General features: G+C 46.1%; 1 protein-coding gene across 4 annotated transcripts; it reads right to left on the bottom strand.

The window, feature by feature from the left end:
- Positions 1-63,966: 63,966 nt before the first annotated feature.
- On the bottom strand, positions 63,967-276,352 carry LOC138651858 (germ cell-specific gene 1-like protein). 4 transcript variants are annotated; one of them, XM_069742416.1, is made up of 6 exons: positions 276,185-276,352; positions 182,194-182,873; positions 166,469-166,516; positions 95,969-96,121; positions 78,951-79,062; positions 63,967-64,593 (listed from the first exon to the last, which is right to left on the bottom strand). In XM_069742416.1, the coding sequence occupies exons 2-6, from the start codon at positions 182,516-182,518 to the stop codon at positions 64,263-64,265; spliced, it is 969 nt and encodes a 322-aa protein (XP_069598517.1). In that variant the 5' UTR covers positions 182,519-182,873; positions 276,185-276,352; the 3' UTR covers positions 63,967-64,262. The 4 variants fall into 4 exon arrangements, with proteins under 4 accessions (XP_069598517.1, XP_069598516.1, XP_069598519.1 ...); XM_069742415.1 differs by lacking the exon at positions 276,185-276,352 and adding an exon at positions 241,730-241,878; XM_069742418.1 differs by lacking the exon at positions 95,969-96,121 and having other exon boundaries at positions 276,185-276,347.
- Between the last annotated feature and the right edge of the window lie 12,006 nt (positions 276,353-288,358).

Below are 288,358 nucleotides of genomic sequence, written 5' to 3'. Positions count from 1 at the left end.
TGGATACCCTCAAATGAAAGCTGAAAGTCTGAACTTCAACTGCATCTGAATTGTTTTGTTTAAAATTAATTGTGGTAATGTCTATAACCAAAATTAGAAAAATGTTGTCTCTGTCCAAATATATATGGACCTAACTGTATGTGTCCCTATTACTGCTCCTGATACCCCAATACTGAGTCGCTGCTGCCGTATGTGTCCCTATTACTGCACCTGATACCCCAATACTGAGCCGCTGCTGCCGTATGTGTCCCTATTACTGCCCCTGACACCCCAAATACTGAGCCGCTGCTGCTGCATGTGTCCCTATTACTGCCCCTGATACCCCAATACTGAGTCGCTGCTGCCGTATGTGTCCCTATTACTGCACCTGATACCCCAATACTGAGCCGCTGCTGCCGTATGTGTCCCTATTACTGCCCCTGACACCCCAAATACTGAGCCGCTGCTGCTGCATGTGTCCCTATTACTGCCCCTGATACCCCAATACTGAGCCGCTGCTGCCGTATGTGTCCCTATTACTGCACCTGCTGTGTGGTTCTCTGTGCCCTCTAAATTCTAAAGCAACCCTTTAGAATATACAGCCCCTGGCAAAAATTATGAAATCACCGGCCTTGGAGGATGTTCATTCAGTTGTTTAATTTTGTAGAAAAAAAAAGCAGATCACAGACATGGCACAAAAACAAAGTCATTTCAAATGGCAACTTTCTGCCTTTAATAAACACTAAAAGAAATCAAGAACAAAAAATGTTGTAGTCAGTAATGGTTACAATTTTAGAACAAGCAGAGGGAAAAAATTATGGTCTCAATTATGTGGGGGAAAAATTATGGAATCGCCCTCTAAATTTCAATTCCCCAAACTAACAGCTGCATCAAATGAGATCTGCTTGTTATTCTGCATCTAAGGCCGGCCTCACACTAGCGTGTTTTACGGACGTAAGAGAGGTGCTGAAAATACGGATTGCATACGGTACAATGTTTCTCTATGCCCCAGCTCCTATCAGCCGTATTTTACTGATCCGTGTTATACGGTCTTCTACGGCCGTAGAAAAACGCAGCATGCTGCGTTTGTCACCGTATTGTGCAAAAAATATGCCAATGAAATTCTATGGGGGCCAGAAAATATGGATTACACACGGACCAACAGTGTGACTTGCGAGAAATACGCAGTGGTGTTCTATAGAAAAGCCGGCAATTCAGTGCGGTGTACAGTAAAATCACACTGACAGGTTAGAATAAAATAGCTAAGATAAATGTCTACACATAGTATAGGGGTATATATATATATATATATATATATATATATATATATATATATATATATATATATATATATACAGTTAGGGCCAGAAATATTTGGACAGTGACACAATTTTCGCGAGTTGGGCTCTGCATGCCACCACATTGGATTTGAAATGAAACCTCTACAACAGAATTCAAGTGCAGATTGTAACGTTTAATTTGAAGGGTTGAACAAAAATATCTAATAGAAAATGTAGGAATTGTACACATTTGTTTACAAACACTCCACATTTTAGGAGGTCAAAAGTAATTGGACAAATAAACATAACCCAAACAAAATATTTTTATTTTCAATATTTTGTTGCAAATCCTTTGGAGGCAATCACTGCCTTAAGTCTGGAACCCATGGACATCACCAAACGCTGGGTTTCCTCCTTCTTAATGCTTTGCCAGGCCTTTACAGCCGCAGCCTTCAGGTCTTGCTTGTTTGTGGGTCTTTCCGTCTTAAGTCTGGATTTGAGCAAGTGAAATGCATGCTCAATTGGGTTTAGATCTGGAGATTGACTTGGCCATTGCAGAATGTTCCACTTTTTGGCACTCATGAACTCCTGGGTAGCTTTGGCTGCATGCTTGGGGTCATTGTCCATCTGTACTATGAAGCGCCGTCCAATCAACTTTGCAGCATTTGGCTGAATCTGGGCTGAAAGTATATCCCGGTACACTTCAGAATTCATCCGGCTACTCTTGTCTGCTCTTATGTCATCAATAAACACAAGTGACCCAGTACCATTGAAAGCCATGCATGCCCATGCCATCACGTTGCCTCCACCATGTTTTACAGAGGATGTGGTGTGCCTTGGATCATGTGCCGTTCCCTTTCTTCTCCAGACTTTTTTCTTCCCATCATTCTGGTACAGGTTGATCTTTGTCTCATCTGTCCATAGAATACTTTTCCAGAACTGAGCTGGCTTCTTGAGGTGTTTTTCTGCAAATTTAACTCTGGCCTGTCTATTTTTGGTATTGATGAATGGTTTGCATCTAGATGTGAACCCTTTGTATTTACTGTCATGGAGTCTTCTCTTTACTGTTGACTTAGAGACAGATACACCTACTTCACTGAGAGTGTTCTGGACTTCAGTTGATGTTGTGAACGGGTTCTTCTTCACCAAATTAAGTATGCGGCGATCATCCACCACTGTTGTCATCCGTGGACGCCCAGGCCTTTTTGAGTTCCCAAGCTCACCAGTCAATTCCTTTTTTCTCAGAATGTACCCAACTGTTGATTTTGCTACTCCAAGCATGTCTGCTATCTCTCTGATGGATTTTTTCTTTTTTTTCAGCCTCAGGATGTTCTGCTTCACCTCAATTGAGAGTTCCTTTGACCGCATGTTGTCTGCTCACAGCAACAGCTTCCAAATGCAAAACCACACACCTGGAATCCACCCCTGACCTTTTAACTACTTCATTGATTACAGGTTAACGAGGGAGACGCCTTCAGAGTTAATTGCAGCCCTTAGAGTCCATTGTCCAATTACTTTTGGTCCCTTGAAAAAGAGGACGCTATGCATTACAGAGCTATGATTCCTAAACCCTTTCTCCAATTTGGATGTGGAAACTATCATATTGCAGCTGGGAGTGTGCACTTTCAGCCCATATTATATATATAATTGTATTTCTGAACATGTTTTTGTAAACAGCTAAAATAACAAAACTTGTGTCACTGTCCAAATATTTCTGGCCCTAACTGTATATATATGTCAGTGAGACACATATATGTACAGTGGGGCAAAAAAGTATTTAGTCAGTCAGCAATAGTGCAAGTTCCACCACTTAAAAAGATGAGAGGCGTCTGTAATTTACATCATAGGTAGACCTCAACTATGGGAGACAAACTGAGAAAAAAAAATCCAGAAAATCACATTGTCTGTTTTTTTAACATTTTATTTGCATATTATGGTGGAAAATAAGTATTTGGTCAGAAACAAAATTTCATCTCAATACTTTGTAATATATCCTTTGTTGGCAATGACAGAGGTCAAACGTTTTCTGTAAGTCTTCACAAGGTTGCCACACACTGTTGTTGGTATGTTGGCCCATTCCTCCATGCAGATCTCCTCTAGAGCAGTGATGTTTTTGGCTTTTCGCTTGGCAACACGGACTTTCAACTCCCTCCAAAGGTTTTCTATAGGGTTGAGATCTGGAGACTGGCTAGGCCACTTCAGGACCTCGAAATGCTTCTTACGAAGCCACTCCTTCGTTGCCCTGGCGGTGTGCTTTGGATCATTGTCATGTTGAAAGACCCAGCCACGTTTCATCTTCAATGCCCTTGCTGATGGAAGGAGGTTTGCACTCAAAATCTCACGATACATGGCCCCATTCATTCTTTCATGTACCCGGATCAGTCGTCCTGGCCCCTTTGCAGAGAAACAGCCCCAAAGCATGATGTTTCCACCACCATGCTTTACAGTAGGTATGGTGTTTGATGGATGCAACTCAGTATTCTTTTTCCTCCAAACACGACAAGTTGTGTTTCTACCAAACAGTTCCAGTTTGGTTTCATCAGACCATAGGACATTCTCCCAAAACTCCTCTGGATCATCCAAATGCTCTCTAGCAAACTTCAGACGGGCCCGGACATGTACTGGCTTAAGCAGTGGGACACGTCTTGCACTGCAGGATCTGAGTCCATGGTGGCGTAGTGTGTTACTTATGGTAGGCCTTGTTACATTGGTCCCAGCTCTCTGCAGTTCATTCACTAGGTCCCCCCGCGTGGTTCTGGGATTTTTGCTTACCGTTCTTGTGATCATTCTGACCCTACGGGGTGGGATTTTGCGTGGAGCCCCAGATCGAGGGAGATTATCAGTGGTGTTGTATGTCTTCCATTTTCTAATTATTGCTCCCACTGTTGATTTCTTCACTCCAAGCTGGTTGGCTATTGCAGATTCAGTCTTCCCAGCCTGGTGCAGGGCTACAATTTTGTTTCTAGTGTCCTTTGACAGCTCTTTGGTCTTCACCATAGTGGAGTTTGGAGTCAGACTGTTTGAGGGTGTGCACAGGTGTCTTTTTATACTGATAACAAGTTTAAACAGGTGCCATTACTACAGGTAATGAGTGGAGGAAAGAGGAGACTCTTAAAGAAGAAGTTACAGGTCTGTGAGAGCCAGAAATCTTGATTGTTTGTTTCTGACCAAATACTTATTTTCCACCATAAAATGCAAAAAAAATGATAAAAAAACAGACAATGTGATTTTCTGGATTTTTTTTTCTCAGTTTGTCTCCCATAGTTGAGGTCTACCTATGATGTAAATTACAGACGCCTCTCATCTTTTTAAGTGGTGGAACTTGCACTATTGCTGACTGACTAAATACTTTTTTGCCCCACTGTATATATTAATATTTCATACAGCGCTAGATAGCTTAAAAGCCGGTAATTCAATTGCCGGTGTTACAGAACCCCCAGCACCAAGAATATGTTATGCAGTATATATTATGTATAATAGGTTCCATGTGAAATGCATCAGTCCACAGGCTGCATCCCTGGGCAGAGGGGACAAGATATTCTCCTTCTGACCTCCCCCACCTTTGTAATTCCCACAGTAAATACCAGCAGGCTCCGGCCCCCTGCGGCTATTGAAATGTATGTCTGGCCTGTTTTTTCTATTGGCCTGCCCTGTGTATCTGTGTTATATATTCTGTGTGTTGTGAATAAAGTGTGTTCTTTTAGACTGGAAATACGTGGAAACAACCACAAGATGGCAGTCAAATTACTGTCATCTTAAAGAAGCCAACCATTGATATAAAACTTAAATAAATTTTATTAAAGAAACAACATAAAGACAATACATGTACATATTAAAAAGCTACTTTTATCTTCAGGGTAATACCCCATGAGAAAGCCATGAGAGGCACACTATACTATCCAGAATAATAAAGTGCATATATCCGAAGACTGATTAGGCCTCTCCACCAGAGAACACATATAACATATAAGGTGCTATCTGCATTCCTTTCCACTAACAGTGTCTCATAGTTTTGAGGCTGCCATTGGTACCAATATTTCCTTCATACCACCCTAACTTAGCCATATCACTGGTCCTAAAATGAGGTAAGTAAATAAATAAATAGTACAAATGCAATTACCTAAAGCAGGTCTATGGTAGCGTGTGTCCTCTCCTGGCTGTTCCCTGCGCCCCAAAGCGCGTTTCGCCGTAGCTTCTTCCGGGGGCGTGTCCCTACCCAGGCGAGGAGACGTATATATAGTACCCATGGGCCATTTCCTGAGTCGCTGTTACCTAAGATCTTACCGCCAGTTCCGTATGTGACCTTTTGGCGCATGCGCAGATCCACTCCCCTCCGGATGTAATAGCACTTCGGAACATCCGCCGGGTAGACCGCAAGCCGGAATGCAGGCTGATACCACCAATGGCGCTGTCCAAAGTGTGCGGCCAGAGGGATCTACGCATGCGCACTATCACCCGGAAACCAGGCTAAAAGAAGAAATCACCGTGAACGCTATGTTCCTTATATAAATATCCTAGCGCTGAATCAAGAATAAGGAAGATGCTTAGTGACACCCATACATAAATATGAATCAATGTGCCAAAAGAATGATTTCACTAAATGAATTAATAAATAAATCCAATGCGCCGTGAAGTTAAATTCTAATTATGCATAACAAAGTGCATTATGTGCATAGGGAAATTAAGTACACCATGAGTTGATTGATATCCCGATTGTATATATAAAGTGCATTATGTGCACCCACCTTGTATATTAAAATTAAAACCCCAAACGTAAGACAGCGTGAGTAAAGAGATAATAATTTTAATAATAATATTGATAAATGCGCAGAATACAGTGATGGGAATACTCCCTAATAATAATACTGTACATCAAGTGCATACTAATATACCAATACTCCGTGAGAATAATAATAATAGATATAAACATCATTAATAATCACCGTTAAAATTAATTTTAATGAATAACATGGTGATAAGTGATAAAAAATAGATAAAATATCTCAAATTCATTAATTACAATAGATAGAAGAAGATAATAATTCTCTACAGTGAAAAAGTGCACATTAAAAATAATAATAATCTTCTCCATTTCCCTAAAATCCCATATAAATACCCTTGCGTATTATATCCTCCTCAAATAAACACATACCGACCACCTAATCTATATTCACTCCGAAGTCCCCTATCACCGACCTATGCCTACTTAGACTACATATATATATAAATACTTTACGCATATAAACAAAATATAAAAATAAAATAAATATGAACAAAAAATAAAAAATAAGAAGTAAAAAATAAATAAAGTCCATCACAAATAGGATAGCAGCATAGATTCTTCACTCTTGACTCTTGATAGACATCCCTTCAGCATACAGCGTAGACACCACTTCATCATTTCCATAATACAGCGACCGGGATAGGACCATAAATACATACTAAAAGTAGATAAAAATACATTAATAACATATAATATCAGACAAAACCTATAATTACACATTAAAATCACCCATGCCCTTAAAAAATACCTCTCAAAATAATGCAGAATATCCCACTATCTTACAAAAAGGCTGAGAACCCCAGATTTTCGTTGAGACCATTAGGACTTAAAGTTCCCAGGCGACATATCCATTTACTCTCCACCTGGGCCAGGATTCTTGCCAAATCCCCCCCTCTAATACCTAGCGTAACCTGATCTATGGCCTTCACCACAAGACCCCTGGCATTGCACCCATGATGGAATTTGAAGTGTCTCGCAATGGGTTTTAGGGACACATCATTATCCACATCTTTTGCCTTTTGAATATCCCTGACATGTTCCCTTGTTCTTACCTTCAGTTCTCTTGTTGTGAGACCAATGTACACTTTGCCACATGGACATTGCGCATAGTACACCACTCCTTGTGAACTGCAGTTTAAATGTTTCCGAATCTCATATTGTCTGGATCCATCAAAATGATCAAAATTTGTTGCCTTTGTATGATTGTAGCAGCCTTTACATAACCCACATGGGAAGAAACCCGGCTTTGCCATATTCCTCTCATTTTTCTTCTTTTCATAATGGCTATGAACCAAAGTATCTTTTAGATTTGCCGATCTTTTGGCAACAAAAGAAGGACGATCCGGCAAAATCCGCCATAAGGTGGTGTCCTGTTATGAACTGGTGATTCAGAAACACAATGGACCTGGTGGTTAAGAGCACACAAAGTGACCTGATAGTTACTAATAACATAGGACGAGCTCTGAGACGTGGGAACTCTGCTGACCGCAATCCCTAATCCTATCACACCACACTAGAGGTAGCCGTGGAGCGCTCCTGACCAGACCTAGGCGCCTCGGGCACAGCCTGAGAAACTAGCTAGCCCTGAAGATAGAAAAATAAGCCTACCTTGCCTCAGAGAAATTCCCCAAAGGAAAAGGCAGCCCCCCACATATAATGACTGTGAGTAAAGATGAAAATACAAACACAGAGATGAAATAGGTTTTAGCAAAGTGAGGCCCGACTTACTGAATAGACTGAGGATAGTAAAGATAGCTTTGCGGTCAGCACAAAAACCTACAAACAACCACGCAGAGGGCGCAAAAAGACCCTCCGTACCAACTAACGGCACGGAGGTGCTCCCTCTGCATCCCAGAGCTTCCAGCAAGCAAGAAAAACCAATATATCAAGCTGGACAGAAAAAATAGCAAACAAAAGTAACACAAGCAGAACTTAGCTTATGCAGGGCAGACAGGCCACAAGAACGATCCAGGAGAGAGCAAGACCAATACTGGAACATTGACTGGAGGCCAGGAACAAAGAACTAGGTGGAGTTAAATAGAGCAGCACCTAACGACTTAACCTCCTCACCTGAGGAAGGAAACTCAGAAGCCGCAGCCCCACTCACATCCACTAGAGGAAGCTCATAGACAGAACCAGCCGAAGTACCACTCATGACCACAGGAGGGAGCTTGGCCACAGAATTCATAACAGTACCCCCCCCTTGAGGAGGGGTCACCGAACCCTCACCAGAGCCCCCAGGCCGACCGGGATGAGCCAAATGAAAGGCATGAACCAGATCGGCAGCATGAACATCAGAAGCAAAGACCCAGGAATTATCTTCCTGACCATAACCCTTCCACTTAACCAGGTACTGGAGTTTCCGTCTCGAAATACGAGAATCCAAAATCTTCTCGACTATATACTCCAACTCCCCCTCAACCAAAACCGGGGCAGGAGGATCAACGGATGGAACCACAGGTGCCACGTATCTCCGCAAAACAATGACCTATGGAATACATTATGGATGGAAAAAGAAGCTGGAAGGGTCAAACGAAAAGACACAGGATTAAGAACCTCATAAATCCTATACGGACCAATGAAACGAGGCTTAAACTTCGGAGAGGAAACTTTCATAGGAATATAACGAGACGACAACCAAACCAAATCCCCAACACGAAGTCGGGGACCCACACAGCGCCTGCGGTTAGCGAAACGTTGAGCCTTCTCCTGGGACAATGTCAAATTGTCCACTACATGAGTCCAAATCTGCTGCAACCAATCCACCACAGTATCCACACCAGGACAGTCTGAAGACTCAACCTGCCCTGAAGAGAAACGAGGATGGAAACCAGAATTGCAGAAAAACGGCGAAACCAAAGTAGCCGAGCTGGCCCGATTATTAAGGGCGAACTCAGCCAAAGGCAAAAAGGACACCCAATCATCCTGATCAGCAGAAACAAAACATCTCAGATATGTTTCCAAGGTCTGATTGGTTCGTTCAGTTTGGCCATTTGTCTGAGGATGGAAAGCCGAGTAAAAAGACAAATCAATGTCCATCCTAGCACAAAAGGCTCGCCAAAACCTCGAAACAAACTGGGAACCTCTGTCAGAAACGATGTTCTACGGAATGCCATGTAAACGAACCACATGCTGGAAAAACAATGGCACCAAATCAGAGGAGGAAGGCAATTTAGACAAGGGTACCAAATGGACCATCTTAGAGAAGCGATCACAAACTACCCAAATGACCGACATCTTTTGAGAGACGGGAAGATCCGAAATAAAATCCATAGAGATATGTGTCCAGGGCCTCTTCGGGACCGGCAAGGGCAAAAGCATCCCACTGGCACGAGAACAGCAGGGCTTAGCCCGAGCACAAATCCCACAGGACTGCACAAACGAACGCACATCCCGCGACAGAGACGGCCACCAAAAGTATCTAGCCAGCAAATCTCTGGTACCAAAGATTCCAGGATGACCAGCCAACACCGAACAATGAACCTCAGAGATAACTCTACTCGTCCATCTATCAGGGACAGTTTCTCCGCTGGGCAACGGTCAGGTCTATTAGCCTGAAACTTTTGCAGCACCCGCCGCAAATCAGGGGAGATGGCAGACAAAATTACCCCCTCTTTGAGAATACCCGCCGGCTCAGGCAAACCCGGAGAGTCGGGCACAAAACTCCTAGACAGGGCATCCGCCTTCACATTTTTAGAGCCCGGAAGGTACGAAACCACAAAGTCAAAACGGGTGAAAAACAGCGACCAACGAGCCTGTCTAGGATTCAACCGTTTGGCAGACTCGAGATAAGTCAAGTTCTTGTGATCAGTTAAGACCACCACGCGATGCTTAGCTCCTTCAAGCCAATGACGCCACTCCTCGAATGCCCACTTCATGGCCAACAACTCTCGATTGCCAACATCATAATTACGCTCAGCAGGCGAAAACTTCCTGGAAAAGAAGGCACATGGTTTCATCACCGAGCCATCAGAACTTCTTTGCGACAAAACAGCCCCTGCTCCAATCTCAGAAGCATCAACCTCGACCTGGAACGGGAGCTGTTATGAGCTGGTGGTTCAGAAACACAATGGACCTGGTGGTTAAGAGCACACAAAGTGACCTGATAGTTACTAGTAACATAGGACGAGCTCTGAGACGTGGGAACTCTGCTGACCGCAATCCATAATCCTATCACACCACACTAGAGGTAGCCGTGGAGCGCTCCTGACCAGACCTAGGCGCCTCGGGCACAGCCTGAGAAACTAGCTAGCCCTGAAGATGGAAAAATAAGCCTACCTTGCCTCAGAGAAATTCCCCAAAGGAAAAGGCATCCCCCCACACATAATGACTGTGAGCAAAGATGAAAATACAAACACAGAGATGAAATAGATTTTAGCAAAGTGAGGCCCGACTTACTGAATAGACCGAGGATAGGAAAGATAGCTTTGCAGTCAGCACAAAAACCTACAAACAACCACGCAGAGGGCGCAAAAAGACCCTCCGCACGACTAACGGTACGGAGGTGCTTCCTCTGCGTCCCAGAGCTTCCAGCAAGCAAGACAAACCAAAATAGCAAGCTGGACAGAAAAAATAGCAAACCAAGAAACACAAGCAGAACTTAGCTTATGCAGGCCACAAGGACGATCCAGGAGAGAGCAAGACCAATAATGGAACATTGACTGGAGGCAAGGAACAAAGAACTAGGTGGAGTTAAATAGAGCAGCACCTAACGACTTAACCTCGTCACCTGAGGAAGGAAACTCAGAAGCCGCAGCCCCACTCACATCCACCAGAGGAAGCTCATAGACAGAACCAGCCAAAGTACCACTCATGACCACAGGAGGGAGCTCGACCACAGAATTCACAACAGTACCCCCCCCTTGAGGAGGGGTCACCGAACCCTCACCAGAGCCCCCAGGCCGACCAGGATGAGCCAAATGAAAGGCACGAACCAGATCGGCAGCATGAACATCAGAGGCAAAGACCCAGGAATTATCTTCCTGACCATAACCCTTCCACTTAACCAGGTACTGGAGTTTCCGTCTCGAAATACGAGAATCCAAAATCTTCTACACTATATACTCCAACTCCCCCTCAACCAAAACCGGGGCAGGAGGATCAACGGATGGAACCACAGGTGCCATGTATCTCCGCAACAATGACCTATGGAATACATTATGGATGGAAAAAGAAGCTGGAAGGGTCAAACGAAAAGACACAGGATTAAGAACCTCAGAAATCCTATACGGACCAATGAAACGAGGCTTAAACTTAGGAGAGGAAACTTTCATAGGAATATAACGAGACGAAAACCAAACCAAATCCCCAACACGAAGTCGGAGACCCACACAGCGCATGCGGTTAGCGAAACGTTGAGCCTTCTCCTGGGACACTGTCAAATTGTCCACTACATGAGTCCAAATCTGCTGCAACCTATCCACCACAGTATCCACACCAGGACAGTCCGACGACTCAACCTGCCCTGAAGAGAAACGAGGATGGAAACCAGAATTGCAGAAAAACGGCGAAACCAAAGTAGCCGAGCTGGCCCGATTATTAAGGGCGAACTCAGCCAAAGGCAAAAAGGACACCCAATCATCCTGATCAGCAGAAACAAAACATCTCAGATATGTTTCCAAGGTCTGATTGGTTCGTTCAGTTTGGCCATTTGTCTGAGGATGGAAAGCTGAGGAAAAAGACAAATCAATGCCCATCCTAGCACAAAAGGCTGGCCAAAACCTCGAAACAAACTGGGAACCTCGGTCAGAAACGATGTTCTCCGGAATGCCATGTAAACGAACCACATGCTGGAAAAACAATGGCACCAAATCAGAGGAGGAAGGCAATTTAGACAAGGGTACCAAATGGACCATCTTAGAGAAACGATCACAAACCACCCAAATTACCGACATCTTTTGAGAGACGGGGAGATCCGAAATAAAATCCATAGAGATATGTGTCCAGGGTCTCTTTGGGACTGGCAAGGGCAAAAGCAACCCACTGGCACGAGAACAGCAGGGCTTAGCCCGAGCACAAATCCCACAGGACTGCACAAACGAACGCACATCCCGCGACAGAGACGGCCACCAAAAGGATCTAGCCAGCAAATCTCTGGTACCAAAGATTCCAGGATGACCAGCCAACACCGAACAATGAACCTCAGAGATAACTCTACTCGTCCATTTATCAGGGACAAACAGTTTCTCCGCTGGGCAACGGTCAGGTCTATTAGCCTGAAATTTTTGCAGCACCCGCCGCAAATCAGGGGAGATGGCAGACAAAATTACCCCCTCTTTGAGAATACCCGCCGGCTCAGGCAAACCCGGAGAGTCTGGCACAAAACTCCTAGACAGGGCATCAGCCTTCACATTCTTAGAGCCCGGAAGGTACGAAACCACAAAGTCAAAACGGGAGAAAAACAGCGACCAACGAGCCTGTCTAGGATTCAACCGTTTGGCAGACTCGAGATAAGTCAAGTTCTTGTGATCAGTCAAGACCACCACGCGATGCTTAGCTCCTTCAAGCCAATGACGCCACTCCTCGAATGCCCACTTCATGGCCAACAACTCTCGATTGCCAACATCATAATTACGCTCAGCAGGCAAAAACTTCCTGGAAAAGAAGGCACATGGTTTCATCACCGAGCCATCAGAACTTCTTTGCGACAAAACAGCCCCTGCTCCAATCTCAGAAGCATCAACCTCGACCTGGAACGGGAGCGAAACATCTGGCTGGCACAACACAGGGGCAGAAGAAAAACGACGCTTCAACTCCTGAAAAGCTTCTACAGCAGCAGAAGACCAATTGACCACATCAGCACCCTTCTTGGTTAAATCAGTCAACGGTTTAGCAATACTAGAAAAATTATTGATGAAGCGACGATAAAAATTAGCAAAGCCCAGGAACTTTTGCAGACTCTTCAGAGATGTCGGCTGAGTCCAATCATAAATGGCCTGAACTTTAACAGGGTCCATCTCGATAGTAGAAGGGGAAAAAACGAAACCCAAAAATGAAACCTTCTGAACACCAAAGAGACACTTTGACCCCTTCACAAACAAAGAATTTGCACGCAGGACCTGGAACACCATTCTAACCTGCTTCACGTGAGACTCCCAATCATCCGAGAAGACCAAAATATCATCCAAGTATACAATCAGGAATTTATCCAGGTACTCTCGGAAGATGTCATGCATAAAGGACTGAAATACTGATGGAGCATTGGAAAGCCCGAATGGCATAACCAGGTACTCAAAATGGCCCTCGGGCGTATTAAATGCTGTTTTCCATTCATCGCCCTGTTTAATACGCACAAGATTATACGCACCACGAAGATCTATCTTGGTGAACGAACTAGCCCCCTTAATCCGAGCAAACAAATCAGACAGCAGCGGCAAGGGGTACTGAAATTTGATTGTGATTTTATTTAGAAGGCGGTAATCAATACAAGGTCTCAACGAACCATCCTTCTTGGCCACAAAAAAGAACCCTGCTCCCAATGGCGACGACGACGGGCGAATATGACCCTTCTCCAAGGATTCCTTTACGTAACTCCGCATAGCGGCGTGCTCAGGCACAGACAAATTAAACAGTCGACCTTTGGGAAACTTACTACCAGGAATCAAATCGATAGCACAATCGCAATCCCTATGCGGAGGTAGGGCACTGGACTTGGGCTCATCAAATACATCCCGGTAATCTGACAAGAACTCTGGGACCTCAGAAGGGGTGGATGATGAAATAGACAGAAATGGAACATCACCATGTACCCCCTGACAACCCCAGCTGGACACAGACATAGACTTCCAATCCAATACTGGGTTATGGACTTGTAGCCATGGCAACCCCAACACGACCACATCATGCAGATTCTGCAACACCAGAAAGCGAATATCCTCCTGATGCGCAGGAGCCATGCACATGGTCAGTAGGGTCCAGTACTGAGGCTTATTCTTGGCCAAAGGCGTAGCATCAATTCATCTCAATGGAATAGGATACTGCAAGGGCTCCAGGAAAAACCCACAGCGCCTAGCAAACTCCAAGTCCATCAAATTCAGGGCAGCGCCTGAATCCACAAATGCCATGACAGAATAGGATGACAAAGAGCAGATCAAAGTAACGGACAAAAGAAATTTTGACTGTACCGTACCAATGGTGGCAGACCTAGCGAACCGCTTAGTGCGCTTAGGACAATCGGAAATAGCATGAGTGGAATCACCACAGTAAAAACACAGCCCATTCCGACGTCTGTGTTCTTGCCGTTCAGCTCTGGTCAAAGTCCTATCACATTGCATAGGTTCAGGTTTATACTCAGATAATACCGCCAAATGGTGCACAGTTTTACGCTCACGTAAGCGTCGATTGATCTGAATGGCCAAAGACATAGACTCATTCAGACCAGCAGGCATAGGAAATCCCACCATGACATCCTTAAGGGCTTCAGAGAGACCCTTTCTGAAAATTGCTGCCAGCGCACATTCATTCCATTGAGTGAGCACAGACCACTTCCTAAACTTCTGACAATATATCTCTACCTCATCCTGACCCTGACACTGAGCCAGCAAATTTTTCTCTGCCTGATCCACTGAATTAGGTTCATCATAAAGCAATCCGAGCGCCAGAAAAAACGCATCAATATTACATAATGCAGGATCTCCTGGCGCAAGGGAAAATGCCCAGTCTTGAGGGTCGCCACGTAATAAAGAAATAATGATCTTAACTTGTTGAACTGGGTCACCAGAGGAGCGGGGTTTCAAAGCCAGAAACAGTTTGCAATTATTTTTGAAATTCAGAAACTTAGCTCTATCTCCAGAAAATAAATCAGGAATAGGAATTCTAGGTTCTAACATAGATTTCTGAACCATAATGTCTTGAATTTTTTGTACTCTTGCAGTGAGATTATCCACACAAGAAGACAGACCTTTAATGTCCATCACTACACCTGTGTCCTGAACCACCCAAATGTCTAGGGGAAAAGAAAGACAAAACACAGTGCAGAGAAAAAAAAATGGTCTCAGAACTTCTCTTTTCCCTCTATTGAGAAGCATTAGTACTTTGGGCCTCCAGTACTGTTATGAACTGGTGATTCAGAAACACAATGGACCTGGTGGTTAAGAGCACACAAAGTGACCTGATAGTTACTAATAACATAGGACGAGCTCTGAGACGTGGGAACTCTGCTGACCGCAATCCCTAATCCTATCACACCACACTAGAGGTAACCGTGGAGCGCTCCTGACCAGACCTAGGCGCCTCGGGCACAGCCTGAGAAACTAGCTAGCCCTGAAGATAGAAAAATAAGCCTACCTTGCCTCAGAGAAATTCCCCAAAGGAAAAGGCAGCCCCCCACATATAATGACTGTGAGTAAAGATGAAAATACAAACACAGAGATGAAATAGGTTTTAGCAAAGTGAGGCCCGACTTACTGAATAGACCGAGGATAGTAAAGATAGCTTTGCGGTCAGCACAAAAACCTACAAACAACCACGCAGAGGGCGCAAAAAGACCCTCCGTACCGACTAACGGCACGGAGGTGCTCCCTCTGCGTCTCAGAGCTTCCAGCAAGCAAGAAAAACCAATATAGCAAGCTGGACAGAATAAATAGCAAACAAAAGTAACACAAGCAGAACTTAGCTTATGCAGGGCAGACAGGCCACAAGAACGATCCAGGAGAGAGCAAGACCAATACTGGAACGTTGACTGGAGGCCAGGAACAAAGAACTAGGTGGAGTTAAATAGAGCAGCACCTAACGACTTAACCTCCTCACCTGAGGAAGGAAACTGAGAAGCCGCAGCCCCACTCACATCCACTAGAGGAAGCTCATAGACAGAACCAGCCGAAGTACCACTCATGACCACAGGAGGGAGCTTGACCACAGAATTCACAACAGTGTCCACTTGTAGAACTTTCCAATGCTTTGATATGATTTGTTTAAGTTCATTCCATTTTTATTATAAGTTGAAATAAAGCGTACTTGTTCAGGGCGATCCTCTTCTCTAGTCCTGAGGGAATCCTTGCACAACAGTTGATTACGCGGCGTCCTGGAGGCCCTGAGGTATCCTCTTCTAATCATCCTTTTACTGTACCCCCTTTCAGTAAATCTTCTCGTTAAGTCCATAGCTTTTTTTTCGAACTTACTTTCATCCGAGCAGATTCTCTGAGCCCAGAGAAACTGTCCAACCGGAATTCCTCGAATCGTGGAGATGGGATGGGAGGAATCTGCATATAGAAAATAATTAGTTGATGTGGACTTTTTGAAGATGTCCGTATTAACCACACCATCAGGACCAACTACAATGTTGATATCCAGAAAATCAATTTCTCTTCCATATTTAAATGTTAATTTGATGTTCTTGTTGTTATTATTGAGATGTTGCATGATGCGTTCCAAACCTTCCAAATGGCCCTACCATATGAACAGAACGTCATTGATCTATCTCATCCAGTTGTGAATTTGACACATACCCTGGATGAGATCACCCTGAAAAACCTCCATCTCCCAGGCCCCCAAAAATAAATTGGCATACGAGGGGGCGCAAGAGGCCCCCATCGCAGTGCCCTGCAATTGTAAATAAATCCAATTGTTGAAGGTAAAAATATTATGCGTCAATAAAAATTCAAGTAGGACCATAATTAATTCTACCATTTCCACTTCCAATGAACCTGAATTTAGAAAAAATCGGACTGCTTCCAACCCATCTTGGTGCCGTATAGAAGTGTAAAGTGACTCCACGTCGGCTGTTACAAAAATCATATTGTCATCCAGATATAATTGATCTAGACGCTGCAAAGCCGGCGTAGTGTTCTTAATATACGATGGCAAATTGGTTACCAGAGGTTTTAAAAAGTAACCAACTATGTCCCCAATTAGCTCACACAGTCCCCCATTACCTGACACAATGGGCCGGCCGGGAGGATCCAACTCGTTTTTGTGAATTTTCGGTATGAGGTATAGAGGGGGAGGGGAGTGGATCTGCGCATGCGCCAAAAGGTCACATACGGAACTGGCGGTAAGATCTTAGGTAACAGCGACTAAGGGATTGGCCCATGGGTACTATATATACGTCACCTCGCCTGGGTAGGGACACGCCCCCGAAAGAAGCTACGGCGAAACGCGCGTTAGGGCGCAGGGAACAGCCAGGAGAGGACACACGCTACCATAGACCTGCTTTAGGTAATTGCATTTGTACTATTTATTTACTTACCTCATGTTAGGACCGGTGATATGGCTAAGTTAGGGTGGTATGAAGGAAATAATGGTACCAATGGCGGCCTCAAAACTATGAGACACTGTTAGTGGAAAAGGATGCAGATAGCACCTTATATGTTATATGTGTTCTCTGGTCTAGAGGCCTAATCAGTCTTCGGATATACAGTGCCTACAAGTAGTATTCAACCCCCTGCAGATTTAGCAGGTTTACACATTTGGAATTAACTTGGCATTGTGACATTTGGACTGTAGATCAGCCTGGAAGTGTGAAATGCACTACAGCAAAAATAATGTTATTTCTTTTTTTTTTTTTTAAATTGTGAAAAGTCTTTTCAGAGGGTCATTTATTATTCAACCCCTCAACCCACCAGAATTCTGTTTGGTTCCCCTAAAGTATTAAGAAGTAGTTCAGGCACAAAGAACAATGAGCTTCACATGTTTGGATTAATTATCTCTTTTTCCAGCCTTTTCTGACTATTTAAGACCCTCCCCAAACTTGTGAACAGCACTCATACATGGTCAACATGGGAAAGACAAAGGAGCATTCCAAGGCCATCAGAGACAAGATCGTGGAGGGTCACAAGGCTGGCAAGGGGTACAAAACCCTTTCCAAGGAGTTGGGCCTACCTGTCTCCACTGTTGGGAGCATCATCCGGAAGTGGAAGGCTTATGGAACTACTGTTAGCCTTCCACGGCCTGGACAGCCTTTGAAAGTTTCCTCCCGTGCCGAGGCCAGGCTTGTCCGAAGAGTCAAGGCTAACCCAAGGACAACAAGGAAGGAGCTCTGGGAAGATCTCATGGCAGTGGGGACATTGGTTTCAGTCAATACCATAAGTAACGTACTCCACCACAATGGTCTCCGTTCCAGATGAGCCCGTAAGGTACCTTTACTTTCAAAGCGTCATGTCAAGGCTCGTCTACAGTTTGCTCATGATCACTAGGAGGACTCTGAGACTGACTGGTTCAAGGTTCTCTGGTCTGATGAGACCAAGATCGAGATCTTTGGTGCCAACCACACATGTGACGTTTGGAGACTGGATGGCACTGCATACGTCCCCAAGAATACCATCCCTACAGTCAAGCATGGTGGTGGCAGCATCATGCTGTGGGGCTGTTTCTCAGCCAAGGGGCCCGGCCATCTGGTCTGCATCCATGGGAAGATGGATAGCACTGCCTACCTGGAGATTTTGGCCAAGAACCTCCGCTCCTCCATCAAGGATCTTAAGATGGGTCGTCATTTCATCTTCCAACAAGACAACGACCCAAAGCACACAGCCAAGAAAACCAAGGCCTGGTTCAAGAGGCAAAAAATCAAGGTGTTGCAGTGGCCTAGTCAGTCTCCTGACCTTAACCCAATTGAAAACTTGTGGAAGGAGCTCAAGATTAAAGTCCACATGAGACACCCAAAGAACCTAGATAACTTGGAGAAGATCTGCATGGAGGAGTGGGCCAAGATAACTCCAGAGACCTGTGCCGGCCTGATCAGGTCTTATAAAAGACGATTATTAGCTGTAATTGCAAAAAAAGGTTATTCCACAAAATATTAAACCTAGGGGTTGAATAATAATTGACCCACACTTTATGTTTAAAATTTATAAAAATTTAACTGAGCAACAAAACTTTTTGGTTTGTAAGATTTATGCATCTGTTAATAAATCCTGCTCTTGTTTGAAGTTTAAAGGCTCTAACTTATTTGCATCTTATTAAACCTGCTAAATCTGCAGGGGGTTGAATACTACTTGTAGGCACTGTATGCACTTTATTAATCTGGATGGTATAGTGTGCCTCTCGTGGCTTTCCTATGGGGTATTACCCAGAAGATAAAAGTAGCTTTTTAATATGTACATGTATTGTCTTTATGTTGTTTATTTAATAAAATTTATTTAAGTTTTATATCAATGGTTGGCTTCTTTAAGATGACAGTAATTTGACTGCCATCTTGTGGTTGTTTGTATGTAATAAGGAAGTACCATTAAAAGGTATATAGTTGGACTTTATTGTATAACTGTAAATACGTGGAGTAGAAGTCAGCTTTTATATGCAGCCAGCGTCCTTCATTCAGAATCCAGCAAAAGCAGAGAGGACCTCCTGAAACACGGGGGGGAGGGGGTGTGCTGAAAGAGGTACTACAGCACAGTAGACCCCGTTACACTGGTGGCAGACAGCGGGATGTGATACCCCTTCTACAGGAAGAAAGGAATGAATGGAAGACAACTACCAGAAGTTAAAGAGGACTACACTAAAAGATCTGGTGGAAGCCCGAGGGTTGATCGCCAGCAACAAAACAAAAGCGGATTTGATAGCAGCCATCATGGAACACGACAGTGCAGCGCCCTCCAATGTGAACGTGGAGGAGACTGAATTCCAGAGGGAGGTAAAGAACAGACTGGCGTTCTATGGCCCAAACCCTGCAGTAGAGATCATACGAGAGGTGATGGCTGATGTGCGTACTGATCTGAAGGAAGAGATGGCCGAGCGGACCAGGATAGAGCTAGCCAAGATGGAGATGGCAGAGCGGACCAAAGTGGAGCTGGCCAAGATGGAGATGGCAGAGCGGAGAGAGGAGGGCCAGCAAGCTTACAGGCCGGGCAGCGGACGCCTATCGCACGGTACTTGATGAGGACTGTATGGACTATGAGCGGATCAAAGAAGTGATCTTGGCCCGGTATGCGCTGACACCAGAGGCATACCGCCAAAAGTTCAGCGGACTTATAAAACGAGTAACCGATACCCACGCTGAATGGGCCTGTAAATTACGGCGGCCACTGCTACAGTGGGTACAAGGGAGCCAAGCAACCACTAAGGAGGACGTCCTCCAGCTCTTCTTGTTAGAACGATTCTTTAAAAACTATGAACAGAACACTGCAATAGTACTTGCCCATTGGATTACAATTGGGTCAGAGATAGTTTGGCCTAGTGCGGCTTCACTCATCCGAAGATGGGTTTCCTTTGGATTATCTCAGGAACTGATTTAAAGACATTAATTTGTCTTGTTTGAAGTTGTTATTGCATTACATGCATGTTTGGTTTCTTTTTATAGGTTGTTGGACTTTATTTCAAGGACATTAATATAGTGAAATCCCTTACAGAATTTCAGACGGGAGTGTGCTGTTCCATCTAAGTTATGTTCTTCAGTTTCTATGTATTGTATTTTCATGCTAGGTATGTTCTTACATTTCTGCTGTGCTGCCACCCAATGGCCTTTTTCAATATGGCAGTCTGTAAAACTAAACTCGAGTAACGAGTATATTCGCTCATCACTAGAAGACACCAATCTTCAGAGAGAAGTTTTATGGTTCTTGCCACTCATCAGTGCAGGGTACTGGTTGGCTGGATGAAAGGCCTCTGAGATAGCATTTGGAGAACACGTTCTCTCCTCATAGAGACCACCGGCTGACATATAAATTCAAGCAATGCTTACTGTGAGAAAATATAGCTAATTAGCTCTCCTTCAGTATTTGGAAAATTCACTTAGGCTAAGTTCACATTAACATATCTGTGTGCAGCGTATCATCTGCATGTGCAAACGCATGCCAAAATGTATGTGTGATGCCCTATGGTCCTGGTCATCACAGTGGCATTGCTTTCCTCACGGGGAGAGTGATGTCACACTTGGAAGCGATGAAGGAAGATCTCTTTCACCAGGTAATCACCATACACACATGTTCACACTCTGTTAGGGGTCGAGTTCCTGCCTCTGCACAGAGGAATCTCTAGCCATCTCCACTGCAGTCTCCCATTCTTCTCTAGCTGCAGTGGAGCCTGCTCAGCGGAAACGTCGGTCCCAGCGTCTGGCTCAGCCTGATATGGTGCGGATGGTTACTGCTGCCTTTCCAGGCTCAGCCATTGTAGCCAGTACTGATCAGCGGCGAGTAAAAGTCTCTGGGACTAAGTCCTGCTTTCCCCCTTCTGAGCATGCCCAGGGTAAGACCTCTCATTGGAAGTCGGGGGTCATCAATTCTTTGAGCCACCCACCACGTCATGGCATTCTCATAATGGGGCAGTCCTACTCTACATTTTATATATTCGCTGTGCCATGAAGGCCTCTTAAATGTATTAAAAGCAAGACCACATTAAATGCAAGCTGTACCTGAATCATTTCTGAATCACTCCCATGGTGCCAGAAGGGCAAGCGCAGATGAAGGTTGACCAGGTCCAGACATAGACATTTCAGGTCCAACCTCCACACTGCCCAGCCAGCACCACAGATAAAGATAATTTATATGAAATGGGATGGTCACAGAAGTTTCTGCAAGAAGTCTGCCTAATGAGAATATATCCTAATTGTGAGAGTTCATGCTTGGCATAAAATTCTGCGCGTTAAACAGGTGCAGATGTTTGTCCACAACACTTCAGGATCTGTCACAAAAGTCTGCCAATCACCGTGTAGTAAGTGGGGGATTGCTCCTGGAGTGCCCCCCAGAGCCGTGGCATACTCAGGACAGTTCTTATAGGGGATGTGTCACGGCAGCAGTGACCCGGTCCGTGGCCCTAGGTGTCCAATGAAAGTTAAATGAAATTAAAGGGGAAATAAAGTTTATGGGAAAAGGGGAATTGTTCGTGGTATTCGGCAATGAGATGGTGGCCGATGCTGCAATTCATATCCTCTGGGGCAGATGATGATGCAGCAGAGTTGGTACAGTTCTCCACTGGTAGAGCTAGGCCCCAGGGCAGTTATAGTGTAAAATGGGATGGCGGGTGTCATAGTGCAGGACAGGTGGCACAGCAAATAATTCAGAGGACACAACTGGGTGCAGTTTCCAATGCTTTACTCACAGTTCTGCAGACACTGTCTCCAGCCGTGTGCTGTGTCCTTCGGGTCTGTGGCCCAGCTAACCCTCAGATGATTTGGGGTACACTTTGCCAGAACCCCCTTCTTATGTTCTTTACCTAGCCGTCTCGCTGCACTGGCTCCCACCTCTCCTGCTCTGCACCTTCACACACAGTGTCCCAGCCACCAGCCTCAGATCTTGTCAGGCGAAGTCTTTCTGGTCCCCTTGGTCCTATGTGGCTGACTTTTTAGCGAATGTGTGTGGATGTGGCTGTGGCACATACAGATACCACAGCCTCCGGCTTGCTAGCTGAGCCTTGTAGTTCTCCACAGGCTTGGGGGGCTGGTTCCCCCACTGTGACCTGATCCCTCCACCCAACTACAGTCGGGGTGGATACAGGCTCCACGGATGGATTGCTCACTGCCTGTGCCTCTAGGACCCCTTTTTTTCTCTTGCTCTCTGGAACTTCCCTCATTTTCTTGTCTGGTGCTGGGACGAGCTCCTCACTGCTCAAGTCCCCAGCTCCAACTGACCAACTCTCACATCTCCTCACCAACTGACTAACTTTCTAGACCTTTCCTGACTCCTCCTACTGTTTCCATGACATGTCTACTCTCTCCACCCACACCCTCTACCTAGTAACCCTCGCCAGACTGGGATGAGGCCATCTTCCCATAGGGTATGCCCAGGTTCCCTGACTGGAGGGGTGAGGTGTTGGATGCTAGTGTTAGGCTATGTTCACACTTTGCGGATTTTGCTGCGGATGCGCAGCGGATTTGACAGCTGCGGATCTATAGCAGTTTTCCATGCGGTGTACAGTACCATGTAAACCTATGGGAAACAAAAAACGCTGTGCACATGCTGCGGAAAAAAACGCGCGGAAACGCAGCGGATTACATTCCGCAGCATGTCACTTCTTTTCTGCGGATTTTCACCTGCTCCAATAGGAAACTGCAGATGAAAATCCGCAGAAGAAACTGCAGTAAAAACCGCGATAAATCCGCAGTAAAAACCACGACGGGTTTTCACTGCGGATTTTGGAATTCTGCTGCGGAAAAATCCGCAGTGGAATCCGCAAAGTGTGAACTTAGCCTTAGAGTCCTGTAGTGCCCCTCTTTACCTGAGAGTGGGATACCACACCTCTGGCTGAGATGCAGTACCACTGTGGCGACCGGACCTCAGGGGCACGACAACTGTGTTCTGCTTAATGATGCACTGATTTATGCACATTCTCACAGCCGGGTAACTACAGTACACTACTTTGAAGGTCTTGACAAAAAAGCTTATTTAAAAGCCTAACACTAGATACGAGGACATCTTATCTACAGTTTGAGGTTTTAGGTTGATTAATTTATGAAAGTAATCCTTTAGCAGTAATCTTCTTCAGATAAGTAATTAAAACTAGATAGGGAAGAAAATGCGATGAAGAATTAGAAGATGTGAAAAGAAATCCTCTTGTGAAGTATTTTACTGGAGAGGATAGGCAAGGATTTCACTGAGCTTCAAAACTAATTACTTGGTAAGTGTGACTGAATTGTAAGAATGATCATTCCTAGTGTTAACTGCAATGCGCTTATATTCACAGTCATTTCATCTCATCATCAGTTGCTTTCAGCCAGCCGAGGATTGACAACCTTCAACATTCACATCCTCCAACACACAGGTTCTATATATTCTTAGTACGTTGTAAGGCCGGCAACCAGTATATTGTGAGTACAGGGACCAGTCAAGGACCAGATTTTACACAAACTTACTACAGCAATACAATGAATAACTGTTGAAAATATTATGCTTAGTATAATCTGTCAAATTACTTCCATAATTTTGGTATATTTCGTATATATTTATCAAAATGATAACTCAGTATACAAACTACAGTTACAGCTTTATGCAGGTTACTCTTTGCTGCTATCATACAGCCCCGCCATCTTTACTCCTATTACCCCACGCCCTCAGTTGATCATTTTATAGTCCTTTGTCATGCTATAACCATAGTGGGAGTTCTTTCACGAAGGAGATGCCAAACATTTACATTACCCAAAATACCTATTTGCCTTTAGTAGTATTGCACCAGACCACCAACATTACCTTTCTTTGAAGCCTGAAGGCCATGCATAATGTTAAATTCCAAAGGCTCTGTGAACAGCCAGCTTCCTTAGCAATGACCTTTTGTGGCTTACCCTCCTTGGGGAGTGTGTCAATGACTGCCTTCTGGACATCAGTCAAGTCAGCAGTCTTCCCCATGATTGTGGAGCCTACTGAAACAGACTAAGGGACCTTTATAAACGCTTAGGAAACCTTTGCAGGTGCTTTTTGTTAATTATTCTTATTTACTGAGATAATGGCTTTTGGGTTTTCATTGGCTGTAAACCATAATCTGTTGTGAATTCCGCTCTTGGGCTCCCTCCGGTGGTTGTAAGTGGCACTTTTGTGAGTTCTGCTCTTGGGCTCCCTCTTGTGGTTTCTAGTGGTATGGCTGCTCCTTGGAGTTAGCTGTCATCAGCTGCCTCCACTTATCGTCCGCTATTTAAGTCTGGCTCTTTCTTCAGCCTGTGCCACTTGTCAATGTTTCCTAGCTGGATTCACTTCTCTGCTTGGATTCTCCTGGTTTCCTGACCAGTTCTGCAAAGATAAGTTCTGGCTTTGCTCATTTCAGTCCACATGTTGTGGACTTATTGTTCTGTGCATTCTATATTTGTCCAGCTTGTCAGTATGGATTTTTTCTGTTAGCTGGAAGCTCTGGGAAGCAGATTTACCCTCCACACCTTTAGTCAGGTGTGGAGATTTTGTAAACTCTGTGTGGATTGTTTTGTAGTTTTTATACTGACCGCACAGTATCCTTTCCTGTCCTATCTATCAAGCTAGACTGGCCTCCTATGCTAAAATCTGATTTCATTTCTGCGTATGTTATTTTCCCCTCCTCTCACCATCAATATTTGTGGGGGGCTATCTTTCCTTTGGGGATTTTCTCTGAGGCAAGATAGGTTTCCTGTTTCCATCTTTAGGGGAAGTTAGATCTTAGGCTGTGCCGAGGGGTCTAGGGAGCGTCAGGTACCCCCCACGGCTATTTTTAGTTGCGCTGCTAGGTTCAGGGTTTGCGGTCAGTACAGATACCACCTCCTTCAGAGCTTGTCTCATGTTGTTCCTAAACCACCAGATCATAACAATAATCAGCAATATTAACAGAAATAAACACTTGAAACTGATCACTGTTTGTAATGACTCTATATAATACATGAGTTTCACTTTTTGCATTTAGGATTCAGAGATCCCATTGTGTGCTTTCCCATTGTGTGAATGGTGCCACATACAAGTCTTTTATATGCAGTCATATGCCAAGCAGCCACCCCATCCATTAGTTTGGTAGGCCGTGAGTGGCTGCCTCATTGGTATTTCTGCACCTGTGTTGCCGCCATCTTAATTACATGGGTTCACTGCATCCTGATAGTGCATTTGTTTGGAGGCCTAGGCAGGTACCGTATTTTTCGGACTATAACACGCACTTTTCCCACCCAAATATGTGAGGAAAATGGGAGGTGTGTCTTATAGTCGTAATGCAGGCTTACCAGTAGTGGTGTGGTGGCGGCGGCAGAGGTGCGGCGGCGGCAGAGGTGCGGGGATGATGAGCGGTATGGCGTGAGCAGGGTCCCTTCCACAGGTGAGGTGACACAGCGGCCCGGGATCCAATGTGAGCAGCAAAGCCGGGTTAATCATCGGTTTCTCAGTGGCGGTGGCTATCTTCCTGAGGCTGCGTGTGCACAGATGGAGTGCTCTGCTTCCTGGGGCTTTGGGAAAATGGCCGCGGGAGGCCGCGCGTGCGCAGATGGAGATCGCGGTGGCCATTTTCCTGAAGCCGATTTCGCAGATTTAGATCTCGGCTTCAGGAAAATGCATTCCCATTGTGTGAACGGCGCCACATGCAAGTCTTTTATGTGCAGTCATATGTCAAGCCGCCATCTTAGCCACATGGGTCCACTGGACTGCATTTGCTTGGAGGCCTAGGCAGGTAAGCATCTCTGCCTTTTTGCTGTTTTTTGATTTTTTTTATTGAAGAACTGAAATAAATAATCTTTTTGATGATATTCTAATTTAGTGAGAAGCACTTGTAACTCTGCAAAAAAAGGCTCATGTGACAATGTCAACTGAAATGTTAAACAGCTGTGGCTCTAAGTAGACGGTAAAAACAATTGTTTAAATAAAATCAGTGTCTCCCTAAAGAGGACTTATCAGAAGGTCAGAAGGGGCCAATTTTTGCTCTTGTTTTATTCCTCTTGCTCGCCTGGGTATTTTATTTTTTAAAATACACCATACAGTTCCAGAGAGATGGGCCATTTTATTTAGTGCTATTTTTCATAGACTTTACTAAGGGGGCAGTGTTCGCAGGGTAATAATGCATAGCAGCCTGAAGACCATGAAAATTAGCACTAAATAAAAAAGCCCATAACTATGGAACCATATGGTGGATAAAAAAAACAAACGGTGTAATCAGAGGAGCATCAGGAATAAAATAAGCACAAAAGCTGACCACTGGTAACCAAGTGACGGGCCTTCTTAATGGGCACAAAATGCCTGCGGACTAAAGGGGTTCATTTAAATTTTTACTGTCACTTTTAAACAGTCTAGTTTAATTAATTAATTTATTTTGCTAGTTTGGTAATGAAAAAACGAATGCTAATAAACTTTTGCTACAATTTTTCTCATTTCCTTCCTGACACCACACCAATTTTCAAATCTGACGTGTCATTCTATATACAGTAGCAGTAACTTTGGCATGCTCCTACCTGGTCCCAATGAGATTATGGTTTTTTTTTGGAACACACTGTATTTTGTTAGTGAAAAATTAGCTACAGTCAAACTTATTTTGCATGCCCCTAACCCCTTTATGACTTTGGATGTATCTATTAACAACCTTGGACGTATACATAGGGATCCGGAAGCTAGGTGAGTATTTTAATCACAGCGGACCTGGATCTGCATTTTAAACACTAATATTCATATGTTCCCTGCAGCAAACGCTGCTGCAAGGAACATATGAATCGTGGCTTCAGCACCAGTGGGGGGTGTTGTGAATTCTGTTGTCGAACTCCCTCCTGTGGTCGTGAATGGTACTTCGGCGAGTTCTGTCTATGGGCTCCCTCTGGTGGCTATGAGTGAAGCTGCTGCTTCTGAGGTTCCTTACACAGGTGACGTGGTTTATCCTTTGGTTGACTGCTCTATTTAACTCCTCTCAGATCGTTACCCCATGCCAGCTGTCAATGTTTTTGCATTGGTTCAGGTCGCTCCTGGATCTCTCTGGTGACCTGCCTTCTCCTGCAGAAGCTAAGTTCCTGATAGTCATTATTTGTTCACTGTTTTCTTGTCCAGCTGGTTATAATGATTTTGTCTTGCTAGCTGGAAGCTCTGGGATGCAGAGTGGCCCCTCCGCACCATGAGTCGGTGCAGAGGTCTTTTTTGCACACTCTGCGTGGTCTTTGTAGGTTTTTGTGCTGATCGCATAGTTACCTTTCCTATCCTCTGTCTATCTAGTAAGTCTGGCCTCCCTTTGCTGAAACCTGTTTCATTTCTGCGTTTGTGACTTTCATCTTTACTCACAGTCAATATATGTGGGGGGCTTCCTTTACCTTTGGGGAATTTCTCTGAGGCAAGGTAGGCTTTATTTTCTATCTCTAGGGCTAGATAGTTCTTAGGCTGTGACGAGGCGCCTAGGTCTGGTCAGGAGCGCTCCACGGCTATTTTTAGTGTGTGTGATAGGATTAGGGCTTGCGGTCAGCAGAGCTCCCACATCCCAGAGCTCGTCCTGTATGAGGTTTAACTATCAGGTCATTCCGGGTGCTCCTAACCACCAGGTCATAACAGTACAGCTGGCCAAAAGTATTAATGCATCTCAATAGAGGGATAAGAGAACTTCTGAGACCATTTTTTTTTTCTTTGCACTGTGTTTTGTCTTTCTTTTCCCCTAGACCTTTGGGTGGTTCAGGACACAGGTGTAGATATGGACATTCAAGCTCTGTCCTCTTGTGTGGATCATCTCACTGAAAGGGTACAAAACATTCAAGATTTTGTGGTTCAGAATCCTATGTTAGAGCCTAGAATTCCTATTCCTGACTTATTTTCTGGGGATAGATATAGGTTCTTGAATTTCAAAAATAATTGTAAACTGTTTCTAGCTTTGAAACCCCGCTCCTCTGGTGACCCCGTTCAACAGGTAAAAATCATTATTTCTTTGTTGCGTGGTGACCCTCAAGACTGGGCATTTTTCCTTGCACCAGGAGATCCTGCATTGCGTGATGTTGATGCGTTTTTTCTGGTGCTTGGATTGCTTTATGATGAACCAAATTCAGTGGATCAGGCAGAGAAAATCTTGCTGGCTTTGTGTCAGAGTCAGGATGAAGCGGAGGTGTACTGTCAGAAGTTTAGAAAGATGTCTGTGCTTACTCAGTGGAATGAATGTGCCCTGGCGGCAATTTTCAGAAAGGGTCTTTCTGAAGCCCTTAAGGATGCCATGGTAGGATTTCCCACGCCTGCTGGTCTGAATGAGTCTATGTCTTTGGCCATTCAGATCGATCGGCGCATACGTGAGCGCAAAGCTGTGCACCATCTGGCGGTATTCTCTGAACATAGGCCTGAGCCTATGCAGTGTGATAGGACTTTGACCAGAGCTGAACGGCAAGAACACAGACGTTGGAATAGGCTGTGTTTTTACTGTGGTGAATCCACTCATGCTATCTCCGATTGTCCTAAGCGCACTAAGCTGTTCGCTAGGTCTGCCACCATTGGTACGGTACAGTCTAAATTTCTTTTGTCCGTTACTCTGATTTGCTCTCTGTCGTCCTATTCTGTAATGGCATTTGTGGATTCAGGCGCTGCCCTGAATTTGATGGACTTGGAGTTTGCCAGGCGCTGTGGTTTTTTCTTGGAGCCCTTGCAGTATCATATTCCATTGAGAGGAATTGATGCTACGCCTTTGGCCAAGAATAAGCCTCAGTACTGGGCTCAATTGACCATGTGCATGGCTCCTGCACATAAGGAGGATATTCGCTTTTTGGTGTTGCATAATCTGCATGATTTGGTCGTTTTGGGGTTGCCATGGCTACAGGTCTATAATCCAGTGTTGGATTGGATATCTATGTCTGTGTCCAGCTGGGGTTGTCAGGGGGTACATGGTGATGTTCCATTGCTGTCAATTTCGCCTTCCACTCCTTCTGAAGTCCCTGAGTTTTTATCAGATTACCGGGATGTATTTGAAGAGCCCAAATCTGGTGCCCTATCTCCTCATAGGGATTGCGACTGTGCTATTAATTTGATTCCTGGTAGTAAGTTTCCTAAGGGCCGTCTGTTTATCTGTGCCAGAGCACGCCGCTATGCAGAGTTATATAAAGGAATCCTTGGAGAAGGGTCATATTCGTCCGTCGTCGTCACCATTGGGAGCAGGGTTCTTTTTTGTGGCCAAGAAGGATGGTTCTTTAAGACCTTGTATTGATTACCGCCTTCTTAATAAGATCACAGTCAAATTTCAGTATCCTTTGCCGCTGCTGTCTGATTTATTTGCTCGGATTAAGGGGGCTAGTTGGTTCACCAAGATAGATCTTCGTGGTGCGTATAATCTTGTGCGAATTAAACAGGGTGATGAATGGAAAACGGCATTTAATACGCCCGAGGGCCATTTTGAGTACCTGGTTATGCCATTCGGGCTTTCTAATGCTCCATCTGTGTTTCAGTCCTTTATGCATGACATCTTCCGAGAGTACCTGGATAGATTCATGATTGTATATTTGGATGACATTTTGGTCTTTTCGGATGATTGGGAGTCTCATGTGAAGCTGGTCAGAATGGTGTTCCAGGTCCTTCGTGCGAATTCCTTGTTTGTGAAGGGGTCAACGTGTCTCTATGGAGTTCAGAAGGTTTCATTTTTGGGTTTCATTTTTTCCCCTTCTACTATCGAGATGGACCCTGTTAAAGTTCAGGCCATTTACGATTGGACTCAGCCGACATCTGTGAAGAGCTTGCAGAAGTTCCTGGGCTTTGCTAATTTTTATCGTCGCTTCATCGCTAATTTTTCCAGTATTGCTAAACCGTTGACTGATTTGACCAAGAAAGATGCTGATGTGGTCAATTGGTCCTCTGCGGCGGTAGAGGCTTTTCAGGAGTTGAAGCGTCGTTTTGCTTCTGCCCCTGTGTTGTGCCAGCCAGATGTTTCGCTCCCTTTTCAGGTTGAGGTTGATGCTTCTGAAATTGGAGCAGGGGCTGTTTTGTCACAAAGAAGTTCTGATGGCTCGGTGATGAAACCCTGTGCCTTCTTTTCTAGAAAATTCTCGCCTGCTGAGCGCAATTATGATGTGGGCAATCGGGAGTTGTTGGCCATGAAGTGGGCATTCGAGGAGTCGCGACATTGGCTTGAAGGAGCTAAACATCGCGTGGTGGTCTTGACGGATCACAAGAATTTGACTTATCTCGAGTCTGCCAAACGGTTGAATCCTAGACAGGCTCGATGGTCGCTCTTTTTCTCCTGTTTTGATTTTGTGGTTTCATACCTTCCGGGATCTAAGAATGTGAAGGCTGACGCCCTGTCAAGGAGTTTTGTGCCTGACTCTCCGGGTGTTCCGGAGCCGGCGGGTATTCTTAAAGAACGGGTAATTTTGTCTGCCATTTCCCCTGATTTGCGGCGTGTGCTGCAAAAGTTTCAGGCTGATAGACCTGACCGTTGTCCTACGGAGAAACTGTTTGTCCCTGATAGATGGACTAGTAGAGTTATCTCTGAGATTCATTGTTCAGTGTTGGCTGGTCATCCTGGAATCTTTGGTACCAGAGATTTGGTGGCTAGATCCTTTTGGTGGCCTTTTTTGTCACGGGATGTGCGTTCTTTTGTGCAGTCCTGTGGGACTTGTGCTCGGGCTAAGCCCTGCTGTTCTCGTGCCAGTGGGTTGCTTTTGCCCTTGCCGATCCCGAAGAGGCCCTGGACGCATATTTCCATGGATTTTATTTCTGATCTCCCTGTTTCTCAAAAGATGTCGGTCATTTGGGTGGTTTGTGATCGCTTCTCTAAGATGGTCCATTTGGTACCCTTATCTAAATTGCCTTCCTCCTCTGATGTGGTGCCATTGTTTTTCCAGCATGTGGTTCGTTTGCATGGCATTCCAGAGAACATCGTCTCGGACAGAGGTTCCCAGTTTGTTTCTAGGTTTTGGCGGTCCTTTTGCGCTAAGATGGGCATTGATTTGTCTTTTTCTTCGGCTTTCCATCCTCAGACTAATAGCCAAACCGAACGAACTAATCAGACTTTGGAGACATATCTGAGATGCTTTGTTTCTGCTGATCAGGATGATTGGGTGTCCTTCTTGCCTTTGGCTGAGTTCGCCCTTAATAATCGGGCCAGCTCGGCTACTTTAGTTTCTCCTTTTTTCTGTAATTCTGGTTTCCATCCTCGTTTCTCTTCAGGGCAGGTTGAGCCTTCGGACTGTCCTGGTGTGGATGTGGTGGTGGACAGGTTGCAGCAGATTTGGACTCATGTGGTGGACAATTTGACATTGTCCCAGGAGAAGGCTCAACGCTTTGCTAACCCCCAGCGTTGTGTTGGTCCCCGACTTCGTGTTGGGGATTTGGTTTGGTTGTCATCTCGTCACGTTTCTATGAAGGTTTCCTCTCCTAAGTTTAAGCCTCGTTTCATTGGGCCATATAAGATTTCTGAAGTTCTTAATCCTGTGTCATTTCGTTTGGACCTTCCAGCTTCTTTTGCCATCCATAATGTGTTCCATAGGTCGTTGTTGCGGAGATACGTGGCGCCTATGGTTCCCTCCGTTGATCCTCCTGCCCGGTGTTGGTCGAGGGGGAGTTGGAGTATGTGGTGGAGAAGATTTTGGATTCTCGTGTTTCGAGACGGAAACTCCAGTACCTGGTCAAGTGGAAGGGTTATGGTCAGGAAGATAATTCCTGGGTTTTTGCATCTGATGTTCATGCTGCCGATCTTGTTCGTGCCTTTCATTTGGCTCATCCTGATTGGCCTGGGGGCTCTGGTGAGTGTTCGGTGAACCCTCCTCAAAGGGGGGGTACTGTTGTGAGTTCTGTTGTCGAACTCCCTCCTGTGGTCGTGAATGGTACTTCGGCGAGTTCTGTCTATGGGCTCCCTCTGGTGGCTATGAGTGAAGCTGCTGCTTCTGAGGTTCCTTACACGTGACGTGGTTTATCCTTTGGTTGGCTGCTCTATTTAACTCCTCTCAGATCGTTACCCCATGCCAGCTATCTAGTAAGTCTGGCCTCCCTTTGCTGAAACCTGTTTCATTTCTGCGTTTGTGACTTTCATCTTTACTCACAGTCAATATATGTGGGGGGCTTCCTTCACCTTTGGGGAATTTCTCTGAGGCAAGGTAGGCTTTATTTTCTATCTCTAGGGCTAGATAGTTCTTAGGCTGTGACGAGGCGCCTAGGTCTGGTCAGGAGCGCTCCACGGCTATTTTTAGTGTGTGTGATAGGATTTAGGCTTGCGGTCAGCAGAGCTCCCACATCCCAGAGCTCGTCCTGTATGAGGTTTAACTATCAGGTCATTCCGGGTGCTCCTAACCACCAGGTCATAACAGGGGGGACAGCGCTTAATGTAGCGCTGTCTCCTGCACGGCACACGGACTGCACATGGACAATGTCCGTGTGCGGTACGTGTTTTACACGGACCCATTGACTTTAATGGGTCCGTGTAATCCGTGCGCTCCCACGAACACTGATATGTCTCCGTGTTTAAACAAAAAAGAAGTGTTTGCCACATTCATATTCATTTGAAATAGACAAAAACCCGACGTTTCGACCCTCCCGGGTCTTACTCATGGGGTTACTCAAGTCCTTTAACATAGATGCATAATAGTGGCAGTGGTAGGGGGTGTACGACCGATCCCTTGTTAAGGCACAACCTTATAATAAAGCCAGTCCGGGCAGAAGTGACCCGGGAGCACAGAATCTGGGTGGTGAGGGCCGTTAGACACCTAGTGGGTCTGAAAAGGGTCCCTGGGAGACATCCTTGCTGCGATGTCCTGGGGGGAGACATCTAGTGCCCGGACTGGCTTTATTATAAGGTTGTGCCTTAACAAGGGATCGGTCGTACACCCCCTACCACTGCCACTATTATGCATCTATGTTAAAGGACTTGAGTAACCCCATGAGTAAGACCCGGGAAGGTCGAAACGTCGGGTTTTTGTCTATTTCAAATGAATATGAATGTGGCAACCACTTCTTTTTTGTTTTGTTTTCTTCAATAAAATTGGCATACACCTTTTGCATCTTACCAGTCTTGAGTGTGCGGTAATCTTTTTTGAATGATTGACTTGACCTCACGGTCAGTTTACCAGCACCTCCTTGTCCCTGACCTGAGTGCACACCATTTTCCTTGTCTATGTCTCCGTGTTTGGCACACGGAGACACGGTCCGCAAAAAATCAATGACATCTGAAAAGATGCATTGTTTTTTATGTGTCTACGTGGGTCAGTGTCTCCGGTACGTGAGGAAACTGACACCTCACGTACCGGAGCCACTGACGTGTGAAACCGGCCTTATAGTGAGTTGCTCCCTCGGGGGTTTTATCTGAATCACATCACTTAGAGATTAATCTTGAAACTTCAATTTAAGTGGTCAGCGTAGAGATAAATGTGATCTCAATTGTTATGTAAAATGTTCCTAACAAAAGCTTCAACTCAATCCAGAAAAAAAGTAAGCCCCCACTAAGGTCCATCATCTGTCAATGGAAATGTAGAGGCTTCTATGTTACTGGTAGCACAAAAGTGTCTGGAAAAGCACTATGTCTCCTCGCACCCCAATAGAAATTCAGCAAATTCTGCACATACAAATGGCCCCCTCTCTTCTGAACACCACAGTATGCCTAAACCGTCATTAGTGTCCACATGTTTGTCATTTCTGTAAAGATTAGAGCTCACCTATTTTACTACTGCATGTTTCCAGAAGCACGATCTGGGCACAACGTACTGGGCACTGCAACGTACTGGACACTACAACGTACTGGGCACTACAATGTACTGGGCACTACAATGTGCTGTGCACTACAATGTGCTGGACACTACAACGTACTGTGCACTATAATGGCAGTTTGAAATTTTTCACTCAACAACACTCCACGGCTTTATTTAATACTACAATCATGAAGCACCAGTATGTTTTGTAATCGTGAGCGGATAATACCAGCTCTCTCCAAGTACCCCACGGGTGCCCAACCTCCAGGACCACTCCAAAATACTACTACCACAAAAACACGGAGCAAAAACGTCCACTTCAACATAGTTGTATAAAAATCTTCAAAATGTTTATTAATTTATAACAATCACATTAATGTATCAATACACAAAGTACGGAATATGCGTGCTGTCTGCACAACCATATAGCAGGAGACGATAAAAGGAAGATGTGACGGTATATATATATATATATATATATATATTTATATATATATATATATATATATTTATATATATATATATATATATTTATATATACGGTATATATATATTCATACGGCCACGTATAGAACTTTGTACCATGGACTCATGCTGTTACCATAAGGATGTATCATAGCACTCCCCCTCCAACTTGGCTACCGTCACATCTTCCTTTTATCGTCTCCTGCTATATGGTTGTGCAGACAGCACACATATTCTGTACTTTGTGTATTGATACATTAATGTGATTGTTATAAATTAATAAACATTTTGAAGATTTTTATACAACTATGTTGAAGTGGACGTTTTCGCTCCGTGTTTTTGTGGTAGTGGCACTCCACGGCTACTTATTTCTGGAAAACAAAGGTATTTCGGCAGCATAGGTGGGGAATAAAGGCTCCAAAATACACTAATGTAAAGCCCAGCTCTGCCCCTATTTAACGCTATTTTTAGCTCTTCTTGAAAAAACGGGGTGACAGGTTCCCTTTAAGGGCATAAAAATGAAAAGCTTGAAAATTGCAAAATTTTCGCCAAATTTCTTTTTTTTTTTCAGAAGAATACGCAAGTGATATCAAAGAAATTTTACCACTATCAAGAATTACAATATGTAATGAAAAAACATTCTTAAAATCAGTGAGATCTGTTGAAGCATTCCAGAGTTATTACTTCATAAACTGACACTGGTCAGAATTGTAAAATTTGGCCTGTCATAAAGGTGAAAACAGGCTTGGGGGTAAAGGGGTTAGACCATACTATATAGTCATACCACACAAAATAGTTAATAAATAATATTTATCAACCAAGATCAATCACACTTTACTATTTCAAATTTGTTTTTTTACTGCACAGCTGGAGTTGTCGTTTAAATATAATTTCTCTGTCCCCTGTCACATACTCACCTGCCGCTGTCTTCATTCTTTTCCAACCATGCTCCCATCGGTGTCTGGCAAAAACCTTCCCGGCACCTCCAGTGTTTCTTGGAGTGTGCCGGTGGTCACTTTTCAATGCATCTCTATGAGAGCCTTGTTCCATCTCTCATAGACCTGCATTGTGGTCTTGTGACGTAACTTCTGACTTTCAGCCATTCAGATGTTATGGGCACAAGATGGTGCCGTGGGCCTGGAGCAGTGTCGGTAAAAGGTGAAGCATTTGGAAGGTGAGTATAAGAACAGGGGCATGGGGCTTACTTTTAAAGCACCATCCCAGCGCTGAAACAGCTCCCCACCTGCTGGAGTGGGGCTTTAAAACAAACGATAATCACAGCTTCAAGTCTCATAAGACTATTGAAAACAGTAAAAAGTAAAAAAAAAAACAACAGTTTAAAAAAAATTAAAAGAATAAAATAACAAGTTTAAATCACTCCCCTTTTGCCCCACTCAAAATAAAATAATAAAAAATACACATATTTGGTACAATGCGTTCAGAAATGCCCATTCTATCAAAATTTAAGCATCTGACTGTGCCACGCCTCCTCATCAAGACTGATGTGAACAACGCTAGTCTTGATGAATCAGGGCCATAGTTTATAATTGTGTTTCTCATGGCATTTGGTTAGGGTGTACATACATGTGCTTTCCAGAATTGTAGAAATAGACATGGACCACACAGCCAAAAATCATACATCTATCTAATGCCACTAGATAAAAATGAACAAAACTAAACATGAATTTCTTAGTTTTGAAATTCTGATCAGACTGTACGAAGCCCATTGCAACATCATGGCAAACCTCTCAGTGGGTTCCTAACTTTTTAAAGTCTAAAAGGTGCATATAACCGTCACAGCGACTTTGCATCAGGAAGGCAGATGACCTTGTGCCTAACACCCACCCATGCATCAAGTCAGAGCCCCCATGACTCCAGGTCACACTGCCCCTCAAGCACAGTACCAAAGCAACAATGGCCACCACAGCCACTTACACCAAGTGAAAGTAGCTAAAAAAACGTACCTCCGCAAAAAGAGGCCAAACCCAGTATATATATATATATATATATATATATATATATACAGTCATGGCCAAAAGTATTGACACCCCTGCAATTCTGTCAGATAATACTCATTTTCTTCCTGAAAATGATTGGAAACACAAATTATTTGGTATTATTATCTTCATTTAATTTGCCTTAAATGAAAAAACACAAAAAGAGTTGTCCTAAAGCCAAATTGGATATAATTCCACACCAAACATAAAAAAGGGGGTGGACAAAAGTATTGGCACTGTTTGAAAAATCATGTGATGCTTCCCTAATTTGTGTAATGAGCAGCACCTGTAACTTACCTGTGGCACCTAACAGGTGTTGGCAATAACTAAATCACACTTGCAGCCAGTTGACATGGATTAAAGTTAACTCAACCTCTGTCCTGTGTCCTTGTGTGTACCACATTGAGCATGGAGAAAAGAAAGAAGACCAAAGAACTGTCTGAGGACTTGAGAAACCAAATTGTGAGAAGCATGAGCAATCTCAAGGCTACAAGTCCATCTCCAAAGACCTGAATGTTCCTGTATCTACCGTGCGCAGTGTCATCAAGAAGTTTAAAGCCCATGGCACTGTGGCTAACCTCCCTAGATGTGGACAGAAAAGAAAAATTGACAAGAGATTTCAACGCAAGATTGTGCGGATGTTGGATAAAGAAATTTGACTAACATCCAAACAAGATCAAGCTGCCCTGCGGTCCGAGGGTACAACAGTGTCAACCCGTACTATCCGTCGGCATCTGAATGAAAAGGGACTGTACGGTAGGAGACCCAGGAGACCCCACTTCTTACCCAGAGACATAAAAAAGTCAGGCTGGAGTTTGCCAAAACTTACCTGAAAAAGACTAAAACGTTTTGGAAGAATATTCTCTGGTCAGATGAGACAAAAGTAGAGCTTTTTGGGCAAAGGCATCAACATAGAGTTTACAGGAGAAAAAAGAGGCATTCAAAGAAAAGAACACGGTCCCTACAGTCAAACATGGCGGAGGTTCCCTGATGTTTTGGGGTTGCTTTGCTGCCTCTGGCACTGGACTGCTTGACCGTGTGCATGGCTTTATGAAGTCTGAAGACTACCAACAAATTTTGCAGCATAATGTAGGGCCCAGTGTGAGAAAGCTGGGTCTCCCTCAGGGGTCATGGGTCTTCCAGCAGGACAATGACCCAAAACACACTTCAACAAACACTAGAAAATGGTTTGAGAGAAATCACTGGAGACTTCTAAGGTGGCCAGCAATGAGTCCAGACCTGAATCCCATAGAACACCTGTGGAGATATCTAAAAATGGCAGTTTGGAGAAGGCACCCTTCAAATATCAGGGACCTGGAGCAGTTTGCCAAAGAAGAATGGTCTAAAATTCCAGCAGAGCATTGTAAGAAACTCATTAATGATTACCGGAAGCGGTTGGTCGCAGTTATTTTGGCTAAAGGTTGTGCAACCAAGTATTAGGCTGAGGGTGCCAATACTTTTGTCTGGCCCATTTTTGGAGTTTTGTGTGAAATGATCAATGTTTTGCATTTTGCTTCATTCTCTTTTGTGTTTTTTCATTTAAGACAAATCAAATGAAGATAATAATACCATAGAATTTGTGATTGCAATCATTTTCAGGAAGAAACTGAGTATTATCTGGCAGAATTGCAGGGGTGTCAATACTTTTGGCCATGACTGTATATATATATGCAGCGCCCCAGAGATCTGGTCGTTGCAGTAACGTTGCTCTGCCACTAAGGGGAGTGATGGTACGCAGCGTCGGACTGGAGCACCTTGGGCCCACCAGAGAAAATCATTCTTGGGGCCCACTATGTAGCTACATAGAAATAGATACAAGACCATCAATTGTGCGGTAAAAAGCGCTAATATCAGGGTATAATATAAGGTAGTTCACGTCTTAATAATGTAGCAAGGGTTGGGGTAGCCCCCTCACAGAATATAATGTAGCCCCCTCATAAAATATAATGCAGTCCCCTCTCATAGAATATAATGCAGCACCCCACAAAATATAATGCAACCCTCTCAGGTATGACGCAGTCCCCACCATAGAATATAATATAGCACCCCATAGGGTATAATGCAGCCCCCCCATATAGTATAATGCCACCCACCACAGAATATAATGTAGTCCCCTGAGAGAATGCAGTTCCACCACAGAATATAATGCAGCCCCCCCATAGAGTATACTGTAGCCCCCTCATATAGTATGATGTAGCCCCCATAATATTATGTAGTCCCCTGAGGGAATAATGCAGCCCCACCACAGAATATAATGCAGCCCCCCATAGAGTATACTGTAACCCCTCATATAGTATGATGTAGCCCCCCATAATATAATGTAGTACCTTGAGTATAATGCAGTCCCCCCACAGAATATAATGTAGCCCCCCAGGGCCGTATTTAGAGTTTCTGCTGCCCTAGGCACTTTTAGTGCTGCCTCCCCTTTTGGTGAGTATGACACTTATCGGCAGTGACTTTGGCAAGAATCGCTGATGTGAAAGTCGCCTTTTGCAGCAGATCGGGCAGTTTTTCTGCATCTGCCGCGTAACGGATCACTTACGGCAACACTGCGTTCGGCCTCATTCATTCCCTATGGGATTTGCGGCACTTGCCATGATCTGGCAAATGTGGTACCATACCTCTCAACTTTTGAAGAAGGGAAGGAGGTATAAAGTTTGCGGCGCGCGTAGTGCGCCACGGCAAATTTTAGGCCACGCCTCTGACCAGACCCATTTCACAACTAGTCACACCCATATCCACGTCCCAACCGCAGCCATTTAGCACTGCTGATCACACTGTTTTATATACAATAATTATAAGCAAACAAAAATATGGCCACACAGTGCTCCATACTGTATAATGGCCACACATGATGCTCAATACTGTATAACGGCCACCACACATGATGCTCCATACTGTATAATGGCCACACATGATGCTGCATACTGTACAATGGCCACACACAGTTCTTCATACTGTATAATGGCCACACATGATGCTCCATAGTGTATAATGGCCACACATGATGCTCCATAGTGTATAATGGCCACACATTGCTCCATACTGTATAATGGCCAGACAGTGCTCCATACTGTATAATGACCACCCACACATAGTGCTCCATAGTGTATAACGGCCACACAGTTCTCCATACTGTATAATGATCCCACATAATGCTCAATACTGTATAATGACCACAAATGATGCTCCATACTGTATAATGGCCACACATGATGCTCCATACTGGATAATGTCCATTGGCCACACATGATGCTCCATACTGTATAACGGCCACACATGATGCTCCATACTGTATAATGTCCATTGGCCACACATGATGCTCCATACTGTATAACGGCCACACATGATGCTCAGTACTGTATAATACCCCCCTCCTGTATGCATGGCTCATCTCCCTCCTATCCCATATACATAGCTCATATTACCCCCTCCTGCATGCATGACTCATATCTCCCCATGTATGCATGGGTCATATTCCCCCCCCCCTATGCATGGCTCATATCCCCCCCCCCCCTGTATGAATGGCTCATATTCCGCCCCTGTATGCATGGCTTATATTCCCCCCTGTATGCATGGCTTATATTCCCCCCTGTATGCAAGGCTCATATTCCGCCCCTGTATGCATGGCTCATAGTCCGCCCCTGTATGCATGGCTCATAGTCCGCCCCTGTATGCATGGCTCATATTCCCCCCTGTATGCATGGCTTATAGTCCGCCCCTGTATGCATGGCTCATATTCCCCCCGGTATGCATGGCTCATATTCCCCCCTGTATGCATGGCTCATATTCCCCCCTGTATGCATGGCTCATATTCCACCCCTGTATGCATGGCTCATATTCCCCCCGGTATGCATGGCTTATATTCCCCCCTGTATGCATGGCTTATATTCCCCCCCGGTTTGCATGGCTCATATTCCCCCCGGTATGCATGGCTTATATTCCCCCCTGTATGCATGACTTATATTCCCCCCTGTATGCATGGCTCATATTCCCCCCTGCATGGCTTATATTCCCCCCCTGTATGCATGGCTTATATTCCCCCCTGCATGGCTTATATTCTCCCCTGTATGCATGGCTTATATTCACCCCTGCATGGCTTATATTCCCCCCTGTATGCATGGCTTATATTCCCCCCTGTATGCATGGCTTATATTCCCCCTGTATGCATGGCTCATAGTCCGCCCCTGTATGCATGGCTCATATTCCCCCCTGTATGCATGGCTCATATTCCCCCCTGTATGCATGGCTCATATTCCCCCCTGTATGCATGGCTCATATTCCACCCCTGTATGCATGGCTCATATTCCCCCGGTATGCATGGCTCATATTCCCCCCGGTATGCATGGCTCATGTTCCCCCCGGTATGCATGGCTCATATTCCCCCCGGTATGCATGGCTCATATTCCCCCCGGTATGCATGGCTCATATTCCCCCCGGTATGCATGGCTCATGTTCCCCCCGGTATGCATGGCTCATATTCCCCCCGGTATGCATGGCTTATATTCCCCCCTGTATGCATGGCTTATATTCCCCCCTGTATGCATGGCTCATATTCCCCCTGTATGCATGGCTTATATTCCCCCCTGCATGGCTTATATTCCCCCTGTATGCATGGCTCATAGTCCGCCCCTGTATGCATGGCTCATATTCCCCCCTGTATGCATGGCTCATATTCCACCCCTGTATGCATGGCTCATATTCCCCCCGGTATGCATGGCTCATATTCCCCCCGGTATGCATGGCTCATATTCCCCCCGGTATGCATGGCTTATATTCACCCCTGTATGCATGGCTTATATTCCCCCCTGTATGCATGGCTCATATTCCCCCTGTATGCATGGCTTATATTCCCCCCTGTATGCATGGCTTATATTCCCCCCTGCATGGCTTATATTCCCCCCTGTATGCATGGCTTATATTCACCCCTGCATGGCTTATATTCCCCCCTGTATGCATGGCTTATATTCCCCCCTGTATGCATGGCTCATAGTCCGCCCCTGTATGCATGGCTCATATTCCCCCCTGTATGCATGGCTTATATTCCCCCCTGCATGGCTTATATTCCCCACTGTATGCAGGCTTATCTCTCCGCACCCGCTCCTGCTCCTGCTCGGCGCGCCGGCTTATGTCCTCCTTCATCCCCCCCGTCCCTCATACTCACCTGTCCCACTGCACGGCCGTGCTGACATCCCTCGCGCTCTGTCCCGACTCCAGGCGGCGGCGCCGGCGCAGCACCTTCTTCCTGCTTGAGCGGTCATGTGACACCATTCATTAAGATCATGAATATGCGCATATTCATGATCTTAATGAGCGGTGTCACGTGACCGCTCGTTCAGGACGAGCTGCAGTGCAGACGCCGAGACCATCGCTGGAGCAGGGTCGTGAGTATTCAAAGCGGGCGGCTGCGGGTGGTGGGCGGCGGCGGGGGGGGGGCCCTGGAGCGGGGGGAGGCCCTGCCAGCAGGTGTCAGTGCCAGGGCCCACCGGAGGATCCTCCGGTTCCCCGGTGGGCCAGTCCGAGCCTGATGGTACGTCTGATGGCACTAAAGGAGTTCTTCTGACCAGGTATCACCAAGCACACATTACACTTCACACTCCGGCCACTAGGGGGAGCAAAAGGCTTATTTATTGGGCCACTTCTCACATTGGTAAAACTAGGGGTCGGACAGGAAGTTAGGGAGAAGGAAGCCTGGGAGAGCTCCAGGGAGGACCTGTCAGAACTGGGAAATCTGGCAGGTACCTAACGAAAGGACAGATTGTTACGGAACCGCGCCTGCACTACCTTGCGGCGGTATCCTAAGAAAGAGACAAGAAAGGAAGGATATTGTGGAACAGTGAGAAACGAGATCAGCACAAAGGAGATCCAGTAGGAGTCGTGCCCCAAGAACGGCAACATCTTACTGAGGCGCATAGTGGGTGGCCGGGGCACCGAAGAAGTAACAGTCTCCACGCATTACTTCAAACAGCAGCAGGACAGTTAATTACAGGTTGGCTGTCTACCATACAACACCTAAGAAGGACATAGGAGGCAATCGTGGGAGAGGGGCGACACTAGTGTTCCAGAATACCTCCAGGCCTACCTGTCATAAAGATGCGTCCTAGCCATAACATACCTGGGGGACGGAGAAGAGAAAGATCTAGAACGAACGAGAACAGAAGTTGTGAGGACTATCCTGAATGCTCAGCAGGGAAGCACTACAACACACAGGCGCTAGTTGGTAGACACTGATTTCCATCTGCAAAGGGAACTCTGGATGTGCCTTCGGACCGGCCGGTCTCAGACAGCCCTGTTGAAAGTGCCCCGGATTGAGGATCCTGAAACCTTCAGTAAAAGGTAAAAAAACTGAACCCTGTGTCCTCATTATTCCTCGCACTATGCACCATCACCCTTTATTGGACGCCCCTTAGCAGGGTCACGGACCGGGTCCAGCCACCGTGACAACCCCAGAACTGAGACAGAAAGGACCGGTACCGAGTAACCTGTGGCCCTGTGTCTGGGGGCGATCCATATATATATACATTATATATATATATATATATATATATATATATATATATATAGTAATATTGCACTTACTGAGTGTATTGGGGGACACTTGCTTAGGACGGGATTCAAGCACACGGGCACGTTTTTTTCAAACAAAACAGTCCATTTGGTTTATTACGGTGTCATAAACCATATCGTGAGCAGTCCATTTACACACTGGACCAGGACATCACATCAAGTCACAGATCCTTAGTCTGCGGCAACTAATCACGCTGGTCCACCTTTGACAAGTTGCCGTGGGTTACCACACAGTTCCTATCACAAGCACCAACAGTCTGTATAGGTACCTGACGGGAGCTCCTGCTCCACCTGCTGACTCCTTGTCAGTCCTTTCTTCCGGGAAAGCTGCCTCACGGGAATCACCAACTTGCCTGTGCAGCATATCTTAGTCAGTCCAGACCCACCGAAGGACGGTAGCTTCCCCAACACAGACCATCCAGGTCCACAGTTTCACTGTGCGCTGCTCAAGGATCCGGTCCTACTCCCAGGACCTCCAAACACACAAGCGTGTGGCCTGTCCAGATGCTATCCAGGACTTTAGTCCAACACCGCAGGACACCAAGTCCAAAGCCCCACCACATGCTGTTCAGGAATCCGACTCCCAGGACTTCCAACACAGGCTTCCAGGACCTTGTACTTGGACCCTTCAGATCCAAACACTGGAACCACACAGCCACATGTGACCAACACCCTGGTCACATTATATACCTTTTAACCACTCCCCTGGGTGGGAGTGGGTGTGTGTGGCTAGTTTGTCCCGCCCATCTCACATAACTAGCCCTGCCAGCCTCCCACGATAAACATACAACACTATACCTATAGGACTACAGGTCTCAGAGCACCACATCGCTTCAGGCTGGCAGCGCAGAGTCTTCTCCTCTGCGACACATGTATTGGCCATTCACCACAATGCCGGACTTTGTCACATTATCACAGTCATGCCTGCGATTGCCATACACTCTCACGGCCTCAATACACCTCTGTGCGCACACTGGGGAGACCATGCAGCGCCCCCTACATGTTACAGGGGTCACTGCATCACAATATAAATATATATATATATACTAGCTATTGAACCCATTCTACGCCCGGGTGGCTAGCATCTATATTGGTATATGGTCTCCATCCTGGTATGTGCTGCTCCATCCTGCGTCCCCATCCTGTCATGAGCTGCTCCATCCTGCGTCCCCATCCTGACATGTGCTGCACCCATCCTGCACCCCCATTCTGACATGTGCTGCTCCCATCCTGCACCCCCATTCTGACATGTGCTGCTCCATCCTGCGTCCCCATCCTGTCATGTGCTGCACCCATCCTGCGCCCCCATTCTGTCATGTGTTGCACCCGTCCTGCGCCCCCAATCTGTCATGTGCTGCTTCCATCCTGCACCCCCATTGTGACATGTGCTGCTCCCATCCTGCGCCCCCATTCTGACATGTTCTGCACCCATCCTGCGCCTCCATTCTGACATGTTCTGCACCCATCTTGCGCCCCCATTCTGTCATGTGTGGCACCCATCCTGCGCCCCCATTCTGTCATGTGCTGCTCCCATCCTGCGCCCCCATTGTGACATGTGCTGCACCCATCCTGCGCCTCCATTCTGACATGTTCTGCACCCATCCTGCGCCTCCATTCTGTCATTTGCTGCTCCCATCCTGTCATGTGCTGCTCCCATCCTGTGCCCCGTTCTGTCATGTGCTGCTCCCATCCTGTGCCCCCGTTCTTTCATGTGCTGCTCCCATCCTGCGCCCCTGTTCTGTCATGTGCTGCTCCCATCCTGCGCCCGTTCTGTCATGTGCTGCTGCCATCCTGCGCCCCGTTCTCTCATGTGCTGCTCCCATCCTGCGCCCCCGTTCTGTCATGTGCTGCTCCCATCCTGCGCCCGTTCTGTCATGTGCTGCTGCCATCCTGCGCCCCCGTTCTGTCATGTGCTGCTCCCATCCTGCGCCCGTTTTGTCATGTGCTGTTGCCATCGTGCGCCCGTTCTGTCATGTGCTGTTCCAATCCTGCCTGTTCCAATCCTGCGCCCCCGTTCTGTCATGTGCTGCTCCCATCCTGTGCCCCCGTTCTTTCATGTGCTGCTCCCATCCTGCGCCCCTGTTCTGTCATGTGCTGCTCCCATCCTGCGCCTGTTCTGTCATGTGCTGCTGCCATCCTGCGCCCCCATTCTGTCATGTGCTGCTCCCATCCCACGCCCCTGTTCTGTCATGTGCTGCTCCCATCCTGCGCCCGTTCTGTCATGTGCTGCTGCCATCCTGCGCCCCCATTCTGTCATGTGCTGCTCCCATCCTGCGCCCGTTCTGTCATGAGCTGCTGCCATCCTGTGCCCCCGTTCTGTCATGTGATGCTCCCATCTTGCGTCCCCATTCTGTCATGTGCTGCTCCCATCCTGCGCCCCTGTTCTGTCATGTGCTGCTCCCATCCTGCGCCCGTTCTGTCATGTGCTGCTGCCATCCTGTGCCCCCGTTCTGTCATGTGCTGCTCCCATCCTGCGCCCCTGTTCTGTCATGTGCTGCTGCCATCCTGCGCCCCCGTTCTGTCATGTGCTGCTCCCATCCTGCGCCCCTGTTCTGTCATGTGCTGCTCCCATCCTGCGCCCGTTCTGTCATGTGCTGCTGCCATCCTGTGCCCCCGTTCTGTCATGTGCTGCTCCCATCTTGCGCCCCCATTCTGTCATGTGTTGCTCCCATCCTGCGCCCCCTGTTGTGAATTATGTTGTCGAACTCCCTCCTGTGGTCGTGAAAGGTACTTCGGCGAGTTCTGTCTATGGGCTCCCTCTGGTGGCTATGAGTGAAGCTGCTGCTTCTGAGGTTCCTTACACAGGTGATGGTTTATCCTTTGGTTGGCTGCTCTATTTAACTCCTCTCAGATCGTTACTCCATGCCAGCTGTCAATGTTTTTGCATTGGTTCAGTTCGCTCCTGGATCTCTCTGGTGTCCTGCCTTCTCCTGCAGAATCTAAGTTCCTTATTGTCTTATTTTGTTCTCTGTTTTCTTGTCCAGCTGGTTTTCATGATTTTGTCTTGCTAGCTGGATGCTCTGGGATGCAGAGTGGCCCCTCCGCACCGTGAGTCGGTGCGGAGGTCTTTTTTGCACACTCTGCGTGGCCTTTTGTAGGTTTTTGTGCTGATCGCAAAGTTACCTTTCCTATCCTCTGTCTATTTAGTAAGTCTGGCCTCCCTTTGCTGAAACCTGTTTCATTTCTGCGTTTGTGACTTTCATCTTTACTCACAGTCAATATATGTGGGGGGCTTCCTTTACCTTTGGGGAATTTCTCTGAGGCAAGGTAGGCTTTATTTTCTATCTCTAGGGCTAGATAGTTCTTAGGCTGTGACGAGGCGCCTAGGTCTGGTCAGGAGCGCTCCACGGCTATTTTTAGTGTGTGTGATAGGATTAGGGCTTGCGGTCAGCAGAGCTCCCACATCCCAGAGCTCGTCCTGTATGAGGTTTAATTATCAGGTCATTCCGGGTGCTCCTAACCACCAGGTCATAACAGCCCCCGTTCTGTCATGTGCTGCTCCCATCTTGCGCCCCCATTCTGTCATGTGCTGCTGCCATCTTGCGCCCCCATTCTGTCATGTGCTGCTGCCATCCTGCGCCCCCGTTCTGTCATGTGCTGCTACCATCCTGCGCCCGTTCTGTCATGTGCTGCTGCCATCCTGCGCCCGTTCTGTCATGTGCTGCTCCCATCCTGCGCCCCCATTCTGTCATGTGCTGCTACTATCCTGCGCCCGTTCTGTCATGTGCTGCTGCCATCCTGCACCCATTCTGTCATGTGCTGCTGCCATCCTGCGCCCCCGTTCTGTCATGTGTTGCTCCCATCCTGCACAACCATTGTATTATATGAGGAAAAATAGTGAAAAACCAGCTCACCTATTAGGCATTTGTTGTGGGGAAGCCCGGATACCGTGCAGTCATCACGTGGAACGATAAGGCAAACAGGAAAAGAAATCCAGCTTCCAAAAATATCAAGATTTATTGAGGATAAAATACAAAGTCCAATGACATGGTTCACAGGTGAATGAGTAGCAGCAGGCTACGCGTTTCGAACAATGAGTTCTTTTTCAAAGCTTTGAAAAAGAACTCATTGTTCAAAACGCGTAGCCTGCTGCTACTCATTCTCCTGTGAACCATGTCATTGGACTTTGTATTTTATCCTCAATAAATCTTGATATTTTTGGAAGCTGGATTTCTTTTCCTGTTTGCCTTATTGTATTATATGCCCCCCATAAGATGCTCCATTATATATGCCCCGTATGCTGCTGCCATATATAAAAAAAAAAAAATACCATACTCACCTATTGTCGCTGGGCGCCGAGTGCTGGGGGCCTCAGCAGGCGGGGACACCGGCGCGCTGTGGGGGTCAGGTGCCGGAGTCACCGCTAGCTCAGGCCCCCAGCACTTGCTATACTCACCTGTCTGTCCCGTTCCACCGCTGCGCGCATTAAGCGCGTCATTGCGCCCTCTGAACTGGGAACGTCACAGCAGAGGACCCGGGAGACGGAGCCGCACGCAGCGCTGGAACGGGGGACAGGTGAATATACTTACCCTCCTGGCGGTCCCTGACTCTCCGGTGAAGATCGCGGTGTGCGTTCAGTGTTTACGCATACCACGATCTCCTGGGAGCATCACTCTGTGAGGCCCAGACTGCGCTGGCGCTTGCGCTTGCGCAGTCTATAAAGGCTTCGGACAGAGTGACGCTCCCAGAGTTATATTATATATATATATATATATATATATACTAGATCGTGGCCCGATTCTAATGCATCGGGTATTCTAGAATATGCATGTCGCCGTAGTATATGGACAATGATGATTCCAGAATTCGCGGCAGACTGTGCCCGTCGCTGATTGGTTGAGGCAACCATTATGACATCTACGTCGATACTGTGCCCGTCGCTGAATCAGAAACGTGAGATGTCTACGTCCTTTATGACATCATCGTCGCTGTGCCCGTTGCTGATTGGTCGAGGCCTGGCGGCCTCGACCAATCAGAGACGCGGGATTTCTACGTCGATGCTGTGCCCGTCTCTGATTGGTCGAGGCCTGGCGGCATCGACCAATAAGGGACTTGGGATTTCCAGGACAGACAGACAGAAAGACAGACAGACAGACGGAAAAACCCTTAGACAATTATATATATAGATATATACAGTTAGGGCCAGAAATATTTGGACAGTGACACAAGTTTTGTTATTTTAGCTGTTTACAAAAACATGTTCAGAAATACAATTATATATATAATATGGGCTGAAAGTGCACACTCCCAGCTGCAATATGATAGTTTCCACATCCAAATCGGAGAAAGGGTTTAGGAATCATAGCTCTGTAATGCATAGCGTCCTCTTTTTCAAGGGACCAAAAGTAATTGGACAATGGACTCTAAGGGCTGCAATTAACTCTGAAGGCGTCTCCCTCGTTAACCTGTAATCAATGAAGTAGTTAAAAGGTCAGGGGTGGATTCCAGGTGTGTGGTTTTGCATTTGGAAGCTGTTGCTGTGAGCAGACAACATGCGGTCAAAGGAACTCTCAATTGAGGTGAAGCAGAACATCCTGAGGCTGAAAAAAAAGAAAAAATCCATCAGAGAGATAGCAGACATGCTTGGAGTAGCAAAATCAACAGTTGGGTACATTCTGAGAAAAAAGGAATTGACTGGTGAGCTTGGGAACTCAAAAAGGCCTGGGCGTCCACGGATGACAACAGTGGTGGATGATCGCCGCATACTTAATTTGGTGAAGAAGAACCCGTTCACAACATCAACTGAAGTCCAGAACACTCTCAGTGAAGTAGGTGTATCTGTCTCTAAGTCAACAGTAAAGAGAAGACTCCATGACAGTAAATACAAAGGGTTCACATCTAGATGCAAACCATTCATCAATACCAAAAATAGACAGGCCAGAGTTAAATTTGCAGAAAAACACCTCAAGAAGCCAGCTCAGTTCTGGAAAAGTATTCTATGGACAGATGAGACAAAGATCAACCTGTACCAGAATGATGGGAAGAAAAAAGTTTGGAGAAGAAAGGGAACGGCACATGATCCAAGGCACACCACATCCTCTGTAAAACATGGTGGAGGCAACGTGATGGCATGGGCATGCATGGCTTTCAATGGCACTGGGTCACTTGTGTTTATTGATGACATAAGAGCAGACAAGAGTAGCCGGATGAATTCTGAAGTGTACCGGGATATACTTTCAGCCCAGATTCAGCCAAATGCTGCAAAGTTGATTGGACGGCGCTTCATAGTACAGATGGACAATGACCCCAAGCATACATCCAAAGCTACCCAGGAGTTCATGAGTGCCAAAAAGTGGAACATTCTGCAATGGCCAAGTCAATCTCCAGATCTAAACCCAATTGAGCATGCATTTCACTTGCTCAAATCCAGACTTAAGACGGAAAGACCCACAAACAAGCAAGACCTGAAGGCTGCGGCTGTAAAGGCCTGGCAAAGCATTAAGAAGGAGGAAACCCAGCGTTTGGTGATGTCCATGGGTTCCAGACTTAAGGCAGTGATTGCCTCCAAAGGATTTGCAACAAAATATTGAAAATAAAAATATTTTGTTTGGGTTATGTTTATTTGTCCAATTACTTTTGACCTCCTAAAGTGTGGAGTGTTTGTAAAGAAATGTGTACAATTCCTACATTTTCTATCAGATATTTTTGTTCAACCCTTCAAATTAAACGTTACAATCTGCACTTGAATTCTGTTGTAGAGGTTTCATTTCAAATCCAATGTGGTGGCATGCAGAGCCCAACTCGCGAAAATTCTGTCACTGTCCAAATATTTCTGGCCCTAACTGTATATACTAGATTGTGGCCCAATTCTAACGCATCGGGTTTTCTAGAATATGCATGTCCCCGTAGTATATGGACAATGATGATTCCATAATTCGCAGCAGACTGTGCCCGTCGCTGATTGGTCGGGGCAACCTTTATGACATCATCGTCGCCATGGCAACCATTATGACATCTACGTCGATACTGTGCCCGTCGCTGAATCAGAAACGTGGGATTTCTACATCCTTTATGACATCATCGTCGCTGTGCCCGTTGCTGATTGGTCGAGGCCGCCAGGCCTCGACCAATCACAGACGCGGGATGTCTACTTCCTTTATGACATCATCGTCGCTGTGCCGTCGCTGATTGGTCGAGGCCTGGCGGCCTCGACCAATCAGAGACGTGGGATTTCCAGGACAGACAGACAGACAGACAGACAGACAGAAAGACAGACAGACGGAAAAACCCTTAGACAATTATATATATAGATATAATGTATAGAGATGAGCGAACTTGTTGGAAAATGTTCGCCAGTCTTAAATTCAGCACATTTTTAGCTCATTCAGATTTGGGTTTGGATTCCTGAGCATTTTTCCTCAGTCGGCTAAATTTCGACACAGTTCAGTAAATTATTGCATTTCCACTAATGCATTTGTTAGGACTTTGGCTAGCATAATGGTGCTGTATGATTAGTGGGGGGATGTGTTTTATGAGGGGACCAGGTGTGTATAGGTCAGAGGAGCGGCTGACTGTAATTTTGTTTTCTAATTAACTACATTCCAGCAGCCAATCAGGGCGCAGAAACCATCCACAACCTCCAGACACAAGGGCTTCTGTCATTGGCTGCCGAAGTCACACTTCCCTCTTCATATAAAAAGCGGACATGTTGTTTAGCTGACGCCATTTTGTCAGAATAACAGTGCAGAGAGGCTGCTCCTGCTGCTGAAAATTGTCATATAGTTTGATAGCAATCTGTGTGAAGTAGACTTTCCAGCATCTAACTAGTTTCTGCTAATAGTGTTGTGCAGGCAGGAGTCCAGATTTCCTAATCAACATCGTAATGGCTAGTCATGTGTTGCAGTCAGAAGGTCACATTTCGTATTCAAAATTGTTGGGGCTAATATTGTTGTGCAGGCACCAGGCAAAATTTCATAATCAAAATCGTTTGGGCTAACATTATTGTGAAGGTACCGGGCCCCATTTCCTAATCAAAATTGCTTGGGTTAATATTGTTGTGCAAGCACCAAGCCCTATTTGCTTATCAAAATTGCTTTGGGTTAATATTGTTGTGCAGACACAAGGCCTCATTTCCTAATAAAAATTGTTTGGGCTAATATTATTGTGCAGGCAGGAGTCCCCATTTCCTAATCAAAATCATTTGGGCTAATATTGTTGAGCAGGCACCAATCAAAATTTCATACTCAAGATTGTTTGGGCTGATATTGGGGTGCAGGCAGAAATCTCCTTTTCCTAATCAAAATTGTTTGTGCTAATGTTGTAGTGCAGATACCAGGCTCCATTTCCTAACCAAAATCATTTGGGCTATTATTAGGGTACAGGCACCAGACTGTTATGATCTGGTGGCCTAGGAGCGCAATGAGACGGACTCTGGAGAAGGTAGTCCCTGTACTGACCGCAAACCCTGAACCTAGCAGCGCAACTAGAAGTAGCCGTGGGGGGTACCTAACACTCCCTAGACCCCTCGGCACAGCCTCAGAACTAACTACCCCTAAAGACAGAAACAGGAAAATCCCCAAAGGATAGATAGCCCCCCACAAATATTGACGGTGAGAGGAGAGGGAAATAACATACGCAGACATGAAATCAGAATTTAGCATAGGAGGCCATACTAGCTAAAAAGAAAGAATAGAACAGAGTACTATGCGGTCAGTAAAAAACACTAGAAAATATCCACCACAGAAAATACAAATTACCACATCTGACTAAAGACATGGAGGGTATATCTGCATCTCCAGAGACACAGCTTGGCTGCAAAAAAACCTTCACAGACAAAGCTGGACAAGACAAACATGAAAATGCACAGAACTATAAGGTCCACAGCAGGTGGACAGCAAAAACAAAGCCAGGACTTATCTTTGTAGAAAAGCACAGCAAACTGGAGAGACCAGCAGGGAAGTGAATCCTCCAAAAACCATGGACAACTGGCAGGGACTAAAGAGTCCTGCAAAGTCCTGCACCAGACCTATCCATCAATGTCAATGGCTGCTCACTATCCCCAGTCCCACACGCCCGGTGCCTCGGGGTGATCCTCGACTCTGCCCTCTCTTTCAAGCCACATATCCAAGCCCTTGCCTCCTCCTGTCGTCTCAAACTCAAAAATATTTCCCGGATCCGTGCTTTCCTTGACCGCAACACTGCAAAAACGCTAGTGCATGCCCTTATCATCTCCCGCCTCGACTACTGCAACCTCCTACTCTCTGGACTCCCCTCTAGCACTCTGGCACCACTCCAATCCATCCTACACTCTGCTGCCCGACTAATCCACCTGTCCCCCCGCTATTCCCCAGCCTCTCCCCTGTGTCAAGCCCTTCACTGGCTTCCTATCGCCCAGAGACTCCAGTTCAAAACCCTCACACTGACATACAAAGCCATCCACAACCTGTCTCCTCCATACATCTGTGACATGGTCTCCCGGTACCTACCTACACGCGACCTCCGGTCCTCCCAAGACCTCCTTCTCTACTCCCCTCTCATCTCTTCTTCCCATAACCGCATCCAAGACTGCTCCCGTGCTTCCCCCATACTCTGGAACTCTCTACCCCAACACATCAGACTTGCGCCTACCATAGAAACCTTCAAAAAGAACCTGAAGACTCATCTCTTCCGACAAGCCTACAGCCTGCAGTGATCCTCAACCTACTGAACAGCCGCACAGCCAGCTCTTCCCTCTCCTAGTGTATCCTCACCCACCCCCTGCAGACTGTGAGCCCTCGCGGGCAGGGTCCTCCCTCCTTATGTACTCGTGTGCCTTGTTATCTGCTCATGTTTAATGTATTTGTCTATATTTGCCCCGTATTCACATGTAAAGCGCCATGGAATAAATGGCGCTATAAAAATGTATAATAATAATAATAATAATAATAAAAAGCTATATACCCCAGTCAGTCTTGCAATTAGTAGATACACCTGTCCAATCCTACAGTCCAGGCACAACTGCATTACCCTCTACAACCCAAAAGCTGAATTCACAACAGTACCCCCCCTTGAGGAGGGGTCACCGAACCCTCACCAGAGCCCCCAGGCCGATCAGGATGAGCCCGATGAAAGGTACGAACCAAATCAGCGGCATGGACATCAGAGGCAGAAACCCAAGAATTATCCTCCTGGCCATAGCCCTTCCATTTGACAAGGTACTGAAGCTTCCGCCTCGAAAAACGAGAATCCAAAATCTTCTCAACAACATATTCCAACTCCCCATCGACCAACACAGGGGCCGGAGGATCAACAGAGGGAACAACGGGCTCCACATATTTCCGCAACAAAGATCTATGGAAGGCATTATGAATAGCAAAAGAGGCCGGAAGCGCCAGGCAAAAGGACACCGGATTAATAATCTCAGAAATCCTATAATGACCAATAAATCGAGGCTTAAACTTTGGGGAAGAAACCTTCATAGGAACATGACGGGAAGATAACCAAACCAGATCCCCAACCCGAAGCCGGGAACCAACACACCGACGACGATTAGCAAAATGTTGAGCCTCCTCCTGAGACAGCACCAAATTGTCCACCACATGAGCCCAAATCTGCTGCAACCTGTCAACCACAGAATCCACACCAGGAAGGTCAGAAGGCTCAACCTGCCCAGAAGAAAAACGAGGATGAAAAACAAAATTACAAAAAAAAGGCGAAACCAAAGTAGCCGAACTAGCCCGATTATTAAGGCAAACACGGCAAATGGCAAAAAAGCCACCCAATCATCCTGATCAGCAGACACAAAGCATCTCAAATAGGTCTCCAAGGTCTGATTAGTTGGCTCAGTCTGGCCATTTGTCTGAGGATGAAATGCAGAATAAAAAGACAAATCAATACCCAGCTTGGCACAAAAGGCCCGCCAAAACCTAGAAACAAACTGGGAACCTCTGTCGGACACAATATTCTCCGGAATACCATGCAAACGTACCACATGCTGAAAAAACAACGGAACCAAATCAGAAGAAGAAGGCAATTTAGGCAAAGGCACCAAATGAACCATCTTAGAAAATCGGTCACAGACAACCCAGATAACTGACATTCTTTGGGAAACAGGAAGATCGGAAATAAAATCCATAGAAATATGTGTCCAGGGCCTCTCGGGGACCGGTAATGGCAAAAGCAACACACTAGCGCGGGAACAGCAAGGCTTAGCCCGCGCACGAATCCCACAGGACTGCACAAAAGAACGCACATCCCGCGACAAAGAAGGCCACCAAAAGTACCTACCAACCAAATCTCTGGTACCAAAAATCCCAGGATGGCCAGCCAATACAGAACAATGAACCTCAGAAATCACTTTACTAGTCCATCTATCAGGAACAAACAGTTTCCCCACAGGACAGTGGTCAGGTTTATTAGCCTGAAATTCCTGAAGAACCCGTCGTAAATCAGGGGAGATGGCAGAAAGAATCACCCCTTCCTTCAGAATGCCGACCGGCTCAAGAACCCCAGGGGAATCAGGCAAAAAACTCCTAGAGAGGGCATCCGCCTTAACATTCTTAGTACCAGGAATGTACGAGACCACAAAATCAAAACGGGAGAAAAACAGGTACCATCGAGCCTGTCTAGGATTCAGCCGTTTGGCAGACTCGAGGTAAATCAGATTCTTATGATCGGTCAGGACCACAATACGGTGCTTGGCCCCCTCAAGCCAATGTCGCCACTCCTCAAATGTCCACTTCATAGCCAACAACTCCCGATTGCTGACATCATAATTGCGTTCCACAGGCGAAAACTTCCGAGAAAAGAAGGCACACGGTTTCATCAAGGAACCATCAGAATTCCTCTGAGACAAAACAACCCCTGCCCCAATCTCAGACGCGTCAACCTCAACCTGAAACGGAAGAGAAACATCTGGCTGACACAACACAGGGGCAGAAGTAAATCGGCGTTTAAGCTCCTGAAAGGCAGAAACAGCCACGGAGGACCAATTCGTCACATCAGCGCCTTTCTTTGTCAAATCGGTCAGAGGTTTAACCACACTGGAGAAGTTGGCAATGAAACGACGATAAAAATCAGCAAAGCCCAAGAATTTCTGAAGGCTCTTCACAGATGTGGGCTGAATCCAATCATGAATGGCCTGAACCTTAACCGGATCCATTTCTATAGATGAGGGAGAAAAAATGAAACCCAAAAAAGAAACCTTCTGCACTCCAAAGAGGCACTTTGACCCCTTCACAAATAAAGCATTATTACGGAGGATCTGAAATACCATCCTGACCTGTTTCACATGAGACTCCAAATCATTGGAAAAAATCAAAATATCATCCAAATATACAACCATGAATTTATCAAGATAACTCCGAAAGATATCATGCATGAAGGATTGGAACACAGATGGGGCATTAGAGAGTCCGAATGGCATCACAAGGTATTCAAAATGGCCTTCGGGCGTATTAAATGCAGTTTTCCATTCGTCACCCTGCTTAATACGAATAAGATTATATGCCCCTCGAAGGTCAATCTTAGTAAACCAGCTAGCCCCCTTAATCCTAGCAAACAAATCAGTAAGCAAAGAAAAAGGGTATTGAAGTTTGACCGTGATCTTATTCAAGAGGCAATAATCAATACAGGGTCTCAAGGAGCCATCCTTCTTGGCAACAAAAAAGAACCCTGCTCCCAACGGTGAATAAGATGGCCGAATATGCCCCTTCTCCAAAGACTCCTTAATATAGCTCCGCATGGCGGCATGTTCTGGCACAGACAGGTTGAAAAGTCGGCCCTTAGGGAACTTACAACCTGGAATCAAGTCAATAGCACAATCACAGTCCCTATGCGGTGGAAGGGAACTGGATTTGGGCTCATCGAATACATCCTGGAAGTCTGACAAAAACTCAGGAATTTCAGAAGAAGGGGAAGAGGAAATTGACATCAAAGGAACATGATCATGAACCCCCTGACAACCCCAACTAGTCACAGACATAGATTTCCAATCTAACACCGGATTATGTAGCTGCAACCATGGAAAACCCAGCACAATATCATCATGCAAATTATGCAACACCAGAAAACGACAATCTTCCTGATGGGCTGGCGCCATGCGCATGGTCAGCTGCGTCCAAAACTGAGGTTTATTTTTAGCCAACGGTGTAGCATCAATGCCCCTCAAAGGAATAGGGTTCTGCAAAGGCTGCAAGGGAAAACCACAATGTCTGGCAAATTCTAAGTCCATTAAGTTCAGAGCGGCGCCTGAATCCACAAATGCCATGACAGAAAATTATTATAATGAGCAGATAAAGGTCACAGATAACAGAAATTTAGGTTGTATAGTACTGATGGTAACAGAACTAGCGATTCTCTTTGTACGCTTAGGGCAATCAGAAATAACATGAGCAGAATCGCCGCAGTAAAAACACAACCTATTCTGACGCCTGAATCTTTGACGTTCAGCTCTAGACAAAATCCTATCACACTGCATAGGCTCAGGGCTCCGCTCAGAGGACAACGCCACAGTGTGCACAACTCTGCGCTCGCGCAAGCGCCGATCAATCTGAATGGCCAGAGACATAGACTCACTCAGACCAGCAGGCGTTGGGAACCCCACCATAACATCTCTAACGGATTCAGAAAGACCCTTTCTGAAAATTGCCGCCAAGGCATCCTCATTCCATTTAGTCAGTACAGACCATTTTCTAAATTTCTGGCAATACGATTCTGCCGCTTTTTGACCTTGACACAGGGCCAACAAGATTTTCTCAGCCTGATCCACAGAATTAGGCTCATCATACAATAACCCCAATGCTTGAAAGAAAGAATCAACATTAAGCAAAGCAGGATTGCCAGTTTCCAGGGAAAATGCCCAATCCTGTGGGTCACCACGCAGCAGAGATATGATGATTTTAACCTGCTGAATAGGATCACCAGAAGACCGGGGTCTTAATGCAAAAAACAGTTTACAGTTATTTTTGAAACTCAAAAATTTGGATCTGTCACCAAAGAATAAATCAGGAGTGGGAATCTTAGGTTCTAAGGCAGGAGTCTGAACAATATAATCTGAAATACCCTGTACCCTAGCAGCAAGCTGATCCACCCGAGAAACTAACTCCTGAACATTCATGTTAATACTAGATTCCGTAGCCACCCAGAGATTAAGAGGGAGGATAATACAAAACAGGCTAAGGAAAAAAAAATGGCTCAAAAGTTTCCCTTCCTTCTTCTGAGATGCAATTAACTCATTGTTGGCCAGTTGTACTGTTATGATCTGGTGGCCTAGGAGCAGCATGAGATGGACTCTGGAGAAGGTGGTCCCTGTACTGACCGCAAACCCTAAACCTAGCAGCACAACTAGAAGTAGCCGTGGGGGGTACCTAACACTCCCTAGACCCCTCGGCACAGCCTCAGAACTAACTACCCCTAAAGACAGAAACAGGAAAATCCCCAAAGGATAGATAGCCCCCCACAAATATTGACGGTGAGAGGAGAGGGAAATAACATACGCAGACATGAAATCAGAATTTAGCATAGGAGGCCATACTAGCTAAAAAGAAACAATAGAACAGAGTACTATGCGGTCAGTAAAAAACACTAGAAAATATCCACCACAGAAAATACAAATTACCACATCTGACTAAAGACATGGATGGTATATCTGCATCTCCAGAGACACAGCTTGGCTGCAAAAAATCCTTCACAGACAAAGCTGGACAAGACAAACATGAAAATGCACAGAACTATAAGGTCCACAGCAGGTGGACAGCAAAAACAAAGCCAGGACTTATCTTTGTAGAAAAGCACAGCAAACTGGAGAGACCAGCAGGGAAGTGAATCCTCCAAAAACAATGGACAACTGGTAGGGACTAAAGAGTCCTGCAAAGCTATATACCCCAGTCAGTCTTGCAATTAGGAGATACACCTGTCCAATCCTGCAGTCCAGGCACAACTGCATTACCCTCTACAACCACCGGAGGGAGCCCAAAAGCTGAATTCACAACACCAGACCCCATTTCCTATTCAAAATTGTTTTTTCTAATATTGTTGTGCATGCATTAGGCGAAATTTCATGATCAAAATTGTTTGGGGTAATATTCTTGTGCAGACTCCAGGCCCCATTTCCTATTCAAAATCATTTAGGCTAATATTGGGGTGCAGACAACAGTTCCAATTTCTTAATCAAAATCATTTGGGGTAATATTGTTGTGCAGGAGCCAGGCAAAATTTCATAATCAAAATCATTTGGGCTAATATTGGGGTGCAGAAAAGAATCCCCATTTCATAATCAAAATAGTTTAGGCTAATATTGTTGTGAAGGCACACTATCTTATCAAATAAATACTGATTGTCAATAGAGTTACAGGTGAAGGACAAGTCTGGGCTAGGGTTGTGAAACAGCTGGTTAAAAGAGGGGAAGACTACATCCAACATGGGAAAAAGCAAGATTGTGATGAAAGGGGGGATAAGCTCAGTGTTCGACGTGTACGTGAGTTAGCTGATAATGTTACTGAAAGCTCTACTAAAAAAAACACTTGTCTCGCCCTATCCAAAGACAACTGACAACACCTGTTACTGAATGGGCTACTCAGCTCCCTTTCTTTGGCAGCCACACACCAGTGCACCTTTGTAGATGAGGACCAGAAAGAGAATGTGCTCCAGTGGATGGCAAGCATTGCATGAAGTTGCCTCTCCTCCTCTTCCTCCACCTTATCATCGCACACAGTACAATCCTCAGAGATGACACACCAATTACCCTTGTTTCCCCCCACATCACAACTCTCCAATCGGCCAACTGACAGTGGTTAACTATAGTTAGGAGAGTCTGCAGAGCTGTTCAGTCATTCTTTACCATGGGCATCAGAGGTCTGCTCCAAAGATCCACAGAATCCAGAGGAGGAAAGCATCTGCACTGATGGCCAAATTTTTTTCTTCTGGGATCAGGGGTCGATTGAAGTAGGATCCAAGCAGAATCCAGACCCTCATCACCAGACGTTAACCCCCAGGGGAAGAGGTGATCCTGATGAGACTCAGATACCTGAGGTGCACACTGACTGTATTGTGCTGTCAGGGCAGAAATAGGAGGAAGGTAACTCTTGGGGCGAGGAATGGAAGCATGGAGAGAAAGATGATGAGGTTGTAGATCCCATTTGGTGTGAACCGAGAGGCACACAGCTGAGTAGCTCAACAGAGGATGAGGAAAAATCTGACTACTGCATGCATGAATCGGCACATGCACGATCAACATGCTTTAATCTAGGAATTTCACTGCTCAAAAATGCAGACTAATGGGCCTCGCCAACCACCGGCCATTCCATCAACCACATCTACTGCTTTTTCCACCTCCTTCACTGTGGCAAGTGTTCTCACACATGTCTCTGGCTGCAGAACTTCCACTTGTTTACCCCCTACAGTCGGGGTGCGTGATAATCAGCTGTTATGGAAGTACAGATACCTGCTGCTTTGTTTCACCGAGCACACCACATCTTTCTCAATCCAGCATAGCATCTCCGCCCTCTCTTAGCACAGCAGCCAGCCTTCAGTCCCGCAGTTGTTGTAATTTAACCTCTTTCTGACCTCGGATGGGATAGTACGTCCGAGGTCAGATACCGCGCTTTGATGCAGGGCTCCGGTGGTGAGCCCGCATCAAAGCCGGGACATGTCAGCTGTTTTGAACATCTGACATGTGCCCGCAATAGTGGCGGGTGAAATTCACCCACCACCATTAACTAGTTAAATGCCGCTGTCAAACACTGACAGCGGCATTTAACCGGCGCTTCCGGCCGGGTGGCCGGAAATGAGCGCATCGCCGACCCCGTCACATGATCGGGGGTCAGCGATGCTTCTGCATTGTAACCATAGAGGTCCTTGAAACCTCTATGGTTACTGATGCCGGCCTGTGAGCACCCCCCTGTGGTTGGCGCTCATAGCACACCTGCATTTCTGCTGCATAGCAGCGATCTAATGATCGCTGCTATGTAGCAGAGCCGATCGCGTTGTGCCAGCTTCTAGCCTCCTATGGAGGCTATTGAAGCATGGCAAAAGTAAAAAAAAGTAAAAAAAAAATATGAAAAAAATAAAACAAATATAAAAGTTTAAATCACCCCCCTTTCGCCCCATTAAAATAAATCAATTAAAAAAAATCAAACCTACACATATTTGGTATCGCCGCGTTCAGAATCACCCGATCTATCAATAAAAAAAAGTATTAACCTGATCGCTAAACGGCGTAGCAAGAAAAAAATTTGAAACGCCAGAATTACGTTTTTTTGGTCACCGCGACATTGCATTAAAATGCAATAACGGGCAATCCAAAGAACGTATCTGCACCAAAATGCTATAATTAAAAATGCCAGCTCAGCACGCAAAAATAAGCCCTCACCTGACCCCAGATGATGAAAAAAGGAGACGCTACGGGTATCGGAAAATGGCGCAATTTTTTTTTTTTAGCAAAGTTTGGAATTTTTTTTCACCATTTAGATAAAAGAGAACCTAGCCATGTTTGGTGTCTATTAACTCGTACTGACCTGTAGAATCATAAAGGCAGGTCAGTTTTAGCATTTAGTGAACCTAGTAAAAAAGCCAATCAAAAAACAAGTGTAGGATTGCACTTTTTTTGCAATTTTACCGCACTTGGATTTTTTTTCCCGTTTTCTAGTACACAACATGGTAAAACCAATGATGTCGTTCAAAAGTACAACTTGTTTCGCAAAAAATAAGCCCTCACATGGCCATATTGATGGAAAAATAAAAAGTTATGGCTCTGGGAAGAAGGGGAGCAAAAAATGAACACGGAAAATCCCAAGGTCATGAAGAGGTTAAGAGAATGTTTACTCCTACAAATGCCAAAGCTAAGAGATTGAACTCCACTATCTCCAATTTGTTGGCCATGGAAATGTTGCCTTTCCACCTGGTTGATGCAGACTGTTTCTGAAAGCAGATGGCCAATGCAGCCCCCCAAGTACCAGTTGACTAGTTGCCATTGCTTTTTAAGAAAGCTGTGCTTGTGCTACACCAGCATGTCACAGACAACGTCACCCGTTCCATGAAAAAATATATCTGCTAGGGTGCATTTCACCACTGACACCTGGACGAGAAACCATGACCAGGGGCATTACAGCTCGCTGACTGTGCAATGGGTGACTCGGTGGCTGTGGGGGCAGGCGGGCACGGGGTTGCTCCACAAGTCTATGAATCCTCAAGGATTTCAGGACAAAACCTTCCTTCACTGCATCTGCCTCCTCCATCTCCTCTAGGGCCTCCACCTATGCTCTCAACCAATCCCTTAATGAGACTCGCGTCCCAACTGTACAGAGAGAATCCCCCACACCTCCATACTTCAAAGCCAGGGCTCACGGCAATCAGGCAGTATTTAAATTAATATGCCTTCATGGTGGAATTCCACTCTCCACATGTTGCAGCAACTGTGACAGCAGTGACGAGTTCTGGTGCACTATGCCCTTTTGCAGTTTCAAAATGGCTATTAAGATGGTTAGCGCTGAAGATGCTATCTTCAGCATCACTATTTCAGTCATCTACATGCTGGAGCACCCTTTGAATAGTCAGCGGGAGGAAGTGTTGGTACCAGAGGAAGAGGTAGAAGCAGAGAAGGATGCGGAAGGGCTAACAATATTTCTACGTTACGGACTGTCATCCCACAGGCAGGTGCCATGGGAGGGTGGATTACAGCAATCGAAGGGGGATGATGGTACCAGATAAACTGTTACTGATGATGCAGGAGCAGAGGAACAAATAGAAGAGGAAGAGGCACACAACAGTCAGTAGATGAAGAAGATAATGATCCCCTCTCTGTTATCTGTGGTTTGTGGGAGGTGATCGAGGAAACAAGCTTGAGTGTTACCCTGCCACCAGCACACTATGGTCTTGGACCTCATGTTAGCGCCCGACACATGAGCACCTTCTTGCTGCACTACCTTCAACATGATCATAATGCCCATATTATTAGGATTAGAACTACTAAGTTGCCACTCTGTTAGATCCACGGTACAGGAGTAAATTTTGCCAGATGCTTACCCCGCTGGAAAAGGACACACACATGCTGGCGTATCAAAACACGCTTGCAAACAATCTTAAGAGTGGCTTTCCCCAATACAGTAGTGAAGCAATTTCTGAGAGTCGTTTCACACATTTTTTTAGACCATCATGTGCACCAGCAGAACAGATTACAAATCTGACACATTGTGAACAAAAACAGAGGATGGCGCAGGAGTAACTTGATTTCAATATTAATGCAATCAGTGGGAATTTGGACCCTTTTGCATTTTGGTTTTCAAGAATGGAAGAGTGTCTAAGCTCACCTGTCAATCCTTGGAGGTTTTATTATGATTAGCAGCCAATGTTCTCTCAGAAGGTGTCTTCAGTGCTGCTGGTGGTTTCCTGACAGATAAGTGCATCAGGCTGTACCCTGAAAGTATAGACTGACTTTCATTGAGATGAACAAGTCATGGATCTCCAATGACTTTTGCACCCCAGGCTCAGACTGGGCAGATTAGGCAATGGTGTAGTTTTTAGTGTGCTGGATCGATCTTGCATTATTGCAGTCTATGATACCTTTGTCATGGCTTCTTTGCCTGCTGTTGCTACTGCTGCTGATGTTACTAACAATTTTTTGAAATCTGGAAACTCCAATTTGGGTCTCCATCTGGTGGGTTGCTTGTAGTGGAAAGGGTCTTAGAGCACCATTATACTATTTCTACTCTGGTAAAATTGATTCCACTTTAGTGGTGTGTGACAATATTTTTTTGAAATGTGGAGACTCCAAGTTGGGTCTTCTTCATGTGTGTTGCCTGTACAAGTATGGCTCCCAAAGGTCTGCACTTACTTTCAGTCAACTACCTGTGTTACTATCCGTATGTGGCACCCCAGGAATCCGGATGCCACAGTGGTATTGCCTGCGCAGGCGTGTACTAAGGAGGACATAAAATGAACTTCAATCCAATATTGCGGCCAGCATGCAGCCAGCGGGTAAGGAAAGGGTGAATCAAACACCCCAAAACTTCGCCCATATGACCGAAAACCGGTCCTGCCAAATTCAGGTGACAGGTTCCCTTTAATTTTTGCCAGAGCTGTATATCAAGGTATGATTTTTGAATGTGCGGACTATGTCTTTTTTCTTCAGTTCTGTCACATATTATGGCCTTTATTCTCTGGCTGTAGAGATTATTCATTAGATTATTCATTTAAAAGTAACTTATCTTTTTTGTGGTGGTGAAAGATGTTGAGAAAAAAAACATGACGAGTTGTACTTTTGAACGACACCATTGGTTTTAACATATCGTGTACTGGAAAAAAGGAAAAAAATTCCAAGTGCGGTGAAATTGCAAAAAAGTGCAATCCCACAGGTGTTGTAGGCTTATTTTTGCATGCCCAGCTGATGTTTTTAATGATACCATTTTGGTGCAGATACGATCTTTTGATTGCCCATTATTGTACTTTAATACAATGTCGCGGCAACCAAAAAAAGTAATTCTGGCGTTTTTACTTTTTTTTCGTTACACCATTTAGTGATTGGGTTAATTCTTTTTTTATATTGATAGATCGGGTGATTCTGAATGTGGCGATACCAAATATGTGTATGTTTCATTTTTTTTTTTTTTTTATTGTTTTATTTTGAATGGGGTGAAAGGGGGGGTGATTTGAACTTTTATATTATTTTATTTTTTAATATTTTTAAAAACTTTTTTTTAACTTTTGCCAACCAATCGGTGACCGGCGATCATGTGATGGGGTCACTGATGGGTGGAATTTCCAGAGCGCTTGCTGGAAGCGTGCGTTAAATGCCACTGCCAGAGATTTACAGTGGCATTTAACTAGTTAACAGCCTTGGGTGGATCTCAATTCCACCCGCAGCTGTTAGAGACATGTTAGCTGTTCAAAACAGCTGACGTGTTGGAAAACATGTGGGCTCAGCGCCAGAGCCAACGTCAAAGGGAAGGAATCCGACATGGCGTACCAGTTTCATCATGAGCTAGACAAACAGGACTATGGAGCAGCAAAAGAGAGACTAAATGAAGTTACTGGTGGGAAAAAGGATCTAAATACAAAAGGCCACACAACACCACATTAAAATGCAAAAGGTAAGATTTTAATTGTATTTTACAACATGACTTCTCCTATGCTATATCTGTCATTGATGATAATGTTATTCTATCAGCTTGCAACAATATACTGTATACTCATCTGGAAAAAGTTCTGGGATGGAGACATTTCTAGTACATGCCTCTCAATATATTTCTGTGTTAAATGAAATAATTTCTATTTATCACAATACAGCTATGTAATTCACGGAGGCAGATAAGCATTATAGGTTACATTAGGCTATGCTTGTATGTCATGTGCAACCTGATTTCACATTTCGGTCAACATTGTTCTCCATCATCCTCTACTTCAATGCTTCTTTCCACTTCTTTGGCTGCACCTGGTAGATCAGTGATGCTGCCAATATCCACAAAGACTGGGCTGCCAATTCCCTTGTGCCAGTTTAATGGGTCTTCCAGGGAGCCACTAACGGAGAAAATGTACTTCTCCCAGAGAAAACGCACCATTTCAGAGTCCAGGAAAGGGTTGCATTCTCGTACATTCTTCTCAAATATCCTTCTTCTGTACTTAAATTCCAGAATTGTTTTAGTGTACGTGTTGAGCGTAAGAACAGAGGCTGACATGCATAGTGTAAAGGATAGCCAGGCCAGGCTGGAAAGAAAACAAGAAAATCATCATTAAAAACTGTTATGGGTGTAAGTCATAAAGAAATGACACAAGCAAGCAATGAAAATACTCTTAAAGGTAATACAATGAAATTGGATGTGACCCTCCTACCCAAGCCAACAATTATAATTATGTCCTGTAGTCAGATTATGTGCGCATTTAGACCGACCAATAATCGGGAAACAAACAGTCCTAGAAATACTAATTTCTCAATCATCGTCCTTTCTAAATAAGCAAGCAATCACCCAACAAATGAACAAAATGAGTAAGCTTAAAAATAATCATTCTTGGCAGCACATCATCCTGTGTAATCAGATGATGCGCTGTCGATAACATGATGTTCTATGTAGATAGACTGATTATATTAATGATTATTGTTGATTGTTATAAGTGCATAGAAGTGCGGTCAGCCTGGCTAAATGTGCCAATAAGCAACTTCTGATCGGCTTGCATTTAGCTGGTTGGCAGTCTATTTTTTGCAGTCATTCTAACACACAACCTTTTAAAGCCTGAAGCCTGCATTGTCACCTTTTTTCTAGCTTAAATTACTGCATTAAAACTTAAACTGCTTGTAATACTGTATGTATGAACATGCTCCGCCCACATCAGCCATGTTTACTAGGCGGTGCGCCATTAAGGCCGCCGCTGCCCCTGGGCAGCTTAAGCTTTGCTCAGTTAAAACTGCTGAGATTTGGGTTCTTCTGCCCTCTGTTTTGTCACTTAGGTTGTTAACTTCCATTAGTTCTCTGCTGATGCCAGGCGTGGATTCCTTCCTATTTAAACCCCCAGCATTCAGTGCATGGCTGTCAGCTCCAACTTTGCTTCTGGTTTTGTTGTAGCTGCAGTATTATTAGTGAATCTCCTGATATTGACCCACAGACTGATCTTGTACTTTCCTCTTGCAGCACAATTCTGCCTATGTTTCTGTACTTTCTGGTTTTGTGACATACTAACATGGTAACAGTACCCAGGTAGAGGCTAAATAATAAAATTGTCATATATCCTCATATTTAGAAATGCTCATTATTCCTTATCTGCTACTTTCTGGTCCTATATTTCGTGGTAAAGTCATCATTCACATATCAGACACATGCAACAAGCACTGCTAACACATCAGACACATGCAGCACACACACCGCTCACACATCAGACACATGCAGCACACACACCGCTCACACATCAGACACATGCAGCACACACACCGCTCACACATCAGACACATGCAGCACACACACCACTCACACATCAGACACATGCAGCACGCACACCACTCACACATCAAACACATGCAGCACGCACACCACTCACACATCAGACACATGCAGCACGCACACCACTCACACATCAGACACATGCAGCACGCACACCACTCACACATCAAACACATGCAGCACGCACACCACTCACACATCAGACACATGCAGCACACACACCGCTCACACATCAGACACATGCAGCACACACACCGCTCACACATCAGACACATGCAGCACACACACCGCTCACACATCAGACACATGCAGCACACACACCACTCACACATCAGACACATGCAGCACGCACACCACTCACACATCAAACACATGCAGCACGCACACCACTCACACATCAGACACATGCAGCACACACACCGCTCACACATCAGACACATGAAGGACATATTCCTCTCACACATCAGACACATAAAGGACACACACCGCTGACACATCAGACACATACAGGACACACACCACTCACACATCAGACACATGCAGCACACACCCCACTCACACATCAGACACATGCAGCACACACACCGCTCACACATCAGACACATGAAGGACATACTCCACTCACACATCAGACACATACAGGACACACACCGCTCACACATCAGACACATACAGGACACACACTGCTCACACATCAGACACATGCAGCACACACACCACTCACACATCAGACACATACAGGACACACACCGCTCACACATCAGACACATACAGGACACACACCACTCACACATCAAACACATGCAGCACGCACACCACTCACACATCAGACACATACAGGACACACACTGCTCACACATCAGACACATGCAGCACACACACCGCTCACACATCAGACACATGAAGGACATATTCCTCTCACACATCAGACACATACAGGACACACACCGCTCACACATCAGACACATGCAGCACACACACCGCTCACACATCAGACACATGAAGGACATATTCCTCTCACACATCAGACACATACAGGACACACACCGCTGACACATCAGACACATACAGGACACACACCACTCACACATCAGACACATGCAGCACACACCCCACTCACACATCAGACACATGCAGCACACACACCACTCACACATCAGACACATGAAGGACATACTCCACTCACACATCAGACACATACAGGACACACACCGCTCACACATCAGACACATGAAGGACATACTCCACTCACACATCAGACACATACAGGACACACACCGCTCACACATCAGACACATGCAGCACACACACCGCTCACACATCAGACACATGCAGCACACACCGCTCACACATCAGACACATGCAGCACACACACCACTCACACATCAGACACATGCAGCACACACATGGCTCACACATCAGACACATGCAGCACACACACCACTCACACATCAGACACATGCAGCACACACACGGCTCACACATCAGACACATGCAGCACACACACCGCTCACACATCAGACACATGCAGCACACACACCGCTCACACATCAGACACATGCAGCACACACACCGCTCACACATCAGACACATGCAGCACACACACCACTCACACATCAGACACATGCAGCACACACACCGCTCACACATCAGACACATGAAGGACATATTCCACTCACACATCAGACACATACAGGACACACACCGCTCACACATCAGACACATACAGGACACACACTGCTCACACGTCAGACACATACAGGACACACACCACTCACACATCAGACACATGCAGCACACACCCCACTCACACATCAGACACATGCAGCACACACACCGCTCACACATCAGACACATGCAGGATACATACCACTCACACATCAGACACATGCAGCACACACACCACTCACACATCAGACACATGCAGCACACACATGGCTCACACATCAGACACATGCAGCACACACACCACTCACACATCAGACACATGCAGGATACATACCGCTAACATATCAGACACATGCAGCACTCACATCGCTCACACATCAGACACATGCAGCACACACACCACTCACACATCAGCCACATGCATGATACATACCGCTAAGGCTACTTTCACACTTGCGTCTTCTGACGGATGTCGCAATGCGTCGTTTTGGAGAAAAAACGCATCCTGCAAAGTTGCCCGCAGGATGCGTTTTTTCTTATAGACTTGCATTAGCGACGCATTGCGACGTATGGCCACATGTCGTATCCGTCTTGCGACGGATGTGTCATGTTTTGGCGGACCGTCGGCACAAAAAACGTTACATGTAACTTTTTTTGTGCGACATGTCCGCCATTTCCGACCGCGCATGTGCATCCGGAACTCCGCCCCCTCCTCCCCGGACATTACAATGGGGCAGCGGATGCATTGACAAACTGCATCCGCTGCCCCCGTTGTTCATTTATTTCACAACGTCCGTTGGTACGTCTGCAGCACACACACCACTCACACATCAGCCACATGCAGGATACATACCGCTAACATATCAAACGCATGCAGCACTCACATCGCTCACACATCAGACACATGCAGCCCACACACCGCTTACACATCAGACACATACAGGACACACACCGTTCACACATCAGACACATGCAGGACACACACCGCTCACACATCAGCCACATGCAGCACACACACCACTCACACATCAGACACACACTGCTCACACATCAGCCACATACAGGACACACACCGCTCACACATCAGACACATGCAGCACACACAGCTCACATATCAGACACACACTGCTCACACAACAGCCACATACAGGACAGACACCGCTCACACATCAGACACATGCAGCACACACATGGCTCACACATCAGACACATGCAGCACACACACGGCTCACACATCAGACACATGCAGCACACACACCACTCACACATCAGACACATGCAGGACACACAGCTCACATATCAGACACACACTGCTCACACATCAGCCACATACAGGACTCACACCACTCACACATCAGACACATGCAGCACACACATGGCTCACACATCAGACACATGCAGGACACACACCGCTCACACATCAGACACATGCAGGATGCACACCGCTCACACATCAGCCACATACAGGAGACACACCACTCACACATCAGACACATGCAGCACACACATGGCTCACACATCAGACACATGCAGCACACACACACGGCTCACACATCAGACACATGCAGGACACACACCGCTCACACATCAGACACATGCAGGACACACACTGCTCACACATCAGACACATGCAGGATGCATACCGCTCACACATCAGACACATGCAGGACACACACCGCTCACACATCAGACACATGCAGGACACACACCGCTCACACATCAGACACATACAGGACACACACCGCTCACACATCAGACACATGCAGGATGCACACCGCTCACACATGAGACACATGCAGGACATACACCGCTCACACATCAAACACATGCAGGACACACACCGCTCACACATCAGACACATACAGGACACACACAGCTCACACATCAGACACATGCAGGACACACACCGCTCACACATCAGACACATGCAGGACACACACCGCTCACACATCAGACACATACAGGACACACACCGCTCACACATCAGACACATGCAGGATGCACACCGCTCACACATGAGACACATGCAGGATGCACACCGCTCACACATGAGACACATGCAGGACATACACCGCTCACACATCAAACACATGCAGGACACACACCGCTCACACATCAGACACATACAGGACACACACAGCTCACACATCAGACACATGCAGGACACACACCGCTCACACATCAGACACATGCAGGACACACACCGCTCACACATCAGACACATACAGGACACACACCGCTCACACATCAGACACATGCAGGATGCACACCGCTCACACATGAGACACATGCAGGATGCACACCGCTCACACATGAGACACATGCAGGACATACACCGCTCACACATGAGACACATGCAGGATGCACACCGCTCACACATCAGACACATGCAGGACATACACCGCTCACACATCAAACACATGCAGGACACACACCGCTCACACATCAGACACATACAGGACACACACCGCTCACACATCAGACACATGCAGGACACACACCGCTCACACATCAGACACATGCAGGACACACACCGCTCACACATCAGACACATGCAGCACACACACCACTCACACATCAGACACATACAGGACACACACCGCTCACACATCAGACACATGCAGCACACACACCGCTGACACATCAGACACATACAGGACACACACCGCTCACACATCAGACACATACAGGACAGACACCGCTCACACATCAGACACATGCAGGACACACACCGCTCACACATCAGACACATACAGGACACACACCGCTCACACATCAGACACATACAGGACACACACCGCTCACACATCAGACACATGCAGGACACACACCGCTCACACATCAGACACATGCAGGACACACACCGCTCACACATCAGACACATACAGGACACACACCGCTCACACATCAGACACATACAGGACACACACCGCTCACACATCAGACACATGCAGGACGCACACCGCTCACACATCAGACACATGCAGGACACACACCGCTCACACATCAGACACATGCAGGACACACACCGCTCACACATCAGACACATACAGGACACACACCGCTCACACATCAGACACATGCAGGACACACACCGCTCACACATCAGACACATGCAGCACACACACCACTCACACATCAGACACATACAGGACACACACCGCTCACACATCAGACACATACAGGACACACACCGCTCACACATCAGACACATGCAGGACACACACCGCTCACACATCAGACACATACAGGACACACACCGCTCACACATCAGACACATGCAGGATGCACACCGCTCACACATGAGACACATGCAGGACACACACCGCTCACACATCAGACACATGCAGGACACACACCGCTCACACATCAGACACATAGTTACATAGTTACATAGTTATTAAGGTTGAAGGAAGACTATAAGTCCATCTAGTTCAACCCATAGCCTAACCTAAAATGCCCTAACATGTTGATCCAGAGGAAGGCAAAAAAAAACCCATGTGGCAAAGAGTAAGCTCCACATTGGGGAAAAAAATTCCTTCCCGACTCCACATACGGCAATCAGACTAGTCATAGTACACGCCTGGGCAAGGCAAGATTGCCTTGTGCAGGCATGTACTACGGAGGACAGAGAATGAACTTCAATCAAATATTGCAGCCAGCATGCAGCCAGTGGGTAAGGAAAGGGTGAATCAAAAACCCCAAAACCCCGCCTCCATGGCTGAAGATTGTTCCCTCCAAATTCAGGTGACAGTGTCCCTTTAAGTCTTTTTATCTTTTAGATTTTACATCAAAAATTTAGATTTCAACTTTTATATATCATTTTAATTTTATGTTTTTTTTACATTTTCATTAGTCCCCATAGGGGACTTGAACGTGTGATTGCTTGATTGCCTATACAAGACACCACAATACTGTAGTATTGCAGTTTATTGTATAGATATCAGTCTCCTGTGAAGTGGATTCAGCTCATGAGCCTGCTCGTTACACTTACTATGATACACAGCCGCTATACAGTTAGGGCCAGAAATATTTGGACAGTGACACAATTTTCGCGAGTTGGGCTCTGCATGCCACCACATTGGATTTGAATTGAAACCTCTACAACAGAATTCAAGTGCAGATTGTAACGTTTAATTTGAAGGGTTGAACAAAAATATCTGATAGAAAATGTAGGAATTGTACACATTTCTTTACAAACACTCCACATTTTAGGAGGTCAAAAGTAATTGGACAAATAAACATAACCCAAACAAAATATTTTTATTTTCAATATTTTGTTGCAAATCCTTTGGAGGCAATCACTGCCTTAAGTCTGGAACCCATGGACATCACCAAACGCTGGGTTTCCTCCTTCTTAATGCTTTGCCAGGCCTTTACAGCCGCAGCCTTCAGGTCTTGCTTGTTTGTGGGTCTTTCCGTCTTAAGTCTGGATTTGAGCAAGTGAAATGCATGCTCAATTGGGTTTAGATCTGGAGATTGACTTGGCCATTGCAGAATGTTCCACTTTTTGGCACTCATGAACTCCTGGGTAGTTTTGGCTGTATGCTTGGGGTCATTGTCCATCTGTACTATGAAGCGCCGTCAACTTTGCAGCATTTGGCTGAATCTGGGCTGAAAGTATATCCCGGTACACTTCAGAATTCATCCGGCTACTCTTGTCTGCTCTTATGTCATCAATAAACACAAGTGACCCAGTGCCATTGAAAGCCATGCATGCCCATGCCATCACGTTGCCTCCACCATGTTTTACAGAGGATGTGGTGTGCCTTGGATCATGTGCCTTCCCTTTCTTCTCCAAACTTTTTTCTTCCCATCATTCTGGTACAGGTTGATCTTTGTCTCATCTGTCCATAGAATACTTTTCCAGAACTGAGCTGGCTTCTTGAGGTGTTTTTCTGCAAATTTAACTCTGGCCTGTCTATTTTTGGTATTGATGAATGGTTTGCATCTAGATGTGAACCCTTTGTATTTACTGTCATGGAGTTTTCTCTTGACTGCGTATTCCAAAATGGGACCTCCGAGCTACCAGGCCTCTCTTACCACATTGATCCTTGTACCCCCCCTGCCAGGACCAATTGATGCCCCCTTAAATAAAACACAACAATTAATTTCTTTGGATAATTTTGGCCACAGCGGCCATTTTATTAAATAACCAACATAACAACCATTTATACATTTGTATAAAAACTTGAGGGGAGGGTTCTTGGAGCTAATAAATCTGGCACCTAATAGGCAAAGCCCAAAACCAACATGGAAAAACCCCTTCTTTACCCTCAGCCGTAACCACCAGCTCGAGGGCACCATGTAACCCGTTTACCGGGCAAACCAACCCCAAAGCTCCCGAGGTCAAATCCCCGTCCAGAGCCAGTAAACCAGCCAGATCAGCCCCATGAAACCAACTCCAAGAACCCCGCCCCCCGCCAACCACGAGCAGCACTGACCACCTCAGGCTCGCGAGTGCCCCACCACCGCCATGGCCCTCTCCACCCCTTCTTGTATTGCCAACATCCACAAATCCAAACCGATATCATTCAAATGAACGCCATCACTCCTCCAGTAATTTCCCACACCAGCTTCCAAATCAAAATGGCGAACCGCCATCCCCCCGTTACGAGAAACAAAACTCGCCACAGCCCTGTTTAGCTTCACCCGGGCCTTATTGATACCCCTCAAAGAGCGTGCTGCCCTCCACGTTTTCCTGGGCACAATGTCGGACCACACCGTAACCATCCCTGGAAAGGATACCCACAATCGCAAAAGATCATACCGTATATCTCGAATTAGTTCTCTCACCGGCTTAGACTCCAAATCATTACCACCCAAATGTACAACAACAATATCCGGAGAACGATCCAAACTAACCGATCGGGAAAAATTCGGTCAAAAACCCGCGCCACGACATGCCCCGAAAACCCAACCAACGGACCACCACCGCCTCCCTCTGAAATCCCAATTGCCTACCATCGTGTCTAACATCGGCACGAATCACCCCCCAATGCACGAAAGAATGTCCGAAAATCCACGCCAGAAGTGGGGTCCGTCCTGCAAAATACAATAATGATTAATACCCCCCCTAAACAAATAACAAATCAATTACGCACATAAGATAAATAACGATTCGACGACCACCTACCAATACGCCGAATAACCTCCGGACCCAGCCCTAAACCAGCAGCCTCAGATGCTGCCCCAATTCGAAAGGAATGTGTCCCAAATAACGACAGATCCAGGCCCAAACTTGTCAACGCTTGTCTCAGAACTGCCGTAAACTGAAACCGCGATAAAAATTCGCCCTGACGGTGCCGCAAAAGTGGGCCCGACCTATCCGGATCCAGACCCCAATAATCTTCCAAACACCTATGAGGGCACATCGCCCCCCCAATCACTTTTCCTAAAACCACACGCCTACCTTTCCCCAACTGATCAGTCTTCGACCGCCGAATCCAAAAAGCAACCCCACCTGACCAAAATTCAGTATCCCCCGCCAACAAACCCCCAGCTGTGAACCTGCTAGGGGAAACCAGCTCCCCTATTCTCAAAGCCCCTAAAAAAGCTAGCGAAAAAGCCAGTCGAAACAGAACAGCCTCGTAATCAGAACTACATACCTCCCCCAAAGCTACCCCCAAACGCTCCAACATCCCGAAAGACATGGGCCGCCGAGTATCGCACGTTGAAAAACCCCTTCTAAAACCTTTTAATGCCTGCCGAATCAGAAAATTCTTAGTAACATCAACGGAACCCTGAAGCTTAAAACCAAAAGCAACACCAGCTATAAATTTATTCAATTTGGATACGGAACAACCCCATTCCTCCGCCGAACCAATTAAAAGCAACAATGCCATCTCCCTATCACCATCCGATTCGACTGAACCCAACTGTTCCAACCACCCTTCCCACAAATGCCATGACGCCTCATAACCTGACCATGTCCTTCCCGACACTGATGACTGTATCAGCCGACCTCCTCGTCCGCAACAATCTGCCACAAATGAAAAGGGCATGTCGTTCCTGCATCTTCTGCTTCTGGAGCCAACTCCCGGAAACGCTCCCACTGCAAACGAGACAGAGCATCGGCTATAGAGTTTTGCACGCCAGGAACATGTACAGCTGAAATCCATGCATTCAACTCCAAGCACCGCAAAACTAACTCCCGAACCAATTTGATTACCGGAGGGGATGAAGAAGACAGACTATTGATCACCGACACTACACTCGAATTGTCGCAATGAAAACGTATCCGCCTATCCTGAAACGTACTGCCCCAAATGAACACCGAAACCACAATTGGAAACAGCTCCAACAACGCCAAATTTTTTGTAAACCCCGCTTTGCGCCACCAATCCGGCCATCCCCCAACGCTCCACCTTCCAGCACAATAAGCCCCGTATCCAACACTACCAGCCGCATCTGTAAAAATTTCGCAATCAAAATCGTTCAAATCCTCCTGTTGGATCAGGGACCTGCCATTATAGTTGTCCAAAAAACGCCTCCAAACCACCAAATCCTCTCTGTGCTCTTTTTTCAAGCGTACAAAATGATGCGTGGACCGCACTCCGGCCGTAGCTCTCGACAATCTCCTACAAAATATCCTGCCCATCGGCATAATCCGGCACGCAAAGTTTAACCGCCCCAACAGTGACTGAAGCTCTTTCAACGTAACCTTGCGCAGCTTCTCACATCTCATTACCTCTTGCCTTAAGGCTACCAACTTCTCCTCAGGCAAGCGACACTCCATCTTCTCCGAATCTATGAGAATTCCTAAAAAACTCAACACTGTAACAGGTCCCTCCGTTTTATCACGCGCTAAGGGCACCCAAAACTGACCTGCTACCCACTCCATCGTAGCCAACAAATTGCCACACAACAAAGAATCCGGGGGGCCAACGAACAAAAAATCGTCTAAGTAATGAATAACCGACGGAACCTGGGAAACATTCCGAACGACCCACTCCAGAAAAGTACTAAAGGCTTCAAACAGCGGGCAGGAAATTGAACAACCCATCGGCAAACACCTATCCAAGTAGAACCCCCCATTCCAAAAACATCCCAACAGCGGGATACTATCGGGGTGAACCGGAAGCAGACGAAAAGCCGATTCAACATCTGTCTTAGCCATTAACGCGCCTGTGCCATACCTACGCACCCATTACACGGCCGTATCAAAAGAGGTATAAACCACAGAGCAGAGATCATCCGCTATCCCGTCATTAACTGACTGGCCCTTCGGATAAGACAAATGCTGAATAAGGCGAAACTTGTTGGGCTCTTTTTTAGGGACCACCCCAAGCGGCGAAACAACCACCCCCTCTACAGGTAAATCACTAAACGGCCCTGCCATACGCCCCAACTCAACCTCCTTTGCCAATTTTGCCGTAACCACATCCGGCTGCAAGTTAGCCGACCTCAGGTTCTTCTTAGAAAAGGGGATAGCATGAGCCGGATGAGGAATTCTAAACCCCTCAGAAAACCCATCACACAGCAACCTAGCCTTTTCCCTATCCGGATACCTACTTAGATAAGGGGCCATCCTTAGAACCTTCACCGGTGTCACCCCCATGACCGCCTCCCACTCCTGGTTTACCCCTCGCTTTCTTAAAACACTTGGCCGCTCCATGTGAGGCCCCTCCGCAGTGGGAACAGGCATGCTTGAACTTGCATGTGCTGCCATATTTGCATTGGCCGTCATTGAACTGCCAACAAGTCCCTGTTTTGTCCTTAACCCCTTGTGACCCCTGTCCTCCACTTCCCTGTCCCGACTGCTGACCGCTACTCCCTCCACCCCCATGAAAAGGCTGCCCAAACCTCGTCGGAGCCATTACCTTCAACCACAAACCTATATCTTTTTGTTCCCACTTTATCTCGGGTCTAATCGCCTTCCTTTGCCGAAACTGCTCGTCGTAGCGTAACCACGCCTGGCCCCCATACGCCCTGTATGCTTCCCCTATCGCATCGACATAGCAGAACAAACCTGTACAGTTCTCCGGGAACTTTTCGCCTATAACTCCAGCCAAAATAAAAAACGCCTGTTGCCAATTCGCAAACGTCTGCAGTATCAATCGCCAACGCCTCTTCTCCTCCTCCTCCTTTTTGCTATCCTCTTTCTTACCCTTATCCAAATTAAACTTCTCCAGGGGCAACAGGGAAAAAATCTCTACATATTCGTCCTTCCATATTTTCTCCTTAACCTCTTTCTTTAAATGAGCCCCCAACGGCCCCTCAAAACACACGTAAACCTCCCCCTTAGCTCTATCATCCAACTTGATTCTATCCCCTTTTTCCTTATCCGTCTGTACCGACACCGACACCCCCGCCAATGACGCCTGTTCCACCCCACTTGCCCTATCAGATCCGACTCCCCCTCCCGAACCCGTACCAGAAACCGGCAACCAAGCCCCTAACGGAGATGACCGCCCACTACCCCGGCCCTCCCCATCCAATCTCCTCAAAATCTGAGACATACCCGCCAAAAGCTCTCTAACCCCCGGGACCCTCGCGGTGCTGGGCCCACCCATCCCCGCCAAATCGACCCCACCATACCAACTATCCCCAACCCGAGCACCACTATCCCACCCCGCAACAGAATCATTTTCATACTCACCAAGCTGCGCGGGTACTGTGCCCCCGCCAGCCGTGCGATCACCGAACTCCCTCGGGTCGCTCCTGGAACCGGAATCCTCCGCGCCGCTGTGTTGCTCCAGGCCCGCACCCCTGGCCTCCACGTCACCAGGGGGAACCGGAGCAGGTGAGCTGGAACTTTCCCTGGACCTTCTGGGTGACCTGGACCTGGCCGCCACCAGCCCGACTCCGGACCTGTCTTCTTGCCGGGCTCTCCCACGAGCCCCGGCAGCAGCCGACGTTCTTCCACACCGTGCTGGGCCAGGCTGCGGGGTTGAGGTGCGACTGCCCGTCGCTCTGCCTCTTGCCGCGCCGCCTCTGCCAGGCACCCGGGGTGATCCAAACCCCGAGGTACCCGCCGCCACTCCGCTGCTGCTCTCTTGTCCCACCGCTCCCTGAGTCCTGTTCCTCGTCGCCGGTGATGTCGCCGGCGCCGTAGACACCGCCGCTGCCCGCCGGGTACCGCTCCTGCTGGGCGCCGCCATATTGGTGCCGCGAACCGGAAGTCCTCCGGGCACTTCCGGTGCGGCCTGCTCTCCTCCCTGGGCCTGTGCCGCCGCTGCTCCCGGCCGCCATCCAGCGCCCGCAACGCCGGCCGGTGGATTCCTGCTGAAGGACGGGCCGGAGGGGGTAGGTGACCGCCGGCCTGAACGCTCCGCAGGGTCCCTGGAGGGGCTCCGTGGCCGGCGGTTGCCGCGCCCTCCGATCTCCGGCGACAGTCTCTCTGGGGGACGGGTCCTCCTGGATCTGGTCCCCTGGGCTCCCGGGCTGCCCAGCAACGACGCCAGCTTGTCCTCCAGCCAGCCTCCCCGCCGCGATCTCGCCATCTCCCGCAGCTGTCCCATGATCGCGTCTACGGAGGCCATCTTGCACCCGGTCAGCTGTCACGTCTTCTCAGGTCAGATGCTCAAACAGTAATAGCCCCTTTCCCGCACTTTCCACGACCCGCCCCCACCCCCACTAGGCCACCCCTCTACTCCTCCCCATCCCCTGAACCAATCCCTTTTCCCTGCCTTATTATTTAAAAATTGCTCCCCTGCGTTCCCTTGGCAACGCAGTCATGGGGGGCTTTCGTTAACTCCGTTCCTCCAGCCCCCCCTCTTTACTGTTGACTTAGAGACAGATACACCTACTTCACTGAGAGTGTTCTGGACTTCAGTTGATGTTGTGAACGGGTTCTTCTTCACCAAATTAAGTATGTGGCGATCATCCACCACTGTTGTCATCCGTGGACGCCCAGGCCTTTTTGAGTTCCCAAGCTCACCAGTCAATTCCTTTTTTCTCAGAATGTACCCAACTGTTGATTTTGCTACTCCAAGCATGTCTGCTATCTCTCTGATGGATTTTTTCTTTTTTTTCAGCCTCAGGATGTTCTGCTTCACCTCAATTGAGAGTACCTTTGAACGCATGTTGTCTGCTCACAGCAACAGCTTCCAAATGCAAAACCACACACCTGGAATCCACCCCTGACCTTTTAACTACTTCATTGATTACAGGTTAACGAGGGAGACGCCTTCAGAGTTAATTGCAGCCCTTAGAGTCCATTGTCCAATTACTTTTGGTCCCTTGAAAAAGAGGACGCTATGCATTACAGAGCTATGATTCCTAAACCCTTTCTCCGATTTGGATGTGGAAACTATCATATTGCAGCTGGGAGTGTGCACTTTCAGCCCATATTATATATATAATTGTATTTCTGAACATGTTTTTGTAAACAGCTAAAATAACAAAACTTGTGTCACTGTCCAAATATTTCTGGCCCTAACTGTACATGCATGGTGGATGTTGCCAATAGGTTAAAATGTGCAGTTATCTTATAAATTAATATCCATATTGTTAACTTACCCAAAAGACCAACCATAATACCAAGTCTGTGGTCTCCAGTCCTTTGGTCCAAGGTTTACAGTCACCTGAAAAACTGTCATGTACATCATATGGGCCACCATACCAAGAAGTCCTGGTAAATAGAGAATCAGCATTAGTCCTGGTAAATACTTCAGCAATCGTAATTCAGAGTATTGTATCCCTAAAAGACCAGTTACAGAGTTTAACAGCTATAACATTTTAGTTGTTTGTCTGCCCAATTAAATATTGCACTATTTTATGTGACACACAGTTCTGCTATTAAAGGGGTTGTTCCAACTTAAGAACTGAGGTCGTGAAGTGACCAGTTGGCAATGATCAGCGGTGAACATGCACGATCACTGTTCCATTCTAACAGAGCATATCAGAGCCCCATGATTAATTATAATAATCTTTATTTTTATATAGCGCTAACATATTCCGCAGCGCTTTACAGGTTGCACACATTATCATCGCTGTCCCCGTTGGGGCTCACAATCTAAATTCCCTATCAGTATGTCTTTGGAATGTGGGAGGAAACCGGAGTACCCGGAGGAAACCCACGCAAACACGGAGTGAACATACAAACTCTTTGCAGATGTTGTCCTTGGTGGGGCTTGAACCCACTACTCCAGCACGGCAAGGCTGCTGTGCTAACCACTGCGCCACCGTGCTGCCCTGATTAGAACCCAACGATCAGCAAGCACTTTTAGGGATAACTATTCAGCTATCCCCAGTGCCAGGAAATGAATGCCTTCCGTTTTCAACAGTTTCAATAAATTGAGGACTATAAATATTTTCAGATCACCAACATCAAAAAATGAATTTTAGAATGAAAACATCAAATGATATTATATTATTCATCCATGAAGATTAATTAGCTAAGGTCAAGGACATACAATAGTTTGGATATACTGACTGGCTGGCTGACCAAGGTGTGAGATGTAATGGTTCTCACTGACACTGACAACAAGAGTTAAAGATAGAAGTGAGCAAACTATTTGCCCTGGTCCAGAGTCCAGTTTGGCCCTCTGTGGCAGCCGACGAGAGCTGTCTTCATTTGTGTGCCCGACATCCGCAGCCTGGCATCCTTAGAGCTCCTTTCGCTTGTTAGGCCACATGGCATCATGATTAGACCCCGTAGCAGAGCTAGGAAAATCTTTTTGATCCACACAAGTTAAAGAAGGTCTCTCACCATATTTCACAATTTAAACTGTATACATTATTAAATAGATGTGAGATCTTTTGGAGCACCTGGACTGGACCCACAGATCCACGACAACGAACCTCCCAAGGGTGAGCTGACCAGGTAGACCACAGGGAGCGTTAGGGGCAGACCCAAGGGAGACTATTGCCGCAGAAGCTGGAACCCGGAGACAGGTAGTAGGAGGTACAAAATAAAGAAGCTGGGCGTAGGACGGACAGAGCGGGGTAAGATGAAGTACAGTTTGGTAAGAGCTGAGTACAGGCGACACCAAAGGAGCACTGGGAAGGGGAAGACACAAAGAAGCAGGACAGGACAGACTAACAGAGTACGGAGCGGACACTGGGAAGGCTGGACTTGAACGAGGAGACAAGGAAGGAAGACAAGGAAAGGAGGAGGAGAAAAGGAAAGGCAGAGAAGCTGAACTGGCTGGACAGAGTGGAGACTCAGAACAGGCAGAGCAAAGACAAAGGTGGACCTGAGTCACAGAAGCACAAATGACAGACAGGCAAGGAGCAGAAGAAGGAATCGTCTCAAATACATGGAGTGCTGAAGGACTTCCAGGTCACGGTCCTCCAGGATCACAGAGAGGAGATACAGAGCGCATGTAAATCAGAAAGAGGAAGTTGTGGAGTGGGCGGTGCGCACGTGCACCCGACGAGAACCAGGGAGCGGAGAAGAATGAAGGAGAGGATGTGCACCTGCAGGAGGAGCGCGCCGCAGCGGGTAAGTATGAGCGGGGGGAGTGGTGGTGGTCCCGGCAGCAGGCACGGCCACAGAAGTAGTGGTCGTGACAATAGATCTCCTGACCTTATGAGCCATGCCAGACTGCCTAAAACATGCACTTTTTGGAAGTGCATTTGGACAGCATGGTGGATTGCTGTTAAGGGAACTAGAGAAAAAAAAATCTATAAATCTTCAGCATAGCGAGTGTGAGCGAGCTGAGTATGAGCTGAGTGTAAGTGTGAACGACGGTAAGTGTGACTTGTGATTCAGTGACTTTGGAGTCAGGGAGTTTCCAAGGGAGGAATTACTGAATTGCTGTCTGTATTTTATTAATACTTTGTATTTATTTTTTATTTTTTTTTATTTAACTTTTCTGTCTGGAGCAATCCCCATTAGGAAATGTGCTCCACTCTTGTTAATGCCATCCAGTGCACATCTTGCCACATGTATGCAGTCCTTGATCAGCCGGTCGAGGGTGCATACTGCTGTGCGAGATGTGAGCACGTTGTGCATTTGGAAAACCAGATTCTGAATCTAAATGTGCAGCTGGCAACACTGAGATCCATAGACAATATGGAGAGGAGTCTTCTGCTCACGGAGCAGACGCTCAATGGGATAGATGAGGGGGGAATGGTGGGATGGAGCTGCAGGACGATGAAGTAGCAAGCTGGGTGACAGTTAGGAAGCGGGGTAGAGGGAAGAGTGCCAGGGAGGCTAGTCCTGATCTGGAACACCCCAATAAGTTTGCTAAGTTGGCAGATGAGGGGGGTGCCAGTACAGGGGTAGCACTGCTGCAGCCAGGCATGTCCTCTGAAAGCCGGAGGAGTGACTGCTCCAGTAAGGAGGGAAATAGGAGAGCAGGGCAGGCCAGACAGGTGCTGGTAGTGGGTCACTCAATTATTAGGGGAACAGATAGGGCAATCTGTCACAAAGACAGGGACCGTTGAACAGTGTGCTGCCTACCTGGCGCTCGAGTCCGACACATGGCTGATCGGGTGGACAGATTGCTGGGAGGGGCTGGTGAGAACCCAGCGGTCATGGTGCACATTGGCACTAATGACAAAGTTAGAGGTAGGTGTGCAGCGCCCCAGAGATCTGGTTATTGCAGTATGACACTCTGCCACTAAGGGGAGTGATGGTACGTCTGATCGCACTGAAGGAATTCTACTGACCAGATATCACCAAGCACACATTACACTTCACACTCCGGCCACTAGGGGGAGAAAAAGGCTTTATTTATTGGGCCACTCATCACACTGGTAAAACTAGGGGTTGGATAGGAAGTTAGTCAGAAGCTGACTGGGTTGGATTCAGGCAACATCCCGTGGCAGGGGGTGTTGCAGGGAGAAGACAAAGGGGGGTCCCTGTCAGGCGTGGGAACCTGGCAGGCACCTAGTGAACAGAACGTAACGGAACCGCGCCTGCACACCCTGCGGCGGTATCCAAGAGAGAGACACGAAGGGAAGGATATTGTGAAACAGTGTAAACAAGATCAAGCACAAAGGAGAACCAGTAGGAGTCGTGCCGTGAGACTGAGGCAACATCTTACTGAGGCGCGTAGTCGGTGGCCGGAACACCGCGGGAGTAACTGACTCTAGGCCTTACTTCGAACTCCGCAGGACAGTTAATTATAGGTTGGCTGTCTACCTTAAATTTCCTACGAAGACATAGGGGGCAACGCGTGGAGAGGGGCGTCTCTAGGGTCCCGGAAGAGCTCCGAGCCTTCCCATCATACGGGCGCGTCCTAGCCATAACATACCTAGGGGACGAGAAACTAGTAACATCTGGAACAAGCGAGAGAGAATTAGAAAGAACGAACAAACGAGAACAGCAGTTGTGAGGACTATTCCGAATGCTCAGCAGGGTAGCAATACAACACACAGGCGCTAGTGGTAGGCACTGATTTCCACCTGCAAAGGGAACTCTGGATGTGCCCATCGGACCGGCCGGTCTCAGATAGCCCTGTTAAGCGTGTTCTGGATTGAGGATCCTGAAGTCTTCAGTAAAGAGGTAAAGAGACTGCAATCTTGTGTCCTCGTAATTGACTGCACCTCACGCCATCACCATCCACCTTACTGGGAAGCCCTGGGGACATACTTCACCTGTGGGAAGGTACACCATCTAGCTGCCATTCCATCACCCCAGCGGACCTCACAGCAGCGTCGGTCACCCTGACCGAACACCACAGGTGGCATCACGAATCCCTGACAGACTGTACCACCTTTATTGGACGCCCCTTAGCAGGGTTGCGGACCGGGTCTAGCCACCGTGACAGCCTCAGAACCGAACCAGAGAGGCCCGGTACCGAGAACTCGTGGCCCTGTGTCTGGGGGCGCTCCAGGTGGAAGGTCCTTAAAGATGATTTCAGGGAATTAGGCTGCAAGCTGAAAGCAAGGACCTCCAACGTGGTATTTTCCGATATACTGCCTGTACCACGTGCCACGCCAGAGAGGCAACGGGAAATTAGGGAGGTTAATAAGTGGCTCAAGAATTGGTGTAGGAAGGAGGGGTTTGGGTTCCTGCAGAACTGGGCCGACTTCTCAGTTGGCTACAAGCTCTACGCTAGGGACGGGCTGCACCTCAATGGGGAGGGTGCAGCTGTGTTGGGGGAGAAAATGGCTAGAAGGTTGGAGGAGTGTTTAAACTAGGAATTGGGGGGGAGGGTATTCATTTTATAGGAGGGGAAGATAGTGCAGACAGAGACCTGGGCACAAATAAGGAAGTTGGGGGTGGCGGTGGCATGGGAGGTGGGGTTAGAACAGTTAATAATTTAAGAAAGAATAGAGGTGCAGAGAGATTCATAAAATGTATGTACACTAATGCCAGAAGCCTCGCCAACAAAATGGACGAATTAGAACTAATGTTGGAGCATAATTATGATATGGTGGGGATATCTGAGACATGGCTGGATGAGAGCCATGACTGGGCTGTTAACTTGCAGGGCTATAGCCTGTTCAGAAATGACCGTACAGATAAACGAGGGGGTGGGGTGTGTCTATATGTAAAATCGTCCTTAAAACCCATCCTGCGTGATAATATAGGTGAATTTAATGAAAATGTAGAATCCCTGTGGGTGGAGATAAGGGGAGGGGGGGAAAATAATAAATTACTGATAGGGTTTTGTTATAAATCTCTAAAAATAATGGAAGCAATGGAGAATATCCTCATAAAGCAAATAGATGAAGCTGCGACTCAAGGAGAAGTCATTATTATGGGGGACTTCAACTACCCTGAAATAGATTGGGGAACAGAAACCTGCAGTTCCAGCAAAGGTAATCGGTTTTTGACAACTATGAGAGACAATTACCTTTCACAACTGGTTCAGGACCCAACAAGAAGGAGGGAACTGCTAGACCTAATATTAACCAACAGGCCAGACCGCATATCAAATATAAGGGTTGGGGGTCACTTGGGAAATAGCGATCACAAAATAATAAGTTTTCATGTATCCTTTAAAAAGATGTGTAATAGAGAGGTTACAAGGACACTAAACTTCAGGAGGGCAAATTTCCAACGGATGAGAGAGGATCTTGGTGCAATTAACTGGGACGATATCCTGAGACACAAAAATACACAAAGAAAATGGGAGACATTTATTAGCATCCTGGCTAGGACCTGTGCACAGTATATACCGTATGGGAATAAACATACTAGAAATAGGAGGAAACCAATATGGCTAAATAGAGCTGTAAGGGGCGCAATAAGTGACAAAAAGAAAGCATTTAGAGAATTAAAGGAAGTAGGTAGTGATGAGGCATTAAATGAATACAGAAAATTAAATAAATTCTGTAAAAAGCAAATCAAGGCAGCAAAGATTGAGACGGAGAGACTCATTGCCAGAGAGAGTAAAAATAATCCTAAAATATTCTTTAACTACATAAATAGTAAGAAACTAAAAAATGATAGTGTTGGCCCCCTTAAAAATAGTCTGGGTGAAATGGTGGATGAGGATGAGGAAAAAGCCAATATGCTAAATGACTTTTTTTCATCAGTATTTACACAAGAAAATCCCATGGCAGACAAAATGACTAGTGATAAAAATTCCCAATTAAATGTCACCTGCTTAACCCAGCAGGAAGTACGGCAGCGTCTAAAAATCACTAAAATTCACAAATCTCCGGGCCCGGATGGGATACACCCTCGAGTACTGCAGGAATTAAGTACAGTCATTGATAGACCATTATTTTTAATCTTTAAAGACTCCATAATAACCGGGTCTGTACCACAGGACTGGCGTATAGCAAATATGGTGCCAATATTCAAAAAGGGGACAAAAACTGAACTCGGAAATTATAGGCCAGTAAGCTTAACCTCTACTGTGGGTAAAATCCTGAAGGGCATTTTAAGGGATGCTATACTGGAGTATCTGAAGAGGAATAACCTCATGACCCAGTATCAGCACGGGTTTACTAGAGACCGTTCATGTCAGACTAATTTGATCAGTTTCTATGAAGAGGTAAGTTCTGAATTGGACCAAGGGAACCCAGTGGACGTAGTTTATATGGACTTTTCAAAAGCTTTTGATACGGTGCCACACAAAAGGTTGATACATAAAATGAGAATAATGGGGATAGGGGAAAATATGTGCAAGTGGGTTGAGAGCTGGCTCAGGGATAGGAAACAAAGGGTGGTTATTAATGGAACACACTCGGACTGGGTAGCGGTTAGCAGTGGGGTACCACAGGGGTCAGTATTGGGCCCTCTTCTTTTTAACATATTAATGACCTTGTAGGGGGCATTCAGAGTAGAATTTCAATATTTGCAGATGACACTAAACTCTGCAGGGTAATCAATACAGAGGAGGACAATTTTAAATTACAGGATGATTTATGTAAACTAGAAGCTTGGGCTGATAAATGGCAAATGAGCTTTAATGGGGATAAATGTAAGGTCATGCACTTGGGTAGAATAAGATGTATAACGATGTGCTTAATTCTAAAACTCTGGGCAAAACCGTCAATGAAAAAGACCTGGGTGTATGGGTGGATGACAAACTCATATTCAGTGGCCAGTGTCAGGCAGCTGCTACAAAGGCAAATAAAATAATGGGATGCATTAAAAGAGGCATAGATGCTCATGAGGAGAATATAATTTTACCTCTATACAAGTCACTAGTTCGACCACACTTAGAATACTGTGCACAGTTCTGGTCTCCGGTGTATAAGAAAGACATAGCTGAACTAGAGCGGGTGCAGAGAAGAGCGACCAAGGTTATTAGAGGACTGGGGGGTCTGCAATACCAAGATAGGTTATTACACTTGGGGCTATTTAGTTTGGAAAAACAAAGACTAAGGGGTGATCTTATGTTAATGTATAAATATGAGGGGACAGTACAACGACCTTTCTGATGATCTTTTTAATCATAGACCTGAAACCGGGACAAGGGGGCATCCTCTGCGTTTGGAGGAAAAAAGGTTTAAGCATAATAACAGACGCGGATTCTTTACTGTAAGAGCAGTGAGACTATGGAACTCTCTGCCGTATGATGTTGTAATGAGTGATTCATTACTTAAATTTAAGAGGGGACTGGATACCTCTCTGGAAAAGTATAATGTTACAGGGTATATATACTAGATTCCTTGATAGGGCGTTGATCCAGGGAACTAGTCTGATTGCCGTATGTGGAGTCGGGAAGGAATTTTTTTCCCCAATGTGGAGCTTACTCTTTACCACATGGGTTTTTTTTGCCTTCCTCTGGATGAACATGTTAGGGCATGTTAGGTTAGGCTATGGGTTGAACTAGATGGACTTATAGTCTTCCTTCAACCTTGATAACTATGTAACTATGTAATACACAGCCATTCTACAATGGCTGTTTAAAGTAATTACACCAGCCTCATTAGGGCTAAGAAATCTATTTAATAGCATACACAGTTTTTGCTATGGAATCTGGTGACAGATCTCCATTGGTGATAAAGTTTTAATAACAACAAGGATATACAGTATATATACGTCTGGAGCATTCATGCCTAAGGCTGCTTAACGCAATTATTTTCCTGCACAGAGCTCATTTCCACACTGTGTGCACAATTATTAGGCAATTTGTATTTTTTATGATTCATTTTATTATTGAACATCTCCACTGCTGTCAGTCAATGCAAGGGTTAAAATAAATCTGAAAGCTGAATATTAAAGTAAAAGTGAGGTTTTTGTCTTATGAGAATGTCTCTGTATGCAGAATTATTATGCTACTAAATAAAAAATGTGAATTTTCCTATCTCAATTGTTTGGTTTCTTTAACCCCTTCATGACCCAGCCTATTTTGACCTTAAAGACCTTGCCGTTTTTTGCAATTCTGACCAGTGTCCCTTTATGAGGTAATAACTCAGGAACGCTTCAACGGATCCTAGCGGTTCTGCGATTGTTTTTTCGTGACATATTGGGCTTCATGTTAGTGGTAAATTTAGGTCAATAAATTATGCGTTTGTGATAAAAACGGAAATTTGGCAAAAATTTTGAAAATTTCGCAATTTTCACATTTTGAATTTTTATTCTGTTAAACCAGAGAGTTATGTGACACAAAATAGTTAATAAATAACATTTCCCACATGTTTACTTTACATCAGCACAATTTTGGAAACAAAATTTTTTTTTGCTAGGAAGTTATAAGGGTTAAAATTTGACCAGCGATTTCTCATTTTTACAACGAAATTTACAAAACCATTTTTTTAGGGACCACCTCACATTTGAAGTCAGTTTGAGGGGTCTATATGGCTGAAAATACCCCAAAGTGACACCATTCTAAAAACTGCACCCCTCAAGGTACTCAAAACCACATTCAAGAAGTTTATTAACCCTTCAGGTGCTTCACAGCAGCAGAAGCAACATGGAAGGAAAAAATGAACATTTAACTTTTTAGTCACAAAAATTATCTTTTAGCAACAATTTTTTTATTTTCCCAATGGCAAAAGGAGAAACTGAACCACGTAAGTTGTTGTCCAATTTGTCCTGAGTACGCTGATACCTCATATGTGGGGGTAAACCACTGTTGGGCGCACGGCAGGGCTTGGAAGGGAAGGAGTGCCATTTGACTTTTTGAATAAAAAATTGGCTCCACTCTTTAGCGGACACCATGTCACGTTTGGAGAGCCCCCATGTGCCTAAAAATTGGAGCTCTCCCACAAGTGACCCCATTTTGGAAACTAGACGCCCCAGGGAACTTATCTAGATGCATAGTGAGCACTTTGAACCCCCAGGTGCTTCACAAATTGATCCGTAAAAATGAAAAAGTACTTTTTTTTCACAAAAAAATTCTTTTAGCCTCAATTTTTTCATTTTCACATGGGCAAAAGGATAAAATGGATCCTAAAATTTGTTGGGCAATTTCTCCTGAGTACACTGATACCTCATATGTGGGGGTAAACCACTGTTTGGGCACATGGTAAGGCTCGGAAGGGAAGGAGCGCCATTTGACTTTTTGAATGAAAAATTATCTCCATCGTTAGCGGACACCATGTCGCGTTTGGAAAGCTCCTGTGTGCCTAAACATTGGTGCTCCCCCACAAGTAACCCCATTTTGGAAACTAGACCCCCCAAGGAACTTATTTAGATGCCTAGTGAGCACTTTAAACCCTCAGGTGCTTCACAAATTGATCCGTAAAAATGAAAAAGTACTTTTTTTTCACAAAAAAATTCTTTTCGCCTCAATTTTTTCATTTTCACATGGGCAATAGGATAAAATGGATCATAAAATTTGTTGGGCAATTTCTCCCGAGTACGCCGATACCTCATATGTGGGGGTAAACCACTGTTTGGGCACTCGGCAGGGCTCGGAAGGGAAGGCGCGCCATTTGACTTTTTGAATGGAAAATTAGCTCCAATTGTTAGCGGACACCATGTCGCGTTTGGAGAGCCCCTGTGTTCCTAAACATTGGAGCTCCCCCACAAGTGACCCCATTTTGGAAACTAGACCCCCCAAGGAACTTATCTAGATGCATATTGAGCACTTTAAACCCCCAGGTGCTTCACAGAAGTTTATAACGCAGAGCCATGAAAAGAAAAAATAATTTTTCTTTCCTCAAAAATGATTTTTTAGCCTGGAATTTCCTATTTTGCCAAGGGTAATAGGAGAAATTGGACCCCAAATGTTGTTGTCCAGTTTGTCCTGAGTACGCTGATACCCCATATGTGGGGGTAAACCACTGTTTGGGCGCACGGCAGGGCTCGGGAAAGGAAGGCACGCCATTTGGCTTTTTAAATGGAAAATTAGCTCCAATCATTAGCGGACACCATGTCACGTTTGGAGAGCCCCTGTGTGCCTAAACATTGGAGATCCCTAAGAAATGACCCCATTTTGGAAACGAGTCCACCAAAGGAACTAATCTAGATGTGTGGTGAGGACTTTGAACCCCCAAGTGCTTCACAGAAGTTTATAACGCAGAGCCATGAAAATAAAAAAAAAAAAATATTTTCTCAAAAATGATCTTTTAGCCTGCAATTTTTTATTTTCCCAAGGGTATCAGGAGAAATTTGACCCCAATATTTGTTGTCCAGTTTCTCCTGAGTACGGTGATACCCCATATGTGGGGGTAAACTACTGTTTGGGCACATGCCGGGGTTCGGAATTGAAGTAGTGACGTTTTGAAATGCAGACTTTGATGGAATGCTCTGCGGGCGTCACGTTGCGTTTGCAGAGCCCCTGATGTGGCTAAACAGTAGAAACCCCCCACAAGTGACCCCATTTTGGAAACTAGACCCCGAAAGGAACTTATCTAGATGTGTGGTGAGCACTTTGAACCCCCAAGTGCTTCATAGAAGTTTATAATGCAGAGCCGTGAAAATAATAAATACGTTTTCTTTCCTCAAAAATAATTATTTAGCCCAGAATTTTTTATGTTCCCAAGGGTTACAGGAGAAATTGGACCCCAAAAGTTGTTGTTCAGTTTCTCCTGAGTACGCTGATACCCCATGTGTGGGGGTAAACCACTGTTTGGGAACACGTCGGGGCTCAGAAGGGAAGTAGTGACTTTTGAAATGCAGACTTTGATGGAATGGTCTGCGGGCGTCACGTTGCGTTTGCAGAGCCCCTGGTGTGCCTAAACAGTAGAAACCCCCCACAAGTGACCCCATTTTAGAAACTAGACCCCCCAAGGAACTTATCTAGATATGTGGTGAGCACTTTGAACCCCCAAGTGCTTCACAGACGTTTACAACGCAGAGCCGTGAAAATAAAATATCATTTTTCTTTCCTCAAAAATGATGTTTTAGCAAGCATTTTTTTATTTTCACAAGGGTAACAGGAGAAATTGGACCCCAGTAATTGTTGCGCAGTTTATCCTGAGTATGCTGGTACCCCATATGTGGGGGTAAACCACTGTTTGCGCACACGTCAGGGCTCGGAATTGAGGGAGCACCATTTGACTTTTTGAATACGAGATTGGCTGGAATCAATGGTGGCGCCATGTTGCGTTTGGAGACCCCTGATGTGCCTAAACAGTGGTAGCCCCTCAATTCTACCTCCAACACTAACCCCAACACACCCCTAACTCTAATGCCAACTTTAGCCATAACCCTAATCACAACCCTAACCCCAACACACCCCTAACCGTAATCCCAACACTAATTCCAACCCTAACCTAATTCGTGTGAGATTTTTCAGCATCATTTTTGAAAAATCCGCGGGTAAAAGGCACTGCGTTTTACCTGCGGATTTTCTGCGGATTTCCAGTGTTTTTTGTGCGGATTTCACCTGCGGATTCCTATTGAGGAACAGGTGTAAAACGCTGCGGAATCCACACAAAGAATTGACATGCTGCGGAAAATACAACGCAGCGTTTCCGCGCGGTATTTTACGCACCATGGGCACAGCGGATTTGGTTTCCATATGTTTACATGGTACTGTAAACCTGATGGAACACTGCTGCGGATCCGCAGCCAAATCCGCACCGTGTGCACATAGCCTAATTCTAAAGGTATGTGCACACGCTGCGGAAAACGCTGCGGATCCGCAGCAGTTTCCCATGAGTATACAGTTCAATGTAAACATATGGGAAACAAAAATCGCTGAACACATGTTCCGCAGCGGTTTTACAACTGCTCAAATAGAAAATCGCAGTTGTAAAACCGCAGTGAAATGCGCAGAAAAAACGCGGTAAATCCGCCATAAATCCGCAGCGGTTTAGCACTGCGGATTTATCAAATCCGCAGCGGAAAAATCCGCAGAGGACCAGAATACGTGTGCACATACCGAAACCCTACCCCTAACCCTACCCCTAACCCTACCCCTAACCCTAGCCCTAACCCTAGCCCTAACCCTAACCCTACCCCTAACCCTACCCCTAACCCTACCCCTAGCCCTAACCCTACCCCTAACCCTACCCCTAGCCCTAACCCTAACCCTACCCCTAACCCTACCCCTAACCCTAGCCCTACCCCTAACCCTATTCTAACATTAGTGGGAAAAAAAAATTCTTTATTTTTTTATTGTCCCTACCTATGGGGGTGACAAAGGGGGGGGAGGTCATTTATTATTTTTTTTATTTTGATCACTGAGATATAATCTATCTCAGTGATCAAAATGCACTTTGGAACGAATCTGCCGGCCGGCAGATTCGGCGGGCGCACTGCGCATGCGCCCGCCATTTTGGAAGATGGCGGCGCCCGGGGAGAAGACGGACGGACCCCGGCAGGATCAGTAAGTATGATGGGGTTGGGGGGAGCACGGGGGGGGATCGGAGCATGGGGGGTGAATCGGAGCGCGGGAGGGGTGGAACGGAGCACGGGGGGTGCAACGGAGCACGGAGGGGTGTAACGGAGCACGGAGGGGGGTGGATCAGAGTGCAGGGGGGGTGATTGGAGCACGGGGAGGGTGATTGGAGCACGGGGGGAGCGGACAAGAGCACGGGGGGAGCGGAGCACAGGACGGAGGGGAGCCGGAGCAGTGTACCGGACAGATCGGGGGGCTGGGGGGGCGATCGGTGGGGTGGGGTGGAGGCACATTAGTGTTTCCAGCCATGGCCGATGATATTGCAGCATCGGCCATGGCTGGATTGTAATATTTCACCAGTTATAATAGGTGAAATATTACAAATCGCTCTAATTGGCAGTTTCACTTTCAACAGCCAATCAGAGCGATCGTAGCCACGAGGGGGTGAAGCCACCCCCCCGGGCTAAACTACCACTCCCCCTGTCCCTGCAGATCGGGTGAAATGGGAGTTAATCCTTTCACCCGATCTGCAGGGACGCGATCTTTCCATGACGCCACATAGGCGTCATGGGTCGGATTGGCACCGACTTTCATGACGCCTACGTGGCGTCAAAGGTCGGGAAGGGGTTAAATCTGTTAAACTGAGAATAAAACCCTTCTTTTCAATAACAGCCATAAGATTTCCATCTAAGGAGTCCATCAGTGTCTTACGCTGTTGATAATGAACATTTTGAGCAGCACCAATCACACTGCTCAGAAAGGTGGACTGGTTTACTTCACCATAAATCTCTAATTTAAGAAGGGACCACAAGTTCTCAGTAGAGTTTAGGTTGAGTGAAGAAGGGTCGGGGTAATTATTCTTTCATCTTTAAAAGGAATTTGTCACCAACTTTTTTCTACCTAATGTGAGAGCAGAATAATGTATTAAAAGATACCCTGATTCCAGCAATGTTCTGGAATACTGTGTCCAGTTCTGGGTGTGAGCAGGCTACGGGATGCAGACAGGAGGCAGAGCAAGGGTTAACGTTACTTTACTTGAACAGGGGGTTGCTCCACGCTGGGAGAGGAAGGGATAAACAGGAGAATAGCGGGTAATATAAACACAAATGGTGTGCAGGGTGCGATAAACAACAACAGTAAATAATGCAGCAGTTCTTTAAGGGTTAACTTATCGGGCCGGCAGCTTCCTGACTGTAGAGTCCTTGGTTCAAATGGTGGTGCCAATGCAGTTAGCTCGTGGGGAGTCTGGTGTCATCCTGAAGGCGTTAATGATCTAGTTCCCCGCGGTGGCGGTGGGCTCCAGTTGTCTTGGACTGGGTCCTGGGTCCAGGGTCCGTTGTGCGGTATGAAGTGGAATCTCCGACTCCGTCGGAGCTTAGCAGGGCGCGACAGATGTACACAGGTGAGACAAAATACACACACATTAAGAATAAAGTATTTTAATAAAAGAATAAAACACCCAGGTTTTAACATCTTTATTGCATTCTCAATCCAAGCGAAGCCCTCTTTTTTCTGTGTAAAAAAATACAAAATAAAAAAGCAACAATATCCCATACCTGTCCGCCGTACAGTCAGTCAAGTCACTGTAATCCATATCTGGGGCATTTACATTTACAACCGGGAGTGCTGCTAATGCGGCCGCTCCCGGCTGTAAACGACTGGGGAATGAATGAAATGCAGGAAACGGAGCTTCGGTGACTAGTGGTGCCGTCAACGAAGCTGCGCCCCCTGGCGGCATGAACTCATATGAACTCTGTAGCGTGGGAAAGTTTCTGAATATTTTCCCACGCTTGAGAGTTCATATGAGTTCATGCCGCCAGGCGGTGCAGCTTTAGTGATGGCACCGCTAGTCATCGAGGCTCCGCTCCCTGCATTTTATTCATTCCTCAGTCGTTTACAGTCAGGAGTGGCCGCATTAGCAGCACTCCCAGTTGTAAACTATTTAACCCCTTGAGATGGATTTACAGCGTGGGACTTGACTGTATGGCGGACAAATATGGGATATTGTTGCTTTTTTATTTTGGAATTTTTTACAGGAGAACGAGGGCTTCATTTGGATTGAGCGTGCAATAAAGATGTTAAAACCTGTGTGTTTCTTTATTTCATTAAATTACTTTATTCTTAATGTGTGTGTATTTTTAACCCTTTCAAACTATTGGATTAATAATTGATAGGTGTCTTATTGACACCTCTCCATTATTAACCAAGCTTAATGTCACCTTACAATAGCAAGGTGACATTAACCCCTTGTTACCTCATATGCCAATGCCACAGGGCAATGGGAAGAAAGAGGCTAAGTTCCGGAATAGGCGCATCTTACAGATACGCCTTTTCTGGGTTGGCTGGGGGCAGATGTTTTTAGCCAGGGGGTGGAATAACCATGGTCCCTCTATAGGCTATTAATATCTGTACAAGCTAGCTAGGAGAACACCTCACATATATAATAATAATAAAACATAACCTTTAATGGACAAAGTCTAAAAGATCAAATGGATAATACAACCAACAAAGTGATAAAGTGCAAAACTAGTGCTCATGTAACCAGTGCTCCGTAAAAAAATGGTTTTATCTCACCAAATATGTAGTTTCCCTACGCGTTTCCTCTCCCATAGGGGAGATTCATCAGGGGAAAAGAATGTAAGAATTGTGGGATGTTTTTCTTTGAAGAAGGGAGTCCCTGCGTCGGAAGGTAACTCCCGTGTCCTCCTAGTTGTGGGCACAGACTACCACATACATGGTCATGGTGGGTTCAACTTATTAGCCTGACTTGGGGACTGCCCTTTTCAGGGCGGGAGCAACACAGGGGCACGACTGGGGTAGTATAGAGACTGTTTCCCCCTCCCCCTCAAAACATACATGGATGCTCCCGCGAAGGAAAATACATATTTGGTGAGATATAACCATTTTTTTTACGGAGCACTGGTTACATGAGCACTAGTTTTGCACTTTATCACTTTGTTGGTTGTATTATCCATTTGATCTTTTAGACTTTGTCCATTAAAGGTTATGTTTAATTATTATATATGTGAGTTGTTCTCCTAGCTAGCTTGTATATTTGTTATCAGAGGACCTCTAGGGGTATCATATTTGGATACACCCTATATTTGGCTTATTTTGCTATTAATATCTGCCCTCAGTCACTGGCTTTCCCTCTCTGGCAGAGAAAATTGTGCGGGAGCCCATGCCAGCTTTTTTCGTAAATTAATCCTTTAATTTAACCCCTACAGCTCCCAAATTTTACACACACACACTACTAACATTATTAATGAGGGACATTTAAAAATCCAACGGATATGAAATGGTTTATTGTATGTAAACCATGTCTCATATCCTGTCGGGTTCTGCAATGATTTTACAGAACCCGACAATTGAATTATCGGCTATTCTGCTACCAAACTCTCTATGAAATATAAAGATATATATATATATATATATATATATATATATATATATATATGTGTGTCAATGACATATATATATATATATATATATACACACCTATACTATGCTGGGAGGGAGATACGAATAGTGCGAGGCGAGTAGTGAAATACTTGCTATTTTCCGAGTACCGTGAGTACTTCATTACGCGCCGAGTACCGAATACCCACGATTATACTCGCTCATCCCTACCTTCTATCTGATCCATCAAGAGTCACTCTCATCTCATCAGTCCATAAAACCTTTGAACAATGTGTCTTCAGATATTTCTTAGGCCAGTCTTGACGTTTCCCTTTCTGGGTCTGGCTCAGTGTTGGTCGGGCACAGTCCTCTTTACCTCGGTCGTGAGCACCTTGTACGTCTGGGATCTTCAGGGAGGTTGCAGTTGGGAAATGACAGCAATGAAGGAGAATGGCTTCCTGTTCGCTTCACGTTTGATTCTTCTCCAATATTTAGCAGTTCATGTGTGTGTTTTATTCTCAACATGTTTTTGGTGTTCCTGTGGACTATTTGCAACAGAAATTTTGATGGTTCTCTGATCCCAATAACTTTTCAGAGTCAGTTAAATCTTTTTTTTGGCCCATTTTGCCTGAGGAACACAAGCTGTCCAATGAAGCCTCACCCCCCTCATTATGCAAATACACATCACCTGATGTGCTTCGTCCAATAAGCATTCACATCTATACACCTTGGAGTTGGAAAATCTGCATTAAAATGATATGGTCAAAATACTCACTGCCTAATAATTCTACACACAGTGGGAGCAAGGAGTAAAATAAGGGCAACAACTGGGTACTTTTGACCTGGTGAAAGGACCTCTTTAAATGTTTATACCAGCAGATCACCACTATATCTCCAGGTAAATTGAATTGTTATAGGTGACAGTTTTTTGGTATTATGTGGCTTTTCATTCAGCATGTAACTTTAGCATGTAAACTGCTATGATCAGAATTAGAACTTTATTTTACGTTCTTGTCTGTGCGGTAAATAAAGAAATATGTCACCTACCTGACAACACTGTGATGATAGCAGCAAAGGCATTGATTTTCAAACCATCTATAAAGTTACTGGAAGTGAACAATTCCAAGCACATAAGCAGAAAACCAAGACTGAGCAATATAATATATAAAAACTCCGAGATAACAGACAACCAGAGGACACCTGAAATATACAGAATGCGAAATATCATCAAATGTGGGCAAAATAACAATGGTAAAATGCCATTAAAAAGGGCTCCCATTACTTCCACCCTTCCTCATCACTCTCTCCAGTATTCTGACACCCATTATAAGCCAAGCACCTTATATTCTGCCCGAGTATCGTTCAATGTGTAGAATTTCATCCTCGCCTGTTGTGTGATGGTAATAATTATTAGCCCTCTTTCTGATTGCTCTGAGGTTTCATTCTTGTTGTACAAAGTCTCTCAGATAATTAAATAAAATATAATTTTAGCTTTTAAAGGGAACCTGTCAGTTCCCACACTTCATATACAGAGTCAAGTCCCCACTCTCCAGACAAATCTCTCCATAGGACAGAAGAGGCCCCAGTGCAACAACAGAATATGGGCCCTTTGCAGTCCCATAGCCCATCATAAGGCATGATTCCACCTGCGTTGGAGGTGGTAGTGGCCCCCTTACCTCCTAGGCCCTGGGTGACTGCACAGGTTGCACCAATGATATGTCGGCCCCTGAGCCTCTCCCTATGCTCAGTAACACTGTACAGTAGTACCATGCACTATGAATTTCAACGAGGTTCACCTGAACAAGCCATGTCTGAAATATGTGCAGTTTAGCTGTGCAGTCCTCGGCGTCATAGAAGAAAATACTTCAACACCCAGAAGTCTCATTAAAACAATATTGCATCCTTCATATTCAGTGAAAACATGCATATTGCTTCAGATACATTCCCATATGAAGGCCTGGACTGGCCAATTGGGTAACATGGAAATCCCCCGATGGGCCCCTGTGCAGATCTGGGCCCCCAACCCCACTGTATGAGCAGTACTTGGCATAACTCAATTGATTCTGTATAGAAAAAAAGCAACATCTCATCATTCATTAATCAAACTATCAAGTTTATTATTATATAGAGTTATAGGTAAATTTGTGAATGAGGGTAGTGTAATATTTGTAAGCAAGTGGGCCCTCAAAGTTAGTGTTACTGGTGGGCTCTTGGCACCCCAGTCCGACACTGCCCATATGAATAGAATCCACATGCCGATGCATTTCAGGCCAACTGTAGCCCTTAATCACAGCTTGTGGTGGATGTGAACATCGTGTCTTAACTCCATCCTGCCATGGGGATTTTCCATTTTTTGCACTTTTTTTCTCTCCTCCTTCACAGAACCATAACTGTTTGATGTCTCTCTAGTAATGTTATATGTCACTCCATTTCACTGTTGGTGCTCGAGTAGAGTTTCAATGCATTAGTGTCATTCATTATACAAGAAAACTCATTCAGGGGAATGCAGTGAAGTGAAGAAATAATTTATTCATGCAATCGAAAGGTTTTCAAAATAATTAACGTTTTGTCCCTGAATCTGGACCTTCATCAGGATAGTGTGATTACTTTGGGAATTGTGAGTGATGACCAGTGAGCAGCCCCCTAGAAAATGTGACTGCCATCAGTTAGCTGTCCTGAATAACTTTGGATTGCATGAATACATTATTTCTTCACTACTTCACCCCTCAGTGCCAAGTTTGGTTACAATTTCTGTTAACATAGACGTGATAGCTATTTTTTGTTGTGAGTTGTAGTTTTGAATGACAACATTTATTTTACCATACATATATGTATTGGAAAACAGGACAAAAATGAAAAGCGGTAAAATTGCGCAAAAAATAATTATGCAATACTTTTTTGAGGTTTTATTTCTACAGCGTTCATTGTGTGGTAAAACTGACCTGGCAACATAATTCCCCAGGTAATAATGATTACAGCAAGACTAAACATGTACAGTATAGTTGTTTTTTTATTTAAGTGGTTAAAAATTTTTGTACATTCGTAAAGCAAAAATTTAGCTTGTGTCGTCATTTTCCAGCAACAGTAATGTTTTCATTTTTCGGCCAATGTAGGTGGGTCAGGGCTTCTTATTGCATTTCTTACACAGCAGCACATCTACAGTTTACGCTGGCGATGTGCTGCTGAGAACAATGATTTTTGTTCCGGCAAAAACAATCTGGATATGTAGCATTTTACTTGTTTAGTAAAATACACCCCATAGTCCTCCATATATTATAATGTGCACCACAGTCCTCCATATGATATAATACACTCCCTATAGTCCTCCATATATTAAAATACACTGCTCAGTCCTCCACATAGTATAATACACTCCTCATAGTCCTCCATATAGCATACATTATTATTATTTTTTATTAATTTTTATTATTTGCCAATTGGATATAATAAAGGCATTTATGTATCTTATCTCTGCCTGGTAGCTTTTCTGGGTAACTCCATGTTGGCTGTGGTTGCTCCTTCCTGGTATGTTAGTGGTTTCCACACTCTTCTCCACAGAACGCTAGTCACTGGCATAATATACACATCTTTTCTTATGTTGATTCTATAAATTATTGGCATATAGTGATTGGTGTATCTGTGGTTGTGCTTAAACTCCATATAGCATAATACACTCCTCATAGTGCTCCATATAGTATAATGCACCGCCATAGTCATCCATGTAGTACAATTCACTGCCCATAGTATAATGCACCCCATAGTTCTTCATATAGTATAACGCATTCCCCATAGTCCTCGATACAGTATAATGCAACCCACATATAGTATATTGCAGCCACCACCCTACAGAGTATAATGCAGCCACCCCACAGAGTATAATGCAACCACCCCACAGAGTATAGTGTAACCCCCATAGAATATAATGCAGCCCCCCTCATAGTTTAATGCAGTCCCCTCATAGAGTATGATGCAATCATCCCTCATAGAATATACAAATACAGCCCCCCATGGAATATAATGTAGCCCTGAATAGAATATAATACAGCCCACCTACCCATAAAATATAATGCAGCCCCATAAGAGTATGATGCAATCATCCCTCATAAAATCTAATACAGCCCCCTGTAGAATATAATACAGCCCACCTCACCATGATATATAATGTACCCCCCATAGAATATAATGCAGCCCCCCATAGCATATAACACAGCTTCCCCCATATAATATAATATACCCCCCATAGTATATAACACAGCCTCCCCCATAGAATATAATATACCCCCACAATAGTATATAACACAGCCACATAGTATATAACACGGCCTCCCCATAGACTATAATATACCCCCATAGTATATAGCAAAGCCTGCATAGTATATAGCACAACCCGCATAGTATATAGCACAGCCTGCATAATATAGCACAGCCCACATAGTAGATAACACAGCCCACATAGTATATGACACAGTACACGTAGTATATAACACAGGCCACATAGTAGTATACAGCACAGCCCACATAGTAGTATACAGCACAGCCCACGTAGTAGTATACAGCACAGCCCACAGAGTAGTATACAGCACAGCCCACAGAGTAGTATACAGCACAGCCCAGAGTAGTATACAGCACAGTCCACAGAGTAGTATACAGCAGGGGTGTCAATCTGCATTCCTCAAGGGCTGCAAACAGGTCATGTTTTCAGGATTTCCTTGTACTGCACAGGTGATAATTTAATCACCTACACACATAATGATTACAGCACCTTGTGCAAAGCTAAGGAAATCTTGAAAACACGCATGGTTTGGGGCCCTCGAGGAATGCAGTTTGACACCCCTGGTATACAGCACAGCCCACAGAGTAGTATTCAGCACAGCTCACACAGTAGTATACAGCACAACCCACGCAGTACTATACAGTACAGCTCACACAGTAGTATACAGCACAGCCCACACAGTAGTATACAGCACAGCCCACACAGTAGTATACAGCACAGCCCACACAGTAGTATACAGCACACACAGCCCACACAGTAGTTTACAGCACAGCCCATGTAGTAGTATACAGCACAGCCCACACAGTAGTATACAGCACAGTCCACGTAGTAGTATACTGCACAGCCCCCCCGAGAATGGCCCCACAGTCCAGTTAAAAAAAATAAAACACACTCCTCACCTCTCCTCATGCCCGCGCTGCTCCCTGCTCCAGTCTCGGCGGCTGCCGCTGCACAGCCTGGCACACAGTGACTGCGAGATGACATCATGGCGCACCCGCAGTGTCAGAGGCAGAACGGGGAATGATGGGAGAGCAAGCGTCGTCAGACGCTCTCTCCTCCATCATTGCATTGAACTGCACCGGCATCATAGACGCCGATATAGTTGAATGCGGCGGCGCTGGCGGGGGGGCGAGTTGGCACTGGCGCCACTGACAATGGCATAGTGTGCAGCGGCCCACTACTGGCACCGGCCCTTGTGGCATTTGCCAGAACTGCCCGATGGCCAGTCCGGCCCTGCTGACCGCTTACAGCATGACAGAGCAGGAGATGCTGAAATATCCACACTTCCTGCCTGATCAGTGAGCAGCTGAGCTTTTCCAGTGGCCGAACATCTGCACTAGCAGCCAGTAATCGTGACAGTGCCGCCTCTGGCAGTTAACCCCGTAAATGCTGCGGTCAAGCACGATTGCAACATTCAGGAGGGAGGCAGAGGGATGGTAGCTCCCTCTGCCTTCAGATCACCGTCCCCACGACGTCATTGCAGGGCCTGATTGTTGCCATGGTGACCCAGAGTCGTCAGGATGACTCCCAGGTCATCAAGCTACAAAAAGCTTCTGAGACCATGCTCACAGTATGTGTCATGATCCCAGTGCAGGGTTTCACCTGCACGCCAGAGGTTAATGTGTTGATCAGTGCAGGCTCTGACCTGCACATCTGGGGCTTATTATTGGCCTCTTTTTGGTTTGGGGTGAGCTTCTTATAGCCCTGGGAAGCTTAACTCTCTGTCAGTTATACTTTTGCTATTGGCTGAGTGTGTTGACCTCTGTTTGCTTGTGCCTTGTGCCAGTATTCTAGTTTGCTTGTATGGTTCTGACTCGGTTCTGTTCCCTGGTGTGATTTTGCCTTTTGATTCTGTACTGTCTATCTGCTTCTCTGGTTTTCTGACTCCTGCCACGTCTCTGACTAGTCTTTATTTCCTTGCTCCTTGTGTACTGCGTTACCGCTCCCGTTTATCGACCTCGGCTTGTCTTGGATTGCACCTCCCTTTGCCTCATCCTTTCCCTGGTGTCCGGTGACTCCCTTTCCCTTCTTCTGTACCCTTTGTTCCTGTAGTATCCTGCATACTCCTGCTACAGGACACTAAACCCCGCCCCCTGTTGTCACGTGATCACAGGTCCTTTCAATACACTCACTACCTGGCGTTCTGCTCACTCCAGCTCAGCTGTTATGGTGTTTTCTTGCCCAGCTCTCGGGCGCTGTGAGTACAGCTGTCACAGGCTGTCTGAGACTCTGGGTTCTCACTGTCAGGGCAGCATAAACCGCTGGGGAGTGCCACCTGGCGGTTTCTCCTGATAGTTTTCCCTGATAGTATGGTGTCAGAAGCTTTCAGTATAGGTATAATGCAGTGCAATGCTAGTGCATTGCAATGTATTACACCTGCAATCAAAGTGAAAAAAGTGAAAGTCCCATAAAGGGACTACTTAAAAAATGAAAAAACATTGAAAAAATATATTTAAAAAATTACAAAATAATAATTATAAAAATCCACTGGTAAATACACTTTTTTTTATGTAAAAGAAAAATTAAATAAACAAAAAAAGTACAGATTTCGTATTGCCACGCCCGTAAAATTCCGATCTATAAGGCTGCCGTCACACTAGCCGTATTTGGTCAGTATTTTAGATCAGTATTTGTAAGCCAAAACCAGGAGTGGGTGATAAATACAGAAGTGGTGCATATGTTTCTATTATACTTTTCCTCTATTTGTTCCACTCCTGGTTTTGGCTTACAAATACTGATGTAAAATACTGACCAAATACTGCTAGTGTGACGGCAGCCTAAAAGTGCCATGCTAGTTAACCCCTTCAGTGAACACAGTAAAAAAATGCAAAAAAGTAGCAAACTATGCTTTAACATCATACCACTTCGAAAAGTGGAAAATGCGATCAAAAAGATAAATGTAAATAAAAATAGTATCACTGAAAAACACCATCTTGTCCAGCAACAAACAAGCCACCATACATCTCCATCAGCGGAAAAATAAAGTTATAGCTCTCAGAATAAAGTAATGCAAAAAAATCATTTTTTCTATAAAAGTTTTTATTGTGTAAAAGTGCCAAAACATAAAAAATAAATAAATGAGGCATTGCTGTAATCATACTGACCATTAGAATAAAGCTGACTTATCAATTTTACCACACACAACGGAGAAAAAAAAATTCCTGCATTGCTGGTTTTTGTTCATTCAGCCTCTACAAAAATCAGAATAGAAAACGATCAAAAAACGTCATGTGCCCATAAATGGAACCAATAAAAAAGTCATTGAAAAATTATACCTCTGAAAATATGGCGATGCAAAAACTTCTTGCAAAAAAAAAAGTCTTTTAGTGTGTGATAGAAGCCAAACATAAAAACCCGATATAAATCTAGTATCGCTGTAATCGCACCGACCCAAAGAATAAAGTCCCTAATAATTTATACCGCACGAGAAACGGCATAAAAAAATAAAACCAATTCTTCACCTGCTGTGGATTTGTTAATTCTGCTTCCCAAAGATCACAGTAAGGCTCCCCCAAAGTATGTTCTCAGCATGGATCGCTGGATAAATGTGATTCCAAGTGTTATGTAAAATGTTCCCAATAAAAGCTTCAACTTAATCCACAAAAATAGCAAGCACTGATTCAGGTCTATCATCTGTTAACAGAAATATAAGGGACTTCCATGTTACTGGTAGTACAAATGCTCTGAAAAAACAATATGGCTCATTGACCCCCCAAAAAAATTCTGTGAATTCTGCGCTCCCAAATCCAAATGCCCCCCTCCCCTCTGAGCTCCAAAGTGCATAAACCACTTTTAACGTCCACATTTGGCAGGGGTATAATTTCCAAGATGGGGTCACTTGAGGGGGGATTCTGCTCTTCTAGCACTTAGGGGGCACTGTATATGGAGTCCACAAACTTTTCTAGGAAAATCTGCTCTCCAGGAGGCAAATAGCGCTCCATCCCTACCTAGACTCTCCATATGGCTAAGCAGTACTGTACAGGCACATAAGGGGTATTTCTGTATTCAGCAGAAATTGTGAGACAAATTTTGGTGCCAATTTTACTCACTTCTTGATTAAAAATGTTAAATCTGGGGCTAAAACAAAATTTTTGTGGTAAAAATGTAACAATTTTTTCTTTACTGCCCAATGGTATAAAATTCTGTGACACACCCTTGGTGTCAAGATGATCATTACACTCCTAGAATAATTCATTGAGAGGTATAGTTTGTAAAATGGGGTAACTTATGGGGCGTTCTGCTGTTTTGGCACCTCAGGGGCTCTCCCTGTGGGTCATGGCACCTCAAACCATAATAGTAAAATCTGCAGTATAATATGGCGTTCCTTCCCTTTTTAGCTTTACACTGTGCCTCAAAAGTAGTTTTCACCCACACATGGGGTATTGGCACACTCAGGAAAAGTTACGCAACAAATTCTGGGGTCCATTTTCTCTTGTTACCCTTGAGAAAATAAAAAATGGGGCTAAAAGAAAAACTTTGCAGGAAAAATGTATTTTTTAAAAATTTTCTTAGCTCTGTTATAAACTTCTGTAAAGCATCTGGTGGTTCAAGGTGCTCAAAACACATATAGATAAGTTCCTTGGGGGGGTTCCACTGTTTAGGCGCCTCAGTGGCCCTCCTAAACTGATGTACAACCCCTGGCAAAAATTATGGAATCACCGGCCTTGGAGGATGTTCATTCAGTTATTTAATTTTGTAGAAAAAAATCAGATCACAGACATGGCACAAAACTAAAGTCATTTCAAATGGCAACGTTCTGGATTTAAGAAACGCTAAAAGAATTCAAGAACAAAAAATGTGGTAGTCAGTAATGGTTACTTTTTTTTAACCAAGCATAGGGGGAAAATTATGGAATCACTCAATTCTGAGGAAAAAATTATGGAATCATGAAAAACAAACAAACAAAAAAACACTCCAAAACATCACTAGTATTTTGTTGCACCACCTCTGGCTTTTATAACAGCTTGCAGTCTCTGAGGCATGGACTTAGGCTGGTTTCACATTTGCGTTTTTTGCCGCTGCGTTTGTAACACATATAAACGCATGCGTCGTGTTTTCCTATATTTAACATTAAAAACGCATGCGTTTTTTTTGTACGCGATTGGCCGTGTTTGACGACGCATGTGTCGTTTCGATGCTTGCGTCTTGGCGCGGAAATGCAACATGTAGTAATTTCTAGAGGTTTTTTTTGCTGCAAAAAAACGCATGCGTTCAACTGCGTCAAAAAAACGTATTGCTCTCTATGTAAACGCATGCGTTTCTAAGCATATGCGTTTGGTTGCATTTTTGAAAGCATGCGTTTCAATAGAGAAAAACAAGTCTAGACACTGATAAGCCACCCCCCACCATCAAGGTGATAAAGGGATCCAAACCCTAACTCTAGCCCTAACTCTAACCCTCAGCCACCATCAAGGTGATAAAGGGATCCAAACCCTAACTCTAAACCTAACCCTAACCCTGGCCCTAACCCTAGCCCCAACCCTAACCCTAACCCTAGCCCTAACCCTAACCCTAGCCCTAACCCTAGCCCTAACCCTAACCCTAGCCCTAACCCTAATGGGAAAATGGAAATACATTTTTTTAATTTTTCCCTAACTAAGGGTGATTTCTATTTATAAGGGGTTTTCTAGTGGATTTTTATGATTGGCAGCTGTCACACACTGAAAGACGCTTTTTATTCCAAAAAATATTTTTTGCATTACATAGTTACATAGTTATTAAGGTTGAAGGAAGACTATAAGTCCATCTAGTTCAACCCATAGCCTAACCTAACATGCCCTAACATGTTGATCCAGAGGAAGGCAAAAAAAACCCATGTGGCAAAGAGTAAGCTCCACATTGGGGAAAAAAATTCCTTCCCGACTCCACATACGGCAATCAGACTAGTTCCCTGGATCAACACCCTATCAAAGAATCTAGTGTATATACCCTGTAACATTACACTTTTCCAGAAAGGTATACAGTCCCCTCTTAAATTTAAGTAATGAGTCACTCATTACAACATCATTATTCTCGATTCCTTTGTGTTTCTTAAAGCTAGAAAGTTGCCATTTGAAATGACTTTAGTTTTCTGCTATGTCTGTGATCTGCTTTTTTTCTACAAAATTAAACAACTGAATGAACATCCTCCAAGGCTGCAGATTACATAATTTTTGCCAGGGGTTGTAGCATTCGCTCTCGATTCCAGCCAATTTTGTGTTAAAAAAGTTAAACCTCTCTCCTTCCATTCCGGGTCCTGCCGTGTGCCCAAACAGTGGTCTTCCTTCACACTTGGGATATTGGTGTACTCAGGAAAAATTGCACAACAATTTTGGGGTCCATTTTCTCCTGCTACTTTGTTAAAATAAAAAAAAATTGGTGCTAAAAGGTGTTTTTTTGTGGAAAAAATTAAATTTTTAATTTTCATGGCTCTACATTATAAACTTATGTGAAGCACCTGGGCTTAAAAGCGCTCACCAAACATCTAGTTAAGTTCCTTAGGGGGTTTAGTTTCCAAAATTGGGTCACTTGTGGGGGGTTTCCACTGTTTAGGCACATCAGGGGCTCTGCAAACGCAACATGGCGTTCGCTCTTGATTCCAGCCAATTTTGCATTCAAAACATGAAAGGGTGCTTCTTCCCTTTGGGGTCCTGCCGTGCACCCAAACAGTGGTCTTCCTCCACACATCGGGTATCGGCATACTCAAGAGAAATTGCACAACAAATATTGTGGTTCATCTTCTCTTGATACCCTTGAAAAAATAAAAAAAATTGTGTCCGAAGTAAAATTTTTGTAAAAAAAAGTTAAATCTTCATTTTTTTCCTTCCAGATTGCTTCAATTCTCATGAAGCACCTGAAGGGTTAATAAACTTCTTGAATGTGGTTTTGAGCACTTGAGGGGTGAAGTTTTTAGAATGGTGTCACTTTGGGGTATTTTCTGTCATATAGGCCCCCAAAGTCAAATGTGAGGTGGTCCCTAAAAAAAATGGTTTTGTAAATTTTGTTGGCAAAATGAGAAATCTCTGGTCAATTTTTAACCCTTATAACGTCCTAACAAAAAAAAATTACGTTTCAAAAATTGTGCTGGTGTAAAGTGGACATGTGGGAAATGTTATTTATTATCTATTTTCTGTGACTATTCTCTGGTTTAGGGGCATAAAAATTTAAATTTGAAAATTGTGAAATTTTCTAAATTTTTACCAAATTTATATTTTTTTAACAAATAAACACAAAACATTTGTAAAAAATGTCACCACTGTCATAAAGTACAATATGTCATGAAAAAATATTCTCACAATCAGTTGGATCCATTGAGTTATAACCACATAAAGTGACAGTGGTCAGATTTCAAAATTAAGACCTGGTTATTAATGTACAAAGTGGCTTGGTCCTTAAGGGGATAATGTACTCATGGATAAAACATATGCTTATTTTTTTAAAAATTGTTATCATTACTTTAAATGTAATTAATAAGAAGGTTCTCCTAGGCTAGCTACGCATGATTAGGTTGCTTGTAGTGTTGAGCGATACCTTCCGATATCGGGAAATATCGGATCGGATTGGATCGGACCGATACCCAAAAAATATCGGATATCGCCGATTCCGATACCGGAAACCAATGCAAGTCAATATGACACAAACATTGGATTGAAAATAAACCCTTTCTTTCCTTGTAGGTTAATTCTATATGAAGGAAAACAACTAAAATAATGTAGATTGTATTGGGGGAGGTGGAGGAGACATTAAAGGCATAGAGGTTTAGCCCAATCAAATGGAAAAGCAGGAATTAAATTTTTTTTAAGACGTTCGGAGTTACAAAGATATTGACTGTGTTAAGCTTTTTTTATATTTTGTCAGATATTTATGTTTCACTACTTCCATGCTCTTCACCTTCTTTTTTACTTCTCCCACACTTTCTCCTTCATCATCCTCAGCAGCAGCATCCTTTTCATCAACTTCTTCTTCACCTTATTCATCTTCCTCTTCTTCACCTTCTTCCTATTTTTCTTTTTTTTACATTCGTCATATTCTTCTTATTCAACTATTATTCTTCTTCATATTCTACTTCTTCTTCTTCTTCATATTCTTCTTCTTCATCATATTCTTATTTGTGACAGGCATTCCTGTAGTTGTTATCTATAAAAGTTTGAAGATTACACCTTCCGTTCTGCCTGTCACAAAAGATTTACAACAGGATTTGTCCGTGTTCAGTTTGGCCTGCAGCAGCAGGTATCTTCCAGGGGCACCACGAGGAGGAACAGACTCACCCCCATACACTGCGTAGTCCTCTTCTGCTTATAATTTAGATAATATCTTTTGCTCTGTTTTTTTAGTCTTTTGCTTAATGTTTTTCTGCTTTTCGTTCTTCAGCTTATTGTTCTTCTGCTTCTTGGTCTTCTGTCTCTTGTTCTTCTGTATCTTGGTGGTTGTCTTCTTGTTCTTTGTCCTCTCGTTATCTTCTTCAGGGTCATCTTCTTGGTCTTCTTTGGGGTGGTCTTCAGGGTGGTCGTCTTCATGGTCGTCGTCTTCTTCGGGATGGTCTTCAGGGTCGTCGTCTTCGGGGTCATCGTCTTCTTCGGGGTGGTCTTCAGGGTCGTCGTCTTTAGGGTCGTCATCAGGGAGATCCAGAGTGATTAGCAAAAAACATTTCAAAAAGCTTGAACTTGGAAATGTAGCAGAAGGTACAAGGAGGCTGAGGAACTGCCGAGAACCAGCTGACGGTACTGGAACCCGGATGGGTAGCAGAAGGTACAAGAGCCAATGGAACTGCCGAGGACCAGCCAATGGTACTGGAACCCGGTTACTAAGCAGGAGATACCTGTGCCAGAAAGCACTACCAAGGACCAGCAGACGTTGGTGGAACTCGGATACCGAGAAGGAGGCACCTAATCCAAAGGCACTACCTGGAACCAGCTGATGTTACTGGAACCCAGGGGGACATTTTCAAGATTGACTTCCAAAGAACCAGCTAATGGTACTGGAACTTAGATAGGCAGCAGAAGGTACACATGAAAAAAAAAGTTGCAAGGCCGCGAGCCGGACGGAGTTACCAAAACCCACAGTCCTACAGGGGGTGCTTGTCCTATTGGCACTACGGAACCAACCTTCATTGCCAGACCCCGCAGCCCACATAGGAAGCACATAAAATGCAGGCACCATAGAATCGGCTAACCCAACCGCAACACGACAGGACAACATATTGGAGGCAAAGTGACATTGACACTACCCGGAAATAACTGGCGTGCTGGAACCAGGCTGGGCAGGAGGGAGTACATGTGCCAAAGAAATATCGGATCGGATTGGATCGGACCGATACCCAAAAAATATCGGATATCGCCGATTCCGATACCGGAAACCAATGAAAATCAATAGGACACAAATATTGGAATGAAAATAAACCCTTTCTTTCCTTGTAGGTTAATTCTACATGAAGGAAAACAACTAAAAATAATGTAGATTGTATTGGGGAAGGTGGAGGAAGCATTAAAGGCATAGAGGTTTAGCCCAATCAAATGGAATAGCAGGAATTAAATTTTTTTTTAAGACGTTCGGAGTTACAAAGATATTGACTGTGTTAAGCTTTTTTATATTTTGTCAGATATTTATGTTTCACTACTTCCATGCTCTTCACCTTCTTTTTTACTTCTCCCACACTTTCTCCTTCATCATCCTCAGCAGCAGCATCCTTTTCATCAACTTCTTCTTCACCTTATTCATCTTCCTCTTCTTCACCTTCTTCCTATTATTCTTTTTTTTGCATTCGTCATATTCTTCTTATTCAACTATTATTCTTCTTCATATTCTACTTCTTCATCTTCTTCATATTCTTCTTCTTCATCATATTCTTATTTGTGACAGGCATTCCTGTAGTTGTTATCTATAAAAGTTTGAAGATTACACCTTCCGTTCTGCCTGTCACAAAAGATTTACAACAGGATTTGTCCGCGTTCAGTTTGGCCTGCAGCAGCAGGTATCTTCCAGGGGCACCACGAGGAGGAACGGACTGACCCCCATACACTGCTTAGTCCTCTTCTGCTTATAATTTAGTTAATATCTTTTGCTCTGTTTTTTAGTCTTTTGCTTAATGTTTTTCTGCTTTTTGTTCTTCACCTTCTTGTTCTTCTGCTTCTTGGTCTTCTGTCTCTTGTTCTTCTGTATCTTGGTGGTTGTCTTCTTGTTCTTTGTCCTCTCGGTCATCTTCTTCAGGGTCATCTTCTTGGTCTTCTTTGGGGTGGTCTTCAGGGTGGTCGTCTTCAGGGTCGTCGTCTTCTTCGGGATGGTCTTCAGGGTCGTCATCTTCGGGGTCATCGTCTTCTTCGGGGTGGTCTTCAGGGTCGTCGTCTTTAGGGTCGTCATCAGGGAGATCCAGAGTGATTAGCAAAAAACATTTCAAAAAGCTTGAACTTGGAAATGTAGCAGAAGGGTACAAGAAGGCTGAGGAACTGCCGAGAACCAGCTGACGGTACTGAACCCGGATGGGTAGCAGAAGGTACAAGAGCCAATGGAACTACCGAGAACTAGCTGATGGTACTGGAACCCGGTTACTAAGCAGGAGATACCTGTGCCAGAAAGCACTACCAAGGACCAGCAGACGTTGGTGGAACTCGGATACCGAGAAGGAGGCACCTAATCCAAAGGCACTGCCTGGAACCAGCTGATGTTACTGGAACCCAGGGGGACATATTCAAGATTGACTTCCAAAGAACCAGCTAATGGTACTGGAACTTAGATAGGCAGCAGAAGGTACACAAGAAAAAAAAGTTGCAAGGCCGCGAGCCAGTCGGAGTTACCAAAACCCACAGTCCTACAGGGGGTGCTTGTCCTATTGGCACTACGGAACCAGCCTTCATTGCCAGATCCCGCAGCCCACATAGGAAGCACATAACCTGCAGGCACCATAGAGTCGGCTAACCCGACCGCAACACGACAGGACAACGTATTGGAGGCAAAGTGACGTTGACACTAACCGGAAATAACTGGCGTGCTGGAACCAGGCTGGGCAGGAGGGAGTACCCATGCCAAAGACCCTGCCGGGAAACAGCTGGCGGTGCTGGAACCCAGGGTAAATACTAGAAACAGAGTGGAGGCAGAAGCCTAATTGGAGCAAGTTTAAAATCAGTAGTAGTGTGAATGTGGATAGAGCAGGAGAAATTGCCGGACACACAGCAGGGGATCAGCTGACGTTACTGAACCCCAATAACTCTGGAGCATGTGTTGACTGTGCAGATGGCACTTCTGAGCAACAACTGGCAGTGTTGAAGCCCAGGGTAAATGCTAGAAACAGAGTGGAGTCAGAGGCCTAATTGGAGCAAGTTTAAAATCAGTATTAGTGTGAATGTGGACAAAGCAGGAGAAATTGCCGGACACACGGCAGGGGATCAGCTGACGTTACTGAACCCCAATAACACTGGAGCATGTGTTGACTGTGCAGATGGCACTTCTGAGCAGCAACTGGCGGTGTTGGAGCCCAGGGATTACAGTTCAGGTGGTAGAAACATGTACACAACAGGAGACCTGGATACTGTTGCCAACCAATTATTTAATCTGGAAGAGGAGTGGCAAATTCCTGCGAGATCCAGGCCTTGTTCATTTTCAGAAAAGTAAGCCGGTCAACATAATCGGAGGATAGTCACATGCGACGGTCTGTTAGTACACTATCTGCGGCACTAAAGATGCGTTCCGATAATACACTAGAAGCAGGGCAAGCCAGCACCTCTATTATGGTCTGGTGATTAAGGAGTGACATGTGATTAGCTCTGAGCAGGTGGGAACTATACTGACCGCAGTCCCTAAGCTCAACACAACACTAGAAATAGCCGTGGGATGCTCCTAACTCTGCCTAGGCATCTCGTCACAGCCTAAGAGCTAACTACCCCTAAAGATAGAAGCAGGAAAACTATCTTGCCTCAGAGAAAATCCCCAAAGGATAGATTAGCCCCCCACAAATAATGACTGTGAGAGGAGAAGGAAATGACATACGTAGTATGAAACAAGATTTAGCACAGGAGGCCACTTCTAGCTAGATAGAAATAGTACAGGAAAGAGCACTGTGCGGTCAGTAATAAAAACTAGAAAAAGTCCACCGCAGAGAAATGCAAAAAAAACTCCACACCTAACTAAAGGTGTGGAGGGCAAACTCTGCTGCCCAGAGCTTCCAGCTTAGCTGAATAGATCCATACTGATAAGCTGGACAAATGAGCAAAAACAAAGACAGTACTGAACAACAAAGTCCACAATAAGTGAACTGCAAAGGACAAGCAAGGACTTAGCTTTGCAGAACTGGTCAGAGTGTCAGGAAAATCCAAAGAGCAATGACTCCAGGCTGGAACAATTGACAACTGGCATTGAATGAGGGCTAAGGCCAGACTAATATAGCCGAGCCCGAAAGACGATCAGTGAAAACAGCTGCAGAAGCTAAATCCAAGAAGCAGCCATACCACTCAAAACCACAGGAGGGAGCCCAAGAGCAGAACTCACAAAAATACTACTTACAACCACCGGAGGGAGCCCAAGAGCGGAATTCACAACACACCTCCAATGCATACTGGCTAAGCTCTGGCCATGTATCCAGCTTAGAGACCCCAAACTTGAAGGGGGAAGAGCCGTCTGGGAGTACAGAGAGGGCAAGACATGTAGTCTGTCAACATCTGACAGAAACGTTGCCTCCTGCTGACTGGAGCCGCCTGTGATGGTACAGACATTTGTGGCGGGCAAACAAAACTTTGCCACATTTGGGCCATACTGGTCTTGCCTTGTGCTGAGGCGATTCTTCTGCTCCCTCTTTGTGCAGAGCTTCCTCCACTGCCTTGACGCACTGAGCTGCTTTGTAAAGCACTAGCAGCACTGCTCTCAGGTAGAATGGAGAACATGATGGAATGCACCAGTGTGTCTTGGTACTCCCGCATTTTACGCTCCCGGTTCAACGGTGTTATGAGGCTTTGTAAGTTGTCTCTGTAGCGAGGATCTAGGAGGGTGGACACCCAATAATCAGCCGTGTTGAGAATGTGGGCGATGCGGCGGTCGTTTCTCAGGCACTGCAGCATGAAATCAACCATGTGCTGCAGACGGCCAACTGGCCATGAAATGCTGTCCCCTGCTTGAGGCGTGATCTCTGCCTGCTCTACATCACCCCACCCTCGCTCTACATACTGACTACTAGAGCATTGTGTACCTCCCTCCTCTGGACAGATGTCTTCCTCCTCCATTGACCCCTCCTCATCCTCCTCCTCACAAACTGTCCCCTGCCTAGGCCTTTGTGAGGAACCACGTTGTGCAGACTGTCCAGAAGCAGATGGCATTTGTGACTCTTCATCCTCCACCTCTTCCAAAACCTCCTCCCTTAGTGCTTTCAGTGTTTTTTCAAGCAGGCAGATAAGGGGGATAGTGATGCTGACTCGCCATCCGCGTGGAATCATTGAAGGCATGCAAAACATGGCAGATATCCTTCATAGAGGCCCACTCAGTGGTGGTGAAGGGTGAACGGCGCACAGTGCAACTTGTTTGTGCTTGATGCAGTGTCACGCTCACGCCCTGACTGGTGGGCGTGAGCTCGGGGGATTTGTGACCCCACTGTGCCACAAACCAGAGTACCCTGGAAGGGGCGTGACTATGACAGCTGCCTGGGTTTTCACTGGAGCCTCTGATGGTGAGGTCAGGCTTGTGCAGCAGGCAGCTGCCAGGTGCTACTCCAGGGTGGTGTCTGGCTGTGGCTGCTGATTCCACTTAGTAGACAGGAACACTAGGATTGGTGCGGGCATCAGGCAGGACTAGCAGATGAGCACGGATGAGATTCAGACGAGTAGGCTGACACGGCTGAGACACAGAGCTGGCAGAGACACAGCAGAGAACACAAAGCTGGCAGGCATGGCAGAGAACACAGGGCTGGCAGGCACGGCAGAGAACACAGGGCTGGCAGGCACGGCAGTAAACACAGGGCTGGCAGGCACGGCAGAGAACACAGGGCTGGCGGAGACACGGCAGAGAACACAGGGTAGGTTGGTGTGGTGTATGAAGGGACAGGTAGGGACCTGTTCACACAGGAGGTGCAGGTGTGGATATGTAGTATGAATGAACAGGTAGGAACCTGTTCACACAGGAGGTGCAGGAAAGGAAACAAGCCAGTAGGAAAGGAGAATGAAGGAACAGGTTGGGACCTGTTCACACAAGAAGAGAACCGAAAGGCTACAGATAGGAGCGGTAGAGCAGCAAGAGATAGTGCAGCAATAAAATCTAAGCAGAGCAGAACCACAAGGAATATGGAGAGGAGCTGCAGCAAGAGATTTATGCAGCGGCAAAGCAGAGCAGAACCTCAAGGAATGCGGAGAGGGGCTGCAGCAAGAGATTACTGCAGCCGCAGAAACTAAGCAGAGCAGAGCCACAAGGAATGTGGAGAGGAGCTGCAGCAAGAGATTACTGCAGAAGCAAAGCAGAGCGGGGCCACAAGGAATGTGGAGAGGATCTGCAGCAAGAGGTTTGTGCAGAAACGGGAGCAGAGCGGAGTAGAATGGAGCAGAGGTAAAGCCACAAGGGTACAGAGCAGGCAGAGCCGCAAGAGTGCGGAGTGTAAGCAGACTGAGAACACAAGGAACGACACAGCAGGGAAGGAAGCCACAGACAAGGAGACAGAGGTAGGACAAAGTACAGACAAGGCAATGGAGCAAGGACAAAGACACAGGAACCAGGATATTCTGCCTCCTGGAGGGCGGAAAACAAGATCAAGGCAAGGAGAAAAGCCTCTAGAGAGGGAGAAACACAGAGCAAGGCCTGGCAAACTCAAGCTAGACACTAACTGAGCTAAGACATTGCACAGGCCCAGTCTACTGGGTGGAGCTGCACTAAATACTGGAGGCCTCTTGGTAATTGGTCAGGAACAGATTAGACAGGTGCACCTGATATCTATAAGAACCAGAGAGTTCAGGTACCGCCCTCCTATACACACAGCCAGGAAGCATGCAGAGGGCAGAGGCACAGAATAATGGAGCTGCCAAGAAATAGAAGCCACATCATGACCTGGAGCAGTGGGTAAGATAGTGTGAGAGATGAGAGGCCATGCCGTGATGCCAGCAGAGTTGTTGCATGCAGCTGGTACTCCATTACTCCTGCCTGCTGCTCACACAACCTCTCCAACATATGTAACGTTGAATTCCACCTGATGGGTAGGTCACATATGATGCGATGTTCCGGAAGGCGGAATCGGCGCTGCAGAGCTGCAATGCGCAATCTTGCCATGTTGGAACGCCGCAAGTGAGCGCACTCTATGTGGACCTTGTGCAGCAGTGCATCAAGATCTGGATAGTCCCCCAAAAAACTCTGCACGACCAAGCTGAACACATGTGCCAGACATGGGATGTGAGTGAGGTTGCCAAGGCCCAGAGCTGCCACCAGATTTCGGCCATTGTCACACACTACCATGCCTGGCTGGAGATTCGCTGGCACAAACCACATGTCGCTCTGCTGCTTGATGGCTTTCCAGAGAGCTCCTACTGGAAGATGAGGAGGAGTGAATGTGCACAGCCTGGATTCCTGCAATCCTTGGAGTTGGCAGAACACGTACAGCGCCACTCTCAAGATCTGTACCCGGCTCCACAACATTTACCCAATGGGCAGTGAGGGAAAGGTATTGTCTCTGTCCATGGTTACTGGTCCATGCATCGGTGGTCAGGTGGACCTTGCTACTGACGGCGTTTAGTAGCGCATGTTAAATTTTTTCCTCCACATGCTCTTGCAGGGCAGGGACGGCTTGCCTGCTGAAATAAAAGCAACTGGGCACGTTGTATTGTGGGACTGCCAATGCCATGAAGTTACGGAAGGTGTCAGTCTCCACCAGCCTGAATGAGAGCATTTCAAAGGACAGTAGTTTTGCAGTGCCAGCATTCAGAGCCTGTGCTCTGGGGTGGTTTGCTGAGTATGGGCGCCTTTTCGCCCATGTCTGTGCTACCGATGGCTGTAGACTGGCCTGGGAGTGTGAGGATGACAGGGAACGTGGTGCTGTGGGTGGAATGACACTGTGTCTCTGTACAACAGTGCCAGAGGTTCTTCCATGGCGATCCTGTGAGGAAGCCGAACCAGGTGTGTGTGAGCTGGAGGAAGAGGCTACAACACGAGCTGAAGAGGTGGTAGGTTGGCCTAGGTCTTCAGTGTGTCTTTGTAACTCCACCACATGCTTGGTCCGCACATGTTTCCACATATTTGTGGTATTGAGGTTGCTGCCACTTTTCCCTCTTTTCACTTTCTGATTACACAGCTTGCATTTGACAAAGCAAATGTCATCTGCAACTGTGTCAAAAAAGGACCAGGCACTGCAAGTCTTGGGAGCGCCCGTTTTGGGTTTTGGAAGATGCATGCTCCTAATGGGTGCCGAAGTGGAGGCTACAGGCAACCGAGTCTGCCCCTTCCCTCTGCCTCCTTTTTTGACCATTCGGGGAAACTCTTCCTCAGAGCTGCTCCCACCACCTTCCTGTACCTCACGCCATGATGGGTCAAGGACCTCATCATCTACACTGCCCTTTTCAAACAGCTGCTTCTCCTGGCTAGCCTCGACAGCACAGTACGCACCAGAAAGTGGCACCTGAGTCTCATCATCAGATGCATACTGAGGTGTGCTGACCATAGGCACTGGCCCACCCGCCTCTTCAGATTCAGAGAGACAAAGCTGTTGCGGATCACTGCATACTAACTCTTCTTCAAATTCTAGAATGCTGCTTGGCTGGCCCCCTCTATCCAAGCCAAGAAATTCAGACAACAGAAGTAGAGATGGCTCCTGTCCAGGGCTCTCTGACAGCCTGGGCAATTTGGCAGGTGGTGAAGAGACAGATGGGTGCTCTTCAGTGCTCAGGACCTGAGAGCATCTGGAACTAATTGAAGGCGATGCATTAGCTGCCATCCATCCGACAACAGCTTCAATTTGGTCCTCCTGCAGCAGTGGGCTACGGCGAGCTCCTACAAAGCTGCGCATAAAGGACTGTTCCCTGGTAAAACTGGGGGATGCTGAGTCACTGGTGCCCGCAGCAGGCACAGAATCCCCATGTCCTCTTCCTGCAGAAACCCCATGCCCACGACCACGTGCCTTACTCCCTGCCTTCTTCATGTTGGTAGACTGATAAAGATAGGCAGAAAAGTACTAAGGGCTTAGTGTGCTTATTCCTGAACAGCTGCTAACAGGTGTAAGAAACACTAATTTTATAAAGTGTGGACTAGACTTTAATATGAGCTAATGTAGCCTACACAACTGTAAAGTGGAGTGTTTGGTGAACTTTATTTCCTTTTTTTTTTTTCACAAAAAGACACTGGATGTGCCCAAAGATGTAAAACCAATAGTATCACAAACTTTTTGTAGCTATTAAAATGCAGGAAGGAAACTGTTGTGAATTCCGCTCTTGGGCTCTCTCCGGTGGTTGTAAGTGGCACTTTTGTGAGTTCTGCTCTTGGGCTCCCTCTTGTGGTTTCAAGTGGTATGGCTGCTCCTTGGAGTTAGCTGTCATCAGCTGCCTCCACTTATCGTCTCTTCTGCTCGGCTATATAGGCCTGGCTGTTCCTTCAGCCAGTGCCACTTGTAAATGGTTTCTGGTTGGATTCACATCTCTTTGGATTTCCCTGTTTTCCTGACCAGTTCAGCAAAGCTAAGTTCTTGCTTGCTCTGTTCTGTTCACAGATTGTGGACTTATCTGTTCAGTGCTTTCTATGTTTGTCCAGCTTATCAGTATGAATTAATTCTGTCTTGCTGGAAGCTCTGGGAAGCAGATTTACCCTCCACACCTTTAGTCAGGTGTGGAGATTTTTTGTAAACTCTGCGTGGATTTTTGTAGTGTTTTATACTGACCGCACAGTATTCCATTCTGTCCTATCTATCAAGCTAGACTGGCCTCCTGTGCTCATCCTGGTTTCATTCTGTGTATGTCTTTTCCCTCTCCACTCACAGTCATTATTTGTGGGGGGCTAATCTATCCTTTGGGGATTTTCTCTGAGGCAAGATAGTTTTCCTGCTTCTATCTTTAGGAGTAGTTAGCTCTTAGGCTGTGACGAGATGCCTAGGGAGAGTTAGGAGCATTCCACGGCTACTTCTAGTGTTGTGTTGAGCTTAGGGACTGCGGTCAGTACAGTTACCACTTCCTTCAGAGCTCGTTCCATGTTGCTCCTAAACCACCGCATCATAACAGCTAACCTACAATGCAATAGATGAGGCTCCAAAAAATAGGCTAATACTAATCTGGCTGCGGCTGCAGGGCACAAGCCAGCAGAAAGGCTCCTCTATCTACTCCTATATAGTGATTGCAAGCAATCTAGCTGGATACGGATGGAACAACACTAATAGGAGAAATCAGGAAAAATGAGCAGCACTAATGCAAAAAAGGACAATGTATAAGGCAGTGACGCACACTGAGCGGACTACAACCGGAAGTGGCTGCAGAACACACTACAGCATGAGCTACACTCACACACACAGACCTTGCAGACAGCCTTGAACAGTGCAGAGAACTGTGCACTAGCGCTGCAAGGCTGCAAAAAGGCTCCTCTATCTACTCATATATAGTGTTTGCAAGCAATTTAGCTGGATACAGATGGAACCACGCTAATAGGAGAAATCAGGAAAAATGAGCAGCACTAATGCAAAAAAAGACAATGTATGAGGCAGTGATGCACACTGAGCGGACTACAACCGGAGGTGGCTGCAGAACACACTACAGCGTGAGCTGCACTCACACACACAGACCTCGCAGACAGCCGTGAACAGTGCAGAGAACTGTGCACTAGCGCTCCAAGGCTGCAGAAAGGCACCCCTATCTACTCCTATATAGTGTTTGCAAGCAATCTATCTGGATACGGATGGAACCACACTAATAGGAGAAATCAGGAAAAATGAGCAGCACTAATGGAAAAAAGGACAATGTATGAGGCAGTGACGCACGCTGAGTGGACTACAACCGGAGGTGGCTGCAGAACACATTACAGCGTGAGCTGCACTCACACACAGAGACCTCACAGACAGCCGTGAACAGTGCAGAGAACTGTGCACTAGTGCTGCAAGGCTGCAGAAAGGCTGCTCTAGCTACTCCTATACAGTGTTTGCAAGCAATCTAGCTGGATACGGATGGAACCACATTAATAGGCAAAATCAGAAAAATGAGCAGCACTAATGCAAAAAAGGACAATGTATGAGGCAGTGACGCACGCTGAGCGGACTACAACCGGAGGTGGCTGCAGAACACACTACAGCGTCAGCTGCACTCACACACAGAGACCTCGCACCAAGCCGTGAACAGCGCTGCAAGGCAAAAGAAAGCTTCTCACACAGCAGTTGCTAAAGTAGCCTTGGTAAAGCACAATAAAGCAAATCGCTAGCTCAAACTGTCACTCAGAGTCAGAACATCAGCGTCCTGTCCCTAAGTAAATTCACAGCAGAGTGAACCCAAAATGGTGGCGGCGGCTTTTATAGTGCATCATGATATCATTTCAGCAGCCAATCACAGCCATGCCATTAGTTAACATGCCTAACATGCCTAACAGGATGTGCCCACACTTCTTAGGATCCTCATTGGCTGAATAAAATCAAACTGGCTCATTGCATTATGGGAACTTCCGATTCCGGTATTCGATATTCTAAAAGTATCGGAACTCAGTATCGGAACTCCGATACAGCGAATATCGGTCGATACCCGATATTTCAGTATCGGAATGCTCAACACTAGTTGCTTGTATACATAGCAGTGTTTGACACATGGCTGACAACAATATTACAAGTTGCAATGCTTTGTAATTACATTGCAGCTGCAGCAAGTAGAGGTGATACAGATAAAACGCATGTTTTACTTGTATGTGTCCACCTCTGAAATACTCTAAAGGGCTCATTCAGAAGTCCAGTTTTCTGACATTCGAGAAAAACAAGCTGATTATTTCAATCAGAGTTTAATCAGAGTTTGGTCAGAGTATCATCGTTTTTCTCATACATGGAGAAAAAAAGTTTCTCCACCTTCTCCTGACAGTTTGTGAAAATTGGATCACACTCAGATGGCATCCGAGCATGATCTGAATGCTTCACTGACCTTTTGACTTGCATTGCCCCTTTTTGATTGACTCTCGGATCAAAATCAGGCATGTCTCCACAGATTTCTGTGGGCCATTCGGTCCATGAAAAGTCAGAACATGTGCACAGCCGCATAGGCTATGACAGGTACAAGTGCTATCCGTGAAAACCATGAATAGTAATTGTGTGCAAAAAACGGATGTCTGAATGAGGCCTAACACTCAGTTCCCACAAAGAGAATTTGGTGTGTTTTTTTATGCTGCATACTTTTGTATGCAAAACACTGTGTATTAAGGTACTGTCACACTTAGCGACGCTGCAGCGATACCGACAACGATCCGGATCGCTGCAGCGTCGCTGTTTGGTCGCTGGAGAGCTGTCACACAGACCGCTCTCCAGCGACCAACGATGCCGGTAACCAGGGTAAACATTGGGTAACTAAGCGCAGGGCCGCGCTTAGTAACCCGATGTTTACCCTGGTTACCATCCTAAAAGTAAAAAAAACAAACACTACATACTTACCTACAGCCGTCTGTCCTCCAGCGCTGTGCTCTGCTCTCCTCCTGTACTGTCTGTGTGAGCACAGCGGCCGGAAAGCAGAGCGGTGACGTCACCGCTCTACTTTCCGGCTGAGCGACGCTCACAGCCAGTACAGGAGGAGTGCAGAGCACAGCGCTGGAGGACAGACGGCTGTAGGTAAGTATGTAATGTTTGTTTTTTTTACTTTTAGGATGGTAACCAGGGTAAACATCGGGTTACTAAGCGCGGCCCTGCGCTTAGTAACCCGATGTTTATCCTGGTTACAGGTGAAGACATCGCTGAATCGGTGTCACACACGCCGATTCAGCGATGTCTGCGGGGAGTCCAGCAACGAAATAAAGTTCTGGACTTTCTTCCCCGACCAGCGACAGCACAGCAGGGGCCTGATCGCTGCTGCCTGTCACACTGGACGATATCGCTAGCGAGGACGCTGCAACGTCACGGATCGCTAGCGATATCGTCTAGTGTGACGGTACCTTTAGGTTGGGGTCACACTTAGCGTAGATAAATACAGTCCATTTCTTACGGCCAAAATACGCAGAAAAGTTCCTGAACAGTGATCCATATTCAATGCGAGGATGCGATTTTTTCTCCAAAAATTATTCATGTGTGATCCATATGGCATCTGTATGCCGAGACATTCTCGCCGGCTTGCAAAATGGACATAGAATGGATCCATGGGCTCAGATATTCGGGAAAACATATATACAGTCAGTTGGGCACAACCAATCAGTGAAGCGGTGTTTAAATCCCACGCCAATATCGCTGATTGGTCGCGTCCAGCCAGGCGCGGCTAATTACATAGTTACATAGTTATTAAGGTTGAAGGAAGACTATAAGTCCATCTAGTTCAACCCATAGCCTAACCTAACATGCCCTAACATGTTGATCCAGAGGAAGGCAAAAAAAAACCATGTGGCAAAGAGTAAGCTCCACATTGGGGAAAAAAATTCCATCCCGACTCCACATACGGCAATCAGACTAGTTCCCTGGATCAACACCCTATCAAGGAATCTAGTATATATACCCTGTAACATTATGCTTTTCCAGAAAGGTATCCAGTCCCCTCTTAGGCCGGCGTCACACTCAGCGTATAAAAATACGGTCCGTAATTTACGGCCGTAATACGCAGAAAAGTCCCCAAAATAGTGGTCCGTATCTCCTCCATAGGCAGGGTGTGTCAGCCTATTTTGCGCATGGCATCCTCTGTATGTAATCCGTACTGCGAGATTTTCTCGCAGGCTTGCAAAACTGACATACGGATATACAAGGGATCCATGTGCTCAAAAAATAATGAATACATATGTCCTGTTATATATATATATGTATATATATATAACAGGACATATGTATTCATTATTTTTTGAGCACATGGATCCCTTGTTAGTGAGATGTCCTTCGAGTGTGGGAAAAAATCTGAAAAGTTCCCAGGCTCGAGTTCATATGAGGACAACCAGCAGAGGGTGCCTCACCGCGAATGAAGGTAACTACAGGTCATTGACCTAGTTTCCATTCATTCGCTGGGGTTTTACAGTCAGGAGCACAGCTGCATTATAGCAGAGCGCCTGGCTGTAAAAAAAATTAACCCCTTCAGATGGATTTACATCGTGGGAAGTGACAGATTCTCGGAAGGTATGTATATTGTTGCTTTATTATTTTTTCTTTGTCACAGAGCGAGGGTCTTCAGGTGGATTACCAGAATAATAAAATATTCAAACAACCTGTGTTTTTATTTCATTAAAAGACTTTTTAATAATGTGTTTGTGTTTTTTTTAACCATTTCAGACTATTGGATTAATAATGGATAGGTGTCATAATTGACGCCTCTCCATTATTAATCTGGCTTAATGTCACCTTACAATAGCAAGGTGACATTAACCCTTCATTACCCCATATCCCACCGCTACACGGGAATGGGAAGAGAGTGGCCAAGTGCCAGAATAGGCGCATCTTCCAGATGTGCCTTTTCTGGGGTGGCTGGGGGCAGATGTTTTTAGCCAGGGGGGGCCAATAACTGTAGACCCTCTCCAGGCTATTAATATCTGCCCTCAGTCACTGGCTTTACTACTCTGGCGGAGAAAATTGCGCGGAAGCCCACGCCAATTTTTTCCGCCATTTAACCCTTTAATTTAATAGCTAGAACGCCCAAATGTTGCACATACACACTACTAACATTAGTAGTGTGGAATATGCAAAAAAAAGGGAATATGACATGGTTTACTGTATGTAAACCATGTCACATATCATGTCGGGTTTTGGAAGGAGATAGCAAAAGCCGGCAATTGAATTACCGGCTTTTAAGCTATCTAGCGCTGTATGAAATATTAATATATATACATGTATGTGTCTCACTGACATATACAGTGGGGCAAAAAAGTATTTAGTCAGTCAGCAATAGTGCAAGTTCCACCACTTAAAAAGATGAGAGGCGTCTGTAATTTACATCATAGGTAGACCTCAACTATGGGAGACAAACTGAGAAAAAAAATCCAGAAAATCACATTGTCTGTTTTTTTTATCATTTTTTTGCATATTATGGTGGAAAATAAGTATTTGGTCAGAAACAAACAATCAAGATTTCTGGCTCTCACAGACCTGTAACTTATTCTTTAAGAGTCTCCTCTTTCCTCCACTTATTACCTGTAGTAATGGCACCTGTTTAAACTTGTTATCAGTATAAAAAGACACCTGTGCACACCCTCAAACAGTCTGACTCCAAACTCCACTATGGTGAAGACCAAAGTGCTGTCAAAGGACACCAGAAACAAAATTGTAGCCCTGCACCAGGCAGGGAAGACTGAATCTGCAATAGCCAACCAGCTTGGAGTGAAGAAATCAACAGTGGGAGCAATAATTAGAAAATGGAAGACATACAAGACCACTGATAATCTCCCTCGATCTGGGGCTCCACGCAAAATCCCACCCCGCGGGGTCAGAATGATCACAAGAACGGTGAGCAAAAATCCCAGAACCACGCGGGGGGACCTAGTGAATGAACTGCAGAGAGCTGGGACCAATGTAACAAGGCCTACCATAAGTAACACACTACACCACCATGGACTCAGATCCTGCAGTGCCAGACGTGTCCCACTGCTTAAGCAAGTACATGTCCGGGCCCGTCTGAAGTTTGCTAGAGAGCATTTGGATGATCCAGAGGAGTTTTGGGAGAATGTCCTATGGTCTGATGAAACCAAACTGGAACTGTTTGGTAGAAACACAACTTGTCGTGTTTGGAGGAAAAAGAATACTGAGTTGCATCCATCAAACACCATACCTACTGTAAAGCATGGTGGTGGAAACATCATGCTTTGGGGCTGTTTCTCTGCAAAGGGGCCAGGACGACTGATCCGGGTACATGAAAGAATGAATGGGGCCATGTATCGTGAGATTTTGAGTGCAAACCTCCTTCCATCAGCAAGGGCATTGAAGATGAAACGTGGCTGGGTCTTTCAACATGACAATGATCCAAAGCACACCGCCAGGGCAACGAAGGAGTGGCTTCGTAAGAAGCATTTCAAGGTCCTGGAGTGGCCTAGCCAGTCTCCAGATCTCAACCCTATAGAAAACCTTTGGAGGGAGTTGAAAGTCCGTGTTGCCAAGCGAAAACCCAAAAACATCACTGCTCTAGAGGAGATCTGCATGGAGGAATGGGCCAACATACCAACAACAGTGTGTGGCAACCTTGTGAAGACTTACAGAAAACGTTTGACCTCTGTCATTGCCAACAAAGGATATATTACAAAGTATTGAGATGAAATTTTGTTTCTGACCAAATACTTATTTTCCACCATAATATGCAAATAAAATGTTAAAAAAACAGACAATGTGATTTTCTGGATTTTTTTTTTCTCAGTTTGTCTCCCATAGTTGAGGTCTACCTATGATGTAAATTACAGACGCCTCTCATCTTTTTAAGTGGTGGAACTTGCACTATTGCTGACTGACTAAATACTTTTTTGTCCCACTGTATATATATATACCTATTCTATGTGTACACATTTATTCTACCTATTCTATTGTAAGCTGTCAGTGTGATTTTACTGTACACCGCACTGAATTGCCGGCTTTTCTCTCTAACACCGCTGCGTATTTCTTGCAAGTCACACTGCTGGTCCGTGTGTAATCCGTATTTTTCTGGCTTCCATAGACTTTCATTGGCGATTTTTTTGCGCAATACGGTGACAAACTGCGATTTTTTACGGCCGTAGAAAGCCGTATAATACGGATCAGTAAAATACGGCAGATAGAAGCTGGGGCATAGAGAATAATTGGGCCGTGTATAATGCGTGTTTTACGGATGTATTTTATGCGCTCATACGTCCGTAAAACTCGCTAGTGTGAGGCCGGCCTTAAATTTAAGTAATGAATCACTCATTACAACATCATACGGCAGAGAGTTCCATAGTCTCACTGCTCTTACAGTAAAGAATCCACGTCTGTTATTATGCTTAAACCTTTTTTCCTCCAAACGCAGAGGTTAGCGAAGTGTGGTTCCAATCCCGGGCCAATTCGCAGCTGGACTGCGCCTGTCACTGATTGGTCACGCCTGGCCGTCCGCGACCAATCAGCAAAGCGTAGTTCAAATCCCATGCCAATTCGCGGCCGGACTGCACCTGTCGCTGATTGGTCGCGGGCAGCTAGCGAGATCAATCAGCGACGCGGGATTTCCGTTACAGACAGACAGACAGAATTAGACGATTATATAGTAGATACCCGATGCGTTAGAATCGGGCCACCATCTAGTATTCATATAAACATTTGTGCTTACATTTATGTTTTAACCCATTGGACACACTGCCATTGGTTTTCTCCTGTCTTTATTTTAAGAATCAAAACTTTATTAGTCATCTATCGCTGTATGACAGCTTGCTTTCTACAGGATGACTTATAGTTTTCAAAGACACCATTTATTTTACCATATGATAAACTTAAAAACGGGGAAAATTTTTATTCTCTCCCTTACACACTGTCCTCCATGTTGTTCTCTCCCTCACAGACTGTCCTCCATGTTATCCTCTCCCTCACACACTGTCCTCCATTTTATTATTTCCCTCACAGACTTTCCTCCATGTTATTCTCTCCCTCACAGACTGTCCTCCATGTTATTCTCTCCCACACAGACTGTCCTCCATGTTATTCTCTCCCTCAAAGACTGTCCTCCATGTTATTCTCTACCTCACATACTGTCCTCCATGTTATTCTCTTCCTCACACACTGTCCTCCATGTTATTCTCTCCCTCACAGACTGTCCTCTATGTAATTCTCTCCCTCACAGACTGTCCTCCATGTTATTCTCTCCCTCACAGACTGTCCTCCATGTTATTTTCTCCCTCACAGACTGTCCTCCATGTTATACTCTCCCTCACAGACTGTCCTCCATGTTATTTTCTCCCTCACAGACTTTCTTCCATGTTATTCTCTCCTTCACAGACTGTCCTCCATGTTATTCTCTCGCTCACAGACTGTCCTCCAGGTTATTCTCTCCCTCACAGACTGTCCTTCATGTTATTCTCTCCCTCACAGACTGTCCTCCATGTTATTTTCTCCCTCACAGACTTTCCTCCATGTTATTCTCTCCTTCACAGACTGTCCTCTATGTTATTCTCTCGCTCACAGACTGTCCTCCAGGTTATTCTCTCCCTCACAGACTGTCCTTCATGTTATTCTCTCCCTCACAAACTGTCCTTCATGTTATTCTCGTTCTAGTGTATGTATGTAGTTTATTTATGAACGCTGATTGGTCGAGGCCGACCGGACGTGACCAATCAGCGACGTGGGATTTTGGATACAGATAAACAGACACTTAGACAATTATATATAGACTAGATGGAAGCCCGATTCTAACGCATCGGGTATTCTAGAATATGTATGTAAATAGCAGCCACATACTATATAGCACAGGCCATGTACTGTAGTATATAGGAGCCATGTAGTATATAGCATACAAATAGTACGTGGCCTGTGCTATATAGTATGTGGCCGCTATACAGGGCCATATTTGCCACTAGGCACTTGAGGGCACGTGCCTAGGGCGGGGCGATGTGAGGGGGCGCACCTGAGCAAGTTTAAAAAAAAAATTTTTTTTAAAGTCCTGGGTCACCCCACCCACCCACCTCAGCCCTGGCTGCTGCGGGGGGAGGGGGTCTCGGGCGCAGGGCCACCTGCTATCAGGGCATTACTTGTTAGTGCATCTGGTGTCCAGAAATGGGTGCTGTACCTTTAAGCAGCAGCAGGCAGGCCCAAGTGCATCATGGTCCTGACACCGGTCATGTGACACGCTGCGCACTCTTCTTAATGTAGGAGCAGACTGCAGAGCTGAGCAGCATGTCATGTTTGAGGGAGAAGATACTGAAGTCGGCGGTGAGCAGGGAGAGGAGGCGGGCAGTGTGTGAGGACTCAGAGGAAGCTGCAGAGAGGAGTGAGGTGAGAGAGGAGATGGGAGTCTGCTGATGTGAGTGAGGAGAGGGGAGGTTGCTAAGGGGAGAATATGAGAGGCTGGAGAGGAGATGAGAGGGGAGGCTGCTGAGGAGAGGAGAGGCTGGTGAAGGGAGGCTGCTAAGGGGAGGATATGAGAGGCTGCTGAGGAGAGGAGATGAGAGGGGAGGCTGCTGAGGAGAGAGGCTGGTGAGGAGATGAGAGGCTGGTGAGGAGATGAGAGGCTGGTGAGGAGAGGAGATGAGAGGCTGGTGAGGAGAGGAGATGAGGCTGGTGAGGGGAGGCTGGTGAGGAGATGGGAGGCTGCTGAGGAGAGGAGATGAGAGTCTGCTGATGAGAGGCTGGTGAGATGGGAGGCTGGTGAGGAGAGGAGAGGCTGGTGAGGAGAGGAGAGGCTGGTGAGGAGAAGGGAGGCTGGTGAAGAGAGGAGAGGCTGGTGAGGAGATGGGAGGCTGGTGAGGAGATGAGAGGCTGGTGAGGAGAAGAGGATGGTGAGGAGAGGAGATGAGAGACTGGTGAGATGAGAGACTGGTGAGGAGATGAGAGGCTGGTGAGGAGAGGGGAGGCTGCTGAGGAGAGGGGAGGCTGGTGAGGAGATGGGAGGCTGGAGAGAAGAGGCTGCTGAGGAGATGAGAGGCTGGTGAGGGGAGGCTGATGAGGAGAGGGGAGGCTGGAGAGATGAGAGGCTGCTGAGGAGAGGGGAGGCTGCTGAGGAGAGGGGAGGCTGGTGAGGAGATGAGAGGCTGGTGAGGAGATGAGAGGCTGGTGAGGAGATGAGAGGCTGCTGAGAAGATGGGAGGCTGCTGAGGTGGCTGCATCTGGCAGGGGGAGGCTAGGGGAGGCTGCATTTGGCAGGTGGAGGCTGCATCTGGCAGGTGGAGGCTGCTTACGGGAGTGAGGAGAGGCTGCTGAGGGAAGTCTGCGTCCTGCATCCAACAGGGTGAGGCTGAAGAGTGGGTTCCCTTTAGAAATCTGTCAGCCAAACCTTGCAACCATGGCAGAATCAACTGACCATGTAATGTGTATGAGATTCACCAGATTCTCACATGACAACTGGAAAGGTTTGCTAAGGCTACTTTCACATCAGCGATTTTCTCAGTTCGTGGCAGATACCGCAGTTTTTCCGTGTAACGTATCAGTTACGGGCCGGCAACTCTGCGTTCGGCCTCATTCATTCCCTATGGGACTTGCGGACATGTGCGGCACTTTAGGTTTTGCACTTGAGGCGAGACAAAAAAACACTGCTAGCAGCATTTTTTTCCCTGTTGCTGCAAGTACCGCATTTGCCGGATCGTGGCAAAACCGCAAGTGCCACACATGTCCGCAAGTCCCATAGGGAATGAATGAGGCCGAACGCACTGTTGCCGTAAGTGATCTGTTACGAATGCGGAAAAACTGCCACAAATGTCAAAAATCGCTGATGTTAAAGTAGCCTAAGTCACTGCAGATGGTGTCATACTCACCAATGTGGGAGGCAGCACGAAAAGTGCCTAGGGCAGCATAAACTCTAAATACGGCCTTGCTGCTATATACATACATACATATTGTAGAATACCCGATGCGTTGTATATAACGCAGCCCACGCAGTATCTAACACAGGCCACGTAGTTTTCAACAGCCATGTAGTATATAACACTGCCCACGTAGTATATAGCAGCCATGTAGTATATAGTACTGCCCATGTAGTATATAGCAACCATGTAGTACAGTCATGGCCAAAAGTATTGACACCCCTGCAATTCTGTCAGATAATACTCATTTTCTTCCTGAAAATGATTGCAAACACAAATTATTTGGTATTAATATCTTCATTTAATTTGTCTTAAATGAAAAAACACAAAAGAGAATGAAGCAAAAAGCAAAACATTTATCATTTCACACAAAACTCCAAAAATGGGCCAGACAAAAGTATTGGCACCCTCAGCCTAATACTTGGTTGCACAACCTTTAGCCAAAATAACTGTGACCAACCGCTTCCGGTTTCTTACAAAGCTTTGCTGGAATTTTAGACCATTGTTCTTTGGCAAACTGCTCCAGGTCCCTGATATTTGAAGGGTGCCTTCTCTAAACTGCCATTTTTAGATCTCTCCACAGGTGTTCTATGGGATTCAGGTCTGGACTCATTGCTGGCCACCTTGGAAGTCTTCAGTGCTTTCTCTCAAACCATTTTCTAGTGCTTTTTGAAGTGTGTTTTGGGTCATTGTCCTGCTGGAAGACCCATGACCTCTGAGGGAGACCCAGCTTTCTCACACTGGGCCCTACATTATGCTGCAAAATTTGTTGGTAGTCTTCAGACTTCATAATGCCATGCACACGGTCAAGCAGTCCAGTGCCAAAGGCAGCAAAGCAACCCCAAAACATCAGGGAACCTCCGCCATGTGTGACTGTAGGGATCGTGTCCTTTTCTTTGAATGCCTCTTTTTTCTCCTGTAAACTCTATGTTGATGCCTTTGCCCAAAAAGCTCTACTTTTGTCTCATCTGACCAGAGAACATTCTTCCAAAACGTTTTAGGCTTTTTCAGGTAAGTTTTGGCAAACTCCAGCCTGGCTTTTTTATGTTTCGGGGTAAGAAGTGGGGTCTTCCTGGGTCTCCTACCATACAGTCCTATTTCATTCAGATGCCGACGGATAGTACGGGTTGACACTGTTGTACCCTCGGACTGCAGGGCAGCTTGAACTTGTTTGGATGTTATACACCGAAAAGACCAACCTTCACACCAAGGCCATGAGATAAAAAATGAATACAATCTTTATTGAATACAATACATATTAAAATCAGATAATGGCGAGTGAAATACCCAGGGCACAGAACAAAAGGTGGGCAACCCAGAGCAAAAGTTCCATAAATAGCATCACTAATGAAGACAATATGAGCCAGCAAAGTACCAATGTGCAATTACTCATGTACATACATACGTATAATAGAAGTGAACAGTAACATGTATATTTACCGACTGGAGCGCTCCTGGGGACCCACCACACCCGACGCGCGTTTCGCACCGAAATGCTTCGTCTGTTTGTTTGTTTGGATGTTAGTCGAGGTTCTTTATCCAACATCCGCACAATCTTGCATTGAAATCTCTTGTCAATTTTTCTTTTCCGTCCACATCTAGGGAGGTTAGCCACAGTGCCATGGGCTTTAAACTTCTTGATGACACTGCGCACGGTAGATACAGGAACATTCAGGTCTTTGGAGATTAACTTGTAGCCTTGAGATTGCTCATGCTTCCTCACAATTTGGTTTCTCAAGTCCTCAGACAGTTCTTTGGTCTTCTTTCTTTTCTCCATGCTCAATGTGGTATACACAAGGACACAGGACAGAGGTTGAGTCAACTTTAATCCATGTCAACTGGCTGCGTGTGTGATTTAGTTATTGCCAACACCTGTTAAGTGCCACAGTTAAGTTACAGGTGCTGTTAATTACACAAATTAGAGAAGCATCACATGATTTTTTGAACAGTGCCAATGTCGCTGATTGGTCGCGCCAGCTGGGCGTGACCAATCAGGGAAGCGGGATTTAAATCCCACGCCAATGTCGCTGATTGGTCGCGCCGGCTGGGGGGAGTATGGAGGAGGCACTGACTGCAGGGGAGTAGGGAGCGGCCAGGCTGTGCCGGTCACTCCCAAGAGTGCATTGCGGTCTCGCGAGATGATGACATAGCGGTCTCGTGAGACCGCACATCATCATCTCGTGAGACCGCAATGCATGGACCCGAGCGTCGCGAAGAGCGGGAAAGGCCTTGGCTGCATCCGGGGGCCGACGGACGGTGAGTATATAATGATTTTTTATTTTTTTTATTATTTTTAACATTGGATCTTTTTACTACTGATGCTGCATAGGCAGCATCAATAGTAAAAAAAAGTTGGTCACACAGGGTTAATAGCAGCGTTAATGGAGTGCGTTACACCGCGGCATAACGCGGTCCATTAGCACTGCCATTAACCCTGTGTGAGCGCTGACTGGAGGGGAGTATGGAGCGGGCACTGACTGCGGGGAGGAAGGAGCGGCCATGTTGCTGTCGGACTGCGCCCGTCGCTGATTGGTTGTGGCTGTGTTGCCGCGACCAATCAGCGACTTGGGATTTCCGTGACAAACAGAAGGACAGACAGAAAGACGGAAGTGACCCTTAGACAATTATATAGTAGATATGTCAGTGAGATATATATACAGTACAGACCAAAAGTTAAGACACACCTTCTCATTTAAAGATTTTTCTGTATTTTCATGACTATGAAAATCGTAAATTCACGCTGAGGGCATCAAAACTATGAATTAACACTTGTGGAATTATATACTTTAAAAAAAAGTGTGAAACAACTGAAAATATGTCTTATATTCTAGGTACTTCAAAGAAGCCACCTTTTGCTTTGATGACTGCTTTGCACACTCTTGGCATTCTCTTGATGAGCTTCAAGAGGTAGTCACCGGAAAAGGTCTTCCAACAATCTTGAAGGAGTTCCCAGAGATGCTTAGCACTTGTTGGCCCTTTTGCCTTCACTCTGAGGTCCAGCTCACCCCAAACCATCAGGTCATCTGGCGTAGCACCCCATCACTCTCATTCTTGGTCAAATAGCCCTTATACAGCCTAGAAAAATAAATGATGGTCCAACTAAACGCAAACCGGATGGAATAGCATGCCGCTGCAAGATGCTGTGATAGCCATGCTGGTTCAGTATGCCTTCAATTTTGAATAAATCCCCAACAGTGTCACCAGCAAAGCACCCCCACACCATCACACCTCCTCCTCCATGCTTCACGGTGGGAACCAGGCATGTAGAGTCCATCCGTTCACCTTTTCAGCGTCGCACAAAGACACGGTGGTTGGAACCAAAGATCTCAAATTTGGACTCATCAGACCAAAGCACAGTTTTCCACTGGTCTATTGTACATTCCTTGTGTTCGTTATCCCAAACAAGTCTCTTTTGCTTGTTTCCTGTCCTTTGCAGTGGTTTCCTAGCAGCTATTTTACCATGAAGGCCTGCTGCACAAAGTCTCCTCTTAACAGTTGTTGTAGAGATGTGTCTGCTGCTAGAACTCTGTGGCATTGACCTGGTCTCTAATCTGAGCTGCTGTTAACCTGTGATTTCTGAGGCTGGTGACTCGGATAAACTTATCCTCAGAAGCAGATGTGACTCTTGGTCTTCCTTTCCTGGGGCGGTCCTCATGTGAGCCAGTTTCTTTGTAGCGCTTGATGGTTTTTGCAACTGCACTTGGGGACACTTTCAAAGTTTTCCCAATTTTTTGGACTGACTGACCTTGATTTCTTAAAGTAATGATGGACACTCGTTTTTCTTTACTTAGCTGCTTTTTTCTTGCCATAATACAAATTCTAACAGTCTATTCAGTAGGACTATCAGCTGTGTATCCACCAGACTTCTGCACAACACAACTGATGGTCCCAACACCATTTATAAGGCAAGAAATCCCACTTATTAAACCTGACAGGGCACATCTGTGAAGTGAAAACCATTTCTGGTGACTGCCTCTTGAAGCTCATCAAAAAAAAGCAAAGAGTGTTCAAAGCAGTCATCAAAGCAAAAGGTGGCTACTTTGAAGAACCTAGAATATAAGACATATTTTCAGTTGTTTCACACTTTTTTTTAAGTATACAATTCCACATGTGTTAATTCATAGTTTTGATGCCTTCAGTGTGAATTTACAATTTTCATAGTCATGAAAATACGGAAAAATCTTTAAATGAGAAGGTGTGTCCAAACTTTTGGTCTGTACTGTATATTGTAAGATTGCACTCACTAACGGGGATTACTCGCTTGGCACAGGATTCAAGCACACGGGCACGGTTTTTGAACACAAAAACAGTCCATATGGTTTATTATATACAGCATAAACCGTATTGTAAGCCAAGTTGCATATCACTAACTTACATGTAGTCCATTCTCTAACATAGCAAGATATGGATAATTCATTATCTTCATATTAACAGGATGCAGCAACTAATCACGCTGGTCCTCCTCTGACCAGTTGCCGTGGGTTACCACACAGTTCATATCACAACACAAGCACCAACAGTCTATGGTACCTTACGGGAGCTCCTGCTCCACCTGCTGACTCCTTTTCAGTCCTCTGGGAAAGCTGCCTCACGGGAATCACCAACTTGCCTGTGCGGCATATCTTAGTCAGTCCAGACCCACCGAAGGACAGTAGCTTCCCCAACAGTTTCACTGTGCGCTTTTCAGGGATCCGGTCCTACTCCCAGGACCTCTCAACAAACCAGGATGTGGCCTGTCCAGATGCTGTTCAGGACGTTAGTTCAAAACCCCAGGCCACCAGGTCTGAAGCCTCCTCCCAGGTCTTCCAACACAGGCTTCAAACAGGAAACTCACAGCGACATGTGACCCACACCCTGGTCACATCATATACCTCTAACCACTCCCCTGGGTGGGAGTGTGGGTGTGTGGCTAGTTTGTCCCGCCCATCTCACATAACTAGCCCTGCCAACCTCCCATTATAAACATACAACATACTTCTGGGACCTATAGTCCCACAACACCACATCGCTTTAGGCTGGCAGCGCAGAGTCTCCTCCCCTGCGACACACATATCGGCCATTCGCCACAATGCCGGACTTTGTCACATAATCACATGCATGCATGCAACTGCCATGCACTCTCGCAGCCTCAATACGCCTTCGTGCGTATACTGGGGAGACCATGCAGGGCCCCCTACCTTTTACAGGGGTCACTGCATCACAATATATATATATATATATATATATATGTATATATCCACCTCTCATGTCTCCCCTTTTCCTCATAGTTTGTAAGCTTGCGAGCAGGGACCTCATTCCTATTGGTATCTGTTTTGAACTGTGATCTCTGTTATGCTGTAATGTCTATTGTCTGTACAAGTCCCCTCAATAAGTTGTAAAGCGCTGCGGAATATGTTGTGCTATATAAATAAAAAATTATTAATAATAATATTATTATTTATATATATATATATATTTCATACAGAGCTAGATTGCATAAAATCCGGTAATTCAATTGCTGGCTTTTGCTATCCCCTTATCAAACCCGACAGGATATGAGACATGGTTTACATACTACAGTAAACCATATCATATCCCTTATATTCTTACATATTCCTCACTAATAATGTTAGAAGTGTCTGTGTGTAACATTTAGGAGCTCTAGGTGCTAAAATAAAGGGTTAAATCACGGAAAAAACTGGTATGGGCTCCTGCGGAATTTTCTCCGCCAGAGTGGAAAAGCCAGTGACTGAGGGCAGATATTAATAGCCTAGAGAGGGACCATGGTTATTGGCACCCCCTGGCTAAAAACATCTGCCCCCAGCCACCCCAGAAAAGGCACATCTGTAAGATGCGCCTATTCTGGCACTTGGCCACTCTGTTCCCACTCCCGAGTAGCGGTGGGATATGGGGAAATAAGGGGTTAATGTCACCTTGCTATTGTAAGGTGACATTAAGCCAGGTTAATAATGGAGAGATGTCAATAAGACACCTATCCATTATTAATCCAATAGTAATAAAGGGTTAAATTAACACACATTATGAATAAAGTATTTTAATGAAATAAATAAACACATGGGGTTTTAATATCTTTATTGTACTCTCAATCCAACTGACGACCCTCAATCTTCTGATAAAAAAGGAAAAATAAAAAAACAACAATATCCCATACCTGTCTGCCGTACAGTCATGTCCCATGATCTAAATCCATCTGAAGGGGTTAAATAGTTTTACAACCAGAAGCCTGCTAATGCAATGCAATTTCTACATTTAGCAGAAATTGTGAGGCAAACGTTGGTGCAATTTTTAGCCATTTCCCTGTGGGCAAATATAAAATATGGAACTAAAGCAAAATTTTGGGGGGTAAAAATATACTTATTTCTTTCTTAATTGCCCAATGATATAAAATTATGTGGCCCACCTGTGGCGTTAATATGATTACTGCACCCGTAAATGAATTCATTGAGAGGTGTAGTTTGTAAAATGGGGTCTCTTATGGGTTTTTGCTGTTCTGGCACCTCATGGGCTCTGCCAATGTGACATGGCACCCTCAATACAGTCCAGCAAAATGTGAACTCCAATTTGGTGCTTCTTCCCTTCTGAGCTTTGCACTGTGCCTCAAAAGTAGTTTTCAACCACATAAAAGGTATATGTGTATGCAGGAGAAATTTTACAACTTATTTTGGTGTCCATTTTCTCCTGCTATCTTTGTGAAAAAAAATTGAGGCTAAAATAACATTTTTGTGGGAAAAATGTGTGTTTTTTATTTCACTGCTTTACGTTATAAACTTCTGTGAAGCACCTTGAGGTTCAAGGAGCACATCACACATCTAGATAAGCTCTGTGAGGGGTCTAGTTTCCAAAATGGTGTCACTTGTGGGGAGTTTCCACTGTTTAGACACATGAGGAGCTCTCCAAATACAACAGCTAATTATTCCAGAAAATTTTACATTCAAAACGTCAAATCACGCTCCCTCCCTTCCGAGCTTTGCCATGCGCCCAAACAGTGGTTTTCTCCTACATATGGGGTATCTCCATGTTCAGAAGAACTTGCATAACAAATTTGGGGTTCCATTTGTTCCTGTACCCTTGCGAAAATAAGATATTTGGGGTCTAAAGTAAATTGTTTGTGTAAAAAAGTTAAATGTTCATTTTTCCCTTCCACATTCCATTAACCCTTCAGGCGCTTCAGAGGAATTAATAAGCTTCTTGAATGTGGTTTAGGCACTTTGAGGGATGCAGTTTTTAAAACATGCGCTCCCTAAAAAATGGTTTTGTAAATGTTGTTGGAAATAATTAGAAATCGTTGGTTAACTGTTAAGGCCGGGGTCAGATCTAACGTATCAAAATACGGTCCGTTTTTACGGCCAAGATCATCCGTATGGCATCCGTACAGCGAGATTCTCTCGCCGGCTTGCAAAATGGACGTAGAATGGAACCGTCAGCCCAAGCCCAAATATTTGTGAAAACACACATTATATATATATATATATATATATATATATATATACATACAGTACAGACCAAAAAATTGGACACACCTTCTCATTTAAAGATTTTCCTGAATTTTCACACTGAAGGCATCAAAACTATGAATTAACACATGTGAAATTATATGCTTAACAAAAAAGTGTGAAACAACTGTTAACCTGTGATTTCTGAGGCTGGTGACTCGGATAAACTTATCCTCAGAAGCAGAGGTGACTCTTGGTCTTCCTTTCCTGGGGTGGTCCTCATGTGAGCCAGTTTCTTTGTAACGCTTGATGGTTTTTGCCACTGCACTTGGTTACACTTTCAAAGTTTTCCCAATTTTTTGGGCTGACTGACCTTCATTTCTTAAAGTAATGATGGCCACTCGTTTTTCTTTACTTAGCTGCTTTTTTCTTGCCATAGTACAAATTCAGTAGGACTATCAGCTGTGTATCCACCAGACTTCTGCACAACACAACTGATGGTCCTCACCCCATTTATAAGGCAAGAAATCCCATTTATTAAACCTGACAGGGCACACCTGTTAAGTGAAAACCATTCCCGGTGACTACCTCTTGAAACTCATCAAGAGAATGCCAAGAGTGTGCGAAGCAGTCATCAAAGCAAAAGGTGGCTACTTTGAAGAACCTAGAATATAAGACATCATTTCAGTTGTTTCAAACTATTTTGTTAAGTATATAATTCCACATCTGTGAACCCCTTAAGCCCCGAGGGTGGTTTGCACGTTAATGACCGGGCCAATTTTTACAATTCTAACCACTGTTCTTTTATGAGGCTATAACTCTGGAACGCTTCAACGGATCTGGGTAATCCTGACATTGTTTTCTCGAGACATATTGTACTTCATGATAGTCATAAAATTTCTTTGATATTACCTGCGTTTATTTGAGAACAAAAAGAAAATTTGGCGAAAATTTTGAAAATTTAGCAATTTTCTTAAATCAAAGAGATATGTCACACAAAATACTTAATAAGTAACATTTCCGGGGGGGCGTGTCTAACAGCCGGAGAAGAAGGACGCATGGTGGAGAGCTCCTCCAGCAAAAAGGAGGAAAAAGGTCTTCCCCCAGACTCCACTCAAACGTGGACCACCAATTTTTCTGGGCAATCATATATGGACTAAGGGAGACCCCCAGCGGGTGACCCCCCTTCCACGAGGAGACGCCGCATCGGACCCACGGACCTGGAGCGGCCTTACAGTTCACCACTCCGGGCACAGACTGACACAGCAGGCGGTGCAGGGCGAGGTGAGCGGCGGCGATAGGAAGCCCGCGGACCCCCGCTGAGCTGAGGGGGCAGTGAAGGAGGGACCCTCCCGCCCTTGGATTCTCCGCGGCGCCTGCTGAAAGAACATCGCAGGCGTGCCCAGTTAGAACCCCTGCGGGTGAATCCCAGAGGAGCGCGCGGACCGCGCTCCACCGGCTCCATCAGGCTCTGCAGAAGGCACAGGGAGGCTCGGCGGACAGAGCGCGGTGAGCATCTGCGGGGAGAACGCCGCGGTCGTGCTTGGTCGGAGCCCCTGCGGGTGAGTCCCTGAGGAGTGCGCGGGCTGCGCTCCACTGATCCCCTCAGGCTCTGCGGACAGCACGAGGAGGCTCAGCAGGCGCGGTGTGCACTCACAGAGAGAGCGCCGCGAGCACCCTGGAACTCCTGCTGGGGAAACCCTGAAGTGTGCACCCCACTAAAGAGGAAGACAAGGAAGGTAGGACTGCTATAGGTGGGATAGGAGAATCCCCCCAGGGCGCCCACCATTGTACCGCCAGTGTTGATTGATTTCCCGCCACTGATAGGGTGGACGCCATTTTGGGGACGGGACTCCTCATAAAGAAGCACCATTATCAGGAAAAAGAACTGCAGCACACCGTGTAACAGGCCTATAACTTACTAGCCCAGACCTCTGGTGACACCTAGTGCTGAAATTGTGTATAACAACTAGAGGTTCCTTTTCCTGGTCCAGGACATTGTATATGCCCCACTAACCTCAAGATCATAACTAATGCACCTCGGAGGGGGCTTGCTGATGGGGGGCTTTGTCTGATGTGGCGACCGCTGTGCCCCCATGCTCCCCTGAACACTACCACGGGCAATTAATAGCAGCAGATATATATGGGTAAAAATAAGAAGACTTCTGGGCAACCCACAGGCTTACATAAGGAACCTCCTATAGAGGACATGGATCGATTCTTAAACCAACCACTTCAAACAAGGAACACCAGATCAGCAATGTCGCAAACACCGCACAAAAATAGTTCCTCCTCAAAAGAGCCACAGACCTCACACATCTCTCCTAAAAAAACAACAGACAATAGCGGGGGAGATGTAGACATATCGGAGGACATGAATATAGCTGAACTGAGTAAATACATTAAAGCTCTTCCAACTAAAACGGACCTGGAAAGTTTTGCGTGTAGGCTTGAGAACTCTTACAAAAAGGAGATACATAACTTACAGACAGAATTCACATCGCGTATAGAAGATGTGGAAAAGACACAAGAGGATATTTCACAGGAACTTCAGGCGCACAGGGAAATTTTAATGGACCACACCATGAAACTGGAGGAAATGTCATCTGGCCTTGAGGATCTAGAGAATCGCAACAGGCGTAACAATATCCGTATACGTGGCTTACCAGAATCTGTCAGTCCTCGGGACCTAGACCACACAGTTCAGAGAATATTTCTGGACATTCTCGGCGACCACGAGGACAACACCATCGAGTTCGACAGGATCCATAGATCCCTTGGTCCTAAACCCACGTCTGAGGCGCGCCCTAGAGACGTCATCTGCAGGGTGCATTATTTCAGAATTAAGGAGGCCATCATGATGGCCTCTAGGAAAAAGGGATCCCTCCAGTTTGAAGGCCATCCAATTCTACTCCTATCAGACCTATCCAGGCGCACCCTATTTCTGCGCAAAGCTCTGAAGCCCTTGCTGGAAGTTCTCAAGGAAAGAGATATCCCCTACAGGTGGGGGTTCCCATTCCAACTAACAGCATTCAAAGGCGGCAAAAGTGCATACTTTCGCCGGATTGGGGACCTGGCTAACTTCTTAGGAACATTTGAACTCCCATTAATAGATCTTCCAGATTGGCCTCTGGCCCCGACACTTCCAGATGCTCCTCCGAGGTGGCTCAAGGTTCCCCGTTCCAAGAATCGTCATACCAACGAAGGCTCCTCAGATCCCCCATGAAGTTCTCCTCTCTTCATTTGTTTCATTTTCTTCTTAGTTTTAATTAGTTTCTGCCCATTGTTGCAATATGCCCAGATACTCTGCTGCAGCTGAGTGGTCCCATGATCACTTATTGTTTACATGTTTGCAAATCCTCATTTATGGGACATACCAAGTTCGGGGGGGTTGGGGGGTTCAGTATCTCCCTTGGCTTCCCTTATCCACCTAAGGTGCACGGGCGAAGGGAGGGGAGGAGACTTCTCCTTCTCCATTCTTTTGCCCTAACTACACAGATGCATAGTCTAACCTGGTGCGTCAACCCTAACGCACCTTCTTTCATGTTTTCCATGTTCTATTATCTCTTCTCTACCCTGTCTTTTTCCCTTCCCTCCTATTGTTCCTTCCCTACTACCCTTGGCTGTCGCCGGTTCTGGCGGACGGGGCTCATAGTGTTGCGGGTTGGCGTAGGGATATTTGACAATGGATGATTTTAAATTTTGCTCCTTCAACGTTAAGGGGCTAAATATACCAGAAAAAAGACGTCGGGTCCTATTTGAGAGTCACAAACAGAGGGTCTCTGTGCTACTGCTCCAAGAGACACATTTCAAAACTGGTGTGGTACCACACTGTACCACGAAAAATTATCCCAAATGGTATCATAGCCCAAATCCATTTTCAAAGTCAAAAGGTGTCTCAATAGCCTTCCACAAATCCTTTGTACCTGAGATCTTAGACTCACAAATTGACAAACACGGCAGATATATCTTCCTACTCATCACATGGGCAGCACATAAACTTGTAATTGCTAACGTATATTTTCCAAACCAAGGGCAACAGAAGTTTGGAGCCGATTGCAAAAGACGTCTCGAGGAGTTTGCTGGTTCCTCTCCTGTGATACTTGGGGGCGACTTTAATATTCCTATGAACCCTGCGGTGGATGTCTCTTCGGGTAAGTCCTCATATCCTGCATCTTCTATTAAAAAAATAAGATCCCAGCTGCACAGCATGAGACTGGTAGATATCTGGAGGGTTCTTAATCCAACAACTAAGGACTATAGCTTCTTCTCAAAAATACATAACACTTATAGTAGAATAGACTATTTCTTCGTTTCACATAAGTTGCTTGACATGCAGGTAAAGGCGGATGTGGGGTCGATACTGTGGTCAGATCACGCTCCTATTTACCTAACAATCTCACTTCATTCTGCCTCGAGAGCAGGTTTCTCCTGGCGTCTGAATGAAAATCTGTTTCAGGATCCAATATGTAAATCCAAGATTGATCAAACAATCACAGATTTCCTGACTGACCACGAGGAAGACACCACGTCCCCCACTGTAAAATGGGAGGCTTTGAAAAGTGTAGTAAGAGGCGTCCTCATCTCTCATGGCGCTAGGTTAAAAAAAGAAAGAGCGGCGGAAATACTTAGCTTAACAGATCAAATCCACCAATTAGAAAACAAACACAAACGAGACCTTGAGGCCAGCACATTTGCTCGGCTCTCCTCGGCCAGACAAAAACTGCTATCTATAATAGACCAAAAATCCAAATGCCTCAGAGAAAGACTTAAGAGCCGCTTCTACCAGCTCGGTAATAAAAGTGGTAGACTCTTGGCCAGAGCTCTCAATCAACGTAATCCCAATACCTACATTCCTTTTATTAAAAACAAAGAGGGGAAGAAAATGTTTAATACCAAAGATATTCTCTCCAACTTTAGCGAATACTACAAATCTCTATATAACATAGCGGGTCACTATAAAGAGGCCCCACTACATTCTCTCCGTAACAAAATCAAATCATATTTACAGGAACATAAACTACCCACTCTGCCTGAAGGTGATCTACTTGATCTTGAAAGGGAATTCTCAGTGGAGGAGGTGTCTGAAACCATTAGCGCCCTGAAACAGGGCAAGAGCCCGGGCCCTGATGGGTACTCAGCAGGCTTCTACAAGTCGTTCAACTCGCTGCTTAGTCCAATATTCCTGAAGGCCTGTAATTTTGTCTCTCTTGGGGGCTCTTTCCCTACACAGGCACTCATCGCTCACATAACAGTTCTCCCTAAGCTGGGCAAGGACCCTTCTACATGCGAAAATTACCGCCCGATCTCTTTAATAAATCTGGATATTAAAATATATGCAAAAATGTTAGCCAATAGATTATGCCCCCTTCTACCAAAACTAATAAACCAAGACCAGGTGGGCTTCGTCCCAGGGCGAGAGGCGAGGGACAACACAATCCGAACCATCTCTCTAATTGACAGAGCGGGCAGGGAGGGGGACCCCCTGTGTATCATGTCAATAGATGCGGAAAAGGCCTTTGACCGGGTCCATTGGGAATTTATTTCCCAGACCCTAGAGGAAATTGGCCTAAACGAAAACATGCTGCGTAGGATCTCCGCCCTATATTCTTGTCCTAGTGCACAGGTCAAGGTAAATGGCACATTATCGGAAATGTTCCCGATCAGGAATGGTACAAGGCAGGGGTGCCCTCTCTCTCCCCTCTTATATATCCTAACAATGGAGCATTTAGCTGTGGCCCTGAGAAACAACCCATCAATTAATGGCATAAAATTACGTTCTGAAGAACATAAGCTAGCACTTTTTGCAGATGACATCCTCCTATATATCACGTCCCCCTCTACGAGTCTACCAAATATCATTTCGGAGCTACATAAATTTGGCCACCTAAGTAACTTCAAAATGAATTCCCATAAATCCGAAATCCTAAACATTTCACTCCAACTCCCCTTGGTGGATCAATTAAGGAGGTCCTTCCCATTTAAATGGAACTTTGATTCCCTTACTTATTTAGGTATCAAAATTACAAGCAAAACGTCGAAATTGTTTGAAAGCAACCTTGCGCCAATCCTACAGAAAACAAACTCAGACTTGGAGAAATGGCACAGGCTCCAATTGTCCTGGCTGGGTAGGATCAATGCAGTTAAGATGGACCTTCTGCCTCGTCTCTTATATTTTTTTCAAACAATTCCCCTATACTTGCCAGCTTCCTTCTTTTCCCGCCTCAAACAAATAATTACCCGTTTTATTTGGTCTCATAATCGGGCACGTATTTCATATACAACATTAAGTAGATCTAAACTGACAGGTGGATTGGGTCTCCCGGATCTCGCGATTTATAGTTATGCATCAATGGGAACCTGTATCCTAGACCTTTATCACAGTAAAAACAACAAAAAGTGGGTAAACCTAGAAAACGATCTTAACGGATGCGACCCTCAAGTTGTTCTTTGGACAGGAGGCAGGGGGCTAGGACCGGGCACTTACATACCTTTCCTCACGCGAAACATATTGCTTCTCATTAAAAACCGAAACAAAGACCTTCAGATCACAACTCTCCCGGGCCCTTTAATCCCAATTTATGACAACTCTGCTTTTCCAGCGGGGCTGAATAGAGAGACATTTCTAAATAAGAGAAAAGACTCCAAACCCATCATCCATGATTACTTAAAAGAAACTGGGATGAAGTCCCTCCGGGAATTATTCCCGGAGGAAGAATCCCACTCTATTGATTGGTTCTTCTATGAACAACTAAAAAGTTATATCCACTCAATCTCTAAACAAACCAATATCAGCAGGCCGCTAACTCCCTTTGAGATGCTTTGTATATCAGCAAATCCCCCGGATCATACTGTCTCGCTGCTGTATAAAATCTTCCAAGAGGGGAGGGCTCCGCTGCAGGGTTGGCCATTGTTTTTCCCGAAATGGGAGGGCGATCTGGGAAGGCCCTTGTCATCTGAAGACAGGGGAAAAATTCTTCTCTTCTCATCCAGATCGTCATTATGCGCGGTATCACAGGAGAGGAGCTATAAAATTCTAGCAAGATGGTATAGATGCCCCTCCATGGTGCATGTGGTGTTCCCCACGACCCCTGACACCTGCTGGAGATGTTTAAAGGAAATAGGCTCTTACATGCATATCTGGTGGGACTGCCCCCCCATAAAGGATTTGTGGTTGGCTGTCTTTGAACTCCATAATAAGCTGTCTATCACACAGATCCAACCTTCAGCAGGTCTAGCATTGCTGTCTCTATGCGACCTATCAATATCCAGGTTCAAGAGGGGTATCCTCAGACACTTTCTTACCGCAGTCAGAAATCTAATCCCTAGGTTTTGGAAACAAGAAAAATTTCCTACCCGTACAGAATTTGTGGCAGAACTTAATAACATCTATAGAATGGAGCAGTTGATAAACCAGTCACCAGGTAACGTAGAAAAAACCTACAACACATGGGCCCCTTGGATCGCTTTTAGGGAAACTCCTGAACTGGATCTCTGGGTTTCCAGAACCCGACACACTGTGTAGCTTATTTTCATATGCTTCCGGGCCGTTCCTCAGCATGCGTCTTGTCCGCTGGGCTACGGGGGCAGCCGCACTCCTTCCCTGAATTCCCCACCCCCTCATCCACCCCTCTCTTCTTCTTCTTTCTACCCTCTTTTCTTTCCTCTTTCTTACTTTCTATGTATGTCCTCCTCATATCCAGTTTTGATTTTCATATTGTATTTTAAATATCTACAAAGGAATTTAATAATTGTTACCAACTATCCCGGTAGTTCTTTATTGTTATTAACCCATAATTTCGGGATAGTCAAGAGCATTATTAATTAGAAAATTATATCGTAAGACATAAATGTAACTATGCTCTTCCTGTTCGATTTAAAATTACTGTCTATCATTGCACAGATTTATCAGTTTGTACTGTTTACCTTTATTCTTTATTGCTGTGACCAATAAAAATGATTTATACAAAATAAGTAACATTTCCCACATGTGTACTTTACATCAGCACAATTTTGGAAAGAACATTTTTTTGTTAGGGAGCTATAAGGGTTAAAAAGTTGACCAGCAATTTCTCATTTTTACAACACCATTTTTTTTTTAGGGACCACATCACATTTGAAGTCATTTTTAAGTCATTTTTGATAGAAAATAACCTAGTGTGACACCATTCTAAAAACTGCACCCACAAGGTTCTCAAAACCACATTCAAGAAGTTTATTAACCCTTCTGGTGCTTCACAGGAATTTTTGGAATGTTTTTAAAAAAAATGAACATTTAATTTTTTTTTCACAAAAAATTTAATTCAGCTCCAATTTGTTTTATTTTACCAAGGGTAACAGGAGAAAGTGGACCCCAAAAGATGTAGTACAATTTGTCCTGAGTACCCCTATACCACATATGTGGGGGTAAACCATTGTTTGGGCACATGGCAGAGCTCAGAAGGGAAGAGCGCCATTTGACTTTTTAATGCAAAATTGGCTGGAATTGAGATCGGACGCCATCCTGCATTTGGAGAGCCACTAATGTGCCTAAACATTGAAACCCCCTCAAGTGACACCATTTTGGAAAGTAGATCCCTAAGGAACTTATCTAGATGTGTGGTGAGCACTTTGACCCACCAAGTGCTTCACAGAAGTTTATGATGTAGAGCCGTAAAAATAAAAAATAATATTTTTTCACAAAAATGAAATTTTCGCCCCCAATTTTTAATTTTCCCAAGGTTACCAGAAGAAATTGTACCCCAAACGTTGTTGTGCAATTTGTCCTGAGTACGCTGATACCCCATATGTGGGGGTAAACCACTGTTTGGGTGCATGGCAGAGATCGGAAGGGAAGGAGCGCCGTTTGACTTTTCAATGCAATATTAGCTGGAATTGAGATGGGACGCCATGTTGCGTTAGGGAGCCCCTGATGTGCCTAAACATTGAAACCTCCACAAGTGACACCATTTTGGAAAGTAGACCCCCTAAGGAACTTATCTAGATGTGTGGTGAGCACTTTGACCCACCAAGTGCTTCACAGATGTTTATAATGTAGAGTCGTAAAAATAAAATATATTTTTTCACAGAAATTAATATTCACCCCCAATTTTTTATTTTCCCAAGGGTACCAGAAGAAATTGTACCCCAAAAGTTGTTGTGAAATTTGTCCTGAGTACGCTGATACCCCATATGTGGGGGTAAATCACTGTTTGGGTGCATGGCAGAGCTCGGAAGGGATGGAGCGCCATTTGGAATGCAGACTTAGATGGAATGGTCTGCAGGCGTCGCATTGCGTTTGTAGAGCCCCTAATGTACCTAAACAGTAGAAACCCCCCACAAGTGACTCCATATTGGAAACTAGACCCCCAAGGAACTTATCTAGATGTGTTGTGAGATCTTTTAACTCCCAAGTGTTTCACTACAGTTAGTAAAGCAGAGCCGTAAAAATAAAAAATCATTTTTTTTTCCACAAAAATTATCTTTAACACTGAGTTTTGTATTTTCCCAAGGGTAACAGGAGAAATTGGTCCCCAAAAGTTGTTGTCCAATTTGTCCTGAGTACGCTGTTACCCCATATGTGGGGGGGGGAACCAATGGTTGGGCGCATGGCAGAGCTTTGAATGGAAGGAGCGCCATTTGGAATGCGGACTTAGATGGATTGGTCTACAGGCATCACGTTGCATTTGCAGAGCCCCTAATGGACCTAAACAGTAGAAGCCCCCCACAATTGACCCCATATTGGAACCTAGACCCCCCAGCGAACTTATCTAGATGTGTTGTGAGAACTTTGAACCCCTAAGTATTGCACTACAGTTTATAACGCAGAGCCGTGAAAAAAAAAAATCATTTTTTCCCTACACAAATGGTTTTTAAGTCCCCCAAATGTTTATTTTCCCAAGGGTAACAAGAGAAATTGGACCCCAGAAGTTGTTGTCCAATTTGTCCTGAGTATGCTGATAGCCCATGTGTTGGGGTATACCCCTGTTTGGGCGCAAGGGAGAGCTCGGAAGGGAAGGAGCACTGTTTTACTTTTTCAATGCAGAATTGGCTGGAATTGAGATCGGATGCCATGTCGCGTTTGGAAAGCCCTTGATGTGCCTAAACAGTGGAAACCCCCCAATTCTAACTGAAACCCTAACCCAAACACACCCCTAATTCTAATCCCAAGCACACCCCTAACCCCAACTCCAACACACCCCTAACCCTAATCCCAACCGTAAATGTAATCCAGACCCTAACCCTAACCCTAGCCCAAACCCTAACCATAGCCTTACCCTAGCACTAACCCTAACCCTGGCCCTACGCCTAATGGGAAAATAGAAATAAATACATTTTTTTTATTTTTTTATTTTTCCCTAACTAAGGAGGTGATGAAGAGGTGTTTGATTTACTTTTATAGCGGGTTTTTTAGCGGATTTTTATTACTGGCAGCTGTCACACACTAAAAGACGCTTTTTATTGCAAAAAATATTTTTTTGCGTTACCACATTTCGAGAGCTAAAATTTTTCCATATTTTCGTCCACAGAGTCATGTGAGGTCTTGTTTTTTACGGGACGAGTTGACGTTTTTATTGGTAACATTTTCGGGCACGTGACGTTTTGTGATCGCTTTCTATTCTGATTTTTGTGAGGCAGTATGACCAAAAAAAAGCTATTCATGAATTTCTTTTTTTTTGTGGGGGGAGAGGCGTTTATACTATACCGTTCCGCGTTTGGTAAAATGGATTAAGCAATTTTGTTTTTCGGGTCAGTACGATTACAGCGATACCTCATTTATATCATTTTTTTATGCTTTGGCCCTTTTATACGATAAAAACCTTTATAGAAAAATAATTATTTTTGCTTAGCTTTATTTTGAGGATTATAACTTTTTTATTTTTTCGCTGATGACGCTGTATGGCAGCTCGTTTCTTGTGGGACAAGATGACATTTTCAGCGGTACCATGGTTATTTATATCCGTCTTTTTCATTGCATGTTATTCCACTTTTTGTTCGGCGGTATGATAATAAAGCTTTGTTTTTTTGCCTCGGTTTTTTTTTTTACGGTGTTCACTGAAGGGGTTAACCAGTGGGACAGTTTTATAGGTCAGGTCGCTACGTACGCGGAGATACTAAATATGTGTACTTTTATTGTTTTTTTTATTTAAAGAAATGTATTTATGGGAACAATATATATATATATATATATATATATTTATTTTATTTATTTTTTTAATTTAGGATTTATTTTTTTTACACATCTAAATATTTTTTTTTTACTTTATAACATTGCCCCAGGGGGGCATCATGTTATAAGGTCAGATTGCTGATCTGACACTTTGCAGAGCACTGTGTCAGATCAGTGATCTGAAATTTAGGGCTGCAGGCTTAACAGCGCTTGCTCTGAGCAGGCGCTGGTAAGCCACCTCTCTGCAGGACCCGAATGGAGCCCCACGGCCATTTTGGATCTGGGGCCTGCAGGGAGGAGACGCTCGGTACAAGGTGAGCACATCGCCTTGTACCGAGGGTCTCAAGGAAGCCCGCAGGGAGCCCCCTCCCTGCGCGATGCTTCCCTATGCCCCCGGAACGCTGCGATCATGTTTGATCGCAGTGTGCTGGGAGTTAATGTGCCAGGGCGGTCCGTGTCCACTCCTGGCACATAGTGCCGGATGTCAGCTGCGATAGTCAGCTGACACCCGGCTGCGATTACACCAAAGCTGCGCCCCCTGGTGGCATAAACTCATATGAACTCCAGCGTGGAAATTTTTCTGAATATTTTCCCTCGCTAGAGTTCATATGCGTTTATGCCAACAGGGGGCGCAGCTTCTATGATGGCACCGCAAGTCAACGAAGCTGCATTCCATTCTTTCCCCAGCTTTTACAGCCAGGGGCGACAGCATTAGCAGGCTCCTGGTTGTAAATGTATTTAACCCCTTCAGATGGATTTACATCGTGGGACATGACTGTACGGCGGACAGGTATGGGATATTGTTGCTTTTTTATTTTCACATTTTTGCAGAAGATGAGGGTTCTCAGTTGGATTGAGCATACAATAAAGATATTAAAACCCCATGTGTTTATTTATTTCATTAAAATACTTTATTCATAATGTGTGTCTATTTTTAACACTTTATTACTATTGGATTAATAATGGATAGGTGTCTTATTGACACCTCTCCATTATTAACCAGGCTTAATGTCACCTTACATTAGCAAGGTGACATTAACCCCTTATTATCCCATATCCCACCCCTACTAGGGAGTGGAAGAGAGTGGCCAAGTGCCAGAATAGGAGCTACTTTGTTTTAGAAACTTTCTGTTATGTCTGTTTGTTAAAACGTTATTGATACAGCAATGCCGGATTACACATGTTTTTAGTGTGTTTCTGCTGCAGAAAAGCACTAACAATGTATATACAGTAGAGACCAAAAGATTGGACACACCTTCTCATTTAAAGATTTTTCTGTATATTCATGACTATGAAAATTGTGCATTCACACTGAAGGCATCAAAACTATGAATTAACACATGTGGAATTATATACTTAACAAAAAAGTGTGAAACAACTGAAATTATGTCTTATATTCTAGGTTCTTAACCCCTTTACCCACAAGGGTGGTTTGCACGTTAATGACCGGGCCAATTTTTACAATTCTGACCACTGTCCCTTTATGAGGTTATAACTCTGGAACGCTTCAATGGATCCCAGTGATTCTGACACTGTTTTCTCGTGACATATTGTACTTCATGACAATGGTAAAAATTCTTTGATAGTACCTGCATTTATTTGTGAAAAAAACGGAAATTTGGCGAAAATTATGAAAATTTCGCAATTTTCCAACTTTTAATTTTTATGCAATTAAATCACAGAGATATGTCACACAAAATACTTAATAAGTAACATTTCCCACATGTCTACTTTACATCAGCACAATTTTGGAACCAAAATTTTTTTTGTTAGGGAGTTATAAGGGTTAAAAGTTGACCAGCAATTTCTCATTTCTACAACACCATTTTTTTTTAGGGACCACATCTCATTTGAAGTCATTTTGAGGGGTCTATATGATAGAAAATACCCAAGTGTGACACCATTCTAAAAACTACACCCCTCAAGGTGCTCAAAAACATATTCAAGAAGTTTATTAACCCTTCTGGTGCTTCACAGGAATTTTTTGAATGTTTAAATAAAAATGAACATTTAACTTTTTTTCACAAAAAATTTAATTCAGCTCCAATTTGTTTTATTTTACCAAGGGTAACAGGAGAAAATGGACCCCAAACATTGTTGTACAATTTGTCCTGAGTATGCCAATACCCCACATGTGGGGGTAAACCACTGTTTGGGCGCATGGCAGAGCTCGGAAGCGAAGGAGCGCCATTTGACTTTTCAATGCAAAATTGACTGGAATTGAGATGGGACGCCATGTTTCGTTTGGAGAGCCCCTGATGTGCCTAAACATTGAAACCCCCCACAAGTGACACCATTTTGGAAAGTAGACCCCCTAAGGAACTTATCTAGAGGTGTGGTGAGCACTTTGACCCACCAAGTGCTTCACAGAAGTTTATAATGTAGAACCGTAAAAATAAAAAATCATATTTTTTCACAAAAATTATCTTTTCGCCCCCAATGTTTTATTTTCCCAAAGGTAAGAGAAGAAATTGGACCCCAAAAGTTGTTGTACAATTTGTCCTGAGTACGCTGATAGCCCATATGTGGGGGTAAACCACTGTTTGGGCGGATGGGAGAGCTCGGAAGGGAAGGAGCGCCGTTTGACTTTTCAATGCAAAATTGACAGGAATTGAGATGGGACGCCATGTTGCGTTTGAAGAGCCACTGATGTGCCTAAACATTGAAACCCCCCACAAGTGACACCATTTTGGAAAGTAGACCCCCTAAGGGACTTATCTAGAGGTGTGGTGAGCACTTTGACCCACCAAGTGCTTCACAGAAGTTTATAATGTAGAACCGTAAAAATAAAAAATCATATTTTTTCACAAAAATTATCTTTTCGCCCCCAATTTTTTATTTTCCCAAGGGTAAGAGAAGAAATTGGACCCCAAAAGTTGTTGTACAATTTGTCCTGAGTACGCTCATACCCCATATGTGGGGGTAAACCACTGTTTGGGCGGATGGGAGAGCTCAGAAGGGAAGGAGCGCCGTTTGACTTTTCAATGCAAAATTGACAGGAATTGAGATAGAACGCCATGTTGCGTTTGAAGAGCCACTGATGTGCCTAAACATTGAAACCCCCCACAAGTGACACCATTTTGGAAAGTAGACCCACTAAGGAACTTATCTAGAGGTGTGGTGAGCACTTTGACCCACCAAGTGCTTCACAGAAGTTTATAATGCAGAGCCGTAAAAATAAAACAAAATTTTTTTCCCACAAAAATTATTTTTTTAGCCCCCAGTTTTGTATTTTTCCGAGGGTAACAGGAGAAATTGGACCCCAAAATTTGTTGCCCAATTTGTCCTGAGTGCGATGATACACCATATGTGGGGGGAACCACTGTTTGGGCACATGGGAGGGCTCAGAAGGGAAGGAGTGCCATTTGAATGCAGACTTAGATGGAATGGTCTACAGGTGTCACATTGCGTTTGCAGAGCCCCTAATGTACCTAAACAGTAGAAACCCCCCACAAGTGACACCATTTTGGAAAGTAGACCCCCTTAGGAACTTATCTAGATGTGTGCTGAGCGCTTTGACCCACCAAGGGCTTCACAGAAGTTTATAATGGAGAGCCGTAAAAATAAAACAAAAATTTTTTCCCACAAAAATTATTTTTTAGCCCCCAGTTTTGTATTTTCCCAAGGGTAACAGGAGAAATTGGACCCCAAAAGTTGTTGTCCAATTTGTCCTGAGTACGCTGATACCCCGTATGTTGGGGGAAAGCACCGTTTGAGCGCATGGCAGAGCTCGGAAAGGAAGGAGCGCCATTTGGAATGCAGACTTAGATGGAATGGTCTGCAGACGTCACATTGCGTTTGCAGAACCCCTAATGTACCTAAACAGTAGAAACCCCCCACAAGTGACCCCATATTGGAAACTAGACCCCCCAGGGAACTAATCTTGATGTGTTGTGAGAACTTTGAACCCCCAAGTGTTTCACTACAGTTTATAACGCAGAGCCGTGAAAATAAAAAATCTTTTTTTTTCCCACAAAAAATATGTTTTAGCCCCCAGTTTTGTATTTTCCCAAGGGTAACAGGAGAAATTGGACCCCAAAAGTTGTTGTCCTATTTGTCCTGAGTACGCTGATACCCCATATGTTGGGGTAAACCCCTGTTTGGGCACACGGGAGAGCTCGGAAGGGAAGAAGCACTGTTTTACTTTTTCAACGCAGAATTGGCTGGAATTGAGATCGGACGCCATGTCGCGTTTGGAGAGCCCCTGATGTGCCTAAACAGTGGAAACCCCACAATTATAACTGAAACCCTAATCCAAACACATCCCTAACCCTAATCCCAACAGTAACCCTAACCACACCTCTAACCCTGACACACCCCTAACCCTAATCCCAAACCTATTCCCAACTGTAAATGTAATCTAAACCCTAACTGTAACTTTAGCCCCAACCCGAACCCTAACTTTAGCCCCAACCCAAACTGTAGCCCTAACCCTAGCCCTAACCCTAGCCCTAACCCTAACCCTAGCCCTAACCCTAGCCCTAACCCTAACCCTAACCCTAGCCCTAGCCCTAACACTAGCCCTAACCCTAACCCTAGCCCTAACCCTAACCCTAGCCCTAACCCTAACCCTAGCCCTAACCCTAGCCCTAACCCTAGCCCTAGCCCTAACCCTAGCCCTAACCCTAGCCCTAATGGGAAAATGGAAATAAATACATTTTTTTAATTTTTCCCTAACTAAGGGGGTGATGAAGGGGGGTTTGATTTACTTTTATAGCGGGTTTTTTAGCGGATTTTTATGATTGGCAGCCGTCACACACTGAAAGACGCTTTTTATTGCAAAAAATATTTTTTGCGTTACCACATTTTGAGAGCTATAATTTTTCTATATTTTGGTCCACAGAGTCATGTGAGGTCTTGTTTTTTGCCGGACAAGTTGACGTTTTTATTGGTAACATTTTCGGGCACGTGACATTTTTTGATCGCTTTTTATTCCGATTTTTGTGAGGCAGAATGACCAAAGACCAGCTATTCATGAATTTCTTTTGGGGGAGGCGTTTATACCGTTCCGCGTTTGGTAAAATTGATAAAGCAGTTTTATTCTTCGGGTCAGTACGATTACAGCGACACCTCATTTATATCATTTTTTTATGTTTTGGCGCTTTTATACGATAAAAACTATTTTATAGAAAAAATAATTATTTTTGCATCGCTTTATTCTCAGGACTATAACTCTTTTATTTTTTTGCTGATGATGCTGTGTGGCAGCTCGTTTTTTGCGGGACAAGATGACGTTTTCAGCGGTACCATGGTTAATTATATCTGTCTTTTTGATCGTGTGTTATTCCACTTTTTGTTCGGCGGTATGATAATAAAGCGTTGTTTTTTGCCTCGTTTTTTTTTTTTTTTCTTACGGTGTTTACTGAAGGGGTTAACTAGTGGGCCAGTTTTATAGGTCGGGCCATTACGGAGGCGGCGATACTAAATATGTGTACTTTTATTGTTTTTTTTTTTATTTAGATAAAGAAATGTATTTATGGGAATAATATATATATATTTTTTTCATTATTTTGGAATATTTTTTTTAATTTTTTTTTACACATTTGAAAATTTTTTTTTTTACTTTTTTACTTTGTCCCAGGGGGGGACATCACAGATCGGTGATCTGACAGTTTGCACAGCACTCTGTCAGATCACCGATCTGACATGCAGCACTGCAGGCTTCACAGTGCCTGCTCTGAGCAGGCTCTGTGAAGCCACCTCCCTCCCTGCAGGACCCGGATCCGCGGCCATCTTGGATCCGGGCCTGGAGCAGGGAGGGAGGTAAGACCCTCGCAGCAATGTGATCACATCGCGTTGCTGCGGGGGGCTCAGGGAAGCCCGCAGGGAGCCCCCTCCCTGCGCGGTGCTTCCCTGCACCGCCGGCACATCGCGATCATCTTTGATCGTGGTGTGCCAGGGGTTAATGTGCCGGGGGCGGTCCGTGACCGCTCCTGGCACATAGTGCCGGATGTCAGCTGCGATAGGCAGCTGACACCCGGCCGCGATCGGCGGCGCTCCCCCCGTGAGCGCCGCCGATCGCGCTGGACGTACTATCCCGTCCATGGTCATAGGGGCCCACCCCACATGGATGGGATAGTACGTCCGATGTCAGAAAGGGGTTAAAAGTAGCCACCTTTTGCTTTGATGACTGCTTTGCACACTCTTGGCATTCTCTTGATGAGCTTCAAGAGGTAGTCACCGGGAATGGTCTTCCAACAATCTTGAAGGAGTTCCCAGAGATGCTTAGCACTTGTTGGCCCTTTTGCCTTCACTCTACGGTCCAGCTCACCCGAAACTATCTCGATTGGGTTCAGGTCTGGTGACTGTGGAGGCCTGGTCATCTGGCGTAGCACCCCATCACTCTCCTTCTTGGTCAAATAGCCCTTACACAGGCTGGAGGTGTGTTTGCGGTCATTGTCCTGTTGAAAAATAAATGATGGTCCAACTAAATGCAAACCGGATGGAATAGCATGCCGCTGCAAGATGCTGTGGTAGCCATGCTGGTTCAGTATGCCTTCAATTTTGAATAAATCCCCAACAGTGTCACCAGCAAAGCACCCGCACACCATCACACCTCCTCCTCCATGCTTCAGGGTGGGAACCAGGCATGTAGAGTCTATCCGTTCACCTTTTCTGCGTCGCACAAAGACACGGTGGTTGGATCCAAAGATTTCAAATTGGGACTCATCAGACCAAATCACAGATTTCCACTAGTCTTATGTTCATACCTTGTGTTCTTTGGCCCAAACAAGTCTCTTCTGCTTGTTGCCTGTCCTTAGCAGTTATTTTACCATGAAGGCCTGCTGCACAAAGTCTCCTCTTAAGGCCGGGATCACACATGCGAGAAACACGTCCGTGTCTCGCATGTGAAATCCAAGCTCTGGCGCCGGCACGCCAGAGCGAAGCGTGCGGCCGTATAGCAACACATGGAGCCGCACACTCCGCTCTGGAGTGCCGGTGCCAGAGCTTGGATTTCACATGCGAGACACGGACGTATTTCTTGCATGTGTGATCCCGGCCTAACAGTTGTTGTAGAGATGTGTCTGCTGCTAGAACTCTGTATGGCATTGACCTGGTCTCTAATCTGAGCTGCTGTTAACCTGCGATTTCTGAGGCTGGTGACTTGGATAAACTTATCCTCAGAAGCAGAGGTGACTCTTGGTCTTCCTTTCCTGGGGCGGTCCTCATGTGAGCCAGTTACTTTGTAGCGCTCAATGGTTTTTGCCACTGCACTTGGGGACACTTTCAAAGTTTTCCCAATTTTTTGGACTGACTGACCTTCATTTCTTAAAGTAATGATGGCCACTCATTTTTCTTTACTTAGCTGCTTTTTCTTGCCATAATACAAATTCTAACAGTCTATTCAGTAGGACTATCAGCTGTGTATCCACCAGACTTCTGCACAACACAACTGATGGTCCCAACCCCATTTATAAGGCAAGAAATCCCACTTATTAAACCTGACAGGGCACACCTGTGAATTGAAAGCCATTCCCGGTGACTACCTCATGAAGCTCATCAAGAGAATGCCAAAAGTGTGCAAAGCAGTCATCAAAGCAAAAGGTGGCTACTTTGAAGATCCTAGAATATAAGACATAATTTCAGTTTTTTCACACTTTTTTGTTAAGTATATAATTCCACATGTGTTAATTCATAGTTTTGATGCCTTCAGTGTGAATGTACAATTTTCATAGTCATAAAAATACAGAAAAATCTTTAAATAAGGTGTGTCCAAACTTTTTGTCTGTGTGTGTGTTTAATTGTGGATTTTCCTCATCTCATCTAAATTTACAGTGAAAATCTGAAAGTAAAATACATATTTATTGCAATAGAAATTGACATGTTATAGATTTCAAACACACATCGCAGGTCATTTTCCGCAATGTAAAAAAAGAAGCACAGTGGGCATGAGATTTGTATAAATCCTATCCTTTTCTGGAGCCGGAGCTGTAAGGTGCTGCACTTTTGCACTGCAAAAATACATGCATCAAAAACACCACACCAAATACTCGTCACATTGCATGAACTTAGTGCAAGGTTTTACAGTAGTGTAGCACCCCAGGAGTCCAGTTGCCACAGTGGCATTGCCTTCCTCAGGGGGGTGATGCCATGCCTGGAAGCAAAGAGGTGTCCCCTTACCAGCTGATGTTCGCATCCAACACTTTTCCTGACTCCAAACCAGAAGGGGGAGCTCTTACCCTGAAAACCGGGTTACTTCCCTATAAGTTCTGGTCTGGAGGTGGGGTTAGTTAGTTTAGTCAGTGTGAGGGAGCAGACAGAGAAGGAGGAAGAGACAAGAAGTGAGGAGAACCTTAGGGATTGGAGCTGCGACTGAGCTCACCCCAGTGCTGAGCGCTGAAGATTGGACATTGGAGTCCATGGTTATGTTGGAACTGCAGGCCCTGCAACCAAATCCAGAGGACAGGAGATTGCAGGTCTCATGGTCCCAGCTGATACCCGGAGGCTCAGCAGTATAGGAAAGCCTGGAGTCACCACGAGGGAGTGACACTTGGAACAGGCTCAAGCTGCCTGCCATGCAGGTAGTGTTTCACTTTGTGAACAGACGGAGAGAGGACCTTGAGGAGAGCTAAAAGCCCCAAGCACTCAGAGAACAGAGCAGCAGGAAGGCCTCAAACCCCACCTTGCTAGGTGGAGTCTGAATTGCTTCCAGGCTGCCCGGATCTCCATCACCAGCTGTGACTTGTGCCCCGGACTGCACCTGCAACCTGGGATTAAAGGTAAAGAAAACTACAACCCCGATAGTTATTCCTGCACTCTCAGTCCTGGACCTTTTAGTCCTGAACCCCAACATCCACAAGTCCCTTACAAAACTGCACTGGTAGCCCTGGGGCCCCGCTCCACCTGTGGGCAGCAGAGCCATCCCAGCTGCATCACCATCAGCTCCAGTGGTCCCCTTAACCCCTTCCCGACCTGTGACACAGCGTATGCGTCATGAAAGTCGGTGCCAATCCGACCTGTGACGCATATGCTGTGTCACAGAAAGATCGCGTCCCTGCAGATCGGGTGAAAGGGTTAACTCCCATTTCACCCGATCTGCAGGGACAGGGGGAGTGGTAGTTTAGCCCAGGGGGGGTGGCTTCACCCCCCCGTGGCTACGATTGCTCTGATTGGCTGTTGAAAGTGAAACTGCCAATCAGAGCGATTTGTAATATTTCACCTAAAAAACTGGTGAAATATTACAATCCAGCCATGGCCGATGCTGCCATATCATCGGCCATGGCTGGAAATACTAATGTGCCCCCACCCCACCGATCGCCCCCCCAGCCCCCCGATCTGTGCAGCGCTCCCCTCCGTCCTGTGCTCCGCTCCCCCGTCCTCCTGTCCCCTCCTCCCGTGCTCCAGTCAACCCCCCCGCACTCCGATCACCCCCCCGCACAGCGATCCCCCCCGTGCTCCGATCACCCCCCCCTGCACAGCGATCCCCCACCCCGTGCTCCAATCCACCCGCACGCACACCGATCCTCATCCGTGCTCCGACGCCCCACACCCCGTGCTCCGACGCCTCCCACCCGTGCTCCGACGCCCCCCCCGTGCTCCGACGCCCCCCCGTGCCCTGATCTCCCCCCCCTTATACTTACCGAGCCTGCCGGTGTCCGTCTTCTTTCCTGGGCGCCGCCATCTTCCAAAATGGCGGGCGCATGTGCAGTGCGCCCGCCGAATCTGCCGGCCGGCAGATTCGTTCCAGAGTGAATTTTGATCACTGAGATATAACCTATCTCAGTGATCAAAATAAAAAAATAGTAAATGACCCCCCCCCCCTTTGTCACCCCCATAGGTAGGGACAATAAAAAAAATAAAGAATTTTTTTTTTTTCACTAAGGTTGGAGTTAGAACTAGGGTTAGGGTTAGGGGTAGGGTTAGGGGTAGGGTTAGGGTTAGGGTTAGGGGTAGGGTTAGGGCTAGGGGTAGGGTTAGGGGTAGGGTTAGGGTTAGGGGTAGGGGTAGGGTTAGGGTTAGGGGTAGGGGTAGGGTTAGGGTTAGGGGTAGGGTTAGGGGTAGGGTTAGGGTTCGGGATGTGCACACGTATTCTGGTCCTCTGCGGATTTTTCCGCAGAGGATTTGATAAATCCGCAGTGCTTAACCGCTGTGGATTTACCGCGGTTTTTCTGCGCATTTCACTGCGGTTTTACAACTGCGATTTTCTATTGGAGCAGGTGTAAAACCGCTGCGGAATCCGCAGAAAGAAGCGACATGCTGCAGAATGTAAACCGCTGCGTTTCCGTGCTGTTTTTCTGCAGCATGTGTACAGCGATTTTTGTTTCCCATAGGTTTACATTGAACTGTAAACGCATGGAAAACTGCTGCGGATCCGCAGCGTTTTCCGCAGCGTGTGCACATACCTTTAGAATTAGGCTATGTGCACACGGTGCGGATTTGGCTGCGGATTGGCCGCTGCGGATTCGCAGCAGTGTTCCATCAGGTTTACAGTACCATGTAAACATATGGAAAACCAAATCCGCTGTGCCCATGGTGCGGAAAATACCGCGCGGAAACGCTGTGTTGTATTTTCCGCAGCATGTCAATTCTTTGTGCGGATTCCGCAGCGTTTTACACCTGTTCCTCAATAGGAATCCACAGGTGAAATCCGCACAAAAAACACTGGAAATCCACGGTAAATCCGCAGGTAAAACGCAGTTCCTTTTACCCGCGCATTTTTCAAAAATGGTGCTGAAAAATCTCATACGAATCCGCAACGTTGGCACATAGCCTTAGGGTTGGAATTAGGGTTGTGGTTAGGGGTGTGTTGGGGTTAGGGTTGTGATTAGGGTTACGGCTACAGTTGGGATAAGGGTTAGGGGTGTGTTGGAGTTAGAATTGAGGGGTTTCCACTGTTTAGGCACATCAGGGGGTCTCCAAACGCAACATGGCGCCACCATTGATTCCAGCCAATCTTGTATTCAAAAAGTCAAAAGGTGCTCCCTCACTTCCGAGCCCCGACGTGTGCCCAAACAGTGGTTTACCCCCACATATGGGGTACCAGCATACTCAGGACAAACTGCGCAACAATTACTGGAGTCCAATTTCTCCTGTTACTCTTGAGAAAATAAAAAATTGCTTGCCAAAACATAATTTTTGAGGAAAGAAAAATGATTTTTTATTTTCACGGCTCTGCGTTGTAAACGTCTGTGAAGCACTTGGGGGTTCAAAGTGCTCAGCACATATCTAGATAAGTTCCTTGGGGGGTCTAGTTTCCAAAATGGGGTCACTTGTGGGGGGTTTCTACTGTTTAGGCACACCAGGGGCTCTGCAAACGCAACGTGACGTCCGCAGACAATTCCATCAAAGTCTGCATTTCAAAAGTCACTACTTCCCTTCTGAGCCCCGACGTGTGCCCAAACAGTGGTTTACCCCCACACATGGGGTATCGGCGTACTCAGGAGAAACTGGACAACAACTTTTGTGGTCCAATTTCTCCTGTAACCCTTGGGAAAATAAAAAATTCTGGGCTAAAAAATTATTTTTTAGGAGAGAAAACGTATTTATTATTTTCATGGCTCTGCGTTATAAACTTCTGTGAAGCACTTGGGGGTTGAAAGTGCTCACCACATATCTAGATAATTTCATTTCGGGGTCTAGTTTCCGAAATGGGGTGACTTGTGGGGGGTTTCTACTGTTTAGTCACATCAGGGGCTCTGCAAACGCAACGTGACGCCCGTAGAGCATTTATAATATAACTTTTAATTATCTCTTCTAAAACATTTTCCGATGGACAAAACAAAACAAAGTGCATATAGTGCTCAAAACAACCAGTGCTCAATTAAAAAAATGGTTTGATCTCACCACATCAGTCGCTTATTCAGGAGCATCCAAATGTACATACGGAAGCACGGGGAATAAAGTATATGAGTATGCAGAGTAACTATACTACCCGGTCGTGCCCCTGTACTGCTCCCGTCCTGACAAGGACAGTACCCAAGTCAGACTAAATCTTGTACCCACCATAAACAGAGATAAACATCCCTACGCGTTTCCTCTCCCATAGGGGAGACTCCTCAGGGGAACAAAAAGAATTCGGGGGTATACCTCTAATACTGTATGTAATTAAGAGGTGTATAGCCCCTGCATGGTTACACCCTAGTTATTAGCTTTTGTGGTGCTATTTGTAGTCCTTCCCTGTTATGGCTGGCTTCCTGGCAACGGGACCAGATACTGACCTATGGCTCAGTGAAGCCAAAGACATTTTTTCAGAAAAAACCTTTGCCCAGAAAAAATATACTCCAACATATACAGCGGCATTTAAGGATTTGAATAAAATATATAAAGAACATACTAGCTCATGGTGGGAAATCCAGAGCCTTGAAACATACATTAAGAATAATATAGTACCGAGGGGATTACGCATTACCCTACTGCCGGCCCCCCGGTGTCGGAGTTCTCAGCTACTAAGTCTCTGGGAAAAGGAAGCAACGAATAGCTCCTTAAGATTAATGAATTTACTGGTTATAGAGGAAAAAAATAATTTTGAGAAGTTAAATACAAAATTAAAAGAACAGATTGAGATAGTCAATAAATTCAAAGGTGAAAGTGACTTTGGGGTGAAGGAAACACAATTACAGAACTCAATTGAAAAATTCCAGTATAAATTAAAAGAGAGGAAACATAAACAATTTCTAAGGGATCTCCAGGACTTCCGGGACAATAAAATCTATCAGTTTCTGGGAGACCGTATAGAGAGAGGGGAAAGGGAAACAGACCTGTCCTCAACAGAAACGGACATCTCGGATTCAGAGACGAGACAGAGATCAACTCGTGGCCGGCAGAGGGGTAAAAACAGAGGCTACTCAAGAGGGGGTAACTTTCACCCAGTGTCTAGACCGGGTTTTTTAGACAGCACATACTCCCTGAGGAGCAGGAACCCATTCAACAGGGACTAGAGCTACAGGTGGTGAACCTATCGGATAAAAACATCAGTGAAGCAGAAATGACGGTACTAAGTAAGGGGCTATCCTTTATTCCCACCACAGACTTCTCTACCTTTGATTGCGTTAAAGATTTAAACCTGTTTGTCAGGAAATTAAGATGGCATAAATTTTTTAAACAACAGAATAGGCGGATTTGCGCAGGACTGGACATCCCTGTGGATATATTCCAGGATGTGCAGCTCTTGGCCAATCTTGACCGTACACTGCCTTCCACAAGGGGTCAGGGTCCATTTTCATCTTTAAAAAAGAAGAGTACTAGGATGCCACCGATGGGGGGGGATGTTTCTGCTATAGATGTGTTTCTCCAACTGACCACGGAAGAAATCAAACAAAATGAGAGTTCCCATATAAGATACAATCTTACAAAAAATCAGATGGAGTCTCTCCGGGGTTTGGAGACAGACACATCTATAGTGATCAAACCCTCCGACAAAGGGGGAAACGTGGTCGTTATGAATGTGGGGGGATATAGGGATATGTGTCTCTCCCTATTAAATGATACGGCCACGTATACTCAGATTAGAGGTTACCAGATGGACACTACAACAGATAAATTAAAAAACATATTGGATGGGGCTTTAAACAAAAAACTGATTAGCCAGGAGGAGTATGACTATCTCCTCCCTAAGTACCCGGTGATGGCTACGTTCTATGCACTTCCAAAACTGCATAAGGGCCTACACCCTCTTAAGGGAAGACCCATTGTATCAGGGATCGGGAGTATTAGCCAAAATATGGGTAATTATCTGGACGAAATCCTCAGACCCTTTGTGAGTGCATTGCCATCGCACCTGAGGGATACGGCTGACCTTCTGAGTAAATTGGACAGTGTATGTGTGGAACCTGAAGTACTTCTGGCAAGTATTGACATTGAGGCCTTATATTCATCAATCCCACACAATTTTGGGATTCTTGGCGTTAAACATTTTTTGGGCACAAGGGGATGCCAATATGCCCCCCACAATGAATTGGTCATCTCTCTCCTTGAATTTGTTTTGTTGAACAACTATTTCACTTTTGATGGTAAGGTCCTCCACCAGCTCAGGGGCACCGCCATGGGTAATCCATGTGCGCCAAGTTACGCAAACCTGTTCCTGGGCTGGTGGGAGGACACCATCGTGTTTTCGGATAGATCTGTGCATTTCACCAGCAAGATAGATTTATGGGTGAGATTTATAGACGATGTTTTCATTTTATGGCGGGGTGCCATCTCTGATTTTAAGGAGTTTATAGATCTACTCAATCAGAATGAGATAGGCCTCAGATTCACCTATGAAGTGGACCCTTCGAGACTTGCTTTTCTCGATGTTCTGATTACGAAACCCACAAATGGGGGTATATTAGAAACTACCATCTTTCGAAAACCCTCTTCCACCAACTCTTTTTTGAAATGGGAAAGCCACCATCCATATCCCCTGAGGAAGGGCATACCTAAGGGCCAATATCTACGCCTAAAAAGAAATTGTTCCAATACTAGGGACTTTAAGATCAAGGCGGATGACCTGCGTCGTAGGTTCCTGACCAGAGGGTACCCTGATCGAATATTGAGGGAAGCATTCAAATATGCAAAGGAACAAGATAGGAGGGATTTGATGGTACCCAAAAAGAGAATTGAACATTCAAATGAAAAAGCCAGACTCATCTGTACCTATGATAATGGGGCCCAAATGGTCAGACAAGTGGTACAAAAACATTGGGGTATTCTTCAGATGGACGAAGACATCAGAGAGTTTGTAGGTGAAAGACCCCTTATCACGTACAGAAAGAGTAAGACTATTGGAAATCGATTGGTACGCAGCCACTTTGTTACACCTACTATCAGAGAAACCTGGTTACCAGGAAAGACTTGTGGATGTTATCGCTGTGGTAACTGTATGGCCTGCGAGCATGTAACAGTGGGAAAGAGGTTTGAAGGTATTGGTGAATCGTTTGAGATCAGGGATTTCATCAATTGCAAAACAAAAGGGATCATCTATCGGATCATGTGCAGATGCGGGAAGGCCTATGTAGGGAAAACCTGCAGAGAATTCAGGAGAAGGATAGGTGAACACCTAGGAGACATTCGTAACAGAAGGGAGACGTCAGTGGCCAGACATGTTAATGTTATGCATAATGGGGACAGGAAGGCCATACAATTTATGGGTATCGAGAAAGTGAAACCACCCAGAAGAGGAGGAGACTATGATAGGCTCCTGCTCCAAAAGGAATCTAGGTGGATTTTTCGCCTCCATACTTGTCATCCGGAGGGTCTAAATGAGCAGTTAAATTATAGTTGTTTTCTTTGAGAAATTGGGGGGTTGGATATCTGTATCCCCTTCTTTGGTGCTTAATGGGTTAATGGGTTGGAGTTGGTGTTTCGGCTGTCAGGGAGTTGCTAGTCATAAAAACAGGATGAGTTTCATCCATTGGGATGTTGGGGTCATGAGCCATTGCCATTTCCTGGAAATAAATACTTTTCTCCTACCTAATTTTGGGGGGACGAATAAAGGAGAGTTTTGTGTTTAATATTTTCTATGGATAGATTCAGAGGGGCTTTTCCCCCCTGTATTAATTATCTTCTCTTATTTTGACATCTTCATAGGTCCCGGTATAGCGGCGCTTTATCCTATCTCCTTCCCCTCCTCCTCCCTCCTCCTTCCCTTCCCTGTCTCTCCCCTTTTGGATTGGGGTTTATAAGTATTTATGGGCTGATTTTGCCCATTTGGGGAGTAGAATTACCATGCGAGTATAGTAGTACGTCCTGTTTATTATCAATTAAATGGCACAATGTCCGGATGTGTACTGAGAGATTAGGTACACACAATGTACCCGCCAGCAAACCATGGAGTTGCGGGACCTGAGGACGCATGCGCGAGCCTTGACAGATTTCTGTCATAGAAGCAGGGACCGGTATTGGCCGGAGAAATATGCGCACGCGCACACGCATAGCCATGACGGACGGTTGTCATGGAAGCGGGGACGCAGATGGAGGTCGCTTGTGGGGCGGTACTGCGCAGGAGGGGAAACGACTGGTGCGGCTAACAGGAAGTGGAGTTAATTTCAGGTTCGGCATGGAGCCCGCATGCATGGCAGTGGTAAATCGGATTATGGATCGGCGTGGTAACATAACGCCTAGAACATTATTGCGCAATAGCGTAAGTGCTTAGCGCCTTGAACCGGAAATGGAGATATAGTGAAATGGTGGCGCATAATCCGTACGGAGAGTAATGAAGGGACCAGCCGGATTACCGGGTTATGGGTTGCTAAGGCAACATAATGCCTGTGACGCTTGGTAAAAGAAGCGACTATTCAAATCCTGTCGCAGTAACACACTATGCGTTGCTATGGCAATAGAACACTGAGAGCACCCGGTTAATCAGGGACCGGAAGTGAGGTAGGACGCCATGCATTTAGGATGAAAAGGAGGAGAGACTATATGAGGGGGCAAGGCCCTGAATGCATCTCACCATACCATAGTCCACACCAAAAGTCAGGTGCACTGGACACATAGTAGCCACCTGCTAATGCAGGGGCTATACACCTCTTAATTACATACAGTATTAGAGGTATACCCCCGAATTCTTTTTGTTCCCCTGAGGAGTCTCCCCTATGGGAGAGGAAACGCGTAGGGATGTTTATCTCTGTTTATGGTGGGTACAAGATTTAGTCTGACTTGGGTACTGTCCTTGTCAGGACGGGAGCAGTACAGGGGCACGACCGGGTAGTATAGTTACTCTGCATACTCATATACTTTATTCCCCGTGCTTCCGTATGTACATTTGGATGCTCCTGAATAAGCGACTGATGTGGTGAGATCAAACCATTTTTTTAATTGAGCACTGGTTGTTTTGAGCACTATATGCACTTTGTTTTGTTTTGTCCATCGGAAAATGTTTTAGAAGAGATAATTAAAAGTTATATTTTAAGTTTACTGGGTTCCTCCTGGCTTTATATATGTACTTCTATTAGAGGACCATCTAGGGGTTCCAAATACATGGTTACACCCTAGTTATTAGCTTTTGTGGTGCCCGTAGAGCATTCCATCAAAGTCTGTATTTCAAAACGTCACTACTTCCCTTCTGAGCCCCGGCAAGTGCCCAAATAGTAGTTTACCCCCACATGTGGGGTATCACCGTACTCAGGAGAAACTGGACAACAACTATTGGGGTCAAATTTCTCCTGTTACCCTTGGGAAAATTAAAAAATTCAGGGCTAAAAAATTATTTTTGAGGAAAGAAAACGTATTTATTATTTTCACTGCTCTGTGTTATGAACTTCTGTGAAGCACTTGGGGGTTCAAAGTGCTCACCTCACATCTAGATAAGTTCCTTTCGGGGTCTAGTTTCCAAAATGGGGTCACTTGTGGGGGGTTTCTACTGTTTAGCCACATCAGGGGCTCTGCAAACGCAACGTGACGCCCGCAGAGCATTCCATCAAAGTCTGCATTTCAAAACGTCACTACTTCACTTCCGAGCCCCAGCATGTGCCTAAACAGTGGTTTACCCCCACATATGGGGTATCAGCGTACTCAGGAGAAACTGGACAACAACTTTTGGGGTCAAATTTCTCCTGTTACCCTTGGGAAAATAAAAAATTGCGGGCTAAAAAATCATTTTTGAGAAAAGAAATTTTTTATTTTATTTTCATGGCTCTGCGTTATAAACTTCTGTGAAGCACTTGAGGGTTCAAAGTGCGCACCACACATCTAGATTAGTTCCTTTGGGGGTCTAGTATCCAAAATGGGGTCATTTGTGGGGGATCTCCAATGTTTAGGCACACAGGGGCTCTCCAAACGTGACATGGTGTCCGCTAATGATTGGAGCGAATTTTCCATTTAAAAAGCCAAATGGCGTGCCTTCCCTCCTGAGCCCTGCCGTGCGCCCAAACAGTGGTTTACCCCCACATATGGGGTATCTGCGTACTCAGGACAAACTGGACAACAGCATTTGTGGTCCAATTTCTCCTATTACCATTGGCAAAATAGGAAATTCCAGGCTAAAAAATCATTTTTGAGAAAAGAAAAATTATTTTTTATTTTCATGGCTCTGCATTATAAACTTCTGTGAAGCACCTGGGGGTTTAAAGTGCTCAGTATGCATCTAGATAAGTTCCTTGGGGGGTCTAGTTTCCAAAATGGGGTCACTTGTGGGGGAGCTTCAATGCATAGGCACACAGGGGCTCTCCAAATGCGACATGGTGTCCGCTAACAATTGGAGCTAATTTTCCATTCAAAAAGTCAAAAGGCACGCCTTCCCTTCCGAGCCCTGCCGTGTGCCCAAACAGTGGTTTACCCCCACATATGAGGTATCGGCGTACTCGGAAGAAATTGCTCAACAAATTTTACGATCCATTTTATCCTATTGCCCATGTGAAAATAAAAAAATTGAGGCGAAAAGAAATTTTTTGTGAAAAAAAAGTACTTTTTCATTTTTACAGATCAATTTGTGAAGCACCTGAGGGTTTAAAGTGCTCACTAGGCATCTAGATAAGTTCCTTGGGGGGTCCAGTTTCCAAAATGGGGTCACTTGTGGGGGAGCTCCAATGTTTAGGCACACAGGGTCTCTCCAAATGCGACATGGTGTCCGCTAACGATGGAGATAATTTTTCATTCAAAAAGTCAAATGGCGCTCCTTCCCTTCCGAGCCTTACCATGTGCCCTAACAGTGGTTTACCCCCACATGTGAGGTATAGGTGTACTCAGGAGAAATTGCCCAACAAATTTTAGGATCCATTTTATCCTATTGCCCATGTGAAAATAAAAAAATTGAGGGGAAAATAATTTTTTTGTGAAAAAAAGTACTTTTTCATTTTTACAGATCAATTTGTGAAGTACCTGGGGGTTTAAAGGGCTCACTATGCATCTAGATAAGTTCCTTGGGGCGTCTAGTTTCCAAAATGGGGTCACTTGTGGGGGAGCTCCAATTTTTAGGCACACGGGGGCTCTCCAAACGTGACATGGTGTCCGCTAAAGAGTGCAGCCAATTTTTCATTCAAAAAGTCAAATGGCGCTCCTTCCCTTCCAAGCCCTGCCGTGCGCCCAAACAGTGGTTTACCCCCACATATGAGGTATCAGCGTACTCAGGACAAATTGGACAACAACTTTCGTTGATCAGTTTCTCCTTTTACCATTGGGAAAATAAAAAAATTGTTGCTGAAAAATCATTTTTGTGACTAAAAAGTTAAATGTTAATTTTTTCCTTCCATGTTGCTTCTGCTGCTGTGAAGCACCTGAAGGGTTAATAAACTTCTTGAATGTGGTTTTGTGCACCTTGAGGGGTACAGTTTTTAGAATGGTGTCACTTTTGGGTATTTTCAGCCATATAGACCCCTCAAACTGACTTCAAATGTGAGGTGGTCCCTAAAAAAAATGGTTTTGTAAATTTCGTTGTAAAAATGAGAAATCGCTGGTCAAATTTTAACCCTTATAACTTCCTAGCAAAAAAAAATTTTGTTTCCAAAATTGTGCTGATGTAAAGTAGACGTGTGGGAAATGTTATTTATTAACTATTTTGTGTCACATAACTCTCTGGTTTAACAGAATAAAATTTCAAAATGTGAAAATTGCGAAATTTTCAAAATTTTCGCCAAATTTCCGTTTTTATCACAATTAAACACAGAATTTATTGACCTAAATTTACCACTAACATGAAGCCCAATATGTCACGAAAAAACAATCTCAGAACCGCTAGGATCCATTGAAGCGTTCCTGAGTTATTACCTCATAAAGGGACACTGGTCAGAATTGCAAAAAACGGCAAGGTCTTTAAGGTCAAAATAGGCTGGGTCATGAAGGGGTTAAGCGGCGTCGGCCATTTATAGCCAAACACCACAGGTGGCATCACGTAAATCCCTTCCGAACTTCCCCATTCTTATTTTTATTTCGCGTCCAGGGCCACAGACCAGGTCACCGCTGCCTTGACCACCCCTTTAAGAGCCGTGCGACCCAGTTCCGAGTACCCCACAGCCCTAGCGGGTGTTGCAGTAGCTTAATCAAAGTATTTTTAAAGCCTCCCAACATAATCTTCAGTCAGCCCGAGGCCAGTGTTTGGCTGCAGCTGCCTTGTGTGTACACAGCACATCATCACCACTAGCGTACAATGTATATAATGGATGAGTGTCATTTTTTTTGTTATTTTACCTGAATGCCTTCCTTTGGCAAAGTTTTCATGATCTTGGATAAATCTTTTCCATTTGTATAAGTATATAAAGTGTATCCTCTCTGACCTTTGCACAATAGTGTATAGCCATAATAGCATGCATTATGTTATGTAATGTTATTATAAAAGTACAGATCGTATATACCTTTTTCGGAATCTGGAGATAGTTCGATAAAGCTACGGCATGCCTCTTCTGAAACAAAACAAAGTAAAGTTAAATATAATAATGTCCTGAATGTAAGCTACCATATAAGTTACACACTTGCTACAAAGCACGTTACTATACACCTAGCCATTTAGTCCAGTGGGCAGTCTTAAAGGAAATCTATCAGCAGGTTTTTGTTATGTAAGCCGAGAGCAGCTTGATTTAGAGACAGAGACCCTGATTCCAGTGATGTGTCACTTACTCGGCTGCATGCCGCAGTTTTGATAATATCATAGTTTTTTCAGCAGAAGATTGTCCTTAAAGGACTAGTTGCCTGGTGCCATGTAGTCCTCCATATTCATGAGGTCTATATAAATGCATCCCCACCACTGATTGGCAGCTTTCAACCTATGCATAGTGTACACAGAAACCTGTCACTCAGTGTGTGGGCGGGGTATACACAGCTCGGCACTCAGAGCACTGCTATATCTGCAGCAGAGAAAACAGTTTATTTATTTTATCAATACTGCAACAAGTAGCACAGTAAGTGACACATCTCTGAAACCAAGTTCTCTGCCCCTACATCATACTGCTCTCAGATTACACAGCGAAAACCTGGTGAAAGATTCTCTTTAATAGATATGTGCTCTGAACACGTTATAGAATAATAGTCTGTCACTCACTTAGTAACATTTCTTGTACTTGTTTATATTTTATGTATCTTTTAATATAAGTTTTACATTATGTTACATACTGTTTAATTTATAGAATGTGGTTTTATGTTTATCGATTAGAACAAAGTTAATGGAAGCCTGTAGGATCCCCCGTGGCCTCCACTCCAGCAGCATTCAGCCATATCTGATTAATCTCCCCCTAACCAGCCCTGTATAACATCATTCAGATAAATAAGCTTTAAAAAACCCTTTATAACCTCCGCTTTCCCTATGCTAATGAGGGCTTTGACTAGTCAATGCGGCGTTAGTTCCCCAGAGTAGTCAGCCCTCTTTTCTTGTTATCAGGCCCCTGTGGCTGAATGCTGCTGGAGTGGAGGCCACAGGGGATCTGACAAAGAGTCAATGAGGCTGAGGCTGGTTTCACATTTGCGTTTTTTGCCGCTGCGTTTAAACGCATATAAACGCATGCGTTTTTTTCCCTATATTTAACATTAAAAACGCATGCGTTTTTTTTGTACGCGTTGTTTCTATGCTTGCGTTTTTTTGCGGAAATGCAACATGTAGTAATTTCTAGAGGCGTTTTTTTTGCCGCAAAAAACGTATTGCTGTCTATGTAAAAGCATGCGTTTTTAAGTACATGCGTTTGGATGCGTTTTTAAACGCATGCGTTTCAATAGAAAAAAAAACAAGTCTACACACTGATAAGCCACCCCCCACCATCAAGGTGATAAAGGGATCCAAACCCTAACCCTAACCCTAACCCTAGGGATCCAAACCCTAACCCTACCCCTAACCCTAGTGATCCAAACCCTAACCCTAGGGATCCAAACCCTAGCCCTAGCCCTAACCCTACCCCTAACTCCTAACCCTAACCCTAACCCTAGGGATCCTAACCCTAACCCTAGGGATCATAACCCTAACCCTAGCCCTAACCCTAACCCTAGGGATCCAAACCCTAACCCCTAACCCTAGGGATCCTAACTAGGGTTGAGCGACTTTTGTTTTTATAGGATCAAAAGTCGGGTCGAGTGAAATCGGCCGATCCTATAGATCCTATAAGTCGGGGTCGGGGTCGGCCGAAACACGAAACCCAATGCAGTGCATTGGGTTTCTAATGGTTCCCAGGGTCTGAAGGAGAGGAAACTCTCCTTCAGGCCCTGCGATCCATATTAATGTGTAAAATAAAGAATAAAAATAAAAAATATTGCTATACTCACTGTTATATTTGCAATCCAGTAACACAGTGTGCCAGCAATCAGAGCACATACAGTGATCTGACAATAACCCAAAAACAAAAGAACGAGCTCTGAGACGTGGAATCTCTGTAGACCGCAATACCTGAACCTATCCTAACACAACTAAAGGCAGCTGTGGATTGCGCCTGTCACTACCTATGCAACTCGGCACAGCCTGAGGAGCTGACTAGCCTGAAGATAGAAATACAAGCCTGACTTGCCTCAGAGAAATACCCCAAAGGAAAAGGCAGCCCCCCACATATAATGACTGTTAGCAAGATGAAAAGACAAAACGTAGGAATGAAATAGATTCAGCAAAGTGAGGCCCGATATTCTAGATAGAGCGAGGATAGCAAAGAGAACTTTGCAGTCTACAAAAAACCCTAAAGCAAAAACCACGCAAAGGGGGCAAAAAGACCCACCGTGCCGAACTAACGGCACGGCGGTACACCCTTTGCGTCTCAGAGCTTCCAGCAAAACGAAAATACAAGCTGGACAGAAAAAATAGCAACAAAAGCAAAGAAGCACTTATCTAAGCAGAGCAGCAGGCCACAGGAAAGATCCAGAAGCTCAGATCCAACACTGGAACATTGACAAGGAGCAAGGAAGACAGAATCAGGTGGAGTTAAATAACAAGGCAGCCAACGAGCTCACCAGAACACCTGAGGGAGGAAGCCCAGAAACTGCAGTACCACTTGTGACCACAGGAGTGAATTCAGCCACAGAATTCACAACAACTCACCCTCGGACGCACCCTGGTTGTAACCGGGAGCCTTCCTTCCTAAGAATCAGTGCTTGTAGGACCTTTCGATGACGTCGCGTCAGCGGTCACATGGGCATCACGCGACCAATCAGAAGCCGTAACGTCATCGAAAGGTCCTTCAAGCGCTGATTCTTAGGAAGGAAGGCTGCGGGTTACAACCAGGGCGCGTCCGAGGGTGAGTATAGCAATATTTTTTATTTTTATTCTTTATTTTACACTTAAATCTGAATTCCGATACCAATTCCCGATATCTTAAACATATCTGGAATCGGTATCGGAATTCCGATTCCAGATTCAGAAGATCGCCGACTTCATGGCCGACCCCACACAGGGGTCGGGTCGGGTTTCATGAAACCCGACTTTGCCAAAAGTCGGCGACCTCTGAAAATGGCCGACCCGTTTCGCTCAACCATAATCCTAACCCTAACCCTAACCCTAGCCCTAACCCTAACCCTAGCCATTTCTATTTATAGTGGGTTTTCTAGTTGATTTTTATGATTGGCAGCTGTCCCACACTAAAGACGCTTTTTATTCCCAAAAATATTTTTTTGCGTTACCACATTTTGAGAGCTACAATTTTTCCATATTTTGGTCCACAGAGTCATGTCACACGCCCTCTGTAGTCCCATTGGCGGTGTCTGGATCTTGATTTTTCTCTTATGAAATTTCTCATCATGCGTATCAAAAACGCAAACGCAGGAAAAAACGCATGTAAACGCATAAAAACACGGCGTTTTTTTAACACATACAAAAACGCATGCGTCTAAAAAACGCAGCGTTTGTACGCGTTTACATGCGTTTTATTCACCACCTGCGGATGCGTTTTAAACGCTGCGTTTTTAAACGCAAATGTGAAACTAGCCTAAAAGAGAATAGATTTAGAAAATACTTTGTCTAAAAACAAACCGTGTGTGCATGTAGGCCATCCGTGTGTCATCCGTGTGCTATCCGTGTGCTGTCCATGTATTGAAACAATTTGTTTCAATTTTAACCCTATGACTTTAAGGGTATGTGCACACGTCAGGATTATTTCCTGACAAAATCCTGAGAATTCTGCCAGAAATCCACGTCTTTTTTCGCGTGGATTTCTCGCGGAATTTGCGCATTTTTTGCGGATTTTTTTTTTTCCTGAATGACCTTTTTGATAGCAAATCCGCAAAAAATCCGGAAAAAGAATGAGCATGTCCGGATTTTTTGCGGGATGCGTTTTTTTTGCGGAAAAAAAGCTAACATCTGCACAAAAAATGCGGAATGCATTCTAAATGATAGGATGCATAATGTTAGTGTTTTTTTTACCGGATTTATAGCGTTTTTATGGCGAAAATCCGCAAAAAAAACGCTAAAAATCCTGACGTGTGCACATACCCTAAAAAAAAAAGCACACGGACGGCATCAGTGTGTGGTATGTGTTTACATGCACCCGTTGACTTTAATGGGTCCGTGTGGTCCGTGCGCTCCCACAAACACTGACATGTCTCCGTGTTTTGCACATGGACACACGGTCCGTGAAAACACGCTGATATCTGCAGAGACACATTTATTTTAATGTCTACGTGTGTCAGTGTCTCCAGTACGTGAGGAAACTGTCACCACACGTACCGGAGTCACTGACGTGTGAAACCGGCCTTAAGGTAAGTTCACACAGGACGTTTTTGCTGCTTTTTGTTTCTGCAGCCAAACCAGATCTTCTTGGCAGGAAAGAAGCTGCAGCAAAAACGCAGGTTTAGGTGCATTTTTTTGTTGCGGATTTGGTTCATTTTTGTGCAGCTTTTTTCCTTTCTGTTTGCCCATGCTAATGTCATTGACTTTTCAGCAGCAAAAACGCAGCAAATAATGATACCTGCGTTTTTTGCTGCGTTTTTTTCAACACCCATTCAAGTCAGTGGGTGAAAAATGCTGAAAAAAATGCTGAAAGAAGTGACATGCTCTATGTCCAAAAAACGCAGCAAAGCACAAAATACTAATCACAGAAAAAACCAATGTGTGAGGGTGGTTTCACACTTGCGTTTTTGTCTGCAGCGTTTTTTTTCAAAAAAACGCATGCGTTTTTTTCTTCCTATCTTTAACATTGAAAACGCATGCGTTTTTTTGTGTACGCGTTTGGTCGCGTTTTTTGACGCATGCGTTTTTTTACTGCATGCGTTCATTTTCTGAAATGCTACCTGTAGTATTTTTAGAAGCGTTTTTTGGACCAAAAAAAACCGCATGCGTTTTCATGCGTTTTTTTTGGGTCAAAAAATACATTGGAGTCAATGGGGACGCATGCGTTTTTTGGTGCATGCGTTTTTTACCGCAAAAAACGCATGCGTTTTTTTATTAGAAAACACACTGATATGCCACCCCCCAGCATAAAGGTGATAAAGGGAACCTAACCCTACCCCTAACCCTACCCCTAACCCTACCCCTAACCCTACCCCTAACCCTACCCCTAACCCTAAGGGATCCTAACCCTACCCCTACCCCTAACCCTAACCCTACCCCTAACCCTAAGGGATCCTAACCCTAACCCTAATCCCTTTATGGTTAGGGTTAGGGGTAGGGTTAGGGTTAGGGGTAGTGTTAGGGTTAGGGGTAGGGTTAGGGGTAGGGTTAGGGTTAGGATCCCTTAGGGTTAGGGTTAGGGGTAGGGTTAGGGGTAGGGTTAGGGGTAGGATCCCTTTAGGGTTAGGGTTATGATCCCTACCCCTAACCCTACCCCTAACCCTAACCCTAACTATTTCTGTTTATAGTGGGTTTTTTACTTTATTTTGATGATTGGCAGTTGTCACACATTTTTCTGCATGCGTTTAAAAAACGCAAACGCATGAAAAAACGCATGTAAACGCGGTAAAACGCCGCGTTTTTTTTCACCACATGCAAAAACGCATGCGTCAAAAAAACACAGCGTTTACACGCGTTTACATGCGTTTTTTCACCATGCGTTTTTTTGCGTTTTTTACCGCAAAAACGCACCCGAAAAAACGCCAATGTGAAACCAGCCTGATTTGTGTGCATGAGAGTTCTGAAATCTCATAGGCTTTGCTGGTACTGCAAAAAGCAGCTGAAAATTAGCATAAAAACGCAGCAAAAACCCTAAGGCTATGTTCACACATTTTGTTTCCACTGCAGAATTTTCCTCAGGCATAACCTGCTTTCTTGATGGTAAAGAAGCTGCTTACAAAAAGCAGGCTTTGCTGAGTTCTTGCTGTGTTTTTTTTTGCTATGTTTTTCTGTTTTTTTGTGCATGTTGAGAAAGTTTAGTGGCCAAAAAAATCATGATGCAACTTACTTAGGTTTTTGCATAAAAAGCGCCGCAAAATACTGATACCTTGCTGAATATTTGCTGTATTTTTGCACATACCCATTGTTTCCTATGGTTAAATAAATAAATGCTGAAAGAAGTGGCATGCTGCAGTCTGCAAAAACGCAGCAGGTTTTCCAAATCAGTCAAGAAAAAAAACCAATGTGTGCGCATGAGATTTCTAAGATCTCATAGACTTTGCTGGTGCTGTAAAACGCAGCTTAAAATTTGCATAAACAAGCAAAGAACGCTGCAAAAACACAATGTGTGAAGATACCATTAGAGGGGGTTGTATTAATGCTATTGAGCTACAGCTTGTATTGCACCTTTTCTGGTTGACAAAAGAAAATCCCTTTTATAGAGCTCAGTTAGACAAGCGTAATATATGTACATGTGCTGTCCGTGTGCGCCATGGACCGTACGCAGAGAGCACACACATCCATTACAGCCAATGTGCCAGTGCAGACGGCTGGTTTACCACATGGACCAATTGTCTGCTTGTAAACATGTGCAGCATGCATTACTTTTTTTTTCCAAAGAACTTTATTGGAATTTTGTGTCTTAACCTGGAGAGGAGGGGCAGGGAATAAAAGGAGGGGAGGGAGGGAGGAGGGGGAGGATAAGAGTAAGGGGAAATAGGGGAGGGCAAAAACAATACATGACAAGTGGAACTTTGAAGAGTAATAACAATTCAACGTAGAGTGATGCAAGGGACGCAGCCCTTGAAAGGCATATAGGCAGAATATGAATCAACAACGATCTATCTAAATAATGCAAGGGGACGGCCCTTGTGGAAAACTTGTTAATATCAAGCAACTACAACTGCAAAACCAAAGTTTAATGTGGGAAGGGAAGGAGAGAGAAGATCTTGTGAACATTTACGTAGACATAAACCAATTTAAAAATGTTGGTTGTTCAAGGAGGATAATGCCGCTCCCATATATGCCACTTTTGGTAGAATCTGCCAAACTCGTTATTGAGTAAGGCAAATTTGAGCTCAAGCTCTCTGTGTTGCATCATAAGCTTGATGACAAAGGCTGCATTGGGCAGAGTGGCCTTTTTCCAATGACAGGCAATGGATTTTTTAGCTACCAAGCAGATATGCAAGATTATGCGCAATAAGGATCTGTCGATAAGGTTGGTGTCCAAGGAGAGAAGGGCTAGTTGTGAGGAGAGTGTAAAGAGGGATCCTGACAATTTAGAGATGATTGAAGAGATTTCCAGACAAAAGCGGGCCGCAGTGGGGCAGCTCCAAAAAATATGTAATAGGTCGCCTTTACGACCACAGTTTCTCCAACATAGGGGGGAGTTGGATGGGCTGATGTGGGACAGTCTTGCTGGGGTGTAGTACCACCTGGAGCACACCTTGAAGTGCGACTCCAGAAGGGACATTGAAATTGTTGATTGGTATGATGCCGAAAAGGCCTCCTCCCAATCGTCTGTAGAGGCGAAGAGACCTAGGGATTTCTCCCAGGTTATGAGAGCTGCGCTTTTAACCAATGATTCATCTTTATTGAAACTATTGTATATGAACTTGTGACTCCAGAAAATTGAGTGGTTCGGATTGGATAGAATTTTTGAGGAAGACTCCGAGAGTTTCAGTTTGAGGTTAAGAAACATACTTAGGTTTTCCCTCAGGATCATGTATTCAAGGAAAAGAGATGAGGGGGCATTAAATTTATTTTTTAGCGAACTGAAGTCCATGGGTTTGGACCCAGTGTAAATATCGCTAAGTGTTTGAATTTTTAGGTCAGCCCATATAGGTGGTAGGGCAAGATTCAGAATTGAGTAGATAAATGACAAGGATAATTTGAGATGAATGGGGCTGTTTTGAGCACTATTCCCCTTTTTATAAAGTTGAAGACCATGCGAGAGAAATCGCCTGAAAAATTGGGTGGTTATGGGTTTTGTTGGGGGAACTGGAAATAGCTCTGAGAATGATGGATTTAAGGGGTTTTCTACCGTTGATCTCTTCCTCCAAGTCGAGCCATGCAGGCTCATTCTGGTCTGACCACCAGGGTGAGCTTTGTTTTAGTAGGAGTGTATTATAGTGGGCCGTAATATTTGGGAGATCCATTCCTCCGTGGATTTTTGTTTTCTAAAGGGATCTGGAATTTGTTCTGGGCTTTTTATCATTCCAAATGTATTTATTTAGCTTTGATTGGATCTTCAGCAGGGAAGATGTGGGGATGGGAAGGGGAATACATCTAAGGATATACAAAATTTTTGGTAGGGTAAACATCTTAACTGTTAGGTTTCTCCCCCACCAGGACAAACTATTATCATTAAAAGTGGTGCAATCCTTTTTAAGTATTTCATCTATCTTTCTCAGGTTTGAGGAGGCAGTCTTATCAAGGTTTTTGTTAATTATGATCCCTAAGTATGGGAATTCTTCATTGCACCACTTGAATGATATTACCTTTTTCAATGAATTGATTTCCTTTTTGCAGAGGTGGATGGGTAGGATGTTAGATTTTGAGCCGTTGATTTTGAATTTGGAGAGAGATGCAAAGTTTTCAAGTTCTTTGATAGTTTCTAGAGTGGAGATAACTGGGTTGGTTAGGGTTAAAATTATGTCATCTGCAAATAAACTGAGTTTAAGATGGCGTTTGTTGGTGGATATGCCTGTAATGGAAGAATTTTGTCTAATGCGTTCCGCCAGGGGTTCAAGAGCCAAATTAAAAAGTAAAGGGGATATGGGGCAACCTTGTCTAGTGCCGTTGTTAATATGGAAGGGGTCAGAGATATGGTTATTGCAGGTGACTTTAGCTGTAGGGCCTTGATATAATGTCATAAATGAGGAGATAAGTTTGTCATTAAAACCAAATTTTTGAAGGGTGTGTTTGAGGAAACTCCAATCTATACGATCAAAGGCCTTTTCAGCGTCTAAGGAAACAAAAACTGTAGGGGTTTTGAATTTATTAGTGAGTTTAATTTGGTTCAAAATCCTTCTGGTGGCGACAGCTGGTTGCCTATTTTTAATAAACCCCATTTGATCATTGACTATTAGTCTGGGGAGGATGACGCTAAGTCTATTGGTCAAAATTTTTGAGAACAATTTGATGTCTGAGTTCAGAAGAGATATAGGCCTATAGCTACTAGTAGCCATAGGGTTGGCCGCTTGCTTTGGGATAAGGATGATTGAAGCCTCCAACATTTCTGGAGGGAAGGAACCCGAATTAGATGCATAGTTAAATAGTTTTACCAGATGAGGTATTAAGTTTGTTCCGAAGGCTTTGTAATAAGAATTACAGAAGCCATCTGGTCCTGGGGATTTTTGCGATTTAAGTTGGTTGATGGCCTCTTCAACTTCTGAGGAGGAGAAAGGGGCTGATAGAGATTCAATTTCTTCCTTTGTAAGGGAAGGGAGGTTGATATTGGCGAGATAGGCTTTGATGTCCGAATCTTTTGGTGGGGGGGATGATGGGTCTAGATTTAGGTTATATAATTTAGAATAATATTTGGAAAATTCATTAACTATATCTTGGGGATGAGACAAGGTGGTATTGTCAGAGAGGGAAGAAATTCTGTTAATTTTGTTGTGTATTCTAAATTTTTTTATTCTATTTGCCATATATTTGGTTGGCTTGCTCAGGGAGGAATATACCTTAAATTTGGAGGAATTGAGGGCTGCTTCGTAAGGTGAGAAGAGGAGGGATCTTAGGTCTTGCCTAAGGGAGTTTAAGTCAGTTTGGAGTTTAGATGAGGGGGAAGGGAGGCTAATTAGGGATTTTTCCAAGTCACGAATGTCTTTTTGAAGTTTTTTGATTTTTGCCCTTTTTTCCTTTTTTATTTTAGAGGATATGCTTATTAGGGTGCCTCTAATAACAGCTTTGTGGGCGCACCAATTGGTTGCGGGGTTGGTGATTTCTGGAGGGTTTTCATTGAAGTAATGGGATATATTATTACGAATCGTTGTCGCATGGATGGAATCATGGATGATAAATGAGCTGCATTTCCATGCTTTAGAGTTTTTTAGGGAGGGGCCAAGGATAACTTCTCCAGTGACAGGGGAATGATCCGACAGTGTCCTGTCCCCTATATCCACCTTTTTGAATTTTTCAAGAGAAAAAATGCGTGATAATATCAGATCAATCCTGGTGGACCGGAGAAAAGTGAGTGTATTCTCTTGATGTGGAGTTAAGACATCTAAAGGTGTCATAGAGCTCACTTTTATCCAGCCACCAATTCAGGTCCTCTGAGGCTGGTCTCAAGCCAGAGGAAGAGTCAAGCGTTTTGTCAGGGGTGGCATTAAAGTCACCTAGGAAGATGAGGTTACCCTTCTTAACCTTGTTGATTTTTTTCAGAAGCTTGGACAGAAAGCTAATCTGGTTTTTATTTGGGGCGTATGTGTTGATTATAGTGCATTCTTGGCCATTAATATTGCATATCAGGATGTGGTATCTACCTTTTGGATCAGCATATTCCTCAGTGAACTCGAAAGGTACACTATTCCTGATCAGGGTAATCACCCCCGCTTTTTTGCTGGAGTTACAGGCCTCAAAAATATGAGGAAAGCTACGATGATTAAAGTAGGGGTGATTCCCCGCCAGGAATTTTGTCTCTTGTAAGCATGCAATGTCTGTCTGAAGACTGATCAACTCTCTCCACAAGGCATGTCTTTTTTGTGGGCTATTCAGCCCTCTAACATTGTAGGAGATTATCTTAAATTACATATTTACAAGTAGAACAACAAGAGCTGATGTAACCTAGGAGGAAACAAGCATAAATCGTAACAGGAATACAAAGACCTAAATAGAACTCTTCTCTAGTATATCTATAAATCAGCCAAAACTTGGTGGGTACCTAGGGAGAAGAAAAATTAGAACAGAACTGGTAGGTCGACAGAGCTACCTAAAAGAAGAAGAAAGGGGGTTAGTACATGTGGGCGGGAATAAGGGATTTGTCCCAAAATATGATGAAGGGAAAAAAAAGGAGACCCCTTACAATAGAGCTTAACCACAAATGTATAACATAAACGATCAACGGCCCAGTGATCTGACGAAGTCCATTCCTTCATCAACCGAATAGATCGGGATGATTTTTTCCCGGAAGGAGACTAGAAGTTTGAGCGGGAAGCCCCATCTATATTTAATGCCTCTGTCGCGGAGGGCTGACGTGACTGGCCTGAACTCTCTGCGACCTTCCAGGGTGTCTTTGGAAAAATCGGGAAAAACCTTCAGATTTTTGTAAGGGTCTGGGAATGATTTTTTCTCCCTCAGGTAAGAGAGAATGGCTTCTTTAGTCTTGAAGAAATGAACTTTGAGAATGGTGTCTCTTGGTAAATCAGCTGGGACTTTAGGAGGTTTTGGCAGTCGGTGGGCCCTGTCAATTGTTAGGTCTAAGTCTGATAGGTCAGGCAAGGCTGATTTAAATATGTCTTTTATATGTTGAGATAGCTGGTCTTGAGGCACGTCTTCAGGGATTCCCCTGATTTTTAAGTTATTCCTTCTACTTCTGTCCTCCAAATCGGCCATCTTGGAGCGTAAGTTTTTCAATTCAGTGCTAACTCGGTCAAATTCGTCAAATGAGATTGATGACCTGTGTTCAAGCCTGTTGATCCTTTCCTCATGTTTGGATAGTTGTCTGTCTATGTTGTCTAATTTGTCGTCTAATTTGTCACAGTATTTTTGGAAGTTAATATCCATTTCCGTCTTTAGTGTTTTGACGGCGATATTTAATCTTTCGTCCATTTTAGATGCTAATCTGTCAAGTAAATTTTCGTAGTCTGGTGGATTAGAGCTTACACAGGGGCCTGGGTTGTCGTATTTAATTTTGCTCTTCATGGGAGTTGGATTAGGAGAAGTGTCACTAGAGTCAATCTCGTCTTCTACTTCTGAGTAATTTCCCGTGGGTGTGTACCTCTCGCTTATTGCGCCTGGGTTCGATCTTTTTAGGCTAGACGATGAGTCCATTTTTATTGGGGAAGGTTTACTGGTTGGAGACTTGCTAAAAGACTCGTATTCTAGAAGGTTAGGTAGGTCTCTCCTGGGAGACCTAGATCTGGGCCTAGGAGAGGAGAAGGAATTGTGTCTGGTTTTTTCCTGGTCTCTGCGACTTAGGGTTTTTTCCTGTTTCTGACTATACTGGGATCTTAGTGGCGCGGTTGGGGCGATTTTTCCTTTGGGTTTAGTGCCGCTCATATTGGCAGATAAAAGGCGTAGAAGCCGTTGGTGTCTTGGCTGAATTTATTCTGGTGTATTTGAGTTGAATACAATGGCACTGAATTTCAGCCTTTTCCCCTTAGTTATCTGTTAATGTAGGAAATAATGCTCCTTATTACCAGAAGTCAGAGGAGAAAATACTGTAGGAGTCTCTGAACAGGTTAATTTTTGTAGTATTGGTACAGAGCTTAAGATTTAGAGCTATTGCTCTCTGTTGTCAGTTCTAGGGAGCAAACAACAAAAAGACACCTGCGTATGAATTCCTGGATGGAATGGCCGGGACTACTTCCCATAGACAGATACTTGGGGTCTTGGTTATTGATTTTACTATTTATTTAATTATTTATTTGTTATATGGCCGAACAGAGGAAAGAATAATCAATCATTTAACCTCTGTTTATGAACACAGATGCCTCCAGCTGATAAATAGATAGGGGCTATTTTATTGATGCCCTCTATAGGAGTTTGATGGGTGGTGAGGAGAGATGGAGGGGGATCGAACCGGTGCCCCACCAGGACTGCTCTGCAATAGTGTGCTCCAAGGACTACCCGACAGGTCGGGGATTGCTGGGGAGAAGGAGAACTTAGTGATAGGAAGCGGTGCCGGTATGTCGGCAGCGCCGCTAATAGTCGCACCTCTGGAATGGGTCTAGTCTCGGTGTGTCAGTGCCCGATGGGGGTCAGGAGCTGGGGCGGGTACCTGGTTCAGCGCCGCTGCAGCTCCGTGCCCACCAGCACAGACTGTTGTGGCTGAAGTTATCCTCGGCGGCGTCGGCTGCGTCGCGGTCTTGAAAGGGGGGGCGGAGCTTCAGACGGAGACCCGAGCTCCGGTGTATGCCGCGTCTGGGTCTGCGGTCCGGGACTTCTTACCCGGGAGTCGGCCGGGGGATCTTCTGCACGCAGCTGCGGGGAATTCCTGATGAGCGGCAGCGCCGCTGTGGCTCTGCACTGGTTGTCCGCGCCTGACAGGTGCTGGCGAAGGGGTCCCGGCGGCGCAGCTCTTGGGGTGGGAGGAGTCTTGGGTCTTCTTCTGTCGCCGACACTCCGGTGCCGGCCGTCTGGGGACAATCGCCGGGTCTTCCCACGGAGCAGTCGCCCGGGAATCTACGGCTTCCTGGCCGGCTGGAGGATGCTTGTATGCAGCTTCGCCCTCGCCGCCCGTGGTTAGCGGCCGCTGAGGGCGGATCTCCGGCGGTGCTGCAGGCCTGAGGAATGGGACTATTTTAGCTGTGTTCTTCTGGTAAAGCTGGGGTCCCAGATGCTTGGTTCTTTACTCTGCGCTTGACTATGCAGGGTGGTCGGTCAGGGGGACCCCGGAAGGCGTAGATGAGCCTTAGATGAGCCTTTTCTGGGATGTGTTCCTAGGTGCAGGAGGCAGAAATCCTCCTTACACAGCGCGGATGAATCCGCCGGGCGGCGGCAGGCCTGAGGCCTAGATGTGCTGGTGCAGCTTTGGGGCTTTGGAGCCCTAAATGTGGAAATGTTGCCCCGGAACTTGGTTGGAGGGGGTCTCTGGTGCATCAGCTAATGTTATAAAGGGTCTTTGTGGCGTGGGGGTCTCCTTGATGCGGTGAATGTAGATTTGGGACAAAACCCCAGGAGCTCCCTCTTCACAGGTGCTTCTCCATCAGCACCGAAGCCACGCCCCAGCATGCATTACTTTGGTCTGATGTACAGGCCAGACTAGATCATGTAAATGGCAGGCAGCTCCTGCACTCGTCTGATACCTGGACAAGCACACGGAGCCAGTAACATACACAATTTGTGGAGACAACTCGCCTGGGTTTTTGTCTTAACCCGACCTTAAAGAAGCACTGTTCTCAACAAAGTTTGTATCCTTTTAATATATTGCAATCATCATATTATATAGCACTGTGCTCTTACAATTGCTCATTTTGCCTTTCTACCCAGCAAATTCTTCTCTTTTCTCTGCTGTGGAAACAGGAAGTCTCTTTTCCCTGCTGTTACACCCGGCCGGTCTCTGTACCTTTGCAGTGTCCCTGTCAGGAGTCCCGCTCTGTGCTGGCTCCAGGCTGTCAGGATGCAGCTCCCCCTCCTCCTCCCTCTCCTGCTTCCTGGCGTGCTTCCAGCAGCTTCTCAAACAGTGTTTAGGGCACGCGTGCGCTCGTTCCCAGTCTCTTAAAGAGACAGCGTGCATTTTTTTAAAAGATGCTTCTAGCCAATGGCGTGTTATCCTTTGCTATTTCTAGCTCCTCCACCATAGGGAGGGTGCCGGAGCAACAAGTATCCATTGTTGTTTACTTCCGGTTCCTGTCTGCATGTGCTCCTGTTTCTGAAGTGCTTTCGCTTGTACTCCGCTTATACTGTCTGTTTCCACAGATCTTCAGCTACCAGTTACCCGGCTATCCTGGACGACGACTGTTCTATCTACACAATCCCGTCTCGTTCCGCCAATCCGCCATCATCATCTCCGGACAACGCCAGTACCATTGCAATCAGCTTCTACCCATACACTCGGTATCACCTGGTTAGCTCCACGTCTCCCGCTAACCCTGCTTGTCCGATTGTCCCGCTGGGACAGCTGCCACGAGTTCGGGGTCTAACTGGAGGTAGCACCCGTGTCCTCCAGGCTTCCCACTCTGTCCCTGTTCGAGGGGACTTACCACGGGTGTCTGGGGCTCACGTAGTCACGCCCCATTCGGAGCCCACGGACCGTGGTCCCGAGGTTCGCCATTAAACCTAAATAAAAACAAATGTGAACTTCAACTCCTGTGCCTCCGTTTCCATTCGTTACACCTGCATTTATCATTCCCCTCTTCACCTCCTGACCCAGCTGCTCCCACCTCCCTCCTGTCAGGGATATTTGCAGTGACTCATGAGTCATACTGGGAAAATTGACCTCCTGTTTCTACATAGAGCTTAGAAGCATTCAGCTCGTCACTTTTTAGATATAATGGAAAACAGAAGAATTATCTGGTAAAAAGGTAAAGTGAGCCATTATAAGCAATAAGTGATATATAATATGACTGCACTATATTAAGAGGATAAAACCTTTGATGGGAGGAGGAGGTGTGCCTCTTTAAACTATAGCAGGTGTCTGATTCACTGACGGAGCGATAGCGGAACACGCGTTGGGCTGCTGTGAGGGGGTTGTGGTGTGCTATCTCTGGTCAGTATCATGTCTAACATTAGTCAACTACCTCTTTGACCCCTTACACGATCTTTACGTTTGGCTCTGTGCAATAACTATTGATCTTTATACTGGATCTAATGAATTTATTTTTTGCCACTAGACATTTGTATTCTGTTCATCATTCTTTTCTCACCGGCGAGTTATACTTTATTCATTTGAATTTATATCTGTATGCACAATGCACGTCAATATCTACCATTAAATGAATATTTATGATCCAGCACTGTATTTTTCAGTCTTGGCACATCCCTCTACTCTTTATTATTCATTTTTATTCATGTCATTTGTTCTTTATTAATTCATTTTGATGAGAACAATATAACTAGAAAGCATAAAGTGATTTGTATCCTACCGCTGCCTGCCTCCTGTATACATTGTTGTAGGTTTTATAGCTTGTGTTGCCCTGAACTGTCTTTACCAGATATCATGCTGGCCACTGCTTCTGTTTTACTTACCCCCTTGGTGCTTTTCGCAGGAGAACCAAAAGCCAGTGTGGAAGTATTTGAAGGCATACTTGTCGTCCCCCGTCTCCCAGTTGTAGTGAACGACATTCTGGTCCAATGTCCCATTGATGTCAGTTGCGTCGCTGTTTGTGGCGGTGCTGTTTAGACTTAGCACTTGGCAGTTTTTACTTTTCACTGCTGACAAGCAGGGCGGTTTCACAACTTTGTGGGTTCCTTCACACCAGTAACTTGTAAAGAAAGCTGCCACAGAGAAGCTCAAAGCCAGTAGGTTGAGCACCACCGAGAGGATTGACCTGTTCTTCCTGCTTAATTCCATACCGAAGATGACACTATATATCCATGAGCGTTTGCATGCAATTTTCCATTGACGTCACTTCCATGTCTTCAAGCCTTGCTGGAAATCATCTCACAGGTCGTTTTAATTTCAGAGGAAGTATTTTTCTTGCAAGTCATGACCAATCAGTAAGCCGTGAACATATTTTTTTAATGAATTTGGTTAATAGTTATTTTGTCGTCATCTATAAACTTCTGATAGATACAGTACTAAAAAATGGAAAAGTGTTTTACTGTGTATTCAAGGTTGAAGTTACTTGCATAGGTGTAGAGGACAAAACTCGCTTTTCCTGAAGCATTTTTGAGGAGTGTATCAGCTTGATTGTTCTAAGAGCTTTCTGAAACGGAAAGAAAAATATGGAGAGCGTAAGTAAAAATGTTCTCAGTGGTTTCATTGACTATGTACAATCTGCGACAATCTAAAGAACAGTACACAGCATGGTTTAAGAAAATCACTTGTGATTCCCCAGTCTGGATTCATAAGGTCGATTCTATCATCGGATCTCTTCTATTAGGGAGCAGCAACGCTCATCTAATACTGGAAAATCTAGAGGTGATTACACAAGTGGACTCTTCTCCAGGAATAACTTCCCGTATGTATCAAGGACTTCTTATTAGTTTCCCGAACATCTCCTCCATCTCTTTGACAATGCAAAGATTAGCATCAATGTCAATAAATGCAGCCCCATCGCAAGTCACATCTTCATTTGTTATACAGATTTGACAAAAATGATAAATCCTACTAATAATTTGGGAGACTACCATATAGAAAAAAGCCATAAAAATCAATATATCAGTAATATTTCATAGAACAATTAAAAATGAGTTACACAAGACAAAGGGCTGCACCAAACGAGGACACAATATTTAGTAAGGGGGTGAGTAGGTTGTGCAGCCGAGACAACAAGATCAAAATAATGGAGGGAACGTGATTATCATATAGAATGAATACTTGTATAAATGCTATAATGCAGTGAAGAAAAAAATGACCGGTCTGCTAGACGGAGCATAACCTAAAATACGGCATGCAACAGCTCCATGGTCAGTGAGGGGAACAGAAGCGGTCAGTAATTGTAACATCGCAACGGCAGACTAACGGAAGTAGAAACAATGCTGGTTAGGGAAATGTTAGTTAATACCGCCGGCTGGGATGATGCCCACCCACAAGCTAAGGCTTGTGCAGACATGTGTATCTGGGAGGGAGAATCTGAGTGGGAGAATCACGTCAGTTTTTAGGCTGTGCTCAGTTTAGCTGTTTGTCCTGTGTTTTCATTGCACTGTAGGATTTATACTTTTCTATACAAGTATTCATTCTATTATGTCTGTCCGTTTTGGTCTTGCTCTCTTGGTTACACAACCTGTACCTCTGAATGTCATGTATTACAAGGTTACTAGCATTGTCATCTCCTGTGGCATGTGCTGCCCTTTGTCCTGTGTGACTCAGTTTTAATTGTTTTATTAAATATTACTAAGAATGATTTATATCATCATTTTCCTAATTTGGTAGTCTCTCCAATTTTTTTATAGGCTTTATATTATCTATCAGGCAGCATGGTGGCTCAGTGGTTAGCACAGTAGCCTTGCAGCGCTGGAGTCCTGGGTTCAAATCCCACCAAGGACAACATCTGCAAGGAGTTTGTATGTTCTCCTTGTGTTTGCGTGGGCTTTCTCCGGGGTCTCCGGTTTCCTCCCACATTCCAAAGACACACTGATAGGAAATGTAGATTGTGAGCCCCATCGGGGACAGTGATGATAATGTGTGCAAACTGTAAAGCGCTGCGGAATACGTTAGCACTATATAAAAATAAAGATTATTATCTATAGAGTCTGATTAGTGATAAGCGAATATACTCGTTACTCGAGATTTCCTGAGCATGCTTGGGGTCCTCCGAGTATTTTTTAGTGCTCGGAGATTTAGTTTTCATCACCGCAGCTGAATGATTTACATCTCTAAACCAGCTTGACTACATGTGGGGATTCCCTAGCAACCAGGCAACCCCCACATGTACTTATGCTGGCTAACAGATGCAAATCATTCAGCTGCGGCAATAAAAACTAAATCTCCGAGCACTAAAAAATACTCGGAGAACCCCCGAGCGTGCTCAAGAAATCTCGAGTAACGAGTATATTTACTCATCACTATGTCTGATATTTGTTGCTATTTTGCACTCTCCTCTTTTACAATACATAGTTTAGTCCAATCTAATCTTCAGGTTTGCTCCTGAATGTAAATTTGGATAATTGATTCTACAAAACACCAGCCTTCCCACATGATATTGGAATGACAGATTTGTATCTTTGCCCAAGGTGTCACATCAATAGAGCACATTGATATATATGATGATGAGGAATGCCCTTGGCTTGAAAGATAATGGCACAGGAAAGTACATATAATATATGAAGTACAGGCCTACAACTGCATCTTAATATCATAAGAGTTTAAAGCTAAAATATTGTACATTTGTTTATCCATGGGATAACCATGTATACATGAAACAAGGTGCCATAGGCAAATTTGAGAAAATGTGGAGAATGTGGTTGAGCCGACTTGCACAACATACTGTAGAACGTTTTGGGGCATTGGAGAGTTTGAACTAAACAAATGGATTATTGTCTTAAATATATGGATGATTTATGAGTAGTGTTGAGCATTCCGATACCGCAAGTATCGGGTATCGGCCGATGTTTGCGGTATCGGAATTCCGATACCGAATTCCAATACTTCCCGCGTATCGGATACCGGAATCGGAAGTTCCCAGAATTCAAACTGAACGCAGCAGCCAATGAGGAATGATTGGAAGTGTGGGCACATCCTGTTTAGCATGGTGGGCATGTAAGTACTGGCAAGGCTGTGATTGGCTGCTGAAATGATGTCACTCTGCACTATAAAAAACGCTGCCGCCATTTTGCGCTCACTCTGCTGTGATTTCAGTTAGGGACAGGACGCTGTGTTCTAACTGAGGGCCAGTTGAGCTAGCTAATTGCTTTATTTTCCTTTCCAAAGGCTAATTTAGCAAAACGCTGTGTGTTCTTCACTGTTCACCTTGCTCTTGCCTTGCAGCGCTGTTTTAACAGCGTTCTGCAAGGTCTCTGTGTGTGTGTGTGTGTGCAGCTCACTCTGTAGTCTGTGTGCAGCCATATACCCGGTTGTATTCAGCTCAGGGGGGGTTCACACTGCCTCACACAGTTGTCCTTTTTTGCTCATAGTGCAGCCTGCTGCACATTTTTTCTCAAATTTCCTATTAGTGTTTTTCCACCCGTCTCCAGCTAAATTGTGGAAAAACACTACATAGGATAACCTAGAGGGGGTTTTTTGGGCCTTGCAGCGCCGTTTACGGCTGTCTGCACGGTCTCCGTGTGAGCCCAGCTCGCCCTGTAGTCTGTGTGCAGCCATAGCCGGTTGGATTCAGCTCAGGGTTCGTTACTGGCTCATACCTTGAGAAAAATTTTCCTTTTTTTCAAATAGTGCAGCCTGTTTAAAAATTTTTAAAAAAATTCCCTATTAGTGTTTTTCCACCCGTCTCCAGCTAAATTGTGGAAAAACACAACATAGGATAACCTAGAGGAGGTTTATTGGGCCTTGCAGCGCCGTTTACGGCTGTCTGCACGGTCTCTGTGTGAGCGCAGCTCGCCCTGTAGTCTGTGTGCAGCTATAGCCGGTTGGATTCAGCTCAGGGTGCGTTACTGCCTCATACCTTGAAAAACAATTTACTTTTTTTCAAATAGTGCAGCCTGTTTAAAATTTAAAAAAAAAAATCCTATTAGTGTCTTTCCACCCGTCTCCAGCTAAATAGTGGAAAAACACTAAATAGGATAACCTAGAGGAGGGGTTTTTGGCCTTGCAGCGCCGTTTACGGCTGTCTGCACGGTCTCCGTGTGATTTAAACTAGCTCTGTAGCCCGATCTGCACAAAAAAAAAAGTAAAGTTCACCAAACACAACTTAACACTTGTGTAGGCCACATTTGAAAAATAATAAAGTTTAGTCCACACTTTACAACATTAGTGTTTCTTACACCTGTTAGGAGGAGCATTTCAGGAATAAGCACACTAAGGCCTTAGTACTTTTCTGCTTATCTTTATCTGTCAACCAAGATGAAGAGGGCAGGGAGTAAGGCACGTGGGCGTGGGCGCGGAGCAGGGAGAGGAGCAGGGAGAGGACGTGGTGATTCTGTGCCTGCTGCGGGCGCCGGTGACTCGTCATCACTCAGTTTCAGCAGGGAACAGTCCTTCATGCGCAGCTTTGTCGGAGAGCGCCGTGCACCGCTGCAGCGTGAAGACCAAATTGAAGCCGTTGTCGGGTGGATGGCAGCTAACGCCTCGGCATCGACTTCAGTTAGTGCCACATCCTCTCAGGCACAGAGCACTGGAGAGCAGCCATCTGTCTCTTCACCACCTGCCAAATTGGCCAGGCAGTCAGAGAGCCCAGGACAGGAGCCGTCTCTACTTCTGTTCTCTGAATCTCTTGGCTTGGAAACAGGGGGCCAGCCAAGCAGCATTGGAGAAATGGAAGAAGAGGCAGTGTGCAGTGATGCCCAACAGCTTTGTCTCTCTGACTCTGAAGAGGCGGGTGGGCCAGTGCCTCCGGTGACCACAGCGCAGTACGCATCTGATGATGAAACTCAGGTGCCACTTTCTGATGCGTACTGTGCTGCCGAGACTACCCAGGAGGAGCAGTTGGTGGCAGAGGGTAGTGGAGATGATGAGGTCCTTGACCCATCGTGGCGTGAGGAACAGGAAGGTGGTGGGAGCAGCTCTGAGGAAGAGCTTCCCCTTACGGGCCAAAGAGGGAGAGGGAGGGGGAAGACTGCGGAGCCTGTAGCCTCCACTTTGGCACCCGTTAGGAGCCTGTCTCTTTCCAAAGCCAAAAAGGGTGCTCCCAAGACTTGCAGTGCCTGGTCCTTTTTTGACACAGTTGCAGATGACATTTGTTTTGTCAAATGCAAGCTGTGTCATCAGAAAGTAAAAAGAGGGAAAAATGTCAGCAACCTCAATACCACAAATATGTGGAAACGTGCGGACCAGGCACGCGGTGGAGTTACAGAAACAGACTGAAGATGTAGGCCAACCAACAGCGGCAGCTACCACCTCTTCAGCTCGTGTTGCCTCTTCCTCCAGCTCACGCACAGCTGGTTTGGCTTCCTCCCAGGATCGCCATGGAAGAACCTCTGGCACTGTTGTCCAGAGACCTTGTGTAATTCCACCCACAGCACCACCTTCCCAGTCATCCTCACACTCCCAGTCTACTCTACAGCCATCGGTAGTACAGGCATGGGAGAAAAGGCGGGCATTCTCGGCCAACCACCCCCGAGCACAGGCACTGAATGCAGGCATTGCCAAACTGTTGTCCCTGGAAATGCTCTCGTTCAGGCTGGTGGAGACTGACAGCTTCCGTGACTTGATGGCATTGGCAGTCCCACAGTACAAGGTGCCCAGCCGCTTTTACTTCAGCAGGCAGGCTGTCCCTGCCCTGCACAGGCATGTTGAGGCAAACATAAAACATGCGCTACTGAACGCCGTCAGTAGCAAGGTCCACCTCACCACCGATGCGTGGACCAGTCAGCATGGACAGGGGCGATATGTTTCCCTCACTGCCCATTGGGTTAATGTTGTTGAGCCAGGTACAGATCGTGCGAGTGGCGCAGGACGTGTCCTGCCCACTCCAAGGATTGCAGGAATCCAGTCTGTACGCATCGACTCCTCCTCTTACACCAGTTCCTCAGATTCCTCTCTGCAGGATCCGTCACAGTCCACCTCCACATGGACCCGTGAACGTTTACCTATGACCGACATGAGCACAGCCGTGGCCAAACGTCAGCAGGCCGTCTTGAAACTAGTTTCATTGGGGCATCGAAGCCACACAGCGCAGGAGCTCTGGAATGCCATCAAGCAGGAGAGCGATGTGTGGTTACTGCCAGCGAATCTCCAGCCAGGCATGGTAGTGTGTGACAATGGCCGAAATCTGGTGGCAGCTTTGGCCCTTGGCAACCTCACTCACATCCCATGTCTGGCACATGTGCTCAATTTGGTTGTGCAGAGTTTTCTGAGGGACTATCCGGATCTTGATGCCCTGCTGCACAAGGTCCGCCTAGAGTGTGCTCACTTGCGGCGTTCCAGCTTGGCCAGATCCCGCATTGCTGCTCTGCAGCGCCGATTCCGCCTTCCGGAACACCGCATCATATGTGACCTACCTACCAGGTGGAATTCCACGTTACATATGTTGGAGCGGTTGTGTGAGCAGCAGCAAGCAGTTATGGAGTACCAGCTGCATCAGGCGCAAAGAAGTCGCAGTCAGCGCCGATCAGACTTCACAACCACAGAGTGGGCCACTATGAAGGACGTCTGCCAGGTTTTGCGTCCTTTTGATTATTCCACGCGGATGGCAAGTGCAGATGATGCACTAGTCAGCATGACTGTCCCCCTTATCTGCCTGCTTCAGCAAACTTTGCAAGGGTTAAGGGATGATGTTGTGGAAGAGGTGGAGGATGAGGAGTCACCTTTTCCATCAGCTTCTGGAGAGTCAGCGCCACGTGGTTCCTCAAAAAGGGGTACGCAGGGGCCAATTTGTGAGGAGGATGAGGAGGAGTCAATGGAGGAGGAAGAGCTCCGTCCAGAGGAGGGAGCGACACAATTGTCCAGTGGTCAGTGTGTACAGCGAGGGTGGGGTGATGACGAGCGGGCAGAGATCATGTCTCAAGCAGGGGACAGCGTTTCTGGGCCAGTTGGCACTCTGCAGCACATGGTGGATTTCATGCTGCAGTGCCTGAGAAACGACCGCCGCATCGACCCCATTCTCAACATGCCTGATTATTGGGTGTTCACCCTCCTCGATCCTCGCTACCGGGACAACGTCCAAAACCTCATCCCTGCGTTGACGCGGGAGCGTAAATTGCGGGAGTACCACGACACACTGGTGAATTCCATCATCTTCTCCTGTCCAACTGAGAGGAGTGCTGCTAGTGCTTTACAAAGCAGCTCAGTGCGTCGAGGCAGTGGGGGAGGCTCTGCCCAAAGAGGGAGCAGAAGCAGTGCCTCTGCCCAAGGCAAGCCCAGTATGGCACAACTCTGGCACACTTTTGTGTGCCCGCCCCAAATGTCTACACCATCACCGGCGGCTCCAGTCAGCAGGAGGCAACGGTTCCGTCAGATGGTGACAGACTACATGGCTTGCCCTCTTACTGTACTCCCAGACGGCTCTTCCCCGTTCAAGTTTTGGGTCTCTAAGCTGGATACATGGCCAGAGCTAAGCCAGTATGCATTGGAGGTGCTGGCTTGCCCTGCGGCTAGTGTCTTATCGGAACGTGTCTTTAGTGCCGCAGGTGGTGTACTAACAGACCGTCGCATGCGACTATCCTCCGATAACGTTGACCGGCTTACTTTCCTGAAAATGAACCAGGCCTGGATCTCGCAGGAATTTGCCACTCCTCTGCCTGATTAAGTAATTGGGTGTCATCCAGGTCTCCTGCTGTGTTCATCTTTCTACCACCTGAACTGCTATTCCTGGGCTCCAACACCGCCAGTTGCGGCTCAGAAGTGCAGGCTGCACAGTAAAAACATACGACCCAGTGTTATTGGGTTTCAGTAACGTCAGCTGATCCCCAGCTGTGTAGCCGGCAATGTGTCCTGCGACCGCCACGCTGGCACAACAACCTAAATGTAAGGGAACCTGTCCCCCCCCCCGTCGTTTGTTACTGAAAGAGCCATCTTGTGCAGCAGTAATGCTGCACAAGGAAAAGGTAGCTCTTTTTTTAGCTACTTGCACACGCAGAACTTAACACTTATAAAATGTGTTCACTTATACCGTTATACTGTCCCGGAGCTGGGACTTTCCTTCGTAATGTGACGCAGCACATCCGTCATTCCTACCCCCTTGGTGCCATGCGCTGCCTCCTCAGCGTTGTTTTAAGCTGTCACGGAGCCTGCGCTGTTCTGTTATCCCTTGGGCATGCCCTATTTGCGCTGCCTGTCTTCTGACATAATTTGGTGTCAGGCTGGCTGCGCCTGTGCGGCCGCGGTGCCCGAGATCCCGCCTCGCAGTGTCTTCTGATTGAGTCACACTGCGGGCCTGGGATCCATGGGCATGCGCAGTGCATATCTTCCCCTCGGGCTCTCGCTCATTTCCCTCCGCCTTCTTTAGACTGTGCGCCGTCAGCTGATCCCTAATAGCATGCCACGGCCGTGACACCGCACAGTCTGAAGAAGAGGGAAGGAGGGGAGTGAGAGTCGAGGATATGCACTGTGCATGCCCATGGTTCCAAGGCCCGCAGTGGGATTACGTTAGACGAGACTGCGAGGTGGGATCTGGAGCAGCGTGGACGCACAGGCACTGACAGCCTGACACCAAATTATGTCAGAAGACAGGCAGCGCTAATTGGGCATGGCCAAGGACTAACAGAACAGCGCAGGCTCCGTGACAGCTTAAAACAACGCTGAGGAGGCAGCGCACGGCACCAAGGGGATAGGAATGACAGCTGTGCTGTGTCCCATTACGAAGGAAATTCGCACCTCCGGGACGGTTTAACGGTATAAGGGGACACATTTTTAGTGTTTACTTCGGTGTTTGCAAGGAGCATAATTAAAAGAACCACCTTTTCCTTTTGCATCCTTAGTGCTGCACAAGATGGCTCTTTCAGCTACAAACGTCTTGAGGGGGGGTTAAAGGTTCCCTTTCAACTTGCTCCAATCAGGCTTCGGCCTACACTCTGTTCCTCTGCTCCTCCTGCTGTCCCTGGGCTCTAACACCGCCAGTTGGTGCCTGGAAGTGCTGTGTGCACAGTCAACAGTCGCTCCTCTGTTATTTGGGTTCAGTAACGTCAGCTGATCCCCAGCTGTGTGTGCGGCAATACCTCCAATCTGCTCCTCCTGCTGTCCCTGGGCTCTAACACCGCCAGTTGGTGCCTGGAAGTGCTGTGTGCACAGTCAACAGTCGCTCCTCTGTTATTGGGGTTCAGTAACGTCAGCTGATCCCCAGCTGTGTGTGCGGCAATACCTCCAATCTGCTCCTCCTGCAGTCCCTGGGCTCTAACACCGCCAGTTGGTGCCTGGAAGTGCTGTGTGCACAGTCAACAGTCGCTCCTCTGTTATTGGGGTTCAGTAACGTCAGCTGATCCCCAGCTGTGTATCCAGCAACGTGTCATGCGACCGCCACGCTGGCACAACTAAAATGTAAGGGGACCTGTCCCCCCCCCCCTAGGCGTTTGTTACTGAAAGAGCCACCATGTGCAGCACTAATACTGCACAAGGGAAAGGTCGCTCTTGAAATTATGCTCCTTGCAAACGCTGAACTACACACTCATGTAATGTGTCCCCTCACACCGTCCAACCGTCCCGGAGGTGGGACTTTCCTTTGTAATGTGACGCAGCACAGCCGTCATTGCTACCCCCTTGGCACCGTGCGCTGCCTCCTTAGCGTTGTTTGATTCCGTCATGGACCCTGCGCTGTTATGTTATCCCTTGGCCATGCACAGTTTGCGCTGCCCGTCCTCTGACATCATTTGTTGTCGTCCTGGCTGCGCCTGTGCGTCCACGCTGCCCGAAATCACACCTCGCAGTGTCATCTAATGTGATCCCACAGTGGGCCTGGTATCCATGGCCATGCGCAGTGCATATACTAGCCTCTCACTCCCCTTCTTCACGTTTCTTCAGACTAGGCGGCGTCAGCTGATCCCTAATAGCATGCCACGGCCGTGACGCCGCACAGTCTGAAGAAGCAGGAAGGAGGTGAGTGAGAGGCGATGATATGCACTGCGCATGCCCATGGATCCCTGGCCCACAGTGGGACTACATTAGATGACACTGCAAGGTTGGATCTCGGGCAGCTTGGACGCACAGGCACTGCCAGCCTGACACCTACATGATGTCAGAAGACGGGCACCGCTAACTGTGCATGGCCAAGGGATAACATTACAGCGCGGGCTCCGTGACAGAATCAAACAACGCTGAGGAGGTGGCGCCCGGCACCAAGGGGGTTGGAATGACGGCTGTGCTGTGTCACATTACAAAGGAAAGTCCCACTTCCGGGATGGTTTGACGGTGTGAGGGGACACATTATATGAGTGTGTACTTCAGCGTTTGCAAGGAGCATAATTTTCGGAGCCACCATTTTCCATGTGCAGTATTACTGCTGTACAAGATGGCTCTTTCAGCAACAAATGCCTGGGGGGGGGGTTAAAGGTTCCCTTTCAACTTGCTCCACTGCAGGCTTCGGCCTACACTCTGCTCCTCTTTGATTCCCTGGGTTTCAACACTGTCAGTTGCCACCTGGAAGTGTTGTCTACACAGAAAAAACACTAGGTGATGTGTCAGTGGGGTTCAGCACCGCCAGCTGTTCCCCTGCTGTGTAGTCGGCAACGTGTCCAGCACAAGCCACGCTGGCACAACAGAACAAAAGCTGCCACCAGTGCAGGCTTCGGCCTACACTCTGCTCCTCTCCTCCTCCTGCTGACCCTGGGCTCAAACACCTCCAGTTTCTGCCCGGAAGTTCTAGCTGCACAGAGAAAAACACCAGCCAATGTGTTAGTGGGGTTCAGCACCGCCAGCTGTTCCCCTGCTGTGTAGCCGGCAACGTGACCTGCAAACGCCACGCAGGCACATGAACTGAAATTAAAGGGAACCTGGCCCGACCCCCCCAGGTGTTTCTATGTATAACAGCCACCTTGTACAGCAGTACTGCTGCATTTGTACAAGGTGGCTGACTTTTTCTCCTTGCCCACGTGGAACTCAACACGTACAAAATGTGTCTCATTGAGACCATTCCACTGTCCCTGAGGTGTGACTTTCCTTTCTAATGATACGCAGCACCCCCCTTGGTAGCGCTTCCCGTCTTCTGACATCATTGGTTGGCTTGTTGCGCCTGTGCGTCCGCCCTGCCTGAAACAATGCTCCTCGTTGTCTTACTTATTTTGACTGCGAGGGTGTGATTGATGGGCACGAGCAGTGCATATCTTCGCCTGTCTTAACTCATCTCCTTCCGCCTTCTTCAGACTGTGCAGCCTCATGGCCGCGGCATGCGAGAAGGGATCAGCAGAGGCCGCCCAGTCTGAAGCAGGTGTAAGGACGTGTGTGAGCGGCCAAAATATTTACTGCTCAAGGCCACGAATCCCAGCACCGCAGTGTGACTTTATGAAAAGGCACTGTGGGTCTGGGATTTATGGCCATCGTTAACCGCACCGGCCAACATGAAATGAGGTCATAAGACGGGCAGCTCTAACAGGGCATTGCCAAGGGATAACACAAGAGCGCAGACTCCTGTACAGCAAATAACAACGCTCAGGAAGCTGCGCCAAGCACCAAGGCGTTATTTGGGACACCTGTGCTGCGTCTCCTTAAAAAGCCAAGTCATGCATCCACTACAGTTTGACTGTAGAATGGGCTAAATTGTGTACGTCTTTCATTCAGCGTGTGCAAGTAGACAAATTAATAGAGCAACCTTTCACTTGTGCAGCATTAATACTGCACAAGGTGTGTCTCTTGTACTTTGTAACACCTGAGGGGGGGTTAAAGGTTTCCTTTGAAATTGGTTCAACTAGGCTTCGGCCTACACTCTGCTCCTCTCCTCCTCCTCCTGCTTCACCACGGGCTCTAACATCGCTAGTTTTTGCCCGCAAGTTCTAGCTGCACAGAGAAAAACACCCGCCATTGTGTTAGTGGTGTTCAGCAACGCCAGCTGTTCCCACACTGTGTAGCCGGCAAAGTGTCCTGCAAACGCAACGCTGACACAAAGCTGCCTCCAGTGCAGGCTTCGGCCTACACTCTGCTCCCCCTGCTTACCCTTTGCTCCAGCACCGCTAGTTGGGGCTCTAGGAAGACAATCTTTAATAGGCAACGCATCTGGGTTCCAGCACCGCCAGCTGGTTCTCGGCAGTGTTTTTGTCACGGGTAATCCCTCGTGCCCAGCCTGGTTCCAGCACCGTCAGCTGTTTCCGGGTACTGTCAAACTCACTGAGACACCTATGCGTTGCCCCGTCGTGTTGCGGTCGAGTTAGCCAACTCCAGGGTGCCTCCAGTTTAGGAGCTTCCTATGTGGGCTGCGTGAACTGGTAGTCAAGGCTGGTTCTGTAGTGCCAGTAGGCCCAGCTCCCCCTGTAGGACTGTTGGGGTTCGGTAACTGCGGCTGCCTCGCGGCCTAGCTGTTCTCTCCTCTCCTGTGGGCCTTCGGGTCCACCTCCTGGTTCCAGCACCGTCAGCTGGTTCCGGGCCGAGCCTTTGGCTTAGGTGCCTCCTCCTGGGTATCCGAGTTCCGCCAACGTCAGGCGGTCCTTGGTAGTGCTTTTAAGCGCGGGCACCTACAGCTTAGTAACCGGATTCCAGCACCGTCAGCTGGTCCTCGGTGCCATTGGCTCTTGCACACTGGGGCAACGCATCCCGGTTCCAGCACCGCCCGCTGATTCTCGGCAGTGTTCTTGTCACAGGTACTCCCTCGTGCCAAGCCTGGTTTCAGCACCGTCAGCTGTTTCCGGGTTGTGTCAAGCTCACTGAGACGCCTATGCTTGCCCCGTCGTGGTGCGGTCGGGTTAGCCAACTCCAGGGTGCCTCCAGTTTAGGAGCTTCCTATGTGGGCTGCGTGAACTGGTTGTCAAGGCTGGTTCTGTAGTGCCAGTAGGCCCAGCTCCCCCTGTAGGACTGTTGGGGTTCGGTAACTGCGGCTGCCTCGTGGCCTAGCTGTTCTCTCCTCTCCTGTGGGCCTTCGGGTCCACCTCCTGGTTCCAGCACCGTCAGCTGGTTCCGGGCCAAGCCTTTGGCTTAGGTGCTTCCTCCTGGGTATCCGAGTTCCGCCAACGTCAGGCGGTCCTTGGTAGTGCTTTTAAGCGCGGGCACCTACAGCTTAGTAACCGGGTTCCAGCACCGTCAGCTGGTCCTCGGTGCCATTGGCTCTTGCACACTGGGGCAACGCATCCGGGTTCCAGCACCGCCCGCTGGTTCTCGGCAGTGTTCTTGTCACAGGTACTCCTTCGTGCCAAGCCTGGTTTCAGCACCGTCAGCTGTTTCCGGGTTGTGTCAAGCTCACTGAGACGCCTATGCTTGCCTCGTCGTGGTGCGGTCGGGTTAGCCAACTCCAGGGTGCCTCCAGTTTAGGAGCTTCCTATGTGGGCTGCGTGAACTGGTAGTCAAGGCTGGTTCTGTAGTGCCAGTAGGCCCAGCTCCCCCTGTAGGACTGTTGGGGTTCGGTAACTGCGGCTGCCTCGCGGCCTAGCTGTTCTCTCCTCTCCTGTGGGCCTTCGGGTCCACCACCTGGTTCCAGCACCGTCAGCTGGTTCCAGGCCGAGCCTTTGGCTTAGGTGCCTCCTCCTGGGTATCCGAGTTCCGCCAACGTCAGGCGGTCCTTGGTAGTGCTTTTAAGCGCGGGCACCTACAGCTTAGTAACCGGGTTCCAGCACCGCCAGCTGGTCCTCGGTCGTGCCATTGGCTCTTGCACACTGGGGCAACGCATCTGGGTTCCAGCACCGCCAGCTGGTTCTCGGCAGTGTTCTTGACACAGGTACTCCCTCGTGCCAAGCCTGGTTTCAGCACTGTCAGCTGTTTCCGGGTTGTGTCAAGCTCACTGAGACGCCTATGCTTGCCCCGTCGTGGTGCGGTCGGGTTAGCCAACTCCAGGGTGCCTCCAGTTTAGGAGCTTCCTATGTGGGCTGCGTGAACTGGTAGTCAAGGCTGGTTCTGTAGTGCCAGTAGGCCCAGCTCCCCCTGTAGGACTGTTGGGGTTCGGTAACTGCGGCTGCCTCGCGGCCTAGCTGTTCTATCCTCTCATGTGGGCCTTCGGGTCCACCACCTGGTTCCAGCACCGTCAGCTGGTTCCAGGCCGAGCCTTTGGCTTAGGTGCCTCCTCCTGGGTATCCGAGTTCCGCCAACGTCAGGCGGTCCTTGGTAGTGCTTTTAAGCGCGGGCACCTACAGCTTAGTAACCGGGTTTCAGCACCGTCAGCTGGTCCTCGGTCGTGCCATTGGCTCTTGCACACTGGGGAAACGCATCTGGGTTCCAGCACCGCCAGCTGGTTCTCGGCAGTGTTTTTGTCACAGGTACTCCCTCGTGCCAAGCCTGGTTTCAGCACCGTCAGCTGTTTCCGGGTTGTGTCAAGCTCACTGAGACGCCTATGCTTGCCCCGTCGTGGTGCTGTCGGGTTAGCCAACTCCAGGGTGCCTCCAGTTTAGGAGCTTCCTATGTGGGCTGCGTGAACTGGTAGTCAAGGCTGGTTCTGTAGTGCCAGTAGGCCCAGCTCCCCCTGTAGGACTGTTGGGGTTCGGTAACTGCGGCTGCCTCGCGGCCTAGCTGTTCTCTCCTCTCCTGTGGACCTTCAGGTCCACCACCTGGTTCCAGCACCGTCAGCTGGTTCTCGGCAGTGTCTTTTGCTCTTGTACCTTCTGCTCCCCATCCTGGTTCCAGTACCGTCAGCTGGTTCCGAGCAGAGCCTTTGGCTTAGGTGCCTCCTTCTGGGTATCCAAGTTCCACCAACGTCAGGCGGTCCTTGGTAGTGCTTTTAAGCGCGGGCACCTACAGCTTAGTAACCGGGTTTCAGCACCGTCAGCTGGTCCTCGGTCGTGCCATTGGCTCTTGCACACTGGGGAACGCATCTGGGTTCCAGCACCGCCAGCTGGTTCTCGGCAGTGTTTTTGTCACAGGTACTCCCTCGTGCCAAGCCTGGTTTCAGCACCGTCAGCAGTTTCCGGGTTGTGTCAAGCTCACTGAGACGCCTATGCTTGCCCCGTCGTGGTGCGGTCGGGTTAGCCAACTCCAGGGTGCCTCCTGTTTAGGAGCTTCCTATGTGGGCTGCGTGAACTGGTAGTCAAGGCTGGTTCTGTAGGGCCAGTAGGCCCAGCTCCCCCTGTAGGACTGTTGGGGTTCGGTAACTGCGGCTGCCTCGCGGCCTAGCTGTTCTATCCTCTCCTGTGGGCCTTCGGGTCCACCACCTGGTTCCAGCACCGTCAGCTGGTTCCAGGCCGAGCCTTTGGCTTAGGTGCCTCCTCCTGGGTATCCGAGTTCCGCCAACGTCAGGCGGTCCTTGGTAGTGCTTTTAAGCGCGGGCACCTACAGCTTAGTAACCGGGTTTCAGCACCGTCAGCTGGTCCTCGGTCGTGCCATTGGCTCTTGCACACTGGGGCAACGCATCTGGGTTCCAGCACCGCCAGCTGGTTCTCGGCAGTGTTTTTGTCACAGGTACTCCCTCGTGCCAAGCCTGGTTTCAGCACCGTCAGCTGTTTCCGGGTTGTGTCAAGCTCACTGAGACGCCTATGCTTGCCCCGTCGTGGTGCTGTCGGGTTAGCCAACTCCAGGGTGCCTCCAGTTTAGGAGCTTCCTATGTGGGCTGCGTGAACTGGTAGTCAAGGCTGGTTCTGTAGTGCCAGTAGGCCCAGCTCCCCCTGTAGGACTGTTGGGGTTCGGTAACTGCGGCTGCCTCGCGGCCTAGCTGTTCTCTCCTCTCCTGTGGACCTTCAGGTCCACCACCTGGTTCCAGCACCGTCAGCTGGTTCTCGGCAGTGTCTTTTGCTCTTGTACCTTCTGCTCCCCATCCTGGTTCCAGCACCGTCAGCTGGTTCCGGGCAGAGCCTTTGGCTTAGGTGCCTCCTTCTGGGTATCCAAGTTCCACCAACGTCAGGTGGTCCTTGGTAGTGCTTTCGGGCACGGGTACCTCCTGCTTAGTAACCGGGTTCCAGTAACGTCAGCTGGTCCTCGGTAGTTCCATTGGCTCTTGGACCTTCGGCTACCCATCCGGGTTCCAGTACCGTCAGCTGGTTCTCGGCAGTGTCTTTTGCTCTTGTACCTTCTGCTCCCCATCCTGGTTCCAGTACCGTCAGCTGGTTCCGGGCAGAGCCTTTGGCTTAGGTGCCTCCTTCTGGGTATCCGAGTTCCGCCAACGTCAGGCGGTCCTTGGTAGTGCTTTTTAGCACGGGTACCTCCTGCTTAGTAACCGGGTTCCAGTAACGTCAGCTGGTCCTCGGTAGTTCCATAGGCTCTTGAACCTTCGGGTAGCCATCCGAGTTCCAGTTCCATCAGCTGGTTCTTGGCATTTTCTCAGCCTTCTTGTACCTTCTGCTACATTTCCAAGTTGAAGACCCTAAAGTCGACGACCCGGAAGACCACCCCGATGACGACGACGACGACCCGGAAGACCACCCCGATGACGACGACGACGACGGCGGAGACGACGACGGCGGAGACGACGACGGCGGAGACGACGACGGCTGAGACGACGACGGCGGAGATGACGACACTGGAGACGACGACCCTGGAGACGACGACATGGAAGACCGAGAAGCAGAAGAACAAGAGGCTGCAGAACAAAGAGCAGAAGAACATTAAGCATAAGACTTAATATCAGAGCAAAAGATATTATCTAAATTATATGCAGAAGAAGACTAAGCAGTGTATGGGGGTGAGTCCGTTCCTCCTCGTGGTGCCCCTGGATAAAGCCTGATGCTGCAGGCCAAACTGAACGCGGACAAATGTAACTTTTGTGACTGGCAGAACGGAAGGTGTAATCTTCCAACTTTTATAGATAACAACTACGGGAATGCCTGTCACAAATGAGAATATGATGAAGAAGTAGAATAGGAAGAATAATAACAGTGGAATAAAAAGAATATGTAGAATAGGAAGAATAATAATAGTTGAATAAAATGAATATGAAGAATGTAATAAAAAAAAAAAAAAGGTAAAGGATGAAGAAGAAGATGAATAAGGTGAAGAAGAAGTTGATGTCAAAGATGCTGATGATGATGAAGATGAAAGTGTGGGAAAAGAAAAAAAAAAAAGAAGGGGAAGGGCGTGGAATAGTGAAACATCAATATCTGACAAAATAAAAAAAAAATTTACATAGTCAATATCTTTGTCACTCCGAACGTCTTAAAAAAACCCAAAAAACATGCTATTCTATTTGATTGGGATAAACCTCTATGACTTTAATGTCTCCGCCACCTCCCCAAATACATCCGGCATTATTCTTAGTTACATAGTTACATAGTTATTAAGGTTGAAGGAAGACTATATGTCCATCTAGTTCAACCCATAGCCTAACCTAACATGCCCTAACATGTTGATTCAGAGGAAGGCAAAAAAACCCCATGTGGCAAAGAGTAAGCTCCACATTGGGGAAAAAAATTCCTTCCCGACTCCACATACGGCAATCAGACTAGTTCCCTGGATCAACGCCCTATCAAGGAATCTAGTGTATATACCCTGTAACATTATACTTTTCCAGAAAGGTATCCAGTCCCCTCTTAAATTTAAAGGGAACCTGTCACCCCGTTTTTTGAGATTGAGCTATAAATACTGTTAAATAGGGCCTGCGCTGTGTGTTCCTATAGTGTATGTAGTGTACCCCGATTCCCCACCTATGCTGAGATATAACTTACCAAAGTCGCCGTTTTCGCCTGTCAATCAGGCTGGTCAGGTCGGGAGGGCGTGGTGACATCGCTGGTTCTTCCTCAGCTTTACGTTGGTGGCGTAGTGGCGTAGTGGTGAACAAGCAGCGCGCGATCTGCGCTGTAATCCCTTGCATCGGTGGGGGCGGCCATCTTCCTGGGGCCGCGCGTGCGCAGATCGAGTGCTCTACTGCACGGGGCTTCAGGAAAATGGCCGCGGGATGCCGCGCGTGCGCATTAGAGATCGCGGCGGCCATTTTCCCAAAGCCGAGATGCAAACTCGGCTTTGGGAAAATGGCCGCCGCGATCTCTAATGCGCACGCGCGGCATCCCGCGGCCATTTTCCTGAAGCGCCGTGCAGCAGAGCACTCGATCTGCGCACGCGCGGCCCCAGGAAGATGGCCGCCCCCACCGATGCAAGAGATTACAGCGCAGATCGCGCGCTGCTTGTTCACCACTACGCCACTACGCCACCAACGTAAAGCTGAGGAAGAACCAGCGATGTCACCACGCCCTCCCGACCTGACCAGCCTGATTGACAGGCGAAAACGGCGACTTTGGTAAGTTATATCTCAGCATAGGTGGGGAATCAGGGTACACTACATACACTATAGGAACACACAGCGCAGGCCCTATTTAACAGTATTTATAGCTCAATCTCAAAAAACGGGGTGACAGGTTCCCTTTAAGTAATGAATCACTCATTACAACATCATACGGCAGAGAGTTCCATAGTCTCACTGCTCTTACAGTAAAGAATCCGCGTCTGTTATTATGCTTAAACCTTTTTTCCTCCAACCGCAGAGGATGCCCCCTTGTCCCTGTTTCAGGTCTATGATTAAAAAGATCATCAGAAAGGTCTTTGTACTGTCCCCTCATATATTTATACATTAAAATAAGATCACCCCTTAGTCTTCGTTTTTCCAAACTAAATAGCCCCAAGTGTAATAACCTATCTTGGTATTGCAGACCCCCCTGTCCTCTAATAACCTTGGTCGCTCTTCTCTGCACCCGCTCTAGTTCAGCTATGTCTTTCTTAAACACCGGAGACCAGAACTGTGCACAGTATTCTAAGTGTGGTCGAACTAGTGACTTGTATAGAGGTAAAATTATATTCTCCTCATGAGCATCTATGCCTCTTTTAATGCATCCCATTATTTTATTTGCCTTTGTAGCAGCTGCCTGACACTGGCCACTGAATATGAGTTTGTCATCCACCCATACACCCAGGTCTTTTTCATTGACGGTTTTGCCCAGAGTTTTAGAATTAAGCACATCGTTATACATCTTATTCTACCCAAGTGCATGACCTTACATTTATCCCCATTAAAGCTCATTTGCCATTTATCAGCCCAAGCTTCTAGTTTATATAAATCATCCTGTAATATAAAATTGTCCTCCTCTGTATTGATTACCCTGCAGAGTTTAGTGTCATCTGCAAATATTGAAATTCTACTCTGAATGCCCCCTACAAGGTCATTAATAAATATGTTAAAAAGAAGAGGGCCCAATACTGACCTCTGTGGTACCCCACTGCTAACCGCTACCCAGTCCGAGTGTGCTCCATTAATAACCACCCTTTGTTTCCTATCCCTGAGCCAGCTCTCAACCCACTTGCACATATTTTCCCCTATCCCCATTATTCTCATTTTATGTATCAACCTTTTGTGTGGCACCGTATCAAAAGCTTTTGAAAAGTCCATATACACTACATCCACTGGTTTCCCTTGGTCCAATCCGGAACTTACCTCTTCATAGAAACTGATCAAATTAGTCTGACATGAACGGTCCCTAGTAAACCCGTGCTGATACTGGGTCATGAGGTTATTCCTCTTCAGATACTCCAGTATAGCGTCCCTTAGAATGCCCTCCAGGATTTTACCCACAGTAGAGGTTAAGCTTACTGGCCTATAATTTCCGAGTTCAGTTTTTGTTCCCTTTTTGAACATTGGCACCACATTTGCTATACGCCAGTCCTGTGGCACAGACCCTGTTATTATGGAGTCTTTAAAGATTAAAAATAATGGTCTATCAATGACTGTACTTAATTCCTGCAGTACTCCAGGGTGTATCCCATCCGGGCCCGGAGATTTGTCAATTTTAGTGATTTTTAGACGCCGCCGCACTTCCTGCTGGGTTAAGCAGGTGACATTTAATTGGGAATTTTTATCACTAGATATTTTGTCTGCCATGGGATTTTCTTGTGTAAATACTGATGAAAAAAAGTCATTTAGCATATTGGCTTTTTCCTCATCCTCATCCACCATCTCACCCAGACTATTTTTAAGGGGGCCAACACTATCATTTTTTAGTTTCTTACTATTTATGTAGTTAAAGAATATTTTAGGATTATTTTTACTCTCTCTGGCAATGAGTCTCTCTGTCTCAATCTTTGCTGCCTTGATTTGCTTTTTACAGAATTTATTTAATTTTCTGTATTTATTTAATGCCTCCTCACTACCTACTTCCTTTAATTCTCTAAATGCTTTCTTTTTGTCACTTATTGCGCCCCTTACAGCTCTATTTAGCCATATTGGTTTCCTCCTATTTCTAGTATGTTTATTCCCATACGGTATATACTGTGCACAGGTCCTATCCAGGATGCTAATAAACGTCTCCCATTTTCTTTGTGTATTTTTGTGTCTCAGGATATCGTCCCAGTTAATTGCACCAAGATCCTCTCTCATCCGTTGGAAATTTGCCCTCCTGAAGTTTAGTGTCCTTGTAACCCCTCTACTACACATCTTTTTAAAGGATACATGAAAACTTATTATTTTGTGATCGCTATTTCCCAAGTGACCCCCAACCCTTATATTTGATATGCGGTCTGGCCTGTTGGTTAATATTAGGTCTAGTAGTGCCCCCCTTCTTGTTGGGTCCTGAACCAGTTGTGAAAGGTAATTGTCTCTCATAATTGTCAAAAACCGATTACCTTTGCTGGAACTGCAGGTTTCTGTTCCCCAATCTATTTCAGGGTAGTTGAAGTCCCCCATAATAATGACTTCTCCTTGAGTCGCAGCTTCATCTATTTGCTTTACGAGGATATTCTCCATTGCTTCCATTATTTTTGGAGATTTATAACAAACCCCTATCAGTAATTTATTATTTTTTCCCCCTCCCCTTATCTCCACCCACAGGGATTCTACATTTTCATTAAATTCACCTATATTATCGCGCAGGATGGGTTTTAAGGATGATTTTACATATAGACACACCCCTCCCCCTTGCTTATCTGTACGGTCATTTCTGAACAGGCTATAGCCCTGCAAGTTAACAGCACAGTCATGGCTCTCATCCAGCCACGTTTCAGATATCCCCACCATGTCATAATTATGCTCCAACAACATTAGTTCTAATTCATCCATTTTGTTGGCGAGGCTTCTGGCATTAGTATACATGCACTTTATGTTCCTCTCTGTACTTCTATTTCTTAAATTATTAACTGTTCTGACCCCACCCCCCATGCCACCGCCACCCCCAACTTCCTTATTTGTGCCCAGGTCTCTGTCTGCACTATCTTCCCCTCCTATAAAATGAATACCCTCCCCCCCAATTCCTAGTTTAAACACTCCTCCAACCTTCTAGCCATTCTCTCCCCCAGCACAGCTGCACCCTCCCCATTGAGGTGCAGCCCGTCCCTAGCGTAGAGCCTGTAGCCAACTGAGAAGTCGGCCCAGTTCTGCAGGAACCCAAACCCCTCTTTCCTACACGAATTCTTGAGCCACTTATTAACCTCCCTAATCTCCCGTTGCCTCTCTGGCGTGGCACGTGGTACCGGCAGTATTTCGGAAAATACCACATTGGAGGTCCTTGCTTTCAGCTTGCAGCCCAATTCCCTGAAATCATCTTTAAGGACCTTCCACCTACCTCTAACTTTGTCATTAGTGCCTATGTGCACCATGACCGCTGGGTCCTCACCAGCCCCTCCCAATAATCTGTCCACCCGATCAGCGATGTGTCGGACTCGAGCGCCAGGTAGGCAGCACACCGTTCGACGATCCCTGTCTTTGTGACAGATTGCCCTATCTGTTCCCCTAATAATTGAGTCGCCCACTACCAGCACCTGTCTGGCCTGCCCTGCTCTCCTATTTCCCTCCTTACTGGAGCAGTCACTCCTCCGGCTTTCAGAGGACATGCCTGGCTGCAGCAGTGCTACCCCTGTACTGGCACCCCCCTCATCTGCCAACTTAGCAAACTTATTGGGGTGTTCCAGATCAGGACTAGCCTCCCTGGCACTCTTCCCTCTACCCCGCTTCCTAACTGTCACCCAGCTTGCTACTTCACCGTCCTGCAGCTCCATCCCACCATCTCCCCCCTCATCTGTCCCATTGAGCGTCTGCTCCGTGAGCAGAAGACTCCTCTCCATATTGTCTATGGATCTCAGTGTTGCCAGCTGCACATTTAGAGTCAGAATCTGGGTTTCCAAATGCACAACGTGCTCACATCTCGCACAGCAGTATGCACCCTCGATCGGCTGCTCAAGGACTGCATACATGTGGCAAGACGTGCACTGGATGGCATTAACAATCGTGGAGCACATTTCCTAATGGGGATTGCACCAGACAGAACAGTTCAATAAAAAAAAATAAAAATAACTACAAAGTATTAATAAAAATCAGACAGCAATTCAGTAATTCCTCCCTTGGAAACTCCCTGACTCCAAAGTCACTGAATCACAAGTCACACTTACCGCCGTCCACACTTACACTCAGGTCACACTCAGCTCGCTCACACTCGCTATGCTGAAGATTTATAGATTTTTTTTTTCTAGTTCCCCTCAACAGCAATCAACCTTGCTGTTCAAATGCACTTCCAAAAAGTTGTTTTCCTTCATGTAGAATGAACCTACAAGGCAAGAAAGGGTTTATTTTAATTCCGATATTTTGGTCCCATTGACTTGCATTGGGATCGGGTATCGGTATCGGCGATATCCGATATTTTTTGAATATCGGCCGATCCTATCCGATACCGATACTTTCCGATATCGGAAGGTATCGCTCAACACTATTTATGAGGGATGAAGAATAATTTCACGGTGCATGAATGTACTTTCTGAATGTCATAATATATGTTCCTTTGCAGGTTAAGCAAAATATGGACTCTAAACAGAATAAGGATTTCTCACAAAGAGCTGCAATTCCGTGACATGTAATATTGTGGAAGCAAGCGCTTTTGGTAGTTATATTTTGCGTGTGGGAGAGGGGTACCAGTGTGATGTTTGTCTTTGTAATATATTAAAACTGCAATACAAAATACTGAATACAAAAATTGGGATCATGTATGTGTTGTCTTCTCTGTAAAGCTTCACATTACAGATATGTCCTGTGTCAGACTAGAGATGAAACCAGCTATGTGGACCATCATAACCCAACTTTAAAAAACGAGGAACAAACTCACTATTCATTTTTACAGTAATCACCCAATGTAAGTAAAAAGAAATTGTACCCTAAGTCCAATTTCAGAGGACCTCATTTTAAAAGCGCATTACCATGTACCCCCGTATTTATCTTCCAGAGGTGTAGGATTAGATCATGAGGGTACTTTTTGGGGAGGAAGGGATGATAGTACTAATCTTTTTAATCATAGACCTGAGACAGGGACAAGGGGACATCCTCTACGTCTGGAGGAAAGAAGGTTTAAGCATAATAACAGACACGGATTCTTTACTGTAAGAGCAGTGAGACTATGGAACTCTCTGCCGTATGATGTTGTAATGAGTGATTCATTACTTAAATTTAAGAGGGGACTGGATGCCTTTCTTGAAAAGTATAATGTTACAGGATATTTACACTAGATTCCTTGATAGGGCGTTCATCCAGGGAACTAGTCTGATTGCCGTATGTGGAGTCGGGAAGGAATTTTTTTCCCCAATGTGGAGCTTACTCTTTGCCACATGGGTTTTTTTTGCCTTCCTCTGCATCAACATGTTAGGGCATGTTAGGTTAGGCTATGGGTTGAACTAGATGGACTTAAAGTTCTCCTTAAACCTTAATAACTATGTTACTATGTTACTATGTAAAGTGGAACCACAGATGTTTTCAAAAGAATATTAACACTAATCTCAATATGAGAGAGGTCCATTACCTGGCAAGAGTTTATTACTTGTTATTCCACTTACATCGTGTATGAAATGTTTTTGTCATTGTGGCCACTTCGATGTTGAGAAAACAGAAGAATCAGGAAACTATGTAGGAAAACTTAGACCCCAATATATATATTTTAGTGCTGTTACAGGTAATACAGTAGGTGTACTTTAATCATCTATCATGTATATGCGATGCCTTGTGTTAAGTAATAAAATAAAAGCATAATTGTTTTACACTGGTAGATTCTTGATTTGAAAATTACATTAATGTGGTGCTATTTGCCAGGCTCGGACTGGCCCACAGGAGAACAGGTGAATCTTCTGGTAGGCCCTCCACTCCCGTACCTGAGCTGTAGTTGATTCCCTTTATTGTACACTTTATTCACTACGTACAGACAAAGACAACATCTTATCATTTTCCCAAATGTTCCCAATTTATTATGTAGAAGCAGAGATAAAATTGTAAATGAATGTAATGTAATATTTGCATTTCACTGAACAGTGAACTCCCGGAATCAGTGTTACTGGTGGGCCATTTAGCATGACAGCTAACCGCTATTTTTTGTTTAATTGTGGTGCCATGCAAAGTAAAATGCAAAAGACAATGCTAATATCTAAGTGATGATGTGTGCATTTAATGCATGGGGTGGATGAATGCCCATGAGTCTTTGGGTAAGTGTGCGTACGTGTGAAGCAGCCACGGTGTGACGGGAGTGCCCCTCCTCCATGATAACTGTAGGCTTGTGAAGATAAATGAAGGCTTGTGAAGAAGTAGTGCCACAAGAGTTTCTTTCTGGGGGTAATGATGATTCTGTTACTTTCATACAAATCACGAATTTGAACAAATTAAGTTTAAAACCGGATAATCCCTTTAACCTCTTTCCCTGCCAGAGAATAGTGTGAATATGTTGATGTACGTATTTTGCCCATAAATTTCATGTGTAGTGTTGTGCATTTAGGAAGTGCAAACTGTTTATCGGTGAGATTTATGGTCAATTTTCAGTTTGAGCAGAAGGCGATTCACAGTTTGACAAGTTTTCATTCAGACATTACTTATCCAATGAGATAGCTTTTACCCAAGAAGAACATCTCCTAAAGCTATCCCAAATTATTACAACTGGGTAAATACAGGGTCAAATCTCTTTTTTTCCTGCTTCCTGTGAAATATATAATGAAGGAAATAATTATTTGATCCTTTGCTTGCTGATTTTGTAAGTTTGTCCACTGACAAAGACATTAACAGTCTATAATTTTAAGGGTAGGTTAATTTTAACATTGAGAGATAGAATATCAAAAATAAAATCCAGAAAATCACATTGTATAAATTATATACATTTATTTGCATTTTGCAGTGAGAAATAAGTATTTGATCCTTCTGGCAAATAAGACTTACCATATATACTCGAGTATAAGCTGAGATTTTCAGCCCACTTTTTTGGGCTGAAAGTCCCCCTCTCGGCTTATACTCGAGCCATACGCAGGGGTCGGCAGGGGAGGGGGAGCGGGGCTGTGAAATTATACTTACCTGATCCTGGCGCGGTCCCTGCAGGTCCCTGGCTTCCCCGGCGCCGGCAGCAGCAGATTCTTCCTGTACTGAGCGGTCACATGGTACCGCTCATTACAGTAATGAATATGCGGCTCCATGACCCATAGAGGTGGAGCCGCATATTCATTACTGTAATGAGCGGTAGCTGTGACCGCTCAGTACAGGAAGAAGCTGCAGCGCCGGGAAAGCCATGGACTGCACCGCGCCAGGACCAGGTAAGTATATGGGGAGGGGAGCGCTGCGCTGCGTGATAGTCACCTTTCCTCATTCCGGGCGTCGCTCTGTCTTCAGCAGTGATGCTTAGGTCAGAGGGCGCGGTGACGTGGTCAGTGCGCGCCCTCTGCTGAACGTCAGTGCTGAAGACAGAGCGACGCCCGGATCAAGGAGCAGGTAACTATTGAAAGTGCCGGGGGCCTGAGCAACGGAGAGGCGAGTATGTGATTTATTTTTTTTATCGCAGCAAATAGGGCAAGTGTCTGTATGGAGCATCTATGGGGCCATAACGTTTGTGCAGCACTATAAGGGGCCATAACATTTGTGCAGCACTATATGGGGCCATAACGTTTGTGCAGCACTATATGGGGCCATAACATTTGTGCAGCACTATATGGGCTATAACATTTGTGCAGCACTATATGGGGCCATAAAATTTGTGCAGCACTATATGGTGCCATAACGTTTGTGCAGCACTATATGGGGCCATAACGTTTGGACAGCACTATAAGGGGCCATAACGTTTGGGCAGCACTATATGGGGCCATAACGTTTGTGCAGCACTATATGGGGCCATAACATTTGTGCAGCACTATATGGGGCCATAACATTTGTGCAGCACTATATGGGGCCATAACGTTTGTGCAGCAATGTAAGGGGCCATAACGTTTGTGCAGCAATATAAGGGGCCATAACGTTTGTGCAGCACTGTATGGGGCCATAACGTTTGTGCAGCACTATATGGGGCAAGCGTCTGTATGGGGCCATAGTTAACGTTTGTGGAGCATTACGGTATATGGGGCAAATATCTTTATGGATCATCTTATGGGGCCATAATCAGCATTTGTGCAGCATTATAGTGGGCAAATGTGTCTATGGAGCATCTTATGGGGCCATTATTAACCTTTATGCAGGATTATATGGGGCATATTTTAATATGGAGCATCTTATGGGGCCCATCATAAACTGTATGGAGCATTATATGGGGCTCCTGATTCAATATGGATATTCACAAACACTTAACCTACTGATGTCTCAATTAATTTTACTTTTATTGGTATCTATTTTTACTTTTGACATTTACCGGTAGCTGCTACATTTCCCACCCTAGGCTTATACTCGAGTCATTAAGTTTTCCCAGTTTTTTGTGGCAAAATTAGGGGGGGTCGGCTTATACTCGGGTAGGCTTATATTCGAGTATATACGGTAATGCTTGGTGGCAAAACCCTTGATGGCAAGTGCAGCAGTCAGATGTTTTTTGCAGTTGATGATGAGGTTTGCGCACATGTCAGGAGGAATTTTGGTCCACTCCCCTTTGCAGATCATCTCTAAATCATTAAGATTTTGAGGCTGTCACTTGGCAACTTGGAGCTTCAACTCCCTCCATAAGTTTTTTTTGGGATTAAGGTCTGGAGACTGGCTAGGCCACTCCATGACCTTAAGGTGCTTCTTTTTGAGCCACTCCTTTGTTGCCTTGGCTGTATGTTTTGGGTCACTGTCTTGCTGGAAGACCCAGCCACAACCCATTCTTAATGTCCTGGCAGAGGGAAGGAGGTTGTCACTCAGGATTTTACAGTACATGGCACCATTCATTCTCCCATTGATGTGGTGAAGTAGTCCTGTGCCCTTAGCAAAGAAACACTACCAAAACATAATACTTTCTCATCCATGCTTGATAGTGGGCACGGTGTTCTTTGGGTCATAGGCAACATTTCTCTTCCTCCAAACACGGCGAGTTGAGTTAATGCCAAAGACCTCAATTTTTGTCTCATCTGACCACAAGCACCTTCTCCCAATCACTCACAGAATCATCCAGGTGTTCATTGGCAAACTTCAGACGGGCCTGCACCTGTGCCATTTGAGTGGGAGGGGCTTTGCAGGCCCTGCAGGATTTTAAACCTTTATGGCGTAATTTTGGTGCCCCAGGGTTCTGTGTCATGATTCCAATGGCAGGGAATCACAAAAGGACAAGCACCAACGAGCTCTAGGGTGATGGAAACTGAGCTGACCGCGACCCTAAACCTGAACACACAAATAACAATAGCCGGGGAACGTGCCTACGTTGATCCTAGACGTCTCGCACCAGCCGAAGATCTAACTTCCCCTATTAGAAGAAACACAGACCTCTCTTGCCTCCAGAGAAATACCCCACAGAAATAGCAGCCCCCCACATATAATGACAGTGAAATGAGAGGAAGGCACATACACAGTATGAAAACAGATTCAGCAAAATGAGGCCCGCTAAAACTAGATAGCAGAGGATACAAAAGTAAACTGCGCGGTCAGCAAAAAACCCTTCAAAAAACCATCCTGTAATTACTTGAACTCATGTTCCAACTCATGGAACATGAGGAGCAATTACAGCCCACTAGAGCAACCAGCAGCAAAGAAACAATTACATGCAAGCTGGACAAGACAAAAATAAAGCAAAACGTGGAACAAGAAAATCAAAAACTTAGCTTGTCCTGAAGATTACTGAAGCCAGAAGCTGAGGTAACAAAACACTCTGATAACCTTGATAGCCGGCGGGGAAATGACAAGAAAGCCCGGTTAAATAGGAAACTCCCAAATCCTAATAGAACAGGTGGACACCAGAGACAGCAGAACACAAATCACCCAGTACCATCAGTAACCACCAGAGGGAGCCCAAAAACAGAACTCACAACAGTACCCCCTCCTTGAGGAGGGGTCACCGAACCCTCACGAGAACCACCAGGGCGACCAGGATGAGCCCTATGAAAAGCGCGGACCAAGTCATCAGCATGAACATCAGAGGCAACCACCCAAGAATTATCCTCCTGACCATAACCCTTCCACTTGACCAAATACTGGAGTTTCCGTCTGGAAACACGAGAATCCAAGATCTTCTCCACAACATACTCCAATTCTCCCTCCACCAGCACCGGAGCAGGAAGCTCAAGCGAAGGAACAACAGGTACCTCATACCTCCGCAACAACGACCGATGGAACACATTATGAATAGCAAACGATGCCGGGAGATCCAAACGAAACGACACAGGGTTAAGAATTTCCAAGATCCTATAAGGACTGATGAACCGAGGCTTGAACTTAGGAGAAGAGACCTTCATAGGAACAAAACGAGAAGACAACCACACCAAGTCCCCAACACGAAGTCGAGGACCCACGCGGCGACGGCGATTAGCAAACTGCTGAGCCTTCTCCTGGGACAACTTCAAATTGTCCACCACATGACTCCAAATCCGATGCAACCCATCCACCACCATGTCCACTCCAGGACAATCAGAAGGCTCCACCTGACCAGAGGAAAAACGAGGATGAAACCCCGAATTACAAAAGAAAGGAGAAACCAAGGTAGCAGAACTAGCCCGATTATTAAGGGCAAACTCGGCCAGCGGCAAAAAGGTAACCCAGTCATCCTGATCAGCAGAAACAAAACACCTCAAATAAGTTTCCAAGGTCTGATTAGTTCGCTCCGTCTGGCCATTCGTCTGAGGGTGGAATGCAGACGAAAAGGACAAATCAATGCCCATCTTAGCACAGAACGTCCGCCAAAATCTAGACACAAACTGGGATCCCCTGTTAGAAACGATGTTCTCCGGAATCCCATGCAAATGAACCACATTCTGGAAAAACAGAGGGACCAACTCAGAGGAGGAAGGCAACTTAGGCAAGGGTACCAGATGAACCATCTTAGAAAAGCGATCACACACAACCCAGATGACGGACATCTTTTGAGAGACAGGGAGATCCGAAATAAAGTCCATGGAAATGTGCGTCCAAGGCCTCTTCGGGATAGGCAAAGGTGACAACAATCCACTGGCTCGAGAACAGCAAGGCTTAGCCCGAGCACAAACCTCACAAGACTGCACAAAAGAACGCACATCCCTCGACAAGGAAGGCCACCAAAAAGACCTGGCCACCAAGTCTCTAGTACCAAATATTCCAGGATGACCTGCCAACGCAGAAGAATGGACCTCGGAGATGACTCTACTGGTCCAACTATCCGGAACAAACAGTCTCTCAGGCGGACAACGATCAGGTTTACCCGCCTGAAACTCCTGCAAAGCACGTCGCAAGTCTGGGAAGACGGCCGACAAAATCACCCCATCCCTAAGGATACCAGTGGGCTCAGAATTTCCAGGGGAGTCAGGCACAAAACTCCTAAAAAGAGCATCCGCCTTCACATTCTTTGAACCTGGCAGGTAAGAAACCACAAAATTGAAACGAGAGAAAAACAGTGACCAACGAGCCTGTCTAGGATTCAGACGCCTGGCAGACTCAAGGTAAATCAGATTTTTGTGATCAGTCAAGACCACCACACGATGTCATACTAACACTACATAGGATAACCTAGAGGGGGGTTTTTGGGCCTTGCAGCGCCGTTTACGGCTGTCTGCACGGTCTCCGTGTGAGCCCAGCTCGCCCTGTAGTCTGTGTGCAGCCATAGCCGGTTGGATTCAGCTCAGGGTTCGTTACTGGCTCATACCTTGCGAAAAATTTTCCTTTTTTTTCAAATAGTGCAGCCTGTTTAAAATTTGAAAAAAAAAAATCCTATAAGTGTCTTTCCACTCGTATCCAGCTAAATAGTGGAAAAACACTATATAGGATAACCTAGAGGAGGGTTTTTTGGCCTTGCAGCGCCGTTTACGGCTGTCTGCATGGTCTCCGTGTGAGCCCAGCTCGCCCTGTAGTCTGTGTGCAGCCATAGCCGGTTGGATTCAGCTCAGGGTTCGTTACTGGCTCATACCTTGAGAAAAATTTTCCTTTTTTTGAAATAGTGCAGCCTGTTTAAAATTTGAAAAAAAAAAAATTCCTATTAGTGTCTTTCCACCAGTCTCCAGCTCAATTGTGGAAAAACACTACATAGGATAACCTAGAGGGTTTTTTTGGGGCCTTGCAGCGCCGTTTACGGCTGTCTGCACGGTCTCTGTGTGAGCGCAGCTCGCCCTGTAGTCTGTGTGCAGCCATAGCCGGTTGGATTCAGCTCAGGGTGCGTTACTGCCTCATACCTTGAAAAACAATTTCCTTTTTTTCAAATAGTGCAGCCAGTTTAAAATTTAAAAAAAAAAAATTCCTATTAGTGTCTTTCCACTTGTATCCAGCTAAATAGTGGAAAAACACTATATAGGATAACCTAGAGGAGGGTTTTTTGGCCTTGCAGTGCCGTTTACGGCTGTCTGCACGGTCTCCGTGTGATTTAAACTAGCTCTGTAGCCCGATCTGCACCAAAAAAAAAGTTAAGTTCACCAAACACAACTTAACACTTGTGTAGGCCACATTTGAAAAATAATAAAGTTTAGTCCACAATTTACAACATTAGTGTTTCTTACACCTGTTAGGAGGAGCATTACAGGAATAAGCACACTAAGGCCTTAGTACTTTTCTGCTTATCTTTATCTGTCAACCAAGATGAAGAGGGCAGGGAGTAAGGCACGTGGGCGTGGGCGCGGAGCAGGGAGAGGAGCAGGGAGAGGACGTGGTGATTCTGTGCCTGCTGCGGGCGCCGGTGACTCGTCGTCACTCAGTTTCAGCAGGGAACAGTCCTTCATGCGCAGCTTTGTCGGAGAGCGCCGTGCACCGCTGCTGCGTGAAGACCAAATTGAAGCCGTTGTCGGGTGGATGGCAGCTAACGCCTCGGCATCGACTTCAGTTAGTGCCACATCCTCTCAGGCACAGAGCACTGGAGAGCAGCCATCTGTCTCTTCACCACCTGCCAAATTGGCCAGGCAGTCAGAGAGCCCAGGACAGGAGCCGTCTCTACTTCTGTTCTCTGAATCTCTTGGCTTGGAAACAGGGGGCCAGCCAAGCAGCATTGGAGAAATGGAAGAAGAGGCAGTGTGCAGTGATGCCCAACACCTTTTTCTCTCTGACTCTGAAGAGGCAGGTGGGCCAGTGCCTCCGGTGACCACAGCGCAGTACGCATCTGATGATGAAACTCAGGTGCCGCTTTCTCGTGCGTACTGTGCTGCTGAGACTACCCAGGAGGAGCAGTTGGTGGCAGAGGGTAGTGGAGATGATGAGGTCCTTGACCCATCGTGGCGTGAGGAACAGGAAGGTGGTGGGAGCAGCTCAGAGGAAGAGCTTCCTCTTACGGGCCAAAGAGGGAGAGGGAGGGGGAAGACTGCGGAGCCTGTAGCCTCCACTTTGGCACCCGTTAGGAGCCTGTCTCTTTCCAAAGCCAAAAAGGGCGCTCCCAAGACTTGCAGTGCCTGGTCCTTTTTTGACACAGTTGCAGATGACATTTGTTTTGTCAAATGCAAGCTGTGTCATCATAAAGTAAAAAGAGGGAAAAATGTCAGCAACCTCAATACCACAAATATGTGGAAACATGTGCGGACCAGGCACGCGGTGGAGTTACAGAAACACACTGAAGATGTAGGCCAACCAACAGCGGCAGCTACCACCTCTTCAGCTCGTGTTGCCTCTTCCTCCAGCTCACGCACAGCTGGTTTGGCTTCCTCCCAGAGACCTTGTGTAATTCCACCCACAGCACCACCTTCCCAGTCATCCTCACACTCCCAGTCTACTCTACAGCCATCGGTAGTACAGGCATGGGAGAAAAGGCGGGCATTCTCGGCCAACCACCCCCGAGCACAGGCACTGAATGCAGGCATTGCCAAACTGTTGTCCCTGGAAATGCTCTCGTTCAGGCTGGTGGAGACTGACAGCTTCCGTGACTTGATGGCATTGGCAGTCCCACAGTACAAGGTGCCCAGCCGCTTTTACTTCAGCAGGCAGGCTGTCCCTGCCCTGCACAGGCATGTTGAGGCAAACATAAAACATGCGCTACTGAACGCCGTCAGTAGCAAGGTCCACCTCACCACCGATGCGTGGACCAGTCAGCATGGACAGGGGCGATATGTTTCCCTCACTGCCCATTGGGTTAATGTTGTTGAGCCAGGTACAGATCGTGCGAGTGGCGCAGGACGTGTCCTGCCCACTCCAAGGATTGCAGGAATCCAGTCTGTACGCATCGACTCCTCCTCTTACACCAGTTCCTCTGATTCCTCTCTGCAGGATCCGTCACAGTCCACCCCCACATGGACCCGTGAACGTTTACCTATGACCGACATGAGCACAGCCGTGGCCAAACGTCAGCAGGCCGTCTTGAAACTAGTTTCATTGGGGCATCGAAGCCACACAGCGCAGGAGCTCTGGAATGCCATAAAGCAGGAGAGCGATGTGTGGTTACTGCCAGCGAATCTCCAGCCAGGCATGGTAGTGTGTGACAATGGCCGAAATCTGGTGGCAGCTTTGGCCCTTGGCAACCTCACTCACATCCCATGTCTGGCACATGTGCTCAATTTGGTTGTGCAGAGTTTTCTGAGGGACTATCCGGATCTTGATGCCCTGCTGCACAAGGTCCGCCTAGAGTGTGCTCACTTGCGGCGTTCCAGCTTGGCCAGATCCCGCATTGCTGCTCTGCAGCGCCGATTCCGCCTTCCGGAACACCGCATCATATGTGACCTACCTACCCGGTGGAATTCCACGTTACATATGTTGGAGCGGTTGTGTGAGCAGCAGCAAGCAGTTATGGAGTACCAGCTGCATCAGGCGCAAAGAAGTCGCAGTCAGCGCCGATCAGACTTCACAACCACAGAGTGGGCCACTATGAAGGACGTCTGCCAGGTTTTGCGTCCTTTTGATTATTCCACGCGGATGGCAAGTGCAGATGATGCACTAGTCAGCATGACTGTCCCCCTTATCTGCCTGCTTCAGCAAACTTTGCAAGGGTTAAGGGATGATGTGGTGGAAGAGGTGGAGGATGAGGAGTCACCTTTTCCATCAGCTTCTGGAGAGTCAGCGCCACGTGGTTCCTCACAAAGGGGTACGCAGGGGCCAATTTGTGAGGAGGATGAGGAGGAGTCAATGGAGGAGGAAGAGCTCCGTCCAGAGGAGGGAGCGACACAATTGTCCAGTGGTCAGTGTGTACAGCGAGGGTGGGGTGATGACGAGCGGGCAGAGATCATGTCTCAAGCAGGGGACAGCGTTTCTGGGCCAGTTGGCACTCTGCAGCACATGGTGGATTTCATGCTGCAGTGCCTGAGAAACGACCGCTACATCGACCACATTCTCAACATGCCTGATTATTGGGTGTTCACCCTCCTCGATCCTCGCTACCGGGACAACGTCCAAAACCTCATCCCTGCGTTGACCCGGGAGCGTAAATTGCGGGAGTACCACGACACACTGGTGAATTCCATCATCTTCTCCTGTCCAACTGAGAGGAGTGCTGCTAGTGCTTTACAAAGCAGCTCAGTGCGTCGAGGCAGTGGGGGAGGCTCTGCCCAAAGAGGGAGCAGAAGCAGTGCCTCTGCACAAGGCAAGCCCAGTATGGCACAACTCTGGCACACTTTTGTGTGCCCGCCCCAAATGTCTACACCATCACCGGCGGCTCCAGTCAGCAGGAGGCAACGGTTCCGTCAGATGGTGACAGACTACATGGCTTGCCCTCTTACTGTACTCCCAGACGGCTCTTCCCCGTTCAAGTTTTGGGTCTCTAAGCTGGATACATGGCCAGAGCTAAGCCAGTATGCATTGGAGGTGCTGGCTTGCCCTGCGGCTAGTGTCTTATCGGAACGTGTCTTTAGTGCCGCAGGTGGTGTACTAACAGACCGTCGCATGCGACTATCCTCCGATAACGTTGACCGGCTTACTTTCCTGAAAATGAACCAGGCCTGGATCTCGCAGGAATTTGCCACTCCTCTGCCTGATTAAGTAATTGGGTGTCATCCAGGTCTCCTGCTGTGTTCATCTTTCTACCACCTGAACTGCTATTCCTGGGCTCCAACACCGCCAGTTGCGGCTCAGAAGTGCAGGCTGCACAGTAAAAACATACGACCCAGTGTTATTGGGTTTCAGTAACGTCAGCTGATCCCCAGCTGTGTAGCCGGCAATGTGTCCTGCGACCGCCACGCTGGCACAACAACCTAAATGTAAGGGAACCTGTCCCCCCCCCCGTCGTTTGTTACTGAAAGAGCCATCTTGTGCAGCAGTAATGCTGCACAAGGAAAAGGTAGCTCTTTTTTTTTAGCTCTTTGCACACGCAGAACTTAACACTTATAAAATGTGTTCACTGATACCGTTATACCGTCCCGGAGCTGGGACTTTCCTTCGTAATGTGACGCAGCACAGCCGTCATTCCTACCCCCTTGGTGCCATGCGCTGCCTCCTCAGCGTTGTTTTAAGCTGTCACGGAGCCTGCGCTGTTCTGTTATCCCTTGGGCATGCCCTATTTGCGCTGCCTGTCTTCTGACATAATTTGGTGTCAGGCTGGCTGCGCCTGTGCGGCCGCGGTGCCCGAGATCCCGCCTCGCAGTGTCTTCTGATTGAGTCACACTGCGGGCCTGGGATCCATGGGCATGCGCAGTGCATATCTTCCCCTCGGGCTCTCGCTCATTTCCCTCCGCCTTCTTTAGACTGTGCGCCGTCAGCTGATCCCTAGCATGCCACGGCCGTGACACCGCACAGTCTGAAGAAGAGGGAAGGAGGGGAGTGAGAGTCGAGGTTATGCACTGTGCATGCCCATGGTTCCAAGGCCCGCAGTGGGATTACGTTAGATGAGACTGCGAGGTGGGATCTGGAGCAGCGTGGACGCACAGGCACTGACAGCCTGACACCAAATTATGTCAGAAGACAGGCAGCGCTAATTGGGCATGGCCAAGGGCTAACAGAACAGCGCAGGCTCCGTGACAGCTTAAAACAACGCTGAGGAGGCAGCACACGGCATCAAGGGGATAGGAATGACAGCTGTGCTGTGTCCCATTACGAAGGAAATTCGCACCTCCGGAACGGTTTAACGGTATAAAGGGACACATTTTTAGTGTTTACTTCGGTGTTTGCAAGGAGCATAATTAAAAGAGCAACCTTTTCCTTTTGCATCCTTAGTGCTGCACAACATGGCTCTTTCAGCTACAAACATCTTGGGGGGGGGGTTAAAGGTTTCCTTTCAACTTGCTCCAATCAGGCTTCGGCCTACACTCTGTTCCTCTGCTCCTCCTGCTGTCCCTGGGCTCTAACACCGCCAGTTGGTGCCTGGAAGTGCTGTGTGCACAGTCAACAGTCGCTCCTCTGTTATTGGGGTTCAGTAACGTCAGCTGATCCCCAGCTGTGTGTGCGGCAATACCTCCAATCTGCTCCTCCTGCTGTCCCTGGGCTCTAACACCGCCAGTTGGTGCCTGGAAGTGCTGTGTGCACAGTCAACAGTCGCTCCTCTGTTATTGGGGTTCAGTAACGTCAGCTGATCCCCAGCTGTGTGTGCGGCAATACCTCCAATCTGCTCCTCCTGCTGTCCCTGGGCTCTAACACCGCCAGTTGGCGCCTGGAAGTGCTGTGTGCACAGTCAACAGTCGCTCCTCTGTTATTGGGGTTCAGTAACGTCAGCTGATCCCCAGCTGTGTATCCGGCAATGTGTCATGCGACCGCCACGCTGGCACAACTAAAATGTAAGGGGACCTGTCCTCCCCCCCCCTAGGCGTTTGTTACTGAAAGAGCCACCATGTGCAGCACTAATACTGCACAAGGGAAAGGTCGCTCTTGAAATTATGCTCCTTGCAAACGCTGAACTACACACTCATGTAATGTGTCCCCTCACACCGTCCAACCGTCCCGGAGGTGGGACTTTCCTTTGTAATGTGACGCAGCACAGCCGTCATTGCTACCCCCTTGGCACCGTGCGCTGCCTCCTTAGCGTTGTTTGATTCCGTCATGGACCCTGCGCTCTTATGTTATCCCTTGGCCATGCACAGTTTGCGCTGCCCGTCCTCTGACATCATTTGTTGTCGTCCTGGCTGCGCCTGTGCGTCCACGCTGCCCGAAATCACACCTCGCAGTGTCGTCTAATGTGATCCCACAGTGGGCCTGGTATCCATGGCCATGCGCAGTGCATATACTAGCCTCTCACTCCCCTTCTTCACGCTTCTTCAGACTAGGCGGCGTCAGCTGATCCCTAATAGCATGCCACGGCCGTGACGCCGCACAGTCTGAAGAAGCAGGAAGGAGGTGAGTGAGAGGCGATGATATGCACTGTGCATGCCCATGGATCCCTGGCCCGCAGTGGGACTACATTAGATGACACTGCAAGGTTGGATCTCGGGCAGCTTGGACGCACAGGCACTGCCAGCCTGACACCTACATGATGTCAGAAGACGGGCACCGCTAACTGTGCATGGCCAAGGGATAACATTACAGCGCGGGCTCCGTGACAGAACCAAACAACGTTGAGGAGGTGGCGCCCGGCACCAAGGGGGTTGGAATGACGGCTGTGCTGTGTCACATTACAAAGGAAAGTCCCACTTCCGGGATGGTTTGACGGTGTGAGGGGACACATTATATGAGTGTGTACTTCAGCGTTTGCAAGGAGCATAATTTTCGGAGCCACCATTTTCCATGTGCAGTATTACTGCTGTACAAGATGGCTCTTTCAGCAACAAATGCCTGGGGGGGGGGGGGGTTAAAGGTTCCCTTTCAACTTGCTCCACTGCAGGCTTCGGCCTACACTCTGCTCCTCTTTGATTCCCTGGGTTTCAACACTGTCAGTTGCCACCTGGAAGTGTTGTCTACACAGAAAAAACACTAGGTGATGTGTCAGTGGGGTTCAGCACCGCCAGCTGTTCCCCTGCTGTGTAGTCGGCAACGTGTCCAGCACAAGCCACGCTGGCACAACAGAACAAAAGCTGCCACCAGTGCAGGCTTCGGCCTACACTCTGCTCCTCTCCTCCTCCTGCTGACCCTGGGCTCAAACACCGCTAGTTTTTGCCCGGAAGTGCTAGCTGCACAGAGAAAAACACCAGCCAATGTGTTAGTGGGGTTCAGCAACGCCAGCTGTTCCCCTGCTGTGTAGCCGGCAACGTGACCTGCAAACGCCATGCAGGCACAGGAACTGAAATTAAAGGGAACCTGGCCCCACCCCCCCAGGTGTTTCTATGTATAACAGCCACCTAGTACAGCAGTACTGCTGCATTTGTACAAGGTGGCTGACTTTTTCTCCTTGCCCACGTGGAACTCAACACGTACAAAATGTGTCTCATTGAGACCATTCCACTGTCCCTGAGGTGTGACTTTCCTTTGTAATGATACGCAGCACCCCCCTTGGTAGCGTTTCCCTTCTTTTGTCATCATGGTTAGCTGGCTGCGCCTGTGCATCCGCCCTGCTAGAAACAACGCCCCTCGTTGTCATATTTATTTTGTCAGCGAGGGTGTGGTTTATGGGCACGAGCAGTGCATATGTTCGCCTGTCTTAACTCATCTCCTTCCGCCTTCTTCAGACTGTGCGGCCTCCTGGCCGTGGTAGGCGATAAGGGATCAGCTGAGGCCGCCCAGTCTGGAGCAGGTGTAAGGACATGTGTAAGCGGCAAACCTATTTACTGCACAAGGCCACGAATCCCAGCCACGCAGTGTGATTTTTTGAAAACACACTGTGGGTCTGGGATTCATGTCCATCGCTAACCGCAATGGCCGACATGAAATGAGGTCAGAAGACAGGAAGCGCTCACAGCGCATGGCCAAGGGATCACAATAGCGCAGACTCCTGTACAGCAAACAACGCTCAGGAATCTGCGCCCAGTACCTAGGTGCAAATTTTGACACCTGTGCTGCGTCTCGTTAAAAAGACAAGTCACGCCTCCACAACTGTTTGACAGTATAATGGGCTAAATAGTGTACGTGTTTTAGTCAGCGTGTGCAAAGAGCAAAATTAAATAGAGCAACCTTTGACTTGTGCATCATTAATGCTGTTCAAGGTGTGGCTCTTGTACCTTGCAACACCTGAGGGGGGGGGTTAAAGGTAACCTTTGAAATTGGTTCAACTAGGCTTCGGCCTACACTCTGCTCCTCTACTCCTCCTGCTGACCCTGGGCTCAAACACCGCTAGTTTTTGCCCGGAACTGCTAGCTGCACAGAGAAAAACACCGGCCAATGTGTTAGTGGGGTTCAGCAACGCCAGCTGTTCCCCTGCTGTGTAGTCGGCAACGTGTCCAGCACAAGCCACGCTGGCACAACAGAACAAAAGCTGCCACCAGTGCAGGCTTCGGCCTACACTTTGCTCCTCTCCTCCTCCTGCTGACCCTGGGCTCAAACAACGCCAGTTTCTGCCCGGACATGCTAGCTGCACAGAGAAAAACACCAGCCAATGTGTTAGTGGGGTTCAGCACCGCCAGCTGTTCCTCTGCTGTGTAGTCGGCATCGTGTCCAGCACAAGCCACGCTGGTACAACTGACCAAAAGCTGCCACCAGTGCAGGCTTCGGCCTACACTTTGCTCCTCTCCTCCTCCTGCTGACCCTGGGCTCAAACAACGCCAGTTTCTGCCCGGACATGCTAGCTGCACAGAGAAAAACACCAGCCAATGTGTTAGTGGGGTTCAGCACCGCCAGCTGTTCCCCTGCTGTGTAGCTGGCAACGTGTCCTGCAAACGCCACGCAGGCACATGAACTGAAATTGAAGGGAGCCTGCCCCCCACCCCCCCAGGTGTTTCTATGTATAACAGCCACCTTGTACAGCAGTACTGCTGCATTTGTACAAGGTGGCTGACTTTTTCTCCTTGCACACGTGGAACTCAACAAGTACAAAATGTGTCTCATTACAGACCATTACAATGTCCCTGAGGTGTGACTTTCCTTTTTAATGACACGCAGCACCCCCATTGTTAGCGCTGCCCGTCTCCTGACATCATTGGTTGGCTGGCTGTGCCTGTGCGTCCCCCCTGCCCGACACAACGCCCCCCGTTGTCTCATATATTTTGACTGCGAGGGTGTGATTGATGGGCACGAGCAGTGCATATGTTCCCCTGTCTTCACTCCCCTCCTTCCGCCTTCTTCTGACTGTGCGGCCTCATGGCCGCGGCATGCGATAAGGGATCAGCTGAGGCCGCCCAGTCTGAAGCAGGTGTAAGGACATGTGTGAGCGGCGAACATATTTACTGCACAAGGCCACGAATCCCAGCACCGCAGTGTGACTTTAGGAAAAGCCACTGTGGGTCTGGGATTTATGGCCATCGTTAACCGCACCGGCCAACATGAAATGAGGTCATGAGACGGCCTGCACTAACAGGGTATTGCCAAGGGATAACACAAGAGCGCAGTTTCCTGTACTGCAAATAACAACGGTAAGGAATCTGCGCACAGCACCTAGGTGTAAATTTGTACACCTGTGCTGCGTCTCCTTAAAAAGACTAGTAGTCACGCCTCCACTACTGTTTGACAGTATAATGGGCTAAATAGTGTACGTGTTTAATTCAGCGTGTGCAAGGAGCAAAATTAAATAGAGCAACCTTTGACTTGTGCATCATTAATGCTGTTCAAGGTGTGGCTCTTGTACCTTGCAACACCTGAGGGGGGGGGTTAAAGGTAACCTTTGAAATTGGTTCAACTAGGCTTCGGCCTACACTCTGCTCCTCTACTCCTCCTGCTGACCCTGGGCTCAAACACCGCTAGTTTTTGCCCGGAACTGCTAGCTGCACAGAGAAAAACACCAGCCAATGTGTTAGTGGGGTTCAGCAACGCCAGCTGTTCCCCTGCTGTGTAGTCGGCAACGTGTCCAGCACAAGCCACGCTGGCACAACAGAACAAAAGCTGCCACCAGTGCAGGCTTCGGCCTACACTTTGCTCCTCTCCTCCTCCTGCTGACCCTGGGCTCAAACAACGCCAGTTTCTGCCCGGACATGCTAGCTGCACAGAGAAAAACACCAGCCAATGTGTTAGTGGGGTTCAGCACCGCCAGCTGTTCCTCTGCTGTGTAGTCGGCATCGTGTCCAGCACAAGCCACGCTGGCACAACTGACCAAAAGCTGCCACCAGTGCAGGCTTCGGCCTACACTTTGCTCCTCTCCTCCTCCTGCTGACCCTGGGCTCAAACAACGCCAGTTTCTGCCCGGACATGCTAGCTGCACAGAGAAAAACACCAGTCAATGTGTTAGTGGGGTTCAGCACCGCCAGCTGTTCCCCTGCTGTGTAGCTGGCAACGTGTCCTGCAAACGCCACGCAGGCACATGAACTGAAATTGAAGGGAGCCTGCCCCCCACCCCCCCAGGTGTTTCTATGTATAACAGCCACCTTGTACAGCAGTACTGCTGCATTTGTACAAGGTGGCTGACTTTTTCTCCTTGCACACGTGGAACTCAACAAGTACAAAATGTGTCTCATTACAGACCATTACAATGTCCCTGAGGTGTGACTTTCCTTTTTAATGACACGCAGCACCCCCATTGTTAGCGCTGCCCGTCTCCTGACATCATTGGTTGGCTGGCTGTGCCTGTGCGTCCCCCCTGCCCGACACAACGCCCCCCGTTGTCTCATATATTTTGACTGCGAGGGTGTGATTGATGGGCACGAGCAGTGCATATGTTCCCCTGTCTTCACTCCCCTCCTTCCGCCTTCTTCTGACTGTGCGGCCTCATGGCCGCGGCATGCGATAAGGGATCAGCTGAGGCCGCCCAGTCTGAAGCAGGTGTAAGGACATGTGTGAGCGGCGAACATATTTACTGCACAAGGCCACGAATCCCAGCACCGCAGTGTGACTTTAGGAAAAGCCACTGTGGGTCTGGGATTTATGGCCATCGTTAACCGCACCGGCCAACATGAAATGAGGTCATGAGACGGCCTGCACTAACAGGGTATTGCCAAGGGATAACACAAGAGCGCAGTTTCCTGTACTGCAAATAACAACGGTAAGGAATCTGCGCACAGCACCTAGGTGTAAATTTGTACACCTGTGCTGCGTCACCTTAAAAAGACTAGTAGTCACGCCTCCACTACTGTTTGACAGTATAATGGGCTAAATAGTGTACGTGTTTAATTCAGCGTGTGCAAGGAGCAAAATTAAATAGAGCAACCTTTGACTTGTGCATCATTAATGCTGTTCAAGGTGTGGCTCTTGTACCTTGCAACACCTGAGGGGGGGTTAAAGGTAACCTTTGAAATTGGTTCAACTAGGCTTCGGCCTACACTCTGCTCCTCTACTCCTCCTGCTGACCCTGGGCTCAAACACCGCTAGTTTTTGCCCGGAAATGCTAGCTGCACAGAGAAAAACACCAGCCAATGTGTTAGTGGGGTTCAGCACCGCCAGCTGTTCCCCCGCTGTGTAGCCGGCATCGTGTCCAGCACAAGCCACGCTGGCACAACCGACCAAAAGCTGCCACCAGTGCAGGCTTCGGCCTACACTTTGCTCCTCTCCTCCTCCTCCTGCTGACCCTGGGCTCAAACACCGCTAGTTTTTGCCCGGAAATGCTAGCTGCACAGAGAAAAACACCAGCCAATGTGTTAGTGGGGTTCAGCACCGCCAGCTGTTCCCCCGCTGTGTAGCCGGCATCGTGTCCAGCACAAGCCACGCTGGCACAACCGACCAAAAGCTGCCACCAGTGCAGGCTTCGGCCTACACTTTGCTCCTCTCCTCCTCCTCCTGCTGACCCTGGGCTCTAACACCACTAGTTTTTGCCCGGACATGCAATCTGCACAGAGAAAAACACCAGTCAATGTGTCAGTGGGGTTCAGCAACGCCAGCTGTTCCCCTGCTGTGTAGCTTGCAACGTGACCTGCAAACGCCACGCAGGCACATGAACTGAAATTGAAGGGAGCCTGCCCCCCACCCACAGGTGTTTCTATGTATAACAGCCACCTTGTACAGCAGTACTGCTGCATTTGTACAAGGTGGCTGACTTTTTCTCCTTGCCCACGTGGAACTCAACACGTACAAAATGTGTCTCATTAGAGACCATTACAATGTCCCTGAGGTGTGACTTTCCTTTGTAATGACACGCAGCACCACCCTTGTTAGCGCTGCCCGTCTTTTGACATCATTGGTTAGCTGGCTGCGCCTGTGCATCTCCCCTGCTCGAAACAACGCCCCTCGGTGTCTTATTTTTTTGGACAGCGAGGGTGTGATTGATGGGCATGTGCAGTGCATATGTTTGCCTGTGTTCACTCATCTCCTTCCGCCTTCTTCAGACTGGGTGTCCTCATGGCCGCGGCAGGCGATAAGGGATCAGATGAGGCCGCCCAGTCTGAAGCAGGTGTAAGGACATGTGTGAGCGGCAAACATATTTACTGCACCAGGGCACGAATCCCAGCACCGCAGTGTGATTTTTTGAAAACACACTGTGGGTCTGGGATTCATGTCCATCGCTAACCGCAACGGCCAACATGAAATGAGGTCATAAGACAGGAAGCGCTCACAGCGCATGGCCAAAGGATCACAAGAGCGCAGACTCCTGTACAGCAACTAACAACGCTCAGGAAGCTGCGCCCATGCAAAAAGGTGTTGTTTTCGACACCTGTGCTGCTTTTCTTTAAAAAGACAAGTCACGCCTCCACTACTGTTAAACAGTATAATGGGCTAAATAGTCTACGTGTTGCATTCAGCTTGTGCAAGTAGACAAATTAATAGAGCAACCTTTTACTTGTGCAGCATTAATGCTGCAGAAGGAGTGGCTCTTGTACTTTGTAACACCTGAGGGGGGGTTAAAGGTAACCTTTGAAATTGGTTCAACTAGGCTTCGGCCTACACTCTGCTCCTCTCCTCCTCCTGCTGACCCTGGGCTCTAACAACGCTAGTTTTTGCCCGGAAATGCTAGCTGCACAGAGAAAAACACCAGCCAATGTGTTAGTGGGGTTCAGCACCGCCAGCTGTTCCCCCGCTGTGTAGCCGGCATCGTGTCCAGCACAAGCCACGCTGGCACAACCGACCAAAAGCTGCCACCAGTGCAGGCTTCGGCCTACACTTTGCTCCTCTCCTCCTCCTCCTGCTGACCCTGGGCTCAAACACCGCTAGTTTTTGCCCGGAAATGCTAGCTGCACAGAGAAAAACACCAGCCAATGTGTTAGTGGGGTTCAGCACCGCCAGCTGTTCCCCTGCTGTGCAGCTTGCAACGTGACCTGCAAACGCCACGCAGGCACATGAACTGAAATTGAAGGGAGCCTGGCCCCCACCCCCAGGTGTTTCTATGTATAACAGCCACCTTGTACAGCAGTACTGCTGCATTTGTACAAGGTGGCTGATGTTTTCTCCTTGCCCACGTGGAACTCAACACGTACAAAATGTGTCTCTTTGAGACCATTCCACTGTCCCTGAGGTGTGACTTTCCTTTCTAATGATACGCAGCACCCCCCTTGGTAGCGCTTCCCGTCTTCTGACATCATTGGTTGGCTACTTGCGCCTGTTCGTCCGCCCTGCCTGAATAAAATGCTCCTCGTTGTCTTAATTATTTTGACTGCGAGGGTGTGATTGATGGGCACGAGCAGTGCATATCTTCGCCTGTCTTAACACATCTCCTTCCGCCTTCTTCAGACTGTGCAGACTCATGGCCGCGGCATGCGAGAAGGGATCAGCAGAGGCCGCCCAGTCTGAAGCAGGTGTAAGGACGTGTGTGAGCGGCCAAAATATTTACTGCTCAAGGCCACGAATCCCAGCACCGCAGTGTGGCTTTATGAAAAGACACTGTGGGTCTGGGATTTATGGCCATCGTTAACCGCACCGGCCAACATGAAATGATGTCATAAGATGGGCAGCGCTAACAGGGCATTGCCAAGGGATAACACAAGAGCGCAGACTCCTGTACAGCAAATAACAACGCTCAGGAAGCTGCGCCAAGCACCAAGGCGTTATTTTGGACACCTGTGCTGCGTCTCATCAAAAAACCAAGTCACGCATCCACTACAGTTTGACTGTAGAATGGGGTAAATTGTGTATGTCTTTCATTCAGCGTGTGCAAGTAGACAAATTAATAGAGCAACCTTTCACTTGTGCAGCATTAATACTGCACAAGGTGTGTCTCTTGTACTTTGTAACACCTGAGGTTTCCTTTGAAATTGGTTCAACTAGGCTTCGGCCTACACTCTGCTCCTCTCCTCCTCCTCCTGCTTCAACACGGGCTCTAACATCGCTAGTTTTTGCCCGCAAGTGCTAGCTGCACAGAGAAAAACACACGCCATTGTGTTAGTGGGGTTCAGCAACGCCAGCTGTTTCCCCAGTGTGTAGCCGGCAAAGTGTCCTGCAAACGCAACGCAGACACAAAGCTGCCTCCAGTGCAGGCTTCGGCCTACACTCATCTCCCCCTGCTTACCCTTTGCTCCAACACCGCTAGTTGGGGCTCTAGGAAGACAATCTTTAATAGGCAAGGCAACGCATCTGGGTTCCAGCACCGCCAGCTGGTTCTCGGCAGTGTTCTTGTCACAGGTACTCCCTCGTGCCAAGCCTGGTTTCAGCACCGTCAGCTGTTTCCGGGTTGTGTCAACTTCACTGAGACGCCTATGCTTGCCCCGTCGTGGTGCGGTCGAGTTAGCCAACTCCAGGGTGCCTCCAGTTTAGGAGCTTCCTATGTGGGCTGCGTGAACTGGTAGTCAAGGCTGGTTCTGTAGTGCCAGTAGGCCCAGCTCCCCCTGTAGGACTGTTGGGGTTCGGTAACTGCGGCTGCCTCGCGGCCTAGCTGTTCTCTCCTCTCCTGTGGACCTTCGGGTCCACCACCTGGTTCCAGCACCGTCAGCTGGTTCCGGGCCGAACCTTTGGCTTAGGTGCCTCCTCCTGGGTATCCGAGTTCCGCCAACGCCAGGCGGTCCTTGGTAGTGCTTTTAAGCGCGGGCACCTACAGCTTAGTAACCGGGTTCCAGCACCGTCAGCTAGTCCTCGGTCGTGCCATTGGCTCTTGCACACTGGGGCAACGCATCCGGGTTCCAGCACCGCCAGCTGGTTCTCGGCAGTGTTTTTGTCACAGGTACTCCCTCGTGCCAAACCTGGTTTCAGCACCGTCAGCTGTTTCCGGGTTGTGTCAAGCTCACTGAGACACCTATGCTTGCCTCGTCGTGGTGCGGTCGGGTTAGCCAACTCCAGGGTGCCTCCAGTTTAGGAGCTTCCTATGTGGGCTGCGTGAACTGGTAGTCAAGGCTGGTTCTGTAGTGCCAGTAGGCCCAGCTCCCCCTGTAGGAGTGTTGGGGTTCGGTAACTGCGGCTGCCTCGCGGCCTAGCTGTTCTCTCCTCTCCTGTGGGCCTTGGGGTCCACCACCTGGTTCCAGCACCGTCAGCTGGTTCCGGGCCGAGCCTTTGGCTTAGGTGCCTCCTCCTGGGTATCCGAGTTCCGCCAACGCCAGGCGGTCCTTGGTAGTGCTTTTAAGCGCGGGCACCTACAGCTTAGTAACCGGGTTCCAGCACCGTCAACTGGTCCTCGGTCGTGCCATTGGCTCTTGCACACTGGGGCAACGCATCCGGGTTCCAGCACCGCCAGCTGGTTCTCGGCAATGTTTTTGTCACAGGTACTCCCTCGTGCCAAGCCTGGTTTCAGCACCGTCAGCTGTTTCCGGGTTGTGTCAAGCTCACTGAGACACCTATGCTTGCCTCGTCGTGGTGCGGTCGGGTTAGCCAACTCCAGGGTGCCTCCAGTTTAGGAGCTTCCTATGTGGGCTGCGTGAACTGGTAGTCAAGGCTGGTTCTGTAGTGCCAGTAGGCCCAGCTCCCCCTGTAGGACTGTTGGGGTTCGGTAACTGCGGCTGCCTCGCGGCCTAGCTGTTCTCTCCTCTCCTGTGGGCCTTGGGGTCCACCACCTGGTTCCAGCACCGTCAGCTGGTTCCGGGCCGAGCCTTTGGCTTAGGTGCCTCCTCCTGGGTATCCGAGTTCCGCCAACGCCAGGCGGTCCTTGGTAGGGCTTTTAAGCGCGGGCACCTACAGCTTAGTAACCGGGTTCCAGCACCGTCAGCTGGTCCTCGGTCGTGCCATTGGCTCTTGCACACTGGGGCAACGCATCCGTGTTCCAGCACCGCCAGCTGGTTCTCGGCAGTGTTCTTGTCACAGGTACTCCCTCGTGCCAAGCCTGGTTTCAGCACCGTCAGCTGTTTCCGGGTTGTGTCAACTTCACTGAGACGCCTATGCTTGCCCCGTCGTGGTGCGGTCGAGTTAGCCAACTCCAGGGTGCCTCCAGTTTAGGAGCTTCCTATGTGGGCTGCGTGAACTGGTAGTCAAGGCTGGTTCTGTAGTGCCAGTAGGCCCAGCTCCCCCTGTAGGACTGTTGGGGTTCGGTAACTGCGGCTGCCTCGCGGCCTAGCTGTTCTCTCCTCTCCTGTGGGCCTTGGGGTCCACCACCTGGTTCCAGCACCGTCAGCTGGTTCCGGGCCGAGCCTTTGGCTTAGGTGCCTCCTCCTGGGTATCCGAGTTCCGCCAACGCCAGGCGGTCCTTGGTAGTGCTTTTAAGCGCGGGCACCTACAGCTTAGTAACCGGGTTCCAGCACCGTCAGCTGGTCCTCGGTCGTGCCATTGGCTCTTGCACACTGGGGCAACGCATCCGGGTTCCAGCACCGCCAGCTGGTTCTCGGCAGTGTTTTTGTCACAGGTACTCCCTCGTGCCAAGCCTGGTTTCAGCACCGTCAGCTGTTTCCGGGTTGTGTCAAGCTCACTGAGACACCTATGCTTGCCTCGTCGTGGTGCGGTCGGGTTAGCCAACTCCAGGGTGCCTCCAGTTTAGGAGCTTCCTATGTGGGCTGCGTGAACTGGTAGTCAAGGCTGGTTCTGTAGTGCCAGTAGGCCCAGCTCCCCCTGTAGGACTGTTGGGGTTCGGTAACTGCGGCTGCCTCGCGGCCTAGCTGTTCTCTCCTTTCCTGTGGGCCTTGGGGTCCACCACCTGGTTCCAGCACCGTCAGCTGGTTCCGGGCCGAGCCTTTGGCTTAGGTGCCTCCTCCTGGATATCCGAGTTCCGCCAACGCTAGGCGGTCCTTGGTAGTGCTTTTAAGCGCGGGCACCTACAGCTTAGTAACCGGGTTCCAGCACCGTCAGCTGGTCCTCGGTCGTGCCATTGGCTCTTGCACACTGGGGCAACGCATCCGTGTTCCAGCACCGCCAGCTGGTTCTCGGCAGTGTTCTTGTCACAGGTACTCCCTCGTGCCAAGCCTGGTTTCAGCACCGTCAGCTGTTTCCGGGTTGTGTCAACTTCACTGAGACGCCTATGCTTGCCCCGTCGTGGTGCGGTCGAGTTAGCCAACTCCAGGGTGCCTCCAGTTTAGGAGCTTCCTATGTGGGCTGCGTGAACTGGTAGTCAAGGCTGGTTCTGTAGTGCCAGTAGGCCCAGCTCCCCCTGTAGGACTGTTGGGGTTCGGTAACTGCGGCTGCCTCGCGGCCTAGCTGTTCTCTCCTCTCCTGTGGACCTTCGGGTCCACCACCTGGTTCCAGCACCGTCAGCTGGTTCCGGGCCGAGCCTTTGGCTTAGGTGCCTCCTCCTGGGTATCCGAGTTCCGCCAATGCCAGGCGGTCCTTGGTAGTGCTTTTAAGCGCGGGCACCTACAGCTTAGTAACCGGGTTCCAGCACCGTCAGCTGGTCCTCGGTCGTGCCATTGGCTCTTGCACACTGGGGCAACGCATCCGGGTTCCAGCACCGCCAGCTGGTTCTCAGCAGTGTTCTTGTCACAGGTACTCCCTCGTGCCAAGCCTGGTTTCAGCACCGTCAGCTGTTTCCGGGTTGTGTCAACTTCACTGAGACGCCTATGCTTGCCCCGTCGTGGTGCGGTCGAGTTAGCCAACTCCAGGGTGCCTCCAGTTTAGGAGCTTCCTATGTGGGCTGCGTGAACTGGTAATCAAGGCTGGTTCTGTAGTGCCAGTAGGCCCAGCTCCCCCTGTAGGACTGTTGGGGTTCGGTAACTGCGGCTGCCTCGCGGCCTAGCTGTTCTCTCCTCTCCTGTGGACCTTCGGGTCCACCACCTGGTTCCAGCACCGTCAGCTGGTTCCGGGCCGAGCCTTTGGCTTAGGTGCCTCCTCCTGGGTATCCGAGTTCCGCCAACGCCAGGCGGTCCTTGGTAGTGCTTTTAAGCGCGGGCACCTACAGCTTAGTAACCGGGTTCCAGCACCGTCAGCTGGTCCTCGGTCGTGCCATTGGCTCTTGCACACTGGGGCAACGCATCCGGGTTCCAGCACCGCCAGCTGGTTCTCGGCAGTGTTCTTGTCACAGGTACTCCCTCGTGCCAAGCCTGGTTTCAGCACCGTCAGCTGTTTCCGGGTTGTGTCAACTTCACTGAGACGCCTATGCTTGCCTCGTCGTGGTGCGGTCGAGTTAGCCAACTCCAGGGTGCCTCCAGTTTAGGAGCTTCCTATGTGGGCTGCGTGAACTGGTAGTCAAGGCTGGTTCTGTAGTGCCAGTAGGCCCAGCTCCCCCTGTAGGACTGTTGGGGTTCGGTAACTGCGGCTGCCTCGCGGCCTAGCTGTTCTCTCCTCTCCTGTGGGCCTTCGGGTCCACCACCTGGTTCCAGCACCGTCAGCTGGTTCTCGGAAGTGTCTTTTGCTCTTGTACCTTCTGCTCCCCATCCTGGTTCCAGTACCGTCAGCTGGTTCCGGGCAGAGCCTTTGGCTTAGGTGCCTCCTTCTGGGTATCCAAGTTCCACCAACGTCAGGTGGTCCTTGGTAGTGCTTTCAGGCACGGGTACCTCCTGCTTAGTAACCGGGTTCCAGTAACGTCAGCTGGTCCTCGGTAGTTCCATTGGCTCTTGGACCTTCGGCTACCCATCCGGGTTCCAGTACCGTCAGCTGGTTCTCGGCAGTGTCTTTTGCTCTTGTACCTTCTGCTCCCCATCCTGGTTCCAGTAACGTCAGCTGGTTCCGGGCAGAGCCTTTGGCTTAGGTGCCTCCTTCTGGGTATCCGAGTTCCGCCAACGTCAGGCGGGCCTTGGTAGTGCTTTTTAGCACGGGTACCTCCTGCTTAGTAACCGGGTTCCAGTAACGTCAGCTGGTCCTCGGTAGTTCCATAGGCTCTTGAACCTTCGGGTAGCCATCCGAGTTCCAGTTCCATCAGCTGGTTCTTGGCATTTTCTCAGCCTTCTTGTACCTTCTGCTACATTTCCAAGTTGAAGACCCTAACGTCGACGACCCGGAAGACCACCCCGATGACGACGACCCGGAAGACCACCCCGATGACGACGACGACGACGGCGGAGACGACGACGGCTGAGACGACGACGGCGGAGATGACGACACTGGAGACGACGACCCTGGAGACGACAACATGGAAGACCGAGAAGCAGAAGAACAAGAGGCTGCAGAACAAAGAGCAGAAGAACATTAAGCATAAGACTTAATATCAGAGCAAAAGATATTATCTAAATTATATGCAGAAGAAGACTAAGCAGTGTATGGGGGTGAGTCCGTTCCTCCTCGTGGTGCCCCTGGATAAAGCCTGATGCTGCAGGCCAAACTGAACGCGGACAAATGTAACTTTTGTGACTGGCAGAACGGAAGGTGTAATCTTCAAACTTTTATAGATAACAACTACGGGAATGCCTGTCACAAATGAGAATATGATGAAGAAGTAGGATAGGAAGAATAATAACAGTGGAATAAAAAGAATATGTAGAATAGGAAGAATAATAATAGTTGAAGAAAATGAATATGAAGAATGTAATAAAAAAAAAAAAATAGGTAGAAGATGAAGAAGAAGATGAATAAGGTGAAGAAGTTGATGTCAAAGATGTTGATGATGATGAAGATGAAAGTGTGGGAAAAGGAAAAAAAAGAAGGGGAAGGTCGTGGAATAGTGAAACATCAATATCTGACAAAATAAAAAAAAATTTACATAGTCAATATCTTTTTCAATCCGAACGTCTTTAAAAAAAAAAAAAATCATGCTATTCTATTTGATTGGACTAATCCTCATTGCCTTTAATGTCTCCGCCACCTCCCCCATACATCCTACATTATTCTTAGTTGTTTTCCTTCATGTAGAATGAACCTACAAGGAAAGAAAGGGTTTATTTTAATTCCGATATTTTGGTCCCATTGACTTGCATTGGGATCGGGTATCGGTATCGGCGATATCCGATATTTTTTGAATATCGGCCGATCCAAACCGATACCGATACTTTCCGATATCGGAAGGTATCGCTCAACACTATCACCGAGCAATCGGAGCTTCTCTGCGACAAAACCGCCCCCGCTCCAATCTCGGAAGCATCAACCTCAACTTGGAAAGGAAGCGAAACATCAGGCTGACGCAACACAGGAGCAGAAGAAAACCGGCGTTTAAGTTCCTGAAAGGCCTCCACAGCCGCAGGAGACCAATCAGCAACATCAGCACCCTTCTTAGTCAAATCCGTCAAAGGCTTAACAACACTAGAAAAATTAGTTATAAAACGACGATAGAAATTAGCAAAGCCCAAGAACTTCTGCAGACTCTTAAGAGATGCAGGCTGCGTCCAGTCACAAATAGCCCGAACCTTGACGGGATCCATCTCAATAGTAGAAGGGGAAAAAATATACCCCAAGAAAGAAATCTTCTGGACTCCAAAGAGACACTTTGAGCCCTTTACAAACAAGGAATTATCCCGCAGGACCTGAAACACCTTCCTGACCTGCTGAACATGAGACTCCCAGTCATCAGAAAAAACCAAAATATCATCCAAATACACAATCATAAATTTATCCAGATATTCACGGAAAATATCGTGCATAAAGGACTGGAAGACTGAAGGAGCATTAGAAAGTCCGAAAGGCATTACCAAATACTCAAAATGGCCCTCAGGCATATTAAATACGGTTTTCCACTCATCACCTTGCTTTATTCGTATAAGATTATACGCACCCCGAAGATCAATCTTAGTGAACCATTTAGCCCCCTTAATGCGAGCAAACAAATCAGTCAACAAAGGCAAAGGATACTGATATTTTACGGTAATCTTATTCAAAAGACGATAATCTATACAAGGCCTCAAGGACCCATCTTTTTTGGCCACGAAAAAAAAACCTGCTCCCAAAGGGGACGAAGATGGACGGATATGTCCCTTTTCCAAGGACTCCTTAACATAATCCCGCATAGCAGTATGCTCTGGCACTGACAGATTGAACAAACGACCTTTAGGAAATTTACTACCAGGAATTAAATCTATAGCACAATCGCAATCTCTGTGAGGAGGAAGCGAACTGAGCTTAGGCTCCTCAAAAACATCCCGATAATCAGACAAAAATACAGGAACCTCAGAAGGAGTAGATGAAGCGATAGAAATCGGAGGTGCATCATCATGAACCCCCTGACATCCCCAGCTTAACACAGACATTGTTTTCCAGTCAAGGACTGGATTATGAGTTTGTAACCATGGCAGACCAAGTACTAGAACATCATGTAAATTATACAATACCAGGAAGCGAATCACCTCCTGATGAACGGGAGTCATACGCATGGTCACTTGTGTCCAGTACTGAGGTTTATTCATAGCCAAAGGTGTAGAGTCAATTCCCTTCAAAGGAATAGGGACTTCCAGAGGCTCAAGACTAAACCCACATCGCTTGGCAAATGACCAATCCATAAGACTCAGGGCAGCGCCTGAATCTACATAGGCATCGACGGAAATGGATGATAATGAGCAAATCAGAGTCACAGACAGAATGAACTTAGACTGTAATGTACTAATGGCAACAGACTTATCAACCTTTCCTGCGCGTTTAGAGCATGCTGATATAACATGAGCTGAATCACCACAATAAAAGCACAACCCATTTTTCCGCCTATAGTTTTGCCGTTCACTTCTAGACTGAACTCTATCACATTGCATTGTCTCAAGTGCCTGTTCAGAAGACACCGCCAAATGGTGCACAGGTTTGCGCTCCCGTAAACGCCGATCAATCTGAATAGCCATAGTCATAGACTCATTCAGACCCGTAGGCGCAGGGAACCCCACCATAACATCTTTAATGGCCTCAGAAAGGCCATCTCTGAACTTTGCAGCCAGGGCGCACTCATTCCACTGAGTAAGCACTGACCATTTCCGAAATTTTTGACAATATATTTCTGCTTCATCTTGCCCCTGAGAGAGAGCTAATAAAGCTTTTTCAGCCTGAATCTCCTGGTTAGGTTCCTCATAGAGCAAACCCAATGCCAGAAAAAACGCATCCACATTAAGCAACGCAGGATCCCCTGGTGCCAATGCAAATGCCCAATTTTGAGGGTCACCCTGCAGGAAAGATATAATAATCTTAACCTGCTGAGCAGGGTCTCCAGAAGAGCGAGATTTCAAAGAAAGGAACAGCTTGCAATTGTTCCTAAAATTAAGAAAACTAGATCTATCACTAGCAAAGAACTCTGGAATAGGAATTCTAGGTTCAGACATAGGAGCATGTACAACAAAATCTTGTATATTTTGAACCTTAGCAGCAAGATTATTCAAGCTGGAAGCTAAACTCTGGACGTCCATGATAAACAGCTAAGGTCAGAGCCATTCAAGGATTAAGAGGAGGAAAAAAAAAATCAGCCAGGCTGCAATTAAGGCTAGGCAGCAACCTCAGAGGAGAGAAAAAAAAAAAAAAACTTCCTCAGACTACTTTTCCTCCTACTTCAGCCCAAACATTTATGGCCGGCTATACTGTCATGATTCCAATGGCAGGGAATCACAAAAGGACAAGCACCAACGAGCTCTAGGGTGATGGAAACTGAGCTGACCGCGACCCTAAACCTGAACACACAAATAACAATAGCCGGGGAACGTGCCTACGTTGATCCTAGACGTCTCGCACCAGCCGAAGATCTAACTTCCCCTATTAGAAGAAACACAGACCTCTCTTGCCTCCAGAGAAATACCCCACAGAAATAGCAGCCCCCCACATATAATGACGGTGAAATGAGAGGAAGGCACATACACAGTATGAAAACAGATTCAGCAAAATGAGGCCCGCTAAAACTAGATAGCAGAGGATACAAAAGTAAACTGCGCGGTCAGCAAAAAACCCTTCAAAAACACATCCTGTAATTACTTGAACTCATGTTCCAACTCATGGAACATGAGGAGCAATTACAGCCCACTAGAGCAACCAGCAGCAAAGAAACAATTATATGCAAGCTGGACAAGACAAAAATAAAGCAAAACGTGGAACAAGAAAATCAAAAACTTAGCTTGTCCTGAAGATTACTGAAGCCAGAAGCTGAGGTAACAAAACACTCTGATATCCTTGATAGCCGGCGGGGAAATGACAAGAAAGCCCGGTTAAATAGGAAACTCCCAAATCCTAATAGAACAGGTGGACACCAGAGACAGCAGAACACAAATCACCCAGTACCATCAGTAACCACCAGAGGGAGCCCAAAAACAGAACTCACAACAGTTCTGGTCGTCACAGTGGTATTGCTTTCCTCCCGGGGAGAGTGAGGCTACGTTTGGAGGCAAGGAAGGATAACTGCCTCCAGGTACCACAAACATGCAACACTTCACACTCCAGGCCACCAGGGGGAGCTTCTGATCCTATTTACTAGGTCACTCCCCATATAGAGATATAACTGGTAGTCTGGTGGGAAAGTTAGTTAGTTGTCGGCTGAGCTCAGTTAGTTTCAGACAGCCGTCTGAGGAGGACAGAGGGTCCACGGAGCTGTGCATGCCCACAGAGCTGCAGCTCCCAGAAAGAGACATTGAAGGCCGAATTGTTTGCAGCGAGCGTGCAGGAGAGGAAGCACAGAAGAGGATACCAGAAGGGGACCAGCCCCGAGCAGGCTGCCTGCCGGACACCGAGGTTGTGAGGACCTCTATGCCTTACATCAGAGAACGGCAGGACAGCTAATTACACGTTACCTGTTCGCACCTACACCCAGGAGGCACGGTGACACCCCACAGAGCTGGGTCATCTAAGAGATCCTATAAACAGGCTAAAGTCACCCGTCATACGGGTTTTGTCCTATCCTATCCGGGGGACAGAGAGAGAGAGATAACATCTGTGGGGACCTTATGTGAAGCTTAGCAGTAATGGACTACACCACTATAGTGCAAAGGAAGGCTTTTATTCTCCACCTGGACAAGGGGACTCTGGACTTGCCTCCAAACCGGTCTGGAGCTCTGGACTGTGGATGCTGAAGTCTTCAGTAAAGGTAAAGAGACTGCAACCTTGTGTCCTTGTTCTTCACTGCGCCTCTCACCATCCTATCATCTACACATCGGGAGCCCTGGGGATACACTTCACCTGTGGGAAGTTATACCATCTAGCTGCCATAACATCACCCCAGCGGACCCCTTAAAGCAGCGTCGGTCCCCACTGACCGAATACCACAAGTGGCGTCACGAACATAAACTCTATCCCTTTAAACACCTTTCCCCTTTTACATGGGTGCCCTGGGCCACGGACCAGGTTGCAGCTACCATGGCATCCCCCTGTGAACTGCAGGACAAAGCACCGAGTACCCCTAGCACACAGGGCGATGTGTTACCAATGGTTTAGTTGGTGACTGTGGTCCCAGCTGACTTCAGATCATTAACAAGTTTTGAACAGCTGACATGTGCCCGCAATAGCCGCAGGTGGAATCCCGATCCACCTATGGCTATTAACCAGTTAAATTCTACTTTTAAATGCTGACAGCAGCATTTAATAGGCACTTCCCACAATCGCTCCGGAAATCCGCCCATCGGTGACCCGCATCATGTGATCTTGGGTCACCGATGTGTTGGCATGACAACCGGAGGTCTCTTGGAGACCTCTATGGTTGTCAGTGCTGGCTTGCTGTGAGCGCCACCCAGTGGTCGGCGCTCATAGCAAGTGAGTAATTCTGCTATAGAGAGGCGATCTGATCATTGCCTCTATGTAGCAGAGGCGATCGGGTTGTGGCAGCTTCTAGTCTCCCATGGAGACTACTGAAGCATGACAAAAGTAAAAAAAAAATGTTTTTAAAAATATTAAAAAAATAAAAATATATAACAGTTCAAATTACCCCCTTTTCACCCCATTCAAAATAAAACAATTAAAAAAATCAAACATACACATATTTGGTATCGCCGCATTCAGAATCGCCCAATCTATCAATAAAGAAAACGATTAAGATGATTGCTAAATGGCGTAGTGAGAAAAAAAGTCAAAATGCCAGAATTAAGTTTTTTTGGTCGCAACGACATTGCATTAAAATGCAATAAAAGGTGATCAAAAGGTTGTATCTGCACCAAAATGGTATGATTTAAAAACGTCAGCTCAGCACGCAAAAAATAAGCCCTCACCCAACCTGAGATCACGAAAAATGGAGCCGCTACAGGTATTGGAAAATGGCTTCATATTTTTTTTTAACAAATTTTTGAATTTTGTTTTCACCACTTAGATAAAAAAGAACCTAGACATGTTTGGCGTCTTTGAACTCTTAATGACCCGGAGATTCATAATGGCAGGTCAGTTTTAGAATTTAGTTAGCATAGTAAAAAAGCCAAACAAGAACAAGTGTGGGATTGCACTTTTTTGCAATTTCATCGCACTTGGAACTTTTTTCCTGCTTTCTAGTACACAACATGGTAAAGCAAATGATGTTGTTCAAAAGTACAACTCGCCCCACAAAAGAAAAGCCCTCACATGGCCATATTGATGGACAAATAAAAAAGTATGGCTCTGAGAAGAAGGGGAGCAAAAAACAAAAACGCAAAACCGAAAAAAGCTCTGGGGGGTTAAGGTATTAATCTTACCTAAGAGACATTGGATAAGTCTGCTGTATAGTGGGATGTCTAGTACTCATCTCACAGCCACAACAGACTTCCCTCTTGGCATCTCATTGTCAGCTCTCCATAGCGGAGCATGTAGCTTCCTAAAACCTGCACACACATAGGCACACCTTGCCTATCCATAGGCATGATTATAACCTGCTAATCACCTTTCCTGCCTAGACATTGGGCCATGGCTCGATGCTAGTTTATAGATGAAAGCAATAAGATTTTCAGTAGTTTTATTGAAAGAAAAACCAAGTTTCTCCAGTATGGCATCAATCCGGTAGTCCAATGAAGCCTAGGATAAGTCAATAGGACAGGTCATCAATCCCTTTGTACCTGCAAATTGTCCAATAATAGTCAACTTATATACAGTAGCTACCACATTAGACTATTTAACAGTATGTTAAGCCTCAGTTCTCATTACTTAAAAAAAAATGCAAGTTACTGACCACCCGTTTTACAGAGAAGAAGCTCAAAACGTAATTGCTGGTGGCCTCAATGCTATCTTCTTGGTGTCCATAGGTGCATTGTCCTGGGGTTGTCCTGGGGTTGTGGAGTAAACTGATCTCCCTTCTAACGTGAATGTAGTCAATAGCAGTTTGCCTCACGTTTCTTGGAAAGTGCGTCTGTGAGCAGTGGAAGGATAAATTCACGGCCAACAGCAATTATCTATCGAGCTTCTCTATGTGGAACAAGGGGGTTAGTTACTTGCATTTTTTGAAAATGATGTGAGCCCCGATACCTGTGTTGTCTTGTCAAAAATGTCTGCTGTGGTAGCTGTATCCAGATGCATTTCTCAATGGTTCACTAACAATGTAAGGATTCCGGACTTTCCTGGTGTCTGTTTGCCCTGATCCAATATGGAGTCCTGGATCTCACCCTTTCATGGAACTTCCTGTCTGTCCTGACTATTTAAGTCTGGGTCTTGTGTTCATCTGTGCCTGAGTATTTTGTGCTGCTGGCTTCTGAGCATCTGCCTGTTTGCTGGTGAACTCCCTGCTTCTTCTGCTCACTACTCGGTGGTCTGCCTCACCCCATTCAGCTACCTCTCTCCTCTGGAACTGCTGCGACTTGCTGCGCACCAGTGGAAGGATTTCCTTTGCTTACAAAACTTTTCCCAGTGTTGTGCCTCTTTGCACAACCACACCAGGTGAGCAAGATTCAAGCTGTGCTTTTCTCTCCAAGAAAGATCTACTCATCTACTACGCTTAGATAGCGCTCTCCCTCTTTCTTCCCTCGTCCTCTCTTTTCCAGGACGTCATTCACATGACGCATCATCTGTGAACAATTGGTCTTCTACTAACAAGTACTGTGCACACGTGTGAGCAAGTTTTGCTGGACTTCATCATTTAAGTACTGTGTGCATTGGCACTAATAACCTTATTGGACTTCATCATTTAAGTACTGTGTGCATTGGCACTAATAACCTTATTGGACTTCATCATTTAAGTACTGTGTGCATTGGCACTAATAACCTTATTGGACTTCCTCATTTAAGTACTGTGTGCATTGGCACTAATAACCTTATTGGACTTCATCATTTAAGTACTGTGTGCATTGGCACTAATAACCTTATTGGACTTCCTCATTTAAGTACTGTGTGCATTGGCACTAATAACCTTATTGGACTTCATCATTTAAGTACTGTGTGCATTGGCACTAATAACCTTATTGGACTTCCTCATTTAAGTACTGTGTGCATTGGCACTAATAACCTTATTGGACTTCATCATTTAAGTACTGTGTGCATTGGCACTAATAACCTTATTGGACTTCATCATTTAAGTACTGTGTGCATTGGCACTAATAACCTTATTGGACTTCCTCGTTTAAGTGTCTTGTTTGCTTCCACATCATTTCCTTGCTGGACTGGTTCACATTAGCGGTCGCGCCCCGCTACTCTGTTTGCTGTGATTTTCTATATAGAGCTGAGGACCTCGTTACTATTGCAGGAATATCTGTACTATATTTTGTTCGCTACTCTGTTTGCTGTGATTTTCTATATAGAGCTGAGGACCTCGTTACTATTGCAGGAATATCTGTACCATGCTTTGTTCGCTACTCTGTTTGCTGTGATTTTCTATATAGAGCTGAGGACCTCGTTACTATTGCAGGAATATCTGTACCATGCTTTGTTCGCTACTCTGTTTGCTGTGATTTTCTATATAGAGCTGAGGACCTCGTTACTATTGCAGGAATATCTGTACCATGCTTTGTTCGCTACTCTGTTTGCTGTGATTTTCTATATAGAGCTGAGGACCTCGTTACTATTGCAGGAATATCTGTACCATGCTTTGTTCGCTACTCTGTTTGCTGTGATTTTCTATATAGAGCTGAGGACCTCGTTACAATTGCAGAAATATCTGTTAGTTCTGTTTTTGAGTAAATACATCTTTTGTTGCAACTTTGCTCTCAGACTGGCTTTATCCCATGCTAGTAGTACCCGTATAATTATTACAAACAATTTCACTGTAATGGACAAATCAGAGGAAAAATGCTTTTAGTTTTACTTTAAATTGCAGAAGTTTTTTAATCAATACATTTTCCTCTGTCTATGAGAGCGTGTACTTTATGTATCCCAGTGCATTTCCATAACTTGGCTTCCATTTACCGACCAAGAAAATTGCCAAAAATAAGTCAAAATAAATAGTGATGTAACGAAGGTTATCTTACTACAGGTAACGAAGTACTGAGATGCCATGGTGAAAAAAATGTGTAATCTGATACCTCACCTGACATCGGTCAATAGCTTGTGCCATGCTACATTATCTTAATCATGTTAAGGGAGATAACCGACAAGTTATTAAGATGGGTTCTTATCTTTCCAAGTTAATCTTGGCTACATCTGTGGTTCTGATCATTAATCCAGTGGCATTTTCCATATATAATGCAATTATTTGTCCGCCTTTTGACAAACAAGGCACTTATAATTTGTTTGCGAGATTTGCCACAAATATCTTATAGATGCAGTTCACCACCCCAACAGGTGGGTTGGGAATCTGGTGACCGCATTAAAATTAAGTCACCTTACTCTACTCTTTGTGGAAAATCTTATCACAACCATGTAGAAAGTAAGAACCGGCAGTAGCATTCTGTATTGCAGATGACACCCCATAATCTCAGCCCTAAGATGAAATAACTCTAGGCATGCATGTCATAAGGCTGCAGCAGTGGAATTTTAGGAAATATGAGCAAAGTGAGAACAATATAATTTAAAATCAAATAACCAACATCCAACATTTAGATTATCTCATCATATGCAATAAACTAAAATACATGTTAAACCTCAACTATTTGTAACTGATTTTTTCTGTTTAAATAACACAATGGGTATAAGTGTCTCAGTTTAGATGAATAATTACTGAATATTTATGTGTTACGTTTCCTTTAATACACACTGGTAACCGTGCCATAGTAGATCTACCTGCCGTAATTCTAAAACCAAGTCAAAGACAACTAATTATTTCCAAGTGTCAGTGATTATTAAATCTTGTACTGTTACAAGAGAAAGCAAGTAACATTATACAGGAGCTCCATGTTCCAGCTAATAGTGGAAACCACAGAATTGCTGATACTCATTTTAAGTCAAACAGGCATAATTGATATTAAACAGGTTTAGCTTGTAGAACAAATACTTACATGCAGAATTCATGAACGTAAAATCCATCTAGAATAACGCAATAAGAGTTATCGGAACCTGCTGCTCTGAAGAATGCAGCAGATGATATGACATGAAGATGTGAGAGTTAAAATGATATGACTAGAGATGAGCTGTTAGGATGATGTCTGCTCCACAATGCGAGCCAGGCTTTTTATTATGATGTGAGAATGAGTAAAGCTGATTAAAATGCCTTGATTATCTGCTTGGATAGCGTAACATCAGTTTTAAGGAAGATTAACAGGACTTTAAAAACATTAGCAGCTCTTTGGGTCTGGCCTTATCCCACAAACAGCTGACTTCATTAGAAATCTGCCTATAATAAGCATGAAGAAGTAGGATGAGAAAAGACAACATTACATAAAAGGCACAATGTCTCGCTATTTATCGATGTTACTATCAATCTTATCTGATTTATTGGTGGGATGGAATACATTTTTACATTACCAAGCTCAGAGGGAGCAGTTCAAGAAATGGGACAAATCGTGACCTGGTGTAACAATGTAACCCGCAGTTCATAGTTTTATGGTTTTTAGATGTATTTAGATGTTTATGGTAGAGTCCAAAACTTTCCAGGATGGATAGTCCTCTTTTCCAGGGAAAATACACCAAGGGGTAAAAATGTACCAGATATGATGGCCCCCTCTCATTAAAGGGTTTGTCTGATCTTAAGCTACAAGTCTGCAGTCACTCTTTTTGACTGTAGACTTTTGAACGCACTGTGCTCTGTGAGGGTGCTCTGCCCATTACTGGTGGTCATGTGCATACTCCCTGGCACATTCTGACTAAATGGGAGCTGCTTTGCTCAACACAAGTGTATTGAGCAAGGCCATGAATGGTCTAAGGGTACCGTCACACAGTGGCATTTTGATCTCTATGACGGCACGATCCGTTACGCTCCAGCATCGTAACAATATCGCTCCAGCGTCATAGACTGCTGTCACACTTTGCAATGTACGACACTGGAGCGATAATTTCATGACGTATGTGCGATGTAGAATCCGTTGGTTACTATGCGCACATCGTATACAATATCGTGCACACCTTTGTTACACCATGCGATCATGCCGCCACAGCGGGACACTAGACAACGAAAGAAAGTTTCAAACGATCTGCTACGACGTACGATTCTCAGCGGGGTCCCTGATCACAGGAGCGTGTCAGACACTGCGAGATCGTAACTATATTGCTGGAACGTCACGAATCGTGCCGTCGTAGCGACCAAAGTGCCACTGTGTGACGGTACCCTAAGGGCTCATTCAGACATCAATGATTTTTATCATTCGGAAAAAATAAGCCAAGTTTTATCAGTCTTTTTATCAGATTTTATCAGATTTTTTAAATGATCTCTGTGGCAGTTTTTACCCTCAGAATTTATCAGTTTTTCTTATATGAAAAAAAAATGATGGATTCTCAAGCTTCTGCTATCAATCTCTGAAAAACGGAAAGCAAACGCATGGCATGCAAGTGCTGTCCAATTTTTCATAGACAAATAGAACTTCATTGGCGAGTTTGAGCCATCACTCAGATCAAAATCGGACAAGACTTTGTGAAAAAAATACAAAACATGTCAACAGTCCTCCATACTATAGGAATAAATTCGATGTCCGTGTATGTGTGAGCAGGCTGGCACATGCAGTGACCAGCAGGAGGCAGATCAAGGGTTAACCGGACATGGAAAACGTGAGGTAAAATGCGGACAGAATAGAAAATACAGGGGTTCGGTTGGGGAGAAATCAGTGCATGTAAACAAAGAAAGTCTTTCTCAATGAAGTCACTTATCCATCGGGTGTCCTCTGACAGGACTGGTTCCGGAGTAAATAATGGTGCCAACAGCTGTCGGCGCGATGTGGTTCCGGTGTGGTGCTGAAGAAGGCGATGATACATTCCTGGCTGGCAACATTGAGTCTTTGAAATGTCCTGTGGAGTCCTCAATAAGGAGACTCCAGTGGCTGGCAATGTATAGGCCACAGTCCATTAAAATGAAGTGAAGCTTGAGGAGTATGAACGAAGGATTCAGGAAGCGATACCCAGTCCCTGTCTAAATCTCAGTCAGGCGACACCCATGCAGCACTGACCATTAAAGAGCGATTGGCACCTCAATGGCTGGGAGCCAACCTTCATATGACGGGCTTCTCATCAGAGTCTCTGCGGTAGATTTCCCTCATGGCCGGGAGCACCTTTCCGCAGCTAACGGTCCCTGAAGCAGGAGCTCTTTTTCTTCTCAACTAAGCGCTCTGCCTTCCCGCCAACTCTCTCTGTACCCGCGAGCTGCGCTCACCCTGGTAACCCTTAGTCACGCCCCCTGTCGGCCCGTGCACAGATCGATCTGGATCCCTAAACTTTCCCCCAGACAGCAGAGGAGACAGCCCCGACAGTTCCGGACACAGCACAAGAAAGGCACCCTAGCCTGGTTTCTCTTCTTACATATGGATCATTATACAAGGACTGCCCAAGGGTCTCCTGACCTGAACTTGACAGTGTACTAGGCATAGATGAGGCTATCATGTTGAGGTCAGGAGACCCATGGTCAGACTGGGCATCGCTGTCTGTACATGGACCTTGTTTCATAGACATCTGAATTCTGCCTAACAGGTAAAAATTCAATCTGGTAAAAGCATGGATCAAACAGTGTCACCAACAATCATCAAAACAATCACACAATTGACTGACGATTGATGGACAAGGCAACAGATGCTTTTGCTATTAGTCTGGTTATTGTGCGCTTCCCAGTGAACGTATTATATATACACATTCGGTCCCAACAATCGGGTACATAAATACTTCACCGCCAAGCTCCGCAATAACCACAAAAAAATTAGCTGCCACCGCTAATTGTTTATACTGGCCAATTGGACATGTATTTCTGGTAAAAGTATTTTTTTCCTCTTTTTGTTTCTGGTAAAGTGGGGCCTCACACGGCTCCAGGGATGCGGATTATAGCACAAGAGGGGCATAGATGTTAAACTGTATATATTTAATTAAAAAAAATAGGCAGTATTTATAAAAATATACAAAAGATATTACAAAGGGGACAAGACAATACAATATATACAATCATATAAAAATAAAAGGGATAAACAAATGAAAATTACTAGACTTGATGTGACAGGAATAACACAGAGGGGAGTGCTCCAGTTGGAAAATTATGTAGTGCCACAGCGAGCTGTATCTCCCAGCCCTGAACAATGGCTCTTTTTCAAAATTTGCTTTTTCCAGATATATACTGTAAGTCACGCCCCCTTGATGACCCCAGATGGGGCTGGTAAATGGGATGCGGCTGAAGTATCAAAAATTATGAGATCTCTGAACATAAGGATATATGCCCCACTGGAGGTCCCAGACACAAGATATTAGTGTCAGATTTCCTGTCATGATTTTAGCTCTCTATAGATACCATACATGTCATATCCAACTTTATACATCCTGCTGATTTTAATTTGAGGCTGATGCGCAGCCCACACGGCGATGCAAGTAAATGCATTATGTTCGCCACTTCGTCACGCCGCTGATAATATGTATTCCATGACCGTAAGAGCTACACCTGTCTCAAAATATAATATTTATATTGGTAGCCGGTGGCATCCTTGCTGCCTGTAATTGTTTTCAACCCAGGAAAACTTACCCATACAGGAGAGAAAAGTGTCACTTAACAGCCTGTTGTATAGACTTCATGTCTGCTCTGCATCAGATAATCTACTTCAATTACCTGTTCACGGCAGGGGGTTGTAGAACAACAAGGATCAGATGGATTGTTAGAGTGTTAGCTCATTTTGTTTAATTTACAACATGATGAAGCCATACTTGTATACTCAATATGTGTAACAACCCTGCTGGCATCACTGCATGGCCTCCCATCCCCCACCTGCATTACACTCAAACTCTCTTACTTCTCTGGGCCTTGTTGCGACTTCTCTCTGCTGCCAGCTCCATGCTGTGTGCCTCATGTCTGCTGTTTGCTCTGTGCATGCTCTGTCTGTGTGCATAGGGGGGTGGCGCCGGTAACTCCTGTGTCTTATTGAGTCTGTGTGCACCTTGCTAAGGTGTCACCAGCCGATAGCCATGAGGCTTCCTGCATTTAAGACTTCCCCACCCATTGGTGGGGGCCTGTGCAACTTACTCCCTCAGTCAGTTCTTAGCTGCTGAGGTGCCAGGCCCTTTCTCTGTTACTCTTGTGTTCCGCCACCCAGGGGGGGCGCTGTACCCTGGTCTGTGTCCTGTGTTTGCGACCCAGTGGGGCGTTGCACCCTGGCCTGTGTCCTTGTGTAGCCACCCAGTGGGGCTTTGTACCCTGGCCTGTGTCCGCCACCCATTGGGTGTCGTACCCTGGCTTGTAAAGTAAATCAAACCTGGCACTCAACTTAAGGTGATTTTCTTTTGTGTTTATTACAGCAAATGAAAAATAAGACATTTCGGCCGCGTCGCTGAAGCACAGACTCACCGGACACCTCCGGCAGGATTCTCTATAGAGCACCTCAACATAAACTGACATAAAGGCGCCACATAAATAACCACGATTTCTCTAGTCACCTTCCACGACAGCCACTTCGGAGGTTGTCTTCCCCGCCCTAATAGGGGACAGGAACACAAGAGGTTAAATACCCCTCCCCTTCCTGCACCGCCAGTGTTTTCCTGTCCCCTATGGGGCATGAAGAGTTTCTGAAGGGGCTGCCGTGGCCGGCGACAGAGCTCCACTTACCCAGAAGCCGGGCGGCATGAAGGTCGGGTTTCCCTCCTTGATAATGCCGCTCCCGTCTCCTCTCTTCGGAGCGACTCGGGACCCTCCCGCCCCTCCGGCGCTCCCTTTGGGGGCAATGCGGGGCGGTGATGTGCTTGCCGGGGGCCTCTTGCAGCGCCCCGGTTCCCTCCTCCACAGCTGCAGCGCTGGAGGTGGCGCGCGTCCCGGGCTGGGGCCGGAGAGCCTGATGACTTCCGGGTTAAAGCGCGCCACTTCCGGTTCAACCAGGAAGCGTGCCATGGAGCGCACGCCGGCCGGCAATGGCGTCCAGCAGCAGAAGCACGCCATACAAACAGCGTCGGGGGCGTTCTTGGACCTACCCCAATCGGGCCACATGTGGGGGGGAGGAGCACTGCACGCTGGACCACCGATCCTTATAAAAAGATCCGGGTAGCAAGGTAAGCTGTCTGACTGTTAGCAACCTGACGGACATGGACAGTGACAGACCCCCTTGCTCTGCATCTGCAGATGCCAGCGTTCCCCCTCCTACCAAAGTAAGTAGCAGGTGTTGGGCCCAGCTATCCCCTATATACATATGTGCTTTTATGTATATATAGATATTCCTCTAAGTGGCTTAGCAAACCCTCTCTCTCTCTCTCTCTCTTAGGGAGAAAAGGTTTCCGACCCTAAAAAGTCAAGCCGCAAATGCAAAGTGTGTACGGCCAAACTCCCATCAACATACGGGAAAAAGCTCTGCCAATCCTGTACGGATGAGGTCCTGCGCGCCGAACAACCCTCGCTGTTGGATAGCATTAGATCCCTCATTAAAGATGAGGTCCATTCTTCTATGGCTACCTTCTCGCAGATGTCGGTGCCTCAGCCACCCCCTCCAAAAAAGAGGAAAAAAGCCCCAGTAGAATCCGACCCGGACTCGGGAGAAATCCAGTCCTCAGGTTCAGAGGATAACTGGGAAAACGAAGGCTCCACTTCTACCCCCACCTGTAGATCAGAAAACAAAAAATATTATTTTAGTTCTGAGGACATGAGTGAACTAATCGGTTTAGTAAGAAGCACCATGGGGGTAGAGGATGAAGAAGTTACACTCACAGTACATGATGAGATGTTTGAGGGTCTGAAACCCAAAGACCAAAAAGGGTTCCCGGTGCATAAGAACTTACGAGATCTAATTCTGCATGAATGGGACCTCCCTGAAAAAGGTCTGACTATACCATCGGAACTGAAAAACCGGTACCCATTAGATGGGGATAACTCCTTATGGGAGACCCCGAAAGTAGATGTTCAGGTGTCTAGGGTAACTAAAAAAACTGCGCTCCCCTTTGAGGACTCTTCGCAACTCAAGGATCCGATGGATCGTAAAATAGAGAGTTTATTAAAAAAGTCCTGGGACACCTCCACAAATCTGCTAAAATCTAATATAGCCTCTACTTGCGTGGCCAGATCTCTATTTATCTGGTTACGCAAACTTGAGGATCACTTGACTCAAGGCACCCCAAGAGAGGAGATTTTAGACTCCCTACCCTTACTACAGAAAGCTACAGGGTTCCTAGCCGATGCATCTGCTGAATCGGTTCGAGTAGCCGCGAAAGCTGCCGTTCTCTCTAACTCGTCCAGGAGAGCACTCTGGATAAAATCCTGGGGAGGCGATTTTGTCTCCAAGTCCAAATTATGTAGCATACCCTTTCAGGGTCATAATGTATTTGGACCCGTCCTGGACGATATTTTGGATAAGGCGGCAGATAAAAAACTCCATTGAATCAGAAGATTCTTCTCCCTGGCCATGTGAAATCGGCGCTAAAATGGTGGCTAGATTATCAAAATCTCCAGAGAGGGGTCAGCTGGGACCACCTTCCCCTAAAAACACTCCGCTCAGATGCCAGCAAAAGAGGCTGGGGTGCGGTGGTAGAGGGTTTCCACTTTCAGGGACAATGGACATCGGACATCAGCAGCAGCTCCTCGAATCTAAGAGAATTGAAAGCTGTGGAGGAGGCCCTAAAGGCATCATCAGCACTGATCAAAAATCATCACGTTCGTATTTACTCGGACAATATGACCACAGTGGCCTATCTACGACATCAGGGGGGGACAAAGTATGCCTCTCTAAAAGAAGTGGCCGCAAGAATATTCTTCTGGGCAGAGAGGAACCTTCTATCGGTCACAGCAGTACATCTGAGGGGATTGGACAACACTCAGGCGGATTTCCTCAGCAGGAAAGACGTTCATCCGGGAGAGTGGTCCCTAAACCAAGCAGTATTTCAGTCCCTAGCCGAAAAATGGGGTACTCCAGAGGTGGATTTATTCGCCAACAGGCAAAATGCGAAGGTGGAAACATTTTTCTCCCTTCATTACAAAGACAAGGCACAGGGAATAGATGCCTTTTCACACCAGTGGAAATTCAACCTTGCATATGCCTTTCCTCCCATTCCCATGCTGGCGAAAACCCTGCAAAAAATCAGGACAGACGAAGTGACCACAATCTTGGTTGCCCCATTGTGGCCCGGGAGGAGTTGGTACGGCGCCCTATTAGATATGGCCCTGGAAGGTCCCTGCCTTCTACCTCAAAAGACCGATCTCCTACACCAGGGTCCTCTACTACATCTGGACCTAAACAGACTGAACTTGGCTGCATGGCTACTGAAGCCACAATCTTAAAAGCTAAAGGACTCTCAGATGACGTAATCCAGACCCTTCAAAAAAGCAGAAAGGCAGTAACCAATGCCATCTACACTAAGGTCTGGAAAAAATTTACGTCCTGGTGCTTCCCAGAAGTTCCAGACCCCTTCAATCCTGATATAGCAAGGATCTTACAATTTTTACAGAAGGGCTTGGATATAGGCCTTACCCCTAGCACACTCAAAGTACAAGTATCGGCCCTTAGTAGCTTTTTTGACTCAAATTTAGCCAATCACCGCTGGATCAAGCGATTTATGACAGCCGCATCCAGAATTCGTCCTACACTCCGTACTAGGGTACCCTCCTGGGACCTCAATACTGTACTTAACGCACTAACCCAGGATCCATTTGAACCCCTGGATGCTATATCCATAAAAAACTTAACTTTGAAAACAATCTTTCTAGTCGCAATCACTACGGCTAGACGTATTGGTGAATTACAGGCCCTGTCAATACAGGAACCCTATTTAACGGTCACTGCGGATAGCATTGTACTAAAACTAGACCGATCCTTTTTACCCAAGGTGGTCTCAAATTTCCACAGAGATCAGGACATTCTACTTCCTTCTTTTTGCCCAAACCCCTCCAACCCTAAAGAACAGGCCTTCCACACCTTGGATGTTCGCAGGGTGGTTCTATTTTACTTACAACAAACTGAAGCCTGGCGAATTGATCAAAATTTATTCATTCAGTTCTCCGGACGAAATAAGGGAAAGAAGGCGGCAAAAAACACCATCGCAAACTGGATCAAACAGTCTATTTGCTTGGCTTATTCATCGCAGGGACTAGATCCACCTGCCTCTCTGAAGGCACACTCTACCCGAGCAATGGCAACATCGTGGGCAGAGAGGGGGAATGCCTCAGCAGAGCAGATATGCAGAGCCGCCACCTGGTCGTCCATCCATACGTTCACCAGACATTACCGGCTAAATTTCAATAGGGATTTAACGTTTGGCAGACGTGTTCTGCAGGCTGTAGTCCCTCCCTAGAGAAATTAGCTGTTGGTACTACTCCGAAGTGGCTGTCGTGGAAGGTGACTAGAGAAAATAGAATTATTCTTACCGTTAATTCGGTTTCTAGGAACCTTCCACGACAGCACTAATTTCCCTCCCTACCTGATATTCTTATTGGATGATTCCTGCACTTTTGTGGTAACTATACATGCTACTGTGTCCAGGAAAACACTGGCGGTGCAGGAAGGGGAGGGGTATTTAACCTCTTGTGTTCCTGTCCCCTATTAGGGCGGGGAAGACAACCTCCGAAGTGGCTGTCGTGGAAGGTTCCTAGAAACCGAATTAACGGTAAGAATAATTCTATTTTCCTGCCCCATTTGGCAGCACATTACTGAAGAAGGCCAATACAGGCCGAAACGTTTTATTTTTCTTTTGCTGTAATAAACACAAAAGAAGTTCACCTTAAGTTGAGTGCCAGGTTTGATTTACTTTATTGCCACACGGTGTGGGAACCTACCTCGGCACCTTCTCCAGTAGTGCATACGGTATTTCATTTTATAGTACCCTGGCTTGTGTCCATGACTCTGTACCTTGTCCCGTTCCTGACTCTGTCTTACTCTAGTCCTGTTCCTGTGTCCGTTTATATCCCTCCCTTGGTTTCCTTTCCCTGCTGTGCGTACTCTGTGTCTGACTTTGCTCTGCTCTCAGCTCTGCACTCTGTGGCTTTGCTCTCAGCTCTGCACTCTGCGTCTTGCTCTGCGCACTGACTTTGCTCTGATCTCAGCTCTGCACTCCGTGGCTTTGCTCTCGGCTCTGCACTCTGACTTTGCTCTGCTCTCAGCTCTGCACTCTGTGGCTTTGCTCTCGGCTCTGCTCTCTGTAGCTTTGCTCTGCACTCAGCTCTGCACTCTGACTTTGTTCTGCTCTCAGCTCTGCACTCTGGCTCTGCTCACCTCTCGCTCTGCGGCTCTGCTCCTTGCGGTTCTACCTGGCTCCGCTCCTTGCGGTTCTACGTCTCCTGCTCTTGGCTCCGCCTCCTGGGTTTCTGCACTTGGCTCCGCCTCCTGCGTTTCTGCACTTGGCTCCGCCTCCTGTTCTTGGCTCCTCCTTCTGCATTTCTGTTCTTGGCTCTAGCTCCTGTGCTTCCACTTTGCATCTGCTCTTGCGGTCTTTCTCTACCTATTCATAAGTCCTCCTGTCTGAACAGGTTCTTACCTGTTTTACATACCTGCCTGCAGACCAGTCCCTACCAGTTCTTCCAGTGTACCAGCCTTGTCCGCATGTCCCGCCAGAGCGCCAGCCGTGTCTGCCTGTCAGACAGCCAGCCCGCCTGCCTGGCAGTGTCTATGTTGTACCCATCTGCCTGCCTGTGTCCCAGCCGTGCCCGCCTGCCTGCCAGAGTGCCAGCCGTGCTCACTTGCCTGTCTATGTTCCGTTCTCCGGTGAGATCAGCAGCCACAGCCAGACATCACCCTGGAGTAGTACCTGGTAGCTTCCTGCCGCACAAGCCTGTCCTCACCATCAGAGGCTCCAGCGAATACCAAGGAAGCTACTTAGTTATGTCCCTTCCAGAGTAGTCTGGTCTGTGGCCCAGTGGGGCACACCCCCGCACTCACGCGCTAACCAGTCTGGGTGCGATCGTGACAATATGAAGGTAATATGTCCTCTCTCAATAGATGGTTTAGAGATTGGTCCTATTTTACATAGTAATATAGTTAGCAAGGCTTGAAAACGTCATTTGTCCATTCAGTTCAGCCTATATTCCGTCAGAATAAATCCTCAGATCTATGTCCTTCTAAAGAACTTAATAACTGTAAGATACAATATTGTTCTGCTCCAGGAAGACCTCCAAACCTCACTTGAACCCCTCGACTGAGTTCACCATCACCACCTCCTCAGGCACGGAATTCCAGATTCTCACTGCTCTAACAGTAAAGAATCCTCTTCTCTGTTTGTGGAAAAACCTTCTCTCCTCCAGATTCAGAGAATGCCTGCCTGCCAGAGTGCCAGCCGTGCTCACTTGCCTGTCTATGTGACCCTTTGTGACTGTCACCTTCCTTGATATAAACAGATCCTCTGAGAGATATTTGTATTGTCCCCTTATATATTTATACATGGTTATTAGATCGCCCCTCAGTCGTCTTTTTCTAGACTAAATAATCATAATTTTGCTAATCTCTCTGGGTATTGTAGTTCCCCATCCCCTTTATTAATTTTGTTGCCCTCCTTTGTACTTGCTCTAGTTCCATTATATCCTTTCTGAGCACCGGTGCCCAAAACTGTGCACAGTACTCCATGTGCGGTTTAACCAGGGATTTGTACAGAGGCAGTATAATGCTCTCATCATGTGTATCCAGACCTCTTTTAAAGCACTCCTAGATCCTATATGCCTTGGCAGCTGCTGCCTGGCACTGGCTGCTCCAGGTATGTTTATCATTAACTAGAATCCCCAAGTCCTTCTCCGTGTCAGGTATACCCAGTGGTTTCCCATTCAGTGTGTAATGGTGATATTGATTCCTTCTTCCCATGTGTATAACCTTACATTTATCATTGTTAAACCGCATCTGCCACCTTTCGGCCCAAGTTTCCAACTTCTCCAGATCCATCTGTAGCAGAATACTATCTTCTCTTGTGTTGATTGCTTTACATAGTTTTGTATCATCTGCAAATATCGATATTTTACTGTGTAAACCTTCTACCAGATCATTAATATATTGAAAAGAATAGGTACCAACACCAACCCCTGTGGTACCCCACTGGTCACAGCGACCGAGTTAGAGAATAAACCATTTATATCCTCCCTCTGCTTTCTATCACTAAGCCCGTTACTTACCCATTTGCACACATTTTCTCCCAGACCCAGCATTCTCATTTTGTGTACCAACTTTTTGTGTGGCACGGTATCAAACGCTTTGGAAAAATCAAGATATACTGTGGCTCCCCTGAGGGTCCAGTCGCCACAGAGGTACTGCACAGCACCTCATCCAGAGGTGTAGTATCCCACTCTCGGGTAAGGAGGGGGGCACTACCCAGGACTCTAACACTCACACCCAACACAAACCATTTCAGACATACCCTTAGGGAGGATGACCTCATCCCAGGCTGGATAGGACTGGGTGGGGTAGGTAGGAAAAAGGGGAGGAGATTAGAAGGCGAGAGGACAGTGGGCTTGAGCAGTTGGTCCAAGGAGACCGAAGTAAGAGGAGTGAAGAGTGTAGCTAAGGAGAGAAGTGTGAGGGAGAGATAGAAAGAATCTCCTGGGAGGACAAAAGGGGCCCGCATCCACGCCGACTGTAGTCAGGTGGATGGACCAGGTTGCAGTCAGGGGACCGGCCCCAATTTGGAGAAAATCTTCAAGGTTCAGCTAAGAAACCGGAGGCTGTGGCATCTGCAAGAGTCACGGCCACATCCATCCATAACTGGCTAAAAAGGCAGCCATATAGAATCCAAGGGACTCAGAGGAAGTCGCCCGAACAGGTTCGTGGCTGCTGGCTTTGGACATTGTGGGTGAGGTGCTGGGCAGGAGAGGTGGAAGCCAGCATAGTGAGCTGACCAGAGAAAGACTTGAGCGGAGTCCTGGAAAAGTGCACCTCAATTTACCTGGGAGTTTGCTGGGCCACTGACCTGATGGACACAGCACCCAGCTGGCGTTTGTCGACTGGAGAACTGCGAGTAAAAGTGGAAACTGCACCTTGCTGTGTCCTTTGAGTTATTGCTGCGTCACCTGCGCGGCATAACCACAACTGCCATCTTATCACTTAACCCTACAACTGCCCTGGGGCTAGCTTTACCCATGGAGAGCTGCACCATCTTTGCTGTGCTACCATCGCCCCAGAGGATCTGACTGCAATGTCGACTATTATATCCGAACACCACGGGTGGTGTCACGAACAATCCCCTACGACATTTCCCCCATAACCTTTATACCACAAAATGACAATTTGCTTATGGACACCCAGGGCCACGGACCGGGTCACTGCTGCCATGATCTTCCCCTTTAAGAACTGTGTCAGACCCGGTACTGAGTACCCCACATCCCTATGGGGTACTCCAGTGCTACGTCCAATGACTCACCTTGGTCCAGTCTATAGGTTACCTCTTCATAAAAACTGATTAGATTGGTTTGACAGGAGCGAATCCTCATAAACCCATGCTGATATGGAGTTAAACAGTTATTCTCATTGAGATAATCCAGAATAACATCCCTCAGAAACCCTTCAAATATTTTACCAACAATAGAGGTTAGACTTACTGGCCTATAATTTCCAGGTTCACTTTTAGAGCCCTTTTTGAATATTGGCACCACATTTGCTATGTGCCAGTCCTGCGGAACAGACCTCGTCGCTATAGAGTCCCTAAATATAAGAAATAATGGTTTATCTATTACATTACTTAATTCTCTTAGTACTCGTGGGTGTATGCCATCCGGACCCGGAGATTTATCTATTTTAATATTATTTAGCCAGTTTTGCACCTCTTCTTGGGTTAGATTGGTGACCCTTAATATAGGGTTTTCTTTGTCTCTCAGCATTTCACCTAGCATTTCATTTTTATTTTCTCATTTTCCCATTACATTTTGACAAACATGTACAGCGGGGGAAAAAGTATTTGATCCCTTGCTGATTTTGTAAGTTTGCCCACTGACAAAGACATGAACAGTCTATAATTTTAAGGGTACGTTAATTTTAACATTGAGAGATAGAATATCAAAAATAAAATCCAGAAAAATCACATTGTACAAATTATATAAATTTATTTGCATTTTGCAGTGAAAAATAAGTATTTGATCCCCTACCAACCATTAAGAGTTCTGGCTCCTACAGACCAGTTAGACTCTCCTAATCAACTTGCTACCTGCAGTAAAGACAGCTGTCTTACATAGTCACATTTATAAAAGACTCCTGTCTACAGACTCAATTAATCAGTCAGACTCTAACCTCTACAACATGGGCAAGACCAAAGAGCTTTATAAGGATGTCAGGGACAAGATCATAGATCTGCACAAAGCTGGAATGGGCTACAAAATGATAAGTAAGAGAAGGAGACAACTGTTGGTGCTATAGTAAGAAAATGGAAGAAATACAAAATGACTGTCAAGTGACATCGGTCTGGGGCACCATGCAAAATCTCACCCCGTGCGGTATCCTTGATCATGCCTTGTTTAATGCCTTGTTAATGATCTTATTGCTGCTGTGACCACAGTCACCAAGAAAACGAATGGTAACACATTACGCTGCAAAGGTTTAAAATCCTGCAGTGCCTGCAAGGTCCCCCTGCTCAAGAAGGCACATGTGTAGGCCCGTCTGAAGTTTGCTAATGAACACCTGGATGATTCTGTGAGTGATTGGGAGAAGGTGCTGTGTGTCAGATGAGATAAAAATTGAGGTCTTTGGCATTAACTCAACTCGCCATGTTTGGAGGAAGAGAAATGCTGCTTATGACCCAAAGAACACCGTCAAACATGGAGGTGGAAATGAAACATTATGTTTTGGGGGTGTTTCTCTGCTAAGGGCACATGACTATTTCACCACATCACTGGGAGAAGCCATGGATGTAGCCATGTACTGTAAAATCCTGAGCGGCAACCTCCTTCCTTCCGCCAGGACATTAAAAATGGGTCATGACTGGGTCTTTTGGCAAGGCAATGACTCAAAACATTCAGCAAAGGCAACAAAGGAGTGGCTTAAAAAGAAGCACATTAAGGTCATGGAGTGGCCTAGCCAGTCTCCAGACCTTAATCCCATGGAAAACTTATGGAGGGCATTGAAGCTCTGAGTTGCCAAGCGACAGCCTCAAAATATTAATGATTTAGAGATGATGTGCAAAGAGGAGTGGACCAAAATTCCTCCAGACCTGTGCGCAAACCTCATCATCAACTACAAAAAAAGTCTGACTGCTGTGCTTGCCAACAAGGGTTTTGCCACCAAGTATTAAGTCTTGTTTGTCAGAGGGAGCAAATACTTATTTTTCACTGAAAAATGCAAATACTTTTATGTAATTTATACACGATGATTTCTGGATTTTATGTTTTATATTCTCTCAATGTTTAAATTAACCTACTCTTAAAATTAGACTGTTAATATCTTTGTCAGTGGGCAAACTTAAAAATCAGCAAGGGATCAAATTCTTATTTCCTTCACTGTACATGAAAAACTGACATTTGAATGGGAGTCCATCATGTCAAATGGGACCTATGGAAAATTAAATTGAATCTGTTTGTACGATCAACCTTCCTAAGCCGTCTATATGGGCATGTAGGTCATAGGAAGATGAATAAAATGATACCTTGATACCTGTGATCCGATGTGTTATTCCAGAGAAATCCACATTTTTCTTAAATGTAAATAAGCTGTTCAGGGCTATGGGCAGGACACTTTATATTTTATTCAACTCCCTATGAGCTACGTGCCCGTAAAGACAGTTTACGAAGGTTGACAGATTTCCTTTAAAGTATGTGCCAAGAGCTTCTCTATATCGTATTTTTTGGACTATAAGATACACCGGACCATAAGATGCATAGGTTTTAGAGGAGGAATATAGAAAAAAAATTGAAGCAAAAAATGTGGTCATGACTCCCTGTTATGGGGGGATCTGCTGCTGACACTGTTTTAGGGGTAATATCCTTCATCCTGTTATATATCTATATATATAATTGTCTAAGGGTTTTTCCGTCTGTCTGTCTGTCTGTCCTGGAAATCCCGGCTCTCTGATTGGTCGAGGCTGCCAGGCCTCGACCAATCAGAGACCGGCACAGCATCGACGTAGAAATCCCGCGTCTCTGATTGGTCGAGGCCGCCAGGCCTCGACAAATCAGCAACGGGCACAGCTACGATGATGTCATAAAGGACGTAGAAATCCCGCGTTTGATTGGTCGAGGCCGCCAGGCCTCGACCAATCAGCAACGGGCACAGCGACAATGATGTTATAAAGGACGTAGACATCTCACGTTTCTGATTCAGCGACGGGCACAGTATCGACGTAGATGTCATAATGGTTGCCATGGCGACGATGATGTCATAAAGGTTGCCTCGACCAATCAGCGACGGGCACAGTCTGCCGCGAATTCTGGAATCATCATTGTCCATATACTACGGGGACATGCATATTCTAGAAAACCCGATGCGTTAGAATCGGGCCACAATCTAGTGTGTATATATATGTGTGTGTGTGTGTGTACTGTGTATATACAGGATGAGACTGTGGAGACCTGGGTGTCGTAACCAGTGCCTTCCCCCCTCCCATCAGTCCCGTAATGACACACACACAGTCCTAGGTGGGTTGAACAGGTCGGTCACAGTTTATCTATATATATAATTGTCTAAGGGTTTTTCCGTCTGTCTGTCTGTGTCTGTCTGTCTGTCTGTCCTGGAAATCCCGGCTCTCTGATTGGTCGAGGCCGCCAGGCCTCGACCAATCAGCAACGGGCACAGCGACGATGATGTCATAAAGGACGTAGACATCTCACGTTTCTGATTCAGCGACGGGCACAGTATCGACGTAGATGTCATAATGGTTGCCATGGCGACGATGATGTCATAAAGGTTGCCTCGACCAATCAGCGACGGGCACAGTGTGCCGCGAATTCTGGAATCATCATTGTCCATATACTACGGGGACATGCATATTCTAGAATACCCGATGCGTTAGAATCGGGCCACAATCTAGTATGGTAAATATATGTCCCCATCCTTGCATATATGCCCTCCATCCTGATATATACTGAATGTTGCCATCCAGGTATATATGGCCAACCATCCAGGTATACATGGTCCCCCATTCAGGTATGCATGGCCCCCCATCCTGGTATACATGCCCACCAATCCCCAGCCTGGTATACTGCTCTCCACTCCCATGAGCTTGGGATGCAGTGGATATTCATTGTCTCTAATAGCGGGCACATGTGACCACCCAGCAGCTGAAGGAGCCAGCGGCAGCGGCTAACAGTGTAAGGAAGATGAATTTTCATTGCTCCACATGCCCATAGTCCCTCCCACCTCTTGGCGCCAGCTTAGGTGCATAGAGAGAGATGTGAGAGATTATGGGGGTGGGGAGCATTGAATATTCCTTTTCTTTAACAGCGGGCATACTGTTAGCTGCAGCCGCCAGTTCCTGTCTCCTGTGACCCGCTCATCAGCCGCTGCTGCCCCCCCCGCCCACCATCCACAGCAACAGGGAACATACAGTGGTGACCGAAAGTTTAGCTTTTTTTAAACAGTGTGATTACTTCAGACTGGTTTTTGTGATGTAATTTTCCTGGTGATGAATTGAAAGTGCATGAAGTTGTCATCATGCAAGACTTTAACTTTAACCAAAATGCTTTAGAATACAGGTATGGTCGGGGGGCATGGTTTCCAGGGGAAAGGAGTGGACGTGATCTGCTGGGCTCCTGTAAATCTCCTATTTAAGACTACTTAAGCTTACTGAAACGTGGAATATTCGATCCTACAATCTATTGGAACATGCCAAGAATGAGATTTGAGAGGAAAAAGGCTGACACACCGAAGAAAACTCCTAAATTGGGACAGAGAAGCTCCCTGGAGAAGCATAATGGAGGCCTGCTTCCCTCTGGTGAGAGAGCAAATAGTCCCGTGATCAGGGCTATAAAGCTACTAGCCGAAGACCGACAGATCCGCAGCCCTAGAGAACACAGCTGACCGACCGGACAACTGCAAAGAGGACCCCTTCCCCTGCCTCAGCCCCGATGCCGGTTACGGGAGATCCGGTGAGAGTCCAGGTAACTGCGGGGAACTATGGAGCTACGGCGCAGCGAAGGGATACCACCAGCAGACCTACTGACTCAGCGACTCCTGCAACAAAAATCCCTACTCCTGCCGAAGCTCCGGTGCCTGACTACGGGGATCTGAAGGAGCGCCATAAAAGACAACAAACACCCTGTGTGCCACGGAGCTGCAGAGGGGAGCTGAGGAAGACTCACTGGCCTCAACGCTGCAGAACCGCAGAAGGATCTCCCCGACACTCCGAGACTCAGGAGGCAACCTTAGGTATGATGCGCCGGAGTTCGTGCCGGGAGGCGCTGGGGGAGAGAGAGACCAAACGCAGGGAATGGCGGTGGAGAGAGATAGGAACACAGTGCAGTGGCAAGTCCTGTCTAAAGGCCCCTTCACATTAAGCGACGCTGCAGCGATACCAACAACGATCCGGATCGCTGCAGCGTCGCTGTTTGGTCGCTGGAGAGCTGTCACACAGACCGCTCTCCAGCGACCAACGATGCCGGTAACCAGGGTAAACATCGGGTAACTAAGCGCAGGGCCGCGCTTAGTAACCCGATGTTTACCCTGGATACCATCCTAAAAGTAAAAAAAAACAAACACTAGATACTTACCTACAGCTGTCTGTCCTCCAGCGCTGCGCTCTGCTTCTCTGCTCTCCTCCTGTACTGGCTGTGAGCCGGAAAGCAGAGCGGTGACGTCACCGCTCTGCTTTCCGGCTCACAGCCAGTACAGGAGGAGTGCAGAGCACAGCGCTGGAGGACAGACAGCGGTAGGTAAGTATCTAGTGTTTGTTTTTTTTTACTTTTAGCATGGTAACCAGGGTAAACATCGGGTTACTAAGCGCGGCCCTGCGCTTAGTTACCCGATGTTTACCCTGGTTACCAGTGAAGACATCGCTGGATCGGTGTCACACACGCCGATCCAGCGATGTCTCCAGGGAGTCCAGCGACGAAATAAAGTTCTGGACTTTGTTCAGCGACCAACGATCTCCCAGCAGGGGCCTGATCGTTGGTCGCTGTCACACAGAACGATTTCATTAACGATATCGTTGCTACGACACAAATAGCAACGATATCGTTAACAATATCGTTATGTGTGAAGGTACCTTAAAACACTCCATACTGGCCATACTGTGGGAGATCCCTCCAAGACCCACTTGTCTCTCGGGAATGGGGAGGGAAGTCCACTCTCAGCGCCTGGGGATAACTCCCGTATTAAACTAATAAACCATATCAAAGAGGGCTTTTTTGGGTCTCTCAACTCACTGGAGCAACTGGAGAGTATTCATTCTGAGGATATAACCGGGGAGATTGATTCTTGTGATTACGGTGACGGCTTTTCCTCAGAGCGCAGAGACCCTGATGAAACTTCATCATCATCGTCGTCGGTAGCATCATCATACTTTGGTTCTGCTCTGGATGACACAACAAGCCATGATGGTTCTGTGACTGCTGAAATGCTTCCACAAAAAGAAGTCATTGGTAAATTAGATAAAAAATTGTCACAAGGGCAGCGTTCTTTAAATAACTCACTGATAGATAATATTTTAGCTTCTGACGACCACCCTTCAGAAAGATTTATGGTCAATTTATGCAAAGCTCTTCTAATCTCTGTGGACTCGAACAGCCTTGGTAAGGAGGCAAAAATGGAAACCGAGCATAAGGATATTTAGTTTTTAAACGGAGCTAAAGCATCTGAAAAATTTATTAAAAAGCTTTTCAAGGACACCTTTTCACAAATAATTGCTGCCCCACTTTCAGATTTTAATATGGCTTCTGATAAACCTTCCTACATTCCAAAAAAACACGAATTCTCCACACAAACATCAGGAGACGTTGTATCCCAAAGATGTAGGGGGCGTTTCTGTGTATTCAGATCCACTGGTCAACTCTTTAAGTAGCTTCATTCAAGAATAGTTTAGCTAACTTCGAGAACTTCAAAAGAAAGAATAACCTGAAAATCCGAGGGATCCCGAAATCGGTAAAGTCTCAATTGTGAGATTATGTCTCCTCTGTGATCTCTCATCTGTTCTCTGATACTCAAGGGAAAAATCTGGTTGAAAAAACATTCAGGATACGCAGACCATCTTCTCTACCATTGAATATAGCTGCAGATGTTATTGTTTCATTTTATCCCAACTGGTTAAGAAGTTCACTGCTTGGCATTGCAAGGGAACCAAGGTTCCTCTCTTCCCCGTACGGCCACTTAACCTTCTACAGGGATCTGTGTAAAGACACCTTACAAAAACGTAAAATGTTTCAGCACACTACCCATAGACTGCAACTGGCCGGAATACTGTATAATTGGTGCCAGTTCTCTAATCTGCGGGTGAACTTTGCATCAAAATGGTATACCTTTCCTTCTCCAGCAGAGGCAGCGGTCTTCTTGAACCATGCGGGTATAAATCTTTCCGGAGCTTCTTCTGGTCCCACTTTCAAACTTAAACCAAACTTTCGTTGAAAATCTCAAAAATATTTTTCTTTTCTTCTCCATATGCTCCACATTACAGCATGTGAATGAACCGAACTTTCTGCCCGACAAAGTCTGAGGGTCATCTCGAGATGATCCGGACACGACAGGCCATCATATACTCCCTACACTTGTGTCAAATAATGGTTATATCAGTGTTCTATAGGGCTTGATACGTCCAGTATTATTTATACTACTGTGTAAGTCACTTCATATAGCTTCAGATGCTCATTTAAGCAAATTTACATGTAGCATTATTTATGATAATTCATAGCCTACTACGTCATTTCATGCAGCTTCAGAGTTGATCTAATCAAGTTTATATGTAGCATTATCTATGTGAAGACATACCATACTACATTTTGTTCTCAGATTTCGATATAGGCAAGTTTATACGAGCAAACCCTTTTTAGGTATTGCATTTAAGCTTCAGCTTTTATGCTTATACCAAAGTATTATATGATTGCTTGTCTCCCCTATTACCATAGGGGTCTATTTTTCCTACTCTCATATCCCACCCCTTCCCCTCCTCCCCATCCTTGTCTATCCTTCCCAGTTATAATTACATAAATAAATAAAGATTATTTGAAAGAGAGAATACAGGTATGGTCATTTAATTAAAGAAAACTGACTGCCCAAAGTTTTGCATCTACTATTTATTGATCACGACATAGAGTATATCATTGTTTACAATGCCATAAATAAGTATTTTGTAGCATAACCTCTTGCTTTAATTACTGCACCACGCAGATGGGCCATTGAAGCCACTAGGGTATTAACGACATCTTGAGGGCTCTTGCTCCATTTCATTTGCAAATCTGCAAACAATTAATCTTTATTGCTATGGGTACGGACCCCAACCTATCTCCCTAACTCATCCAAAAGTTGCTCTATATGGTTTAAATCAAATGATTGGTTTGGGCATTGTAACAGACGAACATTTTACTTTGCTAACCAATTTTTTACTAAAAAAGGATCATTGTCTTGCTGGAATTTCTAGCCCCTGCCTATTTTGGTTTCACCATCTGACAGCATTACATTCTCCAGTATATCCTTGTACATGGTAGCATTCATATTTCCATTAATTCTATGCAAAGAGCCAATGGCAGATGCAGAAAAGCAGCCCCAAAATATGACTGCCACCACCATGTTTCACTGTAGGTGTTTGGTACCTTACATCATTACATTTTCCAATTGGGCGGTATATATAGTGCTTCCCATCACTACCAAACAGATTGAACTTGGATTCATCTGACCACAACACCTTAGACCAATCTATCTCTTTCCATTGCCTGTGTTCTTTAGCAAACTCAAGTCAGACCATCCAGTTCTTTGCAGAGATGAAAAGCTTCTTCACTAGAACTCATGCATCCAACTCTACTGCTCTTATCCTTCGCACCACAGTTTGGCGACTCACTTTGGCCCCATATTCTTCGTTCATTTTGTGCGAAATCTGTGCAGCACTTTTACGGGCATCAGATTCTGATTTTTCTTAATAATGTGATCAACTTTGGAGGAGGTTTTCCTTGGTCGTCTATTTCTAGGTTTGTCAGCTGTTCCATAACCCTTTTCTTTCTTTATGAAAAGTGATGCTTGACTCTGAGAGCAGTTGAATTCCATAGCTATCCCTGTTTTGACTTTTGCCTGACTTCACTTTCAGAATAATAAGCACCCTCGCATCTGATGATACATTTGGCTTTTTCTTTGCCATGTTTTAACTAAAAAACACACACACACACACACACAAAAACTTTAGGCAAAATTTAACTACCCATGACAAAATATGCAAAACAAATTGGCCCAGCAAATGTTGAAAACTAACACATAAAGGGATAAAACAATGTCAAACACCATTTACACCCTTATAGCCAAAAACCATTAGCTTCCAGCTTTCTACAATCGCCATGAAAATGGCATCACAATAACCAGATAGAAGTAATCACACTTTTAAAAAATCACACTTTTGGTCACCACTTTATATAAAGGGTACATCTGGACTATAAGATGCACCCTCCACTTTCCTCCAAAATTTTGGAGTAAAAAAGTGCGTCTTATAGTATGAACAATATGGTATATATGCCCTATGCACATAGCTTAACTTTTGCAGTCATATAAATGTGCACAATAAATAAACCTTCTGGGTCTCTTCTTTAATTAACATTGGCAAAACTGATGTTTCTCTGCTAAAAAATATAATTTTTCTACATTCAGAAACAGCAGTCGGAGTCATAGTTATCTCATGCCAGTGACTCATCAGGTTACATCTCACCACTCACACATGCTGTTTGTTTCCAAACAGAGAGAATGTTCAAGATTGAGCATGACACACTGCAGCATAATACAAGTAGGAGTCTAAAATGAAATAATTGCAAAAAATGTCATTTTAAAGGTTTTTTTTGTATAGTTTAACCGCTTAACTCCCGAAGCTTTTTTCGGTTTTGCGCTTTTGTTTTTCACTTCCCATCTTCCCAGAGCCATAACTTTTTTTTATTTTTCCATCAATATGGCCATGTGAGGGCTTGTTTTTTGCAGGACAAGTTGTACTTTTGAACAACATCATTGGTTTTACCATGTCATGTATTAAAAATGGGATAAAAAATCCAAATGCTGTGAAAGTGCAATTCCACACTGTGTTTTTGCTTGTCTTTTTTACAATGTTCCCAACATGCTAAAACTGACCTACTATTATGATTCCCCAGGTCATTACGAGTTCATAAAGGCACGGATGATTGACCTTGTGGAGACCAAAACATCCAACACCACGGAGACACCATCACGTGCTTCTCAACGCAGTGATCCAGAACACTGCCCCCAAATATGCAAATGCATGTAGAGGAGCTGCGGAGACACCATCACGTGTTTCTCAACGCAGGCAGTGAATAGCCAGGCCTTTCCCCGGGAAGGAATAACCAAGGGAAGGGCAGGGAAGGGCAGCATCCAATAAACCCCAAAACAGCTGTCTGTGGATGGATACCATGCTTGGCATAGGTGGTTTTCCTTTATTGGATGTTTTCCTTTATTGGATGCTGCCCTTCCCTTGGTTGTTCCTTCCCGGGGAAAGGCCTGGCTATTCACTGCCTGCGTTGAGAAATACGTGATGGTGTCTCCGCAGCTCCTCTACATGCATTTGCATATTTGGGGGCAGTGCTTTGGATCACTGCGTTGAGAAACACGTGATGGTGTCTCCGCGGTGTTGGATGTTTTGGTCTCCACGAGGTCAATCATCCATGCCTTTATAGACTTTCTACTAGGCAGTGCTCCTGATAGCCAGTTTCCTACTTCACACTGATGAGGGGCAAAAACCCCGAAACAGCTGTCTGTGGATGAATACCATGCTTGGCATAGGTGGTTTTCCTTTATTGGATGTTTTCCTTTACTGGATGCTGCCCTTCCCTTGGTTGTTCCTTCCCGGGGAAAGACCTGGCTGTTCGCTGCCTGCGTTGAGAAACACGTGATGGTGTCTCCGCAGCTCCTCTACATTACGAGTTCATAGACACCAAACATGTCTAGGTTCTCTTTTATTTAAGCGGTGAAAAAAAATTCCAAACTTTGTTAAAAAAAATTGTGCCATTTTCCAATAGCCATAGCGCCTCCAGTTTTCGTGATCTCGGGTTGGGTGAGGGCTTATTTTTTACTGGCCAAGCTGACGTTTTTAATTATACTATTTTGATTGCCCGTTATTGCATTTTAATGCAATGTCACGGCGACCAAAAAAAATGTAATTCTGGCGTTTTGACTTTTTTTTTTTTGCTGCACCTTTTAGTGATCAAATTAATCTTTTTTTATTGATAGATTGGGCGATTCTGAACTCGGTGATACCAAATATGTATATGTTTAATTTTTTTATTGTTTTATTTTGAATGGGGGGAAAGGGGGGTGATTTGAACTTTTATATTTTTTTTTTATATTTTAAAAACATTTTTTTTTTACTTTTGGCATGCTTCAATAGCCTCCATGTGAGACTAGAAGCTGCCACAACCCGATCACCTCTGCTACATAGAGGCGATGATCAGATCGCCTCTATAAAGCAGAATTACTCACTTGCTATGAGTGCTGACACGTGTCACCGGTGGGCGTAATTGCCGGAAGCGCTTGTTAAATGCCTCTGTCAGCGTTTGACAGCGGCATTTAACTGGTTAATAGCCGCGTGTGGATTGAGATTCCACCCACGGCTATTGCGGACACATGTCAGCTGTTCAAAACAGCTGACATATCCCGGGAAAGATGTGGGCTCATCTGTCGGAGCCTACATCAAAGGGAGGGAGTTCGACATAGGCATAAATATACACCCGATGTCAAAAAGGGGTTAAATACATTTTCATCTTACCAAGGTGTTAGTATGGAAATATACTTGCCAGTTTACAATTTATAGAAGTCATTTAACTACTTCTTTATTCTGGTATTTTTCCCTGTTATTGACTAACCCAAACAGTGCTTTTACAACAAACATGTAGAGGTAGAGAGAAGAAAGAGAACAAATGATTTATACTTTTTTAATGGCACCATTTCAGTTTACTTTTTGACATTGAATAACTTTTTCTCTTTTGAAGGAGAAAGAAGGAAAAAATGTATAGGTTTTTATAAATTCACAGCATTTCATAAATGACACTAACTTTATTTTTTATGATGTTCATATCGTTTTACTCATTTTATACAATATAAGCTTTTATTTAAGGCCTCTTTCACACCTCCAGATAATTCTGGTACCGGAGAAATCGGTACCGGAATTATCCGTGTGCTCACGTAGCACATCAGTGTGGCACACGTGTGGCAGCCGTGTGCCGCCCGTGTGCTGACTGAGGACCACAAGGACCGTGCAGGAGACAGCGCTACAGTTAAGTGCTGTTCCCTGCGTGTGGTGTTGAAGCCGATATTCGTTCCTTCTCCCCAGCAGCGTTCGCTGGAGAGAAAGAATGAAAAATCTATGTTTTTTTTTTTATTTTCCCTTAAAAATAAAGTTTGTGCGTCTCCTCCCACCTCCCATCCCCTGTGCGCCCCCCGCTTGCCTGCCGGGAAATACTCACCCAGCTCCTGCGATGTCTCCTCTCTGCGCCGGCAGCAGGTCCTGTGTGAGCGGTCACATGGTCCCGCTCATTACAGTGATGAATATGCGCATATTCCTCACTGTAATGAGCAGGACCATGTGACCGCTCACACAGGACCTGCTGCCGGCACAGAGAGGAGACATCCCAGGAGCTGGGTAAGTATTTCCCGGCAGGCAAGCGGGGAGGTGGGGGGGGGGGGCGCACAGGGGATGGGAGGCTGGAGGGGATGCACAAACTTTATTTTTAAGGGAAAATAAAAAAAAACATTGATTTTTCATTCCTTCTCTCCAGCGAACGCTGCTGGGGAGAAGGAATGAATACCGGCTTCAGCACCACACACAGCGGGGACAGCGCTTACTGTAGCACTGTCTCTCCTGCGGGCGGTACGTGCAAACGGAGGAGAGTGTACACTGTTCTCCGTGTGCACGTGTGCTGTCCATAGTGTGGTCCGTGCTGCCGGTAAAAAACAGACATGTCTACGTGTTTTGCACAAGGACACACGGTCCATGTGAAAACAGGCACATGTGCAGAAACACATAGATCCTAATGGGTCTACGTGTGTCAGTGTCTCCGCTACGTGAGAAAACTGTCACTACACGTACCGGAGACACTGACGTGTGAAAGAGGCCTAACAAAAATTTGCTTTGCTGCATTGCAGTATTGTCAACAGGACTTAAGGAGGATTGTTTTTTGTGTGGGAAAAATTGTAGTTTTCATTGGCATAAATATGAGGTACAGATATATTTGTGATTACGTTTTATTATATTTTAAGGCAGGATGAATCAGAATAAGGGATTTTGGCATTGTTTTACTTGTTTCTTTAAGGGTTCTCCACTATTGTACTAATTAATTAATGGATCCAGAGAGATGAAAAATAAATTAAATAAAGTTAGCTTCCAGACCAGATTATTACTGCATGAGCAATGCTTAGTGGATAATTCCTTTAAGCATTTATAAAATACTGTAGGATAAATAATTTAATTTTATAAGGATGAAGGTAGGGGTAGATGTGACAATACCAATTATGTGGATTGGTTTTTTTTTCTTTACACTTAATTTAGTTTTAGTTTATTGCATATCATCCTACTGTAGTACTTAACCATCTAATCATTAGATTTCTTTATTTCGAGGATAGGCTTACAATGGGAGCCACCTCCCAGTGTAAGGTCATTTATGTGCTGCGGTCACTATTGAAAAGTGGATATCAGAGTATGATCACATGAAATATTAACCCTTTTCCGACGTTGGGCGTAATAGTATACCCGCGCCGGAATCCCTCCATTTGATGTGGGCTCTGGCGCTTAGTCCACATCTTTCCTTGCACATGTCAGCTGTTTTGAACATGTGCCTCTAACAGCCGCAGGTGGAATCGCAATCCACCTGCGGCTGTTAACCTGTTTAATGCCGCTGTCACTCTGACAGCATTTAACTTGCTCTTCCGGTGACCCCGTCACGTGATCACGGGTCACCGATGCATTGGCATGACAACTATCTCCAGCAGACCTCTATTGCTGTCACAGCCGGATTGCTATGAGCGCTGCCCGTTGTTCGGCGCTCATAGCAAGTGAGTAATTCTGCTACATACAGGCAATCTGATCATCACCTGTGTGTAGCAGAGCTGATCAGAAAACTTCAGCTTGTAGTCTCCCATGGAGACTGTTGAAGCATGCAAAAAGTAAAATAAATTACAATTTTACAACTAAAGTAAAATATTACAAAAATAAAAAAAATATAAAAGTTAAAACAATAAAAAAACAAACATACACAAATTGGTATCACCGCGATCAGAATCGCCCGATCTACCAATATGAAAAAAGAATTAACCCAAATGCTAAACGGCGTAACGAGGAAAAAATTAAAAACGCCCGAATTACGTTTTTTGTCACCACTACATTGCAATAAAATGCAATAACGGACGATCAAAAGATCGTATCTACACAAAAATTGTATCAACAAAAACAATAGCTTGGTGCGCCCAAAATAAGCCTTCAACCAGCCCCAAATCAAGAAAAATGGAGACGCTACAGGGGTCGGAAAATGTCGACTTCTTTTTTTTTTTTTAACTAAAGTTTTGATTTTTTTTTCCACCACTTAAATAAAAAAGAACCTAGACATGTTGGGTATCTATGAACTCTTAATGACCTGGAGAATAACAATGGCAGGTCAGTTTTAGCATTTATTGAAATTGCACTTTTTTTTCCAATTTTGCCACACTTGGAATTTTTTTTACTGTTTTCCAGTACAAGATATGTTAAAACTAATGGTGTTGTTCAAAAGGACAACTTGCCTCGCAGGAAAACAAGCCCTCAAATGGCCATTTGGACTAAAAATAAAAATGTTTTGACTCTGGGAAGAAGGGGAACAAAAAGCAAAAGCGCAAAAAACAAAAATATCTCCGGTCATGAAGGGGTTAATGCATAGCAAATATCAAAACGGTCAACAAAAAATAGTAGATACGTTAGTGACAGGTTGATGTGGAGGATACTAAAGTATAAGACCACATAAAGGACTACAAAGTATAAATAATTATAAGACAAGGGTCCAGGCAGTAAAAATGTAAAAACATGACCATGGTCAAAAGTAGTATGTTAAATATTTAGACTCACTGGATGGCCCCCACATATAGAGAGTGACCAAACCTGATAATAACAATATGTCAGTCAATCCAAGTATAACAGCGGAGGGTGAGCTGCACTGTGTGAGGTCACCAAGTGAGGATCAGACAGAGTTAAAGATAAACAGTCACATGCATGAATAGTAAATAGTATGTTCATTACCCATGAAATTAGTGTGTCTTTTCACGAGTCCTAACACCCCAACGTGCATTTTGAGTGGACTTCCTCTTGGTGGGTGATCTTTACTAATCTGTCTCCCTCTAACCATACTTTCTCCACTCCAATCTGTCCTGAATGCGGCAGCCTCGGTTGTATTTCTGTTCAGCCGCTACACCAATGCCTCCACCCTGTGCCAGTCATTACTCTGGTTGCCGATTCAATACAGAGTACAATACAAACTTATCTCTATCACCTACAAAGCTTTCCACAGTTCTGCACCACCCTACATCTCCTTCTTCACCTCTATAACCCTACCCATGCTCTCCATTCTACAACTGATCTAAGACTAACAGCCTCCATAATCCGAACCTTGCACCTCCGTCTCCAAGACTTCTCTCATGCTGCGTCAATTTTCTGGAATGCACTACCCCAAACAATCCGACTAATATCTAGCCCGCATGTTTTTAAACGTGCTTTAAAAACACAAACTCTTTTAACAGACACGTCACCTCAATTCACTAATCTAACTCTTCCCTGCTCCCTCTTTCTAAATGTTTTTCATAACCTGCTCCTTCCTACTCATCTGTCTCCACATCCTCCATGCACCCAATAGCACTTGGTAACTGCACTTAGACAAATCCTGGATGGTGACTGGATCATGCAGCTTTATTTGATAACCCTTTATTTATTATAATGATGGCCGGACCGTACATGACAAGCATGGTCTACCTATTGTGTGCAGGGCTGCCATCAGGGCATTACTGCCCTGACTGGCATATGGGGCCCGGTGGACAGAAGGGGCCCGCGTTGGGCCCCGTCTTATCTGCTCACCGGACCCCCCTACAGGCGCTGTGGCAGTTTAACGTTATTGACGTGCGGGTGCGTCAATAGTTAACAGCCGCCAGCCAATTGGAGGCTGGCAGCTGACTTCAGCCGCAGCGCGCCCTTCGCCGGCATCTGATGTCAATGTCAGCCTCCGGCGAGTGCGCACTTCAGCTGCGTGGACTCGGGAGCTTCGCCCGCCGCAGGAGCGCGGCCAGGTAAGAACAACTCATGTCTTTTTCTTGAACGCGGCGATCCAGGGGGCCCCGGGGCAGCCGGAGACACGGTGGGGTGAGGAAGAATGCTGGAGACACTGGGGGCTGAATGCTGGAGACACTGGGGGCTGAATGCTGGAGACACTGGGGGCTGAATGCTGGAGACACTGGGGGCTGAATGTTGGAGACACTGGGGGCAGAATGCTGGAGACACTGGAGGCAGAATGCTGGAGACACTGGGGGCAGAATGCTGGAGACACTGGGGGCAGAATACTGGAGACACAGGGGGCAGAATGCTGGAGACTCTGGGAGCAGAATGCTGGAGACACTGGGGGCAGAACGCTGGAGACACTAGGAACAGAATGCTGGAGACACGGGGCAGAATGCTGGAGACACTGGGGGTAGAATGCTGGAGACACTGGGGGCAGAATACTGGACACAGATGGGGTAGAATGCTGGAGACACTGGGGGCAGAATACTGGACACAGATGGGGTAGAATGCTGGAGACACTGTGGGCAGAATGCTGGAGATACTGGGGGCAGAATGCTGGAGACACTGGGGCAGAATGCTAGAGACACTGGGGGCAGAATGCTAGAGACACTGGGGGCAGAATGCTGGAGACACTGGGGGCAGAATCCTGGAGACACAGGGGGCAGAATGCTGGAGACACTGGGGGCAGAATGCTGGAGACACTGGGGGCAGAATCCTGGAGACACTGGGGGCAGAATACTGGGGCAGAATCCTGGAGACACTGGGGGCAGAATCCTGGAGACACTGGGGGCAGAATCCTGGAGACCCAGAGGGCAGAATGATGGAGACTCTGGGGGCAGAATGCAGGAGACTTTGGGGGCAGAATGCTGGAGACACAGGGGGCAGAATACTGGAGACACAGGGGGCAGGATGCTGGAGACACAGGGGGTAGAATGCTGGAGACACTGGGGGTAGAATGCTGGACACAGATGGGGCAGAATGCTGGAGACACTGGGGGCTGAATGCTGGAGACACTGGGGGCAGAATGCTGGAGACACTGGGGGCAGAATGCTGGAGACACTGGGGGCAGAATGCTGGAGACACTGGGGGCAGAACGCTGGAGACACTGGGGGTAGAATGCTGGAGACACTGGGGGCAGAATACTGGACACAGATGGGGTAGAATGCTGGAGACACTGGGGGCAGAATACTGGACACAGATGGGGTAGAATGCTGGAGACACTGTGGGCAGAATGCTGGAGATACTGTGGGCAGAATACTGGAGACACTGGGGCAGAATGCTAGAGACACTGGGGGCAGAATGCTAGAGACACTGGGGGCAGAATGCTGGAGACACTGGGGGCAGAATGCTGGAGACACTGGGGGCAGAATCCTGGAGACACAGGGGGCAAAATGCTGGAGACACTGGGGGCAGAATGCTGGAGACACTGGGGGCAAAATCCTGGAGACACTGGGGGCAGAATACTGGGGCAGAATCCTGGAGACACTGGGGGCAGAATCCTGGAGACACTGGGGGCAGAATCCTGGAGACACAGAGGGCAGAATGATGGAGACTCTGGGGGCAGAATGCAGGAGACTTTGGGGGCAGAATGCTGGAGACACAGGGGGCAGAATACTGGAGACACAGGGGGCAGGATGCTGGAGGCACAGGGGGTAGAATGCTGGAGACACTGGGGGTAGAATGCTGGACACAGATGGGGCAGAATGCTGGAGACACTGGGGGCAGAATGCTGGAGACACTGGGGGCACAATGCTGGAGACACTGGGGGCAGAATGCTGGAGACACAGGGGGCAGAATGCTGGAGACACAGGGGGCAGAATGCTGGAGACACAGGGGGCAGAATGCTGAATACACTGGGGGCAAAATCCTGGAGACACTGGGGGCAGAATACTGGAGCCAGAATCCTGGAGGTGCTGGGGGCCGAATACTGGGGGCAGAATCCTGGAGATACTGGGGGCAGAATACTGGAGACACTTGGGGCAGAATCCTGGAGACACTGGGGGCAGAATCCTGGAGACACTGGGGGCAGAATCCTGGAGACACTGGGGGCAGAATTCTGGAGACACTGGGGGCAGAATGCTGGAGACACTGGGGGCAGAATCCTGGAGACACTGGGGGCAGAATACTGGAGACACTTGGGGCAGAATCCTGGAGACACTGGGGGCAGAATCCTGGAGACACTGGGGGCAGAATCCTGGAGACATAGAGGGCAGAATGATGGAGACTCTGGGGGCAGAATGCAGGAGACTTTGGGGGCAGAATGCTGGAGACACAGGGGGCAGAATGCTGGAGACACAGGGGGCAGAATGCTGGAGACATGGGGTAGAATGCTGGAGACACTGGGGGTAGAATGCTGGACACAGATGGGGCAGAATGCTGGAGACACTGGGGGCAGAATGCTGGAGACACTGGGGGCAGAATGCTGGAGACACAGGGGGCAGAATGCTGGAGACACAGGGGGCAGAATGCTGGAGACACAGGGGGCAGAATGCTGAATACACTGGGGGCAAAATCCTGGAGACACTGGGGGTAGAATACTGGAGCCGGAATCCTGGAGGCGCTGGGGGCAGAATACTGGGGGCAGAATCCTGGAGATACTGGGGGCAGAATACTGGAGACACTTGGGGCAGAATCCTGGAGACACTGGGGGCAGAATTCTGGAGACACTGGGGGCAGAATTCTGGAGACACTGGGGGCAGAATACTGGAGACACTTGGGGCAGAATCCTGGAGACACTGGGGGCAGAATCCTGGAGACACTGGGGGCAGAATCCTGGAGACACTGGGGGCAGAATGCAGGAGACTCTGGGGGCAGAATGCAGGAGACTTTGGGGGCAGAATGCTGGAGACACAGGGGGCAGAATGCTGGAGACACAGGGGGCAGAATGCTGGAGACACAGGGGGTAGAATGCTGGAGACACTGGGGGTAGAATGCTGGACACAGATGGGGCAGAATGCTGGAGACACTGGGGGCAGAATGCTGGAGACACTGGGGGCAGAATGCTGGAGACACTGGGGGCAGAATGCTGGAGACACGGGGGCAGAATGCTGGAGACACAGGGGGCAGAATGCTGGAGACACAGGGGGCAGAATGCTGAATACACTGGGGGCAAAATCCTGGAGACACTGGGGGCAGAATACTGGAGCCAGAATCCTGGAGGCGCTGGGGGCAGAATACTGGGGGCAGAATCCTGGAGATACTGGGGGCAGAATCCTGGAGACACTTGGGGCAGAATCCTGGAGACACTGGGGGCAGAATCCTGGAGACACTGGGGGCAGAATTCTGGAGGCACTGGGGGCAGAATGCTGGAGACACTGGGGGCAGAATCCTGGAGACACTGGGGGCAGAATCCTGGAGACACTGGGGGTAGAATCCTGGAGACACTGGGGGCAGAATCCTGGAGACACTGGGGGCAGAATACTGGAGACACTTGGGGCAGAATCCTGGAGACACTGGGGGCAGAATCCTGGAGACACTGGGGGCAGAATCCTGGAGACACTGGGGGCAGAATTCTGGAGGCACTGGGGGCAGAATTCTGGAGGCACTGGGGGCAGAATCCTGGAGACACTGGGGGCAGAATACTGGAGACACTTGGGGCAGAATCCTGGAGACACTGGGGGCAGAATCCTGGAGACACTGGGGGCAGAATGCTGGAGACACTGGGGGCAGAATGCTGGAGACACTGGGGGCAGAATGCTGGAGACACTGGGGGCAGAATGCTGGAGACACTGGGGGCAGAATGGAGAGACGGGCATGATTGGAGATACGGGGCAGAATGGAGATACGGGGCAGGATGAAAGACATTGGGGCATGATTGGAGACACTGGGGGCAGGATTGGAGACAGATCGTGCAGGATCATGGGGCAGGATGGATACAATGGAGACAGATGGGTCAGGATGGGGAGATCTGATGGGGCAGAATGGATACTCATGAGGGCAGGATATGAGAACATATGGCTGGAGCCAGAAATGAGACACACGGGGGCCAGGATGGGGAATATTGTTACCATAGGGGCTAATTAAAGGGATATTATTACTGCAGGGATGTATTTATTTTATTTTTTGAGTATACTGTGTTAAAAATGGGGGGGGGGGGGTGGCCCTGTTACTGTGTAGAGTGATAATATGTCGCCTTTTTACTTCATGTTGTGTAATGTAGAACTTGGGAAAAATTAAGTAATGTGTTCTGCAAGCGGAGCTCGAGATAACTGTTATTTCCTGCAGAGACTAGCCCTGGCTGGAAGAAGTGACGGCGGTCTGTGCTGGATGAAAGTTGAAAGATGAAGGACTTCACCTAGAGAAGTCACTGGTGAGTCAGTGTGTTACCTATACACTGACACTATACACTGTATACTATATACAGAGGTCCTGTGAATAATGTCACCAGTGATCACTGTATTACCTATACATTATATGCAGAGCTCCTGTGTATAATATCACCAGTGATCACTGTATTACCTGTACACAGACACTGCATACTAAGTACAGATCTCCTGTGTATAGTGGCACTTATGGTGATAGTATTGTTGTTGTTTTTTATTACTGATCAGTACTGTAGTATTCAGTCACTATGTGGTGGTAATATGTGGTCTGGTCATGGTGTTGCGGTATTTGTCCCTTGTATGTGCTATTTGGTCACTTTGTGGTGGTAATATGTGGTCTGGTCAAGGTGTAGTGGTATTTGTCCCTTGTATGTGCTATTTGGTCACTATGTGGTGGTAATATGTGGTCTGGTCATGGTGTAGTGGTATTTGTTCCTTGTATGTGATATTATTTGATCACTGTGGTGGTAATATGTGGTCTGGTCATGGTGCGGTGGTATTTGTTCTTTGTATGTGATATTTGGTCACTGGCGGTAATATGTGGTGTGGACATGGTGTGGTGGTATTTGTTCCTTGTATGTGAGATTATTGGTCATTTTAAAAATTGAAAAATAAAAATATACCTAAATTGTATTGCATATTTTAACAAATATTTAATAGGTTACAGCAGAGTAGGGCCCGGCCAAAAGTGTCTACTGTGTTATGGTGGCGGCTTAAAAAATCTTTTGGCCAAAACAAAAGCTGCCGGCTATATGTGTGATCTAGTGATGATAACTGTTAATGTGCGATAGATGAGAAGTGGAGTTTTTCCAAGAGAGAGCGGTGGGACTGTGGCCAGTTCGAGGGGTGGAGGCGAGGCTGGGGTGGAGCCTGGGCGGAGTCTCAAGGGGGCCCCGAAAAATTTGCCAGTATGGGGCCCCGAAATTTCTAGTGGCAGCCCTGATTGTGTGCCCCGTATTTACTTGTAGTTTGTAGCTTGTGAGCAGGACCCTTAATAATCCTGTAACTGTTGATCTATGTGTTACTTTGCAATGTTTGTATAGTATGTACGTGTCTCCTCTTAATTTTAAAGTGCTGCCGAATATGTCGGCATTATAGAAATACAATAACTATTATTATTTATTATCCCGTACTCAGAATCGCTGAGGTCCTAGCCGTCAGACCTCCAGAGATCATATACCAGTGATAAATGGCACAACCTCTTGAACATATTATACCAATTAGATGAACCTTTGCAATATCCCTACAGACACTTAGCTCTTAAAAGATACCTATACATACTGGTACTTAGTATGATAACCAGCCGTCAGCATCTTCCTCAACCAACCCCGATTTGCAGCATAATAGAACAGACATGCAAGCTATTTATTACATCAGTAGTTTTACTTCTATACACATTTCTCTATTCTTTAATTTACTGAATGATAATGAAAAATAACTGCAGCCATAAGAAAATGTGAGGAATAAAGCTAATACTGATAAATATTGTAGCTGAACTAAAGAAAATAATTTAGCAATTCATCAGGCACAGTGAGCACATTCCCATATCAGCCAGCAGCTCAAACAGCATCCCACTTTTACACAGGTAACCTTGCTGGCTGACAGCACTAGGCCGATGCGCCTATTATCCACCTAGGGGCAGTATAACTTTACAAACGTATGCCGAAGTGCAATATACCATCCCTAAATATCACGTGCCTTCACATTCATGCCTTTTCCACTTATGCAAAAAAGCATACTTACATATTATGTAACCTCGAGTCACTCTTAGGACCTCTGAATTCAGCATGACATTCATCTACCTGTTGTTTCAAGGTCCATGTCAAGGATATAAGATCTCCCTATATAAATAGGCGAGGACCTGGCCATTTTTTACCCACTTACCACCCAGCTGGTGGTGCACTGCAGAACACTATGATGAATGCATGGCTCAATGTAGGATGTGATTGTCCTTGTATGGAGAAAGACTACCACCATGTGGCCACTTCAGGACAGACATTGAAAACAATGGTTTTTTACAGTGACGGTAAAAAGACAGGCTAAAAGACCAGACACAATATCAGACCTACAGGTTCATAATCACTTGGGCATCATCAACCAAAATATGATGCGTTTCAGTGTAATATTCTACAAAGCATTACACATACAAAACCTGGGAATGTCGGAAAGCTAAATTCACTCAATTAAGGGAAGAGCTTTCTCTTGTAGACTGGGATCGTGTACTGGTAACTGGGAATAGTGAAGCTAAATGGGATGAATTTAAAGATATATTACTAGAATCTTGTAGAAAGCGTATACTCTCTGGTAATACAATTTCCAGGAATCAAAAGAAACCATTGTGGTTTAACCCCTTAGTGACAGAGCCAATTTGGTACTTAATGACCGGGCCAATTTTTGCAATTCTGACCACTGTCACTTTATGAGGTTATAACTCTGGAACGCTTCAACGGATCCCGCTGATTCTGAGATTGTTTTTTCGTGACATATTGTACTTCATGTTAGTGGTAACATTTCTTCGATATTACTTGCGATTATTTATGAAAAAAACGGAAATATGGCGAAAATTTTTAAAATTTTGCAATTTTCAAACTTTGTATTTTTATGTCCTTAAATCAGAGAGATATGTCACGAAAAATAGTTAATAAATAACATTTCCCACATGTCTACTTTACATCAGCACAATTTTGGAAACAAAATTTTTTTTTGTTAGGGAGTTATAAGGGTTAAAAGTTGTCCAGCAATTTCTCATTTTTACAACACCATTTTTTTTTAGGGACCACATCACATTTGAAGTCATTTTGAGGGATCTATATGATAGAAAATAATGAAGTGTGACACCATTCTAAAAACTACACCCCTCAAGGTTCTCAAAACCACATTCAAGAAGTTTATTAACCCTTTACGTGCTTCACAGGAACTGAAACAATGTGGAAGGAAAAAATGAACATTTAACTTTTTTTTGCAAACATCTTAATTCAGAACCATTTTTTTATTTTCACAAGTGTAAAAACAGAAATGTAACCATAAATTTTGTTATGCAATTTCTCCTGAATACGCCAATACCCCATATGTGGGGGTAAACCACTGTTTGGGCGCACCGCAGAACTTAGAAGTGAAGGAGCGCCGTTTGACTTTTTCAATGCAGAATTGGCTGGAATTGAGATCGGACGCCATGTCACGTTTAGAGAGCCCCTGATGTGCCTAAACAGTGGAAACTCCCCACAAGTGACACCATTTTGGAAACTAGACCCCTTAAGGAACTTATCTAGATGTGTGGTGAGCACTTTGAACCCCCAAGTGCTTCACAGAAGTTTATAACGTAGAGCCGTGAAAATAAAAAATCGCTTTTGTTTACACAAAAATGATCTTTTCGCCCACAAATTCTTATTTTCACAAGGGTAACAGGAGAAATTAGACCACAAACGTTGTTGTGCAATTTCTCCTGAGTACGCTGATACCCAATATGTGGGGGTAAACCACTGTTAGGGCGCACCGCAGAGCTTGGAAGAGAAGGAGTGCCGTTTTACTTTTTCAATGTAGAATTGGCTGGAATTGAGATTGGACGCCATGTCGCGTTTGGAGAGCCCCTGATGTGCCTAAACAGTAGAAATCCCCCACAAGTGACCCCATTTTGGAAACTAGACCCCTTAAGGAACTTATCTAGATGTGTGGCGAGCACTTTGAACCCCCATGTGCTTCACAGAAGTTTATAACGTAGAGCCGTGAAAAAAATATTGCATTTTTTTCTACAAAAATGATCTTTTTGCCCACAAATTTTTATTTTCACAAGGGTAACAGGAGAAATTAGACCACTAAAGTTGTTGTTCGATTTCTCCTGAGTACGTCGATACCCAATATGTGGGGGTAAACCACTGTTTGGGTGCACCGCAGAGCTTGGAAGAGAAAGAGTGCCGTTTTACTTTTTCAATGTAGAATTGGCTGGAATTGAGATCGGACGCCATGTCGCGTTTGGAGAGCCCCTGATGTGCCTAAACAGTAGAAATCCCCCACAAGTGACCCCATTTTGGAAACTAGACCCCCCATGGAACTTATCTAGATGTGTGGTGAGAACCTTGAATGCCCAAGTGCTTCACAGAAGTTTATAATGCAGAGCCGTGAAAATAAAAAATATTTTTTTTTCCACAAAAAAGATTTTTTAGCCCCCAAGTTTTTATTTTCACAAGGGTAACAAGAGAAATTGGACCCCAAAAGTTGTTGTCCAATTTGTCCTGAGTATGCTGGTACCCCATATGTGGGGGTAAACCACTGTTTGGGCGCACGGCAGAGCTCGGAAGGAAGGAGCGCCATTTTGGAATGCAGACTTTGATAGAATGGTCTGCGGGTATTATGTTGCGTTTGCAGAGCCCCTGATGTACCTAACCAGTAGAAACCCTCCACAAGTGACCCCATTTTGGAAACTAGACCCCCCAAGGAACTTATCTAGATGTGTGGTGAGAACTTTGAATGCCCAAGTGTTTCACAGAAGTTTAGAATGCAGAGTCGTGAAAATAAAAAATATTTTTTTTCCACAAAAAAGATATTGTAGCACCCAAGTTTTTATTTTCACAAGGGTAACAGGAGAAATTGGACTGCAATAGTTGTTGTCCAATTTATCCCGAGTACGCTGATGTGCCATATGTGGGGGTAAACCACTGTTTGGGCGCACGGCAGAGCTCGGAAGGGAAGGAGCGCCTTTTTGGAATGCAGACTTTGATAGAATGGTCTGTGGGCATTATGTTGCGATTGCAGAGCCCCTGATGTACCTAAACTGTAGTAACTCCCCACAAGTGACCCCATTTTGGAAACTAGACCCCCCAAGGAACTTATATAGATGTGTGGTGAGAACTTTGAATGCCCAAGTGCTTCACAGAAGTTTAGAATGCAGAGTTGTGAAAATAAAAAATATATTTTTTTTTCACAAAAAAGATTTTGTAGCCCCCAAGTTTTTATTTTCACAAGGGTAACAAGAGAAATTGGACCCCAGAAGTTGTTGTCCAATTTATCCCGAGTACGCTGATGCCCCATATGTGGGGGTAACCCACTGTTTGGGCGCACGGCAGAGCTCAGAAGGGAGGGAGCACCATTTGACTTTTTGAGCGCAAAATTGGCTGTCGTGTTTGGAGACCCCCTGATGTACCTAAACAGTGGAAACCCCCCAATTCTAGCTCCAACCCTAACCCCAACACACCCCTAACCCTAATCCCAACCTGATCCATAATCCTAATCACTAACCCTAACCATAATCACAACCCTTACACCAAAACAACCCTAATGTCAACCCTAACCATAACCCTAATCAAAACCCTAAATCCAACACACCCCTAATCCTAATCTCAACCCTAGCCTCAAACCTAACCCTAATCCCAATACACCCCTAATCACAACCCTAACCTTAACCCTAATCCCAAACCTAACCCTAATCCCAAGCGTAACCCTAATGCCAACCCTAACCCTAATACCAACCCTAATCCAAACCCTAACCCTAATCCCAGCTCTAACCCTAACTTTAGCCCCAACCCTAGCCCTAACTTTAGCCCCAACCCTAACCCTAGCCCTAAGGCTACTTTCACACTTGCGTCGTTTGGCATTCCGTCGCAATCCGTCGTTTTGGACAAGAAACGGATCCTGCAAATGTGCCCGCAGGATGCGTTTTTTGCCCATAGACTTGTATTGCCGACGGATCGTGACGGATGGCCACACGTCGCGTCCGTCGTGCACTGGATCAGTTGTGTTTTGGCGGAGCGTCGGCACAAAAAAAGTTCAATGAAACGTTTTTTTGTACGTCGCATCCGCCATTTCTGACCGCGCATGCGTGGCCGTAACTCCGTCCCCTCCTCCCCAGGACATAGATTGGGCAGCGGATGCGTTGAAAAACTACAGCTGCTGCCCACGTTGTGCACAATTTTCACAACGTGCGTCGGTATGTCGGGCCGACGCATTGCGACGGCCCCGTACCGACGTAAGTGTGAAAGAAGCCTAACCCTAAATTTAGCCCCAACCCTAACCCTAAATTTAGCCCCAACCCTAACCCTAAATTTAGCCCCAACCCTAGCCCTAACCCTACCCCTAACCCTAGCCCTACCCCTAACCCTACCCCTACCCCTAACCCTACCCCTAACCCTACCCCTAACCCTAACCCTAACCCTAACCCTACCCCTAACCCTACCCCTACCCCTAACCCTACCCCTAACCCTAACTGCTGTTCTCCTGCCGGCCGGCAGATGGAGACAGATGGCGGGCGCACTGGGCATGCGTCCGCCATGTTCTTCTGCCGGCGGCCAGGAGGAGCAGCAAGAGGATCCAGGGACCTAGGTGAGTATGATAGGGTCCCCGAATCCCCCTATTTCTCTGTCCTCTGATGTGCGATCACATCAGAGGACAGAGAATTACACTTTACTTTTTTTTTTTTTTTTGCGGTCGCCGGTAAACAGTTAATTACCGGCGATCGCAAAACAGGGGTCGGTAATACCGACCCCGATCATGCTCTTTGGGGTCTCGGCTACCCCCGGCAGCCGAGACCCCAAAGATTCTCCCGGTGCCGGCCGGCGGGCGCACTGCACATGCACCCGCCATTTTGAAGATGGCGGCGCCCACCGGGAGACACGAGGAGCATCGGGGGAGCTAGGTGAGTATTGGGGGGCCACCTGGGACCCCTTTTCTCTGTCCTCCGATGTGCGATCACATCGGAGGACAGAGAAATTAAAAAGAGATCGCTTTTTTTTTTTTGCGATCGCTGGTAAACGGTTAATTACCGGCGATCGCAAATGCGGGGTGGGTTAAAAAACCCCCGAATCATGTTCTCTGGGGTCTCGGCTATCCCCGGCAGCCGAGACCACGGAGAAAATCGGCCTCTGGGGGGCGCTATGGACTTTTTCCACAGCGCCGTTAATTAACGGCGCTGTGGTTTAAGTACCCTTAGCGGCCGCCGTTAAAAGGCGTATCGGCGGTCGCTAAGGGGTTAAAAGGGCAGCACAAAGTAGAAGACAAAAACAAGAAATACCAATCCAGGAGTATAAAGCTCTGAATAAAAAATGTGAAAAAGAAAAAAAAGGAAAACATTAACATTAAAACTGATCCCAATTTTTTATTTAATGAATATATTACTGCCAAAAAGAAAAACAAAGTGATGGCATCGGACCCTTAAAATACTATCATAGTAAAGTACAGTGTTCAGCATAAATTAGTAAATTTCTCAGAAAACCTTTAGTTTCCTTTCAGAATTAACATTTTCTATAAGGTATCATAATTCAAAATACTCTCATAACTGTGGGACACGGATTGTAAACAAGATTTGTTACTTTGCATGCCGCAAAAAAAGTAATTCATGAACAAGTTAATTCAAGTCTATTTTTTAAAAATAAGTTTACCCCAATTAAAGTCTTAGGAGCTGTCACGATGTGACGGTCTTCGGTAAGCAAGGAAGGCCTCAAACTGGACCTGTAACTGGGACTCTAACTACCTACCGGGCAGGCCCCAGGAGTACTCTTGAAGGCAGTGAGGCCTGAGTCTCCGACCTTACAATGCTCCTGGTAAACCCTGATCTGTCTCCTCCCGACCCCATGAGGCATGGGAGAGAAATGTAAGGTAAACAAGACACAAAGACAAAACAGGGATAACAGAAAACCTCTATTATACAAAAGCACTAGTCAACAATAAGGAAAAGGATAGGCACAGGGAGGAATAAATTAAATGGGAACAGGGCCCAGGAGATAAACACACACGTGCTACAACAAACCACAGAACACTAATACAACAACTCTACTCCAACCACTTAGCATTAGCACACAGCACAAGAAGACAAATTTTCCACCAGCACGGACAAGAAGGTCTGACCAGTTTTTATAGGAAGAGGTAATGACAAGATCAGAAGCAGTTGAAATGGAGCTGCATATTTCTGACCAGCATAGAAAGGGTCATTAACCTCTTCAGCACCAGAGAAAATTAAACCCATTTAATATGGGACACAAATCTCTAAAGAAGGCCTGCCATTCATTCCCAACATGACCATTTACTGTAATTCCAGGGCTTCCAAGGGGACGTGACACCCTTGTGACAGGAGCAAAATTAAAGTTTAGACTACATAATTCTAATTACCAAGAACTCAACCACAGGTAAGTCTAATTGTTCATTAAACAGATGTCCAGCAGACAGTTGACTGTAAAAAAGAGTTACATAAGAAAGAAAACCCCTTCCCATTTCTTGCTGTTGGCAATAGCACCACATGGAAAAGAAATGTCACAGGACCTGAGAAAAATAAAACAATTTCTTTACACAAGAAAGGTGAAGGCTGCAAGAAGACGAACAAAGCTTTACGTTGTCAGCTGTTGGCCTCTGAGCCAGCTATGGAAGAGGACGCCACACATAGTGGAAGTGAGATAAGGTAAGAAGAATCTTTATTTTTTTGCCAATGTGTTGGAGAAAATCTGCAAAACAGATGACATTACAAGAAGGGGCCCAGGTTGAAGGACATTATTACAGAAAGGAGCCCAGAATGGGGGACATTATTACTAGAAGGGGTCCAGGATGGGGATCATTATACCTGGAAGGGGCTCAAGATGGGTAACAATGCACTAGGAAGGGGCCCAGGATGGGGGACATTATTAGCGGAAGAGGCCCAGTATGGGAGCATTATTACTGGAAGGGGCCCAGGATGGGGAACATAATACCAGGAAGGGTCCAAGGATGAATGAACTTTATTTCTCAAAGAGGCTCATGATGGGGGATATTATACCAGGAAGAGGTCTAGGATAGAAGGAGCCCAGCACGGGGGAATTTATTACAGGAAGGGGACCAGGAGGGGAGATATTACATCAGGAAAGGGTCCTGGATGGGATACATTATACCAGAAATGGGCTCAGTGTGGGGGAATTACATCAGGAAGAGGTCCAGCATAGGGGACATTATTATTGGAAGGGGCCCAGGATAAGGGTCATTATCCCCTTTCCGACATCAAGCGTATTAGTACCCTGATGTTGGACTTCCCCTGTATATATCAGTTGACATGTATCCTGAAAGGTGCAGGCTCAGCGCCGGAGCCCGCACCTTTCAGAACACATGTCAGCTGATATATACAGCTGACATGTACCCGCAACAGCTGCGGGTGGAATCGCGTTCCACCCATGGCTGTTAACTAGTTAAATGCCGCTGTCAATCTATGACAGCGACATTTAACTCGCGCTTCCGGGAAGCGCGCCGGAAATCCTGCCCATCGGTGACCCTGTCACGTGATCGTGGATCACCGATGGGTTGGCATGACAACCAGAAGTCTCCAGCAGACCTCTATGGTTGTCATAGCCAGATTGCTATTAGCACCGCCCGGTGGTTGGCGCTCATAGCAAGTGAGCATTTCTGCTACATACAGGTGATCTGATCATCGCCTGTATGTAGCAGAGACGATCAAAGTATGGAGACTATTGAAGCATGCAAAAAGTAAAAAAAAATGTTTTTTTTAAATATAAAAAATATAAAAGTTCAAATCGCCCCCCTTTCACCCCCTTCAAAATAAAACAATAACAAATTTCAAATATACACATATTTGGCATCGTCACATTCAGGATCGCCAAATCTATAAATAGAAAAAATAATTAACCCGATCAATAAATGGCGTAATGAGAAAAAAAGTCAAAACGCCAGAATTATGTTTTTTTGGTCGCAGCAACATTGCATTAAAATACAATAATGGGCGATCGAAAGATTGTATCTGCACCAAAATGGTATCATTAAAAACGTCAGCTCGGCGCACAAAAATAAGCCCTCACCCAACCCTAGATCACAAAAAATGGAGACCTTACGGGTATTGGAAAATGGCACAATTTTTTATCTTTTATTTTTTACAAATTTTTGAATTTTTTTTCGCCACTTAAATAAAAGAACATATACAGTGGGGCAAAAAAGTATTTAGTCAGTCAGCAATAGTGCAAGTTCCACCACTTAAAAAGATGAGAGGCGTCTGTAATTTACATCATAGTTAGACCACAACTATGTGTGACAAACTGAGAAAAAAAAATCCAGAAAATCACATTGTCTGTTTTTTTAACAATATATTTGCATATTATGGTGGAAAATAAGTATTTGGTCAGAAACAAACAATCAAGATTTCTGGCTCTCACAAACCTGTAACTTCTTCTTTAAGAGTCTCCTCTTTCCTCCACTCATTACCTGTAGTAATGGCACCTGTTTAAACTTGTTATCAGTATAAAAAGACACCTGTGCACACCCTCAAACAGTCTGACTCCAAACTCCACTATGGTGAAGACCAAAGAGCTGTCAAAGGACACCAGAAACAAAATTGTAGCCCTGAACCAGGCTGGGAAGACTGAATCTGCAATAGCCAACCAGCTTGGAGTGAAGAAATCAACAGTGGGAGCAATAATTAGAAAATGGAAGACATACAAGACCACTGATAATCTCCCTCGATCTGTGGCTCCATGCAAAATCCCACCCCGTGGGGTCAGAATGATCACAAGAACGGTGAGCAAAAATCCCAGAACCACGTGGGGGGACCTAGTGAATGAAATGCAGAGAGCTGGGACCAATGTAACAAGGCCTACCATAAGTAACACACTACGCCACCATGGACTCAGATCCTGCAGTGCCAGACGTGTCCCACTGCTTAAGCCAGTACATGTCCGGGCCCGTCTGAAGTTTGCTAGAGAGCATTTGGATGATCCATAGGAGAATGTCCTATGGTCTGATGAAACCAAACTGGAACTGTTTGGTAGAAACACAACTTGTCGTGTTTGGAGGAAAAAGAATACTGAGTTGCATCCATCAAACACCATACCTACTGTAAAGCATGGCGGTGGAAACATCATGCTTTGGGGCTGTTTCTCTGCAAAGGGGCCAGGACGACTGATCTGGGTACATGAAAGAATGAATGGGGCCATGTATCGTGAGATTTTGAGTGCAAACCTCCTTCCATCAGCAAGGGCATTGAAGATGAAATGTGGCTGGGTCTTTCAACATGACAATGATCCAAAGCACACCGCCAGGGCAACGAAGGAGTTGCTTCGTAAGAAGCATTTCAAGGTCCTAGAGTGGCCTAGCCAGTCTCCAGATCTCAACCCTATTGAAAACCTTTGGAGGGAGTTGAAAGTCCGTGTTGCCAAGCGAAAAGCCAAAAACATCACTGCTCTAGAGGAGATCTGCATGGAGGAATGGGCCAACATACCAACAACAGTGTGTGGCAACCTTGTGAAGACTTACAGAAAACGTTTGACCTCTGTCATTGCCAACAAAGGATATATTACAAAGTATTGAGATGAAATTTTGTTTCTGGCCAAATACTTATTTTCCACCATAATATGCAAATAAAATGTTAAAAAAACAGACAATGTGATTTTCTGGATTTTTTTTTCTCAGTTTGTCTCCCATAGTTGAGGTCTACCTATGATGTAAATTACAGACGCCTCTCATCTTTTTAAGTGGTGGAACTTGCACTATTGCTGACTGACTAAATACTTTTTTGCCCCACTGTACATGTTTGGTGTATATGAACTCGTAATGACCTGGAGAATCATAATGGCAGGTCAGTTTTAGCATGTAATGAACATGGTAAAAAAAAAACAACTGTGATATTGCACTTTTTTGCAATTTCACCGCACTTGGAATTTTTGTCCTGTTTTCCAGTACATGATATGTTAAAACCAATGGTGTTGTTCAAAAGTACAACTTGTCTCGCAAAAAACAAGCCCCCACATAGCCATTTTGACCAAAAAATAAAAAAGTTATGGCTCTGGGAATAAGTGGAGCAAGAAAAGGAAAATGCAAAAACAAAAATATCTCTGGTCGCTAAGGAGTTAATACAGGAAGGGGCCAGAATTGAGGTCTTTCTTAAATAAAGGGGCCAGGATGGTGGATATTACAAGAAGGACGGGGCCAGGATAAAAGACATTAATAAATAAAGGGGAAGGATGTTACATTATTATATGGGGGGCAGACATGTACATCTTTATGGGATCTAGAATGCAATAGGGGCCCATACAGCTGACCAAAATGCAGTTGGGGGCTTGGGTCCAGATTTGGCAACGGGGCCCTTCTACAATAGAAGTTAAATTTACGGGCCTATAATTTCCAGGCTCAGGTTTTGTCTCCATTTTGAATATTGGCACCACATATTCTATGATGCCCCAGTCCAGTCCTGTAGTACAGACCCTGTTATTACGGAATCCTTGAATAATAGAATTATTGGTGTGTCTATCACGGTACTTAATTCCTGCAGTACTCAAGGATGTATGTCATCGGGACCTGGTGATTTGTCTTCTTTAGTGTTTTTAACGCAGCACCTTACTTCCTTCTGGGTTAAGAAAATGGTAAGGTTTTAGTATTAGAGGTTAGGACAGTCCCGAATAGGGTCACCGTGATGTGGTGAAATGTTTTTTTTATTTTTTTTTTTAATCAAAATTATGTAAACTAAGCAACCTACTGTATATTATTTTCATGTACTATTGCTGTTTATTTTTTTTACTGCAGAGTTTTTGCTTTTTATGTTTTTATCTTGGGTTTTGTCAATTTAGTGTTTTAGAGGCAGCGCCTTACTTAATAGGTGACATTTAATGGAGAATTTCTGGTATTCTTGGTCATGTTGTCTTTCATGGGATTTTCTTGTGTAAATTCTGTACAGAAGAAAGTGTTTAGCAGATTGAACTTTCCCTTATCCGCTTCCACCATTTCACCGAGATTCTTTTTGAGTGGAACATGGCCCTTATCAGGGTCACCAAACCCCGAGTCCAATAGTCCTGACACCAGCACTCCATTTATGGTCACAGGAAAGAACTCTCTCCAGGCTGATAGTCCACACTGCAAGCGGGATAAGCATAGTATGAGCAGCGCCTGCCTAGGCTACAATCTATCTGCTCGAGAGACAAAGGACAACAGGCTGCAATGTGTCTAGGACCGTGTCACTGCCAGCAGATCGAGTCTTTACCAGCAACCTTTTGCAACCCCTCAATGGCTCCTTGTGACCTTGGACTCCCTCCAGTAGTGGCTCTGCTACCCCTCTTTTAGGACTCGGGCTCCCGCTGGGTACCCCAGTATGGAGATACACCACCACCCCGGATTTCTTAGTGATCTGTCGACTAACTGGTACTTTTCTACTAGGCCGACCAGGTCATCCACATTTTGGGGATCCCCCTGGGCAACCCATGTGTGCACCGGCCTTTGAAGGGAGTGGATAAATTTGTCCATTACAACCTGCTCCACAATCTGGGTTGGGGTGAGGGAATCCGGCTGCAACCATTTCTGCACCAGATGCAGCAAATTGAACATTTGGAAGCGAAGAGATTTATCTCCACAAATGGCCCAGTGATGAACCCTTTGTGCTGGGACAGACATAGTCACCCCCTGCCTGTATCTCAGTTTTTTGCATATTCCTGGGCATCTTATAAGGCCAGGTCATAGTAAACCTGCTGAGTAGGGTTGAGCGAAACAGATCGGCACTTTTCAAAAGTCGACGACTTTTAGCAAAGTCGGGTTTCGTGAAACCCGACCCGATCCCACTCTGGGATCGGGTCGGCGGTTGGCGATCTCTACTGAAAAGTCGGGTTTCGTTTTATATATACATATTTATATATATATATATATGTCATTCAGACACACATATATATATATTTATATTAACTTCAGCGCGATATAGCAGAAAAGCCGGTAATTCAATTACCAGCTTGCTTTTCGTTTCTCCTGCCAAAACCCGACATGATATGAGCCATGGTTTACATACAGTAAACCATGTCATATCCCCCTTTTTTTGCATATTCCACACTACTAATGTTAGTAGTGTGTATGTGCAAAATTTCAGCGCTCTAGCTCTTAAATTTAAGGGTTAAATCGCGGAAAAAATTGGCGTGGGCTCCTGCGCAATTTTCTCCGCCAGAGTGGTAAAGCCAGTGACTGAGGGCAGATATTAATAGCCTGGAGAGG

Source organism: Ranitomeya imitator, chromosome 10, assembly GCF_032444005.1.
Source record: "Ranitomeya imitator isolate aRanImi1 chromosome 10, aRanImi1.pri, whole genome shotgun sequence".
NCBI classification, from domain to species: Eukaryota; Metazoa; Chordata; class Amphibia; order Anura; family Dendrobatidae; genus Ranitomeya; species Ranitomeya imitator.
This window is presented reverse-complemented; position numbering and strand designations above follow the sequence as displayed.

Bases quoted from the DNA above. Each gene is read 5' to 3' on its own strand.
- LOC138651858 (XM_069742416.1), bottom strand. From the start codon at position 182,518: ATGGAATTAAGCAGGAAGAACAGGTCAATCCTCTCGGTGGTGCTCAAC. The intron at 166,517-182,193 runs GTAAGTAAAACA...GTTTTGTTTCAG, and splicing joins CTGCGAAAAGCACCAAGGGG to AAGAGGCATGCCGTAGCTTT. The intron at 96,122-166,468 runs GTATATACGATC...TGTATATTTCAG, and splicing joins ATCTCCAGATTCCGAAAAAG to GTGTCCTCTGGTTGTCTGTT.